We start from the raw sequence: 288358 nt of genomic DNA, 5'->3' as shown, positions 1-288358 counted from the left end.
GTTTGTTGCAATGTTCCCATTGATGTAAACCAGCAACTTGTGCTGTTGAGCTGTTTGACTTTATTAAATGATTTGCAGGTGTTATGGAAATATTAAACTACCTGTTTCTGGAAGCATAGATAATGCTGAATACTGAGTCAAGGTTCTGCTGAATACTGAGTCAAGGTTCTGCTGAATACTGAGTCAAGGTTCTGCTGAATACTGAGTCAAGGTTCTGCTGAATACTGAGTCAAGGTTCTGCTGAATACTGAAGGTTCTGCTGAATACTGAGTAAAGGTTATGCTGAATACTGCTGAATACTGAAGGTTATGCTGAATACTGAGTAAAGGTTATGCTGAAAAAAAAAAAATATATATATATAGGTTTATATGTGTATCTTATTAATTTATCCTTATTCTTTATTTTTATTTTTCTATCTGTGTAAGCACTATTGTTGTCTGTGTACTGGAAGCTTCTTTCACCAAAACAAATTCCTTGTGTGTGCAAACATTGCCAATAAAGCTCTTTCTAATACAAAAGGTTATGTGGGTTAAATTTGTCACATGCGCCATTTATTGAAACATACGATAATTTTTATAGGAGTAGGCTTAGGTATTTACTGTTTAATGAAAACTGACTCACTTAAATGAGAACTCGCACTGTTTCCCTATCAGTTAAAATAGCATTCAAACAACATTTGTGTTGATAGTGATCAAGGGCTGTAGGCTAAGATATGGACATCAGAATGGTCACACCTTTAACGTCACATGGTCATAGAAGGGATAAAAGAAGATTGCAACTGTAGCCCCGGCTCTCTTATTCGTGAGGACTCAAGACATGATCTGCAATGGAAATGTATTTTGTTGCATTTGTGTAATAAATACTATGATGAACACATTGGAATTATCAAAAATGAACACACAAGGTTTTAGAACATTTCAGCATGATACCTTTTGTGCCAGGGCTAGCATCGCTAATCATTGCTTACATTAACTTTTACTAGCAGTGATTTTAAATGGATTTCTCCAAATAGCATGCCAAACTTTACCTGTTGAGTAGAAACTTTGCGACTGAGGCATCAGTGGGAAGCCCAACCTGTGCTTTTAGCGCATGCCAGCGTGTGAAATATTCTGCCAAAAACACTCTGGTCTTGTTTCTTTCGTCAGAGGCCTTTCTCTTCTTGTCATACAATTCGTAGACACTTTTTCTCTTGCGACCCTCAGACATTTTGAAAAATCCTGATGAGAATGGCGAGCTTCAATGAATGGCTGAAACCGTAGCTCACCACACATATACACCTGAAAGTGCGCATGCGCAGAAAGCGAAAACTACCTAGGGACGCACACATACGACGGCCTTATGTAAACCTATCACCAGAATGAGTGACAATTAGGAGGATCAATAGTCTTGATGATCCACCCGGGAAAAGAAAATCATCCACTATACCTTTAAATAATCACTTGTTAAAATTTAGATATTTCGATAAATGGTAAATAGTAAATGGACTGCATTTATATAGCGCTTTCACAGACCTATGGCCACCAAAGTGCTGTACATATAGCTTCACATTCACCCATTCACTCACTCATTCATACACCAGTGTCAGCCATGCAAGGTGCCATCCAGCTCGTCGGGAGCAGCTGGGGTTAGGTGTCTTGCTCATGGACACCTCAACACTTAGTCAGGTGGAACCGGGGATTGAACCACCAACCTTTCGGTTTGTAGACAACCTACATGAACCACTGAGCCACTGGGGGTTCAGGGGACACGTAGGCGTCGATCTAGGCTATGTACGGAACTTTTTTTTTTTTTTTAAGCGGAAAATGTATTATTTTCAAATATGTATATAATATATTTATAGTTTGTACATAAACAAATATATATTTTATAATGACATAATGATACATATACATGTACATTTATATGTTTTAAATACAGTTATGATTACTGTAGGCTAATATGTAGCAGTGCATTCAGTTACTTTTGAAAGGACAAAAATAAGGTGTCAGTGTATTTCATTACACTTTAACTGTCAGCTGTAAAAAAAACATCTAGCATTTTCCTCACGTTGTACCACGTGTTTTTAGTGACAGTCAATACCCAGCCAACACGTTTATGTGGGGCCCATATGGGTTACAAATGGGCGACGGGTACAGAGTGGGCATGGGCTCAAAATGGGCTTCTTATCTGGGGCCCATATGGGTTACAAATGGGCTACAGAGGTACAGAGTGGACATGGGCTCAAAATGGGCATCTTATCTGGGGCCCACTTGGGTCAACTGAGTAAGTCCAACATGGGAAAAAACAGTTGGGCTCCCTTTGTGGGGCCTAGGTGGTTCGTTAATGGGAAATGAGTACATTTCCATACAGGATAGTACAGGCAGCGGGCAAGAAGTGAAGAGGAAGTGATGGCATCAGGAGCAGCACAACCAAAAGCTGTGGAGTGCGTGGAAGAACAAGTGTAAGTGCAGAAGCCGATCTTAGGATGTAGTGGAGGGATTGTATATGAAGAAGATATAAAGGAGCCAACTTGTTTAGTTTTTAAAATTGAACTAAGAGCCATTGCAAATGTTGTAAACCAGGAGAAATATGTTCTGTAACATAACATTAGAGCGAGCAGACTTTGTAAAGTTGCTACTACTTACATGTCAAGTGATAAGCAATATTTGAGTTGGATGAATGATGGGCAAATGTTTGATTTTCTAACTTGTCCTGGGAACCCTCAGTACTGCACACCCACTTCAGATCTGGCAGTTTCTATAAATGAGCTAATGTGATGAATCAGGTGTATTAGATGAGGGAAACGTACAAAGTCTGCATCTGAAAACTTAGGCAGCTGACTCATTGCCTCGCTGCCCTATCAGGCAACGACTTAGCAGGCAGCGTTTACACACTAAGGTGCCTCACAAAACTGATTTAGTTTAGTTTATTTATTTGAGCAGTAACCATTCTGATTTCAGACAGATTTATGAGGCAGCATAACGGTTTAATGATCTACAACACTAATTTCTAGAAATGACTTCAAAAGTGAAAAAATTTGTCAAAATTTCCATTTTGTGCCTCCAATATGTGCAATGCAGGGGGTGTTCCAGGACAGGTTTGCAAACCCCTTATCTAGATACACTTGATGTGGGGCACCAAAAGGCTAACCTGACACATCTGTTTGAACTGTGAAAAGGAATAAAAAAAGTAGCATAATGGTTGATTGATTTATTTTCTCTTTTCAAAGGGCCGTTGGGAGAGCGACAACAGAGGAGTGAGAAGCTGCAATGTTATTGTTTTGTTTGTGAAATAGTTAATTTTTCAGATATGCATGCATATATATGCATATATATGCATATATATATGTGTGTGTGTGTGTGTGTGTGTGTGTGTGTATATCATCTATATATCTCTTTAACTTTTTTCTTTTCTCGTTTTGTGATGCTTGTACTTGCTTAATAAAGTAACTTTAAAAGTGAAGATTTTCCTGTCAGATGTAAATGGACATTTAAAATAAGCGTCTTTAAGATGTATATGGTTAATGTAAATCCACGTTAGAGACATAACTTACGTGTCCTTACTGGAGCTCCCCTGTTAGCTAACGTTATACATAATAAAACGTGTTTTTACAGCAAAATCACAACTATACTACACTGTGTAACGTCTTTACACCTTCAACAATTCAACAGTTTACTCTACAGTAGTTCAACACATGCAATTTTAACACAAGGAACTGGGTTACTCACATTTGAAAGCACCCGCGTCGCTGATCTCTGCGATGTTTGATAATAGGCTTGTTCGACTTCATGCAGCTCTGCGCAGACCGATCGGCGGCTGACTTGAAGCAGTGCATGCCGGTTAGAAATTTTGTCCGACTTGATGCAGGGCCGACGCCACGTGACTGTGACATATGCCATTAAAGTACCGCGAGAGCAATTCGAGAGTAGCCAGAGAACTCAGCCAGCGCAGCTTCTCAAGAGCGGCTGCATGAGGGCTGATGACGACACAGCTGTTCCACGATTGGCCGGATTCACCGCATGACAACGATCACGTGTGTTTCGTGTTAATTCGAAAACCTTTAGTTCCTCTAAAGCTCTCAAATCAGTTTATTATAACAGTGAACACATTTACATTTACATTTAGTCATTAGGAAATTAGGAAATTATACAAATTAGGACTAAATAAGCGAGTCATCTAAAAGAGGCAAAAACAACAACAACGCAAGGAGTGCTCAAAATACGAAGTTCAGACATTATTCAGAGTAGCATAAGCCTGATAAGTGATGTTTCAAAGGGAAAGGATTTTTTTTTTTTTTTTTTTAAGAGGTTAAGTGCTCACGGAAGAGATGGGTTTTTAGCTGTCTTTTGAATGTTGTCAGGGATTCTGCATTCCGGATGAGGGAGGGGAGTGCGTTCCACCAGCATGGAACTGTGAATGAGAATGTTCTGGAAAGTGATTTTGTGGCTTTCTGTGATGGAACCACGAGGCGTCGCTCGTTGACCGATCGTAGGCGTCTGGTAGGGATGTAGACTCGTAGGAGTGAGTGAAAGTAGGAGGGAGCTGAGCCTGTGACAGATCTGTAAGCAAGCGTCAATGCCTTGAACTTGATGCGAGCAGCGAGAGGTAGCCAGTGCAGAGAGATGAACAGTGGAGTGACGTGTGCCCTCTTGGGCTCGTTGAAGACAAGGCGAGCTGCAGCATTCTGGATCAACTGTAGGGGTTTTGTTGCACATGCTGGAAGTCCCGCCAGAAGAGCATTACAGTAGTCAAGCCTAGAAATGACCAGGGCCTGGACGAGAAGTTGTGTTGCATGCTCAGTTAGGAAAGGCCTGATCTTCCTGATGTTGTGCAGTGCAAACCTGCATGATCGAGCTGTCTTTGAAATGTGATCTGTGAAGGTCAGCTGGTCATCAAACGTTACTCCAAGGTTTCTGACCGACCTTGATGGGGTGATTGATGATGAATCTAGCTGGATGGTGAAGTCGTGCTGTAGAGACGGATTGGCAGGGAGGACGAGAAGCTCTTTGCCAGGTTGAGACGGATTGGCAGGGAGGACGAGAAGCTCTTTGCCAGGTTGAGCTGCAGGTGATGTTCCTTCATCCATGTGGAGATGTCCGCCAGACAGCTTGAGATCCGTGCAGCTACTGTGGGATCATCTGGTTGAAACGAGAGGAGGAGCTGTGTGTCATCAGCATAGCAGTGGTAGGAGAAGCCGTGTGCCTGTATGATGTGTCCCAGTGATGTGGTGTAGATGGAGAAGAGGAGGGGACCAAGAACTGAACCCTGGGGAACCCCTGTGGTCAGTTGATGTGCTCTGGATACCTCGCCTCTCCATGCGACCTTGAAGGACCTACCTGTGAGATAGGACTCGAACCAGTGGAGAGGAGTTCCTGTGATGCCCAGTGATGAGAGACAGGACATAAGGATCTGATGATTCACTGTGTCGAAGGCAGCAGACAGATCCAGGAGAATGAGGACTGAAGATTTGGAAGCAGCTTTTGCGATCTGTAGGGCTTCTGTGACTGACAGTAGTGCAGTCTCAGTTGAATGCCCTTTCTTGAAGCCAGATTGGTTGACATCTAGCTGGTTGTTTAGAGACAAGAAGGATGTTACTTGGTTGAAAACAGCTCTTTCAAGTGTCTTTGCAATGAATGGTAGGAGAGAGATAGGTCTGTAATTCTCTACAAATGATGTGTTTAGCGTTGTTTTTTTAAGCAGTGGAGTAACCCGAGCCTGCTTGAAAGCTGTGGGGAAAGTGCCAGTATGGAGGGATGAGTTGATGATGTGTGTGAGTGATGGTAGAAGTGTGGGAGAGATGGCTTGTAGAAGGTGTGAGGGGATGGGGTCTAGAGGACAGGTGGTAGGGTGACTGGAGAGGAGAAGTGTAGATACTTCTTCCTCGGTTAGCGAGGAAAAGGAGGACAGAGGGATATTGGCTGTGGAAGGGTTCGGTCTGGGTTCCTGTGTGTGTGGAGCTGGGAATTGACTGCTGATAGCTGTTGTTTTGTTGGTGAAGAAGTTCGCAAAATCGTCAGCAGTTAGGGAGGAGGCGGGTGGTGGTGGAGGTGGACAGAGGAGGGAGTTGAATGTCTTGAAGAGTGATCGTGTGTTGGAGGAACTGTTGATCTTGTTGTGGAAGTAAGAAGATTTTGCAGCATGAACATCAACAGAAAAGGACGAGAGGAGAGATTGATACATACTCAGGTCAGATGCGTCTTTTGATTTGTTCCATTTCCTCTCCGCTGCCCTGAGTTTGGTCCGGTGTTCACGAAGAACCTCAGACAACCAGGGGTTCTAGGGAGTAGCGCGTGCTGGCCTAGAGGAGAGAGGGCAGAGAATGTCTAGAGAAGAGGTTAGAGTGGAGCATAAGGTGTCCGTTGCGGTATTCACATCCAGAGATGAGAATTGTGAGGGTGGGGGAAGAGAAGATGACACGGCAGAGGAGAGATGGGAGGGGGAAAGTGAGCGCAGGTTTCGTCTGAAAGTGACTGGTGGTGGGGGTGGTGGTGCAGGGGTAGAGAGTTGTAGACTGAAAGTAATGAGGAAATGATCTGAAACATGGAGGGGTCTCACCAAAATGTTCTCTGTGGTGCAGTTGCGTGTGTAAACCAGGTCCAGTTGGTTTGTGATGATTTGTGAGTCGTTTGAGATCGAAAGAGGCTAGGAGATGCATGAAGTCTGTTGCATGCGGCTGTTGCATGAACACTCTTTTCATGTCGTTGTCATGTTATATTGTGTCATGTTTATCAAATTAAAACTGCTTAAAAAACGTAGACTCCACTTCATTGATAATAGCTTATGTTGAACTTTATTCTTGTTCAAACAGACGCTGGATGAAGCAGTAGCCTACATAAAGTATTGAATGAAAATGTCTCTGAAACATCTGTGCATTATTTGGCAAATATTGCATTTATTTCACTTCAGCTGTGGTAAAGTATGCAAACACCACGTGAGCGGTCACTACGGGAACCAGAAAGTGTCCGATTCACGTCTCCGTTTGCAGCTCCTCCCCGCCTGCACGCGGCTACTCTCGCCGATCGGGTGCATCCAGCCGCAGCCGATGTCGAACACACCTAATGACGTATCCTCTCGCGTGGCCTCCTGGGATAGAAGAGTATCCATCGGTTGAGCACTCAAAAATCTGTTCGAAAGCAAAAAAAAAATCTGTTCCGGGAACTTCTCGCCTACTCTTTTATGAATACTGACGTTTGGAACGTATACTGCTTCCTTCACGTACTGTTTTCGCCTACTTTATAGTAGAAAAGTAGGCATATTCGAACGCACTTAAGTCCGAATCTCGCGATAATTAGAACGTCACCCAGGTAATTCTTGCCTACTCTGTTGGATTCGTACGTACATAAGGCTTGTTTGAGACAGGGGGTCAGGGATTCATATTACTTTGAAGGTACCCCCGGGAGCCGCCATTGGCTAACAAGCCTTCACCTGCTGTTAGCATCCCATTGACTCCCATTAATTTTGGCGTCACTTTGACAGCGAATAACTTTACATCTGAGGCGTTTAAAGACTCCATTTGTCCATTGTTTATTTCTAAAGAAACACGACAATGTATAAAATGCTCCGTTACCTTGTATCTTACGTTATGGCCCCGTAGAAGCAGTTTTTGTAAAAGTAGGCTAACGATTGCGTCATAACCACGCGACTCTCTGGAAATTACCGTATAGACAGGAGGAGAAGCTCACACTCGCAGTCAATAGGGGAGCGTCGGGGAGACGTGGAGGCATGCATTCCGATAAAGTCAAGTCCATAAAAGCAACGGAACAAAATATTTCAACAACGTTTTGAGGAATTGTAAATAATTCGGTGTGTAGCAAGTGAAAACATATGAAGTAACATTCATCCACGAACTTTAAATAATTTCTCTACTTCATTAAATATGAAGTATGGGTAACGAGCCATACCTTAACGGGGGATGGGGAAATTATACAGGCAATGGAAAAAAAAAAAACATCTCAATGTCAATCGCGGTTAACGTTATTCATTTATTTACATTTACATGAAGATGAATGTGATCCCTTTCATCCTGGTCGGAAGCCATCTACAACATGTCCTAGCCAACATAACCTAAATGTGAAATAAAGAAAAACGTTTCTGTTCAAGTTTACCATGATTTATTAGGCAAACTCACATGATTTAACACCTAGGCCTATATGGTATGTGTGCATCTGTGCCTATTTGAATCACTTTTAATAATTTTGGAAGATTGTGCTGAGATGTAGGCCTACTTTGCCTGTTTTTATTTATTTTGTTGTGTGTGTGTGTATAACGATTATATATATATAACGATTATATATATATATATATATATATATATATATATATATATATATATATATATATATATATATATATAATCGTTATACACACACACACACACACACACACACACAATAAAATAAATAAAAACAGGCAAAGTAGGCCTACATATATATATATATATATATATATATATATATATATATATATATATATATATATATATATATATATATATATATTGTGATGGAATTTTTCTCCCTAAACCTAACTATCTGGGGTGTCTCCAAATGGACACCCAACTCTGTACCTGGCTCTATCTGTACCTGGCTCTACCTGTAACTGACTACCTGGCTCTATCTTTTGGGTCTCGTTCCTGACGTCCCCACTCTATAGATCACCTGCTATTCTGACTCGTTTTCCCTAAACCTAGTTTACTTGTTCCCCTAAACTAACTTACTTCCTAAACTAGCTTCCTACCTAAACTAGCTTCCTGCGCAGGAATAAATCAACAAACAGACCTGCAGATGTCCTTTAAATGCTTTAATCACGGCCAGGAGATCTTCCCGAGCAGTTCTCAGGGAATCTCTCCCAAGAAGCAAGGCCGGAGGATCTCAGACAAATTCCATTGAGAATCCCACTGAAAAACACATATACCACAGTTATAGAGGTATGGCATAAATTTCAGGCTGCATTACATAATTTCCCCACTATTTGATTGGTTCTTCATATGCAAACCCCTCTGTTACTAGGTAAAGAAAACTCTGATCTGGTGATTACTTATCACAAGGTTTTAACGATGACTTAATTCGTTAATCACAAGATTCTAACAGACTGTCTAGTTTTACTTCCCATAACTATGTTATTTTTACCCATAGACACTGACTCAAAGTCACAAGTTTTTCCCCAAAGAGTTTTGACACATTAAAAGCATATGAATGTTATTCCTGCAATAAAAACAAATGTTAGTTGATTAATTAAAGTTGATTAATTAAAATTTCATTGACAATATATATATATATATATACACACACTCAAACGATTACAATCCAAAAGTGTATTATTATTTATAGCTATATTTTAAGGTCGATCTTAATATGGCTGGCATTACATTTTAAAATAAATAAATACTATGCAAAATGACAAAAATAATTAATCAGAATACTTATCAAGTTCTTGAATATCATTTTACATAACTTCTTAATATTATGCATTAACTTAATATGGCGTACTGGCATTAAATATTAAAATAAATAAATACTATGCAAAATGACAAAAATAATTAATCAGAATACTTATCAAGTTCTTGAATATCATTTTACATAACTTCTTAATATTATGCATTAACTTAATATGGCGTACTGGTGTTAAATATTAAAATAAATAAATACTATGCAAAATGACAAAAATAATTAATCAGAATACTTATCAAGTTCTTGAATATCATTTTACATAACTTCTTAATATTATGCATTAACTTAATATGGCGTACTGGCGTTAAATATTAAAATAAATAAATACTATGCAAAATTACAAAATAATAAGAATACGTACCAAAAGTTGCTCCTGTTCACGCCGTTCACGCTCGCCGTATCTGCAAGATTCGGTGGGTGATTCAGATTTCTTTGGCACAGCTATTAGAAGACTTACAATTGTCAGACAGGTTGCTCACGTCACATCTACGTCTTCAAGCTCAGTTTGAGTCTGCGCAGTACGCTTGGCAATCAGGAAGTAACTGCTTCTAATGTGCTTCAACTTCTCTCCGTTGAAACCTATGGGGTCGCTGTGTCCAGTTTATATACTGTCTATGGTTTGAGATGAGCAAAATCTGCGCAGAATCGATCACCGGTGATCAGCGCGAGATGCATGCCGGTTAGAAATGTGTCCGAGTGCGGTCCGCCTTGCTCTGATGTCATGCTGACGTATGTCAAAAATCTCTCGCGAGTATGGCAAGCCATTTTAACATTTAAAAGCTAGACTGGATATGTGTTGCAGATATCTGTAAATCAGTTTTGCCTAGTCAAAAAGAACATTTCAGATATCCGCAACTACATTCTTCCTATCCATAATTGTCATTTCAGATATCCACAAAGACATTCTTCCTAGGACAAATGACGTCACTTTTGCCATTCATTTGTATGGGGTTTATCATTACAGATATCTACAATTCAGTTTCAGATATCCACTATGTAAATTACGGATATCTGCAATTGAATTGTAGATATCTGTAATTCTAGTTCAAGATATCTTCAATTTGATTCTGACTAGTCATAACTCCAGTTCAAGATATCTTTAATTCACCTCAATTCAAGATATCTACATGTTCCTTTTCAGATATCTTAAATTAAGTTTTGACTAGGCGAAATGACGTTGTAGATATCTGTAACTGGAGTTATGACTAGGCGAAATGACATTGTAGATATCTCAAACTGGAGTTAGGGATAGTCATAATTTAATTGGAGATATCTATTATCAAGTTATAGATATCTTGAAATTAATTTTGATTAGAGATATCTGAAATTTGAGATATCTGTAACTTTCATTCTACCTAGTCAAAATGTAATTACAGATATCTTGAATTAAAGTTTTGACTAGGCGAAATGACGTTGCAGATATCTGTATGCAAATTAGACCCGCATCACACTTTAGGCGGGAGCAGAGCGTGTTTTTCAAATCATCAAATCACATAGCACATGTTAACCGTTAACTTGTAATTAGCACTGATTAGCACCATGTCGGAGCAACCAGAGTTTTTAATCGTCTTTTTTCATGCTGTTTCAAACTGAAAAAATAAAATAAAAAATAAGAACTAATCTGAACTAAGAACTTTGTTTCTCATCTAAGGAAGTTAATGTTATTGTACTTTCAAGAATAGCATGCATGTCAGCATCTTTATTAAAGTGAATTAGTGTGAATCTTTTTCACGCATAAATCTTACAGCAAAAACAACCTTTTAAGCATGAACATAAACATAGCATTGTAAAAATTATTATTATTTTTTTTTGTATATAAAAAACATTTTCTGGTGTTTTTTTCGATTACAGCCAACGCCATGCCTGCTTCTTTCTTCTTCCATTCATAGAAATAAAGAAATTAACCCACTTTTTCTTTGATTATGGTGGGGAGGGGAAATGGATATGTAAAATAGAGCAACGTATGCACAATAATTTGCACTAGTCATAATGACGTTTGAGATATCTTTAACTTTCATTCAGCCTAGTCAAAACTGAATTACAGATATCTGCAATTGTCATTTAAGATGTGTGACGAGTTGAATGTCGTTTTCAATGACCTCATTACAGATATCGTTTCGACTAGTCACAATTACGTTACAGATATCTTGAATGACAATTCCAACTATCCAAAATGTAATTACGACTATTCAGAAAGACATTGTTGATATCTACAATGTTAATTCCGGATAGTCAAAATGAGCTTTTAAATGTTAAAATGGCTTGCCATACGCGAGTGCAAGGCACACCTGTCGGATTCTGCAGTCGAGCACAGTTGCTCTCCACTGACTGCGCTGATCAAAAGCATGATGGGAAACGACTTGCTGACGACACTGCTTAATGTTCATTGGTTTAAACAACCGTGATGTCAAGTCAAGTCAAGTCAAGTTTATTTATATAGCGCTTTTCACAACATAGGTTGTAACAAAGCTGCTTCACAGTATTAAATTAAAACAATACATCAATGTTTGTTTCTAGTGGAACGTCCACGTTTGGTAATGCTGATCAATAGTATCGTTGATTGATTAATTAAATTAATATCCCCAAATAACCCCAACTGAGCAAGCCAAAGGCAACAGTGGCAAGGAACCGAAAAACTCCATCAGGTGACCTAATGAAAAAAAAAAAAAAAAAAAGATGTATTGTTCTCTTTTAAAATGTTTGATTTTAAAACTCTGATATCATGTTTTATGTATGAGTGAATATTCCCAAACTATCTAACAGTGCGATCTCTATGGATTATGCAATGTATTTTTTATAAAAAAGAAAAGAAAAAAAACACGTCTGTATTAAAGAAAAAAAGACTGATAAACATGTATTTGGAATGGAATTAAATAAGTAGGCTACTTTGAGTGTGTCTTGTTCATTATATTTATTTTCATATAAAAGCAACATAACTTAAATTCTATCCAGTTTATTAGCACCACTGTGCATGAGCGTGAATCCCACGAATCCCGCGATATCCATCTTTGATCTCACAGCTTTCAGATCCACTGCGAGAAGAGAGATCTGTCTGGCTTGCCTGCGCTTTTTTCACTCCTCCTCTCACTGCAGCCGCCTACTCTCGTCTACATTTCAGGCGAGGCGAGGCGCATCTCAAACAAGCCTATACTTTTTCGCTCGCCTACTCTTTTTCCCATACTAACTAAACTGAAGGTGTGTTCGACATCGGCTGCGGCTGGATGCAACCGATCGGCGAGAGTAGCCGCGTGCAGGCGGGGAGGAGCTGCAAACGGAGACGTGAAGTCGGACACTTTCTGGTTCCCGTAGTGACCGCTCACGTGGTGTTTGCATACTTTACCACAGCTGAAGTGAAATAAATGCAATATTTGACAAATAATACACAGATTTTTCAGATACATTTTTATTCAATACTTTATGTAGGCTACTGCTTCATATACAGCGACTGTTTGAACAAGAATAAAGTTCAACATAAGCTATTATAAATGAAGTGGAGTCTAAGTTTTTTAATCAGTTTTATTTGATAAACATGACACAATGTAACATGACAGCGACATGAAAAGAGTGTTCACTGTTATAAAAAACTGATTTGTGAGCTTTAGAGGAACTAAAGGTGTTCGAATAAACACGAAACACACGTGATCGTTGTCATGCGGTGAATCCGGCCAATCGTGGAACAGCTGTGTCGTCATCAGCCCTGGTGCAGCCCAATGCAGCCGCTCTTGAGAAGCTGCGCTGGCTGAGTTCTCCGGCTACTCTCGAATTGCTCTCGCGGTACTTTGATGGCATAAGTCACAGTCACGTGGCGTCGGCGCTGCATCAAGTCGGACAAAATTTCTAACCGGCATGCACTGCTTCAAGTCAGCCGCCGATCGGTCTGCGCAGAGCTGCATTAAGTCGAACAAGCCTGTAAGCAGGTTCCAGCTCACCACGCCCTCCCTTGCGAGCTACTACACATATGATTGCATCAGTTAGGATAGCTTCAAGTTAGCGTAGATTTATCTGTATTTAGTACAGTGGTCAGGAGGGTACGTAGGTGTAGTGTTGCTGGTTGCAAGAGCACTGCTGGACTGCATAGCTTTCCAGCAGACTTGGAAATTAGGTGCTAGTGGAGCTAAAGTGTGCAACCTGCATTTTACGCGGGATTGCTTCCCCAACGCAATAGAGGTGGACATGCGCTTCTCCACACAGCTCGCGGTGAAAAGCGACGCAGTGCCAAACGCTGCTCGGACTCCACCACAGCGGCGTCCTGATGTGAGTGATCATATATATAATCAGTGGTTAAATTGGGCCGGGGCTCTCCGGGGCTCAGCCCCGGCACATAAGCCTGCTCGTTTGCAGTCAGTTGCCTACTGGAAATTATGTCACATAAAATTTGATGAAAGTGATGGTTTTGAAAACATATTTCTGATTATAAATGAAAGATTTTGAAATGGCATGTCTATTTTGTCTCCGCGGAGCTGAGATGAGGCTGATGATCGGGACACGGCCGTATTCTTGTTCATGTGGAAGCGCGCAAAAGTTCCAGAACCTTCGATCTACTGCCTAAAAAAAAAAAAACTAGCTGCTGGCCGCCGGTGCAGCAACAGATCAATTTAGTCAAGTTTGTTGGTTGTACAAAAAGTGCCCTGGCCTTGAATGACATTTAAGGTAAGGAAAAAATGCTTGGCACATTGTATGGGTCACTATCATAACAAGGTAATACAATGTGTAATCAATCGTTTTATATTTAATATGAGGGAAATAGGCTACACATGCCGTGGACGTGACACAAAAAATCGTAAACTTTTAGGTGGCAAAATATTTTTTGTAATTCTGTGAATTACACTGCAAACCAAAGTAATACTACCCACCGGATGAAGAAGGGTTGGCTCTCCACAGAACATAACATATTTATTTTATTTTATTTTTCATGTTCGCATTTATGAGGAAAAAACAATGTTACGGACGGGACCGCTCTGAAAGCAGCACTAAAAGACTGTTTAAAACTTTCACTGAGACCTCAAACAGAAAGCACAAAGCCTTTCTTTTAAATGAATTTGGTTTTGTATTAATTGTATCTTAATTTTAATCAATGTTTCATCAACCAATTACCTGGATGATTTAATAAATAAGAATAAATAGACAATAGATAATCACGACACGGACCCGCCGGCGAGTGAACTGGACTCTCGTCTCATAAATGAACCGAAACTCAGCGTATAAGGGAGCCTACTCGCCTCACAGACCTGATAAATTTATCTATAAGCTTGACGGTCTTCTTTTAAACAGAACAATTCAAAACGAAAGAAAACAGACCGCTGCTGCTTGTGTAGCCTAATCCGTATGAAATGTGCATTTCTCTCTTGTGAGTTCACTACTGCGAAGATCGCGAGGATAGCATCGTCAACTTCATCTATGCAGGGCACTGACACAGAAAACACTTGTTTATTAATAAACAATTAAAATGTCTCCTTGCTATATTTTACATATTCATAATCATTACTTTTGCCGGTTCTTTGTGACAGCTTTTAGGTGCTTTATTGGCAGCGCCACCCTTACATGTTACATGAACGCGTCACCATCGCTTCAGCACCGAAAACAGGAGATTTTTTTCAATCCCTGTTTTGGCAGGGGAAAAACTGATCAGAAAATGTAACGAAACGTTGTAGAAATGTAGTGGAGTAGAAAGTATAATAATTGCTGCAAAATGTAACGAAGTAAAAGTCAAAAGTATGCACTATTGATTCTACGTAGGCCTAAGTAAAGTAGGCCTACAGAAACTTAGTATTTTTACTTCGTTACATTCCACCACTGCTGATTAAAGGTTGTCTAAGCGATCCCGGGAGATGTTTCTTCTTGTTGACATTCGAATTATTGTCAAACAAAACGGAGGCTGGCTAGACCCTCCCTCCTCCTCATCCCGTCTCCTCCCTCCTCCCCTCCCTTCCGGCATAAAGGAAAGTCAAAATAGTCACTACAAAGTTAAGTTTCACTGATACTTCATTCAATGTGTAATGTCGCCAAGTTAGATAAATGCTTTTATATATTGCAGAACAGGATGCAGAAAAAGAGAAACATTATCTTAAAATCGTTTTGCCACCTGAGGATATAAATAGTTCCCATACAAGGACGCAATGATAGCAAGATAACGTTAGCTTCGCGTTTCCCAGTGAGCATAAACAACGGCGGCGTTGTAAACCAATTTAGTCAAAGTTGTCAATAGCTTATAAATGAACATTCAAATTCACGACAAACCGTGGGTGAAAACAACCCTTAACTTACACAAATTGTCGCCCTATTGTGAATTTGCTTGATCATTTACAATAGAGATTGGTCGCTGCTAGAAACATACATGTTGTATTCACCAAAGTTAACGCTGACTGCATAAATCTAGCTAATTACATCCTTGTGTTGGTTTGGCGAACATGAACGTCAGTTTAGAAAGAAAAGTGGATTTACCTGTTCTGCAAAAACAGAGCAACTGAATGTCGGATAGTAGCTAGCTGCTAATCCCTTCTGCCGGCGGAGGTCTCGCTACATTTCAAAGGTTTTTCCTATGTAAATTCGGGACTTCGCGCGTTCCTTATCCTTGTCCCTCTTGCAAGTTGTTCTGTTCATCGGAACGTCGTCTCTTTGGTCGTGTGTCGGCCATAATTCAAACTTCCCTCTTCATCTCTCTCCTCCACACACCCACCTCATGTGCACGCGCACTAACCCCGCAAACGCGCAAACCCCACCCCCCAACACTTCTTGTCGGTTATTGGCTGGAGCTCTGTTTGTTATGTTTCGTGGTGCGGGTGAGCACAGTTTGTTTTTGTTGCCGTTTGTGGAGCCTGTGGTGTCTACAGAGACCGCGTTTTTTTACAGTGTGTTCAGGGGACAGGCAGCTAGTGGATAGTGAGGAGATGTTTGCTGTATGTGACAAAAAATGTTTTGGCCTAAAAAACGCGTGACATCGCTTAGAGCACCTTTAACAGTAATGTAAATGCTAAATGTCCTAATACCTGTTGATACTACAACAATGCAAATATGCTCTTAACCTTGCAGTTTTTCACATATCATGTAAGACTCAATTTCTTCATTTCTTTGCACAAAACTCTCCAGAAAATGCCATTTGATAGTTTATTTTTCATACCCCCGGCATACCCCCGGAACCCCCTAGGGAGAGCCCCCCCACATAATAAATCCCAATTTAACCCCTGTATATAATCACAATTTATGGTTAGGCTAAAGTTAATCCTCTGGGGTCGACAAACGCGCCAGCGCATTTTGCTTGTTTTTTTTATTTTTTATTTTTTTTACATAGCGGCAAAATATGAATATGCCTACAGAGAGCGCACGCTCTTGATAAACTTGATAAAACTCATCACGTGCATGTACTTTACGTCGTCTTTAGAGTCTGACAGCAGCTGTCAATTAATCCCATAGACAGTATATAAACTGTGACTGTAGACCTCTCACGACTGTTGTAAACAGTTAATTATTTCCATTCACTCCACCCCCTCCTTTCTGAGCTCCTTCCAAAGCCACGCCCCCAAAACACATGAACGCGCGACGCCCCTTGTCAAAAAATCCTAAAGGATTCCAATAAGAAAATTGTACAGGATTCTAATTCGAATTTCTATCATATTTTGGAACCATTCCTATAGGATTTAGAAATTGTCTTATAGGACAATGCATAAATATCCTGTAGGATTTTCTACAGGATTTTAATGGGATCCAATTGGGTCACTACTCCGGTTTATATGGGATTTCCTATTTTTTCTTGAGAATTTTTTAGAATCCTAAAGGTGCACTTTTCCAGTATTTTTCTTTTACTACTGGTAGTTTTTTGATTGTCTTGCAGTTTGCTTAAACTCACCTCAATGTAGACATTGTTTACTGTTTAATGTATGTTGTGCAACCTGCAGTCATACAACATGGCAGGTGATTTGGGCACACATTATTAGTGCACACATTTCTAAGGCACTGATAATGGATTGATGAAATAAAACAAACAAATCAACAAATGCACTTTCTGTTATTTTAATTTCATTAGTATTTTATTTATTTCTTCTTTCATAACTAATGAATTTATTACTTTTTACAGATTATATACATTACAGACTTACACACACATACACTCAAACACACTCTTCTCAGACCTCCCCCCCCCCCACACTCAACGATAACTGAAATACAACATTAAACATATCCTGAACAAATCAGTCTGATTCACACAAACACACACGCACACACACACACACACACACACGCGCACACACACACACACACACACTCACACCAACTGTGAAATACAATATTAAACATCCTGAACAAATCAGTATGATTCACAAACTCACACACGTGCACACACACACACTCACACTCTCTCTCTCACACACACACACACACACACACACACACACACTGTGAGATACAATATTAAACATCCTGAACAAATCAGTCTGATTCACACAAACACACTCACACACACACACACACACCAACTGTGAGATACAATATTAAACATCCTGAACAAATCAGTCTGATTCACACAAACACACTCACACACACACACACACACCAACTGTGAGATACAATATTAAACATCCTGAACAAATCAGTCTGATTCACACACACACACACACACACACACACACACACACACACACACCAACTGTGAGATACAGTATTAAACATCCTGAACAAATCCGTCTGATTCACACAAACTCACACACAATCATTGTGGCGCCTTTTTGACATCTTGCATTCATCTGCACATTTCTGGGAGATGGCCTTCTTAATTATACTTGCTTCAATATTGAATTTATTTTTGATGTAGCCTATAAGGAAAGAAATAAACAGAACATAAGTTTACAAACCATAATGATTAATGAGGAATGGTTTTGGGCATCTATGTTCACAATAGAACTCCTCAAGGGAAGCCTGTGCCTATATTCTTATAGGGATTACTATATTCTTACTAGGGATTAGGGTTGAGAGAAAAAAATCGATTCACCTAGCTATCACAAAACATTTTTTTACGATTCTAAAATAAAAATAAAATATTCTAGAATCAATATTAATTCAAATTCAATTGCTTTTTTTTTGTCCTTGCTTGTAGATGAGGTCGACAGAAGTTAGCCACTTTCGTTCCAACAGAGGATGAAATGTGTCGTTATCTATGTGTGAAAATAATACATATTATCTTGTATTTGAGTGACATAATATCCCAAGTGGACGCGTGGAAGAGACATGAGACTGAACGCACTGAAAAGCCCTCGTGCTACTCGTATACTGAGAGAGAGATAAGACAGTAGAGCTGCACGATTCATCTTTAAAATACTGTCATCTCCATTCAAACACCCACACGATCTTCTTTTAATTTGTCTGTCTATTAAACTTTGACAAAATCATATCGCAACATTCAAATCTGTGTTGGCGCTGCCGCTGACCCGGAGAGAGTTGTCATGAAACAGCTTCACAAAAGGTCTTTTAAACCTCATAATAGTATCATTATTTCTGTGATGCAATAGTTAAAATGATCATAGAAGTACTTGGATAAAAGTTTAAAGTTCAAATATGAACACTGATGTCTACGATAGCGATCAAAATCAGCTTTTGATAGAAACTTGGTGCTTCAAATAACGCATTTATCGATTACATTGTTTACAAGTGACTGTTAAAAAATGTATTTGTTATTGAATCATTTATTCAAGAGAATGTAGTAGTGAATGATGCTTCTGAAATAATAGTCAGAAATGATCTGTTTTTGTAAATATGACTCATCTTATACATCATGTACAGTCTGTATAAGTGTATGATTTAACTTTTCTGACGGTCTAGTGTTAAAAAATTGCAATATATTGCAATGTAGAATCGCAATACTTGTAGAATCACAATACTTAAAAAAAAACACAATACAAATCGTATCGGTATCGACACAAGTATCGTGATAGTATCGAATCGGGAGATGGGTGTATCGTCCCAGCCCTACTAGGGAGAGGCATTTTTGTCAATTTCTTTTTTCGATAATTGACAGGTCCCAAGAAAATGAATACTTGAGTACTTAATGATCTCCATTAAAATTAAGCCCGTTTTGACACATCTGGTATGACATATTCAGTCCGGCAAGCTGTAAATGACAGCATACCACCTCTGCTGAGGTTCCACCGTACCGATACTAAAATGTGACGTGAAAACACTACAGATCACTGATTGGTCAGAGGATTTACAACACGAGACACCAAACCGCTAGATTTAAATAGTCAGCAACAGCCACTGCAGTTTTATTTGTTCGCACAATTTTTATTAAACGACTTGCTTTTAAAAAAATAAAAAAATAAATTACATCTATTTTTAGTCGCAAATGCGAGTGCTGTTGCTGTTGCTCTAAAGTAGATTGCTCTAAAAAGTAGATACTTTTGCAAATTCCTGAGTATAATTATATTCTGTTGTTTTATATATCAAATAATATGACAATCCTGCCAGAACTTGTTTGTAAATAAATAAGTTACTCACCAATTATGTCAGACACTTTTTGAGCCTCCAGTTGTGGCTTTGCTTCTTTGTCTTTGAAGGCATTGGAACTTTTTCCTGTGTAGCAGTGTGTTGCCAGTGTTGCTCTCCCAAAGACAGCCACCAGGAGGTCTTTTGCTGCTTTTTTTGCATCTGTCCATTTCAAGTGGCCAAACTGTTCGGCACCGATGGACGTGTTGGGGCCAATTCTAACCTGAAAACAGTGATCGAACAATGAAACAGTAAGAGTAAAAAAGTGAACTTAATATTTTGTTTGTTATGATGAAACCTATGAGCATAGATTCAGAATCATCCAATTTTTTTCCAGCCATGATTAATTAATTCTGTGAGTGGACACAATTACAACAAGACACCCCAGGTGAGTAGGGTAAAAAAAACAAAAAAAAAACGCTAATAAATATCGAGGGAATATCACACTCCCTCAGCCGGACTGAGTGGCAGACGAGCTGCTGTGTGACTGGATTTAATAGGAGAAACCTATGCTGCCGCTTTTTGACACTCAGTTGGCGTGACCACAGTCAATCCAGCCGACGGTGACGTCACACGCATACCCTATACTTCTCCAAATGATTGATTACATTACTTGCAAACCTATTGTAATTTTGTAATACAAGTTATCTGAAATGTTATGTTTAAATATGTGCTAATTTGTCTCTAGAAAAATAAAAAAATAAAACAAACATTGGAGGAAGTTATCAGGATTATGTTGTGTTTACTTGTATTTTTGTTCCTTTAAAGTGTCAGATTTACAATTCTGTCCGTTTTACACACCGTAATCTGTATCATGTCTCATGTAAAATGGCATTTTCGGTTTTTGGCCGAAAGAGAAAAAAGGCTGAAAATATGAACCAAACATAATCTAACAATTCTGACTTCTTTTAATATATAAACTCCTGTGGGAAACACTGAATCATTATATACATTTTTGACCAAATCATGCAGCCCTAGTAAGAAGGCATTGTTACTTAAAAACGATACCTTTTTGCAGTCATTATTACTCCTAGTCTCATTTACACGAAGAGGCAGTAGAGAGGAAGGGGCAGGTACAGGCGAAGACTCTGGGGCTGGCAAATCCGAAGTGGGTCCAGGGAGAGTTTGGACTGGTGCAGTCATTAATGGAGTGCATCCTAGAACAAAATAGGTTTTTATATCTTTTGACGCAATCACTTAGACATTTTTTAAACTTTTCATAGGGTTACCTTTTTTTAAAAGTGTAAGAGTTTCCACAAGAACACTCTTAATCTCTTTTAATTCAGCCAAAATTTGTTGATTGACTCCACTGTCATTACTTGTCCTTGTTGATGTTGTTGCCTCCCTGCTTGATTCCTAGAATTGTAAAACATTTGTTAATACAGTTTGTATTTTGTTCAGTCAAAAATTAAAACTTGCTGAAAATGTACTCAACACCAGACCATCCAAGATGTAGATGAGTTTGTTTCATCATTTGTAACAGGTTTGGAGAAATGTAGCATTACATAATTTACTCACCAATGGATCCTATGCAGAGAATGGGTGCTGTGAAAATAAGAGTCTTGTGAGAACTTTAAAAAGAATTAATGTATAATTTATACAGTAAAGTCTATGTAGTGTTTTATTTTTTATATTTTATATTTATTCATTTAATTCCTTTCTTGTATGCTACTGTTAAATACATCTAGAACGAGTCTAGAGCCCTGATATATGTAACTTTGTTGAAATAATCTTACTTTTTCTAGATTATACTGCTGCAGAAAGGATCTGGCTCTTATCCTTTTGACGCTCTTTTCAGAAACTTGTTTACTGACTGACTGTAAATAAAAAAGAATTATATAATTACAAATATAACCTTCAAATTAGCTGAAAGTGGCAATCATCTGGGTCTAATTTACCTCATATTCTTCACTGCTTTCTGATTCAGAAAGTATTCTGGCGCTGCCCTCTCCCTAATTCTTCATTCCCTTCAGGTCTGGATCTTTTGATGGACTGATTTTTCTCAATAGAATGAAGCTGCTTAAGCATGGCAGATCTAGTTCCTGAAATGATAAATAATAATTATCACAACATGAATCAATTTTATCACAGTAATGCACAGACATACTGTATCACAAAAACATACTTACCAACGTTTAAGATTTTTGCAGGGCTGGATTCTTCCTTGTACTGCACATCACATAAACCACCAATTTCACACCGTCCATTCATATTTTTTTCCGTTGGAAGCACATCCCATGTTGGGGGATCTTCAATCCATTGGATTAACATAAACCTCATTTTCTAAGTAGGATAAAGATAAAAAAGACAATATTCAATCATATGCTCTTGCTGTGTGGGCAAAACATACAGTGTTTATCCTAATATTATATGCTTTGATGTTTAAAAATACATGAATGTTTTATAGGTGTATTAATCTTACTTAAGGTTTGTTAGATCTGGACCTCAATTCAGACATAGCTTCGCACCAGCCGGTGGATCTAACGTTAGCCGTGTTACTGTAGTTGCGTGCCTGTATGAGTCTTGTACATTATGACAGCCTGTTGCTTGCTTTCTCTCAGGAGAGATATGCTCAAGGTCAAAGAACACAAGTTGTTTCTCGTTTATATTGCCAGGTTTACAGTGGATTTAGAACAGATAAGGGTCATTTCCCTCCAAAATAATGTTTAAAACTGTTACTAAGCAACCAGCAACAGAAACGTATGTCCGAGGCATAACGTTAACCGACAGCCACTGATGATTAAGTCCATTGTGATGTTAACTACAAAAATAACGTTTAAGAATGACTTAAGTTTCAACTCTTGGTGTATTTCTACTTAAAAGTTTCTATTTATGGTGTAAGTAGTTTTAAACATGATCTAATTATATATAACGTTATATATCGAAAAGCAGATGACTAAAATTACTGTGACCACACATGTCTTAAGATAAGAAAAAAACATTTTACGCAGGTTTACACATAAATATTTCTAGATTGTGTCAAATGTTAATATAAAGAAACGTTTAAATATGTTACTTACAACTGTTTGTCACAGCTCGTCGTCTTCCAGAAAGTTCGTCTCCTCCGACCATTGCGCTGCAGTGAGTGAGCAAGGAAGGATGCGCATGCGCAATTGAATGTTCATGCCTACAATGTGAGTTGTGGGCGGTGTTCTTTGTATGAATATACAAATTATTTTCCGTTCATTTTTAATTATGTTAACTTTCTAACGCCAAGATTTTGTATTACAATTATTATTATTTACATATGCAGTACATTATACATATTTAATTTTTCCACAACAGTGACCACAAATGATTCCTCTAAACAAGAAGATATCCCTACATTGAAATGAATGCAAAACAACGAGGCCCTTACAAAAGGTACCCTATTTTTACAGCTTGAAGCTTAGTATAGATGAGCATTTCAATTCAATACATTTGAAATAATTAGTACATTTAAAATATGAATGCAAATTATTTTTCATAAATATTGACATTGTACATCTAATACATCTATATAATTATTTGTTTTTTGTTGTAAAGAAAGTTTTTTAACCCTCTAGTATTGTTCATTTATATTGTAGCCACACTTATGGTTTACAGTCAAAACAGACCCGAGATTATATTTGTATAATTATTTTATTTTTATTAAGAGAATGTTCTATATTTCATTTCAGTAATGTTTCTTTAATATTTGGAATTTTGGAGGACAAAAATATTTGTTAACATGTTACTGGAGACTACAACGGACAGTCCGGACTGCAGAGAGGATTATTGGTGCCCCCCTGCCAACCCTCCAGGACCTGTACTCTTCCATAGTGAGGAAGAGAGCAGGTAAAATCATCACAGACTCCACTCACCCTGGACATCCCCTGTTTGAACTGTTACCGTCAGGACGGCGACACAGATCACTGGCCACAAGAACTTCCAGGCACAGGAACAGTTTCTTTCCACAGGCCATTTCCCTTCTGAACACTTAACATGCCCCCCAAAGCATATGCCTGTAAGTGCAATACTCCCACTGTCTAGTGCAATAAACTCAGGTGATATTTATATCTATATTATTCATACTACTCAAAATACTGTAAATATGTTTATAATCTGTAACATGCGCTAGACTCCCACTGTCTAGTGTAATATTCTCTAATTCAGGTGATATTTATATTATTCATACTACTCAAAATACTGTAAATATGTTCATAATCTGTAAATGTTTATTCAGACTAAACCCAACTGTGACCCTACTTTTTTACTTTTATACTATTTTTATTTATTTTTTATATATTTTCATTCTTAGAATTTGTATTACTATGTTCTTGTTGTATTTGTATTTGTATATGTGCACTGGAAGCTTCAGTACCAAGAAAAATTCCTTGTGGGTGCAAGCACACTTGGCAATAAAGCTCTTTCTGATTCTGATTCTGATTCTGATTCTAAACAATATTCTAAATATCTAAATTATGGACCATTTAATTCTACATAATTTGTTTTACAAATCTATTGGTGCCATCAGATGGAAAGAAATAAAGAAAATCATCTATACAACTATGGATTAGCCACTAGATACATGTATTTCTTCATTAATTGATTAATTGATTCATTCACTCACTCACTCACTCACTCATTTATGTCCACAATCTTGTGTGTGCATCTAGGTACACCCTACATTACGAGGACAAATCCTTGTGGGGATATTTTTTGGTCCCCTAATGAAAACAGCTTATAAATCAGACTAAGTGATGTTTTTTGAAAATGTACAAATTCTGAAACTTTTCTGTGATTTGTAGGTTTAGCAGTAGGTTTGGAATTAAGAGACAGAATATACAGTATGTAAAGTATACAAATAAAATTAAAAAACCTTGAGGGTTAGGTAGGTTTAGGGTTAAAGTAGGGTTAGGGTTGGATGTCCTCCTGCCAAAACATGTTTTATTGTATTATTAAATTAGAAAATAGTTTTAGCTTGATATCAAATCCTCACTATAGTCAAATAAATGTGTCTATACTGCAGCAAGTGCTACAAAAATCACAAAGCTTTGTACCATTTTGATTAAGTAAAAAATGGAACAACTTCAAAACATGAAAATGACTGAAAAGTACCAGAGGGTTAAATAAATATTATATCTTTATAATATTATCACTTGAAAGCACTGGCACATGTTAAAATAGTCATTGATCATATTACTAGATTTTTGGATCCAGAATCGAGTTGGCCCCTTCCAAAGACAAGTCGATGGCGGACAAACAACACTCCTCATTACAATTGGGATGATCTTACCCATCAGAATGACTCCCTTGCGGACAGTGAGGAAGACGAGGAGGAATTTTATGATTCTGTTGATGCAATGGACCATGGTGAAGATGAGTGGAGTGACACTCAGGGAGAAATAGACTCTACTATGGATGACACTGCTGTCACAAATTCTGATTCAAATGCACAATTTGAAAAATCTGGGGCCCCCCTTTACACAGGATCAGAGATAACATTTGCACAGGCAATAGTTCTAATTTTGTCATTTTCTCTGAGGCACAGTTTAACAGCAAGTGCTGTGGAAGACCTTTTAAAGCTCTTAAATGTCTTTCTCCCGAGTAGCAACATATTGCCAGAGTCTCTCCACCTCTTCCGAAAAATATTCCATGATCCATCTGAGTCTCTAAATGTTCACCTTTTCTGCAACATTTGCCAAACATATCTTCCAAAGAACAACATGCATTGTCCAGAGTGTAATGAGATAAATGACCCAAAAAAGAATATTGCAGAAGGCAATTTTTATATAAGTCTCTCTATCGAGGACCAGCTAAGAGACATCCTACAAAAAGATGATTGTGCATTTCAATCAGAAGTATATGGAACAAATGATGTGAGAAAGGGTGAAATGTATCAAACACTCCCTAATTTCACAGCTAATGACATATCACTACTATGGAACTGTGATGGCATTCCAATGTTTAAATCTTCATCTTTTTCATTGTGGCCCATCAGATGTGTAATAAACGAACTCCAACCAAATGTTCGTTTCAAAAACATGATACTCGCAGGTGTCTGGTTTGGGCGTGGTAAACCTGACATCTCCACCTACCTTAAGCAATTTGTGGATGACATTCTAAAAATCAATTCGCAAGGTCTAGAATGGAGGCACCCACATACAAACACAACTGTGGTGTCTAAAGTTTTCCCTATTGTATGCTCATGTGACGCAGTAGCCCGATGTGTGCTTCAAGGTATACATCAGTTCAATGGTGCATATGGATGTGGACATTGCTTAAATGAAGGGAAAACAGTGCCAAAGGGAAGAGGATATGCCAGAGTCTATCCACCCACTGAGGCACAGAAAAGAACCCATGACCATGTCATTGAATGTGGGCAGAGGGCCATTGAGAACGTTGTTGACCATGTGTTTGGGGTGAAGACAGTTTCACCATTAGTCCTCCTGAATCCCTCCACTGGTTTTGACATTGTGAACAGCTTTCCAATTGACTACATGCACTGTGTTGCCTTGGGAGTGACAAAGCAATTCTTGGACTTGTGGTTCAATAGCAAGTACCATGACAGCCCATGGTACATTGGGACATCACATAAGCTTGTTGATCAAAGGCTGCTTACCATCAAACCTCCATCTGATATACCAAGAATACCACGAACTGTGAAAGTTGCACAAAGGTGGAAGGCTGCAGAATGCAGAAGCTGGCTATTATTCTACAGTGGTCCTGTTCTGTACAAGATTCTTCCAACTAAATTTTTGAAACATTGGCTACTTCTGGTCACTGCCATGTTTTGCTTTCTGAAAGACACTGTCACAGAAAATGACTTGGTAGCAGCAACATCCAAGATCACAAAGTTTGTGCAGGAGATACCAACGACATATGGCTTGTGCCAAATGTCCTTCAATGTCCATCAACTTACACATTTGCCCTTCTCTGTCAAGATGTATGGACCTCTTTGGTGTACATCTGCATTTTCATTTGAGGGTCACAACCAGAAACTGAAGAGGTTGTGTCATGGAACAAATTGTATTCCATCTCAAATTGCACGCCAATTCAACATACTTCAGTCAATTCCCCAACTACTTAAACGAACAACGACTAGTGCTGATGTCTCAAATAGGGTGGGCAAACTTGTCAATGACTGGCTAGGTGTTTATCCTCTTGTTGCTAAGGCGCAAAAGCTAGAGGGTCTTGTTTTGCTGGGATGTTCTCGACAAAAAATGTTAGATCACAAAGAAAAGTTCTTAATGCTCCCAGTCTGTGATCTATCTGAAAATGATGAGTACTCTGCAGAGACATATGACAGAGCAATTGTGAATGGAAAACTGTTAACGACAGAGAAATATGGAAAGGAGTACAAACACAACAGTTTTACTGTCCAGCTAAATAATGGTTGCATTGGAAAGATTGAGTCAATTGTAAATATCATACATGATCACAAAAACAATCCGCTCATCCAAGTTCAGCTTTTATAAACCACACTTGCTGGTTTTGTGTCTGAAGGATCTCCTTCCCATATAAAAGAAGTGGTGGCAACTCCAACACGTATGATTGTAAAACCTCTGGAAATTGTCCGCAAGGTTGTGCACATTCGCTTTAAAAAAACATGCTATATTGCATTACAACCAAACAGCATCGAGCTTGACTGATGTAGGCCTAGCATAAAGCTCAGCTGATGGCTGAATATTTTTATAGTAACTGAGCTGCATGGTGTTCCTGCAAGTGTAAATAAATCCTGTTATTGTGTCTACTATATGACATTCTACCTATATTGTATTTGTTGTATTGTAATTGTATTTATATTATTTTATTTATGAATCTATCTATAATGTATATAATATCTGAATTGAAATGATTAAAATGATCTTGCTGTATAAATGTTTATAATATTTAATATTATATATTTAATTTAATATATTTAATATTTAATGGTGTTCCTGTAAGTGTAAATAAATCATTTTATTGTGTCAACTATATGACATTCTACCTAAATTGTATTTATATTCTTTTATTTATGAATCTATCTATAATGTATATAATTTCTGAATTGAAATGATTAAAATGATCTTGCTGTATAAATGTTTATAATATTTAATTGTAATTACCTGGAAAAACAGCACAACATATAGAAATACAGATATAGAATTAAAAAAAATATACTACAGGACAAACTGAAATTCCATGAAAATAAATCTGAATGAAGGATTCTAAGAATCTAATAAGATCCTATAAGAATCCAAATAGATCCTACAGGACAACGTGAAATTCCATTAAAATTAATCAAAATGTCTAATAGGATTATAAGAATCTAATAAGATCCTATTGGAATCCAATAAGATCCTACAGGATAAACAAAAATTGAAATTCCAATAGGATTTTTTGACAAGGGGCCCAAACACTCAGGCTCAGCTGGAAGACGCATTTATTACCTGAGACGAGTGGAGAGGAAGAAGCGCAGTACACAGTGACATCATGTCAGAATCACATGTAATAAAATACCTAACTTTATCACTATGAATATAAACAAATAAGATTTATTTTAGTACTCACTATCAAGCTAGCATATCGATACTGGTAAAGTTTGATTCGGTAACGAGCTATATTTATAGGTAACGAGCTATTTTTATAAGGCAAAGCTAAAAACAGGTTGCATTGATACACGTTTTTCCATTACCCTCAGTTACACTGTGATGAAGGTCAATTTCGTGTAAGATTCATAACATATACAGTGTTTTGCATGTAAGAGTTTCCATAATGAAAACATTTTTGACTCTAATGAAGACTAACGTACACTCTGGAGACAAGTACCGCATCGTCGGTTCGAGGACAGGTCCGGGGTTGAGGGCGAAGCAGAGGAGGTCGTTCAAGAGTGCGGGCAGGGTCCAAGGAAGTAGTTTTTGCCTGTTTTGCCTTCGCTGACTGCATATGCAGGTGCTTTGAATTTTGAATGCTCTTTCTCTGCCATAATTTTACTCTTCGTAGGTTCCGCGCCTCTCTTGCACTCCTCAAATCAAACGGGTGCGCGCGCATATGGGCAGATCTAGCAACAGGGGTGGTAGCCATGGTTGCGAGAGTGAGTGACAGTCGCCCAAACCAATCAATTGTTTCGTCCCCGAATGGAAATAATGAGCTGTGTTTATTGCAGATTAAAACGTCTACAGTCACTCGATTTTTATACTCTCTTTTTCAGAGCAATTACATTTTAATTATGTATTGGTATATAAAGACAGTTTAAACAAATTTGAAAAAAGTTTTTTTATAACAATCCTACGTATGTAGGGTAGCTACATTTAATGGCGACAAGTTTATACATGTTATACATGTCCTTTTTGGACATGTATAAGTTAATATTGTTTAGTTTTCATTGTTTTCGTCTGTTAACTTTTATTATATTATTTATATATGTTTGAAATAAAGCCATTCATTCAATTAAAATACATACATTAATATTGATTAAAACTCACAATATTAATGATATCTCATCTGTTTTATTATTCAATGCCACAAGATAACATAATCACATTATTTACATTAGCTGCCAGAAAGAGAAAAAAGAAATACATGAAGCACATCAAATACACACATTTTTATCACAAATATGAATATTATGAACATAGATTTCTAAATCTTCCCAGTAGTCTTGAGTAGATAGTTCAAAGTAGTTCAAAATAGTTAAAAATTCACAGGTATATGAAATGTTGACTTTAAATCTATCCAAACATAAATGGATAAACTCTGATGTTATTGATCATCATTGATCAGAAGAACAGCGGCTGGTTATCGCTCAGTTGCATGATGTAGATGTGATTTTGCAGGACAATGTGAGAGAGATCAATGTTCTACTATTATACTACGTAAATGTTGATTTTCTTGAAGAAAAAAAAAACATAGAATCATTGCAAATTTTGCATCATGGGGTTGTAGTTCATTCCATCATAAAAGACAAGCAGTCTTTTTTTTACTTATTTTCATAACTTTTTATTTATTTATTTATTTATTTATTTATTTATTTATTTTTGCTTTAGACCAAACTTTGTACTGCTGTGATTCATATTGAAGATCGGTGGTTTGGTTAATGGCTTATAACTATTTTGGTGAAAAAAAAGGCTAAAATAAAAATATTTCCAGAATTAATTCTGCTGAAAACATGATCTCTTACACTGTATTTCCTCTAACTTGTTACGATGTGTACATTTACACTGTGTGTGTTTTAAATAAACTTTTTAATGCTTTAAATATGTTAACCATCATTCAATCTGAATCTGAATTCATAGTTTATTCTTATAATGACAACCCTTCAGTTATAATATAAGCATATATATATATATATATATATATATATATATATATATATATATATCAGTTTGGTAATATTCAGTTTTTAGTTCAATTCTACGGGGATTTATTGGTGTGACAAATATTACATTCATATTTGTGGGGTTCCTGCATACAATTAAGAAACAAAATAAAAATAGCAACATAATTTAAGAAAGAATGAAAACAATGTAATTCACTAAAATTGCTAAATGGATTGCATTAAAGAATAGAATGAAATATTAAAGAATATTTATCGTTTTGACCACCAGATGGCTCCAATACACCAGTTCTGATGAGAGACTAGGTAAGCAAAGCTAAATTTTACCATCACTAAAAAATTAGACCACACATATTTTCATCTTTACACATTAAAACCAATATATGCCACAATATTTATGACATCTGTTCTGTTTTCTCCGTTTTACGTCTTGAAGCTCTGACGTCATTGACCAGAAGAACAGCAGCAGCCGCAGAAGCCACGCCCATCAGCGCAGTGACGACCAATCGCAGCACAGCTTCAACAGAGTCACAGAAGGGGGCGTTGCCTTCTGGAGAAACTAATGAAACAAATGAAAATTTAAATTTAGATCTTCAACAAGCTGATTTTATTCTCTATCAGGAACTCAGATATCAGTCAAAGATATCTACAAAAACTCAAACTTGTTGTTTAGAATGACATGAGTAAGTTAGTTTCATTTTTATATTAATATTTCTTGAATGCATTCCTGGAATTATATCAGCAAAAAAGCTCATATGACCATTGAGGTACCTGCACATGCCTGACAGAGTTCAGTGATGTTAACATGTTCACATTTTGGCAATCCTGATGATGATGATGATGATGATGATGATGATGATGATGATGATGCGTCTCTACTGGTGACAGGATCAGGCATAGGAGCAGCTAAAACATGAGAAAAATCAAAACTTTTTTATTGCAATATCAGTCACAATCATTGAAAGCGGACAGTCCTGATGTTCTTGAGGAGACAGTGTCTAAATGTTAAAGTGGATTGTGGGATTTCACAATGGGACACAGTGTGTGTGTGCAAAGACATTTGTTCACACACATAGAACTCTACTTAATATAGGTGACTTTGAGCTTGTCTTTTTAAGAAGTCACTTATACATTTGGGCAGTCTTGATATAGTTATGAGAGAAACAAACATCTGGGTCTAACATCATTATGAATTGTCAAGTAGCCACACTAGTCAGTAGGAAGATTAGTGATGGATGCAGATACATAATATGTAATGTGTGTTAACAAACAATAAAACAGACGTCACAGGGCTAAATGCATAACATTGTAAAATGAACACTGTGCACACATGATAGTTTTATATCATTTGAAATGGCAGGGAAGAATCCAAATGGAATAATTTGTGTTATTTTAATGTTATGTTGTGTCTTTTCTTAAACATACTGAGATGGTGATTTGAACATTTTGAACATTTAGAAAAAAAATTTGCACCCTCAGATTCCAGATTTTCAAATAGTTGTATCTCGGCCAAATATTGTCCTATCCTAACAAAATCAATGGAAATTTTATTTATTTAGCATTCAGATGATGTATAAATCTCAATTTCAAAAACATTTACCTATGTGACAGATTTTCTGGTCCAGGGTCACAAATGTTAACTGTGTGAAACTCACTTCACATTTACATAATTTAGCAGATGTTTTTCTCCACATCATGAGCATCACAAGCACGTTATCACAGGAGTTATTATAATAATTGTCAGATGAAGACCCTTGCTTCAACACAGCTCAACAGAGCAGGTTAAGATTCTGGAAAGTGACTTTTCATATTTTTAAATATTTGGATAAACCAGCTATTTTAAGACCAGCTACCTAACATTGTGCAGGACCATATTTAACACTATCCTCCAGACATATAAAGCAATTGTAACTGCGCTTATTTCCGTCGTTGGTATAAGTGGCAGTGGGTGGTAATAGACAAGAAATGTACATGATAGGCAAACTGGAGTGGGTGCATGAGGAGCACATGATGTTCTTAGGAACCCTCTCAAAGACCTTCATAATTAGCGATGTATACTTGCCACAGGTTGATAGACATTTTGGCAAGAGGGCTTATATTTTTTTGGCACAGGAACAATGACAGATTTTTTAAAACATGTGGACTCCCTGACTGAGTGAGAGACTCATTAAAGATGGTTGTAAATAAGCCTGAACTGATCAGCACAGGATCTTAAAACTCAACCAGGGATGCTGTCCGGCTGGCTGCTTTCCTGATGTTCCCACGCTTTATGAACCTCGTCCTCCAATACAGTGATCGTGTGCTTGTCTCTGACACAGCTGTTTCTTCTCTCGGTGCTCAATAGCAGACTGGTTGTAAGCACTAGAGAAGTTTGCCTCGAAACATACATAGAAAGTGTTCAATTTGTTGGTGTGATGGATTTTAATCAACTTTAATTAATCAACTAACATTTGTTTTTCTTGCAGGAACAACATTCATATGCTTTTAATGTGTCCAAACTCTTTGGTGAAAACTTATGACTTTGAGTGTGTGTGTGTGTGTGTGTGTGTGTATAAATAACAAAGAGGGGAAGTGTAACTAGACAGATGACTAGTTCTCAAACCTTGTGATAAGTATTCACAAAATCAGAGTTTGCTTGTGCCAGTGACAGAGGAAAAAGGTTGGGGCTTTTGAACCAATTGAACCAATCATATTGAAGGTGACATGTTAGTCTTATTTGTTTTCTCGATTCTATAAAAACTGTTGTTATCTGTGTTTTACGGTGGGATTCTCAATGGAATTTGTCTGAGATCCTCCGGCCTTGCTTCTTGGGAGAGATTCCCTGAGAACTGCTCGGGAAGATCTCCTGGCCGTGATTAAAGCATTTAAAGGACATCTGCAGGTCTGTTTGTTGATTTATTCCTGCGCAGGAAGCTAGTTTAGGAAGGAAGCTACTTCAGGAAGGAAGCTAGATTAAGAAGGAAGCAAGTTAGAGTATGAAACTCGGCCAGTTGTCGACTGAAGACGCAAGAGCTAGAGTATAAAGGTATTGGTGTCGATTTAGAGACGGCACAGATATTAAGATCAGTTGGGTGTTGATTTGGAGACGCCCCAGAATAGTTAGGTTTCCGGAAAAATCTACCACATTGGCCAGAGAAGAGTCTGCTCTCAACGTGATTGTCACGATGTGGTTTTGTGTCCTGTCATGTTTAGTGGTTCCCTGTCTGTTTATTAGTCATCCCAGGTGTTTTCCATTAACCACGCCCCCTTGTTATCTTGTTTAGCTTGTTGGTCCCTGTGTATTTATAGCCCTTGTGTTTCTCTTGTTACTTTGTCAGTTGTTGTACGTGTAATGGTTGCCTCTGTGATTCCCCTGGTTTTGTTCCTTTGATCTTTGAGTTCTGTGTTCCCTGTTTCTTGTTACTTTATTAAATAATCCTGCGTTTAGATCCTCGTCTTTGCCTTCCTTTCTCAGCAACGCTACAGAACAACTGACCACTATGGATCTAGCAGGTTTTATCGGGAACCCACTGAGCAAACTTTGTTCTATTTATCAGTATGATCGCAGAATTGAGAATTATGTGGAGGAGTTCATTCTTTATAGTCACCTTGTTCCTGCTGATGATGCTATGCTAAAGGACTGTTTCTGGAGTGGACTACAACAGGAAATTAGCTTAAATTTACCAGAAGAAGACCCTAGCTGGACCCTGGTACAGTATATTGACTTTGTCCTGCAGTTTTGTGAATCCCCCTTCACTGTAGGGGAGGTGGAGAAGGGTGTTATCACTTCTGCCGATCCAGAGACTGTTCACGTCACTTCTGCTGATCCAGAGACTGTTCACGTCGCTTCTGCTGATCCAGAGACTGTTCACGTCGCTTCGGCTGATCCAGAGACTGTTCACGTCGCTTCGGCTGATCCAGAGACTGTTCACGTCGCTTCGGCTGATCCAGAGACGGTTCACGTCGCTTCGGCTGATCCAGAGACGGTTCACGTCACTTCTGCTGATCCAGAGACGGTTCACGTCGCTTCTGCTGATCCAGAGACTGTTCACGTCACTTCGGCTGATCCAGAGACGGTTCACGTCGCTTCGGCTGATCCAGAGACGGTTCACGTCGCTTCTGCTGATCCAGAGACGGTTCACGTCGCTTCTGCTGATCCAGAGCTTCACGCTAGTCCAGCTAAGCCTGCACTTCACGCCAGCCCAGAGTCTCCTTCGCCGCTGCTCCTGCCCAGCTCAGAGCCCTCTTCGCCGCTGCTCCTGCCCAGCTCAGAGCCCTCTTCGCCGCTGGTCCTGCCCAGCTCAGAGCCCTCTTCGCCGCTGGTCCTGCCCAGCTCAGAGCCCTTTTCGCCGCTGGTCCTGCCCAGCTCAGAGCCCTTTTCGCCGCTGGTCCTGCCCAGCTCAGAGCCCTTTTCGCCGCTGGTCCTGCCCAGCTCAGAGCCCTCTTCGCCGCTGGTCCTGCCCAGCTCAGAGCCTTCTTCGCTGCTGGTCCTGCCCAGCACAGAGCCCTCACCGCTGGATCTGCCCAGCACAGAGCCCTCACCGCCGTGGCCACCCGAAGGGTCTTCACCGCCGTGGCCTCCCGAGGGGTCTTCACCGCCGTGGCCTCCCGAGGGGTCTTCACCGCCGTGGCCTCCCGAGGGGTCTTCACCGCCGTGGCCTCCCGAGGGGTCTTCACCGCCGTGGCCGCCCAAGGGGTCTTCACCGCCATGGCCACCCGAGGGGTCTTCTCCGCCGTGGCCGCCCGAAGGGTCTTCTCCGCCGTGGCCACCCGCCCTGGTCGCCTGCCCAGCCTGCTCCGCCCTGGTCGCCTGCCCAGCCTGCCCAGCCTGATCTGCCCTGGTCGCCTGCCCAGCCTGATCTGCCCTGGTCGCCTGCCTATCCTGATCTGCCCTGGTCGCCTGCACAGCCTGATCCACCCTGGCCTCCAGTCCTGCTACAGTCTCCAGGCCTTCTGCTGCTCCACGGGCCTGGCCCTCCATCCCGCCCCCGAGACCGCCTCCGCTTCACCGCCCTCCTGAACTTTTTGTTGTTTTTATGGGCGTCAGGAGCCGCCCATAGGGGGAGGGCTATGTCACGATGTGGTTTTGTGTCCTGTCATGTTTAGTGGTTCCCTGTCTGTTTATTAGTCATCCCAGGTGTTTTCCATTAACCACGCCCCCTTGTTATCTTGTTTAGCTTGTTGGTCCCTGTGTATTTATAGCCCTTGTGTTTCTCTTGTTACTTTGTCAGTTGTTGTACGTGTAATGGTTGCCTCTGTGATTCCCCTGGTTTTGTTCCTTTGATCTTTGAGTTCTGTGTTCCCTGTTTCTTGTTACTTTATTAAATAATCCTGCGTTTAGATCCTCGTCTTTGCCTGCCTTTCTCAGCAACGCTACAGTGATGGTGGAGCTTATGGTATGAGGAAGATAGCGTCATAATCTGATTTTCCAAAAGCCGGTAACGAGTTGGCTTTGTAGCATTCCTGAATTGAGACTAGCAGTGGCCCAGTGAATTTTCCCCTCTGGTTGAACAGGAGATGTGTTGATAAAGTTCGGCATAACTTGTCAAAGATTTGCATTATTAAAGTCTCCAGTCACAATGATGGCAGAGTCCGGATGACTGTTTAGACATACGCTGAGCAAATAATGGACCTTAGACAGGGTCTGCCTGAGGTGGTCGTGGTGATGACCAAGGTAAACTCCTGAGGCAGATAGAACAGATGTCACATGATCTTTAGATGCTCCAGGTGAGGCGAGCAGGAACGCAAAGGTGGCGATGTTACTGGGGTCACACCATTTGCTGTTATCCATGAAACAAACCCCACTACCTCTGATTTGGCCAGCCTCCGCTGTCTTGTCCATCCGAAGAACAGAAAAGTTATCAAATTGTGTTACAGCTACGTTCGGTACAGTGGGGATCAGCCATGTTTCAGACAGACAGAGAATATTATCTCATAGCCATTGTTCCCGTCCGTTGCGCAAAGTGTCTCAGTTGGCCACATTGGATCGGTGGATAAAACGTTGCAGAATAGGTGAGTAAAGTGGTTTCTGATGCTTAAAAGTGTTCTACTGTCATAGGGGATCAGTGCAGATGTCATGTGTGCAAAACGTGAGAGTAGTTCTAAGTAAAATACTAAGTAAAAACACAGTCTAAGCGGAGTGACCAGGGCCGAGTCCGAACACGGCAGCACCATCTTCCAAAGTCAATGGCTAACATCAACTGTCTGGTTAAAAGTGTTTAAAAACTACAAACATGGCGCATGTGAGCAACTGGCGGTTAAGTAGAGAGTTTTAGATAGATGGGGTTTGAGTGATTAATAATCAAAATATTCAGTTATCCGTGTTATATTTTATCAGCAACAACATTAATAACTTTTATAAAAAAAAATGTTTTCATCTTTTAAATGCATCATTATGTAAACACATGAGGAGAGTTCTCCTCATGAAAGACATACTACTGGCAAATCAATGTGCTACTATTCTCTCTGATACAAGTAATTAAAATAAATCAAATGTGGAGGAGGTTAACTGTGACAAGATGATTGACAGGACATTTAAAACAGTGACAGTATGCATGCTACTAAAGCTTGCCTCTTCTTGGAAGTATGTACTTTTTCTTCACAAGAGGATACATTTAGGGCAGTGTATAGGTAGGCGAATTGGGACACACCTACAGTTTATCACCATCAGTCAAGGTAAAAAGTCTATACTTCTTTAAAGTTAAATAAAAAATAAGATGATCTACAATGACTGAAAATTTGATTTTGTGTGTGTGTGCGTGCCGTGAATGCGACCCAAGCTAACAGGTACAGATCAAAACAGTCTAAATGTTAAGATTCATTACTTTCAATGGTTTAATACTTAAAATATTTAAAACTGATCTCACCATGGACAGTGAGACTGAAACTCTTTCTCACACTGTTGGTCTGAAGTTTATAAACTCCAGTATGTTCAGTTGTGGTGTTTGTGATGGTCAGAGATCCAGTTTGATGATCCAGCTTCAGTCTGTCTCTGAATCTCCCATCAAGATCATCATCATATACAGTCATGCTGCCGGCCAGTACATTGATTTGAGCTATTAAAGTGTTTTCATTTCCAAACCTCCACAGAATCAGATCATCATCCATCATTTCAGTGAGATCAGAGTTTAGAGTGACTGAATCTCCCTCCATCACTGACACTGACTTCACTGCATCTGTACCAGCAAACACTCCTGAAGAACATTGAATTTGTCACAGATGAAGGGTTAATATATTTTTTAACATAAAATAACTGGTTTATAATTAATTAATAATACAGTCAGTTGGCCCCTTTAGTGCCCTTGCTGGTTTTGGTTATGGGAAGCCAAGCAAAGCACAACCTAAATGGACAGAGTTCATTTATCACTGATCTTGCAGAGCAGATCATTTGTAAGAGTGCTCTGTGAACTAGTGGGGATTGTAATTCACATTCAATTTCCTCTCTGAATTCTCTATTAGAAAACATAATTGGAAGTAAAACAACTTAAAGGGATGGTTCAGAGTAATTTCAACCTAGGGTCCTTTGCACCATGACCTTGAGCAAAACACCATAATTTACTTAATTTACTTTCCTTTATTTACTTTATTTCAAACCCATTCTGTGAAACAAAAATAAATGTTTAGCTGATTTCATGATCAATATTCAAATGTGGTAAGAACAGATTCTGCTGTGTTTTTTGCATCTTCCCTATTTTCTGTTGTGGTTCTCACTTATTTCTATTTTAGTTTGATTGCAGCATCTTTTATCTTGGGTTTAACCAACAATGTAGATCTGTCTGATTAAAAATGTCTATGTTTAAATATAAAGAATTAATTTGTTAAAAAGAATATATGTATAACTTACCAACCAGATGCCACAAGTAGAGCAAAACAACCACGTGAACCATTTTAAAATGCTAGTGCCTGAAATATGCGAACACTTCTGTGACAGACAGATTGTGAACAAACAGGATGGTGTTAAACTGTGATATTAAGCTAGTGTCTGCGTATGAATCCTCCCCCACAGGATTTGACCACAACCCACACATTGCCCTATTTGTGCATGTGTTGGTTGTATTTGTTCATCTAACCCCTATTATAACTTACACTTTTCTTTGTGGCAGATAGTATTATTTTATCAATAAACACAAGTTGTAACTGTCAAGTTCTATATCACATTCAATTATTAAACTGACCTTTGAGACTGTTGTTGTCGCTTATTTTCTGTGTCCTTTGAGTTTAGTTCATTCCCTGTTTCAGTCTCCATGTAATCTCTCTCTCCATACTTATTTAGGTTCCATAGTTACCTATTACATTTACCTATTTCTAGATTAGTTCTTTGTTTTGTCCTGTGTATTTATACCCCCTTAAGTTTATTTCTTGATCTGTTATTATCAATGTGTATGTTATGGGGCTTTGTGGTTTTGTTTAATAAATATATATTGCTGCATTTAGATCCTTTCCTCAAATCTCTGCTTTGCCTGCACCAACTCGTGACAGAATAACAGACCACAACATTGGAGCTAGCATTGGTCACCATACACCTGAGCACCAGCTACTCTCTAGTCACCAAAATGGCTGTCCACTGGAGGATAATGTTGAGAAGTTTCTCGAGCCTTGGAACAAAAGCACTCTCAAGGTCTGTGTCTGGAGTTGGCTGGATAATTCCCTGTTTGTACTGATGCCTGCAGGAGAAACAACCTGACCCTTGTACATAGAGTATGCATTGTGTCTGAGTGGATCCTACCTTACTGTTGGTGAAGTGGAAGAGGACAACATCACCACAATCCACTCTCGTTCTTTGAGTGTCATCAATCTCCATTCCAGAACTCCTTCCTGATCCATCCCCATCTTCATCACACCTGCTTCAGACCCTGAGCCAGTAAAAAGGCCCGCCATGGACCCCGAGACAGAAAACTGCCATGAACCCTGAGTTGGCATTTGCCGCATTGTCTGTCCCGGAGCAGCCACTTATTAATCTGAACACCTTGGAATGGGTTCTCAATCTCTCCTTCCCCACCAGTCCTGCCTGACTTGTTAGATACCGTGATTCCAACAAGTTGCCTGACACTTTCTACTACACTGGTTCTTTTCAGCCTCGTGGCTCTTCCTCACCCTCCTGCTCAGTTGGCCCTCCCCAGTCCTCCTAAATCATTTGAATATGTACCATTTAGCGGTAAATAAGGTACAAAGATGTACCTTTTAGCTTTTGTACCTTAGGGTATCGCTCTTACTCTGTGGCGGTCTCCAACTCTGCCTATTCCTCTATGGACTCCTCTCTAGGGATCTGGCCCTCCTTCCCCTTGATAGTGATCACCTACTCCCACCACTTCAGTGAAGTTTGTTTATGGCACCAGGAGCTGCCTAGCGGGAGGGGGAGAGGAGTCGCATCTTGTATGTGTCCTATGAATTTAGTTCATTCCCTGTATTTAGTCGTATTTTTTTCCAAAGTTACTCATTCCGTCCACATGTTTTTAGTTCCCATTTGTCCTGTGTATTTATACCCCCAGTTCTTGGTCTTTTGTCGTAGGTATGTTGGTTGGTTGGTTTGCATTGTGCTCCGGAGGGTTTTTGTTTTGTTGAATAAATACTGTATATACTGCTGCATTTGGATACGCGGCTCAAATGTCTCCTTTGCCTGCAACTCGTGACACTTTACACACTTCTGGTTGGTGACTAGTGAACATGTTTGTGAAGCAGAAGCTGTTTGTTCACCACATTTCTAAACAGATCAGACCACAGCAGGTTTCATTTTGACTCTCAAACTGAGCTGATGGAAGTGAAATCATTTATTTTACTCCAGTCCGAAACATTTTGTAGGTCTTGTGTTTAAGATATGTTTTTGCACTTTAGTTAAACATTAATTTAAACTATGTGGTCTGTATTTGCTTTGGTAATATTTCATTTTATAATACATTGTAAATTCACAACCAGTGTACAATAAAAATGCATTGTTTTGTCATTCCTAGTACATTGGCAAAAAAACAAAAAACAATGTATTTACATACTGGAGCCACAGTGCAGAGTATTTACTGTATCCTGTCTTTACAACCTGTTTGAACAGTAATTTAATTAGTAACATTTAGCTTTTTTAATTTCTATTATCTAATATGAATACATCAGAATCAATATCTTGATATCTGTCTGGATGACAAGAATGAAGTGAATTTAAGCGAATGAAGTCGCTTCATTCTTTATGAAAGATGGTACATTATAAGCTTCCTCTGAAATATAGAGCTAAAGTTGAAGTCACCTCACACTAGTTTCGTGTTGTCAGACCTTAAAGCGGCTCTCGTTCTTTGAGTCTCATCGATCTCCATTCGAGAACTCCTTCCTGATTCATCCCCACCTTCATCACACCTGCATCAGACCCTGAGCCAGTAAAAAGGCCCGCCATGGACCCCGAGACAGTGCATCAGATTAGATTCATTAGAAGATTAAGTCAAGCAACTCAGGTGTCTGACAATAACCTTTTGTCTGCATGCACCTCCTGAACAGTGTCATTGTCCCAAGTTAAGCTATGATAATGTGAAGGTATGGGTGATACTGTCAGGCTGATTGGCTTAGCATCTATGCATTTGAATGACACTGTTATGTTGATGAGATCAGGAAACGAGCTGACTCATGTACTTAATTTACATGCTTTGTTCAGAGTGTCTCCACTTCAATGTAAATCCCTCCCCCTTGAAATGTATATAAACTACTAGGGATGTAACGATATTGACGATATCGCGCTATCGCGGTGGTAAACGTGTCTCGATATCGTCGTGGTTGGGTTACAATATTAAAAAGGACAGGTGTCCGTCAAAAAGCAAGAGGAATAAACACAGTACCGCGGAACAAATCATTGTTAACTACATAGACCATGATCCTTTGCGCTGCGTCGTCACAACAACCGTTGTTAAGCCAATAGGATTGCACGCTGCACGCTGCACGCTGTCCACACAAGCTCACAGCAAGCCAGCATGGCCGACAGCGATACTTGTAAGGATGAAAACAACAACCCCGAAGTTGAGATTGTGCCAGCCCCTGCAGCTTTTAAATCAGATGTCTGGAAACATTTTGGTTTCGCCGTGTCAAAAAACGCAAAAGGAGAGAAGGTGGTGGACAGACAATGGACTATGTGCAAGCACTGCCACAGTAAACTGCGATACAACACGGGAAACACAAGCAATATGCGAAGTCATCTGACGACCCATCATCCCGAAAAGTTTGCAGATTCTCTCACAAAGAATGTCCTGTCCGGTCAAAAAACCCTGAAGGAGGCATTTTCAACAACTATGCCACACAACAGCGCAAGGGCTCAAGAAATCACGAGGTAAGTTACATCGCGGAATACATAGCGTGTGATTTACGTCCCTTTTCTGCAGTAGATGGCAAAGGATTTAAAAGGTTAGTGGCCAAGCTTGAGCCGAAGTATCAAATGCCGTCGCGGGCTCATTTTAGTCAAACTGTGTTCCCTGCTCTTTACCGTGAGACAAAAGAACGTGTCATGTTGAACCTTAAACAGTCTGAGTGCAATGCTATTACCACTGATCACAGTTGCCAACTCTCGCGAGACAAATAAGCAACTGGAGCTTCAAAAACAAGCCCAAAACAAGCCCAATATTATTAGATTATTTATTTTCCGCATTATCATTTATTACCAATAAATGAGCCTGCAACATATTAAACTGAAACCACTCCTTTATTAGAAAAGGATAAACTGATTAGGAAAAAAAGGATTAAAAAAAAAAATCAGCGAACTGCAACAAAGCGGAGGGCACGCACTTTCCTCATCTCTGATCACCTGTGAGGCTGAATAGGATTGGAGAGAAGGAAAAGGACAAAAAGACAAGAAGGGAAAGACAAGAGCATTAAGGGGAGCTGTAACATATATTTAGCTTAATAAAATAAAATTGAACCATATGTATTTTCTGTTAGTATAGTATAGGACTAGGCCTACTTGTTTTTTATTAAAGCCTGTGATAATTAATATATTACAAAAACACTATAAAAATTACAAATTTACCTTACAAAAGAAGGTCATCCCTCTCCTCCCCTGCACTGTCCATCATCTCACCAGCGGTCTCCTCTCCACCTCTGTACATCCCAACACTAAAGCGCTGCAACATTTCTTGGCTTGGGACAAAGTCCTTGCAACAAATTCCAAGTCTTCTTAGGCCGTAGCGAATGTACAATATGCTACTGAGTGTTTTCTGCCCCATTCTGTTCCGCAATTTAGATTTTACATGGTTCATTTGTGAAAAAACCCTTTCAACATCTGCATTGCTTAAAGGCATCGCAAGAAGAGACAACGCAAACAGGCCCAGATCTTTAAAACACTGTTCCCCACTGCTGTCCTTGTAGTTCAGAACTTCCGCCCAGAACTGTTCTGCTTGACAGTCATCCTTTATTTTCCACTCATGGAAGCTGATTGCCTGATACTGTGCATCCAGGGCCCCGAGATCACCAGTGTACATTTTCAGCATGGATACTGTGGCTAACTGTGGTTTGTTCTGTGATAGAATCACAGATGGGCTGAATGATGACATGGATTTCCAGGTATTGATATTTGCTGGGAGCCTATTCTGCACCTGCTTTGCTGCTTCCAGAAGGAAATCCCGGCATCTGTTCTTCATATTTGTTTCAGCAGTGCTGTCCAGCTTTGCCTCTCCAAGAGTAATAGTAAACTGCACGCCGAAATTAACCGCACACACGGGCAGATGATTGGTTGTGTCATTCAAATTGACATCAAGGAGTTTGGAATCAGAAGGAGGTATGGCGCTGGGTGTGATTACTCTGGAGATAAGTGTACGGAAAAATGACTGTAGGCAGTCCAGCATTTTAAACGCATTCCCATTTTCGAGTTGGAACAATTTGTTGACTCTAGAAAACTCATGTAAGATGGGCATAAGAAACTCCAGGTACAGTTTATTTACAGGATCACAGTACATCTGGTAGAGTACTTCTGCATCATAGCATCGTTTTGCATCTTTACACAGCTGGAAATGTAACTTCAGCTCATCCCATTGCTTTAACACACGGACACAGCAGTCATATATGGAGAGCCATCTAGTGCCTGAAAGCTGCACTAGCATCAATGGCGTTTCACCGGGGTTGATTAATTGGTAAATTTTGGCATATTCTCTGCGCCTCAGTGCACTGTGAGAAAACCAGTTGCGACATCTGTGCTCTCGTCGATTACCAGTGAATACGAAGCCTCTCCAATATCTTTTAACAAGTCTTTAAACATGCAGGGGGCTATGACATTGCTGATAAGTGCTGTACATTTTGTACGATGGATGCTCACATCCTTTTCAAAAGCCGAATTTACCAATTCACCCAAGTGATCAACTGAACTAACTGCTGTGTGGCAAGCTATATAGCTTGCTAGCTGAAGCTCAGCCATTTGATTTGTAGTCGAAGGTTTTGACACTGTAAAACTGATGTCTGTTAGACGTGTTGAGGAAAATGGTTTGGCATTCCGCTTGTGTTTGTCTGTGCTTACATGTTGTAGCAGGTCTCCATGGTGAGCACGAATCTCCGTTTTGCAGTACCTGCACATCGCTTTAGTCTGATCACCAACCACTTGGCCTATCCAGTCTTTAAGTTGTTTATCCTTTTCCCAGTCCTTGTTGTACTTTTTGCCATACTTGGACCACTTCGTTGGAGGCATTGTTTGTGGAAATTGAAATACGTGTATTTCTGTCGATCATAGCTGGATTACAGCGTCGCGCGCGCCGCCTGCACGTTGAACGTGATTTTTCTCCAATGAGGGGGATAAGGGGGCGGTTTCGGCTGAATGTTTTGACGAATGTTACGCCACAGCCCTTATATGATTGCACTGATTGGCTATATCTGTGAGCAGACAGTGTCAATCAATGTATTGAAAACGGCAACCACCATAGATGTAAAGAAAACGAAGTTGCTTGTCAGATTTTCCTAACAAGCAACCATATATTTTTTAATAAGCCCAAAAAAACGCAACCCGCAACCCGTGCTGTTTTAACGCGACTTACAAAAAAAAAAAAGCCCAAAGTCGCGTATTATAAGCGGACTTGGCAACTATGCCACTGATGGGTGGACTTCCAGAGCGACTCACAGTTACATCACTATTACGGCACATGTTTTGACGAGTGAATGGGAAATGCAGAGTTACGTTTTACAAACTAGACAGCTTAGCGAATCACACACTGGCGTAAACATAGCCGAAGTCCTTAAATCTGCAGTCAAAGAGTGGGGGCTGGACAAGATTGGAACAAGGATCGCTGTTGTTACTGACAACGCAAGCAACATGCGAGTAGCAGTAAAGGAAGCCGAACTGTCCCCTCACATACGGTGCTTTGCGCACACACTAGTTTTTTTCACCGCAGTTCTACAGCCACAGCCGTGCTGACCACCAAACAAAAACTACTCAATCTCCCTGTACATAAACTCATTATTGATGTAGTGACAAGATGGAATAGCTCTCTGGACATGGTGGAGCGCTACCTTGAACAACAACAAGCTGTTGCTGCAGCCCTACTGAGTGATGAACTGAGACACAAGTCAAGTGAAATTGACACTTTGGACACATCTGACATTGCAAATGCAGAGGATCTTGTGAAGATTCTTTTACCAATAAAAAAGGCCACAACTGTTCTCTGTGATGAGTCGCAACCAACAATATCTCTCATTTCACCACTAAAACAAATGATTCAAGACAGCATGGCCACAGATAATCACCACTCAAATGCCATTGCTCAGATGAAGGCAGCCATTCTGAAGGATCTTACTGACAGATACCAAGGAGAGGATGAAAAGTTCATGCAGGAGAGCAGTGCTTTGGATCCACGCTTTCGGACCTTGCAACATCTAGGCAGTGGAGAGAGAGAGGACGTCTTTGAAAGAATAAAGTTCAAAGCATCACAGATGCAACAACAGGTAAAAAATGTTAACGCTGTGCCATAGAGAAAATTGAGAGAAATACAATAAAATGCTAATATAATGTCTTTTTATCATTTATGAACCAGGACCAAGATGTGCTGCCCAGGGCCCGGTTTTTCAAAAGGTTTAATCCGGATAAAATTGATCCGGATTTAGTAATCCTTTTTTTTGCGATCCGTGATCACGTTATCCAGCTTACTTTTGAGCCAGTTTTTCAAAGCAACATCGGATTGGATCAATCTGATCCGGATAGGAACTTTTCAGGATCACCAAATCCTGTTTACTAGAGCCTTAAATGGAACCAACAGTGTAGCCTACTGGCTTAGCAAAGAACAGCAGTTGGCAAAATACCGGTGGCCACAAATAACCATTGTTTATTTTAATTTTAAGAAACAGAAACACTGTAATAAACAGAAACATTTTACTTTCCTTATTTTGTTATAATGTTAAATTGTAGATTTTGTTGTTTTACCATATCTCATTAGATGTGACATGCTTCATATATGCTTCAAATATGAAGAAATGTATATATCATCAGTAAACATTGATTTTGTGATCATTCACTTAAAAAAAAAACCTCTCTGGTTTTATTTGGTTCGAAAAATCACAACTGAATCCACCCTTCTGATGGGATCAGGATAATCCTGTTTTTTTGGATCAAATAGATCCTAATCCGAGTTCAAAGTTCTGAAAAACCCAAAGGGCAGGTTTGATCCAGATCAAATTTAAGATCGGATTACATGATCTGATCTTAGTTCAGAATCCCTCTTTTGCTTTTGAAAAACCCATTTCCAAGATTTGATCCAATCCGTGATCCGAAATCCCACTGGATTACTTTTGAAAAACTGGGCCCTGGAGCCCACATCCAGCAGATCTAGACGACAGCAGCGCGAGCTTTGTGCCTCCTCTTAAGAAGCATGCCCTTGAGGACCTCCTTGGCTCTTCTTTTAGCAGTAATCAAGTCACAGGTGGAATTCAGGCAGAAATTGACTCTTACTGCAAAGAAGCATTAGTTTCTCTGTCTGCTTGCCCTCTTAAGTGGTGGAGAGACAATGCAGGGCGGTATCCTATTCTGTCGTCATTAGCAAAGACCTACCTGTGTATACCTGCTACCTCGGTGCCCAGTGAAATTCTATTATATTTTCAACAGCAGGGGATATTGTAAATGCCCAGAGGTCTCTTCTTCTCCCTTGCAATGTAGATCTTTTGATCTTTCTAAAGAAAAACTTGAACATTAGCTAAAGGATAGGTCAGTGTTTTTCAGAAGCTTTTTGCCAGACTGTTTAAGGATTTTCTTTTTACTGTATTTTTTTTTTTTTTCTCCCTTGCAATGTAGATATTTTGATCTTTCTGATGAAAAACGTGAACATAAGCTAAATGATAGGTCAGTGTTTTTTTAAAAGGCTTTTTGACTGACTATTTTATTTAAGTTTAAGTTATGTTCCTAAATACCAGTTTTAAAAGGCTGCTTTTATTTGCCTTGCACATTTAAACCTGACTTAACTTGATCTTTGTTTGCACTTAAAGGGAATTCCATATTGTTTACAATTGTTCTAGTTGCTTCTTAACTTGAACATTGCACAGAAGAATCAGTTAGGCAACCAAATATGACTATACAGAATATTGATGTTCCTGACTACAACTTGCACTTTAAAAGCACTATGTGATCAGCGTTTTATGTTGTCATGATCCATAAATACAACAATAAATTGCCTGTTGACTGGCAAAAGCAGAATAAATGTCAGTGTTTTTTCGCTATTATCATCACAAACACTATCGTGAGCTATTTAACAATACCGTGAGCTTTTCCACAATATCGCAATAAATATCGTACCGTGAGGTCAATATCGAAATTGTATCGTACCGTGAGATTTTGATATCGTTACATCCCTATAAACTACAATGTCTGCCCTAGTTAGACTTGATGACTGCAGCTACGACAGCTCATGTTCTCAATAAAGAATACTGTTGAAGAAAGAAGGAAAAGTTTCCAATACGCGTCACCCCCTGGGTGGTTTCTAGCGCGACTGCGTCACTCTATCTTGGTCACAAGCCACTTCCTCTTTGTATATTACTTAACTCTTGTAAAAGGTCTAGCTTTTCAGATTCAAGAAGAGACAGGTACACTCTAAAACATGCAAAGTTGTTTTAACCCAAATTTAAAAATATGGACTAATCCAACCGTTGGGTTAAAAAATTAATAAAAAAAATTGAACCCAACAGCTGGGTTTGTCCATATATTACCCAAATTTGGGTTGAACCAACCCAGTATTTTTTATAGTGTAGGCGTATAATTTTCTTTTTCCTTGATTATATTACAGTATCACACTGATCACTACCATACCCCCTAGCACTACGGTTCAGATAACACCCAAACCTACCTAGGTGGGGTGGGTTAGCCTGTTCAGTGACCACCGCTGGCTCTTCGCCCTCAGAGAACAGCTATACCTGCTCATGCACTCTCACGGCCCACTCTGATGCAAACTGACTTTGTAAAGTCTGTCAGGAAATCGCTATACAAATCATTCTTTTTCAGACAATCTGATACCCCAAATGGATTCTAACTCTCTACAGCAATGAACAGACTGAAACAATAGTATCAGAGCAGTCCACACTCTCAATTTATTTCTTGCAGAGGCAAAAGCTAAATACACACTCTTATGCCAGCTTAGCTAGAAGTTCCATGGGCCAGATACACAATTACATTAAGGCTTACCCTGTCTTTGCTCAGTAAATCTCTCTTCTATAATAATTTCAGTTCCTTCTCTGATCTTCTGATTTTATTTTTATTATTGTATTATACCTTTATTTAACCAGGGAAGAAAATCACATTGGGATAGATATCTCATTTACAAGTGAGCCCTGGCCAAGGTAGCAGCACAAAGTAAACATAATAAAAACAGACAAAGTAAATTAAGTACATAAAACAATAGTCACAACACACACACACACACTCACACACACATGTCTGGTTCACTATCTTTGTGGGGACTCTCCATAGACGTAATGGTTTTTATACTGTACAAACTGTATATTCTGTCCCCTTACACTGCCCCTACCCCTAAACCTACCCATCACAGGAAACATTCTGCATTTTTACTTTCTCAAAACAACTCATCCTGTGTGATTTATAAGCCTTTTGAAAAGTGGGGACCGCTGGCTGGTCCCCACAATGTAGGTGATCTCAGGTTTTACTATTCAGATGGGGACATTTGGTCCCCACAATGTAATATAAACAAGGGCACACACACACACACACACACTAAAACAATAAAACAAAATTTTAAAGTTAAGAACAGGTGCAGACAGTTTGGAATGTTTGGTTGAGATATAACTTAAACTTGATTGAAATAAATACAGTACGTTTCAATGATCTTTGAATCTCATTCCAAGCAGTTGGTGCACTATAAATAAAAGCAGTTTTTCCAAACTCTGTCTTCATTAAGGGAACATTTAAAAGAATATATCTACTTGAACGCAGATTATACCCTTGACTATTGACAGTTAATAGACTAATCATATACAGAGGAAGCTGGCCAACTATGGCCTTGTACACAAGTATAAGCCAATGCTTGTACCTTCTTAAGTGAAGTGAAGGCCAACCAACCATTTCATACAGTGCACAGTGATGAGTATAATAATTTGTACGAGTTATAAATCTTAGAGCAGAGTGATAAACAGAGTCTAATGATTGTAAAAGAGCCTTAGTGGTTGTTAAAAATCCCAATTGGCCACCCTCCTGTCACTCTATTGGGAAACACACCCACTTCCTGGAACTTTCTTCACCTGAGGATAATTAGGCCTCCCAATCAACCTCACTAGTGTGCCTCTCTTTGTGCTGACTGCTTGCTGTGTCTATGACTTTGTAAGTTTATTTAAACCTTTTGTATTGATATTAATTTGGTAACTGTTGATTTGTTTAATTTGGTTAAAGATTTTCTTTATGGTTATGTGAACGTATAATTATTATTATGATTTGTATCAGTAATGTTAGCTTTGTTTGATTGTAGACACCAGCAATATGCAGCAATTGTAAAGCCACATGAAGGAAATTGGACAATGAAGAAAGAAAGCAAATGGCAATGAAGCAATTGAGAAGTAACTTCTGGACTCATTCCTGTGTTCTAATCGACACACCATTCTGGTAGCACTCATCCTTAACCAGCCAAACCCCAAATATTGTACAGTGGTATTTCTGTAAAAAAACATCTCCATAATTTAAGACAGGTAAGAAGGAAGCTTCCACCAACTTTCTCTTGGCTGACTGTGAAAAACAGGCACTATTCCAAAAATAAAACCCCAGCTGTAACCTTAACTTAGATAGCAATTGTTTTACATGTAACTTGAATGATAATTCCTCCTCCAACACAAAGCCTAGGTATCTGTAGGAGGAAACCAGTTCTATAGATTTACCCTGCAGAGTGTAAAGAGGTGGTGGAGAAGATTCACACTTATGTTTCTGCAAGACTGAAAATACTGGTCGAGGCCCGGTCTATGGACCTCCCCCATGCGGCCTCACTTCCTCTCGGAATACAACTAGGAACTCGCACAAGAACATGGTTTAATGTGAATATTTAACATTGACTGTTATGTTTTTGGTGTCATTTGAAATGTCTCAAAGTGAGTGGTACAGATATCTCATATCCAGATAGATAAAATAAAAGGAAATAAGGTTTAGAGAAAACTGGTTTAGAGATAAGGCCGGATAAGACAACCTCCTTTTCGTTGAATAGAAGCCATTTGAGGGTGGTCTCCCCCATGTCACCTGGTCAGGAGAGAATAAAGGAAGGTGTGCTCCCTCTCGAAAGGAAGGAATCAATCTCTCTCTCTCTCTCTCTCTCTCTCTCTCTCTCTCTCTCTCTCTCTCTCTCTCTCTCTCTCTCTCTCTCTCTCTCTCTCTCTCTCTCTCTCTCTCTCTCTCTCTCTCTCTCTCTCTCTCTCTCTCTCTCTCTCTCTCTCTCTCTCTCTCTCTCTCTCTCAAGCTGGGTAAGATTCTTTGGTGTAACCAATGTATAACCATGTTCTAGATATTTGAATTGATTGTGGAATTGATATCTGAAATATTAAATTGTTACATGTGATTATTCTAACTGATTTTGACATTGTTCATTTAATGGTTAAAGGAATAGTCAAACATTCGCTCACTTTTAGTGAGACACAAATGTTATTAAAACCTTTCATTTATGGAGTCAGATGAATTAACGAGTAAATACGATTAATGTATTACAAATTTAACCAACCAATACTTTGCATGAGTGAGGACAGAACACGTGATAACCTTCCCCGTGTATTGGCAAACCGGCAATTGCCAATATACAATATATGCCTTACATTTCCTAAAAAATACCATGCATTTTGTTTTCTTATCATTCAGAACTAGTTTTAAAGAGAGGAGGTTGCGCTGAACTATTACAAATGCTTCCTGCGACTTTAAAATGCAACTATCAATGGAGGATTCAAAACAATAAATTATGGTGTCATCTGCATATAAATGAATACTTGCATCTGATAGGTTATCACCAAAATTGTTAATATATAATGTAAATAACAGGGGAACCAAAATGGACCCCTGTGGCACACCAGATTCAATACTGAGCCTATCAGAAAGAGACCCCTTGATTTGCACCCTTTGGCACCTATTCTTTAAGTAGTTCCTAATCCAACCTATGCGGTTTCAGAAAGACCAATACTGTGTAGACGCGATAGAAGAATACCATGATTGACCGTATCAAAAGCTTTAGTAAAATCAATAAACACTGCAGCACATGATCTTCCATTATGTAGGGCGCAGGTAATGTCATTTAGAACTTTCATAGTGGCAGTTACCGTACTATGATTCTTTCTGAAACAGGACTGAAACCTAGACAAAATGCTGTTACTAACCAAAAATTCCTTTAGCTGTTCGCTGACAATAGATTCTAAAATTTTGGCTATTAGAAATCGGTCTATAATTATTTAAGTTGGTTGGATCACCACCTTTCAACAGGGGTACAACCAGATTTCCAGACATCAGGGACAACATTCTGTTCTAATGATAAATTGAAAATATAAGCTAATGGGCCAGCAATGATCTCAGCAGCTACTTTCAAAAAATATGGCTCAACTTCATCAGGCCCTGCAGACTTCTTAATGTCGAAGGCCATTCTGAGGGTCTTCGAGGGTAATCCGTGTGGTTTTGTAGTAAAAATATACATATTTAAAACTTTATAAATGAAAATATCTTGCTTCCGGCAACGGTCGACGCGCGTTCACGGCAGATGGATGCCGGCGTATGAACTTCGTTCTACGTCACGACGCAGGTGTATGACGTAGGACGTAGCGTAGGAAGCGTCGTGACTCGTGACGTAGAACAAAGTTCAGTTTTAAATATGTATATTTTTACGACAAAACCGCACGAATTACCCTCAGAAGGCCTTCGTTTATCCCCCTGGAGCCGGATGGATTACTTTTGTGAAGGATGCATGCACATTTTGGGACTTGTCTAAAAAATGATTGACATATGCATCTCGAACGGCTTGAGGGTGAGTAAATCATGGGTTAAATATCAGGAAAATCATTAGATAACGTGGAGGGAGATTTGATGGTTTTCCAAAATTTAATAGGATTATTTAGATTTTGTGAGGTTTCATTTAGAGATTTTGATCTGTGTATAAGGGCTGTACATTTGTTTCTCAATTTTCTAAATGCTACCCAATCTCTTTCTATATCCGATTTCCTCGCTGTGGCCCAAGCCAAGTTTCTTTCATGAAGGAGTTCAGATAATTCATTTGAGAACCATGGATTATCACGGCCTTTTACTCTGAATATCCTAACAGGTGCATGCCTATTCACAATCTTCAAAAATAAAGTGTGAAAATACTGCCGTGCAGTGGTCACATCAGGTATTAAAAACAATCTATCCCAGTCAGATGCAAACAACTCATGCAGAAACCCTTGAGTATCAAACAATTTAAAGCTCCTTTTTTAAATAATTCTAGGTTTTACTTTTGGAATTTCCTTATAGCAACTACAGTACAATGATCACTGACATCATCAGGAAAAACCCCTGTATAGGTATATTTATGGGGTTTATTTGTTAGTATAATATCTATTAGAGTGGACTTGCTTGGGTTCTTATGATTAGGTCGTGTAGGTGATTCAATAAGTTGAGTAAGATTCACAGAATCACAATATGCTTTGAACTGATCTGAGTTTGATGTCAACCAATTCCAATTCAAATCACCCAATGATACAAGATCTTTAGAAAGCAGGTCAATTAAAACAGCTGACAGTGAGGTGAGAGCATCACTGATAGCTGCAGGTGGTCTATAGCAGCCAACTATACATAAATGACAATCCTTTCCATATTCCAGATCGATAGCCAAAAACTCAAACTGTTTAGGGAGAGAAACCGATTTAAGAACAGCTGCATGAAATTTTGATTTAATATACATTGCAACCCCACCCCCCTTACTTTTACGATCAGCTCGAAACACATTATACCCTTCTAATGCAATGTCGTGGCTTGAGATTGCTTTTTTTTAAGCCATGTCTCAGAGATAACCAAAATATCTTTGGTCGTCTTGGCCCATATTTGTACTTGGTCTAATTTTGGCAACAGGCTACGAACATTTAAGTGTACAATGCCAAGGCCTGATCTATTTGACACATCCAAAGGAGTTGAAACAATTCCAACTGGACCAGGATTTGGATTAATACCGGCCAATAAGAGCAACTACATTATCAGATATCGCTGCCTTAGATTTTTTGGTGGAGGGCTACATTGTTCATTACGAGAGTCCGATAAAGAGTTCGACAAGAAAAGAGGGTTCTTAGGAATGAGAATAAAGATGAGTGAGTTCTTTGTCCCTGTATCCATTAATGCGGAATTACTAGCAGCCCGAAATATGAAGATAGTGTCCGTACGTTTTGATGGGAGATGCATGTGGAGACGTGACAAATGAATCGCTTTGTCTTCCGTCTTCCTTGGTATGTCCCATAGTCCGAGCATGGATATTACCACACAGAAAAGCAGCACCTTCATGATACCAGCGTTGAAGTGAAAATTGCACAGACAAGCTCCGAGACAAGCTCGCACAGACAGCTCCACAACCCCAACGGAAGAGCAGACAGCAGAGCGATAGTGTGGCAGATGTAGGCCACGTTTATGGGCGAACAACAGCTGGAGAGTTCAGACTAGGCGAGAAAACATCACCGACCTTAACTGCAAGTATCACCACCGCCGCGATGATCTGTGAGCTCCAGTTAGTTTAATATCCAGGGGGTTCTTCAAGGAACAGCCGTGACTTTCCGATCGCTGTTGTTAACGCAAACGCTTTCCAAAGCGAAAACGTGGTGATGGATGGCGACCCGGGGTAGTGCAACAGGTAAGCACGCTTCACCCAACGCAAAACAGGTTGTAGGTAACTAAAAGTTCGTTAAAACAGGTCTGACTTTAATACAGACTCAATGCAAGATAGAGTCCGATTTTAAAACGCCTTCTTGAAATAAAACACGCAACATTTAAACGTACAGGAGAAGATAAGATCAGACAAGACAGACACAGTGCTGCCATCTTGGATTTAGTGTTAGATGCAAGCGTCATCAATGTCTGTGCGATGTTGTGGTTTTGTAGCTGGCTTCCACTTGCTGCTTGTTTGCTCTCTATCGCTCTCTCCAAAAGATCTTCCACACGAGAGTCCTAAAGGCCGTGATTCTATAATTCCTAATGATGCACAGTATGTCTACATTTACGCACATGCTGCTTACTTGCATTAACATATTTCCTGCATGCTTTAATTGTTACATTACTAAACGAAAACAGTTGTGTACATTTTTTTTGATGAATAGAAAGTTCAAAAGAACAGCATTTATTTAAAATTGTATCGTCACGCCAGCAGAGGGAGCCCTCTCCCGAGTATTGACTGTGTCCCACTCCCTCTGCTTCACTAGTTACTTCCTGTTTGTGAGACATTTAAGCATGGCCTGGCTAACAGGCTATTGCGAAGTATTGCCAGTCTACCTGCCTTACTGAGCATTCTCTTGTCATTGGCCGTTTCTCAATATGCGTTCTTGTCTGTACTTGCGTTCTTGTGGACTTGTGAAACGTCATCAGTCGCTGCCCAAGTACCGTCCCAATAGACCCCTTTTGCGCCGATGTCACAGTTACGTCACGGCGCTAGCTGGAGGCAAAACAAACGGAAAACTGGAGGCGGCCAATACAAACCAGCACAGATTCGGCTACATAATAAGGAGCTTAAATTATTATTATTATTTTTATTATTAAAAGTCATCTTGTTGTGTTCTTGGGTGCAAGAATCGATGAAAAATGAGTATGCTGTATCTGGAATTTTTATTTCTAGAAAATATTCATATCATTAAAATTGCACCGTAGTGTCACTCTTTACATTGTCGTCTTGGCGCTGGCTAGGCAGAACTGCGGATTGAACCACAAGTCTTTACATGACCATTCAGCACATAGTTATATTATAGGCATCTAAATATATTTATATGTCCTCAGTTTCTCTTCACCCTCGGTTTCTCTATCGGGTAGGTGTAGAAGTCAGGCCACTCAACCGGAGGTAACGTTAACGTTAATCCTGTCAGTTCGTCCATTGACTGAGCGTGTACGGTCATCTGGTTCCGTCCGTTAAAATTAACTTTTGCAAATAACAATCGCGGTCCTGGACAGTGAGTGACCTTGCACATTAAGACAAAATCGGATTTTCTCCAGTCATTGTTAAAAAACAAGCTAACAAAACTTGCAAACTAACGTTAGTGAAGCGGCCAGAGGGATCTTTCTGCCTCCAGCTAAGCTCCGCCCACACAAATACGTCACCGTGTTTACCAACTGTAAAAGGGTCTATACACAAGTTTGCATTTTGGCAAGAACGGTTAAAAATCCCGGAAGTGTTCTTGACACGCCCATTTTACCGAGGATGCATAGGTTGGTAACATAGACTGTAAAAAATATGGACAAAGCGTCTGTGACGTCACCCATAGACTTTCTGAAGAACGGGTTTGAAGCCGTTTATGGGGGGTATGGGCGGCGCCATCTTGGAAAATCTTGGGAAATGCTAACCCTGCCCACCTTCTGACGCAGCGCGCGTCACTCAGCTCGCTCTGCTACTCCGGTTATATTTCAGGCAATGAACTCTTTTTTTACAGTCTATGGCAACGAAATATGTTATAAAACACCATACTAACTCTTTTCGTTTTCATTTAAAGAAAACTTAAACATTATAGCCACACAAATGTGGTTCAGGCAACGCATATTGATTATATTCAACTGCACATAACGTTTGCCTATTTATGAAAAACAAAACAAAATATAACACAAATCTGCCTCTTTTCATTTTAAATATAATATAAAAATATTAAACATTTTATGGTCCAGGCAATGTGCATTTGTACTAAACAACAGATTTTGCAGTAAACAACATTACATATCATCTTCGTTGTATTAAAATGACAAAACTCAACCCAGTCTCTTTTTGTTAAATTTCAGTTTTATCAATGTTAGCCATTATAAAAGTATAAGTAAAAGGTACAAGAAGCTATACAAATAAAGCAAACAATTCAGTCAAACATACAAAGTCAGCGCGAGTTTAACCATACATCGGTAAAGTTAAATAGCTTATAAAGTTATGAAACTTCCCCTCAGCCAAAACGATTGCCCAGGGAAAAAAATATAGATTCACGAGACCAAAAATCGCCCATTAGATATACACAAGATGAATTATATCTCATGTTTAACCACTACAGAGACGCCAGAGTCCGCGGCATTGGCGGCAAACCTTAGAACGTCAAGCCGATGAAAGACCGTTCCAGGCGGGGTACATCGCGCCGAGCACCCGGTCATCGCTGGATCAACTGGATAAAATTTTCATAAATCTTTAAATAAACCACAGATTTGAGCTTTAAACAACTACATTCTCGCCTGAAAAACTCTTAAAACTACATGTCATGATACAGAAACAGTAGTATTATATGTCAACTGTATTAAAAAATGGCGCTTCTTATGTTGTCATTCTCCGTGGCGCTGCCTTGTCAGCTGTCAATCAAGCTGTCAATCAAAGTTAACCACGCCCTTATTGTCATACATTTTATATCTAAATACGATCTAAACTAACGAGTTAGAAAAAAATTCACTACCCTCGCCGTTGTCAGGCACTCGGAACCTATCGAAAAATACAATAAAAGTCCATGGGACCAACCTGTAAAGACATGAATTTATGCTGTGAAAACGGACATTTTAACATGGGGGCTATGGACATTTGCTCCCTTTTGGGACCTTCCCCTAGCGGATTTTCGATGTATTGCAGTGTTTCGCACTTCCGGGTAGGCTTCATTTTTCGTCTGAAGACTGCTTTTGAAGCCTAAAGTGGGCGTGGCCGACCGTCGCCATGGTAGCGCAACACTCCTGAATTTATTTATTTTTATAGTCAGACCAGAGCCCGTCTACGGAGAGCCTGCCCACTCCCTATTAAGTCCTATTGTACCGAATTTTGGTTGTAGTTCCACCAGAGTTTCACTGGGGGCGATCGCCCATGAGTGCAAAATGAATGGGAGTCAATGGGGCTAGACGGCTAAATTTGTCTCTTTCACCCGATTGCCGTTGAGAAATCTCAGATTTGATTGTAGATTTTGCAAGTTCAACATGGGTTATAGGTTGAAAGTTAAATGGAGTACTTATGTCCTTTAGATTTCTTACAGGTTGAGTTGTTGTTGCCCATAACATGCTAGCATTCTGCTAATGAACGCTGATTGGTCAGTGAAGGACTGATTACGACCAGAGATACCGCTTGATGGCATCGTGTCATCCAAAGCGGGACCAGGGGCCCGTTCTTCGTACGTTGCTTAAAACATCCGAGATCAAATGAGACATCCAAGATGATATCATCGTGCTAATCATGATCTGGCTAACTCGGTTCTTCGAACACACTTGCCGGATATGATTAGTATCGCTGGATTGAGTTATCTGAGATAATTGCGCGTTCATGCGCTGGTTAAAAGTGTATCGATAGTAGAAACATTGATCAGCAACGCTGCTATTGGCTGCTCAGCGTGGGCGTGGCCAAAGAGTGCGCACAGTTTTTTCTCCTCAGCAGAGCAAGAACTAATAGTCAAAGTTTATTCGGAATTTTAATGTTTAATCAAAACGCCAGGGAACACCTCAAAGTCTGCAAAAGCCAGGAGAGAGGGCTGGCAAAAAGTAGCAGACAATTTAAATCCGTTAGAAGTGGCCATGTTAGATGTTTTTTATCACTTATTAGCCTATATATTTGTATTTTAATAATTGCATAATTACTTTGTTCATTGTAATGTCAGAGTCACCACACTAGAACATGGGAACAAATAAAAGTGAAGTACAAAAATATTCTACATAATGGTAATTTTTTGATATATAGTCTCTTTTATAAAAGGCACTGTTAAATAAATGGTTGTCTGATTATAAAAGCAACCAAGAAAAAGGCTGAGAAAAGAAAAGAAAAGATCTTAGTAGCCTACCCTGTAAAATAATTTTTGCTGCATTAAATTAAGGCCGTATAGTCATTTCAACTGTTAAATTTTGAGTGATGAATTGCTTTGACTTGTGAAAGTGAAAACTGATAAACTTATGTTAATGTAAAAATATTAACACTTGTATCTGTTCCCAAGAAAGTGGTGGCTGAAATATGTGCAGCAAGTGGACATTTTCTAACTTTCCAAAATAAATAAAGTATAAGACTTTGTAATGTCCATTTGTTTCCATTGCACTGGACAGTGAATAAACCCTCTCAGATAACTGTCATATGGAGGAACTAGCCTACCTGCAAGTGCATAAATAACTTTACTTAATATATACTTGTATGCTTTATGGCTACAATATAAGTTGCAGGATTCCACATCTACAGAAAGGCCTACAGAAGAGTCTGCACACACAGAGGAGACATAGGCCTACAGGTGGCCAGTGTATAGCCAACTTTTCCTTTTTATTTGTTGCATGAGGCATGTGTTTAATATCTCTTGTTGCAGGCACTTGACCACTGGCTTTTCTTTACAAAGCACAATTGAAATAAAACTCAAGGAACTAAGCATATTTGTCTTTTATTAAACATTTAATGAAAAGTGTGTTTTTTTGGCAATGTTGTGTAATATGGCACATGCAACAATGTCACAGACCCTGTCAGGTGTGCAACCCTCAGACTTTTCAGACACTGAAATCTTCCCTTTAGTTAGCCAAATTGTGTGCCCTTGTCCTGGAGCTGCATTGTAACTGGTTTGGGTCAGGGAATGGGGTCATACAACACCTGTCTGCAGGCAGGAACATGTCATAATCACCTATAAAAAAAATGCAGTTCTGTTAGGATCAGCTAACAGAGTTAGCTATCAGCTAAGTGTATGTAATACAGTGAGCTTGATATTTAATTGTGGAACTTTTCAAATAATGTGCATAAATGTGAATCTCTGAAAATGCTTAAGTCATGCACAGATCCTGGCCATTTTGCTTTCACATTTGTGATATGGAAGATTTTAGTCAACTGCCTTTTTTTATATATATATATATATATATATATATATATATATATATATATATATATATATATATATACTGTATATAATATTACTAATCTGGAATATTAAGAATCACAATTGTAACTGGGCTGCACATTTACATTTTGAACCTCCTTTCTGTTCACATAATCCCCTTCATTGAGGCCTTGATGGCAGTCTATAGCCTATAGTCTACCAATAACGTTAGTGAAGCCTGAGTGACATATACTGTAATCGGCATGCATGGTCATGATTGCATGATCTTCATAAATTATGATAGCCAAAAAAAAAAAAAAAATCCTTTAAAAAAAAAGGCTTTACAACATTGGGTCTAAAGTGGCTTGGAAATGCCACAAAAAAAAACTAAAACTGTTTTTTAAACCTAAAAGCGCCAGTTTAACTCCGAATGACACGACAGACAGCACTTTCCATCAAATTCTCCGCATCTCCAATAGTGTAAAGGAAAGAGCCACTCGCAAATAATCTTAGGGCAATGCAAACAGTTTGTGCTGTAGTTAAAGCCCGACTCCGACAAATCGAAAATAAATGTGCGTTTCCAACAAATGAATAATGTAAACGACAATCTCACGAGTCACGAGAAAAAAATATCTCAGAAAGTGCACTATCGCGCTGCGCTGGACTTCCCGTATCCGCTTATAAAGCCGCAGTCTAATCCTGTTAACATGAAATAAACCTGCTCCCGAGCAGGTTTAAGATTGCGCACCTGTTGCTATGACAGCAAGTCCAGGATGAGCATCGAAGAACCAAACAATCCAAGATCATGCCAAACCCAGCAAACATTGGTCCGACGGCAACGTCGTGTCCCTGGCCAAAAATAGTCGCGGTATGACGGCATAAATCGGTAAAAATATGTAACACAGAACATTTCCTAAAAATGCATTCAGATACATGTGTGCATGTCTACAGTTATCTGAGGTTGCATGTATAATTGTTATTTTGACTTTTAGCTACGTGTAGTTCAATATATACCATGTTGTGTTTCGGGTGAGAGAGGACGTCACCATGGCGACGTCTTTTACACGTGCATTTATAGTCCATCATGACCCTCTATGAAAATACTGACCTATAAAGCCCTAAATGGTTTAGCTCCCGTGTATTTAACGGAACTTCTATCGCCCTACAATCCATCGCGCTCTTTAAGATCACTAAATTCGAGGCTTCTGGTCATTCCTAGGATATCTAAGTCCACTAAAGGAGGGAGAGCTTTTTCACATTTAGCTCCTAAACTCTGGAATGGCCTTCCTGATATTGTTCGAGGCTCAGACTCGCTGTCCCAGTTTAAAACTAGATTAAAGACGCATCTCTTCAGCCAGGCATTCACATAATACTTACATTTTATACTACAGTTGAATCAGATTGAATGCATTAATATTGCGAACAGCAGCTACGCTAATTATTTCCCATATGCTTTTCTGTTGTTATCTCGGGACGCTAAATACAGATCGTCAGCTCCAGTTTGTATCCAGCCTCTCATGGAAACTACAGATTCTCCAACACCCGTGCAGAGACGACTCGGCGCCTATGAAGAGACGACCCGACGCGGGCGATGTTTATGCCCTAAATCAATACATGATTAACTAACTGTATTTCTCTATGTACATTTCTGAAATGCACTTTCTGTAAAGCTGCTTTGAAACAATATGTATTGTGAAAAGCGCTATACAAATAAATTTGAATTGAATTGAATTGAATCTCCCGACATTACCAAATCCCGCGATAGGTTAGATTATCTCACGAGATGTTAACGCGTTTTCCTTTTCCCCATAGACTTCACTCCGGAACACTGAAGTTTGAACAACCACGAAGAGAGGAGGAATTGAGGCCCATATTATTAAAAATCTACTGTTGGGTACGTACATTTTGTATTATTAGATTCACGTGCTAGAGTTTTACTTGTTTGACATGAATGAACCGAAAGAAATGATGCCCCACATTGTCAACTGAAATTGGCTAACTGAGTTTGGCTAAAATTAGCTAGTAGGCTAAAAGTTGCTTTGAACTTATACAACGGTATACCATAGTATAAAGTATGTTTAATGATACAGTCAAAGTTATTACTGTAAATTATTAATGTAGCCTTTTGAGAGTTTCTTTCAGAAAGTAAATTATCTGAAGTAGAATGAAATGTTTAGCTGGATTTGAGCATGTATGTTTTCAGTAACTGCTTTAAAAATATTTTGTAATTTTAGAATAGCTAAACATGTCTATTCAGGGGACATCACAGCCCACCTGTCTTTATCAGAAATGTCCTGTTCACTTTCTCACTGTTACACACCTAGTTAAGGGTCTTTCTCAAGGGCACCACAGTGGTATTGAAGAGGCAGGGGACAAATGCTGTTTTGAATTTAGCTGAAGACCATAAAAATATTTTGAAAATAAGTGCATGTCATTTACCTCAAATTTTTAATTTTCATTTATTTTAAAAAGAAATATATTCTCTTCCCTTAGATGCTGTGAAGAGGTGGAGCCCACATGCTACAGACTCTGAAACTGATGCAGCAATGGCAGAACACCTGAAACACACTCCAGGAAGAGCTGGGGGTGGTGGATACAAAAAATGAGCCAAACAATGTGTTTAAGGGATAGTTCACCCAAAAATGAAAATTGTCATCATTTACTCAACCTCATGTTTCAAATCTGCATACCTTTCTATGCTAAACACAAAGATGTTTAGAAGAATGTTTGTAACCAAGCAGATGTCGCTTCCCATTAATAATAATTTTTTCTCCAATAATGGTAGTCAGTGGATGCTCTATTTGCTTGGTTACAAACATTCTTCAAAATATCTTCTTTTGTGTTCAGCAGAAGAAAGAAACTCATACAGGTTTGGAATTTGGTGAGTAAATTACATAATTTTCATTTTTGGGTGAACTATCTTTATATAATAATTCAGTATTTTGCTATTGGTATTTAGTTTGGTTAACAAATCGAGAGCTTAGAATTATAAGGTTCTATCTCCGTTTATTGTAGTTTATTGAGGATCAAAGTTTTTAAACTCGGTTTATGTTTTGTGAGATGGAACCCTTTATTTTATTAATAACTACTAACAAAATATTTTTTTTACAAAAATAACACCACACAGGCATTAATAAACACCTAATGAATCAGATTATCAAAAACTCAATTTCGACCAAAAGTGGAGATAGAACCTTAAAATTCTAAGCTCACGAAATGTTAAACATTGAAAAAAATAAAGAGAAATTTTGGCTGTTCAAGATCAATAAAATGTTGTGCTTAATCAGAACATGCTTCTTTATTGCTTATATCCACAAATAATGTGTTATTGTTTTTGATGTACACGTGATTAAAACGTTTTATTGACATTCAGGTCTGACTGGACCAATTTTGGACCTTTTTAGAACCTTTGTCAAGATGTGTAGGCTAAACCTCAAGACTTGATTGTCTTTCAAGATGTTACACAATAGGTGTGTGATTATTTTATATGCAGGCTTATACACTTAAATTATGCAGCAACACATTTAAACACATATGACGACGCATTTAGACGTCCAGGGACGCGCAGAAGAGACGTGGAATTCACGGCCAGAAGAGACGTGGAATTCACGGCCAGAAGAGACGTGGAATTCACGGCCAGAAAAGACGTCGGTTCAACTTCCATTTTGGAACTATTTTTCAACCATGACGGGACGTCTCGGACGGACGTCTTTTCAACGGTCATTAAACGTCCAAATGTTTGCTGGGAATCGCCAACAATCAAATCCAGCTAACTGAGTTAGCGACGTACGAAGAACGAGCCCCAGAAACAAACAAAACAAAAACTCTTCTAGCACGTGTGTTTCCCTGTGTCAGCTGTGTTGTCGATGCCTCGACAGAAAAGAAAGTGCAGAGCGCGAAAGCACCAAAGTGACTGAAGGATTGCCATAAAGCAGTATCTCTGGTCGTACGATGTGTATGACGTCATTGACACTTTAAAAGACTTTCTAAAGCAAATGAGTGACTCTAAAAAATCTAACACCCAGCAATGTGTAATTTCTTTGCATCTCCTTTCGAATACAATATTCAAATTACTAGACAAAAAATTATATGGATTCAGCCTCGGCTTCCGCCTCATCACAAAAATAGAATATTTTCTAACATTATAAATGTCTTTACTGTAACTTTTGATCAGTTTAACTCATCATTGATGAATAAAAGTATTGATTTATTTTATTTCTTTAAAGTTCTTACAGGCCCCAAACTTTTGAAAGGTATAGTGTTTAATGCTACAAAAGCTTTAGATTTCAGATATGCTGTTCTTTTGAACTTTCTATTCATCATAGCATCATGAAATAAAAATGTAAATAACTGTTTTCAACATTGATAATAATCATAAATGTTTCTTGAGCATCAAATCATCATATTATAATGATTTCTGAAGGATCATGTGACACTGAAGACTGGAGTAATGATGCTGAAAATTCAGCTTTGATCACAGGAATAAATTACACTTTACTGTATATTCACATAGAAAACAGATTATTTAAATTGGAATAATATTTCACAATATGACTGTTTTTGTTTAGCCTGGGTTTCCCCATACTGCCTTGCTCGCAGCGCGATTTTATTCACAAATGAGACTTGGTCTGACGTTAGCCAGGCTAGTTTTTGTTTGTATTTTTAATCAAATAAATGCAGCCTTGGTGAGCAGAAGAAACTTCTTTTAAAAACATGAGCCCAAACTTTTGAACAGTAGTGTATATGTTTTTGCATTGTGGTTAAACATATATTTAAACGACAAACTGTTTTGACATTTTTTTTTCTTCTGTATAGTAGATAAAGTAACAATATATATATATATATATATATATATATATATATATATATATATATATATATATATATATATATATATATGTATTTACATTGGAGAGTGCTGTTTTTTGCACATATGATTTTAATTTGTTATAAATGTTATACAGATTTAAACAAGCCAGTCTCCCACTTTCCCAGACCGGGTTCTTTTTTAATTTTGTCTGACCAAACCAGATAGCGATAGACAGATTTTATTATGAAAAGGTTTTTTTTTTTTTTTTATCAAACTAAATTAGCCTGTTAAATAGACAGCTCAAATATTTACACATGTACACACGAATCGACTTTCTCCTGTCGCAGTCTGCTGTAGTTTCTGCAGGTCTTGATTGACAGACGCCTCGTCCAATCAGCGGTCAGTATTCCATTCGCCTTACCTTTGCCGTTTGGTCTGTTGTGTTTACTTGCTATTTTGTTTTCAGATTTGTCGTTTTATTGTCTGATTTATTATTTTGTTTTCGGGATTGCTATTGTGTTTTACAACTTTTTTTTTTTTTTTTTTTTGGTTTAGTCTTTCTATTGCGTTTATAAATATGTTGTTTTGTTATCGGATTTGTTATTTTGTTTTTGGAATTGTGATTTCTTTGTTTCGCACTTCTCGGCCACCGTACACCTGAACTAGTCCATCCGTCATAAAAACCGGAAAAACATATTTATTTTGACACGTAACCACCACCACCATGTAATCACTGCAACAAACCAGCATGATTTGTTATTAACACTACTCGCTCCCCTTTGTCGACTGAGAAGAGGAAAACCAGCTCGAGAGTGAAAACATGAAAGCAAACTGTTTTGTGTTCACTGTATTGTGTGTTATCGTGGCTGGTACGTATTGTATTTACAGAGCTGTATTTATGCTTGTCCTGGACGCTCGATGCCAGTGACGATGCTTCAGTCTGTTTATTTATCTAACAAGTAAGCAATTGCAAATGTTTGTGACTGACTTTATTTGCCCACTGGAAAATTGTGCGGGCCGAAAGCGGCCCGATTAAGGCTAAAACAATCGGCCGATCCTCGGCATGAATCTAGGTCCGATTGCTCTGCGAGCGCTCGGTTTTAACGCGGCCCGATTGCGGAACCCCGAGTGAGAGGACATAAGCTCGCCTCCAATCCCGTTCCTTATTTGGGCTTATTTTAACTTTGATTTCCATTCATATCAGGTTAATACTAAAATTGCTTAGCAGCCGTTATTTATGCAAGATAAACAGAAAGTAAAACAGCACAAGGAAGACAGGTTTCATGTTTAATGCATTTTTTATTAGACCACACTACAAAAATAGGATAAACACACTTTTTAATAACAGATTTGAATAGAATAGAAATAATATCACAGCATTAATGTAGAATCAAGGAGTTCAAATACAACTTTCCATTATCAACATTTTTTACTTTGAAACATTTAATTCTGGCCCACTGCGTTTAGTTGTCTATGCACACACACTTTTTAATAACAGATTTGATTTGAATTGAAAAGAATAGAATATAAATAATATCACAGCATTAATGTAGAATCAAGGAGTTCAAATACCAACATTTTTAACTTTGAAACATTTAATTCTGGCCCACTGCGTTTGAGTTGTCTACGCACACACTTTTTAATAACAGATTTGATTTGAATTGAAAAGAATAGAATAGAATAGAATAGAATAGAATAGAATAGAAATATCACAGCATTAATGTAGAATCAAGGAGTTCAAATACCATTTTCTAATATCAAAATTTTTAACTTTGAAACATTTAATTCTGGCCCACCGCGTTGTTGAGTTGTCTGCCTGTTTGCCCTCTGGCTTCGGCCAGCATCCCTCTCAGAGGCTAGCCACAGCCACCTGGTGATGAGCAGCTCTGTTTCCTCTTCTGTAGAATCTTTGGTCAGGGCATTGCGGCGGACTGCATCTGAGAAAAACACAAGATAGAAGAGGGCAGCATGACCACGTGATGTTACTCAGCAACCACCAAAACTTCATTTGGATGCAGGGCTCTACACTTACATTTCTTTTTAATTTAAAAAGTTTAGGAGCACAGTCAAAAATTTAGGAGCACCTTCTGATCAATGACAAATTGACCTACCCATTAAAAGGCGATATTTAATCAAATTACTTGCAGGGGCTTTTTTTTTTTTTTTTTTAGCGCATATTCTTAACTAAATCACAGCCTTTGTGATTTCATGATAGCACTATGCTATATTATGATTGTAAATGGTTTTAAATAGATCGCGTAGCCTTAGAAAACGGTGTAATAATGTTATTCATGGATTCTCGTCTGTGGAATGCGCCACTTCCGGTATTTTGCCGGTTACTCAACACGGGTAAATTGCAATTGAGGTTTATTTTAAATCAAGTACTCGACTTTAATCGAGGAATCGTTACAGCCCTAGTTTCAATGGAGGGTGCACCCATAGAATCTGATCAGGTCAGTCGCACTGTTGCTCCTAAATACTTTGTCACTGTCACACCTAGGCATGTGCCGGTATTCGGTAATGCGATAAATCGCGGTAATGAATATGCACGATATTGTTATCGCGGGCACTTCAAAATACCGCGAAAAATAATAATCCGAATTTAGATTTTTAGAACGCGCATTATAGCTTATTTTCCATCAACCGCTTAAACAAACACTGCGTATATGCTGTGCGAAACACGTGCGCACTCTGATGTAAACAATCGCCACGTGTATAAGCATGCGGCCGGTGCGCACTTCTAGTCTAATGTAAACAGTCCTCACATGGAGAAGCAGCATGGTGGAAGGAGGAACGCCGCCACCTACAGTCTATGGCCGCCGCCGATCTATCCGGATCCATCCCGCTTCTAAAAGCAGAGCTGCCAACTCGACGCATTCAGCGCGAGACTCTTCACACGCTCACGCCACACATCCGTTTTCTCACGCAGAGAAAAATCGCGGAGCAAAGAGGACACGAAGACTGACAAACAAGACAGAGCAGGTTACTTTTGATATGAAACAGAACAATTGTGTCACATAACGTTACATTTAAACCATTTAATGACCAGCAGCATGTTAGATGACTAAAACAAATAGATAAAGAGGAGTATTTTGCTGAATATGTGCACTGCACTTTTTTACATATTTATTATATTTTTACTTGTGTCATTACATAATTGTTATAATGAAAACCACATTATATTTGATTTAATTAGTTATTTGTAACCTTTAATAATACCAGCTGATAGGGCTCTATATGGTTACATAGCATTTTGTGAGATTTTTTTTCATGAGAAAAAAATAACATGTGGGCTATCTACTGTAGCCTTCCTAATATTTATCCAAAATTAGTCAATATTGAATCAAGATTTAAATCAAATCCCAAGTATTGAATTGAAATCGTTAAATTTGTGTTAAGCAATAGAAACAGTAGCCTACCAGTCATTGTACCATGTAATCATTGTAACATGTTGTCACTAAACTTAATAAAGTTCAGTTTAGTTACCAAATGTTTTGACAATCACAATTACACCTTGTGATGCAAGTTTTATTTATTTTTTACACCACCCCCCAATCCATCTGTTTCTCATGTGCAATTAAAATATCGTGATAATACCGTATACCGTGATAAAAGCTCACTCAATTAATCGCAGCATGAAAATGTGATACCGGCACATGCCTAGTCACACCCAGTAAAAAAAAAAAAAAGTCGCACTGTAGAGCCCTGGGATGTCACCACAGTGCAGTTATCCAGAACTGACACTCACCCAGAACCACACTTTTAATGAGTCTCGCCAGCGAAGTGTTCATTGCTCTTTTCAGGACCCAGCCCACAGTGTCTTTAAGAGTCATGCCTCCGACCATTCCAAGAAGAACAGTCTGAAACAAAGACATGTAACTCGTTAGTTATTTAAGGAATATAGCATGAGTGAGAGTGGGGACTGACTTTTAGGAATGATCTGATTAATGCATAATTTATCTCACCAAATTCTTCTTCTCCTCTGGATTCTTTAATGTCTCCTCCAAACATTGTAGCTCCTAAATAGTTGAAAGTGGGAGGCCAAAATGTGTTGGGTCTGGCGTGAAGTCTGGAACTGCTGGAGATTTGTAGGAGCTGCATCAGGATGAGCAACTGCTGCTCTCTGATAGAATCAAGCTGGATGAGGATCTCCTTAGCAATTGCTGTAAGACACAAGAAAAAGCAGGCATAACAGATTAGTAGCAAAACATTGTACGTAGATATGTCAGAGTAAACCGAGAGAGATCACTTTGTAGAATTCCTACCTGTAGACACAGCCTCCTGAGAAGACTTGGTGTTGAGACTCCATGGTCTTCCATGGTGTTGTTTTCCATGGTTGTGTTGACATTTCTGCCTTTATAACTGAGGGGATTATAATCAGAGGAAGGTTAAGTTTAAAATAAAAATGTTGAATGTAATATATTTTTCTCCTGGTCAATATTTAAAAAAAATATCAATATTATCGCCGATATGAAACGCTTACATCATGATACAGTTTGCCCAGCCCTAGGGTAACTAATAAACTTTTCAAACCTGTCTGTACAGACCGCATTTAGCCAAAGGTAATGTTGATGTTAGCTATAAAGTGCGATTTCAGTTTGCGCCATAAAAGTACAATTAGAGGCCAATTCACACCGCAGACAAACGCCAGCAAACACCACCAAAAAAAGTCACCAACAAAAGTTGGCCGTTGTATTCAGAATGTTATGAAAAATAAGTGTCATGTTCACACTGCCCCAACAGACAGACACCGACAAACTCAAGCACCCACGGAAAAACACGAGATATTCATTCATTTTAACCAATACAAGTAAAAGATTGCAGCTTTCAGACACAACTTTCTTCTCGTTTTATATTGTTAAATGTCGAGAGTGCATCTGTTACAGGCCCCTGTGCAAAAGGCCATTAAATGCACTTCACGACGTCATGTCACAGCATTCACAAAATGGCGGACGGTCTGCACATAGATCTTCACAACCCAGAACATTAATACACAAAATATTTGCAGCATGAACGAATGACAGGACTCGTGTGCATATTAAGTTGTTGTATCATACCTGTAAAAACAGGAGCGAACGTGTCAGCGTAATCATAATCCCCAGCAACTGTGAGGTCGCCGGTGTTGTGCCGAATTTCGACTCCCTGCCAAATTATTACCCCCCTCGTTGAAGTCAGTACCTGATTGCCTAATCCTAACCCCACCCCTAATCCTAACCCCTCCCCCACAACTAATCTAAACCTACCAATAGGCTATAGCCGTTTCTCAATACCAAGTACGCAAAGTTCGGACTTGAGTCCTTGGTAGTTCGGACTGACAAGTTCGACTCAGGAGAACGAACTCCCGAGGACGGGAGGACACAAGTCCGATAATTCTGAAATGGAACAGCAGCGTACTTGATAGTGTCACTCATGCAGCTCGCTCTGGCTACTCCGGTTATCTCTTTATAGGCTATACAAAATATGTTATAAACCACCTTTGCCTCTTTTCATTTTCATTTAAATAAAACTTTAACATAATGGCCACACAAATGTGGTTCAGGCAACGCAATTGATTATCTTAACTGCATATTTACAACAACACGAAATATAAAGCACAACCCTGACTCTTTGTTTTCATTTTAAAAATATGATGAATAAAAACATTATAATATTGATCATTAAAACGAACATTTAGCAAAAAGAGACAGGGTTGTGTCATATGTATGTGAAGAGAATGTAGGCAACATGTAGGCTATAATAAAATATTTTATGTTTTAAATATATATAAAATAAAATGGCATAACCTTTTTTTTTGTTAAATGTCAGTTTTAATGATCAATAATAGCCATTCTAAAAGTATAAGTAGCCTAAAAGGTATAAGAAGCTATACAATAATAAAGCAAACGATTCAGTCAAACATAAGTCAGCTCTCTAGGCTACATCGTTAAAGTTAAATAGACTAACGTTAAATAGAGTTATGAAACTTCACTTTGCCCTCAGCTAAAACGTTTTGCCAGGGAACAAATTATACATTAATAAGACAAATAAAATAAATAAATCGCCTGTTGGATATACAGAAGACGATTTATATCTCATGTTAAACCACTAGACTGGAGACATCCGAGCCAGCGGCAAGTCAGCAGCAGTAGCCGAGGAAAGATTGTTCTCGGCGGGGTACGAGCGCCGCGCGTCCGATTGCCTGGTTCTCACAACTCCGAAAACGTCAGATCAAATTTTCAAATAGGTGCTATCTTTATAAATAAACCAAATATTTGAGCTTTAAACAACTACATTCTCGCCTGAAATACTCTTAAAACTACATTTCATGACACAATTATAGCAGTATTTTTAAATTACACGGGGTTTCTCCTCTGCTATTGACGCTTGCTGGTTGGTGTGCGATGCATTCTGGGATACCTGGCTGTCTCGAGTTCGCACAAGTCACCTCTCGATGCATCCTCGATAAAAGGGGCGGATCAAGAACACATCCGGGGATTCGAACTGGACTTGGCTAGATGTGAACTTTGAATTGGAACAGTACTAGGGCAGCGACTGATGACGTTTCACAAGTCCACAAGAACACAAGTACAGACAAGTTCGCATATTGAGAAACGGCTTATGCCTAGTTCACACTACATGATTTTAAGCCCGATTTAAGCCCGATTTGCAAGTTAACGAGCTCGCCGACAGGTCAGGCTGTAATCGCGTGCAAATCTGCGGGTGATCCGCGCTCGCCAATCTTTGAGTGTGAAATACTTAACGACGCATCAAAACCCCTCGCTGACACATCGCCGACGCCAGAAAAATATCTAGCATGCCAAATATCTGGAATTGTCGGCCGACTCGATAGCCTGTGGTGTCACGTGTCGCGACGAGCAACAGCCAATGGTCATCTTGTTATGATATTACAAAAGCCCTTTGTATTTGTAACCATCGTTGCCAAACCACAACAGGCAGCTGCTTTTTCATTATAATGTTTTACTCACTTCCAAATCTCTATCTGACAGACAATCCCTGCTGCCCGCGTGTGCTTATCCATCCGTTCACCCATATTCTTTTTTTTTTCTTTCGGGGTTCTAAACAGATCATTGCACAAACAATATAGGCCTATATATATATATATATATATATATATATATGGGGTGTGCGTGTGCCGGTTTCAGAATTGGTGTGACGGTTATGACTTGAGTCAAATGACATAACTCATTGGTTATTATATTGCCTATTTCCTTTTTATTTTATAAATAGGCCTACGTGCAATTGGTTGATGAAACATTTATTAAAATTAAGATACAATTTGTACAAAACGAAATTCGTTTTAAATAAATTATTTCTACAAAGCAAAGTGGTAAAAATCATGTCTCACGATTTACAAAACAAAACTTCATTAAGTGGTAAAAACCCAATATAGCATCTTATGATCCTATCTTTTATTACAATTGTTTTTGAGCTAAAATGTAATACACATCATATATACACACTGTATATGTTTCTTTTATCAAACATGTTTGGGGCCAGTCAAGGGGTAATTAAACTGCACGATCAGTTATCGGTAATGATATTGTTTATTATTGCAAATGTTTATTGCTAATGTTTATTATTGGAAATGTTTTTCATTTGTTTAATAAATCTCATAATGATGGCACATCACTATATCATAGTCATAGCTTTTATTTCTATCTCAAATGATTGAAAGAATCAATTACAGTTGGAAACGTATAGACCAATAATAACACAGACTGTCAACAATTGTTTTTAATTAGTATTTAAACATTCTCTATAATAGAAAAGATAGAAATTTAAAAATATTTTAATAACACGTTTTTTTGCGGTTATAGAGTTCTAATGACGGTGCTCAACTATATATATATATATATATATATATATATATATATATATATATATATATACCAACAATTTTGTCCCGCCGTCCATTTGCCATTGGAATGCGCCAAGACTTGTTGTCAGCTCCTGTAGTGTGTAAGCCCCTGTTGCAGAAGATTTACGTAGTGTCACATAGTCTGAACACCACAACGACTTCAAGACTCCAGAGCAAGTCATGTAGTCTGAACAGCACAGCGATCTGCCGACGTTTAAAGTTGTGTAGTGTGAACTAGGCATTATGTCAAACGTCGCATGACGAAACCGGAAACCTGGTCTCATCGCATCCGCTTGTCATAGAAAGTGTTAACAGCCGTATGAACTGATGCCGATATCTATGGAATTTTAAGGTAATCAGCTAACCTACCTATCTCACTTTGTTATTGGCTTTTTATTCTATTTAAATATCTAAACGTTAGTGTGAAGATTTTTTTTTTTTTTACTTTTAAATATCGATCTTCACATGCGAGGGACATTGGTTATGATCATCTTTGCTCGCTCCTTTTAAGTTATCTTGAGTAAAACAGTAAAAAAATGTATGAAGCACATACAAAAGACCTGAACCGGAAGCGATGCGTTCTGTTTTCCGGTTTCGTAATGCGGCGTTCGACACATACCCTATACTAGGGGGGTAAAAATTTGGCGGGGGTAGAAATTCGGCACGACACCGGCGCAGCTGCTCCTCTAACGTTATAAGAGTCCTCAGTTCATTTTCATAATAAGAGTCCCGATCTCACTCAGCAACAGACATGACCCAGCTTTCAGCAGACCAAAGTCCCACATCATTCCTATATTTACATAAGTAAAATAAATATTTTCTTACAGAATCAAAATGTGCACATACTTTAGGACAAAACGTGTTTGTTGGCGTTTGTCTGTGCGGTATGAATTGGCCTTAAGCCAGCTAACATTTGTTCCACTTTATTTTCTTCCACAGATCAAAGACTGTGCTCGTAAATATCATTCACGTAAATTGCATTCAATAAAAATGGTGTCTATAGCCTAGCGACTAATTCTTTGCCAACTAGCAGAACGAAAATATGATCTGCTAGCGCAAAAACACCGCAGCTAACGTTAGTCAACATTAGCTTCGTTCGCGCCATAAAAGTAGCTTCATATTACCCCCATTTGCACTACTTTACTCAGACAAAAATTTGATATTGTTGTCCTAATCTTTCTTTTCGTTTCATCTAGGGAAGCACTGTCAAATGAACATGAACAAAGTTTAAACGGATCGATAATAATCAACATTTAATCAGCAACAGTTCGAAATATGTAGGTCGACGTAACTCGATTGAAACAATGCTCGGCATGAAATGTTGATGCTTTTTAAGGAAATTGAACACAAGACTTACCTCAAGTTCACTGTAATGACGCAGGATCGAAAAGGGATGATTTTAAGTCAGGCGTTGAGTTTTATCTCACCGAAAGTGAGACACGTCATGCGTGCTGACGCTTGCTGCAGCAACTGTTGAAATCGGCTTCATACTGGTAAACGCATCTGAGCCGAGCGCCCAGAGTTTAACCGTCACTGCTGGTAAACATTTGAAATAGCAAGTAAAATGAATTTGAGACTCAGTGTTGCTAACAAGACGTTGTGCATGTAGGCTACCCATCCCATCAACCCAAGTAAACACAGGATAGCTACATCTTAAAAATTATGTTGGCCGGTAGAAACATATTTTGGCCGGCATTTTGTTTCTGTTACCCACCATTGGTAAACGAGCCAAAAGTTAACAAAGTTGTATAATTAGATGCCTGCCTGCAGGTGGCAAAGTGACTTGGCCTTATTGCGGTTGCCACTACTCAGCCGATGCGCGACTGACTGCAATCACCGTGACTGTGCGAGTGATGTCAAGCGCCCATGCATGTTTAAAATACACGTAAAGAATCTTCATGACAACTAAATATTTTTGCTATGGTTATAAATATTAAAGAATGCTCTGTGCAAAATGACACTCGACGAGTATAACGAATACAGTCAGGAGTTTACGTCAATTTTAAAATAATTTTTGTTAATTATTGCTACATTAAAACCATCCTTGATTTAACCTAAGCCGAGACATTTCCAGAAGTGGTCCAGATCATACAGAAGCTAGAGCCGAGTTACCAGTTACGGTGAACATGAATCGGCCCAGTGCTTTACAGCCGTAACAAAAATGCATGTGCCAGAGCGAGCTGCGGGCCACAATCGGCCCGGTTAACACACGCCGATGCCGAGTCTAACCCCTCATTTACACTGCAGCACACGTGTGCGGTGCATTACGTCTGCGACAAGGTTTTATTCCGTCCTCCACGCGGTGCCAACTCACACCAGGAGCATTTCAGAAGCGGAGCGACTGGATGCGCAAGACCACGTGATTTGCCTGTCTGATGTGGTTTTTCTTGATTTTGGGGGTTTCTACCTTACAGTCTATGCTTTCTACCAAGGATATATTGGTGTGCAATACAACTGGGAGTCTGCACATGGTGTTTATTTTGAAATTGACAGTGTTTTTTTACTTTTATTTTGTATTTCCGATGTTGTGACTAATGATATAGTTTTGCTCTCTGTCCTGCTTTGTAAATGTGCACAGTGTGCAATATTTTTTCAATCTTTATTCTGTTCATCAAAACATAAAAAACACATATTCCACCTTTCTAATAATAGCCTAATAATAATAATAAGAAGAAATGTTTCTTCAGCAGCAAATGAGCATATTAGCTATTAGTTCTGAAGAATCATGTGACAATGAAGACTTGAGTAAAAGGGAAAAAAATACCTTTTAAAATACATTAAAATAGAAAAGAGTTGAAATTGTATTGATATTTCACAATAATACTCTTTTTACTGTATTTTTGATCAGTCGTGATGAGCATAAGACCTTTATGGATCTCATCCTTTAGTGTCCTAAAAAAAGTAGTCTAGCCTAACTGTATATTTGTGTCTCCAGGTATTTTTGGTGATACAGATGAAGAGTCAGCGGTGGAGGGAGAGTCTTTCACGCTACGCACTGATACTAAAAAACAGCCACAGGATACAGTGCTGTGGAATTATGAAGATTTTCACATTGCTCAGATCAATAGAGATCCCAGTATGAGCTGTGTATACGATGGTCCTGATGGAAGATTCAAAAACAGACTGGAGGTGGACTATGAGACCGGATTTATGACCATCGAAAACATCAGACTTGAAGATGCTGGACGTTATGAAGCAGAGACCATCCGAAGCAAAAGTTCAGGTAGAAGCCAAAAAATGAACAGAATCGGCAAGTGTGATAGTAAAAAAAACATCCCAAAAATCCAAGGCATGGGCAGTTCCACAAAAATAATCGATCTGTCCGTCACTGGTGAGTCACTCAATTTAATTTACCCACTCAGTTTTACTTCCTAAGAATGTTTCCGTAATGTTCCCCGTAAGTTATAAAAACGTTATTTCTGAATGTCTTTAGAATTTTCAAAATGTCCAGTTTCTTAGACGTTGTATAAATGTCCTTGTTTGGTTATAAGCACATTATTCAAACGTTATTAGATTTCAATCCCAATTCCAATTCCAATCTCATTATAATTGTTCCAAAAACGCTATTCAAAACGTTTATTAGAACATTCCAGTTTCTTATATTAACGTTCTAAGAACGTTATGCAAAAAAAAAATTACTCTTTCATTATATTAATGTTGTCTTAGTGTTTTTTAAGATTATGAAAAATCTAAATCTTATTACAACATTCCATTCGAATCCACTATCCACTAATACACTAAGAATGTTATGAAACTTTCAAGACTTAACAAAATACAATCTAGAAATAATACAATGGTAAGCTAAAAAAAAAAAACATGTAAAACAAGTGGTCAATGAAGTACATGGAAGTAGCAAGGGAACAATACACCATTATAAAAGTAAGTTTTAAATCATAAAGATATTACTTTTCAAGTTCTTTTAAAATAGACATTTCTTAAGTTGAGTCAAGACTGAAAAACTGAAATGAACAATAAAAGTAATTCTAAATGTAGTATGGATTTCAAAACAATGTGTATGACATCAATGACATATGTACAAAGAATCAATTCAATAAATTTCATTTAAATTACTCATATATATGAGTATATATATATAAAATTAAATATATATCATATATATATTAAATTATTAATGTAAGGACATATTAATGTAATATTACAATAAAGCATCAAAATTTAAAGTTTTAATATATTCAGTCTTGTTCTAATATCAAACTAAATATCGAATTAAAGCATCTTCAAAATTCTAATTACAGCAACAAAACTCAAACCAATTAAGAATTTTAGAACTTTAAACTAAATTTTAAGATCTTAAGAGAGAATTCAATTTAAATGTGTGGTGAATTACAAAACATTTGTGTTGCAGAATGATCTAGAAACACGTAGAACAAGAGAGTTAAAAAAAGTTATGAACATCGCGTGGGGTTCAGATACTGGGCCATCAGACAGGAGAGAATCTCGAGACAATCTCAGGAGATACTGTGGGGAGAAAACAAGACAGTGTTGTATTCATTTATATTAATATGTGGTGAGATTTAGAATAAAAGCACTGGGATGCTTCATAATAATTAACTGCATTATTCTACATGTCTGTGTTTATAGCTTTCCAAATAGTGGGAGGGATTTTGATTTGTTCTATAGAGTCGGCAGTCTTAAAGGTACATTGTGTAATATTTAGGAGGATCTGTTGACAGAAATTCAATATCATATACATAACTATGTTTTCAGTGGTGTATAAAGACCTTACTTAATGAACCGTTATGTTTTTTATTACCTTAGAGTGAGCCATTTCTATCTACCACACACGTCTCCTTACATCGACATGTTTCTACAGTGGCCCTAAACGGACAAACGCGTTTCGTCACTATGTTGTTCTTCGTGCAAAGAAGCTAGCTAAAGTCAGCCAGTAAAACACTGACACAATCAAATAACAACAACAAACAACATTGAACAAGTAACAATAATATTCGCAATAACATATCGTTTTACTGAATAATTAAGTAAACTTAATTTCTTCATTTATCTTTGTTAAGAAACATCATTGCTTAAAGGAGAACTCCGGTCAATTTTAACATTGAGCTCATTTTTTTGTACATTTGGAGTGCTGTCAATACAGAGAACAACGACAAAAATCGGTGTTGCCTACACCGAGTTATTCTATTTTTAAAATTTGCACCCTATTGACTTCAATGGGGCAAGTAGTAAGCCTGCTTTTTAGCCTCTTAACATCCTTTAAGTGTCATTACAAGTGCACAGAAAATGTGAGTGATTCCTTCCGAGTGAACACGGGTGGATCTGACTGCAGTAGATGTTAGAGATATTAATAAAAATGAAGTTAATTCAGCCAGCGCTCATACCTTTGTTTACATCCTGTTTTCGGTGGAAGGCCATAGTAATCGATTGTCGAGTTCACGCGCATAGGTTTAGTACCTATGATCACGCGCGTGAACTCGACAATCGATTACTATGGCCTTCCACCAAAAACAGGATGTAAACAAAGGTATGAGCGCTGGCTGAATTAACTTCATTTTTATTAATATCTCTAACATCTACTGCAGTCAGATCCACCCGTGTTCACTCGGAAGGAATCACTCACATTTTCTGTGCACTTGTAATGACACTTAAAGGATGTTAAGAGGCTAAAAAGCAGGCTTACTACTTGCCCCATTGAAGTCAATAGGGTGCAAATTTTAAAAATAGAATAACTCGGTGTAGGCAACACCGATTTTTGTCGTTGTTCTCTGTATTGACAGCACTCCAAATGTACAAAAAAATGAGCTCAATGTTAAAATTGACCGGAGTTCTCCTTTAACTGGCTACTCTCTGCTGTCTCAGACGACGACATCACTTCCTGTCGGCCACCGTAACTTCTGTTGGGTGCAATTCACAACCTCACCACTAGATTCCGCTAGAAATTACACACTGCACCTTTAAGATATCAATGAGATAGTTTTAACAGAAAAAAATATTACTTAAAAATCACCAACATGAATTATGTAAGGGTTAATGCCTGACGAGGTGTCCATTATCAGGTTTTAATGGACGACGGCGAGGCGTGCGCGTCGGACGGTTGCCTCCGCTGAAGTCCATTAAAACCTGATAATGGACACCTCGAAGGGCATTAACCCACTTATACCATGGTTACTTACGAAAGAAAGAAATATTTAATCAATTAATAATCCTTTAATGTGTTTTAGAGTAAAAATCGTGAGGGTTTTTATTTATTAATTCGAGCGCACTATTTAATATCTCCCGTATACAGGCGTTGCCAAGCAACGTGGCCACAGCGACCCGACCGCAGCAGTTGATCAGTGAGTCAGCGCAATCATTTAGAACTGTCATCAGGCAAATTGACGGGACGCCTTTCCTAGGTGTCCATTATCACTTTTTAACGGACACCCTGCAGCCAATCAGAATCGAGTATTCACCCAGACCATGGTATAAAGCTGCATATTTTTATGCTCTAGAATGCTTTGACCCGATTCCGCAGTGCATGATCCCTAAGGGAACGTCTGCCAATTCCACCAATTATAATATAATTTGATAAATAAAAAAATAAAAAAACATTTGGTGAATTGCAGAATTCAGGAAGGTATTGGCACACTTCACATGTAATAACTCATTAGGAACCTACCAGAAGCTTTGGAACATGAAAAAAAAAAACTTTTAGGTGAATTACAGTAATGTTTTTTTAATAAAAAACAAATTGTGTACTGTGCATACAGGGATCTATTGGCACAATTTCACCTGTAGTAAGTCAGTCTGGTTACTAGGAATGTACAACCTTTGAAACATGATAAAAGAAAGAAAAAAAAAAACTTTTGTTATATTACAGAAATTGTTTCCTAAAAATAATTGTTTGCTGTAAATACATTGGAAAAAAGTCACCTGTAGTACTGTAAGTCAGTCTTACCAATACAATCAAGCTTTTGATTTTGAACATGTCTGCTTTTGAATGGAAAGTCATTTTAATTAATACAAATAAGTTTTCACCACTTGAAGGAATTGGCAGACGTTCCCTATTAGGGAAGGGAGCTCGTCAAAGCATTTTAGAGTAAAAATGATTTTGAATTAATAAATGGATATACCATACAATGGTTAGCTACTGTTAAAACTAATCGTGGTGTTGATATATTTTTTAGACTGCTGACCCAAAGCTTGTGTACTCTTCTTCTACACTCAAAAGTATCAACCTTTTCTTCACAAAAAGAGTACTTTAGGGCTGATGTAAAAGTCCAGTGGATCTCCAAAAAGTAGCAGAGTAACAATGAAAGTGACATAGGTGTTTGTATATTTGCAATGTACTATTGAAAAAGGGAATTTATTTCAAATACAATAAAGTAAACTTTTTTTTTGTCCACTAGGGCAACTAAAGGAAGAACTACATGAGGGTGAGTAAATGATGACAGAATTTTAATCTTTGGGTGAATAATCCCTTTAATAAAGGAATAAATCTTCATGCCTTCACTTTGGACCTGTAATGATCTCTATACATTAGAGAATATATCCAATGAAAATGTTAAAAACTCACTGTCAGACTGACTCGCACAATAATGACTGTCTTACTTTAGCTGATCCAGGTTCAGGTCCGTCTGCTGGTGCTGTAGCAGGAGTAGTTGTTGTTCTGCTGGTGTCTATAGCTGTAGCTGTTGCTGGTGTGATTTACTATCGCTGCAGGAGCTCCAGAAAGGGTAAGCATCACATACAGTTACTATATTGAGATGAAAACACATTTATTGTGCAAAATTTGTGTTTAAATGTGTGTGTGATTTGTTTTACAAAGCAGACAGGGAGAACGAAACAAATAAGGGTCTTTTGGGAAATAAGGTAAGATACTGTAGTATGTCATTGTACTGTAGAAAACTGGATGTAAGATGTTTGGTTTAATGTGTGTGTGTGTGTGTGTGTGTGTGTGTGTGTGTGTGTGTGTGTGTGTGTGTGTGTGTGTGTGTGTGTGTGTGTGTGTGTGTGTGTGTTCACGAAAGAGTGAACTATATACTCATATAGCAAGGCCTCACTGGCCCAGGATTTAAAGGGATTTTAGAGAATAATGAAAAATACTAAAATAATAGTATTTATTGTAATTCATTTGAACTATTTGCAAATAGCCTAATATTTAAAAAAAAGCACACATTGACTCTAAATCAAACGCCTAATATGTGACAGATGTGCTGATTTTCCGAGTTTCTATAACCATAAATGATGCTGTTCATTTATCTCATTTTATGATCTGATTTTCTTGCTTTATTACAGGAGAAAGATGAAGTTAGCGTGGCCTGTGAGAACCCCACAACAAATTGAAATTGAAATTATGTAAAAACATTTCCATTTTACCCAAATAGGACAATGAACTGTTACTGAGCACAAACATAATGAAATGCTTTACAGCCCACATCGATTAATAAAGCCCCTACCTTTACCTTTTGTGTAATTAAACCTGTTGCTGGAGGCATATGTTAGATGTGGTTATGACTGGTTATGCTTAAAACTATTATTTATTACTTCAACTTTGTTTGATTTTAATTATTTGATAGTTTCACATTTGATTCAGCAGAGGCTTTTTATACAAAGTGTATAAGGTTGGTTGTGGGCTAGTTAAGTTTGATTGGAGGTTTGTTTTTAGATGTCTCTTGAAGGTTCATGGTTTCTTGATCATGAACATTTGTAACTGTTATATTTTGGCAAATGGGTGGCAAACTTTTTTATACATTTTCCTATAGATTTGCTTACACGCCACTGAGGGGGTGGAGCTTTAGCTAATTTTGTCAAATCATGAGTCAAATCATACCATTTCATATAAAAGTGCCAATTCATAAACACATTGAGTTTTCTAATGTTATATCAGGGATGGAAGTAACTACTTGAATTACAGCTATTCTACTGCTATAGAGCATAATGGCTAGGTTTTCTCAGGTCCATTTTCTCTGGAAGGCAACTGATTTATAGCAATTCTGATTAAACCTTTCAAGCCATACTTAAGCTCTGAAGTTATCAGTTGATGGTATATTCCTCTGTTAAAGCTGCCATGCATTAGTTTAGTGTCATTAAAAACCCATTTAACAGTAACGTTCTGCTTTAACTGTGAGACAAGAATGGAGAAAATGATTGTGAAAAAATATTTCCAGAACCAAACTTTGCTGAGAAATTAGTCTATCACTGCTGTTGAACTGTGTTGTCTTTGTAACATGTTTTAAAATACTGATAAGTCCAGATTTTTATTTTATTTTTAATTGTCTGTTTTCTGAATTCTCTGATTGAGCACTGTTTCTGCATTTTGAACTTTTTTCTAAGTAATATATGTATATAAACCTTGCTGCATTTTATAAGTTTATTTTTATTGTTTTTATGTAACACTTTAAACTTTATTTTGCTTTAAATAAAAAAAATATATATTTTCAAATAGGCTGAAGCAGGTGGTTTTTTTTTTCAAAGATGACGATAAACATAGAGCTTTATTAATTAAGTCACTCCTTTCTTTTGAAAAGCAAAACATAGCCTCCAAAATCACTTGCAATGTGTCAGAAAAACTCATACTTACTGCTGTCCTGTGTAGAGCATTATCAGTTTACTGCTGTGTTAACTTGCAGAGGAATCATGTAGGCCTATTGATAAAGACTGCTAAAGTGATGAGGTGACGTGAAAATTAGTTTTCATTAGTCATTTCAAAAAGTCTTATGAAAAGTCTACTGTAGTGACACACCAAACCGACACCAGAGAACCAGTGCTGATGAAAGCCGACTGTGTTGTCGTCTGTGTCGGGGGGAGAGCTGCACTTGAACACACCGAGAGAACTAGCCGACTGTCGACTAATATTAATAAGATTTGTTTGTTAATAGGCTATCTTCATTACCTAGAGATATAGTTAAACAAAAAGTAGTCAAAACACATCTAACAGAACATAAGTTGTTTATTTTTTATAACATTATGTGCTATTTTTTTTTAGTTAACGAAATGTCAATCTTTGTTTTTATAACAGAAGATAGGCTACAATACAATACAAAAATCTTCATGATACAGTGCAATCGTCACATGTGTAACGGATTGTCACCTCAAAAACAGTCTGGTGGAATAAATATATGTTTCGCATCTTAATTTAAACTTTATTATTTTATGAGTAATTATTAGTAATAAACTATAATTCAACTAATTCAATGTTAAGAGGATACTAATTACTAAGTAAATAATGTACATGTATTGATTAGAGTTGCCATAGACTAAAGATCTTTCTAATTGACTACTAGTCATTAATTTAAGCAATTAATCGATTAATCGCACGTTTATATTAATTTCTGCTTAAATACTGGGTGCATGGAGTATATAGCCAATTCCACATAAATCTTGCCGCAAAACACCGGCAAAAGTAGGCTAATGATAATTAATGTGTCTGAAAATATATAAAAATATAAAGTATTTTAATTGTTTATTAACAAACTAGTGTTTTAACATATCTCCATACATTTCTGCTGTAAAGTGGATGTGCATTTAGAGAGAAATGCACCTTTCATACGGACAGGATTACATAATCAGTTATTTGCTTTCGATTCCAATTCTTCCGTTGTTGGACATTTCAAGCTTTATAAAGGTATATTTCTCATGTCTGTGAGGCTAGTCTATAGGCTACGCTGTGTTTCAGTTCATTTTTGAGACGCACTCTCTTTCACGGAGACCATGAGAGCGCGTCCTCTTTGTTTTCTTTCATTTTAAAAGCACAACATTTTCTTGTTATTGTGAGTTTACACAAATAAAAGTAGTCGAATGATGTATTATTATTTTCTGTATGACGAGAAATTATGGAGTATTTAAAGTTGTTTGTTGATATAGGAAACTGTTGATGGGTTGTTGTAGTCCTTAAAAAACGATTTCTTTAAAAGCAAATATCTTCCTTTGCTTTGAGCTTTGAGGATTGTAACTTTGCAGATGTTGTTTATTATTTCTTTATAATAATGGGTTTCTATGGGAAGAAAACGCTGTTCATATTCTGGGCTCATCTGCTTTTCATACATGGTTTATTAAAGGTGTGTACAGAATTTCATCTTTATGACTGTCTTATAGCCTATTAAGCCACATTAAGCATTTTCTTTAAGGGTTTTCTGGGAGAAAAACCCTTACGGTGTAATTAGACGCAATACGTTTGTATTCTTGATTTATCTGCTATTCTAGGCTACATATGCTTTATTAATAAGGTGTTGTATACAGAATTTGATCTTTTGACATGAATGTCCATTGGGGGCTGCTTCTATTTGCTTCAGCTTTTTGAACATAGAAGTATGATAAAGAAGGACTGGAACACAGCCCAGTAAGAGAGCCTTAAGGTCTCTGACAAAAAAAGTTTTTTTGTTTTTTGTTTTTTGTGGCAAAGCACAAAAAACAGGTTTCCATGCATTGCACATTTATCAGTGTTAAGTCTTTGTGGAAGGAATAGTTTTCCATATGGATTACTCATGTTTCACATTCAATTAATTTTATTTTAAATGAATGCTTACACATAACCAGACCAATCAGCAAATAAGCGCCCATAAAATCCGGCCAAACCAGTGCTAAAAATATCTAAATTGTTTCCCTAGAATGACTGGTGGAAATTGCTTTGTAGATCCTTAAAATGATTAAAGGAGAACTCCGGTCAATTTTAACATTGAGCTAATTTTTTTGTACATTTGGAGTGCTGTCAATACAGAGAACAACGACAAAAATCGGTGTTGCCTACACCGAGTTATTCTATTTTTAAAATTTGCACCCTATTGACTTCAATGGGGCAAGTAGTAAGCCTGCTTTTTAGCCTCTTAACATCCTTTAAGTGTCATTACAAGTGCACAGAAAATGTGAGTGATTCCTTCCGAGTGAACACGGGTGGATCTGACTGCAGTAGATGTTAGAGATATTAATAAAAATGAAGTTAATTCAGCCAGCGCTCATACCTTTGTTTACATCCTGTTTTCGGTGGAAGGCCATAGTAATCGATTGTCGAGTTCACGCGCGTGATCATAGGTAACTAAGCAACAGTGGAGACTCAGACTGTCAGCCCAGCCGATGACGGTGCTGTGTGGTGTTCTGAGAATATCAGATCTGATGGATAGTTCATCCGAATCAGATGTTGAACACACAGAGGATTTTTTTGAACTCGACAATCGATTACTATGGCCTTCCACCGAAAACAAGATGTAAACAAAGGTATGAGCGCTGGCTGAATTAACTTCATTTTTATTAATATCTCTAACATCTACTGCAGTCAGATCCACCCGTGTTCACTCGGAAGGAATCACTCACATTTTCTGTGCACTTGTAATGACACTTAAAGGATGTTAAGAGGCTAAAAAGCAGGCTTACTACTTGCCCCATTGAAGTCAATAGGGTGCAAATTTTAAAAATAGAATAACTCGGTGTAGGCAACACCGATTTTTGTCGTTGTTCTCTGTATTGACAGCACTCCAAATGTACAAAAAAATGAGCTCAATGTTAAAATTGACCGGAGTTCTCCTTTAACGTTACTACTCAAAATGGTATTACATCTAGAAAAGTGGTTAGCTTTGTCCCCCTCTATCAGCTACTGAACTGTGTCATTCAGTTGTTTTGTTCATTGGGATGTCATTGTAAGGTTTATTTGGTTATCCTGTTAACCGTTGCCAGTGCGCCCGCGCACTGAAGCATTTTTTTTTTTTTTTTAATTTAGTTCAAAGTTACTATCAGATTTAATGTTATACCTTGACAAACTATACATCATTAAAAAGATATAAGACTCAAGTTTCAGTATTTGACCACTATTGTATTCTGAGAAACTTATAGCGACAGTTATTTCTTAATTTGTGTCAGGAGTTATGAAATGAAAAAATGAGTCGATACCTTTAATATGAATTATGCGCGTCAGCCGCTTTCATTCATAAAAAAAACTCTGTGCTGTCGTCATGACAGCGATACACTAAACAACGTCCCTCAGGGTTTTTAGCTCAAAAATGTGTAGATTTGGAGAAATATTGATAGATTCTCATAGCTAGGTTTACATCAGATTTCTATAGACAGGAATACTATTTATTGAATTTATACCCAAATGCGTCGATGTAATCTTTATGAGCGCTTGAATACTCTGATACTGTTTGTAACATCAAGTATCATATATGGATGAAGAAGAGCCATGATCATGTGACATTCCAGGACGTCACTGATACACACAAAGCTACAGAGATCGCGCTGTAACATGCAGATAAAGATGTTTTGAAGACAATAAACATGATTGCAATGATATTTGAGTTACCTGTGTTTTTCAAGCCATGCCAGGTATTTTCATAATAATAGATTATATTTATAATGTAATGCTATATAGACCATCATGCATTGTTTAGAATATGATCAAATAGTATATTTTCTGTCTGATTTTTTTATCTGATGCCAAATTAGATCACAGAAGATTATTTAAAACACTTATAAAGTGTTATAAAGTAAGTTTGGATCACAAACATGGTTTTAATCTCATAAATTGTCATGTATTGATGGTGTGCTAAGCTAACATGCTAGCTAGCTCTAGGTGCATCTATCTTGAAAAAAAATTAACTAAATACAGAGTTTTAGACTTATCTTCATATTTTAAATATAATATGGTCAGACATGTGGCTTTAGCTGCAGTGCATTTCTAGATTGCTACAGTGCCAACTTCAATTTTATTTTCATGAAGATGTTTCATAAAAATAAATTTCTTTAAACTTCTTAAAACTTTAACGCTATTTATAACAATTTTTTCATTATGACAATAATTATTTCTACATTTACAATAAACTGCCAGGTGTCAGCTTTCAAATGAGATCATACTTGTGCTTTTAGTACAAAGGGTTCATGAACTGTATCTGTTTCAGTTTGGGGATGTCATTTCTGGGGATTTTTTCAAAAGTGGGGTTGCAGCTTAACAGGTATAACCTATGTAATAAGCATATGTCATTAGCAAGATGACGGCGTATGTGTGCAGCAATAAAGTTTCCCAGTTTCATTTAATTTTGCACAGTAGCCTATAATGTCAATTAAAGACGTTCTGTTCTTCATTTTTGCTCGCATCAAACTAGTCTTTTTACCTTCTAAATAGAATGTTTAATGTGATTTTTCATTGCACCATTTGCTGTGTGTTCCTTACAAAACAACACAATCATGCACATTGTTAAATACACAAATAAATTAAATTAAATATTTTTATTCAAGAATAATTAACTACCCAACGTTAAAAAACAACAACAATACACCACGTTAAAAAAACTACATAGTAAACGCATGACTGATATAATTATTATATTGCACTAGCCTGGTGACGTGATAGTGAGGTAACGAAGCTTCAGTTCCACATGTCACGTGACAGACTCATTTCAAGCAATGCTCCGGAAAACAAACTGAATTATAGCCTCAACGCGTTAACGTTACACGCATGCTCACTCAGCCGAGACAGACACAGATAATATTTCTAAACTCTTATTTCATACCTCAGAGCTTTTGGGTGACAATGTTTACAGGAAAAACATTAGTTTTTTTCTGGCTGTGCTTTTGCCGTCTGGATGGTGAGTTACAAACTTTTTGGGGGCGTTCTGGTAAAAGTTCAGATCAACAGTCCACCATTTAAATCAGTCTCTTGCTCTTTAAATAAGCTTTTGCTTTAATTAAATAAGCTCTTGCTTTTATTTACCAGATATTGCTGAGATGTAGATATGACCATGAGACGTTTCCTGGTGTATTTACTTATGGAACTTATAACACTAAACTAAAACGTAAAATGAAAACTATAGAGGGTTTTCACGACGCGTCATCAATCCGGAAGTCGGCCATTTTGGAGGTACTGAACGTAAACAGTGCCATTGAACTGAACGGACTCGCAAATTTGGCTGATTATTGCTTCTGAAAAATGGTCAAGTTTTGGTCTGTACTCATCGGTCGCACCGAGAAAAAACATTTCTAGTTCTATAGACTGCCGAAAGTTAAAGAGAAGAGTGCAAAAAACTGATGAAAGATGGCGTTTGTGGTTGAGAGGCACAGCATCAGCCAAATGTGTAAATGAAGCGTTAACTATGGCTAAAATTTTGACGTATAATAGTTAACTATGGGTACATACACACTGTCAATCCGATTATCTTTGTATCCGATTGGAATATGATCTAAAATGATGTCCACACTCCACACTGTATTGCAACTGTTCAGAACCGATTTGTGTGTCCACGCAGCTCTTTGACAATACGGCAATGCTGTTGCGTTGATGGAGAGGTTTGCATTTGCAATATAAATGTTTTCTTATTTAAATTTTACAATATGGAAATGTATAGCCGCCGCGCTGGACTACTGCGTCTCGAACTGCAGAACTGTAGGAGGCTGGTAGGTTACTGTATGCACAACTCTTTTTCATCCGCGCCGGTTTCAAAATACTTTTCAAAAATAATAATTTTCTGCTCGTCCGGCACTTTGCATCAACTCAACCTTGTTTCGGCAGCGACTTTCAGCATGTTCCCTATAACAACGTCTGATGTTTATATTTTACGTGGCGTGAGAAAGTCACATAAACCACGAGAAAGAGCGTTCAGACTGGTGGATTTCCTGATATGTGATTTGAATAGGATATTAAACCACATATGGATGTAGCTTGAAACCGATTTCATGTGCTTTTTTTGGACTGACAATCTGAACGTAGCCAATGTCGGGATACGAAAAAGAAGTAACGTTAAGGACTAGAGAAGCTAGCTCGTTCAGATCTTTACCACATATTACCTTAAGTTTGTCAAAATGTTGAGCTCTTTCCTGCTTACCAAGTCCTTCTCTATATGATTTCGCAGCTTCCATGTGTTTTTCCCGTGGTTTAGACATCAGAAATGAGTGTAACGATGTGTTCAATAGTACATAAACAGTGCAATCCATGCCGTTGTTTACATCCGAGTACCTCCAATATGGCCGCGCATCCGGGTAACTGACCAAATCGTGACGTAGGTGAAAACCCTCTATATGAAGGTGTGTGAACTCAGATTTCTGTGTTTTCCACCCTGCAATTTATTTCCCATGATGCTGTTTCTATCTTTCTACTTTCTCAAAGTGTGTAATCATTTAGAAACTAACAGTTAAAGCTTCATTAAAACAACTTAAAGTTGAATGTGTGACTGAGAGACTCTTTCTGTTTGTTCTTCAGGAGTGTTTGCTGACACAGATGCAGTGAAGTCAGTGTCAGTGATGGAGGGAGATTCAGTCACTCTAAACTCTGGTCTCACTGAAATACAGAGAGGTGAACGGATAACGTGGACATTTGGAACTAACGGGCCTCTTATAGCTAAAAATGATGGAGTGAACAACATGATCCCTGATAATCTTGATGGGAAATTCAGAGACAGATTGAAGTTGGACAAGGAGACTGGATCTCTGACCATCATGAACATCAGAACTGAAGATGCTGGAGTTTATGAAGTTGAGATCATCAGCAGCTCACTGTCTAAATACAGATTCACTGTTACTGTCTATGGTGAGTAGAGAAATACAGCTCACTCTAGTCTATTATATAACAGAAGTGCCATTTTATTGTTATAATTCTTCTTGATACTACAAAGTATAAATTCATATTTATTTGTGATCTTTGAAATTTCTCTATGACACAGTAATTCCCTTTTAAATATGAATTCATAGGTTCCCTGAAAACTGACGGTCATACATCCACATCGATCATACTGTTATAATTTTTTATATAAAAACCCATATAGCTCAGTCCAAATGATATTTCATGCAAACTTAGCCATATACTTATATGAACCGTCTCCACAGAAAAGCTTTTGAACATCTCCATTGACTTCCATTCAAACAGAGCAGCTTCTAGGAGCGTATTACAGAAAGATTATAACTTTATAATCCTGTCTTATCCTTTTTTTTAACCGTGACCATTTCAGCAAGGACCTGAACGTTCACCTGAAATTGTGTTTGATCGTTTGAACTATGAGAGGTCATTGTATTATTAAAACATACTTTACATTTCTGACCTCAAAACCTCACTTGAAAACATTTATTGAAACCAAGCTACAACATTGTGACGTTATAATGTGGAGAAAATAGAGAAGTCGTTTTCATGTCAAATCCAAGAGGTTTCTTCAGTCAAAAGACAACCTTCCTGTCTCTCGTGAAGCCAACACAGAAGTGACTTAAACTGCAGTTCATCGACTGGCCACTAGAGACCGGCTCCAAAACAGAGTCAATCCCATATTTATAATTTATGTTAATACGACCAACTTTACAGCAGAAAAAATATGTTTATAGCCTAGTGCAAAAATTGGTATTTGGGTCTATATAGCTAATTTTGCCCTTCATGAAAACTGTGAGTTTTTTTTTTTTTCCTGCAGTTGCAATTGAACAGAACTGCCACATTGTCTTATATTTCATCATCAGAACTTACTTGTGTACTTTTTCTTTATTTCTAATCTCTAGTCTTGTGGTTTCCATCTTCTTTGTCAGGTCCTGACAAAACCGCTAAAGAATTGTACGACAGGGGGACGGAGCAAGAGTCAGACACGAGTATGTTTTGTCCACGCTTCGTTTTTGATCTATTTATAGGTTGCACCACATACATTACAGTTTTAAAGGAAAAACATTAGTTTTTTTCTGGCTGTGCTTTTGCCGCCTGGATGGTAAGTTACAAAGTGTTTTGGGGGTGTTCTGGTAAAAATGAGTTCAGATCAACAGTCCACTATTTAAATAAGTCAGAAGATAAGCTCTTGCTCTTATTCCCAGATATTACTGAGATGCAGATGTGATCATGAGAAGTTTCCTACTGTTGTATTTACTTATGGGACTTACAACACTAAACCAAAACGTAAAATGTAAACTACTCGGTTACTATCGTAACCTCGGTTCCCTGAGATAGGGAACGAGTATTCCGTAGCTATACGCAGTGGGGGAAACTCCTTTTCCTCGATTTAGTGAAGCTTTTGTGTAAAACGCATTTGCAGCTGCACAGCTAGCACACTGAGCGTCTGGCTCGCTCATAGCCTCTGGCGTGTGCCCATTGAGCATCATCACACGTCAGAGCTCCCCAAGGGGGCGTGGCCTTTGCCTATAACATTCCACCGAATTCGCCATTTTAGCAGGTTTCACGACTGAAGCGACAACTCCCCAGATTACTATAGTGCGGCCGGCTACGCAATACTCGTTCCCTATCTCAGGGAACCGAGGTTACGATAGTAACCGAGTAGTTCCCTTTCAAACGGTCACTTCGCATTGCGTAGCTATACGCAGTGGGGGCGCCATGTAAAACGCCACACCAAAAGTAACTGGTTGCCACTGAACTCAGGTCCCTGAGCCCATAGACAGCCGAAACCATTTTATATATCAGACCAGACACCGTTGGGTCCTATAAAATATATATGTGTCAGTAATATTACTAACATAAAACACTAATGAGCCCAGACACCATCGGGGCTATCAGTATAATATATATATATTTAGCAACGCGGGTTTATATATGTGTGAATGATTATACATAATACAATGTATATAAGACCAGACACCGTCAGGCCTTTATCATACCGAAAGTACCTTCGCTTGTAGAGAAGGCACCTCCATATTATAAAATTTCATAAATGTGGAAGGCGAGGACCAGCCGGCCGAATCACAAATATCTTAAATGGGAAAGCCAGATGACCAAGCCCACAACGAAGTCATGCCTCTAGTCGAATGGGCCTTAACACCAATGGGGCAAACCTGCCCCACCGAGGCATAAACCATGGATATGGCATCCACAATCCATCTAGACAGCCTTTGCTTAGTGACTGGATCACCCTTGGATCGGCCACCGAAGCAGACAAAAAGCTGTTCTGACTATCTAAAAGACGCAGAACGCTCCAGAAGTCCAGATAGATACTCAGCGCTCTGACAGGGCAGAGAAGATTAACCTCCCCATCCTCAACGGAAGGGGAAAGAGCTAATAATGTAATGACCTGTGCTCTGAACGGTGTTGAGAGCACTTTGGGTACATAACCATGCCTGGGTTTGAGGATGACCTTAGTGTCACCTGGACCAAACTCCAAACATTAAGGGCTCACTGAGAGAGCCTGCAGATCTCCCACTCGCTTGATAGATGCCAGTGCCAACAGGAGAGCAGTCTTTAGCGAGAGACGTTTCAGATCAACCGACTGGAGCGGATCAAATGGTGGGCCCTTAGTCCCAAAGGGGCACAGAAGGGGGTCTGGAGGGGTTGATTCTCCTAGCACCCTTCAAAAACTGCACCACCAACTTATTTCTTTCTATTGATTGGTCAGCCATCAGAGCATGATGCACTGCAATAGCTGCCACATATACTTTGAGCGTGGACGGGGAGCGGCCCGCGTCCAACAACTCCTGTAGGAAGGAGAATACCACAGATACCTCACATGACTCTTGGTTCTCACAGTTTTCGAGCACCAGCTGGAAAAAACTGACCATTTCAAAGCATAGAGGCGCTGAGTAGACGGGGCCCTGGCTTCAGAGATAGTATTTAGGACCTTCCCAGGAAGGTCCCTGGGTAGCCGTTTAGGAGCCATACATGGAGGGCCCATAAGTTGGGCCGAGGGTGCCATATTGTATCTTTGGCCTGAGAGAGGAGGTCTTTCCTCATCGGAACAGGCAAAGGGACTGTGTCTGATAGCTGAATCAGCTCCGGAAACCACAGTCTGGATCTCCAGAGAGGGGCCACCAGCAGGACTGGGCACCCGTTCTCCCTGAACATTTTGCAATGGGTGTTGGGTCTCGAGGCAAAAAGGTCTATTTTGGCCTCTCCGAAATAGCCTAGGGGAGTGTTGCCCCATGACAGCATATCCGCGCCCAGAATCTGAACGCCCAGAATATGCATTGCCCTCAGAGAGCGCAGATTGGTCTGTGCCCACATGAGGAGGTCTCTCGCCATGGCATACAGGCTGCCTGACCTGATGCCACCTTGGCGATTTATGTAAGCCACCACTGACATGTTGTCCGTGCGGACCAGGACATGGTGACTTTTTAATTTTGGCAGTTATGCTTTGAACCGTGATTCAAAATAACTTGCAGGCTGCCGGACTGCCATGCATGGGTTGGCACACGCCGTTTCAGCCAGTGCTGCAGTGGGCGCATGCGCAGTAGTCCCATACAGAGTACTGACGATGCCGCTGACATGAAACCGAGAAGTTTCTGAAATTTTTTCAGGGGCGCGCGCTCGCGCACTTTGAAAAAGGCTGCTAGTGTCTGTACTGAGAGTGTGCGCTCTCGTGTGAGCCGCGCTGTCATTGCCATCGAGTCTAGAACTGTGCCCAGAAAGACTACGCTCTGGCTGGGGGTCAGTTTGCTCTTGGTAACATTGATTGTGAGACCCAGGCATTTCAAATGGCCAAGAATCAAATCTCTGTGAGCTATTAGCTCGGTTCTCGATTGGGCCAGCACTAGCAAGTCGTCGAGATAGTTCAACACGCGCACTCCCTGATGTCTCAGGGGAGAAAGCGCTGCATCCATGCACTTTGTGAATGTACGGGGTGTTAAGGATAGGCCGAAAGGCAGAACTGTGTATTGATAAGCCTGACCCTCGCAGGCGAATCTCAGAAATGGCCTGTGATGAGGGTTTATCTGAATATGAAAGTATGCGTCTTAGAAAATAACGTCTGTAAAACCCTGAGTGTGTTTGCGCGGGCGGGGGGGGGGGGGGGGGGGGGATTAATTTTATCGCCCCTTTTGCTAACAGTTTTTGTACTTCAGCTCGAAGCACATGACCCACGCTGCTTCTCACTGAAGACTCAACAACCGCCTGAAACTTTGGGGGTCTGCGAGCGAATTGGAGCGAGTAGCCTCGCTTTATAATGTTTATTACCCAACTCGACACACCGGGGATGGCTTGCCAGCCCTGCACCCGTGTGGCTAGGGAATGAACTACTGATTGGGGTGAGTCGCCTAACATGTGGGGACCTACTAGCCTTGTATTGTGATTTGTGCACATTTGTGTTTGACTGACTGTACAAGCTTTCGCCTGGGGGAGAGTAAGTGTTACAACAGGGAAGGGGCCACCTAGTGTAGGGGGACCGTGAACCCATGGGTTGTGATTGTGAAACATACTCTCTTTCTGTTTTATTTGGGTCGCCGTGAAAACGGCGTTTGTTTGTAGAGGCGCGCTCACTGCTGCGGGCCTGTTTACAATAGTAAAATCCCCAGCCGCCTGAACTAAACAGGGAGCTGCGGGAAGTAGTGCGGGCTTTTTTAAGGGTGGTCCGGCTAGCGCGAGACACAAGCCCACGAGCCACACACGATGATCTCTTTGTCCTTGCTAGGACGACTTCGGCGGTACCGGGACACTCACTACGCTGGGCCGCGCACCTTGGCGACTGGGGCATCGGGTAGCCGGTCGCGGCTGACGGAAGGTATCAGCCGCAGGACGGGGCTGAGATACCTGCTTCGCTGGCTTGGCTGGGTGCGGCGAAGAAGCTGGTTTGGTCTTGCTGGATGCAGAGCTCGAGCTCTTCGGCAAGAAGTGTCGCCTGGCCTGGGACGCCTTCTGTGCCTCGGTAAATCTCTCCGAAAACCCTTTCATCGCCGGGCCGAAGAGGCCGGAGCTGGATACGGGTGCGTTGAGAAACCGTGTCCTGTCCGTGTCCTTAATCTCAGTCAGATTAAGCCAAAGGTGGCGCTCTAAAACAACCAAGCTCGCCATGCTCTTACCTATGGCCTGTGCTGTAGCCTTCGTAGCACGCACGCAAGGTCCGTTGCACTCCTGAGATCGCTGAAGGCCTCTGGGTCCAGGCCAGCCTCATCCATCGACTGGAGGAGTTTGGCCTGGTAGACCTGTAGCACAGCCATGGTGTGTAGAGCCGATGCAGCATGGCCAGAGGCGGAATACGCGCGTCCAGCAAGGGCTGATGTGGCTCTACAGGGCTTGTTGGGGTGGGTAGCTCTAGCTCGCCAGCTAGCCGTCGTGCTCGAACACAAATGAGCTGCCACAGCCTCTTCGAGGGGCGGCAAAGACTCGTATCCCTTTTCTGCTGCACCATCGACTGATGAGAGTGTCGCGGAAACTGCTGAACCCACTCGCGCTGAATATGGTGCAGGCCACGCCTTAGTCAGCTCCTCGTGGACTTCTGACTTCCGCGGCCGCCGTGCGTTCACTTACATCCATGCTCTCGGGGGGCCTTTTGCTGCGGCGTTTCTTCTTCCTCGTCTGAAGTAGTGCCGGGATGGGAAGTGTGGGTGAAGCGGAGAGCTATCCGCGTTCGCAGCACGGAGATCGGCATGCTTTCGCAGGCCTCACATCCACCGGCAGAGAGTGCATTTTCCGCGTGGGGGATTCCCAGGCAAGAAATGCAGCTTGCGTGTCCATCGGCCTTGTGCAGCTTGAGTCCGCACGTGGCGCAGGATGAACTAGGCATTTTTAAAAGGATATAATCATCGTTGTCGTCGCCGGATGACCACAGGAGTGTCAGGGGAAACGTCTGAGGATGTGCTCGCTCACTCTGAAGGGCCTGATTCAACGGCGTGCTTTCAGTATAAAGTGTCAGAGACATGCAGTTGTCGCTGAAGGAGTGATATCTGCTAAAATGGTGAATTCGGGGGAATGTTATAGGCTAAGGCCACGCCCCATTGGGGAGTTCTGACGTGTGATGATGCTCATTGGGTACATGCCAGTGTCACCCCCAATGTCCTCTGCTTCAGCTTCCTGCATGGTAGATGATGAAGATGCCGCAGATGCACCTCCCTGTCCTTGGTTGAGCCTCCGATTAGCTGCCTCCATCCAGAGGTCAACAGCTTGCTTTGGGTCAAATGTCTCTGTGGTCTGCTTTGACAGGTGTATCTACATCAGGGCTGAGAGACGAGCATGTGACAGACGAGATCTGTACTTGGTTTTTATTATGTTGAGATGTGAGAATCCCCTCTCACATGCCATTGGTTTATGCAGTTGCTGCAGCACAGCCTATGAGCGAGCCAGACGCTCAGTGTAATAGCTATGCAGCTGCAAATGCGTTTTACACAAAAGCTTCAGTAAAATCGAGGAAAAGGAGTTTCCCCACTGCGTATAGCTACGCAATACGAAGTGACCGTTCGAAAGGGAACTATGTGCAGTTGTGTGAACTCAGATATCTGTGTTTTCCACCCTGCCATTTATTTCCCATGATGCTGTTTCTATCTTTCTACTTTCTCAAAGTGTGTAATCATTTAGAAACTAACCGTTAAAGTTTCATTAAAACAACTTAAAGTTGAATGTGTGACTGAGGGGCTGTTTACACCTGGCCACTTCATGCGTTTTCTCAGATCGGATAGCTATCCGATCGTGAAAAGACCAGGTGTAAATGCCCTCCAAAAAGCATTTGAGACGGATTTGAATCCGATCGCTCAAACCACTTCAGGAGGAGGTCTGGGCCGCATTCCAGACAAAGCTGGACAAGTGTAAATGCATCTGGTTGTTGAAACCACATATGTAAATTTTACTCCTCCCAAAAATGCTAGAAAAATAAACGTGTGAGAGCGTGTTATAGGCTATATGTAGTTGCTAATGTTATAGCCAGATATGACGACACTACTGGAACACGCATCACCGCAGATGAGTAGCAGAGCATATTCATCAAGCCAACGTGCAAACTATCGCAAATCACAGTGAAAGTAAGTCGCAGACGCTTAACACACAATCATCATCATTAAAAGTAAAGAAACAATGATCTTACCAGGGCTGCTGTCGCTCTCTCTTATTGCGGTCTTTGATTTAGAAATTTTAGCTGATCAATAAAATGCAGCTCATATCTGTTGCTTTCGGTGACGTGCACTCCATTAAATCTGCATCGGATTTAGCAAAAACACATTTATGTGACCAGGTGTAGGCTAAATGGATTCGTTATGATAAATCGGATAGCTATCCGATCTGAAAAAACGCATTACATGTAAGTGGCCAGGTGTAAACAGCCCCTGAGAGACTGTTTCTGTGTGTTCTTCAGGAGTGTTTGCTGACACAGATGCAGTGAAGTCAGTGTCAGTGATGGAGGGAGATTCAGTCACTCTAAACTCTAGTCTCACTGAAATACAGAGAGGTGAACGGATAACGTGGACATTTGGAACTAACGGGCCTCTTATAGCTAAAACTGATGGAGTGAACAACATGATCCCCGATGATCTTGATGAGAGATTCAGAGACAGACTGAAGCTGGACAAGAAGACTGGATCTCTGACCATCATGAACATCACAACTGAACATGCTGGAGTTTATGAAGTTAAGATCAGCCACAGAAGCTCAATGTCTAAATACAGATTCAATGTTACTGTCTATGGTGAGTAGAGAAATATAGCTCACTCTATTATATATTACAGAAGTGCCATTTTATTGTTATAATTCTTCTTGATACTACAAAGTATAAATTCATATTTATTTGTGATCTTTGAAATTTCTCTATGACACTGTAATTCCCTTTTAAATATGAATTCATAGGCTCCATGAAAACTGACGGTCATACATCACATCGATCATACTGTTATAATTTTTCATATAAAAACCCATATAGCTCAGTGCAAATGATATTTCATGCAAACTTAGCCATATACATATATGATGAACCGTCTCCACAGAAAAGCCTTTTATTTTTGTAGACTGAAACATCTCCATTGACTTCCATTCAAACAGAGCAGCTTCTAGGAGCGTATTACAGAAAGATTATAACTTTATAATCCTGTCTTATGCTTTTGTAACAGTGGCCATTTCAGCGAGGACTCAACGTTCTCCTGAAATTGTGTTTGATCGTTTGACATATGAGAGGTCATTATATTATTAAAACATACTTTACATTTCTTACCTCAAAACCTCACTTGAAAACATTTATTGAAACCAAGCTACAACATTGTGACGTTATAATGTGGAGAAAATAGAGAAGTCGTTTTCATGTCAAATCCAAGAGGTTTCTTCAGTCAAAAGACAACCTTCCTGTCTCTCGTGAAGCCAACACAGAAGTGACTTAAACTGCAGTTCATCGACTGGCCACTAGAGACCGGCTCCAAAACAGAGTCAATCCCATATTTATATCCCATGTTAATACGCCCAACTTTACAGCAGAAAAAATATGTTTATAGCCTGGTGCAAAAATTGGTATTTGGGTCTATATAGCTAATTTTGCCCTTCATGAAAACTGTGAGTTTTGTTTTTCCTGCAGTTGCAATTGAACAGAACTGCCACATTGTCTTATATTTCATCATCAGCACTTGTATACTTTTTCTTTATTTATATTCTCTAGTCTTGTGTTTTCCATCTTCTTTGTCAGGTCCTGACAAATCCGATAAAGAATTGTACGAGAGGCGGACAGAGCAAGAGTCGGACACGAGTATGTTTTCTCCACGCTTCCTTTTTGATCTATTTATAGGTTGCACCACATACATTACAGTTTTGCCATCTGGATGGTGAGTTACAAAGTTTTTTTGGGGTGTTCTGGTAAAAGTTAGTTCAGATCAACAGTCCACTATTTAAATCAGTCAGTGAAATGTACAGGTAGATGGAACACCTGCTAGGCATTTCTGCCGGTCGCACCTCCTCCGGTGCCCATGGGTCAGCTGCAGCGTCATCAGCCAGGAACCACCATTCACCAACGTTTCACTCCTTTAATCCTGGAACGTCTCCTGGTGGCGGAGCAGTGACAGGGACGTCTCCCTGGCACCCCTGCAGCTGATTGGTATCACCCTTTGCGGCTGTTATCAGGATTAGTTGTTCTTTCCCCAGCTCTTGTCTTTCCTCCTCAGCCAGAGCCAAAAGCTCCCCTTCTCTGCCTCCTCCGCTAGCTCTTTGGTTGCCTTCTTTAGGTTCCCTCCGGTCACTCCTACGTCCCTCAGAAGGCGTGTGGTTGACAGCCCCACGTAGCCTCGGCATCCAACCTCCACTGGATAGATGGAGGTCTTCCAGCCAGCCTCCCGGCACTCAGCAGTCAACTCTTGAGTACTTGGCCTTCTTACGTTCATAGGCGGCCTCCATCCCCTCCTACGCTGGTACTGTGAGCTCAATGAGGAGCACAGATTTTACCTTGGTAGACCACACCGCTATTTCAGGGCGGAGAGATGTAGCAGTAATCTCAACCGGGAAACGGAGCTGCCTGTCGAGATCAACTCTCATATTCCACTCCTGGTCAGGGGAAAATGGCCTAGCTGTTTCTCTTGGCCTGAGGTTTCTTCTTCCCCCATCTTCCGTGACAAAGGTGATGTGGTTGTGGTTCTCTGCTGGTGGTACCCCTTTGCTGCCCTGTCGCCACCCCTCTATCACCTCGGCTAGCTTTCTCAGGACCTGGTCGTGACGCCATCTATAGCGTCCCTGGGATAGCGCAATCTTACAGCCTGACAAGATGTGCTGGAGGCTTGCGTTAGAGGTATTGCAGAGTAGGCATGTGCCGGTATCAACTTTTCATGCTGCGATTAATTGATTGAGCTTTTACCACGGTATACGGTATTATCACGATATTTTAATTGCTCAAGAGAAATGGATGGATTGGTGGGGGGGATGTAGAAAAAAAAACTACTTGCATTACAATAGTGATTGTCAAAACATTTGGTAACTAAATAGAATTTTACACAATTTTCACGCTTTCAATTCTTGGGATTTGATTTCAATCTTGATTCAGTATAGACTTTTTGGATAAATATTAGGTAGGCTACAGTAGATAGACTTTAATTTTTCTCAAGAAAAAATATATCTCACATATTGCTGTAAACATACAGAGAGCCCTGTCAGCTGGTATTATTAAAGGTTAAAAATTAACTAATTAAATTAAATATAATTTGGTTTTCATTATAATAACAATTATGACACAAATGGTATAATACCAATGTAATATAGTGCACATATTTAGCAAAATACTCCCCTCTATAGCTATTTTTTTCTAGTCAACTAACGTGTTGGTCATTAAATGGCTTTCCTGAGGTAAATGTAACGTTCTGTGACATAATTGTTCACCTGCAGTTTTATTAACCTCTTTCCGTGGTTGAAAAACACTGAATGATCGATATTATGTATGAGGCATATTTACCTTTCGGTAAGTTGTACTGTATCTTTAAATAAAAAGTAACAGATGATCGGTTTACTTGAACTGAGGCGCTACAGTGATCTGTCAAGTCACATTTACAAGCACCAAAACAGTATTTATTGTCTGAATTTCGTAATAAAATGGACAGAACATGAGAGCTGAGAATTGTTTTCATACCATAATAACCTGCTCTGTCTAGTCTGTCGGTATCCGTGTCCTCTTTGCTCCGCGATTTTTCTCTGCGTGAGATACTGCATGTGGCGCGAGAGCATTTGAAAAGTGTAAATTGCGTGAGTCTCACGCTGAATGCGTATTGACAGCCCTGCTTTTAGAAGGGGGATAAATCGTCGGCAGCGTTCCTCCTTCCGCCATGCTTCTTCTCCATGTGAGGATTGTTTACATTAGACTAGAGTGCGCACGGCGCCGCATGCACACAGTGCTAATACATGTGGGGATTGTTTACATCAGAGTGCGAACGTGTTTCGCGCTGCATACGCAGTGTTTGTTTAAGCGGTTGATGGAAAATAAGCTAATACGCGTTCTATAAATATAAATTCTGATCTATTATTTTTCACGGTATTTTGAAGTGCCCACGATAACAATATCGTGCATATTCATTACCGCGATTTATCGCATTACCGAATACCGGCACATGCCTATTGCAGAGTGTGCAGCCTTCCTCACTCCCGAACCACTGGTGAAGGTTCCGAGGACAGGGAAGCGTGTCGTAGGTTCTGCGGATGAGGAAGCTGAGCCTTGCCTGTGGGATTTACCACAGGTCTGCCCAGGTGATGTTTCGGTTGTCAATTCCCTCCCAGGTTGTCCACCTTCCCTGTTGGCCCTGCGACACGGCCTTGATCTTGTAGCGCTCTTTCTCCATCCTTGTCACCTCCGCCACCACCATCTCCTTCCTCTCTTTGCGGTTGGCCTTGGACCAGAACCGTGGCACTTCTTCCCACCCTAGCCCTGCTCTTCCCGCCTGGACTCTGCCGACAATCTCTTGATGTTGCAGACGACTGACGGCTTGGTCGACCTCAGTTTGGGCGTTCCACTTTCGGCCTGTCCGAACCTTAGGGTTTGCGTTCCTTACAGCCTGGGGCCTCATTTATAAAACTGTGCGTAGGAACCTTACTAAAAGTGTACGTACGCACAAAAGCCAAAAATGGCGTACGCAAAAAAATATTCAGACTTATAAAACCATGCGTACGCCAGAACCTGCGCAGAATTCACTTTATAAATCCCAGTCAGCGGAAGATTGTGCGTACATGCGTCTCCACCCGAAATAACCATATATGGAGCTTACAACGCCTAGTTTTACTATGCAGATCCTCATCTACATATCATTTGCATATGATTATTCATCCATGTGATAACGTTTAAGTTATCATGTGGATGAATAATCATATGCAAATGATATAAACGGTACAAGAAACATTACATTAATACAAATCAAGTAGTTGTCTATCCTTGCCTTGTTTTTGAATAGCCTACATAAATCAAATAGTGTAAAATACATTTCAGAGAAAGTTTTTCTCAATCTTTTCCACTAGCCGAATTGTATTTTAATTGATTTATATTTTTAATGGAAACAGATAGGCCTTGGGCATTATTTGCACAAAACTATTTTCTTAGACAATCTGGTATTATCATGATAAGCAATTATCTATGTGGTTAAAACATTAAAGCACGCCACAGGAAAAGTGTTCAAAAACAATCGCATCCACAACAAATATTTCTAATGATTGAATTTAAAAAAAAATTGTAACTTCAGTAATGATTTCATGTTTAAGTGTTTAACTCCATTAATTTGAATGGCATATTTAATATAAATGTTTATATCAGAAGTATTTTATTTATTTAAACTGTTATTTGCGTCAGTTTCACTAAACGGCTCAACACGCTCACTGCCGCGGTCATTTAAGAAGGAATGGATATTTGCTTCAAGTGACAGGCTTGGTGATTGAAATTGTATTTGTATAATCTTTCTGTATATGTTTAATTTTCTTTAGATTTTCTGTATAAAAGTGACCAAAAATACATTTAACTCCAGCTCACCATCGGTGTCGCCAAAGTGCTCCATCTCCAAAATGTGCGTACGCATGGGTCAGAGTTTGCGTGCAGGTGCGCAAATTTTCCCGTCAAGTTTTTCTTTATAAATCCCACCTTTTGCGCAGGAACTGGCGTATGCATGTTTTCAGCCCCGTTTTGTGCGTACGCAAGCTTTATAAATGAGGCCCCTGGTCAGCGGACTCTCTCAACTCGAAAACCAGCCTGGTCTTTTCCTGCTTGTAGCCCAGACTGATTGATTGAAATGGCAGCTGCAGGGTGTTCCTTCCGAAGAGGCCTGTTTCTGAGAGGCACCGTGGCAGCCCCAATCCACCTTTTCCTTCCATCTTGCTTACGGTGGATGAGGAGATCTCACTCATTTTCAGTGGCCACATCACCCTCCTGTAGAGTGTATGCTGGTAGCACCAGACCTTATACTTTCCTGGGAGTTGGCTTTGATCGATCTTTGCCAGTCCTTCTGAGAGCTGTTTGCTCACAGTTCTCCCCATCTGTTTGTCAGTAAGCTCTGCCGTGTACTGCCTCCCCAGGCTTTTAATGGGTTGCTGAGAGATGAGTGGGATTTTCTCTCCCCCTACGACGAAAATGGTGCTGTCATTTCTGACTCCTCTTCTGAGAGACAGGCTCCGTGATTTTGATGGCTTGATCTTCATTCGTGCCCCCGACATCAACTCGTCCATTATTTTCAGCAGTCTTGATGTGCATGCTGCTGTCTGAAGGAGGCTGGTGATGTCGTCCATGTACGTCCTCAGTGGGGGTAGTCTCTGCCCAGATGGTAGCTTGATCCCCCCAACCATTTGTCTTGCTCCGATGAGGATAACCTCAAAGGCTGCCACGAACAAGATGGGAGAGATGGCACAACCCATGGCGATTCCTACTTCTAACTGTTGCCACCCAGTGGTAAAATCTTGGAGGGCAAAGCACATCTGCAGGTCACTGAAGTAGGATGCAACTATGTTCTTTATGCAGGAGGGCATATGGAAGAACTCCATGGAGTAAGTTAGCAGCTGGAGTGGGACTGATCCATACGCATTTGCAAGGTCGAGCCAGACGACGTGCAGGTCTGTCTTCTCCCGTTTGGCCTTCTGAATCTAGTCCCAGATCATTATAGAGTGCTCTACACACCCTGGGAAGCCTGGGACTCCCACCTTCTGGCAGTTGGTGTCAATGTAGCCATTCTCAAGCAGGTAGGTGGTCATCCTTCTGGCCAGAACTGAGAAGAAGATTTTTCCTTCTACGTTCAACAGAGCGATGTTTCTGAACTGGTTAATGTCTTTGGAGTTTGCTTCCTTCAGAAGATAAGCTCTTGCTCTTATTCCCAGATATTACTGAGATGTAGGCCTTGTCCACACGGACACGGGTATTTTTATAACCGTGCCTTTTTTTACGCGGTTTGGCCGTTCGTCCACACGGAAACGCAGTATCAGGTCACTGAAACCGAACATTTTTGAAAACCTCTGCCAGGGTGAGGATTTTCAGAAACGCCGGTTGCAGTGTTGTCATGTAGACAGTAAAACCAGGGTTTTTGCTTCTGATTCAGGCTCCTGATTGGCCAACGTGGCTTTACGATCGCCGCCTGCTGGTGTGGCATGCTCTTGACAGCGCGTGATAGCGTGTTTTTTTTTTTTTTTTGTAGGTGGAGATTTCTTTTAAACCGAGCATGTGTGGACGGGATTTTTTTTTTTAAACGCAGGAGGAAAAACTCCGGTTATAAAAATACCCGTGTCCGTGTGGACTAGGCCGTAGATGTGATCATGAGAAGTTTCCTACTATTTTATTTACTTATGGGACTTACAACACTAAACCAAAACGTAAAATGTAAACTATGTGCAGGTGTGTGAACTCATATCTGTGTTTTCCACCCTGCAATTTATTTCCCATGATGCAGTTTCTATCTTTCTACTTTCTCAAAGTTTGCAATCATTTAGAAAAAAACTGTTAAAACTTCATTAAAACAGCTTAAAGTTGAATGTGTGACTGAGAGGCTGTTTACACCTGGCCACTTCATGCGTTTCCTCATGCTATCCGATCGTGAAAAGACCAGGTGTAAATGCCCTCCGAAACGCATTCGAGATGGATTTGAATCCGATCACTCAAACCACTTCAGGAGGAGGTCTGAGACGCATTCCAGACGAAACTGGACAAGTGTAAATGCATCTGGTTGTTGAAACCACATATGTAAATTTTACTCCTCCTAAAAATGCTAGAAAAATAAACGTGTGAGAGCGTGTTATAGGATATATGTAGATGCTAATGTTATAGCCAGATATGACGACGCTACTGGAACACGCGCGTCACCGCAGATGAGCATATTCATCTACAGCCAACGTGCAAACTATCGCAAATCAAAGTGAAAGTAAGTCACAGACGCTTAACACACAATCATCATGATTAAAAGTAAAGAAACGAAATGATCTTACCAGGGCTGTTGCCGCTCTCTCTTATTGCGGTCTTTGATTTTGAAATTTTAGCTGATGATCAATAAAATGCAGCTCATATCTGTTGCTTTCGGTGACGTGCACTCCTTTAATCTGCATATAGCGCGGGAAATGAAGATCGGATTTAAATCCGTTTAGCAAAAACACATTTATGTGACCAGGCGTAGGCTAAATGGAATCGTTTTGATAAATCAGATAGCTATCCAATCTGAGAAAACGCATTACATGTAAGTGGCCAAGTGTAAACACCCCCTGGCTGAGAGACTGTTTCTGTGTGTTCTTCAGGAGTGTTTGCTGACACAGATGCAGTGAAGTCAGTGTCAGTGATGGAGGGAGATTCAGTCACTCTAAACTCTAGTCTCACTGAAATACAGAGAGGTGAAGAGATATTCTGGAGGTTTGGAACTAACGGGCCTCTAATAGCTAAAACTGATGGAGTGAAAAATATGATCCCTGATAATCTTGATGGGAGATTCAGAGACAGACTGAAGCTGGACGAGAAGACTGGATCTCTGACCATCATGAACATCAGAACTGAAGATGCTGGAGTTTATGAAGTTGAGATCAGCACCAGCAGCTCAGTGTCTAAATACAGATTCACTGTTACTGTCTATGGTGAGTACAGAAATACAGCTCACTCTATTATATAACAGAAGTGCCATTTTATTGTTATAATTCTTCTTGATACTACAAAGTATAAATTCATATTTATTTGTGATCTTTGAAATTTCTCTATGACACTGTAATTCCATTTTAAATATGAATTCATAGGCTACTTAAAACCCTGAAAACTGCCGGTCATACATCCACATCGATCATACTGTTATAATTTTTCATATAAAAACCCATATAGCTCAGAAATGATATTTCATGCAAACTTAGCCATATACTTATACTTATATGATGAACCGTCTCCACAGAAAAGCCTTTTATTTTTGTAGACTGAAACATCTCCATTGACTTCCATTCAAACAGAGCAGCTTCTGGGAGCGTATTACAGAAAGATTATAACTTTATAATCCTGTCTTATCCTTTTGTAACAGTGGCATTTCAGCGAGGACCTGAACGTTCACCTGAAATTGCGTTTGATCGTTTGACATATGAGAGGTCATTGTATTATTAAAACATACTTTACATTTCAGCCCTCAAAACCTCACTTGAAAACATTTATTGAAACCAAGCTACAACATTGTGACGTTATAATGTGGACATTATCCTGTCTCTCGTGAAGCCAACACAGAAGTGACTTAAACTGCAGTTCATCGACTGGCCGCTAGAGACCGGCTCCAAAACAGAGTCAATCCCATATTTATATCCCATGTAAATACGACCAACTTTACAGCAGAAAAAAAAAATATGTTTACAGCCTGGTGCAAAAAGTGGTATTGGTTTATATAGCTAATTTTGCCCTTCATGAAAACTGTGAGGGGGGTGAATTTTTTCAACATTAGAACTCATCCTTTTGAATTATATTTATAAGTTTATAAGAACTTTATAAGCCTTAAAGTTCTGCATAATTAAGGGCGTGGCCACTTGAGTGACAGGTGGATTCCGCTGATGTCAGTAGCCATTTGTCTACTGTCTGTTAGCGTCACGTTACCTCATAATCCCGCCTCTTTGCCCATGTTTCCCTGTTTCCCTTTCCCTGTTTTTACGGGTTTTCCTGCAGTTGCAATTGAACAGAACTGCCACATTGTCTTATATTTCAACATCAGCACTTGTGTTCTTTTTCTTTATTTATATTCTCTAGTCTTGTGTTTTCCATCTTGTTTGTCAGGTCCTGACAAAACCGATTAAGAATTGTACGAGAGGGGGATGAAGCAAGAGTAGGACACAAGTATGTTTTCTCCACGCTTCCTTTTTGATCTATTTATAGGTTGCACCACATACATTACAGTTTATTTATCAATGCATGTTGTTCTGAAGGGTGATGTCTTCCAGTATATCCCTCTACTGATTTCTCTCACTAAAATGATTATGCAGTCATTTGTTTAAACACATGAATTTGTTTTAGAAAAAATATTTTGTAAAATTGTCATTTAACTTTCACCAGTATGGAAGAATCCCTGTATTATTAACAAAGGAATAAGTCTTTCACATCTCCACATTAGGTGTGTTCATACAGAGAATATATCTATGAAAATAGTATAAACACACACATTAATGCCTGTTCTCTTAATCTCTTCCAGGTTCAGGTCCGTCGGCTGGTGCTGTAGCAGGAATAGTTGTTGTTGTTGTTCTCCTGCATTTGGCTCTCTGAATTTACTAGAAGAATGGGGGAAAAAAACAGTAGAATACAAACACTCAATTCAGCAGATGCAAAATAATGACTTTTTTGTGTATAATCACAATTTACTGTCATTGGGCCTCAGAGGTTGAAACGTTCTTTCAAACAATGTTCCAAAAAATATGTTTGTGTTGCTCTTGTTTCTCTGTGGGACCCCCTCTCTCGTTACGCTTTTACCGCCTCGTCTCAGCCGCCTTTATCAAACTGGCACAGCACTTACTCACCGTATAGGTAGAAAATGCATGATTTGACTTGTTAAACATGAAGAGGACTTATCCGTCTGGCATGACCGCTCGCTCTAATGTTAATCTAGATAAAAGTTTGCTATTATTATGCACATATCCAAGTGTTTGTTGCAGAGTGTGGAGCGTTCCTTCTGCGTGACATGGAGACGCCGGCGCGATCACTTGCATTTTCAGTGAGAAAATTCGTTTGGACACACGCTTGACATTTGACTGCACATCTCTTTTTTGACATTGTTGATACTGCTTTCAATCGGAAATGCAACGGACCGGTCTACGGGACTAAGTTGAGCTGTTTACACTCACATACAATAAAAGAGGCTGCACAGCAACAGGAAATAGAAATGATCTAAAAAAAAACTGCCTATGTTTACGGTTTAACCCTTCACCGGGGTGGGTCTAAATAAGTCTGACTTCTTCCCACTCCGTTTCGAGCAATTGATTGATTTATGTTGTTAAAGTAAGGTGAATTTACCTTGTTCCAATGCTTCTTTAGTGCCTTTGTTATATGTCACTATATTGCTTGAAATAAAGTCATTTTTATGAAAATAAAAGAGGCAGAGTGGTGTTTTATAACATATTTTGTTTTATTGTAGCCTAATTATACATAACGAGATAACTGGAGTAGCCAGAGCGAGCTGAGTGACGCGATCAAGAACACTGCTGTTCCACTTGCAGAATTACCGGGCTTGCGTCCTCCCGTCCTCGGGAGTTTGTTGTCCTGAGTACAACTTGGTAAGTCCGAACTACTAAGGCACAAGTACGAAATTTGCACAATTGGTATTGAGAAACGGTGCTGAGTTGACAGAGAACATTTATACCGAGCTTTGGGAGACCGCGCTGAACCTGATCTAAACCAGGGCCCTGTATCATGATGGTAGCTGAACAAACTCAGGGTTATAGGATTAGTTTTGAGTTGACAAAACCAAACCAATCCAACCAGGCTTTGTTGGTACCATGATGCTGATCATCAACTTTCTCTGTCAACTCAGGCTTTGATCCTGAGTTTAGGAGTTTAGGTGTGACATCAGTAGCGAACAGCCAATCACATGCTGAGAAAGAGTGAAACTGAGATTAGTTTCTCTTGAGAGGAGCAGTGCAATTCACTACAGAATATTACGAGATTGAAAAATATAAAGAATTTAGAAAAATGTACACAGCAGGAAGAAAATAGCTGTCTATGAAAGAGTGCAAGTAAAAATTGTGAAGTTATTTTATACAGTTGATAAAGGTATTGAGAGAATTGAACATTTCAGCACATGTAGTCATTTTATAGCTTTTATAGCATTTTATAGCTTTATCTATTGATTCTAGCATATATAATATAAATATATATATAATATATATATATATATATATATATATATATATAATATATATATAATATAAACATATATATAATATATATATATATATATAATATAAATATATATATATATATATATATATATATATATATATATATATATATATATATATATATTACCAATACCTTTATATATATGCGTAATAATAATTGATGAACTAAAATTGTACATGTGTGATTGATTAAGATTACAATAATTAAGTTGGCTTGGAAAAGCCAACATACTGATATTGTATTTAAGCTTATTATTATTCTTCTTAGCCAAAATTTCTCCACGCTACTCCTCCTAAACTGTTCAAGCTACAACCACTAAACTCAGACTAAACCTTCAAACTGTTCTGACTCGAGTTGCTTGCTCGTTTCAGACTGATCAGACTAACGGTTTTCCTAAAATTTCTTTCTAACTCCAAACTAAATTCAAATGTTGACAGTTGGAGAGGCTAATTAGACTTCATTAGCTGCCATTCTATGTACTATTTCTAATCCATCGAGACTCATTTTCCATTCTATCTAATATTTCTAATCTATCTCATAACAACCACCCAGAACACAATGGCAACCACCAAGCAACCACCCAGAACAATTATTTGATAATTTGATCGTTTTTCATGTGACGGCAACAAAATATTTTTAATTGTTATAAAAGGATCGAGAAAGACAAAATCAAGTAATAATGTAATACTTCAAACTACTTTAAACTTCTCGTCCAAACTTTTCCAAGCCAACTTAAAGTTTGTCTCAATGAACTTTCACATCTAGTTACATAAATAATATCCAAATCATAATAAATCATTATTCTAAATAAGCATTACTAAAAGCCAGAAGATTTTGTCTTTAAAAATCATTTGCTGTGTAGTGATCTTTAATTTGGAGTAGAAACAGGTAAAGTGACTTTATCGCATCAGACATGTGACACTTTGCTCACAGCTGATTGGTCCAAGTTCAATTTGCAACCTCTAATCTGAAACAGCACCTGACCCGGACCAGGTTAGCCGTGGAGCGTAAGTTACTATGGCGATGAACATGCTAAAAGCCAAACCACTTTCATGGTGCCTAAAACCCAGGGTTGGCGCAAACTTAACTGAAACATATCGGGCTAGCCACCTAAACCAGCTTTATGGTATAGGCCCCAGGTTGGATTTATCTGGATTTGTCAAGTCTAAACCTACTCTGAAACTCAGAGTTTGTTCAGCTAGCTTTGGCCACAGCTTGTGATTTTCAAGCAATCCTGAAGAGCTTGATGAGCTGGTTTAGTTGTGTTTGATTAGAGTTGGAGCTGAACTCTGCGGGACAGTGTGTCGTTGAAGACCTGCACTTTAGAGTTCTCTTGTTTCTCTTCCAGCTTTCTCCACCTTCAAAAAAAAAAGTTCAGTAGGGTTCTATATAGAACACTAGGGCTTTTGACTTGATTCTAAAGAACTATTTATGGCAAAGAAGGTTCTATAGAAAAATGCTTGAATGATTGCATAGTTTATTTAATGGGTTATTTTTTTCAAGAATGTAAATGCTGTGCAGACTGATCGGCGGGTGACTAGAAGCCGTGCGTGCCGGTTAGAAATTGTGTCCGACTTGAGACAGCAGGACAGCCCAGAGACCAGACATGGAGTTTCCAGAGAGATTGTCTCTAAGAGAGCAGGTCCTCTTTCAGAAGAATGGGCCAAGAAGGGCGTCGTGAGGAGCATGAGTTCGGGGAACCAGGTCCGGTTGGGCCAATATGGCGCAACTAACAAGACCTGCTCCTCATCCTCCCTGATTTTGCAAAGAGACTGTGCATGACGGGGAAACGCATACTTGTGCAGGCCCCGGGCCAGCTGTGTGTGTGCCAGTGCATCCGTATTTTATATGAAAAAGTGAATTATTGTATTTTATCCAAATATTATAATTTGTCTTGTGTGTATATATATATATATGAATAATCATAATTTGATTTTGAATTTGATAATGGGATTTTCAGTTTATGAGAAAAATAAAGCCTGTGGTAAACATGACTTGACCATACTTTAATGTTTTGTTCTACAACACAAATTACACATATCCATAGTGAAAACATGAATTTTGTATGTTCATTTTCGAAAACCTATGTTTTTCATAAGTATTTAAGACAGTTAAGTGTGTGAGTAAGAAAGTGTGTGCATTAACATTGTCTCGTATACTATACTACTGATTTCCAATAGCAGAAAAAAATATAGCTATCATTAAACACCATAAAAGCCATTTCAATTGAATTATTGATATGTTCTTCTGACTGTTGTCTCTTATGAAGATTTAAAACTGCATCATCACTCTGAAAATGAATGAAATAATGTCCACAACCAATATATTTATATCAGCTACCTAATAATCTTTTATTCTGTCATCTGTTATTTGACCATGTGTCATCATGATACACAATGATGATCATTGATACAAATGGATGATCCATTATGATACACAACAACAATTATTCAATATTATGTAGAGGTCATAAAGATTCATAAACTTGTTCTTAATGGGGATTTAATTAGGAGCACTTCCGACTACTTGATCAAACATTTTATAGATGAACTAGTGAATATAGATTTCTAAATCTTTCTAAAGTAGTCTTGAGTAGATACAGTGATAAAAACAGAAATATTTTATATGAAATGTTGACTTTCTCTAAAACATGCTTAACCCTCGTGTTATGTTGGAATTCTGTGCACTCCCCTTATGGTCCGGGTCAAATTGACCCGCATTGGATTCAATACAATTCCTCAAAAATCACACTATGAAAAACAACAAAGATTCAGGTTCAAACTGTAAACTTTTAATATCAGCATTTGTCAAATATTCCAAAAAATATATATCTGAAGATATGATTTAATGAAAATGTTTTTTAACCATTTTTTAAAACTATTTAAAATTTGAATATACGTTATATTTATATATATTTGCATATACATTTTTTAAACTTTTTTTTTTTTTTTTTTTTGCTTAGAACATCATAACTGAACAATTAATCAGTTAATCTGAGCAAATTTTTCCTGCTGTCTATGTCGAAGTCTCAAGATATTTCAGATATCTTGAATATATAATGAGAGCTTATTTTACTATCTGTGTCTGTCAAAGATGTTCATTTGTAATTTGCAATTAATTCTGAACACCATGATTTAGCTTTTTCAAGTGTGTATGGTTTGGGTTAGAGCACTTTTAGATACACTTACACTTTAGAACTGGAGTTGATGCCCTGACATACATAAAATAAATGTTTTTATTTTGTGTCTGTACAGTTGCTTTTGAATAGCTGCCTATGATGGACATCACAGACGTAATAGTAATTTTGTTTGTATTTGTCAAAAAAAAAAAACACCAGTATGTTGAAACTTTGCATGCATGTTCATGATCAAAAATAAAATAACAAAATATAACCAAGAAATGTTATTATTTTGGTTCCATACAGTTGCCTTAGAGTGTTAAAATATGCGGGTCAAATTGACCCGCGAACATCACGAAAGGAACATTTATTTTGTTTGTATATGTCAAAAAACACCAGCATGTTGAAACTTTGCATGCATGTTCATGATGATAAATGAGAAAAAGTCACAAAATATTAAGGAAAAAAAAAAAGGTTTAATGTTATTTCAGGTAGCTTGAAAAAATAAATGATAGGTAATTTTTACCATCTGTGGCTGACAAAATATTTTTCTGTATTGAAATAAGTGTGTAAAACAATTTTTTTTAGCTTCATAAGGTAGTAAAAAAATAAAATAACAAAATATAACCAAGAAATGTTATTATTTTTGGTCCGTACAGTTGCCTTAGAGCGTTAAAATATGCGGGTCAAATTGACCCGCGAACATCACGAAAGGAACAGTAATTTTGTTTGTATATGTCAAAAAACACCAGCATGTTGAAACTTTGCATGCATGTTCATGATGATAAATGAGAAAAAGTCACAAAACATAGGTTAACCAGTATTTCCAACAACTAGAAAATCTAAACGGGTCAAATTGACCCGCAACATAACACAAGGGTTAACTGGATAAATTCAATGTTATCTGTTCTGTTTTCTCCTGTTATCCTCTTGCAGCTCTGACGTCATTGACCAGAAGAACAGCAGCAGCCGCAGAAGCCACGCCCATCAGCGCAGTGACGACCAATCGCAGCACAGCTTCAACTGAATCACAACAGGGGGCGTGGCCTTCTGGAGAAACTAATGAGCAATGATAAAACAGAGTTGAGATTTTCAACAAGTTGATTTTAATTATCTGTCAGAGGCTCGGATATCCTCAAAAGATATCTGCAAAAACTCAAACCTGTTGTTTAGAATGACATGAGTAAGTTAGTTTCATTTTTAGATTAATATTTCTTAAATGCATTCCTGGCACTAAATCAGCAACAAAGCTCATATGACCATTGATGTACCTGCACATGTCTGACAGAGTTCAGTGATGTTAACATGTTCACATTTTGGCAATCCTGATGATGATGATGATGATGATGATGATGATGATGATGATGGTGATGATGATGTGTCTCTGCTGGTGAAAGGATCAGGCGTAGTAGCAGCTAAGACATGAGAAAAATCAAAACGTTTTTTTTTATTGCAATATCAGTCACAGACATTTAAAGCTGTCAGTCCTGATCTTCTTAAGGAGACAGTGTCTAAATGTTAAAGTGGATTGTGGGATTGCACAATGGGACACAGAGAGTGTGCAAAGACATTTGTTCACACACATAGAAGTCTACTTATTATAGGTGACTTTGAGCTTGTCTTTTTAAGAAGTCACTCATACATTTGGGCAGTCTTGTTATAGTGATGAGAGAAACAAAGCTTTTTGAAACTTTACATCCACTGAACCAATTGTTTTGTAAAATGATTCACTGTTTCCAAGCGCTTGAAGAATGTGAAGAATGCAGTGTATTCAATCCAAGCTTAAAAGAGCTGTATGTAAATAATGAATACACAAGTCAAGTACTTGCTGGGTCTAACATCATTATGAAAGTCAGTAGTGATGGATGCAGATACATAATATGTAATGTGTGTTAACAAACAATAAAAACAGACGTCACATGGCTAAATACATAACATCGTAAAATGAACACGCATACATAGTTTTATATCATTTGTTATTATTATTTATTTCTCTCCCGAGATTCCGTAGTCCTAACGTGGCCATAGGTTATATGGAACCGTGGGTTGATTTATATCATTTATAATGGAAGTGAAGAAATCAAGTGGAAAAACTGTGTTATTTTAATGTTATGTTGTGTGTGTTTTTCTTAAAATCTACACGTTGAGATGATGATATGAACATGCCCACATTCAAGCATTTACAGCTCAGCTTTAACAGCAGATTTAGTTCACAAAGTCATGACCTAAATATTAATAAATCCTAAAATTCATCATTTGTTTTTGAGATTTCAACTCAAATGCTTTATAGAAAACACTAATAAAAACGAATACTTTGGCATAATAACTCTTGTTAGATTTGTGTTGGTCAGATGAAGTTCAGGCGAAGTCTGAGCACTGAAACATCTGCAACTAAGATCAAATTTAGTCTTATTTATTCATATTATTATTATTATTAAAAATACTGTACATGTGTTAATTATCTGCAAATGTTTATTCAGACTAAACCTATCTGTGTCTTTATGCTTTTATATATTTGTTATTCTTAAATGTTATTATGTGTCTTGTTATATTTATATGTGTGGACTGGAAGCTTCAATACCAAGATCAATTCCTTGTGTGTTCAAACACACCTGGCAATAAAACTCTTTCTGATGATTCAATAAACCTCATGTTAACTGTGTGAAACTCACTCCACATTTACATCATTTAGCAGATGTTTTTCTCCACATCAACAGATGAGCATCACAAGCACTTTATCACAGGAGTTATTATAATAAGTGTCAGATGAAGACCCTTGCTCCCACACAGCTCAACAGAGCAGGTTAAGGTTCAGGAAAGAGACTTTTCATATATATATATTTTTCTATTTGGATAAACCAGCTATTTTAAGACCAGCTACATTGTGCAGGACAATATTAGCACTATCCTCCAGACAATAGTACACATGTAAGACAGATACATTTACTACTATTATACTATGCAAATGTTGATTTTCTTGAAGAAAAACAAAAAATCTAAGAATCTTGGCAAATGTTGCATCATGGGATTGTAATTCATTCCTTCATAAATATATTACATGACACATATTTGTATTTGCAGCATTTAGTTGCTACATACAATTATGAAACGAAATAGAATAGTAATATCACATAAATTATTAATAAAAAATGAAAAGAGTGTAATTAACAAAGAAATGTAAAATGGATGTTATTAAAGAATAAAATGAAGTATTATCGTTGTGGCCACTAGATGGCCCAATACACCAGATTAATCTAATAAATCTTTTCTGGTCCAGTTCAGAGAGAGCATTGGTAACCAAAGCTTTGTTTCACCAACACTTACATTACATTTATGCTTTTAGCAGATGTTTTTATCCAAAGTGGATTACAAAAGAGGAACAAATGCATTCATCAACAATCGTTGCAGTTCACAATGCCTAGTTTATTAGACAAGTATAAAGAAGAAGAGAAGTTTGAGCAAGCCTGTGTCCCATGTGCTCTTTCTTTGAGATATTTCTTAGCAGAAAATACAATACAATCACATACTCCTCATATTTTGATTGTTTAATCAAACCTGAAGTGTTATTAAAAGCAAATATTGTGCAAACATCCCCTCCAGACATCACTTTTAACCACAACTGTATCAGTCCCTGAACAGAGGTCAAAGAACCGTCCATATCAACAGAGGCTCACGGTTTAGCTGGTTAGCAGAGCCTTAAAAAAGACTGTAATTATAAACTTTTGCAGGCAAAAGCATCTCTTTCCATTAATGACTATATAAAAGCAGTAAAGTTTCTTGGAGGCTTTTAATAGTTTTGTCATTGACAGATCAACATATGATAGCCTATATATATTTTTTAAATGATAACAATAACTTCCTATTTCGCTAGAGCTGGAAATAACTTCTACTGAAACTTGCTTATCTGCAAGCTCACAGCATTAATATGCAAATCATGGAAATATAGAGAGATGCATATGCAGCTGAACATCAATCTTATCTGTTCACGTAGGCCTACTTATAGTATACTGTATGATGTACAGTATATCAATATTTCACATTCACAGATCTCACACAGAGTTTTTTTGTCAAACATTAGCATTCACTGATTCTGTACTTTTTTTCCACTGTAAAATTGTTTCTCATAAAGATGAAGTTAAATTGTGGAAGTCACTTCAACCCCACACGATTCACAGAAACACACACTCACACTATTTACGCCTCAAGACATGCAAACACAAAAGCACATTAACCACAAACGTCCAGTAATGAAACACATTCTCATGCACACACTCTCTAACAACAGATGAAACTACATTCATATTCCATATCTGAAAATGAGGCCTTCTGTAGTTTGAGCTGTAGAATACAATACTGTAAAATACATTAAAAATATCATGAAATTAAATGTGCTGTCATTCTGCAGATTTTATTCATTCTGTGCTATTCTTTCTGCAGTGCCCCATTATGCTATTTTAAAGGTTTCTATATAGGTTTGTTTTGGAGTCTGCAACAATAGATTTACAAGCATCCAATGTAAAAAAAAAAATGACCTGATTGGTCAGATAGCTCAGTCTGTTGTGAATGGTCTACTCTGCTCTGATTGGTCAGATGGCTCAGTCTGTTGTGATTGGTCTACTCTGCTCTGATTGGTCAGATAGCTCAGTCTGTTGTGAATGGTCTACTCTGCTCTGATTGGTCAGATGGCTCAGTCTGTTGTGATTGGTCTACTCTGCTCTGATTGGTCAGATAGCTCAGTCTGTTGTGATTGGTCTACTCTGCTCTGATTGGTCAGATGGCTCAGTCTGTTGTGATTGGTCTACTCTGCTTAAGTTTTGAATTAAATGTATTTACTAAATTAAAGTTGAAACTCCAATCTCCTCCCAAAAATCCTCAAAAAAGTATTTTGGCGCCTCAATGACTACTTCACTCAGAGAAGCTGTCAATCACAGCTGTCAATCATGACGTCACACCCCCGTTTTAAATCAACATCAAATAACTAACTAAAACCAAACTTATTTAAAAGATGAACATTTGAACGTACATCAGTGTGATAAAATGAGTTTTTTCGTGTCTGTGTAAACTACCAAAACATGAATTTGTGAAAACGGTGACATCATGTGCATGTATATTATGTGTCCAGTCTTTAGAAGGTTTAGTTTTTCTTTACAAACATTTCCAACTACTGGCCTGGCAGCAGAATACATTGCTGTATACATTTTTGACAATGGTGTCATTTATACGTGAAAAACTAAATATTCAGATTTTATTATATCATTGATGTGTAAAAGTATCCTCGGTGTGCAAAAATAAAAAGCTTTTGTGTGGAGATACAGTAGTTCATCATATTTGCACCTGGCCATTGCTTGCATGACTTTCATTTCTGAGTGAGCTTTATGAGTTTTAAAACACTATGACAGTATGACAGGTGTGAAAGGGACAAGTTATCGACACTACAAAAGTTAGAGGCTTTTCTCATGGTCAGTTTTCACTGTTTTTAGAAGCCTATATATAGATTAATATTTACAATGGAATTACAGTGTCATAGAGAAATTTCAAAGATCACAAATAATAAAAAATATATATATAGTTTTTTGTAGTATTGAGAAGAATTATGGCAATAAAATGGCACTTCTGTAATATATAATAGAGTGAGCTGTAATTCTCTACTCACCATAGACAGTAACAGTGAATGTGGTCTTGCTCCCTCTGATGGTCACTTCATAAAGTCCAGAGTCTGTGATTCTGGTGTTCATGATGGTCAGAGATCCAGTTTGATCATCCACCTTCAGTCTGCCTCTGAATCTTCCATCAGTGCCGTTAGATATGAAGATCTCATCAAGCTCTCTATTGATATGAGCTATTAGAGGCCCGTTAGTTCCAAACCTCCAGTCAATCACATCATCATCCTTTAGTTCAGTACCAGAGTTTAGAGTGACTGAATCTCCCTCATTCACTGACACTGACTTCACACCTGGAGAACACACAGTTTACAATTTAGTTACATTTTCCCCAATTTAAGTTGGTTTAATAAAGCTTTATTTGAAGTTTGAAGTTGTTTTGAAGTGACAACAGACTTTGGAACAATAGAAAGACTGGCATAGAAAAAAAAAAAAAAAAAAGAAAAAAAAAGTGTGGAAAATAAATGGCAATATGCAAAATATCTGAATTCACACATCTTCATATATTGTATTTTAAGTTTTGGTCCACACAAATAACATGCAACTATACATATTTTCTATCACTTACCAACCAGACAGCAACAGCACAAACTGCAAAAAGCAAATGTGTGAAACATGTTCTTCAACAGTTCAGTGGTCTGAAATAGTTCCAGTCAAGTCTGAAAACCAGTGACAGCCTGTAAAGTTGTGCAGACTGAATTAGGCCACGCCCCATATATTCAGCCACACCTTCTCTCTTCAAAGCTCCGCCCCCAAGGCATGTCGATCCAAAATGATTGACAGGTAAAAGAGCTCTCATGTTTTAAACCTCCAACACAAGACGGTGGTCAGGACTCCATGTCAATGCTATCTGGATAGCAGGTTTATGTGTTATTCCAAAGAAAATAATCAAGCTTTTGTTTCTGGAAGGAAATCATATTCTGCCATTGTATCAGTTGGCCACTTCAAGTGGTTGGAAGAAAATGTTTAAATAATGTTTTTTTTTTTTTGTTTTTTTTTTTGGTAACAGTTAGTACAGCTTTTTATAAAACTAATACATCAGTCAGAAGATTTGCTGTTGCTGTTATATTACTTTGAATAATCATTAGCTGCTTTGAAACAATATGTACTGTATAAAGCACTATGTTAATAAAGGTGGCTTAATTTATTTACCAATTATTTACATATTTATCTAAATGTCCTGTTAAATCATTAATTTTAGGCTCTTTGCTCAAATACAGGACAGACAACCGTATTCTGTTGCTGTGTGAACGTGGCTTATGATACCAACCAGAACATCTGTACTGTCAGTCTCATTTGAAGGTTCAAGGTGTTTATGTTTTTCCAGTAAGGTGTTATTTTTGTGGATTTGTAATGAACTTTATCAATAAATAAAAAAATAAAAAAAGCAGAACTTCCACTCTTCTATTTACATTCAAACTTATAATATGAATATGTGAATTCAGATAACTGTTTTGCTTTCTGCATTTACCTTCCACACATCTGATCGTGTTACCAGAAGCTGCTTATAGGCACAGGTATACTAACATGATCATTTTACTCAACAGCATATAAGGGTCATTCTGAGCCAACTCAACCAGAGGTCACTGGCTACATTTTTTTTTTTTTTTTTTTTTTTATGGTGAAAGATAAAGGAATAAAGCCAAAATATTAAATACAGATGTATTACTGAGTAAACCACTGTTTTGTTTAGGGGGTCAAAATGACAATTTTATCTTTTTGTTTTATTTGGAGTCAGATAACAGGGGTAAAAATGACTTTAGAAAAGCATCATTATTTAATTTTTACACAGAGATTGGGTTACACAGTTAACAAATGAGTTCATTCTTAGTCATGAAACATCCCCCGAAAAGAGACAAGAGAGCAGAAGAGGCCTCAGTAACCATGGCGACCATCAGATAAGACGGTTTTATTGCTGTGAAAAATGTGGACATGTGAGAAAACAGAGGCCATAGAAACATGCATAAAGCCATAAAGCATTTACATATATGTTTAAATTATTCTTTCGATCTTGTTACACGCTCTAAGCGTGGTAGGCCTACATGCTAAGAAAGATTTATTTATTTTTTCAGTGGCCATGAAAAACACCCTTTTCAACGAATTAATAAATAAAGTGTTTGCTGGACGAATTGATTCATTTATATTTTATTTTTTATAAAAACCCTTCAATTACAAAGACAGGCTTATATATGATTCATAGATGTGTATCAGATGGGTGGGTGTTATATGGTGTTTTATTGGCATGACAAATATTTCTATACAATTATGTTTCTAAAGCATTTGCAGCTTTGTTCTGTAATTAAAACAAAGCAAAGTGAAAATGTGCAAAGCAATGAAACTAATTTAGAAACTGTAAATGGCAAAGAAATATAAAATGGATGCATTCAATTAAATGAAATATTGACGAATATTCTACAGGGTGGGCCATTTATATGGATACACCGTAATAACATGGGAATGGTTGGTGATATTAAAGTCCTGTTTGTGGCTTCTAAATGGCCACCATGGTCACCACCCATCTTGAGGAGTTTGCCCCCTCACATATACTAATGTGCCACAAACAGGACTTTAATATCACCAACCATTCCCATGTTATTACGGTGTATCCATATAAATGGCCCACCCTGTAGTGTTGGCCACCAGATGGACACAACATATACTGGCTCTGGAGAAAAGTGTCTGAAAATGCAAACATGTAAATCACTAATATAGAAGAAAAAGTTTACAATATTTATGATATCTGATGAATGTTTTTTTTTTTTTTTTTATTCAATGCCACAAGATAATCACTTTATTTACATTAGCTGCCAGAAAGAGAAAAGAGCATCATGGGATTGCAGTTCATTCCATCATAAAAGATGTCAAGCAGTCTTAAACCAGTGTTTTTTCCTCATTTTTATAAACTTTCTTTTTTATTTTTATTTTTTTCCTACAGATCAAAGTTTGTTCTGTGATTCATATTGGAGATTGGTGGTTTGATTAATGACTTATAAATATTTGAGTGAAATCCTAATGGAGAAAATGAATAGGAAAAATGCATCCAGAATTAAGTCTACTGAAAACTTGTCTCTTACACTGTATTTCTTCCCTTGTGTTATGATGTGTACATTTACACTGTGTGTGTTTTAAATAAACTGCTTCATGCTGTAAATGTGTTTTTATTCAACCGTCATTCAATCTGAATCTGAATTCATAGTTTATTCTTATTATGACGTCCATTCAATTATATATGCATATGCTTGATAGATGTATATCAGTTCAGTAGGTCATATTCAGTTCAATTCTACAGTGATTTATTGGGGTGGCAAATATTTTTACTTTTGTTTTTGTGGAGGTTCTGCATTCATTATGAAACAGAATGAAAAAAAGATTGCATTAAAGAGTAATAAAATTAAATATTAAAGAATATTCACCATTTTGGCATCAAATATAGAGAATTGTTAAGCAAAGCTTTGTTTCACATCACTAAACAATTAGACATATTTTCACCTTTACGATTACATCCAATATATGCCACAATTGTTATGACATCTCTTCTGTTTTCTCCGTTTTACGTCTTGAAGCTCTGACGTCATTGACCAGAAGAACAGCAGCGGCCGCAGAAGCCACGCCCATCAGCACAGTGACGACCAATCGCAGCACAGCTTCAACTGAATCACAACAGGGGGCGTGGCCTTCTGAAAAACAAAAATGAGCAATGATAAAACAGAATTGAGATTTTCAACAAGCTGATTTTAATTCTCTGTCAGGAGCTCCGATTTCGGCAAAAGATATCTGCAAAAACTCAAACCTGTTGTTTAGAATGACATGATTAGATTAATTTTTAGAATAATATTTATTTAATGCATTTCTGGCACTATCAGTAAAAAAGCTCATATGTCCACTGAGGTACCTGCACATGTCCGATAGATGATGATGATGATGATGATGATGATGATGATGATGATGATGATGATGATGATGATGATGATGATGATGATGATGATGATGATGATGATGATGATGATGATGATGATGATGATGATGATGATGAGAAAGGAACAGGCGTAGGAGCAGCTAAAACATGAGAAAAACATTTGTTATTGCTCTGTCAATCACAGTCATTCAAAGCGGACAGTCCTGATGTTCTTGAGGAGACATTGTCTAAATGTTAAAGTGGATTGTGGGCTTTCACAATGGGACACCGCGTGTGTGCAAAGACATTTCCTCGCATACACATACATACACAATAGTTATTATAGGTGACTTTGAGCTTGTCTTTTTAAGTCAGTTAAAAATTTGGGCAATCTTGTTATGCATACAGTGATGGGAGAAACAAAGCATTTCAAAACTTTGAATCCATTGAACCAATTGTTTTGCAAAATTATTCACTGTTTCCAAGCACTCAAAGAATGTTAAGAATTGTTTCATGTACTCAATCCAAGCTGAAATCAGCTGAATGTTAATAACGGAGAACACATATTGTGTTTTGATACTCTTTTGCTGCCAAAAGTGCCCTGAGCCGTAGAGGCATGGACTCCACTAGACCCCTGAAGGTGTGTATCTGGCACCAAGATGTTCGCAGCAGATCCTGTAAATCCTGTAAGATGCGAGTCGGCCTCCATGGATCGGAATTGTTTGTTCAGCTCATCCAACACAAGCTCGATTGGATTGAGATCTGGGGAATTTGAAGGCTTAGTCAACACCTCAAACTTGTTGTGCTCCTCAAACCATTCCTGCTTTGTGGAATGGTGCATTATCCTGCTGAAAGAGGCCACAATCCACCAGGGAATACCGTTTCCATGAAAGGCTGTACATGGTCTGCATCAATGCTTATCAATGCTTAGGTACGTGTCAAAGTAACACCCACATGGATGGCAGGACCCAAGGTTTCCCAGCAGAACATTGCCCAAAGCATCACACTGACTCCGCCGGCTTGCCTTCTTCCCATAGTGCATCCTGGTTTCATGTGTTCCCCAGGTAAGTGACGCACACGCACCCGGCCATCCACGTGATGTAAAAGAAAACGTGATTCATCAGACCAGGCCACCTTCTTCCATTGCTCCGTGGTCCAGTTCTGATGCTCACGTGTCAGCATGGACACCCTGACTGGTCTATGCAGCCCCATACACAACAAACTGAGATGAAGTGTGTATTATCACACCGTATATCAGAACCAGAATTAACTTCTTGAGCAGTTTGAGCTACAGCAGTTCGTCTGTTGGATCGGACCACACGGGCCAGCCTTCGCTCCACACGTGCATCAATGAGTCTTGAGCCTTTCTCCAGTTCACCACTATTCCTTCCTTGAACCTCTTTTGCTCTGACCCGTCTTGCCATCACAATTTGGCCCTCGTCTACCTCACTCAAATCCTTACGCTTGCCCATTTTCCTGCTTCTAACACATCAACTTTGAGGACCAAATTTTCACTTGCTGCCTAATATATCCCACCCGCTAACAGGTGCCGTGATGAAGAGATAACCAGTGTGTTATTCACTTCACCTGAAAGTGGTCATAATTGTATGCCTGATCAGTGTATACACACCCTAATAAAATATTACTTCATTAAAAGTTTTAATTACTCCTTTACAATTTAACTTGAGTATAATTAGTACAAAAGTACTTGATTGAAGAAGTACTGATCAGTTCATGTTTATTTTGTAATTTTGAATACGTATATACTTGCAAATTCATTTTATATTATATATGTTATATATTACTGCTGTTCAAAATACCTGGGGAGGGGGAATTGCATCACTATGAATTATGAATTGTCAAGTAGCCAGCACTAGTCAGTAAGATTAGTGGATGGATGCAGATACATAATATGTAATATAAATTAAAACAATCATCACAGGACTAAATACATAACATTTTAAAATGAACGCTATACATACATAGTTTTATATCATTTGTAATGGCAGGGAAGAATGCAAGTGCAATAATTTACAATATTTTAATGTTATGTTATGTTGTGTTTTTTTATTATATATAATTCATGTTATATACATTTACCTTTATGCAAATGTTGATTTTTCTTGATGCAAATGTTGCATCATGGGATTGTAGTTCATCCCTTCATGCGTATTTTCCATGACAAATATTTTTACATTTTTATTTGCAGCATTTAGTTGCTACATACAATTATGAAACAAAATAGAATAGCAACATCACATTATTTAATTTAAAAAAAAAATGAAAATGAAGAAAGCGCTACAATGAAGTATTATCATTGTGGCCACTAGATGGCCCAATACACCAGATTAATCTAATAAATCTTTTCCGGTCCAGTTCAGAGAGAGCATTGGTTCGCAAAGCTTGTTTCACCAACACTACATTTACATTATTTATGCTTTTAGCAGATGTTTTTATCTAAAGCGGATTACAAAAGAAGAACAAATGCATTCATCAACAATCGTTCAGGTTTATTAGACAACTACAGTATAAGCGAGAAGAGAAGTCCTATGTGCTCTTTCTTTGAGATATTCTCTCCAGATTAGTTATAGTTTTATTGTTTTATTGCAGGGTGTTTGATCTCATGTTCTGTCTTAGCAGAAAATACAATACAATCACATACTCCTTATATTTTGATAGTTTAATCAAACCTGAAGTGTTATTAAAATATTGTGCAAACATCCCCTCCAGACGTCACTTTTAACCACAACTGTATCAGTCCCTGAACAGAGGTCAAAGAACCGTCCATATCAACAGAGGCTCACGGTTTAGCTGGTTAGCATAGCCTTAAAGGGTTAGTTCACCCAAAAATGAAAATTCTAGCGGACTAAGGCTGTGGCTGGAAGTCAGTTTTAGTTCTTGTGTTTCGCTTTTTTCTGTTCTTGTCTTCTTCTGATTCTCCTTGTTATCATCAGCTATCTTTAATAATGCTCAGTCATCACTCAAGTAATCACTTAATTATCTCATTAACTCCAACACTGATTCAGCGTTACATTTAACAGCCTGTAGTGTTCACACTGAGCAGTGTTCATTTCATCTGGACTAACCCATGTGGGGCCAACATGGAAACTGAGGACAAAAGCCGGCAGCAAAATCAATACATTCTAACTAGGCTTTTTGATTTAGTTAATTTTGACTGAGATCACATCATAAATGTTTTCTGTGATTATATTGATTATATTGACTAGATCCTGAGCTCAGTAAAGGTATAAACGCACAAGAAACTGTTCTCAAGTGCTTGTGGAAGAGGTTTGTCTTCAGCTGCTTGGTGAAAGTTGTGATGATCTCAGTAGATCAGTAGAAGATTGAGAGATTAACATTCATTTCACAATAATATTTTTGGGTAGAGTTCCTGTTTAACTGTTAAAGACATTTGCTGCACGATCTTTTCTCAGAACTAACTTTTTTTTTTTTTCTAGTAACAAAAACAAAAAAACCACTACTCCGTAGCCATGACCGGTCTAAAATAGTCAGAATATAAACACTTATTATAGACAACAGGTGAAAGGGATAAAATTAACAACCAAACACAGGACAGTAACCATAGAAACAAAGGAGTGGCAGGAAACAGGACAAAAGGTGTCGATAAGCACTAAGAATGCAACGCGCCAAAAAACGGAAGAAGAAGAAGAAGAAACAGGACAAATGAACACAGGAACTGATGAAACACAGAAGGTCCACACACAAACTGCTGATGGAAACACAAGATACTGATGCTACTTTTGATATGGACCCCCGCTCTGTTCAGGGACTCATTATTATATTACTGTTCATCAAATGTTTGTGAAATTTGTTCAGCTTTTTTTCTCAGTTGTTTTACTTTTTATGTAAATACAAATATTAACACATTAAGAAATTTGCTGAAAATAAAAGCAATTGAATGTGAGAGGACGTTTCTTTCTCTTTCTTTCTTTCTTTGTTTTTTTTTTCTTTTTCTTTCCTTTTTTCTTTTCTTTCTGAATCAAGCACAATCTGATGTGTCCTGTCACCCGACCCGCTTAAAATAGAACCGACACCCAACCCGCACCCGAAATAAAATCATTTTAGCCAATCACATTATAGACACAATTACAATTATTGCCAGGTCATACATAAGTACCACAAAACTGAGTAACCTAACAGATGCGGCTACAACACTATATCTGCCACGCAGTTTCGTCTACCCTACATCAGACAATTTTGGGTTCAAACACGCCTTGCACACCACACATACTTAGTGTTAAATTAGAAAAATACTGTTCGACAGAACTGCTTGCTTTGTTACCACAGTTATCTGCGCGCTGAAGTACTTAGAACTGCGCGAAGTTCCACATTTGCGGCTATAATCCAACACGAAAATGCATGCAGCAAAGCCTTTGTTTTCTTCAGATAACTCCAAATTTCTCCCACACACTGGACTTGACGTTTGATGACGTATTGTCGACAACTTTACAATCTCCACTAGCTATTCTTTTCTTCAACTCCTCAGCATCCATCTCGACGACTGCAGTGCAAGCAAATCGCGCGCGCGCGGTTATGATGAATTTTTAAAACTGAAAGTAGGTAACGTTATAGATTCCTGGGAGGGCGTGGCGCGTGGGCACAAATAAACTGATGTGGATTTTAAATTATTTTATCAACTTGAAATACAGGAATATTTTTGTAGACGTGTTCCTAAAAATATGCATATATTTTTACGTTTGCATGTGATTGTTTTAGACCCGTGTTTCCCCCGTGTCCGACCCGCACCCGTATCCGACACAGTTGGATATTTATATCATCTTGTACAGTAGATGGCGGTAATACTCCCAAGGAGTGAGCAGCCAGTAACAAGTAGTAGTAGAAGAAGAACGCCGTGATCTCAGTTCTCGCGCATGCGTCCTGGCGCTCCCGTGAACTCTCGTCCAGGGGGGCAGGGTTTTCTATTATTTTGAAGGTACTCCCGGGCGCCGCCATTGGCTAGCGGACCCCCACCTGCTGTTAGCATCCCATTGACATCCCATTCATTTTGGCGTCACTTTGACATCGAATAACTTTACATCTGAGGCGTTTAAAGACTCCATTTCTTTCCATTATTTATTTCTAAAGAAACATGAAAATGTATAAAATGCTTCATTACCTTGTATCTTACGTTATGGCCCCGTAGAAGCAATTTTTGTAAAAATAGGCTAACGATTGCGTCACAACCACGCGACTCTCTGTCGCACAGGAGAGAATTACCGTATGGACAGGAGGAGAAGCTCGCGCGCAATCGGGGGGACGTGGAGGCAAAATGACAAAATAATTAATCAGAATACATAGCAAAAGTTTCTCCTGCTCCTGCTCATGGACAGCTCCAACTCACACTCTCCATCTCTGCAAGTTTCGGAAGGGAATGATTCAGATTTCGCTTGGCACAGCTACTAGAAGACAGACGGGTTGATCACGTCACATCTACGTCGTCAAGCTCAGTTTGAGTCTGCGCAGTACGCTCAGCCATCAGGAAGTTAGTGCTTCTAATTGACTTCACTTTGTCTCCGTTGAATCCAATGGGGTCGCTGTGTCCATTTCTTTTACTGTCTATGCTCTCGTCAGAGGCCCACATTGAAGAACACTAATAGTTGGATAAAGTCGTTATTTTTGTTGTTTTTCCGCACAAAAAGTTTTGTCGTCGCATGATAAACTTAATGTAGAGCCACTGTAGTCAGGGACTATTTTAACGATGTTTTTAATAACTATTCTGGGCCGGCGAGTTTCGGTCCCTCTCTGAAAGCCTATGGAGGAGTCAGAAAGCACTCAGATTTCATCAAAAATATCTTAATTTGTGTTCCGAAGATGAACGAAAGACTTACATGGTTGGAACAACATGAGGGTGAGTAATTACTGACAGAATTTTCATTTTTGGGTGAACCAACCCTTTAAGCGGAGGTGATACTTGAAGTCTGTCCCAAACACTGCTACTTTATAAGAGTATCTTAATAATGATGAACCAGGAACAATAATCATTTTGTGGCAGCTGTGCTTGCAAACTTTAATTATTGCTGTCACTTAACAACAGATTTAAAATTAAATGTAATGTAAAATTAAATGAATCAGTCATGTTTTTTCTCACTGTTTATTATTAAGATGTTTGTTTGCTAAATAAACTGCACCTGAGATGTCATATACAATTTTGACTCCCAGCTGATTTGTCTGCGCCGCTGGTCTCATAAAAAAAAGAACTTTAACAAGCTCACTATTGAAAAACAACTGTATGACTATTATTTGGAAACCTGATTTTTCTCCATCAGGTCAGATTCAACTGTATTGTACAGAGCGCATCACAGAGCCAATGAAATACAGACATTCTCAGTTGTCTTTATAGGTCAAATTCACTATAGGATAACCTCTACACCCATGTCTAAATTCATTCCAACAACACAAAAATACAAACGGTCTCACAGTTGTTTTGAGGGACACCATTCACTGATTGATGAATCATTTACCAACAAACCAAAAATCATGTATATTTTGCTTTTACCACAGAATTTAAATAAATCCTATAATAATAAAGCAGTTGAATTAAATATCAAGTGATTGATGTCAATTTTCTTGACAAATAGATGGATAGATATTAACATTATTATTTTAATTAAATGTCTAATTTTTAACTGAAATACTTTGTATACGTTTGCTGACAAACTATAAATGACACAGCTTGACTGTACAGATTTTGCATCTGTAAACATGCAAATTTCAGAGATTTTAAATTGTTCATAGAGAGATAACTATGTAAATAACATTATTAAAAACACTCACCACTGACACTGAATGTCTTCTGAGAGGACCCTCTGGTACTGCTGATCTGTAGTTGATATTCTCCAGAGTCAGTGGTTTTGATGTCTGTGATCTTGAGATCTCCAGTCTGTTGGTTCAGCTGCAGTCTGCCTCCGTATGCCCCTTCAGTATCATCAAATAATGTGACCTTATTGTTGCTGTCACTACTGATTCTGAATATACGATTTCCATTTAACCTCCACTCCATGTCATCACTACGCTGTATTTCAGTAACACCAGAGTTTAGAGTGACAGAATCTCCCTCCGTCGCTGACACTGTCTTCACTTCATCAGCACCATACACACCTGAAGAACAAACACAGTTACTGAAACTTATAAAACACTCAGATTCTGAACAGTGGAAATCTCTTGTGATTTGCGGTAGATTACATTAAAATTAATGAATGTATATAATAACATTACAAAATAGCCTAAAGCAAATAACAGGGTTGCAAATAAATAGGAGTGTAAAAAAATATTTACTAGGCCTATATCTGGCTTCAACAACTGTGACCAATGCAACAGTTGAAAACATGGACACTGTCTACATTAAATATTACTGTGAGCTGCCTGTGACAGATATGTAATCATTGTTTTTTAACAATATACAAAAAGATGCGGTACATCTTGATAAAAGTGATCACGGTATAATGTAAACTAAGCAGGAAAAATAAAGTATGGAAAAGAAAATGCGCATAGAAATACGAAACCGAAAGTGCTGAATCTATGTTAAAAAAACGGACTTACCCATCGCGAAAAATGGGAAAAGAACAAGTTTAATTGCGCTCTTCATGTTGATGTAAAGTTGCGTGAATTTAGATGATCCGTAGAGTTATTAAAGTCCTGTGAGTGTTGGTCAGAGACCGTTTCTAAGCTGCACACTCAAACTGAGATCTACAGTAAGAGCCGATTAAAAAAAGCGAAAGGCGATTTACATAGAGAGTATTTACACCGAATAGCATTTGTTGGTGAATTATCTGGATGATTTCCACTATGCTGAAACATACATGTCTATTTTGCTTGTGTCTGTCACGAACAGCGAAAAGCAGTGCAGTATCTAACATGGCTGAAATTCCGTTTGTTTGAATCAGACGACCAAGCATGCCGCACAAGCGAGTAGGGGGAGGCTGCAGACCTGGAGCCGGTAGATCTACGCCCCAGCAGTTTTACGCCCCTGCTGTTCCAGATGCGTCCAGTAGGGGGATATACTGCGAAATAACACCATTAAATCGACGCTCAAAACTTACACATTAATAACCGTCCCGTTCATAGACTTTGCCCAATTTAGTGTTTTTTGTTCATTTAAATATAAACGTTACAGTGAAGATCTGCACTATGGATTAACATATCTGTAGATATTCAGTTGGGCTTCACTCTCTTCACTCAGCCTACAGATGACTATTTGTTTTTGTGAATTAAAAAATGTATAATACTCATAGTTGGATCAGATGACAAGTAATGATGACCTACTGTAGAATAGTCATATATGACCTGTAGAATAGTTCATTGAATATTGAATATAGAATATTCACTGTATGTTTTTGGAGACTGAGTGAAATATGTTGTTGTGAATTTATATAAAGTTACATTTAGATATTAACCATATTTAGCCCATTAGACATACAGCACCGTGTAATCATATAGATCCTCGATTATATATGCTGTACTATTCACTATTGGTCATCATACAGCTACAAAACAGTGTCCTACATAGCATTTTATGGACAAACGCAATTTATCCCTTTTCTAAAATTCCAAGGGCCATTTAGAAGAAAGAGACAATATTGTTGTTCACAAAAACATTATTTATCAACACCATTTATGAATTATGATGACTCCAGTAGATGACTCCCCTATGGCTTGCCACTCTTCTTTAACTGTTTTTCTATCCTCCTGTCAAAGTGTTTCTGCTCATTGATAAAAAAAATAAACATAAAAAAAAATGTAAAAAGGACATCCATGGTGAATTTGATCTTGTCAAATTCACACGCAGCAGGACTCACTGTTACATTTTGTATAACATTCCTGAATCCTTAATTTTTTATCACAGCTTTGGTACATTTCTCAGATCACTACTGAAATTCTCATAACTACTTTTGAACAAATTGCCAATGCTTTGGTAAATTCATGCAATTGATTATGAATTGCCTTGCTGCTTCCTAATTTATCAATTAATTATTTACTTCATTAGTGAAATTCTAAATACACCTCTGCAATTGATCAATTCAGGACACATTTACAAAATAAAGTCTAATAGAAATGTATTGAAAACATGATTGACAGTTTATGACAACTCAACCATTTTGCATTTAATGACTTATGCAAGGAACTAATGCCTAGATGTTTTGAGAAGTATGACAATTCAACAGAGAATTAGTATAATAGGCCTATATTTTGATCAACATGACATAAAGTGTTGATAATGTAGGAAACAGAAAACAGTTGTACATTATCAATTGCATGAATGTACCGAAGCATTTGCAATTTGTATAAAAGAATGAGAAATTGCTTTTATGATGTGCACAAGTGACAAGATGATGTGATTTCAGGTGTGATCTGAGAAATGCACCAAAGCAACTGAGATAAACTGTAAGACTTATTGGAGACCCTGCAGAATCACTTTAGACCCCCTAAGAGTCACAGACCACATAAAAGAAAGTGTTACGAGAACACAAACTGCCTTTTTAATGTGAGTTTCATATCTGTGAGAATTTCATTAAAAAAAATAAAAAAACTTAAACATTAACAAAATGTAAAAAGGACATCCATGGTGAATTTGATCTTGTCACAGTGTGTGTGCGTGTGCGTGTGTGCGTGTGTGCGTGTGTGTGTGTGTGTGTGTGTGTGTGTGTGTGTGTGTGTGTGTGTGTGTGTGCTGCCCAGAATTTATGTCAGGTGAGTGTGGATTGCAATCAATTTGCTCCTGATCTTCAAAGTACAACGGCACAGGCACTTCTTGGTGGAACACTTTTGGAAAAAGTGTCAAGACACTTTGATTTCTTTTGGCCACTGATGATTATAATGATTTATAATTATAACAAGAATAGGGGAAACTTCTAAGAAATAACTTCTATTGAAACTTGCTTATCTGCAAGGTCTCAGCTTTAATATGCAAACCATGGAAATGCATATTCAGCTGAACATCCATATATTTAACATAGACATAGTATAGGATATACAATATATAATACAGTGCTATGCATAAGGTTAGACACCAATGCTAAAGTTGACTAAAAAGAGGAATAAAAAATCTAGAGATTGTTTTCTATCTAAAATACCTAGAGATTGACATGGTTTTATTTCAGTTAGCCTAATAGCTGGTTTGATTTGCATTGAGAGATGATCTTATGGAAATTACTCCATGCCAATCTCTAGGTATGGTGAAGGCTATGTGATGATGTGGGGCTATTTTAATTCCAAAGGCCAAGGGAACTTTATCAGGATGCATAGTATCCTGGATCCATGAAGTGACTGGCCTTTAAAAATACAAATCTGCCTGCATCTATGGGAATTTAACATAGGGTGTCCAAACTTATGCACCCTGTATTTTAAGGAAGAACATTTATTTATTTATGATGCATTATTCATTCACAAAGAAAATTGGTGTCCTAAAAGGTTGGATTTTTCCTAATTTTTTTAATTAAGGCATTAAGTTCAATTTCCAAAAGATGATTTTTTATTCCTCTTTTTAGTCAACTTTAGCATGGGTGTCTAAACTTATGCATAGCACTGTATATCAATATTATCAATATTTCACATTCACAGATCTCACACAGAGTTTTTTTTTTTTTGTCAAACATTAGCATTCACTGATTCTGTACTTTTTTCACAGTAAGACTGTTTCTCATAAAAGTTAAATTGTGGAAGTCACTTCAACCCCACACGATTCACAGAAACACACACTCACACTATTCACGCCTCAAACCATGCAAACACAAAAGCACATTAACCACAAACGTCCAGTGATAAACACGTTCTCATGCACACACTCTCTAACCAACAGATGAAACTACATTCATATTCCATATCTGAAAATGAGGCCTTCTGCAGTTTGAGCTGTAGAATACAATACTGTAAAAAATACATTAAAAATATCATGAAATTAAATGTGCTGTCATTCTGCAGATTTTGTAATGTGCCCCATTATGCTATTTTAAAGGTTTCTATATAGTTTTGTTTTGGAGTCTCCAACAATAGATTTACAAGCATCCAATGTAAAAAAAAAAATGACCTGATTGGTCAGATAGCTCAGTCTGTTGTGATTGGTCTACTCTGCTCTGATTGGTCAGATGGCTCAGTCTGTTGTGATTGTTCTACTCTGCTCTGATTGGTCAGATGGCTCAGTCTGTTGTGATTGGTCTACTCTGCTTAAGTTTTAAATTAAATTTATTTACTAAATTAAAGTTGAAACTCCAATCTCCTCCCAAAAATCCTCAAAAAAGTCTTTTGGTGCCTCAATGACTACTTCACTAAGAGAAGCTGTCAATCACAGCTGTCAATCATGACGTCACACCCCCGTTTTAAATCAACATCAAATAACTAACTAAAACCAAACTTATTTAAAAGATGAACATTTGAACTTACATCAGTGTGATAAAATGAGTTTTTCCGTGTCTGTGTAAACTACCAAAAAATTTAAATTTGTGAAAACGGTGACATCATGTGCATATATTATGTGTCCAGTCTTTAGAAGTTTAGTTTTTCTTTACAAACATTGCCAACTACTGGCCTGGCAGCAGAATACCGTACATTGTTGTATACAATTTTGATAACGGTGTCACCTGTACGTGAAAAACGCGAAGAAAAAAATATTCAGATTTTATTACATCATTGATGTGTAACGTATCCTCAGTGTGCAAAAATAAAAAGCTTTTGTGTGGAGATACAGTAGTTCATCATATTTGCTCCTGGCCATTGCTTGCATGACTTTCATTTCTGAGTGAGCTTTATGAGTTTTAAAACACTCTGACAGTATGACAGGTGTGAAAGAGACAAGTTATCCACACTACAAAAGTTAGAGGCTTTTCTCATGGTCAGTTTTCACTGTTTTTAGAAACCTATATGGATTCATATTTAAAATGGAAATACAGTGTCATAGAGAAATTTCAAAGATCACAAATAAATTATTTTTTATTTTGTTGTATTAAGAAAAATTATAACAATAAAATGGCTCTTCTGTAATATATAATAGAGTGAGCTGTATTTCTCTACTCACCATAGACAGTAACAGTGAATCTGTATGTAGACGATGAGCTGCTGCGGCTGATCTTAACAACATATTCTCCAGCATGATCAGCTGTGATGTTCATGATTGTCAGAGATCCAGTCTTCTTGTCCAGCTTCAGTCTGTCTCTGAATCTCCCATCAAGATCAGGGACTGTATTTTTCACTCCATCAGTTTTAGCTATAAGATACCCGTTAGTTCCAAACCTCCAGAATATCTCTTCACCTCTCTGTATTTCAGTGAGACTAGAGTTTAGAGTGACTGAATCTCCCTCCATCACTGACACTGACTTCACTGCATCTGTGTCAGAAAACACTCCTGAAGAACACACAGTCTCTCAGTCACACATTCAACTTTAAGTTATTTTAATGAAGCTTTAAAGGAGCTGTATGTAAGAAATGTATTTTAATTAATCATAAAATGGCCCTGATATGTCACTAGACATTAAGAAATCATGTTCATTTCAAATACTTATATCACTGACAACAGTAGTACGGCCAGGATATTGTCACTTAAAAAGTGAAGTTGCAGCCCTCAACTGATGTTGATGTTGTCATGTAGTGTTTTGGCCTGAAGCTCCACCCTCCACCTATCTACCAATCACCAAGTCAGTAGTGTTTTGGCATCGGGGTTGCCAGCTCTGCTCTAGTTACCACAGCTACGTAGCAGCCTACGTTCCTGCTGGATCCTGCAGCCTATCTGGCAACCTCAAGTCAGGGGGAGGGGGAGGGGATACACCGCTCTACAGTAATTTGAAAGTGATTGCAGTACCAGTTTTGGCCACAATCTTACATACGGCTCCTTTAACTGACGTTTGAAGGGGTTTTGAAATTATTAAAAAATGTGAGAAGGCATAAAGATAGAAATGAAAAAAGATGGAAACAGTGGAGAACAGTTATCTGAACCTCTTCTTATATTGTACATTTTTATTTTAGTGTTAAGAGTTACACAAGTAAATTCAACAGTGAGGTGGAACTGAAGTTCATTAGAGCTCCACATAAACAATATGCAACTGTAAAAAATTATAAACTTATCCAACTTACCAACCAGACAGCAACAGCACAGACAGCAAAAGGAAAATGTGTGAAACATTTTTTTCAATAGTTCAGTGGTCTGAAATAGTTCCAGTCAGTCTAAACCTGTGAGTGTCTGCAGTGAAGATCTGTAGAGAACAAGTGTTGACAATCTTAACTATTCGCTAACTTCCTCCAGACTGAATTAGGCCACGCCCCCTGCCTCCAAACACACGCCCTCTCTCTGAAACCATGTCTTAAATGTTGTGTTGTGTATGTCTGTGCATTATTAGGTGATGTTGGTTTTGTCAGATCTTTAAAAGATTAATCTCATACTGACACTATATGGGTTGGAATGGAGCAGAGTGAATGCCCAAATTTCCCATTAGATTCAATCCCATTCCTAAACCAAGACATATGGGGGAAAAAAAAGATTACTAATGTATGGAGTAAAAATACCTTAAAAATATGGTCAATTGTGAGGAAAAAACTACAACTTCCCAAGACTATTTCCAGAGCTATAAGGATAGCAAACAATTGTGAGTTCTCCCCAGGCTGGACAAGGGTTTCCTGAAATGGACAGAAAGGGGTCTAGTGGTTTTGGACCAGCTGTTTGACGGAACAGCCTTGAAATCATTTGAACAGCTCAAAGAGAAATATGATTTACCAAACCGAGATTTCTTTAGGTATTTACAAATTAGACATTACCTCCAAAATCATCAAGAACAGGAAAGGCTCTGCTCTCTACCAACAAAAATAGAGCGCTTCTTCATATCAATAACAGAGGGAATAGTGAAGTCAAAATTCATTTCACATATTTACAAAATATTGCAGGAAGAATTTAAAGGAAATAATTTAGATATTAAAGAAAAATGGGAATTAGAAATGAACACAATAATTACAGATAAGCAGTGGGAAACTTCATGCAGTCAAGGACACAGGGTAACCAGTAGTCCTAACTGGAAGGAATTTGGATGGAAAATTAAAATGAGATATTTTAGAACTCCATTCATAACATCAAAATGGAGCAACAATTCAGACGGCTGTTGGAGGGGTTGTGGCTTGGTGGGAGATCACACCCATATATTTTGGGACTGCCCAAAGATATCAGAATATTGGCAAAATGTACAAAAAGAAATAAAAAAATGTCTTTGTATAGATCTACCTCTTGAACCATCATACTTTGTGCTAGGGATACTGCCAGCTGACCTTGAAGAGAATAACCAAACATGTTTGCTGAGAATCCTTCTTTTAATAGCGAATAAGGTAATCACAGCCTCCTGGCTGAAGCCACACCCTCCAACGGTTGCACAATGGAGGGAAAGAATCCAAGATGTTTATAACATGGAGTATACAACGGCATTATTACAACTGAAAGCAGATGTATTCCTAAATAAATGGTCTTCCATTGCCCAACATTTTCATTTGATATGACTATTATGCAGACTATATTTTTCTTTTCTTTTACTTATTTATCATTTATTTACCAATGGTCATTTGTATTGTACAAAATTCTGTACTATCTTCCAAATGTATATGTGGTATTGCAGAGATAAGGATCTTTCCCCTCACATGTATTTTTGTTAGGATGGAAGACATCTATGGACTGCTATTCTATTTGTAGACTTGCCCTTGACACTTTACTGCACCATCAATACTGTACCATCAAAATGTTAATTCGTGACATACTGTATGACTGCACTTGATAATAGGAAAGAAAAGTAAAAAAAAAAAAAAAAAAAGTTAATCTCAGCAGTAGCTTCACTATGAAAGTTTTATCTACAAGCATGTATGACTGTGAAATAACTAACATTAATACTAAAATGAAATATTCATATTCATGCTATGAATAGTTTAAAATCAACTAATTGGCTTATTTCATATTGTAGCTTTTCATAAATTTAACAAATGTTTCCATTTGTCACACTTCTGACTTTCTGAAATTTAAATATAAATATACAAGGTCTAATATCCCACGCTAATGGGACACTAATCACCATTATGGTGACTTCAAAACAAATACAGTGGTAAACAATTACATTTCTTACATATAGACACACACTGAACAAAATGAAAATCCCAAAAAGAAAAATCCACAGGGTGCCAAACCTTACCATTAATGAAAAAAAAAAAAAAAACATCAGCTGAAGTAATATGTTTAGACTGAAATAGTAAATATGGTATATTGACCATAAACTATACAATAACATGCTTAAATTGTAATAAAAATGTCATGTACATGAATTCATTTTACAGTTATCTTTATGATTAGATTATGTTATTAATTTTACATTATTGATAGTAACTCTTTGATTCTACATCGTGAAATCTAATGTAAATCTAATCATCATGTAAATTAGATGTGTAATTAATCAGATAATATGAAGTATTTCAATAACACATTTAGACACACACAGTCATCGAGGATCATCGGATAAATATCAACAATGTTGTGGTTCATAACTAGTTTAGAACTCTTTGTGATTTTTCTGAAGTCCTTATGGAGAAAATGAATGGAGAAAATTGCTCTGTCACTGTTTCACTCTTTTCCCTCAAATGAACAAATGCTATTAATGGTCATTATTTGAGCAAATTATACCCTTTCATTCCCCCAAGAACACTTGTGATATACAGCATGTGTCACATGGGATCATTCTGTGATACTTATGCATCTTTTAAAAAAAAGCTTGATACTGATCACTATTAACTGCCATCATGGACGAGTGCGAGCAGGACATTTTTTTTCTTTTGTGGACCATAAAAGAAAGAAGTGCACAACATTAGACTAACACCAGGGTGAATAGTATATGACTTAATTTTCACTTCAGGATGAAGAATCCCTTTCAGTGCAAGTGGTTGAACTTTTATTTCGGACAATAGATGGCGCTCTATGCTGTGGGGTGCACAGTTTGTTTAAAGAAGAAAGTTTATCTGGTTAACATAACTAGTCAGTCCCTTCTGTTGAATGCTGTAACTAAACCATTATGTGGACAAAAGGAAGATTATACATTAACAATCATTCATTTATAATATAATATATATTATAATATAATATATTATATTATAATAATGTTGTAGATTTACCCAGTAACACATTTTTTGGAGGCTCTTTAAAAGTGTTACCTTGTCTGCTGGAAGCAGTTTCAATATAGAGTGATCAGTCACATGACATTATAACTCATTATCACATTACACACCCACAACAAAACCCATCAATCACAAAACAAATCACAGTATTTACTTGTAAATGTGTAGTAACTGCATTTGTCCTTTGGACGGCAGCACTGCTATACGCTGTACTGGGACAACAGAGAAAAGTCTACAGTTTGTTAACAGCTTTGCTACTCTCTGTAACTCCCCAAAACGGATGAAAAAATAAATAAAATAAAATAACAAGCATCAGACATCTGCATGATAAAATAAATGTTTAAACAGTAAATTATGTAATGCAATTCATCTTAAAGCTACTCCCGTGATCTAAACAGGATATGTGTTTCATAAGATAAGAGTGCAGGATGTGAAGCCTAGGTGTGAACATCAAGAATAGCTTTTCTGACTCTAGCACTGTCTGCAGCATCACAGCATATTTATATCATGTCCAGTGAGCTATGTATGCCTATTAATCAATTCATACTGTATTTCACAGACACAAAAATGTATAGGCGGTAAGATCTTACAGTTTGGTTTGAGATCTTCTTTTTTTTTTTTTTTTTTTTAAATCAACATTTGATTCAGTATTTCACAGTTAAAACTGTTTTGTGTAAACAGGAATTCAAACTTTGAAATGAATATTACCAGAACATAAAAAGACAAACACACTCTTAAACATCAGTAATACGTCCAGTAATAGACACACATTTACGGACAAGCTGTTCGTCCGCCAACACATCAAACCACATTTCTTTCCAGAACTAAAGATATGAGACCACCGCAGGTTTCAGTTTGACTCAACAGAGCTGCAGTATCACATTCAGTTCATTAAGTGACATTTGGTGTCAGATGAAGAACGATGTTGTCAAAATGATCCCTGTTTACACAATCACCCCGTTTTTGAAAATGATACAGTTATTGTCTCTCATGTAATGCCTGCTACAGACTGTGCGATTTCGGCAATCCTATAAGATCATTACAAATCACACTGTTCAACATGGATCAGATAAACAAAGGCTGTATTTGAACCTCTCTCACTCTACGACGTAGGACCGTTTAGGAGCCACGACCACAGAAATCGCCACGATTGATCATCTTTAGTCTGAGAAAGCCCAAAATTGTACAATGTGTATCAGGCATAAACTACAAAAAATGTGAATTAGTGAAAAAGGACCTCATGCGCATGTGTATTACCTGTTCAGTCTATAGGCATGTAGGGTTTCTTTACTAAATGTTTGTATACAAACGCCACAACAACTACATATTAAGAAAACACCTCCAAATTCAGAAAACACATACAAACGCCACAACAACTACATACAACGGAAATGTTTCCGGGGGGGCATAATCAGTGACGGACCCGCATCCATCCGGTTGTCTTTGCGCTATCTGAATGTGCGCTTTTGTTGTCTATGGCTACAAGAGGTAAGTGTTTCTCTTTTATTATGACAGACTTGTAGCCTAGAAATCTAGACGCGCCCTAGCGGCAGCAAAATGTATTTTGCAGCCAGGGCAGTCTAGCAACTCTCCATTGACTTTCGAGCTGCAAAAACCTAAATTGAGTCAGGCCAATCACGTTGTGTATAGAGTAGGCGGGGCGGGCTTCACATAATGACGACAGAGTTGCGACGGTTCCCTGCTACTTGAAAACAAAGAATGGCTGCTGCTGGAGAACAGTCTTTCGAATCGGCTTTGTCCACGACTCTGGAGGACTTGGAGTTAGGTTTTTCTTTGAGAAAAGAGCAAAGAACGGCACTTAAGTCATTCTTAAAAAAGGAAGATGTGTCCGTAGTTTTGCCAAAAGTTTAATCTATCAACTAGCTCCGCTGTTGGGAAAACGCTCTGGTTGGTTGAAGCGCTGTCCTATTGCGTGCAGAGGGAATTTGAAAGACAGCCGTTTATCCCACCCCTCGGATTGAGCCGTGTCTATGGTGAGTTGCCAGACCCAACATCTTGATGTAGGTCTGGCTTGCCAGGCTAACAGACTTGTCGATGTGCTCTGATAAAAAGCTCAAAAGTGCACATTCAGATAGCGCGAAGACAACCGGATGGATGCGGGTCCGTCACTGATTATGGCCCCCCTGGAAACATTTCCGTTGTGTCTTTGCAGTTTGCAGTTCGTTTCCCTATTTGCTCGTGCTGTGAATATTTGTGAAATCGACGAAGTTGTTTTCTGAATGTAGTTGTTGTGGCGTTTGTATGTGTTGTGACCCTTCTCGGCCACCGTATGATTGACTGTCGCACAACTACGAAAAAATGCAATGACTTAATGTGATTGGTTGTCAAGGCAAGTTAGCTTTTACGCTTTCTCCACTGGGAGAGCCACGGACCCTCGTATCTCCTAATAATAAGACTCTGGTTTTGACAACATTGTCGTCTGTACGCGAAACCTTTCAAAAACGCAAAGGAAAATGTTTTAGTTTTTAGTACATTGTTGTCATGTACTCACGTACCCTGAGTTGTCTGTGGGTGATTTTAGATGGTCTGAGATTATTTGGGATGTTCATTAGGCTATATCAGCCCAAGACCAAAGAATAAGGTGCAATTTATGCACAGATTATTATACCTTCATAATCCACCTCATCCTATTCTTTGAATTTCTGAAAGAGAACACAAACACATATTACATAAGATACAAAGATAAAAATTTTATGAAAAAAAGTAATAAATAAAAGATATGCTCCACTGGCTACGATTCGGAGTTAAATTTCCCCCAAAATTTTACTATATTATATTATATATTGCAATGAAATCCATATTCAAATGTAATTTCTGTATATAAAGACATCAAAGTAAACATGGTATCAAAAAAAAAAAATTTGCTCCATCAGCACAAAAACACAAATGCTAAGCTAACATGGAGCAGCAGATTGGGTAAAATCCATTAAACATCATGTACATTTATGACTTAATTACACAGTCACATGTTTATGGTCAAATGTCCTTGCTTTAAAGAGCTTTTTTTGTGACCAGGAATTGTTTTGGAAAGATGTTGCCTCAGCTCAACAATCAATAGCAAACTTAACAACCTATTAAACGGACCGAAATCCCTTAGGCCACGTTCACACAGCAGCGGAATATGGTTGTCAGTCCTTAATGGTAGGGTAGGAATATTTCGGAGAGGCTAGCATTAGCAAACTGCATTCAGACCGAATGCAATGATTAGACGAACAATTTTTTTGGTCCTGAGACTTCCACAGAAGATAAATGTACATGTTTTAATATTTAGACCACTTCTATTATTGATTGCTATCAGGATGTGAAAAGAGTTTCAACCAGTATAACAAAAAGTGTTTATAAAAAAAGTGCCTACCCTACCTTTAATATGGTTACGTAACGTTTAGTGAAAAAGAGCTCACACACGTGTGTGAATGCAACCATATTAATGACTCAAAACAGGACTGACAACCATATTCTGCTGAGGAAAGTCTTTAGGTGTTAACCAGGATAAATGACTCCAGATCATTCAATTATTGAAAAATTGAGCTTCCCATCATGGCTGCATTACAACCTTAGATGTTCATTATTTTTCAATAATCCAACAGCCCTTCGTCAATTATTTATTACATGTTACAATCTATACTTACAACGAGCACGTAAGTGCACTGCTTCGTTAATACAAAGTGCTCCATGAACCAAGAAATCTCAAGCATGAATTTTTAACCTCTGCATTTTGAATCATTCTTGACAACAATAGCATACGCCTACATTTGATGACAGTTTTCCAGGACATTTCTTTATAATGATTCAGTTCCATTTGTCTTTCCATAGTCTCTATGTCGTAGCTACAACGTCATTTAAACTCCAGCCCAATGTTTCATGTGTATCAATTAACTTGGTCATTTGTATAATAAATGTTGTATATAACAGTTCATTTTGTGATAATGTCTGGCTGACTGTACATTATCCCTTACTTATTGCATTGGTTACATATTTCACATATTATTTTGTTAATACCACCGTGCTGTCTGGTATGAGAGTATAGTTAATCAGTTCGTGGGTTCGATCTTCTCTGCTGTTCATCTTCTCTGGTTCTGATGTCATAAACCAGCACAGCGATAGTAGCCACGCCCACCAGAGCAGAGAGAGCCAATCGGATCACAGCTTCAGTCGAACCACAACAAAGGATAGATTCTGAAGGAAGGTAAGAACAACACAGAGATGGAATTTTACATTTCAATAAACACTTAAACATACTTTGACACTATGTCTACAACGCAACTCGACAAAAGACAACAGATCCCATTATAATCAGTGATGCCATCTACAGCGGCGTTCCCACTGCCAGTGACACACAGCAACAAAGTGACACAATCTCCTTCATTTCAATGGAGAGCTGGTGATTTCCGGCGACAGTGACCATTGGCATGTACAGCTACGCAACAAAGTTGAGATATGTTTAACTTTATGCAAATGAAGAGCGACAACCAATGGGAGTATAGTCAGTGGAACGCACGTGATCCGTCACTACATCCTACATTGGAGTGTCGAGGCTTGATGGAGGAAAAGATATTTTACTTTCCAATAATTTATGATATGTCTCTGTGTACATATGGTGGTACTTGCCATGCTAACTGCGGGCCTGCATGGATTAGTGAACTGGTGCTTGCGAATGAACCGCAGATAAATAGCCTCGATGGCAAAGAGCACTCACTTTTTCTTGTTCATCTTTAATGTTAAGCATTTCATGTACTGATTACATTTATATTTAGGCTTTTCCCTCTGAAATGTTTGTTTTTAGCAAGTGTGCCGCACAAGTCCTGAACAGGGAAGCCAAAGCATCTCGATCGCCCTCAGGTGTTTGGTCCCAGTATCGGTCATAAATGCCGCCCTCTCCATATAATCGAATGGGATGTGAGACAAACTAAACAATCAAATTACACTTCAAATAATTTTTTTTCCAAAGATGCTTTCTGTCATATTAGGTAGGTTTTATCATGCTGGAGTAAGTTCAAGTGTTCGTTTTTTAAATAAGTTTGGTTTTAACAACAAAAAAGGAAACCAAGAAATACAAATTTACATAATGAAGCTGAAGATGATCAACAAAGCTCAGTCAATCATTAATATAACTTCTGATGTAGCCTACCTGAGCATGGCTGACAGAAATCAGTGTTGTTGAGAAGAGTAGTCTGGTTGGTGAATGAATAAGCCACTACACAGCTGTAGGAATCATCCAGACACTCAATCTCCAGAGGTAGAGAGAGACTGATGCTGAGATCACACACACTGATGCTGGACAATACACTGATTCCTTTGTACCAGGAGAGAGTCACATGACTCACATTCAAGACTGAACACACCAATGAACATGATGATGATGATGATGAGTTATTGCTGATGACAGGAACAGGTAGACGAGCTGAAAAACACAAGAGAATAATATAAAAAAACACTGAAAACACACAGTGACAAGTGGCTGTCCAGTTTTAAAATAAGTACAAAATCACACCGGCATCATAACAGTACTCCACGTGAAGTCATATCTACATTGTAAAAATGGTATAGCCTGCAATTGTTATCTTAAAGAGTTTTGTGAGAGATTTGTTGAGCAGTGTAGAATCAGTGTTGTTAAATAGTATTTTAGATTTGAATATATAAAAATGTCTGTAATGAAATTCTAGATGGCGCAGTCTAATAGATCCTTAACTCAAACGTTTGCAATCATATCATTATCTATAGGGCTCAGCTGATTAGTTCCTGCTGTATCAGTAGCCTATGAGCTTGCGTGCTGAACCTTCAAATGCTCGATTAGCTTTGTTTTAGCAACACGCTTTCTGAAACCCTCCAACTTCCCCAGCTCCACCTAGATCTGCTCCAGGTAATTCACGCTTTATTGTACAGCATGTCTTACTTGCCCACAACGGTATGTATGTATTGGCAGTAGCAAGTCCTGTACTTGCTCTGCAGCAGCAGTAATCTGCAGCAGCAGTAATCTACAGCAGCAGCAGCAGCAGCAATGACCAACATTAGCAGCAGTAATAACAATACAGAAGCAGCAGCAATGACATACAGCAGCAGCAGTAACATACAGAAGCAGAAGCAGTAATAACCTACAGCAGCAGCAATGGCCTACAGCAGCAGCAGTAATAACCTACAGTAATAAGCTACAGCAGCAGCAGTAATAACCTGCAGCAGCAGCAGTAATAACCTGCAGCAGCAGCAGTAATAACCTACAGCAATAAGCTACAGCAGCAGCAGTAATAACCTGCAGCAGCAGCAGTAATAACCTACAGTAATAACCTACAGCAGCAGCAGTAATAACCTGCAGCAGCAGCAGTAATAACCTACAGCAATAAGCTACAGCAGCAGCAGTAATAACCTGCAGCAGCAGCAGTAATAACCTACAGTAATAACCTACAGCAGCAGCAGTAATAACCTACAGCAGCAGCAGTAATAACCTACAGTAATAACCTACAGCAGCAGCAGTAATAACCTACAGTAATAACCTACAGCAGCAGCAGTAATAACCTAGCAGCAGCAGTAATAACCTACAGTAATAACCTACAGCAGCAGCAGTAATAACCTAGCAGCAGCAGTAATAACCTACAGTAATAACCTGCAGCAGCAGCAGTATTAACCTACAGTAATAACCTACAGCAGCAGCAGTAATAACCTACAGCAGCAGCAGTAATAACCTACAGTAATAACCTACAGCAGCAGCAGTAATAACCTAGCAGCAGCAGTAATAACCTACAGTAATAACCTACAGCAGCAGCAGTAATAACCTGCAGCAGCAGCAGTAATAACCTACAGCAGCAGCAGTAATAACCTAGCAGCAGCAGTAATAACCTAGCAGCAGCAGTAATAACCTACAGTAATAACCTACAGCAGCAGCAGTAATAACCTGCAGCAGCAGCAGTAATAACCTACAGCAGCAGCAGTAATAACCTAGCAGCAGCAGTAATAACCTACAGTAATAACCTACAGCAGCAGCAGTAATAACCTACAGCAGCAGCAGTAATAACCTACAGCAGCAGCAATGGCCTACAGCAGCAGCAATGGCCTACAGCAGCAGCAATGGCCTACAGCAGCAGCAATGGCCTACAGCAGCAGCAATGGCCTACAGCAGCAGCAATGGCCTACAGCAGCAGCAGTAATAAGAGCAGCAGGAGTAATAACCTACAGCAGAAGCAGTAATAACCTACAGCAACAGCAATGACCTACAGCAGCAGCAGTAGTAGTAATAACCTACAGCAGTTGTAGGTTTTCTTACAACTGTAACCTGTTAATATGAGTGCCAAATACATCTGACACTTATGTAGCAGAAAAGCAGAAGACCTAAAGGCTAAGTCCAACAACCCACTGATGCACATATTCAACCGAATGCAAACATAAATCAAAGATGCACAAAATCATTTAGTCATTTTTCAGTATTATTATAAAACAATTATGACAAATGATGTGCCTAAAATACAAAAATTTACTGTATACTAACCATAGACAGCAACACTGAATCTGTATATGATCTTTGCCCTGATTTGATAATCTCCAGAATCTGTGTTTCTGGTGTTTGTGATGGTCAGAGATCCAGTCTGATGATCCAGCTTCAGTCTGTCTCTGAATCTCCCATCAGGACCATCATATGTTGAGAGAATTCCAGTCCCTCTGTTGATTGTAGCTATAGGAGATTTTTCGGATCCAAACCGCCATTGTATCACATCATCTGCCTGTAGTTCAGTACCAGAGTTTAGAGTGACTGAATCTCCCTCCAACACTGACACTGACTTCACTGCATCTGTGTCAGCAAACACACCTGGGAAGTGGGAACAGAGACAGTTTCTCAATCACACAATGAAGGTCTTATTGAAGTAAAAATTATTCTTAATGTTGGTTTAATAAAGCTTTAACTGAAACTTCAGAAATCCCTTTTTTGGCCTTACACCCATTTTGAACATTTTAACTCTGAAACTGCAGTGAAATATAATCTTGAAAAATTATCCTTTAATAGAGGAAATGTAAGATGAATGTAAGAAAAGCGTTTTAAAATTCAAACCCGATCACACTTGATTAAACCTGCATGCTTTTCAGCTTTCATGATTCATGATTGCATGATGATGATTTGCATGATTGCAACAGTTTATATTCAGCTGCATATTCATACAGCTTGAGTAAGTAGAATATCATATTCATACAACAGTATTTAATATAATATCACAAACCTGAATCCAGACTAGATCTCACAGTGATATATATATATATATATATATATATATATATATACAGTATATATATATATATATATATATATGCCAGAATTATAAGCACAAAAACATTTAAAACAGCTAAATTAAAAAAATGTAACTTACCAGCCAAACACCAAAAGCAGAGACAGCAAAAAACAAATGAGTGAAACATTTCCTGAAATAGCGTCACTCAAGATGTTTGCCAAGATTATCCGAAAATATTGTGGTGTGAAGTAAAATTTTGTGGAGACACACAGGAGTAATACTATTTTAGGCTTGACCGAGTGTGACTCTGAGAGTGTGTGTGTGTTTGTCTATGTGTGTGTGAGAGAGAGAGAGAGAGAGAGAGAGAGAGAGAGAGAGAGAGAGAGAGAGAGAGAGAGAGAGAGAGAGAGAGAGAGAGAGAGAGAGAGAGAGAGAGAGAGAGAGAGAGAGAGAGAGAGAGAGAGAGAGAGAGAGAGAGAGAGAGAGAGAGAGAGAGGGTGGTGGTGGGGGGGGTCTTATTGAGTGTGATGTTGTAGACATAAAATTGGATTGCATAATATTGAGTATAAGAACAAATGTTGATGCTAAAATCTGAAGAGTGCATTTATTCACATATTTCAAACATATTTAACAGTAACACTGTGGACATTTCAGTCATGTGACTTCTAGTCAACTACCTTTTTCATTTAATACACTTATTTTCACCATTATTGTCATCTAATCACCAAAGACAAAGTGAAAGCTGGTTACTAAACACACACATGCACACACACACACACACACACACACACACACACACACACACAATTCTAAGCCTTCTAGAGTTTTTGTAAATTATTAGCCTATACTCTGGATAGTCTATTTTCATTGTGTTTTTAATAGTTTCATATCATGGTTTAGTAAGTCTACATGCGCACGCATGCCTGCAGGGAAATTCTCTGCAGGGAAAACACGGGCTATTCGGGATTGGCAAACACCTTTTCAAAAGACTGTGATGACGCATTTCTAGCATTTTTTTATGTTCATTTTCAAATATGTAATGTAGCCTATATATGACACCATACTTGGTGTTAGAATGTTAGTGGGAGTGTCAGTAAATTTGTCATCTTTCTCTCTTCTTAATGCCTTAATCTTGCTTTCCACTGTAATTGATCTATATTTAGGTTGTTGGGTATATTTGGAAACGTTGAATATTGGAAACAATTGTATATTTTTTCATTTGGGACGTTCTCTCTGAGGAGGCAATTATGCACAGACACCACACAGGAAGCTAGCGAGTGAACTGTTGTTCATTGGAACACAGCTTGTTTTCTTTCCCTTGCATCTATGACCCAAGGCAAGGCAAGTAGGTAACGATTCGTGTGACGTCAAACCCCTTCTCTCTCTCAGAGGCTCTACTTCTGCCTTCACTAACTTCCCTCCGTCACATGGTTTTTACGTTGCATGAGCGCCTTCTACTGATGGAATCTACCTTGATCAATTGGAATGGAGCTTTCTATGGAGCTGATTTATTGTTTATTGGCTTATTATTTATGGTAATAAGTGATATTCTGTCTTTAGAGAATCTGGCTGCTCTTCTTTGGTTCTGATCAGGTAAAACCATAGGATTAAAACATAAACTAGGACTTTGAAAATGATGTCATTAATTACTCACTCTCATGTCTTTCCAAACCCGTAACACCTTCGTTCATCTTCGGAACACAAATGAAGATAATGTTGATGAAACCTGAGATATTTTTCTTCCTCCATAGACAGCAACGCAACAACCACTTTCAAGGCCCAGAAAGGTAGTAAATACATGTGACTACAGTGGTTCAACCTTAAGTTTATGAAGCGACGAGAATACTTTTTGCGTGCAAAAACAAAACAAAAATAACTTTATTCAACAATTTCTTCTCTTCCATGTCATTCTCGTACGCTGTTTACGTTAGGCACTTCCAGGTTCTACATCAGAACTTCGACTCACTATTGGCCGACACTGGTCATGTGAGCACAATGACACATGCGTGTAATGCTGACTCAGGAGATGGACAATAATGAGCCGGAATTCTGATATAGAACCTGGAAGCACTGCACTGTTCACACTGTGACCCTGGATCACAAAACCAGTCACAAGTCGCACGGGTATATTTGTGGCAATAGCCAACAACACATTGTATGGGGAAAAATTATAGATTTCTCTTTTAGGCCAAAATTCATTAGGATATTAAGTAAAGATCATGTTCCATGAAGATATTTTGTAAATTTCTTACCGTTAATATATAACACATTTATTTTTGTGAGTGAATGCAGCACAATCACGAACATAAATGGAAAACCAAAGGCGATTTTCTCAATGTTTTTTTTTTTTTTTTTTTGCACCCTCAGATTCCAGATTTTCAAATAGTTGTATCTCAGCCAAATATTCTATCCTAAACCATACATCAATGGAAAGCTTATTTATTTAGCTGACATGAGGGTGAGTACATGATTAAAGAATTTAGAAAAGCCCACCATTCAACCCGAAATAAGTATTATAACCATTCCAATGACTCCGAAGCTGTTCAGTTAAGGTAAAAAAAGTTACTTAGTTCACCTTTAAACAACTGTGATGTATTGTTCTCTTTTAAAATGTTTGATTTTAAAACTCTGATATCATGTTTTATGTGTATACGTTATGTGTGAATATTCCCAAACTATCTAACAGTGCGATCTCTATGGGTTATGCAATTTAATTTTTATAAAAAATAAATAAATAAAAACACATATGTCTGTATTAAAAAAATATATATATTGATAGCCTAAACATGTATTTGGAATGGAATTAAATAACAAGTACTTTGGGTGTCTTGTTCATTTTATTTATTTTCACATAAAAGCAACATAAATTGAATTACATCCAGTTTATTAGCAACACTGTGCACGAGCGTGAATCCCGCGATATCCATCTTTGATCTCACAGGTGTCAGATCCACTACGAGAAGAGAGATCTGTCCGGCTTCCCTGCGCTTTTTTCACTCCTCCTCTCACTGCAGCCGCCTACTCTCGACTACATTTCAGGCGAGGCAAGGCGCATCTCAAACAAGCCTATGAACTTATGAATGCCTGTGAAAGACTATTGAATTTGAGCCAATCAGAGTAGGTATGGTGCGGAGCGGCACATGAAGCTCCGCCCCTTTCTGCAGGCTGCATCCAGGTGTTCTTTCCCTGCCTGGCAACCGCAGTCACCTGAGGACGGGAACTGCTCCCAATAACGTCACTTGTTGTTTTTACGACAGTTTGTTTCACAATACAACTTCTTGCGAATCCATCCTAGTACTATGAAGATAAAACAGTAGCAAAACTCGAGAGCTTGCTAATTTGAATGTGAGAACTTGTAAAATTAATATTTGTATTTGTAAGTTGAAATTTATACTTGCAGCTCTGATGTGAAAAGCTGCATCTATCGATTTGCACACACAGACAATACTCAGAACACCTGTGTTTTGAATTCGAAGTTGCAGATTAATAGTTACAAATGTGTAAAGTGTCATTTACATAAACAAAATGACAGGCACAATTGTGTACTACACATTTATCTTTGTGCTTTAGTTCAGTTTCGTTGTACAACCACAAGTCGGCACTCACAACCTCTCATATCTGGCAGTACAGCTTCAAATCCTAGCACTTTGACTTTTGCTACTCTTTTTGCGATATGCCTGTAGCAAAACTCACTCGTGCACTTGTAAATGCAGACTTGAGAGAGCAGAGTCGGGGGCGGGGCTGGGGTCGGAATGAAGTCATTTTATTGGTCGATGCCTCACCAATGAACAACGCCAGCCACAATGCAAACATTTGTATGCATATGTATCAGCTATTTTTTAAAACGCTTGGAAAATATTTTTATGAAATATCATTAGTCTTACTGGAATAGTTTTACAGAATATGAACGCAACGCGTTTAATTGAGACAGTGGTATTAAAAGACCAAACAGGAAACACCATATAGCCTATACAGAAAAAAATTGAGCACAGAATATGAACGCAACGCGTTTAATTGTACGTTTTCCTCGAAACCCAAGAAAACGCTTAGTGAGGCTTAATGGACCAACAGTTATAAAATAAAAATGAAAAACAATAAAAAAACACATAATTTGTTAATTTATTAATAAAACACTAGGCAGCAAGTTTATTTGCACTGAACACACATTTGCTTATATATATATGAAGAGTTCAGATGCTCGTATATTTAAATTCAATAATTTCACTTAAATGGCAGTGAAGATTACCTATTAATTATCATTCAAGTGAAATTACTGAACTTAAATATACGAGCTTGATAAAAATGATCATTCTATAAGAAAATTTCAAATGGCATTTAGAGGCTTTTGCATCTGAACTCTTCATATATATATATATATATATATATATATATATATATATATATATATATATATATATATATATATATATATATATATATATGTGCCAATTCCATTGCAATATGAAAATGCACCTAAATTATCTGATAAGAATGTAAAATGTATACCTTAATATGCAATGTAAGTCGGTTTGGAAAAATGTAAATGTTTTAAATATTCACCCTAGCCTAACTGTTGGACACACAAAAACAAACGAAACATAAATAAATTATATATATATATATATATATATATATATATATATATATATACGTACGTGTGTGTGTGTGTGTCTTTTACAGTCTATGGTATACATATATATAGGGCATATATATATATATGGCATACGTCATATGTTTTACGTCATATTCTGTGCTCAACTGCTTTTCTGTAGTATGCATTATAAGCATTGTGTTTACTGAGTTTGATAATTTCGTTTATTTATTTTAATATCAGTCTAATGCATTAAGCCATGTTAGTGTTTCAGTGCACGCGGGTTTCGTGACATCATCGAACTCCCATTTCATTGGCTAGGTGCCAACCAATAAAACGGCTCCTTTGACCCCCCCCCCCCCCCTCCTCCCGCCCCCCTTTCCCTCTCACCGCCTCTGAGTTTCAAGTGCACAAATTAGTTTTGCACCTAATAAATCGCGAAAAGAGTAGCAAAAGTCAAGGCGCGAAATTTGAAATTGCAGTGACAGATTTGAGAAGCTGCAAGTGCTTAATTGAGGAAGTACCGCGAATGTGCACGTAAGATTAAACGCAAAATATATATTACAAGTTTGTGTCTGTCGTTGTATTTCTGTGAATGGCATTTTACACATTTGTGTCTACTTGTCTGCAGCTTCAGATTCAGAATACAGGTTTGTGACTATTGTTTGCGAGTGCAAATTTCAACATTCAACTTCAGATTTTTATTTTACAGGTTTTCACATTGGAGCTGTGAGTGTAAATGTTCATGTACAAGTACGAATATTTATTGTACAAGTTCTCAAATTCACATTTACATGCTCTCGAGTTTTGCTACTGTTTTACCTTCATATTGAACCGCCCCTGAATTGTAGGCTACCTAATCGAGTGTCACGGAGAAAATTCGGGCATTTTTTGCGTCTACTTTTTATTAATTTTACGGGAGAGAAGATAAAGATATGTAGCCTATTACTCTTTCAGTAACAGATATTGGCTAATCAAATTAATCCATCATCAGTCGGCATGAAGTCTTCTGTCGAGCTTCAGTCGAGTTTTCAGTTATTTTCTCTATCTTCGGGAGCGACTGACAGCGACACAGCGGAACTGATTATTACAAACAACCACTGATCATCTTCATAATAAATTCAGGTTTTACTGACATCTACACAGCAATATGAAGACCGTGTTATTGTTCTCTGTGCTCTATGTTGCCATGGACGGTAAGCTTATTATGTTTATTTCTTAAACACTTTCGTTTCACTTTGTAAAATCCTATTTTTTTTTTTTCATTAATTCATTAATTTTATATTCTTTTTCTTACAGTTTCTTAATAAATGAACTATGTTTATGTATAGCCTTAAGGCACGAACAGTTTCCTGGCCGTGTTACACTTTTAAAGGGCACGACGAATATGCGATGTTTTTTTTATTATAATGGTAACACTTTACAATAAGGTTTAATTAGTTAACATTAGTAACTAATTTTGTTAACATGAACTAAGAATGAACAATAGTTCTACAGCATTTATTAAGCTAAATAATGTTAATTTCAACATTTACTAATACATTGATTAAAATCAAAAGTTTATTTGTTAACATTAGTTATAGCACTGAGAACTAACATTAACAAACAATGAACAGCTGAATTTTTATTAACTAACATTAACAAAGATGAATAAATACTGTAACAACTGTATTGCTCTTTGTTAGTTGTTAGTTAATACATTAGTTAATGTTAACTAATGAACCTTATTGTAAGGTGTTACCGATATAATGATATATTGTTGCCATATATGTCTGACACAAAATGTTGTTTGATCTTCTCTGTGCAAACTGTGTAAATTAATGCCACAGACAAAGAGTACATTTTTTAATGTTATTTTTTAAAGATCCTGATCCATCTGCAGATTGACAAGCTTTATCACAAGAAATACACATTACTTTGTCCTGTTGTGTTATTAATGAGTTTTGTATTTAGGAGTTTTATACAATTCATGAGCACATAATGAGAATCAAAGACCTTTAGAAAATTAGATTATTGTTTACCTTACCTGATTTGTTAGCCTAATATTTAATTAAAAATATAATTTAAGCAAGACTAAACTGTGTGCTGACAATGTAATCATTTAGCAGATGCTTTTATCCAAAGTGACTTACAAATGAGGAGAACAATAGAAACAATCAAACCAACAAAAGAGCAACAATATGTAAGTGCTTTGACTAGTCTCAGTTACATGTAGAAATGTGTTTTTTTTTTTTAAATAAAAAATAGATAGAATAGTAAGTGCTAGTATTAATGGGTCAAGTGTTGATGGCACCACAAAGCGCTGTTCACTTGCATATCTATATATTTTATTTTCGTCTAACTGTTCCTGTTTTATCTGCAGGAGTGTTTGGAGAGTCGGTGTCAGTGACGGAGGGAGATTCGGTCACTTTACACACTGGTCTTCCTGAAATACAGAGAGATGATGTGTTGCAGTGGAGGTTTGGAGCTGAAGGCTTCCTCATAGCTCAAATCAACAGAGGAGCCAATACAAGCTCTGTATCTGATGTTCCTGATGGGAGATTCAGAGAAAGACTGAAGCTGGACCATCAAACTGGAGATCTCACCATTACAAACACCAGAACTGAACACTCTGGACTTTATGATGTAACCAGCACCATAAACAAGATATTAAATGTGACTGGTGGGTATAATTTTTTTCTTCTAAATGTTGTAATTAGCATCTGCTCTAGTTCTCATATGCCTGGAAATGGTCATGAATAGCAGCTGAGCAGATGTGATTATTTAGTCGTAGAACCGTTTCTTTATGACCACAACACACAGGAGACTCATGTGCACTAACCTCTGTAGGGTCGCAAGTGTTGTTGCTTTATCCAGGAGATCTTCATGTTATCTTGCAGTAACTCTTTCTGTTTTTTGTTTTTTCAGTTCTGCCTGTAGATGCGGTGAAGTCAGTGTCAGTGCTGGTGGGAGATTCAGTCACTCTAAACACTGATCTTACTGAAATACAGAGAGATGATGTGATACAGTGGAGCTTTGAACATCTTAACTCTCCTATAGCTGAAATCAATAGAAAGACTAGACATTACTTTACATCTATTACATCTTATACTGATGAGAGATTCAGAGACAGTCTGAAGCTGGACTATTGGACTGGATCTCTGACAATCAGGAACATCACAGCCAAACACTCTGGATTTTATGAAGTTGACATCAGCATCAGCAACCGACACACCATACACAAGTCATTCAATGTGACTGTCAGCGGTGAGTAGCTTGTGCCTTTCAGGCCCCGGTTTCACAGACAGGGTTTAGATTAAGCCAGTATTAGGCCTTAGTTCAATCAGGACATATAAATATCTTTTATAAATGTGCCTTAGAAATATATCTATTTTTTTGTCTTTCTTGAGACAAAACAATGGCACTGATATATTTTAAGATATATCAGTGCAAGTTGCTTTTCAGCTCTAGTATTAGTATTTAGTCTAGACTAGACTTAAAAACCAGGGTTAATATAATAATAAATTTGATTGGATCAGCAAAAAAAAAAAAAAAGATTCAAATTATTATTTGCACTTGATAATTTAAGGTTAAAACAGATACCTATCTGGAACTATTGCAGTAGTTTAATAACTATTGTCCTCAAACTCTCTCAGGAAAGATTTGTACAAAAAAATATTTGTTTGTTTTTGACTCTAAAACCAAACTTACAGTAATATTAAAGTCGACATGTGCTGGTCTGTTTTCTTCCTTATTACGACGGAACAAGAACAAACATAGGGTGGGACTTGATTTTGTCCGTGGGGAATTGATTGGATTGTTGTGGTTTGTGTTGTGGAGAAAAGTCATCTTTCTTGCAAATAAAGCGTTACAGAAATCAAAATAAGACTTTACTGAACAAAGCAACAAAAGCTAGATGCCTGCAGAACACCTGAATTTTCCTTTGTCCAAGACACAATTATTATACCTTATTCTTATCTGTTATTTCGCAATAACTACGTGACATATAACGTCTAGTTAGATTCACCCCTCTTGTTTCCAGACCATTAAGTTCTACTGTACATCTTTTGCCTTCCTCTCTAATTTTGGCAGTCAACCCTCTTTCACAGGCAAAATGTAACATTCTCCAAGGACAATCAACTCACTTCTACAAGACACCTCTTAACATAGTCTTATTCTTTCACATCACCTATTGTTTACTGGAAAATCCCTGATTATACACAAACTTCTCATCTTGACCTTTGTAGTCACAGTCACATAGGCCATAAGGCCTTAAAGACACGGAGGACTTTTTCTAGTTATACAATTGTTTTCTATAGAATAGCTAAAATATTTCAGCATTTGCTATTGGTGTAAGTGAAAGGTTGCCCTGCCCTCATACCAGTAAACTCATCATCAGAGAAGATATGAGTCACTGCAAGAGGGAAAGTTGTTTTGATTCAAGATTAGAGGCACATGAATTTAAAACAAATAATGACGTGGACAGATAAATCATTTAGAATAAATACTGCAATATTCCATAAAAATAAAAATTTTGATTTCATGGTGACTTTAATTAGAGATTTCTATTTGTTGATGTGTACGTGTGGAAGCACATTATTGTTTCATCGCTTTAGCAGGGACTGCTTTTATTTTATTCTTAAGTACGCCCCTTCAGCACCAATTTTGGGTCAACAAAACGTTTATACATCAGACCCACAGTCACTTGATCTTATGATAAGATTTCTCTTCCTTCTCTTTATTAGTGAGTGTTTTTTAACTGCAATGTTGGTTTAATCTTCTGTAAGCATTTCATTCTCTGTTCTTGTGTTTGTCATTACAGGTGAAGTGAGGACAGTGTCAGTGATGAAGGGAGAGTCTGTCACTCTACACACTGATCTTACTGAAATACAGAGAGATGATTTCATAACATGGATGTTTGGAGATATTATCCTAGCTGAAATCTATAAAAACCAGACGTCGCTGGACCAACTATTCTATACATATGATGGTGCTGATGAACGATTCAGAGACAGACTGGAGCTTAATAACCAGACTGGATCTCTGACCATCACAAAAAGCAAAACCTCAAACTCTGGAGTCTATGAAGTGAAGATCAACAGACATGCCATTTACCTGAGATTCACTGTTACTGTCAGTGGTGAGTTGATCAAGTGTAATCAGAGCTCTGTAAACAATCCTAAAGTTAAATGAACAAATTAAAAAATAATTAGAATTGTTGATTTGTAACAATTATATTAGAGGCTCAATTATGATTCAAATTAAACAATCAGATTCACATTTACTACTATAAGTGTTATAGTCAGATTTATTCACTCACTCTAATAACTGTCTCTCTTTATCTTCACCACCAGGTCTGTCTTCATGGGAAATAGCGGGGATCGTTGTTGTTGTCCTGCTGGTGTTTGCTGTAGTTGCTGTTTTGATTTACCGTCGCCCCAAGATCTCTAAACTGAAATGTAAAGTACATCATATTACATCGCTAATACAAGCAAGGGGAAAACCAATGAGCTTTGCTAGACTGCATTAAAGTTTGTTCAAATTCAAGTGGACGGTTGCATAAACTACTTTAATTAGTCTTACAAGTTAGTCAAATCATTTTTTTCTTCAAGACTGGTCGTAACTTTTCTAAGTCAGTTACATTAAAAGGCTGATCGGTCTAATTAGAATCTGAAAAACGAAGCAACTGCTAGTTAGTAGTTACTATATTTTAGGATGGTCTTGCAACTGGGTCGTGTTACAGCAACCAAAGTTCTTCCTTAAATTGGAACGTAAGGTCCACACTAAAGGACTAGACAACTAGCTAATCTGTAGCTAATCTACTTTATTTGGTTGTACTATTGGTTCTTAAGGCAGAACTTAGCTAGTCGGAGATCGAAAGCTCTCCTTCAAGTCATGCGTATGATGTGCATGTTTACCTTCAATAATCCAATATCAGCCTTGAAATACATGAGCAGAGGTTGTTTAAATGCCGTGAAGTTCATTTAAACTTTTGCCAAATGTATCAAACTGTAAAATTTACATTAAAGGGATAGTTCACCCAAAAATGAAAATATGTCATTACCCAGCTAACAATTTTTGGTTCCCATAACGTTAGTTTTTGGTACCCAGAACATTCTCAGAATGTTAGTTTATGGTTCTCAGAACGTTATTTTTTATGGTAACCACCCAGCAACGTTCTGGGAACGTTATTTTATTGTTACATAAAAATAAAACCAAAAAAGAACGTTCCCCTAACGTAAGTATTTGGTTCCCAAAAAAATAACATTAGGGGAACGTTCTGTGTTAACTGGGTAAATATGTCATTAATGACTCACCCTCATGTCGTTCCAAGCCCGTAAGACCTCCGTTCATCTTCGGAACACAGTTTAAGATATTTTAGATTTAGTTCGAGAGCTTTCTGTTCCTGCATTGAAAGTCAATGGACGGCATACTGTTCATGTCCAGAAAGGCAATACAGACATCATCAAAGTAGTCCATGTGACATCAGTGGTTCAATCTTTAAGTTTATCAAGCGACGAGAATACTTTTTTGTGTGCAAAAAGTAAACAAAAATAACGACTTTATTCCACTATTCATTTCCTTTTCTCTGGGCCTCGAGTTAGTTCACGTAGTGTTTTTGCGTAGCGCGTCTGTGTTGCACGTCACACATAGGCTCACTATTGGCCGACGCTGGTCATGTGTGGTGCGTGTGATGTACAACACAGACGCGCTACACAAAAACACTACGTGAACTCACTTGAGGCCCGGAGAGAAGGAAATTAATAGTGGAATAAAGTCATTATTTTTGTTTACTTTTTGCACACAAAGTCATTTATTCACAAAATGATCTCTCTCTTGAAATGTCAGCAAGTGTAAATGTCAGCTTAATCATAAAAGGAGGATTGAAGTCTGTCGGATAACACAAGAGCTTATTGATGAAGTTCAGTCAGTCTGATATTTTATTCCAACTGTTACTCCTGATCGAAGGCTTTTGTAAATACTAAGATTAAGGGTGCAACTAAAATATATTTAGTTGTGTGCAAGTTGTAACTTGGTGCCTTTTTACTTCAAAGTTAGGCTACATTGTAACTTGCACACAGCTGGTGCAACTGGTCTCTGGCCTCAGGGTTCAAATTGTTTTATCAAACTGTGAGTGTATGTGTACTTTATTTCCTGCCCTGTTGAAGCTGGTAACAAGCTGGTTTTAGATCCATTTTTGGGCTGGTCAGGCTGGAAGACCAGCTTTAACAAGCTTAGTCCACCCCAAACCAGCTCAGGCTGGTTTCTCTTGTGCTGTGAGTGTGAATGGGGTAGGTGAGAGATTTGAGATCTGAGTAGGTGAGAGATTTGGAGCGAATGATCAGTGCTGATTTTGTTCATTTTTGGTTTTCTTGTTCTGATTTCTGTATTTCTCTCTGTTTCTGTGTGCTGCTGACACAGATGCAGTGAAGTCAGTGTCAGTGATGAAGGGAGATTCAGTCACTCTAATCACTGATGCGGAACTACAGACAGATGATCTGATCCTGTTGCTATTTGGAGATGAAAATGATCCTATAGCTGTAATCAAAAGAGGAGATATCTTTACATTGAATGGTCCTGATGAGAGATTCAGAGACAGACTGAAGCTGGATCATCAGACTGGATCTCTGACCATCATGAACACCAGAACCTCAGACTCTGGAGAATATAAACTACAGAAAAGTGAAAGTGGAAAAAACACATTCAAGAGATTCAGTGTTTCTGTCTCTGGTGAGTGAAATCTTTCAATGTAATAGTGATTTTATTTTACATGAACACTGCGTGAATAATTTAAAAGGAAGGACTATGACTAACAGAGTAATCATGTGAATTTAAATAGTTATCTTTGACAATAACTGTTTTGTTCTTTATAAATTATAATTATACTAAAATATAAAGTCTAGAGTTAAAATAATAGCTGTAGAATGGTAAAAAATATACAACAAGGAGAGAAAACAAAATGTAGAACAAATTCAATCAATTTTTTTTATCTGATCGTAAGTTAATAAGTTCTGATCAAACCTGTTTCCTGACTAAAATAAATACACTGATGTCTAACGGTTTAGTGAATCAATTCCACATATTACAGTAACTTGTCATACATGAGTCAAAGACTATGATGGTCCAAAACACAGATACAGTACATGGGAATTGAGCCATTTAACTTGTATAATAGATTTATAGCTACATTTACATTTTTATAATGAGAGCTTGAGTTCATATGAGACACTGAGCATTGCTTTAGCTGCATTTTACTATGGTTTGTTTTCTTGTTCTAAATTCTCTACACTATTGTCTGTTTTTGTGCTGCTGTTACAGAGTCAGTGTCAGGGATGGAGGGAGAACCCATCACACTGAACACTGATGCTGAACTACAGACAGATGATGAGATCCTCTGGATGTTTGGAGACAAAGATTTTGTCATAGCTAAAACCAAAGGAGGGACCAAAGCGACCACTACAGATCATGGTCCTGATGGGAGATTCAGAGGCAGACTGGAGCTGGATCATCAGACTGGATCTCTGACCATCACAGACACCAGAAACACAGATTCTGGAGCGTATAAACTACAGATCATCCGAAGTGGAAATAACTCATTCAAGTTATTCAATGTTTCTGTTTCTGGTGAGTAACTCAAATTCTCCAGTGTAATCATGACCTTATTTTAGATCAACACTGTGATCAGTCATTTAGATCAGGGCACCGCAATCCTCTTCTTGATGATCTAGCTTTCTGCGTAGTTCAGTTCCAACCCTAATCAAACACACCTGTTTGTAACTATCACGTTTTCTTGAAGATGTTAAGCTGCTTCAGGTGTGTTTGATTGAGGTTGATGGTGAAATTTGCGGGAAGTAGTGATGGGAAACCGAGGCTTTCTGAAGCGTTTGAGGCTTTCATCAAATTGTGCCGATAAAAGATTCATCATTACTCTAAGCTTTTAACACAATGCGCATTAGTGACATCTGGTGGTCAGACTTGTTTTCTCCACCATATCTAACAAATCATCATGGAGCAGATGTGACCAAACAAAGCTTCTGAAATCTGTGACACAGAAGAGTGGAATCAATCTGGGATCAATACAGTATAATCTAATCTGATCTAATCTTATCTAAATTAATTTGTGCGAATGAGACCACAACTCGTGTCATGGGTAGCCTGGTCAATGGATTCACATATCGATCAATAATATAAAATATACAAGTGGGCTATGTGATCATAATAATTGACACGAGTAGTTGAAAAATATTTTGGGTGAGCTTTAAACCCTTATTTTCTGTTCGGGTTCTCTGAGACCCCAGCTATAAAACATGATTAAATGCAATAGAGGTGTGACGTTTATTCAGTTTCTGTCTGGTGTTGAGATTCTAGTTGACTCAAAACTATTCTACTGAATCCCAAATAACTGTATACACACACACACACACACACAAACACACACAACCAAGTCCATATAAAGTCGAACACTATAGATAACGGCTGTGACGGCTAATATTGCCCACAACCCATTGTATGCCGGACAAGGATTCGATTAGAACTACAAACACAGATAAAAAGTGTTAAAAAAAACTACAAACATGGCGGATGTGTGAGTCCTGCGATTACGTACTGAGGTTTAGATAAAGGATCTATGAGTGATTAATAATCAGTATCTAACCTGACGAAAAGATATTTATTATCCACCTTATATTTCATCTGCAACAACATTCTGAACTTTTGTAATGATGCATTTAATCATTAACCTTAAAATGCATCATTATGCAAATTGCAAACACATGAGGGAGAGTCTCTGCATGAAAGACCAACGACTGCTGCTAAATCTATCTCCGAAACGGTAGGAAATTCAATTTCAGCAATTAGACGACTTTGAAAATCGTTTAGTGTTCACGGCATTATCAGTTTGGATCAAATCTTGAAAATAGGTTGTTCAAAAAAAAAAAAGTTTCTGAAATGGCATTAGATCACGTAATCCTTCAGTATGTGTTGTTCAAAACTGTTTAGTGTGATAAAGATACTTTTTCCATCCTGAATCCACCCAGCATAAGGTACAAAATGTAATAAAACTTGGTCAAATATTACTATCATGTAGTATATAAACACAATTATATTTTGGACTGCTTTCTGTCACTTCAAATAAATAAAAAGTGACCCGACTGACTGACTACCTGTTGTTCTTTTCTATAGCTAGTAGTTCTACATTGTGATATGTAGTCTCATTCAGAGCACTGGTATCTAGATTTAAATGGAGTTTGTTTGACTAGCAGATTCATGTGATTTCTATTAAACCGATTGTTGAACTGTATCTGTACAATTGTAAATAGATGATTGTTAATAAAAAAAAAATCTAAATTAAATGATCTGATAAATTCAAAATCAATACATTCAAAATCAATTTCCTAACAACAAAAAAAAAAACACTATTGAAGAGAACATATTATGCTTTTTTCAAAGTCTTGATGTTGTTTTTGGGCTAGAACAGGTTAACATGCTTGAATGTTCATGATTATCCTCATATTCTCCATTGTTGCAGCTCCTCTCTTCCCATTCTGTAAGTAATAATGTGTTTAGTTACTGCTCTGATTGGTCGGCTCAGTGTGTTGTGATTGGTTAAGCACTTTGGGTGTGTTTGGTAAATGTCCCGCCCCTCACCCACTTCTAACTAACTCAACCAGGCCCCGCCCCTTTATTCTGTATATTAATTATTTAAATGAGGAATATTGTGACGTGTTCGTTCCCTGAAGAAAACTCAAGACTACAATGGAGGCGTTTCAGGAGTTCAGAAACACTGATATAGAGAAGAACTCCCGCTGGAGGGACTTTCTGCTTTGTTACTTTGCAGAGCTTTTTCATGCTCAAACAGCAACATTACACACTGAAGAAAGATGAATATGGAAAAAAGCTGAATATTTTAAACATATTGACTTCAGATGGTTTAGATATTATATTATATATTTGTGCTACACATTTCTTTGGTCATCCTCCATACAAAAGCAAAGATTTTCATTAGTCATCTGTGTTTTATTTCAGGTCCCACTGTATTCGGAAGTAAACCAGAGGAAGGGCATTTATTGCAGTCCATGTATTGCCGTCAAAGATCTATCAGCAATGAAAGCTAACTGGCCAAAAAACTGCGCTTGAACACACCAACAGGACTAAAGGAGACGGTCAGCTGGTATGTGTGTCCTGCGCCTGCGTGTAAGGAAATGTGTCTATATCAGCAGGTGTCAATAGTCTATTTTAGTCATTCAAAAAGGGAAACCGAAACTGGGATTTCAGATACAAACTGTGACCAAAGCAGCTTTTCAATACCTTCTTCAGTATTTCAAGTTGCCTCATGTTATTATGAAAATATTCATGCCTTTGATACAGACAGAAGGCTATCGTCTTGACTTCTTTGCTCGCTTTCATCAATTCTCGTGCGCTGACTCGTTCACTAATCTGAACAGCCAATCAGAGTTCTCTCTCTCAGCGACGGACAGACACCGATACAACATGCTGAATGATTAAACTTGTCAGCACATTTAAGGGAATTTCTAAGTATTTTTGCAACACTAGTGTACATAGATAGACTGTAGTGTACTCTTTTATGACAACATATCTTGGTTCATTTGTCAGAATTTGCCTGCCCAAAGCAAACATGGATTGAAAGTCTTTTGACTATTAGAAAGTCTTGTTAATTTATATGTTACTGTATATTGTTTGTAATAAAGTTAGGTTTTTGGGGAATTTTATCACAGTTATTTGTTTTAGATTTGACTTTTGTTTTAATTTTGTTCATTTCAAATAAAGAAAACATAGGGATAGTTTGGTTTGAGTCTGTTCATTATTTTAAAATGTATTTAATTTAATTTTAATTTGAGATTTAGACCTATCTGAGTGTATGCCTCTGTATATCCTCTGCCTATGGGCATAAAGCAGTGATGCCTATGTAAATCAATTCAGTAGATGCTATTCAGTTTCCATTTTAAGATGTTTTATTGGCATAACAAATATTTTTTTTATATATTACCAAAGCATTTGCAGCATACAATTAAAACAAAGTGTAACTGACAGTACAGAATAAAGTGGGGGAAAATGAAGAAATTAATCATTTTGGCCACCAGATGGCCACATTGTACACCCTATTGAAAATTTTCGAGCAATGAACCATTGTAAGCATCCGTGGTTTGCAAAGCTGAGCCAAAAATATATTTGTATGTGCGTGTAATAATAACTGCCATTAAACAGATCCGATTCACTCATAACCGCTATTTATCAAAATGCATAAATGTAAAACACAGAGCTAAGCTGCAGCTAAGTGATTTATAGAGTAATCGATACTGGATGGTGAAGTCAATCTTGGGAAGGCTAATTCCTGGTAATGAACACTAGATAGCGCTCTAGTGCAGGAAAAGCTGTTTGGAACTCGCTTTATGAATAAATCAGGCCGATTAATGTTTTCCTTCACTTTATTTGGTAAGTGTTAGGCTGTTTTGTGCCTAGTACAATTCATTGTGGGAAACTGCACTTTTCTGCAGACATAAAAAATGTTGTTTCGACCCAGTTTTGGGTCAAATATGAACAAACCCCCCAAAAATTAGCCCAACGTTTGGGTTTATCCACATTTGACCCAAAGTTGGGTTAAAACAACCCAGTATTTTTTAAAGGGTATAGTGGGTTTTTTATGGAGGTAAAACTGTGGTAATATGATATCAGATACCACTGTCATCCAAACATGAATGAACTGTATTACATAGATGTCAAAATTACGTTTTTTGGAGGCTCTTAAAATCGTTTTTTTTTTTCTGCTGGAAGAAGTTACATAATAAAGAACTTTAATATAGTAATATTATACTCTATCTATGGTATGTAATAATGGGATCAGTCACATGACATTTTGACTTGGGCAAAGGTTGACAGATGTCATGCATGTTTTTGACAGATAAAAACAGGATATGTTCATAATAAAAAAGGATGTGTGTGATATCAAGAATAGTTTGAACTCCTAAGAATGAACTTCTGAACTCTTGCTAGTGTTGAAAATAACAGTTTATCTACAGCATCACTGAGTATGTATTTTAATATTCAAGTAGGCCTATATCACTTTTATTTGAGATAATTTTATTTTCTAGCATCAGCATTCATGGATTATTCATTTTATTTTACATAAAAAAGAGGAAGTTAAGTTGTGGAAGTCTTTTCAACCATATGTTATGCACACACACACACACGCACAGACTCACAGTATTGCACAAATGTGGTACTAATAACCACAAGCATCCAGTAATACACATTTTCATGCAGAAGTTGTTTGTCCATCCAACAGATGAAACCACATTTCTATTCCAGATCTAAAGAAAGTAGACCACAGCAGGTTTAGTTTGACTCACAAAGTGTTGCTTGCGTTCAGAGAATCACATTCATGACATGATTCAATAGAATGCAATACTGTCAAAAACTCAAAAATCTGCTAATATTTGTATCACATACTGTACCAAATTAAAGGTCTGCTCTAACTCTTCAGATTTTATTGCTAAAGTTGTGTAGTTTAATTCTGAATTTGCACCTATAGAATAATGGCTATCATCTTGTTATAATGGTGTTTGATCTGAATGCAGTGAAGATTATTGCTAGAACATATAACATCATGGCTGTTTAAAGTCTGTACATATAATAGCTGTTGTATATAAAAGCGTGCAAGAGCGCTTCTCTGTTGCTATAGGCAAGGCAAGGCAAGTTTATTTATAGCACATTTCATACACAATGGCAATTCAAAGTGCTTTACATAGAAGAAATTAAAATAATAAAAAGAAATAAGAATAATTAAAACAGTTTAGAAAAATAAAATTAAATACAGTACAGTACAGTACAGTCGGACGAACAGCGGCACAGTGCTCATTCAGTAAATGCACAGCTAAACAGAAGTGTTTTGAGTCTGGATTTGAATGTGACCACTGTAGGAGCACATCTGATCTATTGTGCATCTATAGCCATTGCTGTTTGTCTTCCCAGCATGCAAGTGAACCGTAACTGAACACATCACGATTGATGAGGATTTTTTGATCAATGTTTGGTGACGACACCTGTGTACACCTACCCTGGTAATCCAGAGTTCTCGCGAGAGCACAAGTTGAATTTGCTCAGCGAGTTACTCTGGTGTCAAGTAATGATGCTCATTAAATATGCCCCTCGATCTGAGCTGCACCAATCACATCGGGTTATCTGATATAGGCGGGCCAGAGGCGAGATAACGACAGCGCTGTTTTTGCTGTTTTGCCGACTGGATACAGTAAGAGTCTAATTTACCAGTTAGCTCCGCTGGTAGCTAAGCGATAACTTGTTGTGATTGGTCATAGTGTTATCCAGTTGTGTGCAGTGAGATTTTCAAATGGTGCCACCCCTCAGGCTGGCCGATTTTCATTAGTCGATGCCAGACCATTAATCTTTCAGATTTAGGTCTGGATTTCCAGGCTAGCATACACCACCTCTTCCTCCACCTTTACTCCCTGAAAGAAAACACAAACACAGAACATACAAAGAGACAGGAGACAGTAAAAGAGTTTGCCAGAAACTGAAATCAGTTTTTTAAAGTGGTAAATTATGTTTTTCTGCGCAAGCAAAGCACTCGTGTAACTTCATCAAACTGAGGTTAAACCACTGGAGTCAGATGGATTACTTTAATGATGTCTTTACTAACTTTCTGGGCCTTGAAAGTGGTAGCTGCGTAGCTGTCAATGGAGGGACAGAAAGCTCTCAGACTATATTAAAAAATATCTTCATTTGTGTTCAGAAGATGAACGAAAGTCTTATGGGTTTGGAACGTCTTGCTAGGCGGTATGACCAAAAATCTCTATCACAGAATAATTTATGATTCTGGCAGTATCACATTATGGGCCTTTATAATGGAAAAGTAGCTAATTTTAATGTCAGGAGTAGATAAAAATGAAAACAGTGTGATGTCAAATTAATGTAATGTAAAAACAAAAATGTATAATGAAAAATTGGGGCGGTCAAATCATTTTATAAAACTTGAACATTTTAATATATATTCAAATTAAAATGTAAGTGCAAAGTACTGAACGCGGAGGTTTTCTTTTAAATTGGCAAACTTAAATTGAAAATTTTGTGATTTTTCCTTTTACATTTTTTTTTTTCATTACTTTAAAAAGTACATTCTACTGTACCATTATAGTTCCATTTTAAAAATCACCATTTATAACTGTCAGTACAGAGCAACTTGAAGTAGAATCATATGTAAGAAAAAGTATGTTATCTCCCTCTAGAGGTAAAATTATGTCATAGCTTAATTTTTGAGGGCGTTTACAGCTAGCACATTTAAAGGTATAGCGGAGGATTTTCTTTTTCCGGGTGGATCCTCAAGACTATTGGTCCTCCTAAGTGTCAATCATTCTGGTGATATGTTTACGTAAGGCCGTCGTACGTGCTCGTCGCTTTCTGCGCATGCGCACTTTCAGGTGTATATGTGTGGTGAGCTACGGTTTCAGCCATTCCTTTGAAAATGTCTGAGGGCCGCAAGAGAAAAAAAGTCTACGAGGTGTATGAGAAGAAGAGAAAGGCCGCAGAAGATAGAAACAAGACCAGAGTGTTTTTGGGAGAATATTTCACACGCTGGCGTGCGCTAAAAGCGCAGGTTGGGCTTCCCACTGATGCCTCAGTCGCGAAGTTTCTACTCGACAGGTAAAGTTTGGCATGCTGTTTGGAGAAATCCATTTAAAATCACTGCTAGTAAAAGTCAATGTAAGCTATGATTAGCGATGCTAGCCCTGGCACAGGTCACGCACCGCGCAGACACGGTAAACATCTCTCGTACACACGTTTAATAGGCGTTCCCTCTTGGGAGCAGGTGGTGCGCATGTGCATTTTTTCAAAAAGTGGAGAGGGCGGTTCTTTTCTAAAATTCGGGAAAATCCTCCACTTTAACAGTTGAAATGTAGTGGAAAATGTAAACATCACTTATATGTTTAAGATTTAAAAACATAAATTTGAAACACAAAGATAGATGTGGAACATTCTGACTTGATATGTTCGATGAATAAAAAGGCAGTCAATTTCCGGTTTATTTTTTTAATGCTTTATTATCAACAAATAGCATGTACTAGAATAACTTCCATACATCAGAAAAACATTTCACATACAATAATTGACAAAACAAAGAGAAAAGGAAAAGAGAAAAAAAAGGAAAAGAAAGAAAACAACAGTGAGGGTACAAATCTATATAGGCTACTATTAAGCATAAATATATTTTTATATGAAAATATAAATTAAGAACATATTACGTAAACATATTGTTTTAATTGCTTTGCTATTTTTAGATTTTTAAATCACATCTATATCTATATTTTAATCTCTTTCTTAATTAAGCACTGTGTTTCCCACTTGCGAATTTACATTTGTGAATATGAAATTTACATAAAAAATTAAATTAAATTTGTGAAACCAGCATCCCTTGAGCAATGACCCTTAATACAATAACCTTATATATCACATATTTATAGGATAAGAGAAAATAATTCAAAATATTATCAGCAATAAATCTCACAGTAATTTTCTAGAGACACTATCTTGGTAGGACCAAAACATATGAGAAATGGTTTCAGTAGAAATTTTTAAATAAAGTTCCTTCATTATTAATAACTGACTAACTAATAACAACCCGTTCCTTAACCAATTTTTAAAATAATAAAGATGTATTCCTGTACAAAATATTGCCCTTATTCCAGATAAAGAATGTTTTCCATGTCAATTAATGTCAATTAATTTACATTGTGTGTTTGTCAACTGACTGAGCAGAATAATATATTTTTGCTTGTCTTTTCAATAATTGGGAAAAACAAATGGAGGGGCACCTAGTCTTATTATCTATAATTATTTTAACCTCCAATTATGTGATGCTTTCTCTTACAGAAATGTTACAATTTGAGGATTCCAAACAGTTGCCAGCAGCTCACATTTATTGATATTAAAGTCACCCTGAAGTTGTCCTAGGTGTTTATTACTTTCTTCTTTCAGAGGAATACAATCAGAGTCATATATATATATATATATATATATATATATATATATATATTTTTTTTTTTTTTTTTTAATGTCCTGGCTCTTCCAAGCTTTATAATGGCAGTGAATGGCTGTTTCTGTTTTAAAGTCCATTAAAGTGCATCTATCTGTCATAAAAGTGCATCTATCCATCATAAAAGTGCATCTATCCATGATAAAAGTGCATCTATCCATCTATAAAGTTACTACACAGCGCTAAGATATCCAGTAAAGAAAGCATTTGAATTCGCCACAGAAATAATAGCATGGCTGCGGGCTCTAGTGAGAAGCATTCACATTTCTCCGTTATTAACCTTAGATCTCTATTAGATCAAACAGCGCTGACGTGGAAACCAGGAGCAACATTGTGCCGTAAATGAACTAGTTATAGGCTTTAAGTCCACAGATCAGTAACATTCACCATGGATTTACTGTAGTAACACTAACTGTAATGGAAGTTTGGCAGGAATAGTAAAATGCTTTCAAGTACATCACACATCTTTTTCCAACATTAGTCTCGATTAGTCGAGACTGTTTTCCAAGATGGATCTGTAAACGCGTAATGTACTGTCTTTATAAAGTATCTTCTTATTAAACTGTCTGTACACTTACAAAGTTCTCAGTGCTTCGGTTTGCATGTAGGGACCCTCATTATGCTACCGTGTTAGTGTGAGGCTATTTTGAGCCTTGTTAGTGGTATTGACTAGTGATTTACTTTTACTTACTCTGTGCCCCATATACTAGCGTTATAAGCTAATCTGTTTTTAGAGATGAAACTCTTTACATTCGATTTTCATGAAAATGCATCCCAGGGAACGATCGACTCGGTAACCATGTGTTAATTACCCCTAGGATCATTTTTCACCGGAATTGTCCTTTAAGGAAACAACATGGCAGATTGCAGTTGTTTGTTGCCAAACACAAGTCTAGCAACAGAATCAAAAATTATAAACTCTACTATTGTAGACTCTGTGTTGCGTGTGTAATGTTATCAGCACAACATATCAATCCCGGGGTGTGTTTCCATTCTTACAGAATGCAATTGTATGGTAATTTTATGGGATCAACGCTCTGTGTGAAAGGGGCTATATATTTTACATATGCGTAGTATATGATATTTGATATGATTTCTCAGTAATCGTAACATTTTTGTCAAACATCAACATTGATGTATTGTGTACTTTTCCACAGTAAAACAGTTTTGCTTAAAGAGGAAGTTAAATTGTGGAAGTCCTATTAAATCGCACACTATTCACAAGAACACACACTCACACTATTCACGTCTGAAAACATGCAAACACTGATGCACATTAACCACAAACATCCAGTACAGACACGTCTTGCACACACTCTCGACAGACGAAACCACTTTTCTTTCCAGATCTAACAAGACTTATGCCTTCTGTAGTATGATTCTCTTTGCATTACTGTAAACAGACACCAATATCATATATGTTTGCTGCTAATATGTATCAAATTGTCATTCTGTTGATTTTATTGTTAACGTTTTATGTGAAGTTTTAATTTGACACTCAGAATGGCCATCATCTTGTTAAATAATGACATCTGATCTAAATTCATTGAGGAGAATAATCTGCTGGAACAAAGGAAGTGGCTGTTTCCAATCTGCTGGATTTTTCGGAACACACAGAAAAACATCAATAAAACGTATGAAAAACATATATAGATATAGCTATACACAGTAAAATGTAATTAGTTAGACATACTTAAAAAATGCATGCAAACCGATTGCTTTAAAAAAAGTAAAGTGGAATAGGAATAGTATGTTCTACTGACAAATGCTTAGTATACTTCACTTATACAAGAGTAGTAACTAAAAAATTATAAATAATAAAAACAATTTAATTGTTCTTATTGTTGTGTTTTCCATGCTGAATGCTGACTCAACATTGGTTATTTGAATGAAATCATCACAAATTTAGAGGGATTGTATCAACATGATCATAGACTCTAAAAAAAGACTCTAGACTCATAGACTCTAAAAAAAAGACTAGTTCATAATTTAGTTGAAATTTTAGTCACCTTTTATAAATAACCTATTTATTACTTCCCTTACTTCCCTTACATTACTTCGCTGCATCAATAGGAAGAGAATTACAATAATTTAAATTAAGTTCAATGTGCAACCAAAGAGAACACTGATCACCATAATGATGAGTTCAAACAAAAACATTTTAGGAAAATCAACATCAATTTATGAAGTCAGCGAATGTGATGTTTTCAAAAAAAAAAAAAAAAAAAAATCAGTTTTGACAATTCAGCATCAAGATAACTTTTGAAAATGAGTGAATGCAACTGAAAGATAACTGAAGAGAAGGAAATTAGTGAGAAGTCTATTAAGAATTGCCCAGCATGACAAAATGGCACTCACACAAATCAATTAAAGGCATAGTATATGAATAGTAACGATTACTAGATTTTTACAATTAAGTTAAGGCATTAAAGGATTAGTTCACTTCAAAATGTAAATTCGTCATCATTAATTCACCTTCAAGTTGTTTCGAACCTGTAATCATTTCTTTCTTCTGCTGAACACAAAAGAAGATATTTTGAAGAATGTTGGTAATCAAATGATGGACCCCATTGACTCCATAGTATTTTTTTTTCCTACTATGGAAATCAATGGGGTCCATTAACTGTTTGGTTACTGACATTCTTCAAAATATCTTCTTTTGTGTTCAGCAGAAGAAAGAAACTCATACAGGTTTAGAACAACTTGAGGGTGAGAAAATGATGACAGTCTCTACATTTTGAAGTGAAATATTCCTTAGTAAAGTTAGTTAGAACAACTGTTAGATTTTATAGTGAAGCTATGTTTGCATCCATATACTAGTATGCAAATTTTGGAATATCACATAAAAACGCTGGATTGAAACGCCAAGATGCGCATAAGTTCTAAAAATGCAGAGCCGAATCTTTTTTAAAAATGTTTATCCAAGACATGGAAACACCTTTACCGTATAAATTCCTTGATGTACATCAAAAAAGTCATGTGACTTTGCCTCAACAGATCATGGGCCCTATAATACACCATGCGCAATGCGCAAAAGTGTGTTTTGCTAGTTTCAGTCCGACGCAGTTTTCATTTTCACGTCCTGCGCCACGTTGTTTAAATACCAAATGCATTTGCGCCCATTTGTGCGCCCCTAGCTGTGCTGGTCTGAAAACGAGGTGTGTTCTGGCGCGTTTCTATTTTGAGGCAACTGAAATAGACTGTGCCATTGACCAACTGAAACCTGGTCTAAAGTCAATGGCACAATATTTTTTTTTGTTATTTAAAGAGAGCGTTAGTAATGTGCGCCTATAGGCGGGTCCACAACGCACATACATTCTGCTTATAACACACACAGTGACACGCAGAAGCACACAAACATGTCAAATATTAAAAATAAAAGGATTACAATGTAAAAGATTAATATTGTGTACATAAAGATATGGTGGAATCCGGCTTGTCCCATAGATGGTCTGCTCACACGCTTTAACCTCGCGCACGAGCGGATCCATTTCCTCGCTAGAGAAAGGTTCAATTTTTTCCGCTTGCAAATTCCGTCATGTAAATAGCGAATCCGCCATGGTGTGAGTGCAACAGGCTTTTAAAGGGATTGGGAGATGAGACTCTGATTGGTTTATTGCACGTTACGCCCAAAACACACCCATTACTCATTAAGAGAATAGGGACAATCCTTTTAGACCATGCACCGAGAGCGACGACCATTTTTCCCGTCATTAAACTAGCAAAAGTGGATTTGGATTCCCTAAGTGCACTTGCGCCGTGCGCTTCAGACCATGCACTTAGATCCTTAAAATAGGGCCCCATGTGATTGGTTAACTGGACCAACCAGCGCAGCGATCTCATTGCACACCAAACTGTTATTTTAATAATTTTGAAATGTCTGTCATCAAATTTATTTGTTATAATAACCTCCTATAACTGTCTCACACGATTGTGCTCCCAAGCATCCCAAATATCACATGACAGCGTTTATTATTGCATTTCGTCTGTGTGCCCTGAGGTGCAAGTCAGTCATTTATTAGGTAAAAGAGCTACAGGCTTCTTCGGTTGCAGCAACATTCATTTTTATTATTGATACTTTGTGCCAATTTCCCCAGAAGTGATGCTTTTATTCTCTTGAATGCATGGGATGGAAACAGTGCTTTATTCACAATTTTTTTATGCGATATTCTAATTTGAAGAACTTAAAACAAAGGAAACAAAGCTTATGAAACACTTTTTGCCAGGAATCAATTAATGTACAGGAGATCAATTTGAATGCCCCATGATGCTGAACTTTTTCTGCATTTGATTATGTTTGACCTTCTGACCTTAAACACACATTAACATGCAGGATCACAATAAGCAAATCATTAAAATATGAAAAATATGAATCTAAATTACATACAACACAAATAAACATGTATGAACAGGTAAAATTGCTGTTCAGAGTTTGTATGCACTTAAGAAACTGGTATATTTTTGGGTTTTTGCAGTTGTGAAATGCTGTGTTAGCATCATGTTCTTGACCTGCACTCACATAATGGTTGCCATCAGTAAGCAGTTTTAACCAAACCCTCAAACCGTTCTGTTTCTTTGGTTATCTCTCACACACATGTGGATTTTATAAAAAAACAATGCTGCTTCTGCATTTGCATGAACACGAACACCACTGCTAGCACAGTGCATGTTAGCATGAACACCTCTTTTACATTTTAAACGGCTTTGTTGCAATAATCAGCTTTCTAGTGTGCATGTAAACCTCTTGAATGTAATCAGATGATCATTAAGGAAGAAACTTATCACAGAATTGGATTATCGTTTGGTGACGACACCTGCGTACACCACATCTTCCTCCTGTTTAGCACTCTGAAAGAAAACACAAACACAAAAGATACAAAGAGGGAAGTTTTAATAGAGACAACAGTATTGATAGTAAGCATTGGCAGGTTTAGTAAAAATAGATTAATGAACAAGCTCGAGGTGAAATCCAGAAAAGAATAGAAAGTTTTAAAATATTAAGTCAAGACTCAGTAACGTCCTTGTTTATGGTTATGTATTAGTTAATACAAATTTGGTACAGTAATTTGCATGGCATATCAGTGATATCATGTCACAGTCTGAACCGACCTTGAACTATGGCTGAATCCGAAATCGCCCCCATAGCCTCAAAGAAGGCATTATTTAGTGGTAGTGGTGTCTGAAACCATAGTGGACATTATTGAGTGCACTCAATCCCACAATGCACTGCAATAACGAGTGTACAACAGATGTACCCTCACCTGTTGTATGAATTTGCTCACTTGTTTTCATTCACTCCTTCAATTGAACGTTGTTAGTGGATTAAGGTAGGGAATAGTGATTGAGCGTTTAGGAAGCGATTTCGGATTCAGCCACTGTTTCCATGGTACCCGGAAACTCTTGAAACTGATGCGTTGAATACCAACTGGCGATTGGCTCTTTTATTTAGAAGGCGGGACTTATTCCGCCATATTGCGTGTTGTACTTTCTCCCATTCATAAGTAATATGATTGCACCGTCTTTGTATATTTATAGTCTTATGTTTGTTAGCCTATTATGCTGTGTTGCTTGCTGTGCTATTACACATAATGCGACAATATTCCCTTTCCTGTCCAACTAGCTTACAAGACATTGGATATAATTTCACACAGTTTCATTATGTTCATCAATGTTTTCTGTGATTGTATTGACTAGATCCTGAGCTCAATAAGAGTAATATACCCACAAGAACAGACACTGAATCTCAAGTGTTTGTGGTTTGCATATCAGGCGAAGACTGGGATCTAAACATTAATTTCACACTCATTTTTTATTTTATTTTTTCATCACTCTGACTTCCTGTTTAACTGTTAAATGTGTGTTGCACAATCTTTTCCCAGAACTGACTTCTCTTTTCTTTCTTTTTAGTGGGCCTATGAAGTCAGTTCTCCTCAACTTTTCAGACTAATGCAGGGTTTCTTGTAGGGGATGCACTCAATGAAAAAAAACAAAGAACTACTTTAAATTCTAGATTTCAAACCCTGGTGCACTTGATCCAACTGGGCATGTCAGATTAATGTTATATTCATGATGTACTTTTACACCTTTTCTACAGCAGATATATTACTACAAAATAATGTTCAACTCACAAGTAAATATGCATAATGTAGGTATTTTAGATTGTTATTTTGTAAATAAATTAATCAAACTTACTAACACCTCCCCAAATTCATTTGCAAACGAAGTTGTCATGTGACAAATCAGCTTTTTTTTATAGCCAATGGTTTACTCCTTGCCTGTTGTGTGGAATAAATGGATATTCTGTATTCTTTAAAACGTACACCTACTGCAGAGAAATCTGAACCTAATAAAAAAAAAGAAGAAAAAAAAAAGAAGATGCCAGAGGAAGATGTCTGGACCTGGAAAATATCATATAATCGGACGCACCCTTTGTGTCAGCAGTGTTCTACATTTACGTCAAGATGAGAACCGTTTACATCCAAATTTTATTTAATTTACACAAAACCAAAACATACATTTTCAGGAAGATTTACTAAATATAACATTTTTGCACCCTTGTCTGTGTGTGTCTAAGCCCAACATATGCCAACAGTTTTAAAGCAGTGAGGAATTCACACACGTGCTTAATAAAAACCTACTTTGAATTTGTGTTGACAAACATGTTTATTTCAACATGTTTTTTTTGCTGTTTAGCAATAAAGTAATCAGTGTGTGATGTATCTATAGTGTCCATGACAACCTTACATGCCTGCTGATTTAAGTAAGTGAAGTGAAGGCCAAGTATGGTAACTGTGCATTTAACCCATCCAAAGTTCTGCAGCGAGTACTGAAGACACACTACACACACACACACTACAAACCATGGACACACATACACCCACCCACCTAGTCATTCACTGTGGCGCCTGGGGAGTGATTGGGGGTTAGGTGTTTTGCTCAAGGGGGCCTGTATTGAGAATCGAACCAGCAACCTTCGGGTTACAAGTTTGACTTTCTAACCACAACTGCCCCTAAAAACACACGTTTGCCAAGGTTTACTGGTTGGCCTTGATGCACACACGTATCGCCAAAGGCACTGCTTGGACTGCCACTAGGGTGCAAAATGCAACAATCATATGCAGATATCAGAAATGGTGCAAAGGCAGCTTTACTTCCAGTCAGTGTAGACAGACTTTCAAATAGGTGATATCTACAACAGATTTGAGCTTTAGGCCTTGTGATACGTTTTCGGTTGAAAACACATCTTTCTTTGCCTTCTGTCCACACTGAGCTTTTTGGGGGAAAAACGGCTTACGCCTTTTTTTGCGCTGTAGTTTGAACTGTGAAAGATTAAGTATTTAAAAACACATGTTGTATTTTGACACATGTTGAGTCGTGACTCGTGACACATATTGAAAAGATATATATATATATATATATGTTGGTATTGTGCCTGTTAAGTGCAATTCACTTGCACAATTTACTTTGCTCACTCTTCATATCAAAGTCCTGCATAGATGAAATTTACAGGCAAAACATGAGAGAGGTTGCGTTTTAGACGTTGCGTTTAGAGTGAGTGCGACCTGGACGCATTAGTGAATGCTGAGATATTTTGCTAAATAAAATGATCCTGCCAGAAGAATTGCATGATAATTTTATTTTGTCTTGTTCAGTCTGTATCATCTCCGTGAGCATTTATACGAGACACACGCAGTGAGGTGAATTTAACTGTTTCAGTGTGGATGAGAAACTTTTGGAAAGCACTTGAAAATGCTAATGTGGACAGAGAATGTTTTGAAGCAAAAACACCGTTTTCAAATCTATCTGGATTAACGTAGATGTAGCCTTAAACACCTACATTCTCACCTGAAAAAAACAACAACATAAAACTACATTTCGTGACACAAATAGCACTAGAATTTAGAAATAGTTATGTGGGTTTTCTCCTCCATTATTGGCGCTCACCGAAAGCATTCTGGGATACATGGCTGCCTAAAGTCTGCACAATTCACCTCTCGATATATCCTCGATAAAAGAGGCGGATCGAGAACACATTTGAACTGGACTTGGCTAGATGTGAACTTTGAATTGGAACAGTACTTGGACAGCGACTGAGGACGTTTCTCAAGAACACAAGTACAGAGAAGAAACCACATTGAGAAATGTTTTCAGTCTCAAGCTGTTGTGATGTGGCGTGACGCAACAGTTGTGCCTGCATGGTGTAAACGTCAGGTGTTAGTGTAACCTGTTTTTTAATAACCCCAAATAATTAAAACCAATAGTTCTATTGGGAAGCATAACCATTCCCACTCATACGGAAAAACTATTAAACATCTAAATATGACTTTAAATGTGACACGATCTTACCGGATTCGGTGCGTTTCTTTTGTGGAATGTCGTGTCAGCGTAAGTGATCTCTTCCTCGCGGGCCTCAACTGTTTCAAAATTAATAATAGATGCAATAAATCAATAACATTAATCACTCAATCAATTTTCATCATACAAAATCCCTTTTATTTGAGCTGTATTATTAAAATGTAAACTCTTTAATTATAACACTTAATATGTTTTTACAGCTGTGCCAACAGTGGTAGGTAACACTTGCCCTGTTGGTCTGTTTTTCTGTGTTTCCTGTAGATGAAGAAGATCACGACTGCAACAATAAGCAACAGAAATCCAACAGCAGATGCAGAAATCAGTGCTATCAGATTTGGACCTGAGGGAGGACGTGAAGTAGAGGGTGGGTCTGGTGTTGGAGCGGCTGAAGAGGGACAGTTATGAGTGTGAGTGAGGAGAAAGTAGTAGATCTGTTACAAACACTATGAAACATCAGCAGCACTATAAAAGTGTATTGCGATGTCAGTCAGTGAGAGTTTATTGTGATGATAAACTCATTGTTTTGTTTCATAATTAATTTCGTAATACATTTTTCACCCTTTGTCTGACCATCTGAATGAAAAGCTTGGTTTTGGCCCTGGTTCTTAAGTCTTTAAAGTAAACATGACTAATAGAAGCCTGTTGAATACTGTTGTATATGACACTACTCACTGGGGGAAAAAACAATCTAAGTTGGCAATCTAGTATGTATTATCATAGACTATCGATTATATAGGAAATGGATCAAGAAAATGTCTTGTTTGAATAACTCCTAAGACCATTTGGTGTGTAGGAATAGTTGTTTGTTCTTATACTGGGCATCAGTGGTCAAATCAATAATGTTTTACTGTGGAGACGGTCCTGTGCTGACATGTTTCATAGTGTAATGTCATAATGTGGAGGAAGTAGAGAACAAGTTTTTGCTGCAGCTTTGTTTCAAAATATTCGGTACATTTTTGTAAGGAGGAAGTTTTGAGGTTTGAAACTTAAAGTATATTTTTATACAGTGACCTCTTAAATATCAAACGATGATCAGCTGTTCTGATCAGAAAAACTTGCTTCATGCTTGCATGACATATCGATTTAGAGTGAGCTTTACAAGTTTGATGTGAAAAACTATAACAGTATGAAAGAAGTAAGAGGAATTTTGTGAGTCATTATTTATGACACTACCAGAATTTAGAGGCATGTCTCATGGAATTACAGTGTCATAGAGAAATATGTCAAAGCTCAATATCACTAAAACTCTTTTTTTTTTCTCGGAATAAAGAAGAATTGTGTTAATAAATATGCAGAATCTGTAATATATAATAGAGTGAAATGTAATTCTTAACTTACCATAGACAGTAACATTGAATCTGTATGTAGACGATGGGCTTTTGCGGCTGATCTCAACTACATAAACTCCAGCATCTTCAGTTCTGATGTTCATGATGGTCAGAGATCCAGTCTTATTGTCCAGCTTCAGTCTGTCTTTGAATCTCCCAACAGGAACATCAAGGATCGTATTGTTCACTCCACTGGTTTTAGCTATAAGAGACCCGTTAGTTCCAAATGTCCACTTTATCACATCATTTCCATGTATTCCAGTAGCATTAATCTTTAGGGTGACTGAATCTCCCTCCATCACTGACACTGACTTCAGTTCATCAGCAAACACACCTGGAGAACACACACAAACAGTCTCTCAGACACACATATTAACGTTAGGTTTAATAACGACTTAACTAAAATTTTAAGTAGTTTTGAAATGATTGCAAACTTTGGAAAGGTAGAGAGATAGAAACCGTAAAAGTTTGAAACAACAGTGTGGAAAATATATGGTCGGGTGCAAAATACAGATATCTCAATTCATCTTCATATATTTTACATTTTCATTACAGCACCACAAAAATAACATCTTAGTGGAAAATATAAACACTTTGTACCTTAAAATGAGGATAACGTGTAATTTAACAGGACAATGAGAAAAATATAATTGATAAATAAATGAATAATGTTGATGAGACTAATACACTAAATCTGTAAATAAGTAATGTGAAATCAAATCACAAACATGAATCCAGACTACATCTCATATATCTGGGAATAAAAGAAAGATCACATCTTCTGACTGATTTTAACAGTGTTAGATTGATCTTTAGTGCATAAACAAAGTTTTGTGACTCACCAACCAGATGACAAAAGCACAGACAGAAAAAAAATAATGTTTTTTCCTTAACCATTTTCTTCCTTCAGCTCTGGCGTTTGAATGAGCTTTAGTGAACAGTAAAGTCTTCTTCTGTCTCTGTGTCTCGGCTGAGTGAGAATGAGTGTAGTCAGTGTGTTGACACTGTAGTTCAGTTTCACAACAGTGATCTTTTTTTTTTCATTGGGCTGTGCCTTGTGTTGATGCTGTATTGAGCAATCAAAAATAATCTTGCACTGGAATAAATAACTAGACTGAATACATCTTTAAGTGCACATAATTATTGATTCAATAATCGAACTTGTTGTGTTTGCAAGTTTGCATTTTGCCCTGAATATACAATTATTCTGTTGTCCTTCTGGAAGCCACACTTTTACTTTAGAAATGGTACAAAATTTGACCTTGTCCCAAATGTCCTGGCCCAAATGGCACTGCATGTTCATGACTTTACGATGTTTCGTTTGTCATTTTATGATCTTATATGCACTTCTACCTCTCCTCCTCGATGTTCACCTGTCTCTGTTTCTGGTTTTTCACCTTGCCTGTTTTGGGGTGTTCTGTCTGTTCTCATCCCTGGATGGTTTGCTCTTACTGTGACATTACTGAAAAACTAGACTTTTTTTTCTAGACTAGGCGATACAGCCAAAATTATCACAAAATTCTTTATCATATTATTATATAATATAAATATTTGTCACAATATTAATTTAATAAGGGAAATAAATGCTTTCCACATGTTTGTTATATCTTGAGAATGAATGTAAACTTGTTTGTTCACTTATTCTCCACAGAGTGTCACACCTGGACTCAATGAGGACTATGAGGAGGCAACGGGTAACAATTTAACAAGAAGCTTTATTCCAACAACGATTAGTTAACAGGTGCGGAACAGCGTGACTTAACACAAACCAGCCAAAGTGCAAAAGATATGCCGAAAGACATTTTGAACTAGACCATAATTAAACGTTGATCAACTTAAAAAAAATATATATCTATATATATCTATATATCTATATCTATATATCTATATATATCTATCTATCTATATATATATATATATATATATATATATATATATATATATATATATATATAATAACAATTAAACTATGATACAGAGAGAAAAAAAGTTTACAATTAACATTAGAAAGATTCGAATTCTATCTCTAAGTCGCTGTCAGAGAGAAAAAAAAATGTTTTGGCTATTTATTATTATTATTTTTTTGCCAAAGTGCAAAAGATATGCCGAAAGACATTTTGAACTAGACCATAATTTAACTATGATCAACTTAAAAAAAAAAATATATATAAAAAAAAATAATAATAATTAAGCTATGATACAGAGAGAAAAAAAGTTTACAATTAACATTAGAAAGATTTGAATTCTATCTCTAAGTTGCTGTCAACTTCGGATGCCACATCCACTTGTGCTGTGTTGGCAGATGTTGTTGGTTGGGGAATCCTTTTATGGTACGGATTGGATGCCGTCATGGAGCGCAGCATAGTGTTCGTCGGTTTGAAGGCGTGACACCCACCAGCATTCTTCACACACTCCGATGTGTGCAGGAGTTCATTCAGAGTGTCTGTAATGAGTCGGTTTCGTGGTTTTGTTTTGATTAGATTTACTTTTGAAAACACTCGTTCGCATGACGCATTTGAGTGGGGAAACACAAGCACATCCAGAGCAAACTTTCCCAGTTCGCTGAACACAGCTTTCCCCTGGAAATCCTCCAACGTAGAAATATGATGCCAAAATTCATCGACATCCATTTCTTTCGTGTCTTCACTCAAGGTCATGAGAGGCAATCGCCTCCACTGGTCATCAATGACTTGGAGACTGTCTGTGTCTGACATGTCAATTAGCCGTGGCACTTGTTCCATGAGGGGGAGCAGAGACGGATGCTCAACTCGTGCGTTTGCATCTGTTGCAGTGGCAGGAGAAAGGCATACAAGGCGGGTCAAGAGAGCATCATCAAAATCAAATCGTTTTTTGATTTCCCCGCAGGCAACCTGTAGAAAGTTCTGACAGCGCACATAAAAATCTGTCAGATTTGCTGGCGAAATGTTTGCCTGCTGCACATGCTGCATCACCTTTATGCCCAAGTACATTGAGCTCAGTGTGACTTTTGGGCCATTATTGATGTCAATGTCTTTCAGTGGAGTGCGCATGACATGGTCCCTATCCATGAACGTCAGAAGCAGATCTTTGTAAGTCTCGCAGACCTTGCTTCTCAATGAAGTGATCACCACCTTTTCACTCTGAAAATACTGATTAAGATCTGTGAATTTCGGTAGGACCCATTCAAGGAAATAATAGAAGAGGCGTAGAGACTGGTCATTGAGTGAGTGAAAAATAGTCTCCGCAGACCGCAGCAGTAAGTCTGGCCTCAAGCCACTGATCTGTGAAAAAAAGACGGAGAGCATCCCATTGCGCAGACACACGTTTTACAACGTCGTTCAGTGACAGCCATCTAGTCTGTGACGGTTTGAGCATTTTGTGGGGCTCAACATGGCAAAAATCTTGAAATTCTCGGAGTTGCGCAATACGTTTTGAGCTGTTTTTGAAGTACCCATAAATGTCTCTGGCTAAATCCTCACACCTGCGAGGGAGTTGTCTGCATGCCTCGCTTGCGCAAAGGTGCAGTGAATGGCACACGCAGCGCTGCACTGTGATGCCTGGAAGATCACTCCTGAGGCGGCTGGAGACAGAGTTGTGTTTCCCCATCATTGTGTTGCAGCCATCTGACCCGAACCCCACAATATTTTCGAGTGGTACACCTGCATCAGTGAATGACTTCATCATCTCGGCGTAAAGTCGTTCCGCAGTGGCTCCCTCTCTAGCATGTCTGTGGTCGTCTGTGTTCGAGAAGAGTTGTACCAGTTTCCAAAACCTGGTCTGAATCTTCCTTGGTCCCTCGTCAAAAAAACGAACAACTACACTCAGCGTTTTTACATTGCCTATGTCAGTTGATTCGTCAATCAAAACACTGAATTTCTTTCTTTTAAGAATTTCTGTTAGACTTTCAGAATAACAATCCCCAATGACATGCTTGGTTATAGCAGCCGTCTTTGTGCGCCCGAGGGTCATATTTTGGGCTATTTGTGAATCGTGGAAAATATCTTTTAAGACCAAGACCAAATTGTCTGAGATTCTCAGAGGTACGTTGTGCTCTGCCATGAACCCTGTTAACTTGATTTCAGCATTCTTCACAGATTCATCGAACTTTTGTTTTTCAGACGGTTTCTGTAGGCATTGTGCTATGGACCTTTGTGATGGGGCTAGATTTTTCTTTTTATCTGTATGTTTCTTGGACTTTCCATGATTTTTTAAAACCGTGATCTCTGCCACCATCTGGACGTTGCAACAACGACAGACTGCTTTAGCATCGTTTCCTGGGACAGGTTTTAGCCATCCTGCAAAAGTGGGGTCTTTTTCCCACTCTGTCCTATATGTTTGTGGCCTATGCTTACTTTTCCGCTGCTCTTCAGACTCTGCCTTCCTCTTTGCCCCTCCACTGTCCTCACCTTCCCTTTCTGAACTCATTTTTTTTTTTTTTAGCACTTGACTTTACTGCTTCGTTGATCTAAACCATAGAGTGATCTAAACTGAACTGTCTTCTTCGGCAAAACTGTGTAGTGTTGACGTGCGGGCGACACCGTGTGGTGCGTGCGTGCGTGTGTGTGTGTGTATACGTGCTTGCGTGCAGGCAGGCGAGCCTGCGAAATGATTCGGGCCGGGGTCAGAGAGAGAAGCGGTGTGTGTGTGTTTGGACGAACGACTGAAAACTCTGAAATTATCGTACATAATGGGATTTTTTTCATTATTGATCGTACATCGTACAGAGGTCAAAATGATCGTACAAATACGATAATTATCGTACATCTGGCAACACTGGGTAGAGGCGGTGCAGGTGAGCCGGAGAGGATGATGGGAACTGTAGTGCTGACGGAAACTAACCGAAGACAGTGACGATGACAGTGACAGTGATCGTGACACAGAGCAAGATAACCTTTCATTTAGGGCCCCATCAAATTCATTTTATTTTTTCCTAAATTCTGTTTTCTCCATGTATTTTTTTTTTTTATTAGCAAAATAATTTAGAATCAAATATAGATGTCTAATGAAATTAATAAATATTACTTTAGCAATTTAATTAAACTAAAAAAAAAAAAAAAAAAACGTTTAGTGTTTGAAATTAAAACATGGATGAAAAAATATATCGGCTGTATGATATTCCTTAAAAATAACACTATTGTTATTATTACTTTGGGAAAGTACATTAAGTATACAATAATAATATGCAGACTTATTTGCGACATGCACTGACTGGCTGTTGTTGTGTTTATTTCTGCTGTGTGATAGCAGTTAGATCAATCCATATTGAGGAAAAAGGTCCAGAGCGTATGATCGAAATGGACATAAATTTGTTAGAAATCTCTCTGATATCGTTTATCACCCAGCCCTAAATAGATTGTTTCCTGGATTTAGTGTTTTTTTTTTTTTTTTTTTTTTTGGATTGACTGGTTTATGTAATTAACTTTAACATGTTCTTTGTCTCAATGGCAGTTTCAGTCCAAACTCACAGTGTATTTATTGTGTGATAGGCTAACTAAACCATAATGTGAGTGAATCTATTTCTGGTACAGGAGAAGAGAAATTTTAAAATAATGATGATATGCCATCCTGAGTAGGGATTCAATAAAATAATTGAAAATATACCCATTTCTTAAATATAACAGCTAGTGTCATATAATTTTTAATTTTTTGTGCAGATTCTGAATATCTGCATATAACAATATATTTAAATTTAAATTTAAATTCACGTGTTGTAGCAAATTAGCTCAAAGGGATTTAGATAATTAACCCTATAAACCTGAAGGGTATAAGCAACCACTGAATGGAACAACACAAAATATGTATCGTTTTAAAGCTTAGACAATCAGCTTTTTAATGCGTCTATTTTGATCAACTATTAACGAGTGCCGAGTCTTCCCTCTAAAACGGAGTGTAGACCTACCGCCCGCGGGCGCCACCTAGCTACGAAAAATATTAATAATCCAATTTTTCAAAACTACTGCCTTGATCAACACAAAAAAGGGGTCATTTGAAAGCTTAGACATAGACTTTAACATTACAATTAATTTGTACATTTGATTATCTTTAAAGTAGTGCTGAGTTATTTGCTGAAAAATAAAAAAAGTTTTCATAATTTATGAAATACTTTTTGCACTTAATGTAGCCTACTGTAAAATATCAAAAAACATCATACAGCTCAGATAGTTACGGAGCCCCTAAAGGGACGCGGTGGAACATTTTTAGGATAGGAGTTAGTTGATTGGCAATATTTTCACAGATTCTAACTTAGGCCTATTTTTTATGTGCTATTACTTGCCAAACTAAGTGTTTAACCAGCATGAGAGTAGTGATGTGTAAACAGAATTTGGAGTGTTACAGTGAAGTTATTCAATATTATTCATAATATAAAATGTGAAGAAAAACCAGTAGGAGAGCATTGATATGTAAACCGACTTTGGTGAAACTACAGTGTGTAACTTTGCAGACTGTCCCTGCCCCATCTATGTTTTTTGTATGTCTAAATGCTATATTTTATGAAAACGTTATGAAGACTGTAATAACCATTTATAAAGTGGAAAAGAATGCAATGTCTAGTCTTGATTTCGTGGTGTTGCGGTGGTGCTCCCATTTTGAGCAACATATTGCTTGCTGTAGATCATGTGCGTGCTTTGGATCTGATTTTACTGTACTATAACAAAATTATTTCTTCTTTTCAGAAAACGAATACAGCACTATTTTTACAGAAAGGGTAATAGGAAGAGTTAGCTCTTCCATGTGATGAGAGTAAGGATGAGCTGGGCATGATAGGGATCTATTATTTTTGGTTTGCATGAATTCCAAGTATAAATCTAACAATTTCCAAAAGAAGTAGAAAAGAAAATCATAATTGTATTTAAAAAATACTTTTTTTGGTCCATTTTCCATTGTGGTACAGCGTTATAGCAACGTTTCCAAAAGTCTTTTTTATTTATTTTTTATAAAGCTGATTTCATGTAATAAAAACGTATTTGACAATATATTTCGCGGTTAGAACATGCATGCTATAGAGGGTTAAATGGTATTTTCTTGTAAAACGTAGGCCTACTCCAAATTATATTTGTTTTTATTTACGACTCGTTTCAATATCATATTTTACCATGTGGGTGGCGCTATATGCGCATGTGTCTGATTCAAACAAGCGGAAGTTCAGCCATGTTAGACACTGCACTGCGCTGTTTTTCGCTGTTCGTGAAAGACACAAGCAATATAGACATGTATGTTACAGCATAGTGGAAACCATCCAGATAATTCACCAACAAATGATATTCGGTGTAAATAGTCTCTATGTAAATCGGTTTTCGCTTTTTTTAATCGGCTCTTACTGTAGATCTCAGTTTGAGGGCGCGGCTTAGTACGGGTCTCTGACGAACACTCACAGGGCTTTAATAATTCTACGGATCATCTATATTCACACAACTTTACATCAACATGAAGAGCGCACTTAAACTTATTCTTTTCCCATTCTTCGCGATGGGTAAGTCCGTTGTTTTTTTTTTTTTTTTTTTTTTACATAGTTGGTGCACTTTCGGTTTCGTATTTCTATGCGCATTTTCTTTTCCATACTTTATTTTTCCTGCTAAATTTACATTATACCGTGATCACTTTTATCAAGATGTACCGCATCTTTTTGTATATTGTTAAAAAACAATGATTGCATATCTTTAGTCACAGGCAGCTCACAGTAATATTTAATGTAGACAGTGTCCATGTTTTCAACTGTTGCATGATTGGTCACAGTTGTTGAAGCCAGATTTAGGCCTAGTAAATATTTTTTTTTTTTACACTCCTATTTATTTGCAACCCTGTTATTTGCTTTAGGCTATTTTGTAATGTTATTATATAATAACATTCATTAATAATGGAATCTACCGCAAATCACAAGAGATTTCCAATGATCCGAATCTGAGTGTTTTATAAGTTTCATTAGCCTACCTAACTGTTTGTGTTTGTTCTTCAGGTGTGTATGGTGCCGATGAAGTGAAGTCAGCGACGGAGGGAGAGTCTATCACTCTAAACTCTGGTGTTACTGAAATACAGAGTAGTGATGATATGGAGTGGAGGTTAAATAAAATTCGTATATTCAGAATCAGTAGTGACAGCAGCAATACGGTCACAGTATTTGATGATACTGAAGGGGCATACGGAGGCAGAATGCAGCCGAACCATCAGACTGGAGATCTCAAGATCACAGACATCAGAACAACTGACTCTGGAGAATATATACTGAAGATCAGCAGTACCAGAGGGTCCTCTCAGAAGACATTCAGTGTCAGTGGTGAGTGTTTTTAATAATGTTATTTATATAGTTATCTCTCTATGAACAATTTAAAATCTCTGAAATTAGCATTTTTACAGATACAAAATCCGTACGGTCAGGCTGTGTCATTTATAGTTTGTCAGCAAAGTTTTGCAACATCTTTCAGTTAAAAATCAGACATTTAATTAAAATAATGATGTTATCATCTATTTGTCAAGAAAATTGACAAATCGATCATTTGATATTCATTTAAACTGCTTCATTATTATAGGACAAATCAACAGATTTCAGATTTATATTCTGTAGTAAAAAAAAGATACATGATTTTTGGTTTGTTGGTAAATGATTAATCAATCAGTGAATGGTGTCCCTCAAAACAACTGTGAGAAGTTTGTATTGTGTTGTTGGAATGAATTTAGACATGGGTGTAGAGGTCATCCTATTGAATCTGACCTATATAGACAACTGAGAATGTCTGTATTTCATTGGCTCTGTGATGCACTCTGTACAATACAGTTGAATCTTTCCAAATAATAGTCATACAGTTGTTTTTCAACAGTGAGCTTGTTAACGTTCTTTTTATGAGACCAGCGGCCCAGACAAAGCAGCTGGGAGTCAAAATTGTATATGACATCTCAGATACAGTTTATTTATTAACAAACATCTTAATAACAATCAGTAAAAAAAAAAAAGATATATATATATATATATATATATATATATATATATATATATATATATACATATATATGTGTGTGTATTAAATTATATTTATATATTATATTTAATTTAAAATCTGTTGTTACGTGACAGCAATAATTAAAGTTTGACAGCGCAGCTGCCACAAAATGATTATTGTCCCTGGTTCATTATTAAGATACTCTTGTAAGAAAGTAGCAGTGTCTGGGACAGACTTCAAGTATCACCTCCGCTTAAAAAGATGAAAACTAATCCTGTTTCCGTGAAATAATTAAGCTGCTCCAGAGCAGGTTTGAGTTTACGGACCTGTTTCTATATGACAGAACCCAACAATCCTGGATCATGTCAAATGTAATCCAGCTAATTAAGTTATTCACTTACGAAGAACGGGCCCCGGGTGGTGATAGCCAATGAGAACGCAGAACATGATCCGTCACCTGACCACATTGAAAAAAAAAATATATATATATATATTACTCAGAAATTCCTCTTAATTTCTTCTTAATAACATGTACAATTACGTGTGAAATTTTGTGGTAAAAAATCTGAAATTTAATTTTCTTGTAAAACGCACTTCAGTAATCTTTGTTTTATGAAAAAAAAAGAAAGGAAAGTTTTTTACAGTTTAGAATCATCTACTACAAACCAACAGCTCTGTGATCTCCTTCACTGTGGCTTTACAGTAATGACTCTCTGTCTTTAGATGATTCAGGTCTGTCTTCAGGTGCGATAGCACGGATTGTTATTGTGGTGTTACATTAATGTCTATCTCTCTTCAGTGGTTCCAAAACCAGTTCCAGAACCAGGTCCAGATCCAGGTCTGTGTTCAGATGTGAAAGCAGAGATTGTTATTGTGGTGTTACATTAATGTCTATCTCTCTTCAGTGGTTCCAAAACCAGGTCCAGAATCAGGTCTGTCTTCGGGTGCGATAGCAGGGATTGTTGTTGGTGTTATTGCGGCGGTGGCTGCAGCTGTTGGTGGCATTGCCTACGGCTACTGGAAAAAGGGACAAATGTGTAAGTATTACAGCGAGAAATAAATACTGTGCTGTAAAAAATGTAGTGATTTTTATGGTTTAAACCTTTTTGTGCCTTTGTGTTTGTGATTGTATGTGGTTTTTGATCAGGTTGTTCTTTATCCAGCAGCATTATAAATAACTATCATTAATACTCAAATATTAAAGATGACAGTGATAATGACAGATTATGAAGATTTAATGAACAGAAACCAGGAGGAAGATATGGAGCATAAGATTAGTGTTTCTTTTGTTAATTTCTCTTATTTTTTTATTGTTGTTATAATTTATGTTCCATATTTCTCTGTTTCTACAGTATGAGCTTCTGTGACAGATAGTGACTGTCGCTGGTAAGTAAGTCAAATATTTAATTTGATACATTCACTATTATTTACATGTATTCTTATTTCAGCAATGTGTGTGAATTGTTTTGATGAAGGATTGTGAGTTATATAAAAACACATTTCAGTGCAATGAGTTGTTTATTAACACGAGAAAGTGTCTTGAGTGACAGAAATCTGCTCTTTCATCACATCAGTCTCAATCCTCGTGATTCTGTGAAATCACACATCGGTCAAGTTTTCAAAAACAGCCTTCATTTAAAGAGATCGGATCTATTTTAAAGCATCCGCTCAATTTAAATTAGTTTTAAATAATCTAAATGAAATGATCTGATCTTGAAGATCAAAATATGTTATGTAAAAAAGACACTAACTTGAGATATTTAGTAAAAAGTGATCTTAAGTAATGATGTATTGATATGGTATTTATGTCTAATATATCTGATCTTCCCATTTGAGTTGATTCTTCACTAGGCGTGTTTCCATTACAGATTTGCGCAAAACTTTAGTGATTTTTTTGTTTCTTCTAAATATCGATAAAAAAATTATTGCGAAATGACGGCGTTTCCATTAACCGATGTTATGTGACTAAAACTTCAAAAATACGCCATAAATCATCACAAAAATCATAGCAACGGACGTCGGTAGGTTATGTATATCTCAGCCACTGCTTTGGCCATTATTAGTAATCAAAGCAAGGAAAGACCCCTAGCCTATACTTGAGAGTAGGGCTGGGCGATATGGCCAAAATTTCATATCCCGATATAGCTCATTTGATATCCCGATAACGATATACATAACGATATAGCAATTTTTCTGTTAATTCAGTTCATGAATAGTCTACCGTAAATCCTCTAATATTGGCCTGTATTCCATTACCGGCCGGGTCTCTAACATTGGCCGGTCTCGCTGTTGGCGGAGGTAAATAATTATTAGAACCGTTTTTCTGGGCAGGCCACAACATTATGCTTGTGATAGTAATATGCAAATACCACAGGGGGGCAATGTTTGCTAACGAATCCAAGCCATAGCTACGTTAGCCTGGTCATATCAATCACTTCGCTCTTGACTCGCACGTGACGTGAGACTTCAGTCGGCTAACGTTGTTTACCATGGCAGCCGCGGAGCCAAAGAGGATTTTTGGCGAAAATCTATTTTTTAACCCCCTGGGTTCGACAATCGCGCCGGCGCGATAGGGTTTTTTCTTAAGTGCAAAAGAGATTCAAAATATTCTGTTGACTTTGATCTTAATTACGGAGAGCGCGTGCTATTCAAACGCAAATAATCTGAGGCGATCCACGCAAACCTGTGAACACCCACAATCAGTTGGATATGTTAACTTTCAGGTTCACCTCGTTTTCATTTCGAGGAGCAACGGATCCGGTTGAGGAATAGGTCAGTTCTATATTTGCTTTGTTCTAATCGCAATAGTGTCTGTACACGCAAAAAGACTGTTTAAATGAATCGCGTTTCTCTCTTTCTGTGTGTGTGTGTGTGTGTGTGAATGAATGAATGCACAGATGCGCGCTGTTGTGGAATTACTAACGGGTTGGGTTGGCTGGTCATTAGTTGAGAATTAACTTACCCTGGTCTGAACCGCGTCTGCTACCGTCTTTCTCCATGTTTGTTTATGTATTGCAGCGTGCATAGGCATGCCGTGAGGTTAATTCTGCCGTAAAACGCCTTATCGTGGCGTAAACGATAGAGCCTTATATAAAACGATAGACATTTTCTATCGTCCAGACGATATATTTCGTCATATCGCCCAGCCCTACTTGAGAGCGTCACATATGAGGTGTTTCTGGGTGTTTCTCCCTCATATCTGCTTCAAGCTCTTGATTGTGGCATTTCTTTGAGGTTTAGAATCCAGTATTCCTGTAATTCTTTTGTCTTTTATGAATTTAATAAAGAACTCTGTCTCGTATTCTGTCCAAACACACCGCGTCATCTATGTCAGGTGACCGCAAAAACTGTTTCAATTGCAGTTTTGCGAAATATTTATTTTTCGAATTGCCTGAAAAACCCCCTCATGTGAGCGTAAAAACTTTTTTGCGTTAAATGGAAGTTTTTGTGAAATTGACGTGTTTCCATTGGGCGTATTTTCAATTCGCAATTTCAATTTGCGCAATTTGAAGGGTAATGGAAACGCGGCTAGTGTTTATGTAAACACACATTTAATTACTCAAAACTCTTTACTCCCGACTGTACATCCAAAACACTGCTCTTTTGTGTCATATGTTGTTTATTTTTAATCGGTCTGTCTCTTCATTTCTTGTTTTTGTCAGATTCCACTAAACACAGAAGAAATAAGCCAGAGAACTCAGACCGTCCTTTGATAAAGGACAACTCTTCAAACAGCTTCATTACGAAACCAATGTGACATTTTTCATTATTCAAAATCTCAAATTTCATACCTGTCACATATAATGAATATTTGATAAACCACTTAATGTTTCAGCAATTATTAGACAAAATATCTGATGAGAAATGTAATGTATGGACTATATAGGAATGACATGTGACACTTTAGTTTTAACACTTTCTAAATGTTTCTAGAAACGTGTGTTTGTGCCACACTGACAGTTTTGCTCTTTGATGTGACGCTTTTATTGCAGGGATAATCTCCACTTTTATTTCTATTTGCTTATAATATACACTGTGCCTTATTTTTATGCTACACAACACTTAATTTCCCCTTAATTTCATCTCTGTTTTGTGTTATCTGAAGTAAATCTGCCCATATTACTCTCTGATTGTGAATGTAAATTTAAATAATCTGATACGGGTGATTTATCATTGTTGTGTGAGCTTTTTTTTTTTTTTTAATGATTTTATTAGAGAATGTTCAGCTCTGGATTGTTGTGTATTGCTGCTTTAAGCCTAATGCAAAACATTTTCTTCAGTGAATAAAATAATAAATAATTGACCAAAAATATATTGTCGCTGCTATTGTCTGGTTTGTTCAGTCTGTAAGAATGAGACGACCAGAGCAGAGACGGCCAACAGCTTCAGTAATATGAGGTAATGGATGTGGACTTCTGACAAACAGAGCAATGTCCAACGCCCTGCTAGATTCAACTCTTGCTCTAGAGACACATTTACTGAACACGACAGATTAAAGGAGAACTCCGGTCAATTTTAACATTGAGCTCATTTTTTTGTACATTTGGAGTGCTGTCAATACAGAGAACAACGACAAAAATCGGTGTTGCCTACACCGAGTTATTCTATTTTTAAAATTTGCACCCTATTGACTTCAATGGGGCAAGTAGTAAGCCTGCTTTTTAGCCTCTTAACATCCTTTAAGTGTCATTACAAGTGCACAGAAAATGTGAGTGATTCCTTCCGAGTGAACACGGGTGGATCTGACTGCAGTAGATGTTAGAGATATTAATAAAAATGAAGTTAATTCAGCCAGCGCTCATACCTTTGTTTACATCCTGTTTTCGGTGGAAGGCCATAGTAATCGATTGTCGAGTTCACGCGCATAGGTTTAGTACCTATGATCACGCGCGTGAACTCGACAATCGATTACTATGGCCTTCCACCGAAAACAGGATGTAAACAAAGGTATGAGCGCTGGCTGAATTAACTTCATTTTTATTAATATCTCTAACATCTACTGCAGTCAGATCCACCCGTGTTCACTCGGAAGGAATCACTCACATTTTCTGTGCACTTGTAATGACACTTAAAGGATGTTAAGAGGCTAAAAAGCAGGCTTACTACTTGCCCCATTGAATTCAATAGGGTGCAAATTTTAAAAATAGAATAACTCGGTGTAGGCAACACCGATTTTTGTCGTTGTTCTCTGTATTGACAGCAATCCAAATGTACAAAAAAATGAGCTCAATGTTAAAATTGACCGGAGTTCTCCTTTAACATGAGAGCTCAGTCCCATTAAAGCGCTGATGGAAGTGGAAAGTTCTAGTAATGTGAAAATTAAAGGATACTGCTAATTTTCCATAATGACTAACACATTTTGTTGAGATGAGATGCTGTTAATGAAACATTTTAGTTGGTGTTGATATAAATATCAGTAAAATCAATTGTCAGTTTGTCTCTAGAAATAACTCCATGTTTATGGTATTTTGTGTAACTGAATCATCAATCAATTGTTCATTTCATTTACCTTCTGTGAATCATTAGTGTCTCTGTGCATTCACTGATGCACCAAACTTTCGCCTTTAACATGTTATTCAACATTTGAACTTTACTAGCGTTGACTAGCTATTAATCTCAATCCTGAACACAGTGTCTAATCGACTGTAATTTAAAAGCTTTCTGTTTCCTGTAGGTCTATTTATATTGGCTGGCGGAGCGAGTAGAGGGAGGCTGCAGACCTGGAGCCGGTAGATCTACGCCCCAGGCAGTTTTACGCCCCTGCTGTTCCTGATGCGTCCAGTAGGGGAGGCTGTACAGCGACACGAATTGAGGTACTGTATATTAAATAATCCACTAAAGTTATTGTTGTTAAGCAATGATGCAACATTTATTATTTATAAACGATTAGCTTGATTGAGCTAGGTAGATATCAATTCATTTCTACATATCAATGGATGGGTCTATAATTTATTTCGAGAGACAACAAGTTCTGGACGGTCAGGTTGATGTTCTGTCTGGCTTAAACTTATAAGTTATAGCTAACCACGTGTAAGTTTAGCTGCCCCTAGTCTTCTCTACTCACTTTCAAAATTAATTTTCTTTTGTTGCCTGTCTTTATCTTGCGTGAGATGGCCTCTTCTGGTAAGACTCTGTTTACTCCTTTCTGGTTTGAGTTGTTTCTTATAAATGAGATGATCTAACTATCTAATTTATATCTAAATATAAATTTTTCTTAAAATAGCTTACTGATCTGGACTAAAATGTAGGCTGTGTGCACTTAATGTTATCATATTCTGTCTTTACCAAACTTGCATGATGCATCCCATAAAGGTGTGTGTTTGCTTTAGCTACTTAAGGAAATGAAAATCTTTATCTCTCTCTCTCGAAACTTGTATAAACTATAAACACCCATCTCTTTTTTTAACTGCATTCCAAACCAATAGCTTCTCTAGTAAATAAATGACTTACAGAGACATACATGGACATGTTTTTAATGTCGTTTTCAATTTTCTCTGCACAGTCCATCATCAGTGGCCAAAAGAAATCAAAGTGTCTTGACACTTTTTTCAAAAGTGTTCCACCAACAAGTGCCTGTGCCGTTGTACTTTGAAGACCAGGAGCAAATTGATGCAATCCACACTAACCTGACCTAAATTCTGGACAGCACACACACTGTGACAAGATCAAATTCACCATGGATGTCCTTTTTACATTTTTTTTTTAATTTTTTTTTTTTATGAAATACCCATCACAGATATGAAACTCAAATTAAAAAGGCAGTTTGTGTTCTCGTAACACTTTCTTTTGTCTGTGACTCTTAGGGGGTCTACAGTGATTCTGCAGGGTCTCCAATAAGTCTTAAAGTTTATCTCAGTTGCTTTGGTGCATTTCTCAGATCACAACTGAAATCACATCATCTTGTCACTTGTGCACATCATAAAAGCAATTTCTCATTCTTTTATACAAATTACAAATGCTTCGGTACATTCATGCAATTGATAATGTACAACTGTCTGCTGTTTCCTACATTATCAACTCTTTATGTCATGTTGATCAAAATATAGGCCTATTATACTATTTCTCTGTTGAATTGTCATACTCCTCAAAACATCTAGGCATTAGTTCCTTGCATAAGTCATTAAATGCAAAATGGTTGACTAGTTGTCATAAACTGTTAAGCATGTTTTCAATACATTTCTATTACACTTTATTTTGTAAATGTGTCCTGAATTGATGAATTGCGGAGGTGTATTTAGAATTTCACTAATGAAGGAAATAATGAATTGATATAATGAATAATGATCAAATGTACCAAAGCAACTGTGATAAAAAATTAAGGATTCAGGAATTTTATACAAAATGTAACAGTGAGTCCTGCTGCGTGTGAATTTGACAAGATCAAATTCACCATGGATGTCCTTTTTACATTTTTTTAATGTTCAATTTTTTTTATCAGTGAGCAGAAGCACTTTGACAGGAGGATAGAAAATCAGTTAAAGAAGAGTGGCAAGCCATAGGGGAGTCATCTACAGGAGTCATCATAATTCATAAATGGTGTTGATAAATAATGTTTTTGTGAACAACAATATTGTCTCTTTCTTGTAAATGGCCCTTGGAATTTTAGAAAAGGGATAAATTGTGTTTGTCTTCATAAAATGCCATGTAGGACACTGTTTTGTAGCTGTATGATGACCAATAGTGAATAGTACAGGAGATATTTAATCGAGAATCCATATGATTACACGATGCTGTCTAATAGGCTAAATATGGTTAATATCTAATTGTAACTTTATATAAATTCACAACAACATATTTCACTCAGTCTCCTGTATAAAAACATACAGTGAATTCTATATTCAATATTCAATGAACTATAATACAGTAGGTCATATAACTATTCTACAGTAGGTCATATATCATTACATGTCATCTGATCCAACTATGTGTGTTATTATTTTTTTAATTCACAAAAACAAATAGTCTTCTGTGGGCTGAGTGAAGCCCAACTTAATATCTATTTTAATCCATAGTGCAGCTCTATACTAAAACGTTTATATTTAAATGAACAAAAACCACAAAATCGGGCAAAGTCTATGAACTACGGTTATTAATGTGTACGTTTTGAGCGTCGATTTAACGAAGCATATCCCCCCCTACTGGACGCATCAGGAACAGCAGGGGCGTAAAACAGGGCTTAGATCTACCGGCTCCAGAAGATTTCTGGTTTACTCCATTTCTTCACAGGTCTGCACTGCAGCCTCCCCATATAGGACTATATGGGGAGGCTGCAGACCTGGAGCCGGTAGATCTACGCCCCAGGCAGTTTTACGCCCCTGCTGTTCCTGATGCGTCCAGTAGGGGGATATACTGCGAAATAACACCATTAAATCGACGCTCAAAACTTACACAGACATTAATAATCGTCCCGTTCATAGATTTTGCCCGAAATTGTGTTTTTTGTTAATTTAAATATAAACGTTTTAGAATAAATCTGCACTATGGATTAAAATATCTGTAGATATTAGGTTGTGCTTCACTCTCTTCACTCAGCCTATACAGAAGACTATTTGTTTTTATGAATTAAAAAATAACACACATAGTTGGATCAGATGACAAGTAATGATACATGACCTACTGTAGAATAGTTATAAATGACCTACTGTAGAATAGTTCATTGAATATTGAATATATTAATACTGAATAAATAATAATAATAATAATTAATAATAGAATATTCACTGTATGTTTTTATACAGGAGACTGAGTGAAATATGTTGTTGTGAATTTATATAAAGTTACAATTAGATATTAACCATATTTAGCCCATTAGACAGCACCGTGTAATCATATAGATCCTCGATTAAATATCTGCTGTTCTATTCACTATTGGTCATCATACAGCTACAAAACAGTGTCCTACATGGCATTTTATGAAGACAAACACAATTTATCCCTTTTCTAAAATTCCAAGGGCCATTTATAAGAAAGAGAAAATGTTGTTGTTCACAAAAACATTATTTATCAACACCATTTATGAATTATGATGACTCCTGTAGATGACTCCCCTATGGCTTGCCACTCTTCTTTAACTGTTTTTCTATCCTCCTGTCAACGTGCTTCTGCTCACTGATACAAAAACAAAAAAATTAAACATAAAAAAATGTAAAAAGGACATCCATAGTGAATTTGATCTTGTCAAATTCACACGCAGCAGGACTCACTGTTACATTTTGTATAAAATTCCTGAATCCTTAATTTTTTAATCACAGTTGCTTTGGTACATTTGATCATTATTCATTATATCAATTCATTATTTCCTTCATTAGTGAAATTCTAAATACACCTCCGCAATTCATCAATTCAGGACACATTTACAAAATAAAGTGTAATAGAAATGTATTGAAAACATGCTTGACAGTTTATGACAACTAGTCAACCATTTTGCATTTAATGACTTATGCAAGGAAATAGTATAATAGGTCTATATTTTGATCAACATGACATAAAGAGTTGATAATGTAGGAAACAGCAGACAGTTGTACATCAATTGACCCTTCGCTAAGCCACGCCCGAAAACCGCCACTGGCCAATCGTGGCTTAGCAACCGTAACTAGGCGCGGGAGGTCTGGCAAGCTTTCGAGCGAGGGAAACATGCCCATGCGTTATGCGTATGGATTGTGCAAATCATCTGATACCCGGTATCCTAAAAGTTTGGACGGGGTGGTGGATTTTGTTCCCTTCCCGAAACCTAAAACCCAAGGGGAGAAATGCCGGGCGTCATCTTTATTTATATAGCATTTTTAACAATGTAGATTGTTCCAAAGCAGCTTTACATTGATAATAGGAAATTAAAAGTAAAGTGTTTTGGCTTTATAGCAGCTCTAGAATAAAGTTATTGTCCAGCTCGTGGATCAAGCAGTGTGATTAAAGGCAAGACGGAGGCTCACTGACATAATTTAACGTTACTTAAAAATATATTTCAGCATTTTGTTAATCGACGGCTAAACTAGTACCCCAATCCGATCGCGGCTCTCCCGGTGTTAGTTCTAGTAAAAGTAAAAGGTAGTTAGTAAAAGGAGGGATCATCAGGGGGCTTGCCGGAGATCTCCAAGGAAAAGGTTGGTATGCAAACTTAATCAGTTCATAACAGTAACGTTAGTCACTTATGTGACCCACGACGTGTGAGCTGTAGCCTGGCGCACTAAAAATATAAGCGGGAGAATGTTATCATTGCAAAGTGGTCAGGCTAATGTCTTGTGTTTATTCCACAATACTTATGGATAAGCTGTTTGATTTATAAATATTAGATTTTCAAAGTTCACTCACCCTGCTGTGCATGAACATAGCTGTTCCTCAATTTGTGTGTTTCCCATTTGAATGGTCAGCGTATGAGGCGCTGCTGCTTGCGCTGGGACCTAACGATCTAGGCTTTAGCTTCAATTTTGATGAAATTATTCTCTAATCGTTTGCATATTATGTCGTGGATATATCCCTCGAATGCATACTGCAGTCCCTTTTGTCTTGCTCTCTCAGATTTTCACCTGTTCGCCAAAAATGACTAATTATCTCCTTGGGAATGTCTGACACCGGTGCATACATACTGTAATAGACGTGCCAGGCGCAAAAGCTTGACAGGCGTAGCAACAGTAACTAAGGAGGGCGGGGCTTAGCGAAGGGTCAATTGCATGAATGTACCGAAGCATTTGCAATTTGTATAAAATGAGAAATTGCTTTTATGATGTGCACAAGTGACAAGATGATGTGTTTTCAGGTGTGATCTGAGAAATGCACCAAAGCAACTGAGATAAACTATAAAATTGAATATGACATTAAAAACATGTCCATGTATGTCTCTGTAAGTCATTTATTTACTAGAGAAGCTATTGGTTTGGAATGCAGTTAAAAAAAGAGATAGAATAGAATAGAATAGAATGAGGCATTTATATAGCGCTTTCATATGTACTACTGTACACCCAAAGCGCTTTACAATCATATCAGGGGTCTCTCCTCAACCACCACCAGTGTGCAGCATCCACTTGGATGATGCGACGGCAGCCACAGTACAACGGCGCCAGTGCGCTCACCACACACCAGCTATAGGTGGAGAGAGGAGAGAGAGTGATAGAGCCAATTCAATGTAAGGGGATTATTAGGAGGCCATGATTGGTAAGGGCCAATGGGTGGAATGTAGCCAGGATTGGGTGTTTATAGTTTATACAAGTTTCGAGAGAGAGAGAGATTTTAATTTCCTTAAGTAGCTAAAGCAAACACCTTTATGGGATGCATCATGCAAGTTACTTGGCAAATACAGAGTATGATAAATCCCACATTAAGTGCACACAGCCTACATTTTAATCCAGATCAGTAAGCTATTTTAAGAAAAAATTATATTTAGATATACATTAGATAGTTAGATCATCTCATTTTATAAGAAACAACTCAAACCAGAAATGAGTAAAGGGTCTTACCAGAGGAGGCAAGATAAAGACAGGCAACAAAAGAAAATTCAAAAGAAAATTAATTTTGAAAGTGAGTAGAGAAGACTAGGGGCAGCTAAACTTACACGTGGTTAGCTATAACTTATAAGTTTAAGCCAGACAGAACATCAACCTGACCGTCCAGAACTTTTTGTCTCTCGAAATAAATTATAGACCCACCCATATGTAGAAATGAATTGATATCTACCTAGCTCTATCAAGCTAATCGTTTATAAATAATAAATGTTGCATCATTGCTAAAAAAAACAATAACTTCAGCGGATTATTTAATATACAGTACCTCAATTCGTGTCGCTGTACAGCCTCCCCCTATTGGACGCATCAGGAACAACAGGGGCGTAAAACTGCTTGGGGCGTAGATCTACCGGCTCCAGGTCTGCAGCCTCCCCCTACTCATATAGGGCGGAGCTGATATTGGAAAGGTGAATTTCAGGTTAATAACACTAGATAGCGCTCTAGTGCAGTATAAGTCAGGCAATTAATGTTTGTCTCTTCACATCATTCGTACATTTCTTCACATATTATAAGCTTTTCCAACTCAATATTAATGTCAGTCCTTTTCAAACATGAGCTGTTTGTCCGTAGGGCAATTTGTAATGGAAAATACTGAGTTATTATAGTGACTTTCTTCTGTAAAAGTATGGTAATGTTTTATCAGAGATTCTGAACCATCTTAGAAGAGGTCACAGTAAAACTCCGAATACTAGGTACATGATTTATGTTTTTAATGCTGATTTACTTTTACGAAGTTATGTGTACTACTATCCTTAATATGACGAAATAGCCAGTCTTCCCTGTGTAAATAACACATTACAGGCGTCGTTTATTTTGTGAATTGTTATAGTTTAATTTCTGAGGGTGTTGTTTACATCTGCTGTCTTTGGGTTCAAGCTTTGATATGTCCTTCTTCCGACCAATGAATGACGTATAGAGGAAAACACTGCAGCTTGGCAGTTGTTCGTTGTCAAACACAAAAGTCTCCTAGTAACCGAATCCTAGCGGAGAAACTGATATAGTGCTAGCGTTTGTGTTGTCTGTGTAATTTACCGTTCAGAGAGGGTCCGTGTTTCACATACCACATTTTCTATCAATTTCATTTATTTAAAAGCAAATGTTTATCATGTGTTTATCATCACATCTCGCTGCGTGCCGCCATGTTTGCGTGACGTCACGCGCACTCATCTGCAACGAAAGTTATGGACTTCCGCATGAGTTGTAAATATGAGTGGCATTATATTGCACGTTTCTTTGCAGAAGTTGGAAAGTATCACTTTGAGTTGGGCAAATTAACATTGAATCTAAAAAATAAATGCATAGTTGTAATTTGCAAGTAGGCTACAAAGTGGTCACATATTTACTAAAAACACATGGATAATTCCCACAGAATTGGAACGAATGAGGGACCCGAGCAATATCATAGTTTATTTGACTCTTTAACCTAGTAAACAACCACTAGAAACCACATAGCAAGTCTCTGAAACCTCAGACCACTATTGCAAAGATGGAGAAGGTGCAGATCTTCATCAGTCCCTCAGAAGTCTGGAGGAGTTTGACGCCATCAGGATCCCTCAAGGTGAGATTTTGTTTGGTAAACGCCTTTTCGAGACATTTGGGATTGCACTTTATTTTTTATTATTTTGCTTTTTAAGTTGCTGACTGAATTACGTTTTAAATACTCAGAAAAAAAAAAGCTCAGAATTTGCGTAAATCGTTTGTAACGGCTCTTACGTAAATCCTTGGGCATATCATGTAAGTTATGGACCGTTATGTACATAGCAATAAATTAGTTAGGCTATTCATGTTTTATGAAAGAGGCCCTTTCTGTTAAATCTGCTATTTCTGCTTTAAACTGGCTACTGCAAATCACACTCATGTTCTCTGTCGCCATTTTAAAATAAATAAAATAAAAATTAGTCCTTAATTTTATTCCTTATTTCAGATATCATATAATGTGTCCTGTATTTTCTGTCTGCTGTTTAGTATTAGAACCAATCCGATTCGTGAATGAATCTTTTCAATGAATAGGCCCAACAGGTTAGCAGAATGGTTTGAATCGAATCGCGAGTCAGTCTGAATGATTCATTTAAAGGGACAGTTCACCCAAAAATGTACATTATCTCATAATTTACTCACCCTCAAGTTGTTCCAAACCTGTATGAATTTCTCTCTTCTGCTGAACACAAAAGAAAATATTTAGAATAATATGGGTAACCAAACTGTTCCTGGTCCCCATTGACATCCATTCATAGTATTTATTTTCCCATACCATGGAAGCCTATGGGGGTCATCAACTGTCTGGTAATTCGTGTAGAGGTTAATTCATATATTGCACACTAGAGAGCGCTAGTTTACAGTGTAAGCACATGTGTATCATGACTCTCTAATAACAGGGGCTCTGGTTAGCATAGCCTAGGCCCTGCTGTTAGATACGAGTCTTTCATGCAGGCAAAAAGCATTTTTATTTGTTTTGTTTCCATTGTTTATTAAATGGTAGTATTTTTGGAGGCATTTAATAGTGCAAAACAGATGAGTGTTTTTCACTGCCTGCTGAAGGAAGTTTTAATATAGAGTGATCAGTCACATGACATGTGATTCAGTCTGTCATGCTACACTGCTAGTGGTTGTAAAATAACGTTTTTAAAACTATGATGATGCTATTGGAAACTGTTATTGCTTTTAGTTAGCAACTCCCCCAAATGGATGAACAAATAAATCATCACTTATGGATGATACACACAACTTGACAACATGACAGTCTTCACCGAAAAGATGGGTGGACCCAGGCGTGATAACAAGATAAGTGGAAACTTCTCAGAAATAATGAAGTGTTGCTTGAGCTGCAAATAACTAACTTAAACTAACACTTCTTATCTGTAGGGTCACAGCATTAGTTTATAAGGTCATATGCTGCTGAATGTCAATCTTATATTTCACATACACATAGTAGGCTTTATGATACATTTTAATATTACATATATCACACAGTAAGATCAGAGAATATATTTTTCTCAAATAGTTTGCATTCTTTATTTTGAGGTAAGACTGTTTCTCAGAAAGAGGAAGTAAAACTGTGGAAGTTCTTCAACCCTACAAGATTCACAAGAATACACACTCACACTATTCACGCCCAAGACATGCAAACACAGATGCACATTAACCACAAATGTCCAGTACAGACACGTTCTATAAACTTTCACCTTTAACATGTTATTCAACATTTGACCTTTACTAGTGTTGACTAGCGGTTAAACTCAATCCTGAACATGCTGTCTAATCTACTGTAATTTAAAATCTTTCTGTTTCATGTAGGTCTATTTATATTGGCTGGCGGAGCTAATATTGGAAAGGTGAATTTCAGGTTAATAACACTAGATAGCGCTCTAGTGCAGTATAAGTCAGGCAATTAATGTTTGTCTCTTCACATTATTTGTACATTTCTTCACATATTAAGCTTTTCCAATCCAATATTAATGTCAGACCTTTTCAAACATGAGCTGTTTGTCCGTAGGGAAATTTGCAATGGAAAATACTGACTGAGTTATTATAGTGACTTTCTTCTGTAAAAGTATGGTAATGTTTAATCAAAGATTCTGAACCATCTTACATAGAAGAGGTCATATTAAAACAATGAATACTATGGTAAATGATTTATGTTTTTTTAATGCTGATTTACTTTTACGAAGTTATGTGTAGGCTACTTTAATATCCTTAATATGACGAAATAGCCAGTCTTCCTTGTGTAAATAACACATTACAGACGTCGTTTAATTTGTGAATTGTTATAGTTTAATTTCTGAGGGTGTTGTTCACGATCTGCTGTCTTTGGATTCAAGCTTTGATGTGTCCTTCTTCCAACCAACCAATGACGTATAGAGGAAAACACGGCAGCTTGGCAGTTGTTCGTTGTCAAACACAAAAGTCTCCTAGCAACCGAATCCTAGCGGAGAAACTGATATAGTGCTAGCGTTTGTCTTGTGTAATTTGCCCTTCAGAGAGGGTCCGTGTTTCACATACTAGATTCCGAAAACGTTTTCTGAGGTTTTAAATAATGTAGTGTCATTTTCGATCAATTTCATTTATTTAAAAGCAAATGTTTATCATGTGTTCATCACATCTCGCTGCGTGCCGCCATGTTTGCGTGACGTCACCAATATGCAACGAAAGTTATGGACTTCCGCTTGAGTTGTAAATATGAGTGGCATTATATTGCACGTTTCTTAGCAGAAGTTGTAAAGTATCACTTTGAGTTGGGCAAATTAACATTAAATCTAAAAAAATAAAATGCATAGTTGTAATTTGCAAGTACAAAGTGATCACATTTACTAAAAACACATGGAAAATTCCCACAGACTTGGAACGAATGAGGGACCCGAGCAATATCATAGTTTATTTGACTCTTTAACCTAGTAAACAACCACTAGAAACCATAGCAAGTCTCTGAAACATCAGACCACTGAGGCTGGAGAAGGTGCAGATCTTCATCAGTCCCTCAGAAGTCTGGAGGAGTTTGACGCCATATCAGATAGCAAATAGTAATTGAAATGATGTTAAATCAACATCCCGCTGTCAACGATAAAGTCATTGAATCAACGTCGAACTCTGATGTTGATTCTTCATCATGTTGCACCCTCTATTATCACTGAAACAACGTTTAAATCATACTGTTAAAGTTTGTAATGTGTGCCCTCATACTGCTCACTTGTGTCACGTGAATGTGACCTGCTATCCATAAATGGATATATGCTAATAAAGGTGGTTCCGGTCCAACAGAATACCGAGTGATGTCTGTATGTTTTTTCCTCCGTAAAATTTACTAGAATAACCGGTTATTATTCACGAAAATGACTGCGCCAACAGGTTATGGGCCCAGAAGAGAAGTAGGTAACCGATGGAGTAGATTGTATTTCGACGGAGATGAGAAAAGTTACGAACTTTGGGAGACAAAATTTCTAGGCCACCTGCGTTTGCTAGGCCTAAAGGACACCATTTTATCAGAGCCTCCTGCGCGTGGTGAGGAAGAGGATGATGACGATAAAAACGAGGAAGCATATGCTGAGCTTATTCAATACTTGGATGACAAAAGTTTGTCTCTTGTAATGAGAGATGCAGCGGACGACGGTAGGAAAGCTCTGCAGATTTTGAGAGGTTATTATGCTGGTAAAGGAAAACCGCGAATAATCAGCCTGTACACAGAGTTAACGTCGCTGCAGAAAATGGCAAATGAGAGCGTCACGGATTATATTATTCGAGCAGAAACCGCAATCACAGCTCTGAGAAATGCCGAAGAGAGTCTCAGTGATGGACTGTTAATTGCGATGATTTTGAAAGGTTTGCCAGACTCGTTTAAACCGTTCGCCATCCATATCACACAAAGTGATGAAAACATAACGTTTGCAGAGTTCAAAACCAAGCTGAGGAGTTTTGAAAGTACGGAAAAGTTTCACACCAGCGCGAGTGATGATAACGTGATGAGAGCGAGTGCCTCAGCTCCGCAACAGAGGGGAAGAGAACGACTAACGTCAGCAGACTCTGACTTTACGTTTTATAACTGCGGTCAAAAGGGGCACAAAGCCCGTGCTTGCCCGAACCAAAATCACAAAAGACTGTGGTGCAATTATTGTAAAAGCTCGACGCACAAAGATGAAAATTGCAGACGCAAAAAGAGAGACAATGTTAAACAAGCCGCTGACAAAGAGGACAACGACGAGCACACATTTGTCTTTAGAGCGAGTGACTGCCAATTCTACAGTGTGCAACGAAAGGGACTAATGGTCGACACTGGTGCGACATCGCACATTATTACAGACATTGAAAAATTCAAAAAGTTTGATGACAAATTCCAGCCGGAGAAACACTACATTGAGTTGGCTGACGGGACCAAATTTACTAGAATAACCGGTTATTATTCACGAAAATGACTGCGCCAACACATACCTAGAGATCAGCAGTATTTCAATGGTATTTCGATTACAATGGATATTGAAACAATGTTGAAATCCCAGCATATCAACAAAACTTCAATGGTGTTTTAGTATACCACAGGTTTAATCTGAAGGTCTGTAATTTTAATATAATATTAAAAACATTATTATTTGGCTATAATCCTGCTTTATCGACAGCCAGGATGGGCTAGCAAAATATAGAAAATAGAAACTATACCTTTAGGCTATAACCTAGACTAGCACAAATGACACCACACGCATTCTTTAAAAATTAAACAATCATTTTTATTGTATTATTTCATTTTTTTTTCTTCTAACGTGCTAACTCCTGCTGCGTCTGTCTTCCAGCTCCTCCCGCTCGGTCTGGGGCGTAGCGCAGCCACTTCTGTACAGCTTGAGCGAATTAAGTCATAGGTGTTTGCCGTTGTAAGACGTTGAGTCAATGCATCTAGAATACAAGTAAAAGTATGCTACTGTGATTTAGTCAATGATTTGTTCAATCAAGCTGTCGTCAAGGATTGGGAGCAGAACATGGCACGAACACAGTAGCCTACACATAGGAAAGTCAAATACACACACACGCTACACACACAGGGGTGGACACAGCCACCCACACACGCTACACTAAAACACGTACATAAACAGTAAATAAGGCATAACACACACGAAACAACCCCAAAGTTCTCCCAGAATCCCAGCATGCATCAGCGTCAGAGCCGTAGTGCATAGGCACCGACGTTACAGTACATTTCAGTTTAACATTAGCCTATGCCTGTGAATGATATAGGCTAAACTTGATAACCTAGCCATGCAGCCTAGAAATGTAGAAAAAAGTGTGTGCCTTCCTCTCTCATCTTGCCATCTCATAGTTAGGTAAATCATTTTATATTTCTGGGTATTTATTTATTATTCGTTTGCTCCATATGTATTAGTTTAAGTTTGTGTAGTTTGCAGGCCTGTATTTTTGTGTTAATTATGTAGCTTATTCTTTATTTATGTTGACTTTCTGAACGGGATGTTTTCCGTTGTGGTGTTTATTTTGTTATGTTTGATTAAATAAATATTTTTAATTCGCTTTCGTTCTCGTTGCCTCCCTTATTTGTCGCGGCTCAGAGCCAGCCGTGACAAAACGCATTTTTGTTGAGGCTGTATAAGACGGACTACATTCAAAGCACTTTTCAAAACTGCCCAATATGTTCATGGATCTATTCGAATTAAAGGGAGGCAAAAAGGATTAGCTTGCAGTGACATCTTTCATAAGGACAATTTATGAGGCCAAGTGACTCTAAAAAAAATCATGTTTATTATTTAATTAAATCAGAACTAATTGTTAACTCAACAAATTAAATATAAATAACTGGATACTTATAACTAATTAAATAGTAAATGTATTGATTAGAGTTACCATAGACACAAGATTTTTCTGGTTGACTAAATTGCACATTAATTTCTGCTTAAATACTGAGTGCATGGTAGCCTGGTTAAAACCAGACCCTTCTCAGTTGAAACTGAGTATTCGGTTGTTAAGTCGTGACGTAACCACTCTCCGATAACGCTCTTTCCGGGTCCAAAGTCCAGGTCCTCTCTACCTACCTACCTACCGCTTTCGCTAGTGTTTTGGTTATTATTGAGTGTTTTTACAATGCCGCAGTGCTGTGTCCTGTGTCCCGAGCTAACTCACTTCAACCTCGTAAATCTTCTTTTTCATTGATGCCTGGACTCTACCCTTAATTATGCCACCTGAGTGATGAGCTACACTAACCACTCTGTTGGTGTTAAAGGAATTTAAACCCTTTTTGACCGCCAAGGGTGCCTCACTAAGAAGGACGTGATCGTAAATAAATTTACAGGTTCCACCATTGTTATTTCTGGACGAGAGGAGCGCTTGGACCCGGAAAAGGCTAAACGTCACGTGTGACGTCAGACTTAACAATCGGATAGGGTCTGGCGAAGCTATGTAGACAAATCATTTCCAAAGGGGCGTCACCAACCGACGTAGCTCAAATTCCTCTGGCCGCAATAGGGTATATGTCGAACGTCGCATGACGAAACCGGAAACCTGGTCTCATCGCATCCGCTTGTCATAGAAAGTGTTAACAGCCGTATGAACTGACGCCGATATCTATGGAATTTTAAGGTAATCAGCTAACCTACCTATCTCACTTTGTTATTGGTGTTTTATTCTATTTAAATATCTAAACGTTAGTGTGAAGATTTTTTTTTTTTTACTTTTAAATATCGATCTTCACATGCGAGGGACATTGGTTATGATCATTTTTGCTCACTCCTTTTAAGTTATCTTGAGTAAAACAGTAAAAAAATGCAAGAAGCACATACAAAAGACCTGAACCGGAAGCGATGCGTTCTGTTTTCCGGTTTCGTAATGCGACGTTCGACATATACCCTATTGACCCTTCGCTAAGCCCCGCCCTCCTTAGTTACTGTTGCTACGCCTGTCAAGCTTTTGCGCCTGGCACGTCTATTACAGTATGAATGCACTGGTTTCAGACATTCCTAAGGAGATAATTAGTCATTTTTGCCGAACAGGTGAAAATCTGAGAGAGCAAGACAAAAGGGACTGCAGTATGCATTCGAGGGCTATATCCACGACATAATATGCAAACGATTAGAGAATAATTTCATCAAAATTGTAGTTAAAGCGTTAGGTCCCAGCGCAAGCAGCAGCCGCCTCATACGCTGACCATTCAAATGGGAAACACAAATTTGAGGAACAGCTATGTGCATGCCCAGCAGGGTAACTGAAATTTTAAAATATTCTAATATTTATTAAACAAACAGCTTATCCATATGTATTGTGGAATAAACACACGACATTAGCCTGACCACTTTGCAATGATAACATTCTCCCGCTTGTATTTTTAGCGCGCCAGGCGTTACTGCTCACACGTCGGACTAACTTACTGGTATGAACTGATTAAGTTTGCATACCAACCTTTTCCTTGGAGATCTCCGGCAAGCCCCGTGTTGTTCCCTCCTTTTACTAACTACCTTTTACTTTTACTAGAACTAACACCGGGAGAGTCGCGATCGGATTGGGGGTACTAGTTTAGCCGTCGATTAACAAAATGCTGAACTATATTTTTAAGTAACGTTAAATTATGTCAGTGAGCCTCCGTCTTGCCTTTAATCACACTGCTTGATCCACGAGCTGGACAATAACTTTATTCTAGAGCTGCTATAAAGCCAAAACACTTTACTTTTAATTTCCTATTATCAATGTAAAGCTGCTTTAGAACAATCTACATTGTTAAAAGCGCTATATAAATGAAGATTACGCCCGGCATTTCTCCCCTTGGGTTTTAGGTTTCGAGAAGGGAACAAAATCCACCACCCCGTCCAAACTTTTAGGATACCGGGTATCAGATTTGCACAATCCATACGCACAACGCGGCATATTTCCCTGACTCGCTCGAAAGCTTGCCAGACCTCCCGCGCCTAGTTACGGTTGCTAAGCCACGATTGGCCTGTGGCGGTTTTCGGGCGTGGCTTAGCGAAGGGTCAATTGGATAGTCATAAAACCAATCAGATCGATGAAGGAGATGACGTATGCTTCGAGTGTTGTTCTTTGCTCCGGTTTTAAAGGGATAGTTCACTTTGAAATTAAATTTTGGTATGTTTTAGCTTACCTCAAGGGCATCCAAGATGTAGGTGTCTTTTTTTCCGCAGTAGTTTCAATTTTGATATTTTTAGGTCAAACCGTTCTTGTCTGTCAGTCATATAATGCAGGTCGATGGTCACTGTCTCAAAGAGCATGCACAGACAGAGTCCAAATTAAAACAATTCCCCATCGTCCAAATTAAACAATTCCCCATCGTACACATTGATGGCCTAAGACACGAAACGAGCGGTTTGTGTGAGAAAACGAACAGTATTTATATCGTTTTTAGCTCTTATACACAGCCATGTCCAAGTGATCTGAGGGCGCGCGCAGTCTGTGTACACGTCACACAGCAGGATGCGCGCGCGCCCTCTATCCCTTTAACGAATACGGTAAGTTTAAATCGCTCAAAACAGACGCGATAACTGATTCGTTTATGAGTGTTTCTGCAACTACGGGCACTTTTGACTATCCCAATTTTAAAAAGATCAACCTCAATGAATTTCAATTTTAACCATCACAGTCTGTAATACATCTAAAGATTTACACAAAATAGAATGTAGTCGTTAAGATTTTAATCTGGAACATGTTTATTTTTTATGTTTTTCGGGTCATCTTCTTAAAAAGTGTCCTTACCGCAATGTTACAATAACGTTCATTTTATAAATTTTTCTTTAGTAATTTCTATTTTTTTTTTTACATATTTAAATAGCTTTTTCAATTTTGATGCAGTTTTGTAAATACTGATATAAAAAAATAATATACAAAATAGGGAATTTCATGTTTTTTTCTATGCCATGTAAAAAATTTACAGATGAAAATAGAAAATAGAAAAAAAATGAAAATAGAGCAGTGCTGCGGTAATGACATCTTGAGTCGGTAAGGACAAAATTTTATTTTTAATGTAAAAAATGGCATGTTTATATATATATATACTAATAAATATACAAATATATACTTCAGTACTAATAATATACTGAATATTTGTCATTTAATATACAGTACACCTTGAATTTGTCTCTACCGCAACACAAGGTCTTTACCGCAACACCTAAATTTGCTGCGGTAAAGACATGATGCGGAAATGACATTTTTGCTAATATTTTAGCTAATTGGCAGCTATCAAGGCCTACCACATTAGTTTTGAATCTTAACATCTTAATATACATGAATTCAACAGTAAAATACATTTATTTTTAAAATGTAGTTATAAATACACAATTATTAAGCTGAATGGTAAGGACGCACAATAAATACTAGAGCAGAAAAGATGATGTTTACCTTATTTTTTTGTTATCTTGTGAGTGAGGTAGTGTGGTGGTCCAGTCTGTCAGCAATGTGCTCAAGTGATAGTTTCTGTTTCCATAGAAACTAGACTTGTTTGTGTTCGATAAAATTTCATAATAAAAGCTTTTTTTCATTGTTGCGGTAAGGACTCAAAAGTGTGGGACAGGCACATTTAGTTAAAAAAATCATAAAAATGATCAGTAAATAATACAAAGAATTTAAAGATTCTGTAAATGAATCTGTATATTAAAAAATTCCATTTGAAATAATGTCATATTGTAAAAGAATGAGCTAATTTTAAGTATCTCAACATTGAAACCACGGGTGTGGGACATGAGCAAAAATGGTGTTTGGACCTATAAATGCTTCATAATTTTACATTAAATCATATTATTTATTCATAATTATTTATGTCAAGGTGTGTATTGACACTACGTTTATATTTATGAAACATCAAATGACAAATTTTAACATAAATCTAAAATTTCACTCCTGGGACTTAAAAGTGCCCATAGTTGCAGAAACACCCTTATATACTGTCTATGATTCGAACGAGTGATGTTCCACGGCGGCATCCATCTTTGTAATGAAATCTCCTTCAGCGTCGCTGCGCTGTCGTCATCATGTAAATCCCTCCCCAAACGTTTCTGATTGGTGCCGCGATTTCGGCGGCACAGAAATGAGTTTGAATGGGCTCTTCTCCAGACTATCCTGGAGAGAGAATTAAAATTCGCCGGAAGTAGTCTGGGTTTTCCCAGGCTAAGTGCATGGAGGAATATGCATAAATATCAATGCAAAAACAGGCTAATAATAAGGCTATGTCTTTAAAATTAACGAGGCATTTTAATTGTTTCTAAATGAAGTATGTGGGGCTAAAGCCCCCCCTTGACGCCAGGCCTGGTTGTCAGGCGCTGTGCCACGCGCGCACTTCCCCGCGCTCAGAAAAGGTGCAGAAGATCATCAAAAATCGTGATATCGCATAAGCACCACTAGTATAAAACGACTGTTATCATTTCTGAAAACAAACACAATGGAGTTACAAAACTGTATCGCACATCGCTCGCAGCCTTGCTCGAGGATTATTCATATTTTGGATTTGTAGGCTATTACGAGATGGTCTAATCGGCATTTCCAGTTGACGTTACAACTCGAGACAGTTCTGCATTGAATAAAGTAAAGATAAACCATGTCTTTTGTGTAATTCTGGCCCGCCGCGGTCACTGCTCTATCTAGAGCGCTAGATAGAGCACTATGCTAGCGTTGGTTCGTCCGGTGTTCTCCGGCGGTCAGAAGAAATAGCGGAGCTGTGTTAATAGATTTCACGACACTAGCAATGTATTTTGAGCTAGCTGTCACAAAAATAGACTGGACCAATGGGGTTTTGCTAACTTTATAACCTAGAAGAGATCAAGTACTTTTGGCAGATTTTGACACATTGGTAAAACAAAAATCTATTTCAGTGACTGCAGCACTGCGTCGGTTACTACATTAACCATCATGTTAACGATCAACCTAACAGTATTTGATTTGGTACAATCCATTCATATCGAACATTAAGCAAGCTTACCTGTACGCTTGTGCCAGGTCCAGAAATGAGCTGTGTCCGGTGCAGTATGTTGGTGTTGATCTCCCGGTCAACCAAAAATCGATGGATTTTCAATCATATTTCCCGGTCAACTATATATCGATGCATTTTCAATCATATTTCCCGGTCAACTATATGCCGATGACTCTTCAACAACAGCGTCGTTTCCCGGTCAACTATAAATCAATGACTTTTCAACACATTCAGCGATCGCACAGTAAACCAAATACCAATGCTTAATCAATCATAAAGATAACTATAGATCAATGTTGTTCCAATATTGTTGCTATCAACATTAATAACATCAGGTTTTCATCGATATGGTAATGGTGATTTAAACATTTATTTTGCATTGAAATTTCAACATCAACCATAATGATGATTCAGATGGAAAAACAATGTTTATTCAATGTTGGCTTGCTGTAGGATCCCTCAAGGTGAGATTTTGTTTGGTTAACGTCTTTTCGAGACATTTGGGATTGCACTTTATTTTTCCGAGACTGTTATAACGTTAGGCTATAATGCTTGACAATTTTTGTTTTTTAAATTGCTGACTGAATTACGTTTAAATACTCAGAAAAAAAAAGCTCAGAATTTCCGTAAATCGTTTGTAACGGTTGTTACGTACATCCTTGGGCATATCATGTAAGTTACGGACCGTTATGTACATAGCAATAAATTAGTTGTAGGCTATTCGTGTTTTATGAAAGAGGCCCTTTCTGTTAAATCTGCTATTTCTGCTTTAAACTGGCTACTGCAAATCACACTCATGCTCTGTCGCCATTTTAAAATAAATAAAATAAAAATTAATCCTTAATTTTATAGGCTATTCCTTATTTCAGATATCATATAATGTGCCCTGTATTTTCTGTCTGCTGTTTAGTATTAGAACCAATCCGATTCGTGAATGAATCTTTTCAATGAATAGGCCCAACAGGTTAGCAGAATGGTTTGAATCGAATCGCGAGTCAGTCTGAATGATTCATTTAAAGGGACAGTTCACCCAAAAATGTACATTATGTCATAATTTACTCACCCTCAAGTTGTTCCAAACCTGTATGAATTTCTCTCTTCTGCTGAACACAAAAGAAAATATTTAGAAGAATTTGGGTAACCAAACTGTTCCTGGTCCCCATTGACATCCATTCATAGTATGTATTTCCCCATACCATGGAAGCCTATGGGGGTCATCAACTGTCTGGTAATTCTTGTAGAGGTTAATTCATATTTTGCACACTAGAGAGCGCTAGTTTTACAGTGTAAGCATGTGTATCATGACTCTCTAATAACAGGGGCTCAGAGTTTAGCTGGTTAGCATAGCCTAGGCCCTGCTGTTAGAGATGAGTCTTTCATGCAGCCAAAAAGCATCTGTTTCCATTGATGTTTATTAAATGGTAGTATTTTTGGAGGCATTTAATAGTGCAAAACAGATGAGTGTTTTTCACTGCCTGCTGAAGGAAGTTTTAATATAGAGTGATCAGTCACATGACATGTGATTCAGTCTGTCATGCTACACTGCTAGTGGTTGTAAAATAACGTTTTTAAAACTATGATGATGCTATTGGAAAATGTTATTGCCTTTAGTTAGCAACTCCCCCAAGTGGATGAACAAATAAATCATCACTTATGGATGATACACACAACTTGCATTTTTTTTTAATCATCAACTTATTTTTAAAACGATAGTGCCTTTGTCATTACCAGATCAACATGACAATCTTCACCGAAAAGATGGGTGGACACAGGCGTGATAACAAGATAAGTGGAAACTTCTCAGAAATAATTAAGTGTTGCTTAAGCTGCAAATAACTTGCTGAAACTAACACTTCTTATCTGTAGGGTCACAGCATTAGAATATGAGTATAAGATCATGGATATACAGAGAGATTCATATGCTGCTGAATATCAATCTTATATTTCACATACACATAGTAGGCTTTATGATACATTTTAATATTACACATCACACAGTAAGATCTCACAGAGAATATATTTTTATCAAATAGTTTGCATTCTTTATTTTGAGGTAAGACTGTTTCTCAGAAAGAGGAAGTAAAACTGTGGAAGTTTTTCAACCCCACAAGATTCACAAGAACACACACTCACACTATTCACACCCAAGACATGCAAAGTTGCAAACACTGATACACATTAACCACAAACGTCCAGTACAGACATGTTCTCATGCTCATGCTCTCAACAGATGAAACCACTTTTCTTCCTGATCTAAAACTGAGGCCTTCTGTGGTTTGTCTGTTGAATGCAATACTGTAAAATACACCAAAAACATCTGTTTGCTGCTGGTATGGGTCACAAAATTAAATGTGTACTGTTTTTCTGCGGATTTTATTGCTCAAGATTTATGTGATGTTTTAATTTGAACTTAAACCATCAGAATAATGGCCATCATCTTGTTAAATAATGACATTTGATCTGCATGCATCGAGGAGAATAAAGAATATGAAACTAACAAACAAAACTAAAAAACATCCAGCTAAAAATAAATACTTGTGAACAAATATCTGAGCCGTTCCATGTGAGCTTTAACATCAGAACATCAGAGATGGTGTAAAGTTTAGTTTTTATATGTAACTTTGTGATTTTTCTCAGAATTTGTCCTAAATTCAGTCCATGTACGGTAAATCTCTGTTACATATAGATGAGTTATGGGATTGTGGAGAATTGTTGAAGAGCTCTGATGACACTCTGGACTCACCAACTAAAACTAAATGCACAGAATCTTTACATAAACTCTTTTATCATAAAATCCAGTTAATGCCCCATGATGGCATTTCTACATATGAAATTATGTTTGACCTTTTGACCTGCACTTTGGTTGTTATTAAATGTGCTATATAAACCAATAAAACTATACTGAAACTAAACCATTATATACAGTATCTGGAATATGCATTAACATACAGGATCCCAGTAATCAAATCAAGCAAAAATTATTCAAAAACATTTTTAATTACCAATATTTTCCTGAATATTAGATGCGTTTTTATCATCTGAAATGTGCTGCGAATTATTGCAAATCTACTTAGTCCTATATTAAGTAATTAACAAAGTAGGCCTACCAATGGTAGTACAAAGCCATGTTTACATAAAGCATATATATTTACAATAAATAATAGTTTAGCAACTGAACGTTACATTACGAATATTTTTCATTTGGGCTGAATGATAAAGCTAAGTGAGCCCATAAATTTGGATTAAGCCAGATTGGCTTTTGTATTGTGTTTTGTGAGCTGCTCGCCTTAGGCCATGTATGTCCACACTAAAGGCCAATTTATACTTCTGCGTCGAGTGTACGCCGTAAGGCCTCATTATACTTCTGCGTCGGACCTACGCCGGAGCCTATACGCCGTAGGCAACGTGTTGGTTTTAATTTATACTTCTGTGTCGTTGTCCGCGTTGACGCGCACCTAGGGAGCATGTGAAACCCCGAGGGAGGGGTTCTGGCAGACCAATCACAGCGCTGGCGTCCGCGTAGAATTGACGCGTTGTTACATTTTTGGAGAGGTGCACGTCAGGTTACGCCGTAGGGTACGTGCGCTACACACAGCCTACGACGTAGCTACGGCGGCAGTTCGACGCAGAAGTATAAATAGGCCTGTAGTGTATGTCGTAGGCTACTCACGTAGGTGACTCCGTCGTGAGCATTTATACTTCTGCGTTATGTCTGTGTTGCTCTACAGTTACACCACCGAGACGCTAGTTGGCGGGGGCGGGTTTTAATTTTCCACTGTGTTTAGATTCCTCGCGGCTGTTTTGAGTTTAGGCTAGCGTCTGAAAGAGAGTGGATCATGTTGGAGTTGGAGCTTATCGAGGTGGAAAAACAGTTTTAGTGAAATCACTAAAACTAAAAGGCAGAAACGAGAGAAGGCGTCGGAGGAGATGGTATGTGCGACCTGTGAACCTGTTTACGGTTGAACCGAATTTAAAAATGACGGGCGGTGCAGAAGAACACGCCGGAAATATGTAGGAGGAAATGCGATGCTACCAAGCCGACCAATCACAGATCTTGCGGTCCGCGTCGCCGCGACGCGTAGTTACATTTTTGAGGAGGTGCGCGTCAGGGTACGGCGACGGGTACGACGTATGATACGCGTCTATGCGTATGCTACGCCGTACCTACTACGCGCACCCGACGCAGAAGTATAAATTGGCCTTAATACGTGTTCGTTTGAAAACTTGTATTTCTCTCTCCGTTTTGGCCTTCTGTCTACACTGAGAAGGTGTTGTTATTAATGAAAACTAAGCTTTTTTGAAAACGCACTTCAAAGTGGATACATTTGAAAAAGGCCGACTTCACGTTGTAGTGTGGACTGTGAAACCGGTGGTATTTAAAAACGATGACGTAAATTTAGTCATGTGACACATATTCTACCAATGGATATTGATGTTTATACCAGTATTGTGCCTGTTACGTGCTATTCACACTGTTGCTAAACATATTCTACATGGCACACCCTTCAAATCAGTCCTAAAAAGATTACATTTAGCCTACTCACATTTGCAGTCCTGCGGCAATAGCCTACATGAGAGCAGTGGCGTTTTAAACCAGACATAGTGACTGCGTGCGACCTGGACCGCATCAGTGAATGGTGAGATATTTATTTTACTAAATAAAATTATCCTGTCAGAAGAATTGCGCGATAACTTCATTATTTATTTTTCCATCTGAATCATATCAGTGATCTTTTGAGGGGTTTTACGCATGCGCAGTAAAGGTGAATTTAGCGTTTTTCAAAAGTTTCTCATCCACACTGAAACGCCTGAAAACACTAGTATGGACAGAGAGCGTTTATAAACGAACACGCCGTTTTCAAATGTATCCGGATTAGTGTAGACATAACCTTATTTTCCATGATTTTAGCACTGGTCTACACATTGAAGTCCTTGTCTTCCTAAAACCTCTCTCACGTCTATCCCTCTGTCTTTATTGTTTATTCTTTTTTTTATTTTATTCTTTTTTTTTAAACTAATTGTTGCAGGGTATTTCTGAATTCTGTAAATAACGGTAAATATCAGTCAGCGCATTGTTTGCAAATTATGCATAGGCCTACTATTCTGTGTTTTACATAAATGTTTTATATCAGTCAACTTTAGTATAGTTTGTGCTTGTTAGGCAGGGCAAGATTTTTTTATAGCGAACAATTCGTATCTATTTACGTTTTGTGAGTTGATGGCTAATTTGATATCATTAGTCTTATCTGTTTGTGTTTACTTCACCCCAGTGCCAGGTATCTACATTTTGTATGATTCATATTGTATGGATTTATACAAAATCGCCACCTTGTACAATATATATTTTTTTTCACACGCCGGTAACTCATTTTGCTTTAAATTGGTTTAGACTTGAATGTAATGATAAATGTTTATAAACACCAATGTAATTTTCACTTGTTATGTAAAGTTTGTAAATGTTTGTTTTATTTACCCGTATTTTACATTATTTCTGAAATATAATAGTGAAATGTGAGTTATACACAGACTTATCTTCTTTTTTTTCGCAAACACAATTTGACAAAATTCTGGCCACACAAACAAAAAGAAAAGTATTTTAAAGAAAAGTAATAAAACATTTCAGAGTGACAGTCAGTGACGATGTTTACATGCACTTAAAATCATCTCTTTTGCCCTGAAACATGTAAACGCAGCACTTCTTTTGCACGTTGCAGTTTTGTCGCCATAGCCGTCTTTCTAGTGTGCATGTAAACTGTACTGACTGTGATCACAACATCATTTGAGAGAAACTGCTTCAGCGTCTCGTGACGACCGCTGCGTACACCACCTTATCCTCCTGTTGAAAAACACAAAGACAGAAGATACAATCAGATACATGCTCAAGAGATGCTTACAATATTGTTGTTTTAAATTGCTGATTGAATTACATTTGAATAATATTTTAAACTTTAACTTATGAAGGAGTCCCTGTCTGTTACACCTGCAAACTGCTTTAAACTACACCACAGTCACCATTTTTGTTTTTAACATTTATCCCTATATTATTTAATAGGCTATTCCTTTTTTCGGCAATCATATAATGGTCCAGTTTCACAGACAGGGCTTGGATCAAGCCAGGAACAGTTCAAGCCTTAGTTCAATTACGGCATTTATGTATCCAAACAGCTTTCTGACATAATTAAATCTGTTACATCAAAGGAGCTTGTAATTCTGGGCGATATCAACCTTGACTGGAATGATAGCTCATCAAAATCTTTAAAAGCTAGCCTATTGCAATGAGACTAATAATTAGTTGTAATAATAACTAATAATTAATACTGTATCAATTAATTAAGGATCCAACAAGAATTGGCAAAACACGCAGCTCCATTCTGGATCTTTTTCTCACAAATCAGCCTTCAAAATATGCAATGTCTGGTCACTGGTGTCATAGATGTGGCTTTTTCAGATCATTCGCTCATCTATGCAGTTAGAACAATCTTAAAATCCAAAAAAACTCATGCCTGCCACTCTGTATGCTACCAAAAATACCCATTTCAAAACTGCCACAATTCAATGCTGATTTTAGTGCTACTAATTGGAGTGATGAGCTATCATTAGAAGATCCAGAACAAATTCTAATGCAATTTCATACTAAACTACATAACATACAGAATAAATATACTACTGCCAGCAAGATTCGACCGAGAAAAGGTACCTTGGATAAATTCTGAAATACTTCAACTTCTTAAATTGAAGGCCTCTTTTCTTAAATTGTATAGGTTAAATCGAACATCTGAGAGTAAAAATAATTTCATACAAATTAGAAATAAATGTACTTTGGAACTGCGTAGGGCTAAGGCAGTCTATTTCCAACAGCAGATTACCCAATCTGCTAACAACCCAAAGACATTGTGGCAGACCGTTAAGATTATCACCGGTTTAAATGAAAATGAGAAGAAAAATTTTAATATTCAAATTTCCCTACGGGGTACTCTTATCTCAGATTCAGAAAAGATTGCAAGTGCTTTTAATGATTATTTTGTATCATCTGTTAAAGAATTGGCTATATGCATTTTGCCATTCCCTCTTTGTCTTCACCTGTTCTCTCTTCAACATCTGATCAGTTCTCATTTTCTGGGATCTCACAGAACGAGGTGATACAAATTTTACACCTGCTAAAAAAAATCTCATGCCCGTGATATTTATGGCTTAAATACCTTATTTTTAAAGACTCATGCTGATAGCCTCATACCTCTCTTTCTGCATTTAACCAATCTTTGTATCAGGCTTTCTATCTTTCCTACTAACTGGAAAACCGCACAAATTACAATTTTTTAAAAAATCTGATCACACCCTTGTTTCAAATTACAGACCTATTGCAATACTTCCAGCAATGTCTAAGTTGCTGGAAAAAGTCTTGCATAAAGTTTTTACCTTGAAACTAATAGCTGGCTCAGTGACTGTCAACACGGTTTTCGTGCTAAGAGATCAACCATGTCAGCGTTATTACTCTTCACTGAACAATTACGTGACGCTCTTAACAAAGGTCACATTACTGGAGCTATTTTTATTGATTTCCATAAAGCCTTCGACACAGTGAACCACCAGATCGTGCTAAACAAACTTCACTCATTTGAACTGTCTTCATCTGTGATAGAAATGCTCTCTTCTTATTCGACGAACAGGTTGCAGACCTGCAAATTAAATCATGTCATATCCCAACCTTTATTTTGTGACATGGGTGTTCCACAAGGCAGCATTCTTGGACCCTTACTTTTTCTTTTATACATCAATGATTTCCCTTAACTGTGTAAACACTCAAAATGCTTATACGCTGATGATACTGTGATTTTTCTCTCTGATGCAAATCCTAATGTCATAAATTCCAAACTATCATCTGATCTTCACCTCTTACATGATTGGTTGAAAAAGAACCATCTGACCATCAATGTAAAGAAAACTGAATGTATGTATTTTCATTCACCCAGAAAAAGTCTTTCTTTTATTGATTTGATTACTTTTGCAAATTAAGATCTTGTCGTCACAAAGACCTACAACTACCTTGGTGTGCTACTTGATTCACACCTTACATATCGGGAACACATTTCTAAATTAACAAAAGTTGAATCAGAAACTCTATGTGTTTAACAAGATTAAATCATATCTTTCCTTTTCAGTTTCTGAAACCTATCTACATGCTATTATGTTCTCAACAAAATGTCCTACTGTCTTCCAATCTGGTCGCTAACCACTAAAGACATTACTGAACCAATAGCACGACTATACTATCGAGCACTTAAGATCCACAGTAACCTTCCAAGGTGGTCTCATCATTGCAGTGCGCTCACACGCACAAATGCTTTGACTTACAGTTACCAGAACTACATAAACAGTCATGCTATTGCATTTTATTTTCAGATTCAAAATAGCTCTTCACCAGCACTTAGGGTTCTTCTGCCGACACACAATGTGAGACCACTATGTTTCACTAGGTCAGTTTCACAGGCACTCATTCCAGTTCCCCCATACAAAAACAACTACGGTCAGAAATCCTTTTTCTATATTTATACTAAAATTTGGAATGACATTCCCCATCACATTTGAACATTATCATCCATCACATATTTCAAAAAGTCATATAAACTGTTTCTTCTTGATAGTCATACTTGCACACACTGATTGTTCCTAGTCTTGTTTTTCCGTATTTAATGATTTATTTGTTTGTATCTGTCTAGTCAATAATAATGTCCTGTATGAATGTGCTGAAATTGTGATCATTGTTTTATGTTGCTGCAGAACAGGAACCTGCTGTAAACCAGTTTTTAAACTGAGGTCCGTTTATTGTTACAACTAAATTGTTGCTTTTAAATTTTCCTGTATAATAAATAAAATGAATGAAGTAGCTTTTATAAACTTGAATTAGAAAAACATCACTGGTGTGCAATGCATCAGTGGATAACTTTGAATAAAAACAGTAAAAAATAGAATAAAAAATAGAAGCTTTGCAGTTTTTCGTTGTCAAACAAAAGTCTCCAAGCAACCGAATCCTGGTGTTGTCTGTGTACCGTTCAGAGAGGGTACGTGTTTCACACAGCAGATTCCGAAAACGTTTACTGAGAGGTTTTAATATAATGTAGAGTCGTTTTCGATCAGTTTCATTTATTTAAAAGCGAATGTTTATCATGTGTTTATCAAATCTCGCTATCTATATATATATATATATATATACACACACACACAGAAGGGTAACACACTGAGGTCAGATACAATACACACACATTCATATACATGTGTATATATCAAGACTTCAGATGTAAAAGAAAAAAAATCTTCTAAAATTAGCATTTTTATCAAGCTTGTATATTTAGGTTCAGTAATTTCACTTTAATGACAATTAATAGGTCCTTTTCATTGCCATTAAAGTGAAATAAGTGAACATAATCCTACAAGCTTGATAAAAATGATCAAACTAGAAGAAAATTTCAGAGGGCACTTAAGAGGCTTTTACATCTTAAGTATTCATATATGTGTGTGGGTGTGTGTATATGTATATATATATATATATATATATATATATATATATATATATATATATATATATATATATATATATGGAGCTGACCTCCACCCGACCTCCGACTTTCATGGTAGTCCATCTAGTCAGTCAGATTGCGACCATGGGTGGAAAAAAAGGACATCGAGGTGCTGGTGTTCTAGCTACATATCACATATATGAGCTTTTTTTTTTTTTTTTTACAAATTATTTACTTTAAATTTGGGTAGGAACAATTCAAGTGGAAATCCAAAAATTGCCCAAGGTGTAAAGTCCTCATCTTGTACACATGCTTTTAAAGAAACAGATATTGAATTATTTTAAAGTAATGCCCTACAAATGAGATTGTTAGTAAGAAAGTCCCTTTAGATATTTTAGAAACCTGTGAAAGTTACCTTTCTGAAGCTGCTGACGTTCATTTTCTTCCCTCAAGATGACACTTTAATAAAGTTTTAAAACTTTTGCTTTTGGTAGTGCTTTAAGCTCTATTATACTACTTTGTGCCAAAGTTTTTGTGATTTTGTTTTAAGCTTTGTATTCTGTATACATTTAAAAGTTAAATAATATACAAAAATAAAGCAAATATATTTTATAGGTGTCTGGAGTGTGTGGGTATTTCTCTATAGTGTGGCACTCATATTTTTCAGATATACCTGCAATTTGCTTGTTTCAAAAACCATCTGGAATCTGCCACAAAATAAGTGCACACACAACACCCTTTCTAAATATGAATTACTCAATGCCACATATTAAACACTTTACAACTAGCAATCTAACTACTGTAAATCCCTAGGAATTAAGTGTTTTGTAATAAAACTTGCTAAAACAGCATGACAAAATGAACTTACTAATAGATAAATGGAAAGAGAGTCTGTAACATTTGATTTCTTTATTATTAATTGTTTTAGCAATTATTTCTAAAAGCTTAAGGAATCTTTCCTCTCTCTCTGGCCTCCTTCTTGTCTCTCCTCGCTCTTTCTTTTCTTTCCTCCCTTTCATTAGCCACTCTCCACTCTATAAGAACACAGGTGTGTTCATCAGCCCCTGCAAAATCAGCACAGAATTTAACATTAGTGATGAACCATTGTCAATCTATATTATTATATTGATATTAATGTTGGACAAGTTGAGGTACACTTAAAAACAGTAGCTTGCTATGTAGCCAACACACATATCAACACTGGTAAAGGAGAAATAAAATCGTTGTAAAATAAAAAATTAAAGTTTTGTAACTATCTCATTATCTGTTTTATTTAAACAACGTTGTTTTTTCCCAGTTTAATCATTAAACTGGGAAAAAACAACGTTGTTTAAATAAAACAGTGTTAACTAACGTTAACTGACAGGCATTAGCTCGTTCTGTTCGGCAATAATAATGATAAAATTGTCATTTTGCAGCCAATTCACAAAATTGTACCCTCGATTTACATTATTTAAACTTTTAACAAGTCAATCGTTTACTTATATGATGTTAAACAAACACAATTTAACCACAAAGAAACAAAAAGTGTTCTGTAAAGTACTTACACTTGAAAACAGCCGCGTCTCCGCTTTCCGCCATTTTCAAATATAACGACGACAACTCCTCTCCCGTGGCATCATGGGATAGTAAAGTGTCCATCGTATGCATAGATATCATATATAAACGCTAGATGTCTTATGGCGCAGTCACTTCCGGAATCACCGTTCGGCCATCTTACGGCAGTGCTCTGTGCATTAAGGTGAATGATCAGCACGTACACAAATCCTCATATCTCGATGAAATCTCGACGGATTTACAAACGGTTTGGTTTCTTACAAACGTTATTAACATGGCTAATTCCGAATGCTTGAACATGCATGTTATAATTTTTCATATGTATGCAGTTTATGTATGCAGTGTCGTAACTACATCTCTGACGTTTATAACAAACCAAACCGTTTGAAAATCGGTAGAAAATTGAGCAAGTTATGGTTATTTTAAAGTACATGCACCATTAAACGAGTGAGCGAGCACCCTGTCGCAAGATGGCCGCCGTGTGCGGACGTCGACCTCCATTGGCCAACAGCGCGTACGAGGTATCTAGTGTTTATATATATATATCTATGATCGTATGCGCACTTCAGAATCTCGCCGGATGTAGTAGGTCATCCGGGTACTTTTCGCCTACTGTTTTTCGAATTCTATGATTTCGGACATACTACTCTGCTCGCGTACTGTTTTTTGCATACTATATAGTATTCGATTTCGGACGCAGCCATGGACTTCCGCATGAGTTGTAAATATGATTTAAAGGGATAGTTCACTTTAAAATGAAAATTCTGTTATCATATACTCACCCTCAAGTTGTTTCAAACCTGTATGAATTTCTTTCTTCTGCTGAACACAAAAGAAGATATTTCGAAGAATGTCAGTAACCAGACAGTTAACTGGAGTCATTGACTTCCATAGTATATATTTTTGCCTACTATGGAAGTCAATGGCTCCAGTTAACTCTTTGGTTACTGACATTCTTCAAAATATCTTCTTTTGTGTTCAGCAGAAGAAAGAAATTCATACAGGTTTGAAACAACTTGAGGGTGAGTATATGATAACAGAATTTTCATTTTAAAGTGAACTATCCCTTTAAGTGGCATTATATTGCACGTTTCTTTTAGCTGAAGTTGGAAAGTATCACTTTGTGAGTTGGGCAAATTAACATTAAATCTAAAAAATAATATTGCACAGATGTAATTTGCAAGTAAAAAGTGCTAAAAACACATGCTAAATTCCAACAGACTTGGAACGAATGAGGGACCCGAGCAATATCATAGTTGATTTAATTTGATGTGAAGTGCAGAATTTGCATAAATCATTTGAAACGATTCTTACGTAAATCCATTAAGGGCAATATGCAGATTTATGACCATTATACAGTGGATATCAATAAGTCGCCATTTAAAAAACAAGTATTTAGCCCTATATAAATTTAATAGGCTGTTTAAAATTAGAACCAATCTGATTTCTGAATTAATTGTTCTTTTGAGTCAGTTCTGTTCAATGAATTGGCCAAACGGGTTAGCAGAATGATTTGAATCGAATCGCGATTCAGTCTGAATGATTCATTAAATGGATAGTTCATTCAAAAATGAAAATTGTTTCCGGCCCCCATCAGCAGCATTTCCACTGTTGAGCCAGTGCGTGCCAGGGCTTTAAACGGGCTGGACCTTTAACACCGAGCCCAAAACACACTGCATTTCCACTGTCGGGCCAGAAGCTCCTAGCCTGGTTCTACCAGACTCTTGTACATTTCATTTGTACAGAGAGTCTGGAATCTCTCCATTGAGAAACGTTTGCTTCCTTGTAGGCGGGTTCTCTGTTAAAGTTCAAAACTATTGGATCTGCCCAGAGTCACTCAGGATCTGCCATAGCCAATCGCTAACGTGTGGTCGTGACGTATGTCATGCGCCGATTCCGCCGAAACCGGCCGGAAACATTTACAAATTCAAAATGTATAAGGACAGTGATGTTTTCAGTCAATTGTCGAAGCTGGGTCTAATCATTAACAATACGCCGCTGCGGTCGTTTCGGATCTGCCGCAAATGCTGTACAGTGATCACCAGGCTACTGCGCGATACGGAAACAACTTTTCTGCCTCCTTCACTTGGTCCTCCATTAGTGCAACAAGAGGGGAGACGACAACAACTATCGGCTTTGCATCCCTATCGTTCGCCTTAGCTAACTCATTCACCACTAGAACTGCCATGGCGGTCATTTTGACCGTTTTGAATTTTATATCTGCAATAACTTTGTTGAAAAAAATAAATATCCTGCTGGTACCTGACTTTTCCTAAAAGTGTCTGTATTTTCATTTAAAATGTTTTTCATATAAATTACCTATGTAAATTACACATAAGGCAAAAAAACAAAACAAATGAACATATTTACCTATTTCGGCCATAAACGGTCATATTGACCGCACTGAATTTCGCGGTATTATTATACCAATATACGCAACAATAAAATGTGGTAAAAAATACACTAAACATATTCAACAACAAATCATTTAAATGTAATGATATTCAGAACAGAACAAGAATGAAAAAATAACTAAAGCCAAAATGAAATGCTTTATACGCGAAAGTGAAAGTAAGCGGCGTTGGGCTCACGTAACTCTCTAATTAGAATCAAAATGTTTCAACATTTGCGATGTATTTGGATGCTAAACTATTCTTTATCATATAGGCTTTGAACTTCACTCACGTTCCAATATCGACGGAAAAAATCATCCTCACACGTACGAATTGTAGCCTACTAGTACTGAGAAACAGAGCAGTGGAATTTTTATATGTTAGGTTGACTATTTTATTATTATATTTTATTATGGCTATAATGAACAGGCTGCAATGCTGGAATATGGTGTGTGTGTCGGCGGGCGCGGGCGCGATCGAACAGTGGAAACATGAAAACATCTCCGTCATTTTGTTCAGGGCATCTACGAATATTATTTATTTATAAATTATAATTAAACTTGTTTAAATGTACTGTTTGGTGTTGTTTTGTTTTTAAAAGACATCCTAATACAATAAATGCATTAATCTCTCAATTGGGGATTTATCATTAAAGATAGAGTTTTGAATAGCGATCAAAATGACCGCTTGTGGCAGTTCTACACTCTAAAAACTGCTGGGTTAGAAAATAACCCAACCTTAACCACACCGCTGGGTCACTATTGGACAGAACACGCGCTGGGTTGGTTTGACCCAAGTGCTGGGTTTTTTACCATTTAACCCATATTTCTGGGTCATTCATTTGACCCAACCAGTGGGTGAAATTAACCCTCTTGCTGGGTTAAGTCTTACTCATGTGCTGGGTTATTTCTTGTCTCATTGCCTTAATAAAATTAGTAACAAATATTTGTTATATTATGAATGTAGAATAATTATTATCTCTGTAATACAATAAACCAGAGAGGCCACTGTATATGTGATTTCAATCTCATTTTTATTTTTATTTATTTTATACATTTCTTTAATACTTTTCTTTATCGAATACAAATGTTAATCAATGTCAAAGGTCTGACATGTCCCCCTCGTCTCATCCCTGATGCACAGAATGTGCAGCAATTCTCCAGTCATCTCATTTTGTAAATATTCAACCATGTTGGTCCTCACCTGTTGATTACACAAGTCAAGTCAAGTCATCTTTATTTATATAGCACTTTTTACAATACAGATTGTTTCAAAGCAGCTTCACAGTGATACTGTAACATGAAAATAATACAACAAAGTTTGTTTCTAGAAGAAAATTGCGTCATCGTCCACCTTAAGGCAAATCAATAATATTGTTGAATATTAAATGTCCCCAACTAAGCAAGCCAAAAGCCAAGGCAACAGTGGCAAGTAACAAAAACTCCATCAGTGACAGAATGGAGAAAAAACCTTGGGAGAAGGCTCAGTCGTTCAGTTCTCCTCTGGCCATCGAGCGAACAGTGTATAATTATGATTCAGGCAGCATTACGGGTCAGAGGTCAGATTGAATAAGAACATTCAGAATATTTATCCAGTTCCGTCTGGTTGGAAGTCGGAGTCATCACACCGGTATGGAGACGAGTTTGTTGAGGATCAGTCGTGTCGAGGAGGCCTTCACAGGGCTGATGAGGCTGGAACTTCAGGGATGCGTCATGGATGGGTCCAGGCGCAGGTCCACCTTCTGATCTGGATATGGCCCGGATCCGGCTGACTTCAGTAAACTTTAGAATGAACAGAAAGACAAACATTAGCATAGATGACATTCTTCTTATTAAATAATGAGTACATCAGGTGTTATAGGAAAGTGTCCTCGGTTCCGGCTGACCTATGCAGCCTAATAATCATTTAACTGATTTGAATAATAGAAATGTATAATGTTCTATATGAATGCCAGGTAAAAGAGATGCGTTTTAGTCTAGATTTAAACTGACAGAGTGTGTCTGCTTCCCGGACAATCACTTAGAGTGTTGCAATAAAACTGACATGCAAGTTAAGCTTTTTTTGTGGAAGTATCAATTTATTATTGAATATGCAATTAAAATTATTGCAAACATTACCAAATGACCAAATGTGAAAAATAAACAAAATGTGTATTCAGTATTTGCAAACTGAATTATAGTAATAGTAATAAAAGAGTAATTTGGACAAATATTATCAACATTAAGGCATTAAAATAAAACATTACTTTATTAAAAGTAAAATATTACTGTAATGTTGATAGTGTTAACATTAAAACTCACAAACCCACGAAGCTGCTCGTTAATCTGACTGGCAGCGCTGATGATCGCCTCGTTTAGATGTTACACAATAAAATGAAAGATGACATGCATGGTGATAGGGTATAGGCTATCATGTAAGTTTACATTTTTTAAGTTTTAAATATTGACGATCATTCGTTCAACTAAGCGGGTATAATTTTCTTCTCAAAACTGGCGCCTGTCCATTTATTTCTCCTTTCCTCAGTTGCTGTTTATAAAGATTGCAAGTCATACATTTACAAAAAACAAAACAAAAAAACTAGGCTATATCAAGCTCTTGAAAGCCTCTTTTTTTTGGCAGAAACGATGGTTCGAGACATTACAGAAGACACATGCAGACTGTGCTGGAACCTCAGTCACTTCTTCTGACGAGTTTTTCTAAAACTACGCCAGCAGACTTTTCACTCACAACTCACTAGCTAGCCTACATTAGAGCTCATTTCCCGCTGATTTTACGTGAGAGCCCTGTGAGGGAAACATACAAAACGCTTATCTCACTTTTAAATACGCAACGTCCACAATGAATAGGCCTACGATAATTACATGATGAATTTAGAATTTAAACTGCATATTTCAAAAAGGCTGCATATAGCTGGTTTAATTTCGACTAAGGATTTAAGATGCCGCATTTTGTCAAAAATTCTAACCGGCTAGCTGTGGCTATTTAAATGTTTCACAGAATAAATACGTTACCCCTCACACTTCCACATCAAAGACTGTATGTTGAACAGTGAAATTAGCTTGCTGCTACCACCACAACTTATTCAAAATATAGGTAAACATTCATATTAACTTACCATAAAACACTGCCTGCTCCGAGTGGCTTGCTCCTCGAGTCAGAAGTGAAGAATCCAGAAAGTTCCGCAAAGAATGAAAAAAGTAACCAGTTGCTGGGTCAAAATAACCCAACCAGCGGTTTATTTGTGAATGACCCCCTTAAAACTCATTTGACCCAGCATGAGCAACCCAATAATGTGTTACAGTACCCCAAACAACCCAACTTTTTGACCCAGCACAATCAACCCAACAATTTGTTTACAGAAACAACCCAGCATTTTTTTGAGTGTAGTAGTTATGGAATTCTGGCACTTCTAGTGCTGAGTGAGCTGGAAAATCAAACTTTTCCCGAACCCCGTGGGGAGGAGGGCCACAACATCATGGCCACCAACAAAACTTAGCAAACATTGTTCTTGCTCCGGCTTTAACTTCTGTATATTCGGCAGTTTTGCAACAACGGACCGAATAGCTTTTCTCACATCTTTCTCCGCTGCCATTACTCCAACTTAAACTGACGCACTACATCAACGTCATCGTTCTCAGCCACTCCCTCTGTTCGCTGATTGGTCCTCCAAAAAAATTGGTTTCTGGAAACCTAAGAATATACAGCAGTCCCAGACGTAGTACTGAAGGAAAATGAAATTGAGCGGAAGTAGGAGGGCGGAGCCAGGCTAAGAAGCTCCACAGAGCTTCACTAAAACACGCCCGGAACATGCATCTCTGGAACAACGTCACACTAAACCATCATTTCACCAATGGAAGTTTTATCAGAAAACTAATCAGAAAGAAATCACTGGAAACGGCAAGATCGCAAAACAAAAAGTGACCGTTTGCTGGCATTTACTTGCAATATTTAAATCCCAAGAATCAATGTTTTACCACAGGTTTACAATAAAAAGTGATACATTGATCATAATGAATAAATTTTTGTCAAAATTGCACATTAGTCACACAGATAGGTCTCTTTAAAAAAAGAAAGAGGACAGACTTAGCCTACTTATTCAGTCGCGTGTTTCTGTTTATTTGGTAGTTACAGGACATATTTATATCACGTTTAGAAATAATGATAATTTCTGCAAATATGCCACCAAAATTACGACCACTCTCTCCCAGTAGGCTACAGTTATATTTTCAGTTCGAGAAACAGGAAGCTCCCGAATTTTTTTAATATAATATAAACATAAATAAAAACATGATTTGTGTTAGCCTTTATAGTCCATGAGCCAGGGGGGTTGATCGGTATCATCGGGGGGACAAATGCTATCATTGTTTTTTGGCAAGGTATACACCCCTAGTATTAGAAAAATCACGATAGCAGTGCAGGGGTGGTATTGAAATAACTTTTTTCAGCTTATGAAGTTACTAATCCCCTAAAATAAATTCCGTTTTTGAAATCTGGTGTATATCTGGTTTAGGCTCATGCTAGGGATATTGTCAATATTCTATAATATGGTGCTTGGTATCGTTGGAAATGGGACCTTTTAGGCTTTCATTTAAGCCCAGTACTGAATCTGTCTGACAAACACAGAGGTCACATGACGTCTTTAAACCAGAAATAACACAAATTTTTTCACAATTTCCGCCTAAACTGTATGCTTTCTTTTATCCCTGTGGCATAAAAGAACACCACGGACACAAAACTCAACAACTTCAATACTCAAGGAACTCTGATGACTCAGAAAATGTATAATATACCCATACTATTTATTTGTGAGAGCCTTAAATTAGACTTGTGCAGCCAGCACAAGTCTTCAAAATAGAATAGAGTGAATAGAATGGATAAATAGGATGGAGACCTATTAGTTGTAAAAGTTGTAACCGCACTGGGTAGTACATTAACATTATTAAAACTGAAAATTAGATCAATTGTATACATCAGTAACCCATCATAATGAATTATGATTTAATCACTAATATATCAACAGTCCATTCCTCAGATCAATTATCAGAATAATTTTTAATGGAAATTAATGGAGCTATCAAACTGTTTCACGAGTTCACACTTACATATAATGAAGGGGTAAAGTTTAATGCGTATTTGGCGTGCTGTCCGGAGGGAGGGCTCCGAGCTCGGAGTTCGGCCCGAACCCAGAGTACTCCCCCCAAAGGTAAAGAGCAGAGGACAGCCGCCGGACTAAAGACCCCCCAAATGAGTGCCGAGTTTGGCGGGCTGGCGTCTCAAGAAGGGGCCTGGATGCTTGACCAGGGAGGCCCGTAACAGTGGCTCACTGCCTGGACTGACGGCCCCTGTTGGTCTGCGAACGAGGAGCGGTTGTAGATTACGGTGACCGATCAGGAGGATTTGCGCTTCCCCGCTGAGCCCAAATGCTCGCTGGACAGAGAGATAACAGAAAGAAGGAAAAATGAGTGCTTGCCCGAGAGATTTTCTCACACTGCATCCGCTGTGAGACCTAATGCTCGCTGGATGAAGGAGAAAACGTAAGTGCTCTACCGGGAAAGTTCTCACTCCGTCCGCTGTGAGACCAATGCTCGCTGGACAGAAAGAGGAAACAGGAAAATGAGTGCTTGCCCAGGAGATTTTCTCACGCTGCATCGCTGGATGAAAGAGAAAACATAAGTGCTCTACTGGAAAAGTTCTCACTCCGTCCGCTGTGAGACCAATGCTCGCTGGACGGAAAGGAAACAGGAAAATGAGTGCTTGCCCAGGAGATTTTCTCACACTGCATCGCTGGATGAAAGAGAAAACATAAGTGCTCTACTGGAAAAGTTCTCACTCCGTCCGCTGTGAGACCAATGCTCGCTGGACGGAAAGGAAACAGGAAAATGAGTGCTTGCCCAGGAGATTTTCTCACACTGCATCGCTGGATGAAAGAGAAAACATAAGTGCTCTACTGGAAAAGTTCTCACTCCGTCCGCTGTGAGACCAATGCTCGCTGGACGGAAAGGAAACATGAAAATGAGTGCTTGCCCAGGAGATTTTCTCACACTGCATCGCTGGATGAAAGAGAAAATGTAAGTGCTCTACTGGGAAAGTTCTCACTTCGTCTGCTGTGAAGAATTTTTTTATTTTTATTTTTTTTACGAACTTTACTCGATGAGGGTTTGGTGAGCTTTTTTAATGTGGAACCGGTTCGTCCTGATATAGCTTTGGAAAGCATCGGAGGACCATCTCTCAAGGGCTTGGATCTGCTGTTGGGAGAGGCCTTTTTGGGCTGCTGAAGTTGCTGCCCCGATGCGGAATGAGTGACTTGAAAAATTCTTTGCTGGAATGCCTGACAGTTGGAGAACAGATTTGAGGTGTTTCTGGAACCAAAAACGTGTCACGGGTTTTTTGGATTCGTCTAAAAACAAGGGTTCCAGGGGAGATTTAGCCTGGGAACTTCTCCATTGCAAATAAGCCAGAATTGACTGGTATGGTTGGATTTGCGAAGCGAGGTTAAAAATGTAGATGAAATGGCCTTTTTTGGTTTGGTCAGTTTTACTTTGTTTAATCAGATATGAAATGGTTTCACCGTCTAGTACTGATAAGTCTGAGATGGTGGGGTGGATTTTTGGGTCGAATTTAGAAGTAATGGCGAGTTCCGAGCATCTGAGAAAACCAAAAAAGGCTAGGATGAACATAGCATCGAGTGTGCGAGCGGAACCGAGGGGCTGGTAGCCTGTGCGGAGGGTCTGAATACATTTGGTGAGAATGTCTAGCGTTATGGGTTGTCTGGCGTCGGGGCGGGTGGGCTGGGATCTTTGAATCCCTTTAATCAGGAGGGAGGTTTGTGAATTGTTTATCTCCATGGAAGGAGCGCCGTACATCAATTTATGGAAAAACTGGATGCCGCTCAAATAACCTTTAATGGACCCGACTTGTAGACCCTTAATGGTGTTAAGGTAGGAGATAAAAGAGGTGATTGAAAGAAGAGAAAAATCAGGGAAAGGCAAGTTATAAGAGACATGGAATGTTTTAAAACATCTTCAAGCAGTAACGTAGGATTGAAGGGTCCTGGGAGATACTGCTTGGAGGATAGTGTCGAGTGATGCGTCAAGCAGAGGTTTTAACGGGTGGGTTATGGGAATATTAGTTCTGAATAGTGAGGAACTGGAGTTGGGAATTGATCCGCCTCTGGAGCCAGCATCCTGAATTTCTGAAACAGAAAACGAGACAGAGAGTCAGCGATTTGGTTTTTTGACCCAGGGATGTGTTTAGCAATTATAATGAATTGGTCGCAAGCTGAGATCCAGATGAGACGCCTTAAGAGTGGCATCAGAGCGAGTGAATGGGAACGGCCTTTGTTAATGCAATGCAATGTTGCGTCATTGTCACAATGCACTAAAACGCTACTAGCGGCCCATTCTTTCCCCCACAGGAAAGCTGCTACTACGAGAGGGTAAAGCTTGAATAGAGCTGAGGATTGAGATATGTCCTGGAGCTGTGGTGGCCACGGAGCCGCGAACCAACGACCTTGATAAAATCCCCCGAACCCTATTGAGGGGGCGGCGTCTGTGCACAATTGGATGTCAATGGGGAATGAAACAAGGTTGTTGTAGAAAAAGGATAGGCCGTTCCACTGTTTTAGAAATGTCAACCATAGCCTGAGTTCGTCGCGACATGCTTGAGTTATAGAAATGCGGTCTTCTAGCGAGTGGACAGAGGACGCGAGTGAGAGGAGATGCGAGATAAAGGGGCGGCCCTGTGGGATGATACGCATTGCGAAGTTTAGATGCCCGAGCAGGGACAGGAGTTCGCGTTTTGAAAAATTAGATTTTTCAAGGAAAGTAGAAGAGACAAGGTTTATTCGGTCGATTTTTTCTTTGGGGAGGGATGCTTGGAATTTGTCTGAATCCAAATTAATTCCTAGGAACTCGATAGATGTTGCAGGGCCCATGGTTTTTTCCTGTGCGATAGGAATTCCTAGCTCAGAAAAAACGTTTTGTACCGTGAGGAGGTGGACCTGGGTGAATTGGCATTACTTTGAAAGCAGATGTAATGTCGAGTTTTGCAAGCCAAGCACCCCTACCTGCGATTTTGATCATGTCTATAGCCTGATCTATGTCGTGGTATTTGAGTGAAAATTCATCGAGGGGGATCAAGCTATTTATGCTTGGGAACGGGCAATTATGCGGGGCTGACAGGTCGATTATTAGCCGTTTTTTACCCGAGAATTTCCTTGTAGCTACCCCGATGGGGCTGATACGAAACAGTTTAAATGGAGGATTGTCGAACGGACCGATCATGAAGCCTGACTCAACTTCTTTTTTGATCAGTTCGTTTACAACTTCCGGTTCTATAAGGGCGGATTGGAGATTATTACATATGATGTTTTGAGAAAGCGGGCATTCTAAGCCGGGTTTAAAGCCGTTTTTTAAACCTGACAGCAGATAATCGGTAAATTCGGCATCCGGGTGATGAGCTAGTTCGAAGTGCATACGCAAAATATTCACAGGAGTCTCCCAATAATTTTTAGATTTTTTATTCACAGACTTGAAGACTGGACATACAATGCGAGCATGGGCGCCGCCACAAAAGCTGCAGATGTGCATAAAACGGCAGCGCGATCTTTGGCATTTGCCCGCGTTGAAATGATTACAAGGCTGCCTGCTTTCGTCAAAAGCAGAGTCCTGTGTTGCACTGGTGGTTGCCGCACGCGGCACGTAGCTGGTGGATTTAGCATGGCTTGTTCCCGGGTAGGGAAGAGAGGAAGGGTTAACCTGCGGGCACGACGCGGTCTGACCTGCAGACCGCGCAAGTGATGTTCTTGCAACCTAGAAACACCCTGCTGTGGAGATCCTGGTCCAGAGCGCCCCAGTATGTGCACTGGTTCCACTGTGCGACTCGCACGGCGCTTTTGGCTGAAAAAAGTTTGTGGTAAGTGTAGAAATGCCCCCCCCCCATAGGACAGCGCGAGTTCGGCTATGATTGCTTGGTAGTCATTCAGTTCACGCCGCCTGTGGGGGAAAGCTGAACAGATTATTTCAGTGTAACGGGAAAAAGCAATGGAAAATTCGGAAAATGAAAGAACGCGAGATGAGTGAGTGTTTGTGTTTTTCAGGGTAACCGAGAAATCCCCGCGATCTATTTGGCGGTCAGGTTCGGCTGAGGGGAGTAGAGAGAGAAGAGAAGAAAGGTCTACGTCCGCACCTGAGAGGATCTGTGCACGGATGTTTTGGGACACTGGTGGTGGTTCCATGGCGACTGCGTTGGACGGCACGGGCATCGGTGTTGCTGTGAACAGAGAATAAGGTGATTTTTGTTGTAACATGGAGCTGGGAAGGGTATAAGCCGGGTCTGTGAATGTCGGCGGCGGCCTCACGCTTGGATGACCTGCTGTGGTTTGAAAAGGAAAGTTAGTTGCAGGATATAAAGGAATTGGAGGATTATGTGCTGAAGTATGGGGTTGAGCTGTAAGCGGAGGCGGGCCCGTGCTTGTTTGGGCTACTGGAGCTGCAGGCCACTGAAAGTGGGCGGGGTTGTAACCTGTTGGATGAGACTGTTGAAATGGTTGGGCCTGAGCTGCTAGCGGCGATAGCCTCGCGCTAGTGTCTGTGACCGGAGCTGGAGGCCACTGAAAAGGAAAAGGGTTATAAACAGCAGGAGTAAAAAGCTGAGTGGTTGTAGGGAGGCCGCTGGGCCCGGCTATACGCTGCGCTGTGGCAGCAGGTGGGAGTGCCATGGCGGAATCTGGTGCGCGGCCCAGGCTCGCTGACGGCCTGTTGCTGCGTCTTGATGGACGAAGCGTTCCGGATCCTGTGTGGGAAGACGACGGTGGTGACTGGACAGGCGACTTGTGGGCCCTGCGGGCTTTGCTCTGGAGAAAGCAGTTTTGGTACAATTACAAACTTTCCTGTTAAATAATTCAATCAATGAAGTTTTTCAATCTGGTTTTAAAGCTTTACATAGCACTGAGTCTGCTCTTTTAAGAGTTCTTAATGACATATATTTTATCACAGATTCTGGCAAACCATTGGCTCTGATCCTCTTGGATCTAAGTGCCGCTTTTGACTTAGTAGACCACAGCATTCTTCTGTCACGCTTGGAGTCTTGTGTAGGACTTCGGGGTTCTGTCTTACAGTGGTTTCGCTCTTATCTGTCAGATAGATGTTTTACTGTTCAGTTAGGTCAATATTCATCCTCTAATAAACCGCTTAATTGTGGTGTCCCCCAGGGATCAATCCTTGGGCCGGTGTTATTCTCTCTATATTTACTTCCTCTGGCCACTATCTTTAAAAAATATGGTGTCTCCTTTCATTTATATGCTGACGACACCCAACTTTACCTTCCCCTGCAATGCAATAATGTTTCTTCTCTTCAGCCACTGTTAGACTGCCTGAATGATCTTAAGGCATGGCTTTCCCTCAATTTTCTTCATTTAAATGAAACAAAACTGAGTTTATTCTGTTCGGCCCCAAGGAAAACTGCGATTTTGACCTTGACCTCGGCCCTCTCACCCCTTATAACACAAAGTGTGTTAGGAATTTGGGCTTCTTATTTGATTCAAATTTAAAATTTGATAAACAGATTTCTGCTGTAGTCAAGTCATGTTTTTACCAACTCCGCCTTCTCAGTAAAGTAAAATCCATTCTTTCAAGAAATAATTTAGAAATAGCCATTCATGCTTTCATTACCTGTAGGCTTGATTACTGCAATTCATTGTACTATGGCAGTACTCAGGCATCTATCTCCCGCCTACAGCTAGTTCAGAACGCAGCCGCTAGATTGCTTGCAGGGAAGCGTAAGTTTGACCATATAACACCTGTTTTAATGTCCCTTCACTGGCTACCAGTCAAGTACAGGATTGAGTTTAAAATTGTATTATTTGTTTACAAAGCTTTGAATAATCTGGCACCGCAATATTTAACTGAACTTTTGGTTCCTTATACACCATCTAGAAACCTGAGATCCAGTGACCATGGCCTCCTAACAGTCCCTAAAGTAAAACAAAAAAAACGTGGCGATCGATCTTTTGCTGCCGCAGGCCCGAAGCTATGGAATAGCTTTCCGATGTTTATTAGGCATGCCCCGTCTATCTACATTTTTAAAACTCAGCTAAAGACTAATTTATTCTCCATGGCTTTTAACACTATATAGCTATTTTTAGCTATATTATTACTGCTCGCTTGTTCTTATTTTTTGTATTATATATGCATGCTGTATCTGTTTTATTTGTTCTACTGTGTTTCTTTGATTGCTTGTGAAGCACTTTGGTCAACCTTGGTTGTGTTTTAAATGTGCTCTATAAATAAATGATTGATTGATTGATTGATTGATTGCTCTGCCTGTGGGTCGTCTTGGGCGTCGACTGTAAGGAAACATACAGATCATACAGTTCCGCCTTTGTCATTTTCCGCGAAACCTGTATATCTGAATTCCCCAGTGCTTGTTTTAGTCCAGCTACGGTCCATTTCCCGATAGGTGGGATCGTCGGGACGGCCGAGCGGTAGTAGGAAGCCGGAGAAGAAGAAGGTTGTCTTGCCGGGGGCGGCGAAGACTGGTCTTGGCGTCTTGATGAGCGCCGGGTTGATCGGGCCGGTGTACGGCAGCGAGGAGAAGCCGGGGGCTCGAGTGCGGCGACCGGCGTCGAAGGGATGACCGTGGGACCGGCGAAATGCGGAGGTGCATCCCTGGTGACGTTCATGTCTTCGTCTGAAGAGGAGTTTGTTTGAGACATGCTGCAAACTGTCAATGGAATGAGGTGAGACTGCTGAGTATATATACACACCTCTTACCATTGATTGCTGAGTGCTCTCCACTTGTGTTAATTATCTGAACGTGTTCCTCCCGAACCTTGTTAATAAAACATAATTTGTCCAGCAAACGGCCGTAAGATTAACCCAACAATTTCTCAACAAAAATTATCTCTTTCTTATAATTCAAAGAAAGCTGTTTTCTGGCCATGAAAACAACTCTCCTGTTCTTATAAAGTTTAGGTTACTGAAAAGTAACAAATCGTAAAGCTCCGTAGCTCCGTTCAGCCTCCTAGCTCCCCTGATGAAACGGATTATGAGGTCATTCTTTCCCAGCGACTGGCCATTCAAAGACTTCGTAAAAGCCATTATCTGCCACATACACCTTGAGTGTGGATGGGGTTCTCCCGCTGTCCAACAGCTCTTGTAGGAAAGAAAGCACCACCGTTATCTCACAATCTAGCGGGTTTAAGTCATGAGCTGAGCATTAAGCAAACACTGACCATTTAGACGCATAGAGCCGTCTAGTAGACGGAGCTCTAGCCTCTGTGATCGTGTTCAGCACTCCCTCCGGGAGGTGAAATGATAGTTGATCGCCCACACATGTAGGGCCCACAGCTCGGGGTATGGGTGCCAAACTGCGCCCTGGGCCTGGGACAACAGGTCCTTCCTTAGCGGAATCGGCCATGGAGCTGTGTTCCCCAGTTCTATTAGTTCTGGGAACCAGACTTGATTCTCCCATAGCGGGGCTACCAGGAGTATCGAGCATTTGCTCTCCCTGACTCGCTTGATTACCTGTGGTAACAAGGCGACCGGGGGAAACGCATCGAGAGGACGCCTGGGCCAGTTTCTTTTGAAAAGAACATTGGGCAGTGAGCGTTTCATCCACGGTTTCAGAGCTGCTGCGCATGTCTGATTCACCGTGAGATGAAGCAAACCTGATCTCCACGCTCACGCTGGCACACGCCGTCTCAGCCACAGCTGAAAAGGGCGCATGTGTAGCAGACCCAGCCGCAGCACCGTTGAGGCTGAGGCCATGAGACCATCATCCTCTGAAACAATCTGAGGGAAAGATTCTTCCCTATAGTGAATGTCGCTGCTAGGCGCTGGATCACTGCCACGCGTTCTCGAGTCAGGCGCGCCACCATAGACCTGGAGTCCAACTCTATCCCCAGAAAGGATATTTCCTGGCTGGGGGATAGAATACTTTTGGCCCAGTTGACTCTGAGACCCAGCTGTTCCAGATGGTTCAGCAGTAATGCTTTGTGTAACACCAGGTCCTCCTTCGACTGTGCTATAATTAGCCAGTCGTCCAGATAGTTCAGGACTCTCACGCCCCTTCGTCTGAGGGGCGCAAGCGCCGTGTCCATGCACTTTGTAAATGTACGAGGTGCTAAAGACAGGCCGAATGGATGGACGGTGTACTGATAAGCCTGGCCCTTGAAGGCGAATCTCAAGAATGGCCTGTGACGGTGGAAAGAGTACTGAAAATTTGTACTCAAGTACAAGTACCGTTACATTGCTGAAATAATACTCAATTACAAGTAAAAGTACTGGTGTCAAAAAAGTAATTAAGTAAAAGTACAAATTACTCTTCTCAAAAACTACTCAGAGTACTAGTTACTAATTACTTTTTAGCTGGCGATAGTTAATGCATTACCAATAAAAATATTCAACAAAATCATAGATTTATGTAGAAAATAGCTACTTTTAACACGTTTTTACCTTATTGTCAAAGGACATTAATTAGTGGATACTGGAATTTCTAACTTCAATATGACACCTTGAAATATGTCAATATTCAGTAGGCCTAGCCTATAATTTTTAATACCATCGGGAAAACTACTACATACTAAATATTTAATATCTAAATTTTTGTCCATCCATTTTGTCAAGGCAATCATTATTTTCAAGCATTGAAAAGCACAACACTCATTGTAACAGTAATCTATTTGAATGGAAAAGTTTAATTCAAGTCTTCTAAAGAGACACGTCCACTTTATAAGGTGAGATTTTAATTTAGGCTTTTGTTTACATATTTAAACATTGATCAATAACCATTACAATAATCTAATATTTAATCACTCAGTGTATTTGTCTTTACAATAGGGTAACGTGAACTGTTGCAATAGCTCACACACAGCACAAGGAAGCTTGATTTCAATTCAAACTGAATTTAATTTGCAAAAAGACTATAGATTTTTCATAACTTTTGACAGCGTTTAATTCAAGAGCATGGAGAGATTGGAGTTGGACGTCATTTGAGTCTGCAGTGAGAACCACTTGGAGAGATTCGCGATTACACATGATATGACACACAGTCCGAGAGCGCACACTCAATATCCGAGTCCAGTTCATTCGTATATTTGAGAGCTCGCGTCCAGTTTTCTGCGATTACATGAATGTGCCCTCGCGTTATAATATTGTTCGTGACATTTGCCATTAAAATATGCCATAGAAACTTGCAGGTATTAATAAAATTATGCGTAATAGGCCTACCTGCAATCCCGCGCTGAGAGGGGGCGGGTGTGTCAAACTCGCTGTCGTTGAGATGAGAGAATGAGAACGCGCAGCTGGTAAAATATTGATATTTTGACAATACTATGTAGTTTGTTGTTCCAAACTTTCAGTCCAGCCATTAATCACTCTTAGCTCCTCGCCTCCTTCATGATCAGCTCTTCAAAACCTGCTGCGACTGCGGCGGCTTTCATTCAGTCCAAATATCAGGGGTATTATTGGTCCGTTTACGATCGAATATTTTTATTGGCTACCGAAATGCCATTCAAAGATTTGAATATCAATTCAAATTGTACTCAGTAACGAAATGTGATTTTACAAGTAGCGAAGTAGATTACTTAGCTTAATATGTACTTGAGTACAAGTAAAATTACAGATTTAAAAATATACTCAAAAAAGTACAAGTACCCAAAAAAACTACTTAATTACAGTAACGTGAGTAGTTGTAATTCGTTACTTCCACCTCTGCTATTTGGATCTGAAAGGGGGGCTAGGAAGACTTAGGAGGCTCAAAGCTCGGAGCAAGGCGGTCTGCGGCGGCTAGTAGAGAGTGAGAGTGCTGAAGTGCATCCCGGGCCTGGCGATGTTGCGGGGTGGACGGAGGAGGCGGTGGGGGCGCTGTTCTTCGAGCGGGCGGCTGCTTCTTAGCACGGCCTGCTGCAGAGCTGAAGCGCCACGGCAAAAAGTGTCTCATAGCTTGAGACGTTTTCTGCACCTCCACGTATCGCTCTGTAAAGCCCTTCACTGAGGGACCGAAGAGACCGGCTGGTGAAACAGGAGCGTCTAGAAAGGTGGCACGGTCAGACTCAGACATGTCGGACAGCGTTAGCCACAGGTGACGCTCTGTGACGGTGAGGGAGGCCATGTTGCGGCCAATGGCCTGGGCAGCGGCTTTAGTAGCTCTAAGAGCTAAGTCTGTCGCACTCCTTAAGTCCGTCACACACTCCTTTGTTGGTCCAGCCTCGTCCAGTGAACGGAGAAGGTTGGCCTGGTAAATTAGCAAAACAGCCATGGTGTGGAGAGCAGATGCGGCTTGACCGGCGGCCGCATAGGCGCGAAGTGGTCCATCAGGCTTTGGTAGGCAGACTCGACTTGGCCCGCCAAGCTTCTGGTGGCCTTTGTGAACGGCGCTTCTTATGGCGCGGCCCAACAGAAGGCATGGGAGAAGCGGACTTGATGGCGAACAAAGCCTATTATGATTTGTCTGTTTTCTTCAAGCGTTCATATTTACCATGTTTACTATGGAAACGGTTACAGACGGAATACATTATACAACTAGGCTACTAGTTGACTCAAAACTGGAAAGACGCTGTTTTATTGTGAGATCCCACCCCCTATGGGCGTGTTGAACACATGCAGAACTAGCTCCTACTACTGGCTGTAGTCTCTGGCCAAAAAAAGCCTCCGATGACGCAAAATGACGATTTTTGTGTCATGTGAGGTTTTTTTCCAGACACACAATACAGAAATCTCTCGTCTCAGGGGTACATGAGGGAGGGAAAGCACGGTCATTCGAAAATACTACCGGGTTTTTACCTGATACAAAGCTTAATGCTAATCAGTGAAGTATCCCTTTAAGACCAGGTTTCAGTTGTTCAATGGCGCAGTCTATATCAGTTGCCTCAAAATAGCAACTCCCCTACAGTGCGCCTGAACACACCTCGTGTTCTGACCAGCACACCCATGGGCGCACAAATGGGCGCAAATGCATTTGCTATTTAAACAGTGTGGCGCAGGACGTGAAAATAAAAAACTGCTTCGGGAAACTAGCAAAACATACTCGGCTGTATGATGGGGCCCTTAGTGCAACTGAAGGGATGCCGCTTTTGCATAGTTTGTGCTTGCTGTTTAATAGCCTAATCATTTGAAATGTAGCAAACTGCCAGCTCCAGTAGTAATGAAAAGATTTATCTTGAACTGTCACAGAAACTGTAATTAAAAAATGTAATCAAAGGGTAACTCAACCCCTGGTCAGAGCTTTATTTGAAAAATGCTGGAAAAGTGGGCAGAGCCCAGCGGGGAGAGAGGGAACGATTGAAATCTCTATCTTTTCATACAAATAACATAAACAGAGAATATTTGTTTTTGTTTTGAATTAGATAATTTAATAGCAGAGACTTAAATGTTTATGCAAATATATTGCTTATGCCTGTGTGACTAGTATTTGCTGAGTTTTAAGTTTAGAGACGTGCTCCAGAAAAAAAGTTCACAGAGACGTAGAGGCAGAAGTCACACCCTGTTTATTTTCTTTATTTTACAAAAGCAGAATATTTTGTTTCGACTGTAAGTAGACACATACAAAAGTAGACATTTTCTTTTTCATATTTCTTAAAAGGGTGGTATAATGCCCTTTTCACGAGATGTAAAATAAGTCTTTGATGTCTCCAGAGTGTGTATGTGAAGGTTTAGCTCAAATTTTTTATAGCATAATAAAATTGTCACTATTTGAGGGTGAGCAAAAACGCACCATTTTTGTGTGTGTTCCTTTAAATGCAAATGAGCTTCTGCTCCCGGCACAGAGAGCGGAGCTTCAACATCTTGTTCTTAGCAGCTTGGATTATCTTTGCCAGACATACACTGAAACTTTTTGCACTGAAAAACGTTTAGCCTTTTATATTCAAACCAGAGTGACAATTCAAGAAGAAGTGACAACATGTAGACAACATTTCTGAATGGTTAGTTGATGAATTTATGTAGTTTATGTGTAGTTATCTTCTAGTCATTGATTAGCATATTCTGTCTTGATCATCTATAAATTGTGTTCAGGGGGCGGGGTTAAATTTTAGGGTTTGTGATGCCACAAACCCGGGAGGAATGTCATGTAGTCTCTACCAGCCGTTTGTTGTAGTCCTTAAAAAAAGATTACTTTAAAAGCAAATATCTCCCTTTGCTTTGAACTTTGAGCGTTGTAGCTTTGCAGATGTTGTTTATGCTCAAACAGCAACATTACACACTAACTAAAGTTAGAAAAGTGAAATCATAATCAACCATCCCTTTAAGTATAGAGTATTTTAAGTCTAATTTGCTGCTATGTGACACTGACAAAATCCAGCAAAACGCGTCGGCACGTTTGTCGACCCCAGGGTGTTAACTTTAGCCTAATAGGAAGGAACACAAATTGTGTTTAAAATAGGGATGGGGGAATTAACGCGTTTATCTTTGCGATTAATTTGAGATGTTTAACGCATAAAAAAAAATAACGCAATTAACGCAGCACTTTTTTTTGCCTCGTTTTAATGGCTTCTGTTACGGCTGCTATTGAAAAGGCCGAAAATATGCCGTCCCACCCCTCCATGTTCGGCGATCACGTTTCATTCTTGCTTAACTTAATTGAGCGGGTCTTTTCCGCTCCGTGTGTGCGCCGCGGTCTCCGTTCCGTGTATGTGTGTGTGTGTCGGCACGCTGTGCTCTCTGCTCAATGTTCCGCTCCGTGTTTGCGCTGCGGGTTCTGCTCTGTCCTTAACGGCCCAAACGCTCCAATCATGTACCGATCACGCACTGGAAAAGCAAAGTCTGCTCAAATAACCTGAAATTTCTCAGTAATAGACTTCTGTTTGCAATAGCCCTACTGAGCTGGTATAGTCATGCTGGGCAACAATGGTAAAATGACCTGCTCTGATCACATGCTCTGGTAATAACAGCTTTGTAGGACTATATTTTATTTTGATAATTAGTAAAAAATAAAATAAAATAAGAATAAATCTGTTAAATTTATTGTTGTTTGATTATTGAAAAAGAATAATATATTGATGTTAAATATTATTTTAATATAGGGCTATTTTCTGTTCCATTTTTCTGTTTCCCCTGTGTTGTTTAATTTAATTAGGTGATTCTAAGTTTAAATATTGATGATTACAAGCTTGGGGGAAATGCAATTAATTGCAATTAATTACAGCAAATTGTGCAATTAATTAGTTTTTTTTTTTTTTTTGATTCCCAGCCCTAGTTTAAAAATATATGCTCACTTTTATATGCTTATATAAAAATATATGCTTATATAAAAATATATGCTCACTTGCTTTTCTGCGCAAGCTGTGTGGAGAAGCCATTTTACCTAGACTACACAAAATAATTTAATGGCTCGTTTCCACTGAGTGGTACAGTACGGTACGGTTCGGGTCGGCAAACCATGAATCGGCTAGCGTTTCCACTGCCAACAGTACCCTTACTTGATAGGCGTGGTGTAGCCTATGCCGGAAAGAAGCGATTGACGTAATTTTCGTGCGAAGAAGAAAGCGACATAAACAACAATGGATGACATCGTTTATATACTGTCTAAGGATGACATACAGCAGATCTGTTTCTTGCTTCTCGGCATGTTTGTCAGTGCCGCCGCCGACATTAGGCGTTTCTCAATTGCAAGTACGCAAAGTTCGGACTTGCCAAGTCCAGCTCAGGAGAATGACTCCCGAGGACGCGAGTCCGGTAATTCTGCTGATGGAACAGCACGTTCTTCAAAGCGTCATTCAGCTCGCTCTGCTAACGTTACTGCGGTTATCTCTGTATGTACATTTTAGGCAACAATAAAACGAAATATGTTATAAAACACCACACTGCCTCTTTACGTTCTCTTACGAGAGGTTCTCTCGTATTGCGTAAGTTGCTTACGCTACGGGTAAAGTTGTCTTTTCTCGAGATCTGCAGCCAAAAAATTATCCTTAATTTTGTATTTATTGTCAACGCAGTGCGGCAGCCAGCAGATCATAGCAGGCTGCATAAGCGGGGCTCATTGGCTGTCCTGCGGGGCCTCTATCCGCCAGAATGGGTGTGGCTAGCGTGTATAAAAGGAAGGGCTCATTCTGATTTTCTTGTCTTCAGCGAAGCTCTTCGCATCATTGGATCTTGAGAGCCGCCGCCGTCGAATTCAGCGACCAGCAAGCTTAGGAAGCGCCTGAGGAAGCCGGCCGCCTTCGCCGCCTTCAGCCATCCGTGCCTGCTACGCCATCCGGCGACGTATCCTTTTTCCTGCTGTGTGTGTTCGCCGCTGCGACACACACCTTCTCTCTCTCTCTCTCTCTAAAAGAGCACGAGGCGTTTTTCTAAAACGTTGTTTTTCCTGCGGCTCGTGTCGAGCCCCGCTCAGCAACGGAGACCGCCACCTCATCTGCGCTCTCTGCCTGGGCCGCGAGCACGCCGCCACCGCACTCTCTACGGGTTCCCATTTGGGATCTTTCTTTGGTCCTGGAGGCCCTGAAAGCTTTTCCCTTTGAACCGTTAGAATCCTTGGATTTGAAATACCTTTCGCTCAAAACCGGTTTTCTGACAGCTCTGTCGTCAGTAAAATGCATGGGGGATCTACACGCGCTATCTGTTAGCTCCGCATGTCTCGAGTTCGGACCAAATGACTCCAAAGTCATCCTCAAACTGAGACACGGTTACGTCCCCAAAGCGATTGGCACTCCCTTTAGGGCGCAGATCATCTCCCTGTCAGCTCTGCCAGCATCCGATAGCGAGGACAGTGATAACCTCTTATGCCCCGTCAGGGTCGCCTTTAGGCGTTCCGAGCAGCTCTTTGTTTCGTTTGGTGGGTGCACCAGGGGTCTCGCCGCCTCGAAACAGAGTCTGTCCAGATGGATAGTGGACGCTATTGCAGCAGCTTATGCATCCAAACACCTGCAGTGCCCTATGGGCATCAGAGCCCATTCCACTAGAGCAGGGGTGGGGAACGTCCCGCAAAAACAGTTTGAAGCAGCCCGCGAGTCAATTCCTTCTTCAATTTTCATTATTAATATTCTAACATTTTATCAATATTGCAAAGTCATCAAAACTGACTAAATATTTTGTGACCAAAAATGTGAAAAATAGGCCTACATCTAGCCTAAATGATCGTTTATGACATTCTTTTAACTATAAGCAACCCAATTTGTCTAGATCTGTATTATTTCCTTTGTATAATGAGCTTAAATATTGCTGCGCAGTCGTGTGATTTAGTCTGCTTGATTAAGAGTATTACAATGTATTCCTATTTAACTCTGATATGTAGCCTATATATATATAAACTGTCACGGTTGGTAGATCCACTGTCTCATTCTGGTCTTGTGGGTTTGTGTATGTGTGTGTGTCTCCTTGCACTGATTGTTGACTTATGTTGTGGGCGTTACCGCTCGTTATCATCATCAGCGGCAGCTGCAGATCATCTAGTCAACCTATTTAATGCCCTGTCTTTCGTCTTGTGTTTGTCAGATCGTTGTTTGAAGCTTCTTGTGTTCGTGCCTGTTCCAGTCTTCCTCGTGTTTCCCGTGCACTGGATACGGATCGCTTCACTCCGCTCTCACCATTGGATCACCTGCACCGCACCACGCACTTCTGGATCGCCCATCTCAATCCCTGCGTCACGCTCTCCTGCTGTCTGTGTTCTGGATCGGACCCTGGGCTTGGAGTTATCTTCATCGGACCATTCTGCAGTCAACTTGAGTCTTCTTCTTGTACATTGTGGTGTCTTGAGTGAACTTGAAGTTCAATAAACCTTTTACTTGCATTTGCTTCCGTCCTGTCTATCATTACATAAGGTCCTCGAATGTGTTCGAATATTTCACCAGCATCAGCCTTTTCACAGTTTGTATCACTCCGCTTGTCTGTGTTTGCGCAACTTGCATCATTAAGCCAGTAGGTGGTGACAAGTGACTGTCTTTATGAGTGAACAATTGAAATTTAATTGAACTGATTTAATAGTGCCAAAAACATTGATTAACTCAAGAAAGAAACAAGTTGCTGAAACCAATCTTTAATGCTAAAAAGTTTACATAATAATCTTTGAAAGATTTCTCATTTAAGGTCATTCCTGTTTGGAATATGTGATTGTGTATTGTCAACAATAAGCAGAAACATTTTGCATTTCCATTTTGGTGTGTGGATCATTTATTTCAACATTTATCCTCATTCTCATGTTTAAGAATCTGTTATCTGCTTGACAAATAATTTATGCTACTGCCCACTGACATGCTTTTAAAGCTATTGTTATCAAATAAATGTTGGCCTTCCAACACCATAAAATGCACATATGTAGGTCCGAGAAACCAAAATTTTCTCGGAGGGGGGGGCATGCCCCCGAACCCCCCTAACTACCTCAGATTTGAATATGTGTATCTGTGCTAATATGGGCTGCTGTGGCTACAGTGCCAGGACTGAATTTTTTAACCAGTCTGCCCCCCTGCATATAGGCCTAAAATATACATTATTCTCTGTATCGAATCATGTTATCTTGTTACCCAGCCCCTGATGTTTCGGGCTCAGCCCCTGAAGTTTTTAAAGGTCCCGTTCTTCGTGATCCCATGTTTCAAACTTTAGTTAGTGTGTAATTAGTGTGTTGTTGTTAGAGTATAAATAATATCTGTAAAATTATAAAGCTCAAAGTTCATTGCCAAGCGAGATATTTTATTTAACAGAAGTTGACTACATCGAACGCCCAGTTTGGACTACATCCCTCTACTTCCTTCTTTAATGACGTCATTAGAACCGTTTTTTGACTATAAGTCAAGTCAAGTCAAGTATATTTGTATAGCGCTTTTCACAATACAGATTGTATCAAAGCAGCTTCACAGTGTTAAATTAAAATAATACAACAAGGTTTGTTTCTAGTGGAATTTATTGATTGATAAAATTAAATTAAATATCCCCAAAATATCCCCAACTGAGCAAGCCAAAGGCAACAGTGGCAAGGAACAGAAAAACTCCATCAAGTGACCTAATGGTGTCCTAAAACTCCATCAGGTGACCCAATGGAGAAAAAAAAAAAAACCTTGGGAGAACCCAGGCTCAGTCGGGGGCCAGTTCTCCTCTGGCGTTTATTAACTAGAGGCCGGATTGTAATTTGAACTGTAAGATTAAAAATATTATATGAATGCCTGGCTGAAGAGATGCGACTTTAATCTAGTTTTAAACTGGGAGAGTGAGTCTGAGCAACGAACAGTATCAGGAAGACTATTCCAGAGTTTTGGAGCTAAATGTGAAAATGCTCTCCCTCCTTTGGTGGATCTGGATATCCTAGGTATGACCAAAAGCCTCGAATTTAGTGATCTTAAAGAGCGCGATGGATTATAGGGCGATAGAAGATCCGTTAAATAGACTGGAGCTAAGCCGTTTAGGGCTTTATAAGTAAGGAGCAATACCTTGTAATTAATACGGAACTTTATAGGTAACCAATTCAGTGATGATAAAATCGGTGTTATATGATCATATTTTCTTGATCTAGTAAGAACTCTAGCGGTGGCATTTTGGACTAACTGTAGCTTGTTTATTGAGGATGCAGGACAACCAGCTAATAAAGCATTACAGTAATCTAGTCTCGAGGTCATGAATGCATGAACTAACTTTTCTGCATCAGAAACTGATAGCATATTACGTAGCTTAGCAATGTTTCTAAGCTGTTTTTGTAACATATGAAATATGATTTTCAAAAGACAGGTTGCAGTCGAGTATAACACCCAGGTCTTTTACTGTAGAGGATAAAGTAACAGGACATCCTACGATGTTAAAGTTGTATTGTGCGAGGTTTTGTGGGCGTTTTTTTGAACCGATAAGTATTACCTCTGTCTTGTCTGGATTTAATAAAAGAAAATTACGCGTCATCCAATCTTTTATATCTTTAACACACTCTGTCAATTTGGATAATTTAGCGTTTTCATCTGGCCGTGATGAAATGTAGATTTGAGTGTCATCGATATAAGCGGTAAGTATACCGACTATAAGCGGTAAGTAGTGATTTACTATGGAAGTAGCGATCAACCTTACATCGTTTCTCTTAGTAGGATGAAAATAATCTTACTTAAACTGTGATTAATATACAGATCCCTTTCCAATCGCCCAAGCTGTCAATCACACAGCGAGAGTTTATCTGGACACTTAACAAAACTCGTTATGAAATCAATGACACTGCACAACGAAGCTCTTACTGTATTTATATACATCATGTTTGCATTGGTGAAAGCATTAGTGAGAGTGCAGAAACTGCGTTGCAATGATAAGATCTTTTTTCACGCAATCAACAGACTGTCATCTGCTCAATGCTCATCACTGCAACCTTTTATGTGATGGGAATATATCTAAATACTTAAAAAAACTTCTCACGATTCGTTAATCCCGATAGCTGTAATAGTAAAAACGTATAATAGCTGTAATAGTAAAAGTTTTCCAGATAGTTCCACATGTAATGCCAGATATTTCATATGCAAGCATGTCAGCCAATCACAGCAGTGGGCGTTTACATTGAAGTCTCACAGCAGACACGCCCCTTCAAACAGAGTGTTCAAATCAGGGGATGAAATCAGGCTAGGAAATATGCCTTTTATTTCTAAATTATAAAAAAATTGTATCTAAAAAAACATACTAACATTATAAGGGCACCCCAGGAAACATTCTAAAATAATAAAATAATCCATGCAATGGGACCTTTAAAACCTAGAAATGCCCCTGCTCATTACAATGGCCCTTAAAGAATGTTAAAAAATTGTAAATGGCCCTTGATAGGAAAAAGGTTCCCCACCCCTGCACTAGAGGCATGGCCTCGTCATGGGCTTCATCCAGTGGGATTTCTATTCACGATATTTGTACGGCGGCGGGCTGGGCCTCCCCATCTACATTCGTGAGGTTTTATAACCTGGAAGTTCCCGCCTTGCAGGCTAAACTGTTATCAGTTTAAGTGATATGTATGTTCTGCCCAGTCGTTCATGTGCAGACTACGTTCGTGTACTACTAGTGTTTCTGGTGAACGGCACTAAGGGAAGAGTTTCTCTGTATATGGACCGGCTGAGCCGTTCTGTCTTTTTTCCCCGTCATGCGCCTGTGTACTGGTGCCACTCAGTTGCGCTGGGGGTTATACTCTCTATACATAGACCGGCGAGACCGCTCTATATTCTCCCTATGATGTGCTTATGTACGGTGCTGGCCCGCACTGCTGGCCGCATTGTCTACACTCATACATAGACCGGCAGTGCCGCTCTGTATTCCTATGAAGTGCTTATTACATGTGCTGGCCCGTTTCTCTGCTGGCCACCTGTTCCAGCATGTGGTGTTCCCCGGTTCCCCTGGGACTCATGCACTGGATGCTCGGCGCGCACGGCGTTGACAAGGGGTTCCCGTAGCGTAAGCAACTTACGCAATATGAGAGAACTCGGTTACCTAATGTAACCTCGGTTCTCTCTAGAAGAGGGAACGATTATTGCGTAACCTGCCTTGTCGCGCCACCGCCACGAGCTTTGCGCTTCAGACTATGAAAACCAGAATTTCAGCCTGTGATCCCTTCCTTTTATACACGCTAGCCACACCCATTCCTCATTGGGCATGACGTCACGCGGGGCTCACTGGTAGGCTGCAGCAGTTGCCGCAGGACAGCCAATGGGCACGCTTATGCAGCCTGCTATGGTCTGCTGGCTGCCGCACTGCGTTGACAATAAATACAAAATTAAGGATCATTTTTTGGCTGCAGATCTCGAGAAAAGACAACTTTACCCATAGCGTAAGCAGAGTGTCCGCGCGGTAGTAAAAAGAATTGACCAAAATTAAGGCCCTTGAAAGGTAGTAAAAGGTAACAAATGCAATTGACTTGGTAGTAAATTTTCCATCACCACCTCAATATATGAGTTTCCATTTTTTTGCTTAATATTTGTGTCTCCATGTTTTAACTTCATCTAGCATAATTTAAAAATATATACGGTGCTAACAGGACCTGAGCAGGGCTCGACATTAACGCTTGTCCGGGACAAGTGGATTTTTTGAAGGGACAAGTAAAAGAGAATTTGACTTGCCCGACCAGACAAGTAGCCTGATTAAACGTCAATAACAAAAACAAAAAAATAACTAGGGAATCACTAAAATGAGAGAATGATTCTGATTGTATTATATTTATTGTAAGTTGCGATCGATAGTGGATAATAAATGTATTACTGACGGCAACAAGGTTGCCCTGTTGAGGCTCGCGCAGCCTCTCGAGGAGAAATCCAAACAAATGTAAACTCAGTTTAAACTCAGTTAACAACATACTGCCAGTGCCAAAATTCAAAATGTTTTAATATTTTTAACATATGATACAGTTTAGCAACCTCGCACGACGAGTGTTTTCTTGAGTACCATCACGACTGAAAATGTGACATTGCTTTTGATACAACAGTTCAATAAACAGTTCAAATTAAGTCACTTACATTTTAGACACAATATTGACTGTTTTTGTTCTGTTTCAGCAGCAAAAATAATTAAAAACAAAGATCACAGCAGAACCGTAACACATCTCACAGCAACACTTAAAGGGATAGTTCACTTTGAAATTAATTTTTTAATTTTTTTGGAAAGAATGATACTTTTAAACATGAAATTAAACCGCCAGTAGGAGGCGGCAGGCAACCGTCTTAATGAGCGAGTCATTGAGTCATTCATTCAAACGATTCATTCAAAAAACTGATTCATTCAAGAATCTTTGACTCGACCAATTCGTACACAACGCTGAATCATTCAGTAATGAAAACACGGTTAAAGGGATAGTTCACTTTGAAATTAATTTTCGATATGTTTTAGCTTACCTCAAGGGCATCCAAGATGTAGGTGTCTTTGTTTCCGCAGTAGTTTCAATTTTGATATTTTTAGGTCAAACCGTTCTTGTCTGTCAGTCATATAATGCAGGTCTATGGTCACTGGCTCAAAACACAAGCACAGAGTCCAAATTAAAACAATTCCCCATCGTCCAAATGAAACAATTCCCCATCATAAGTACACATTGATGGCCTAAGACACGAAACGAGCGGTTTGTGTGAGAAAACGAACAGTATTTATATCGTTGTTATCTCTTGAAAACAGCACACGTCCAAATGGTCTGACGGCGCGGGCGGGTATAGATATATACATAGATGTCGCCTTGGCTACTGCAGTTCATTGGAACGAAACCGTAGCAATGTGTACTTATGATGGGGAATTGTTTCATTTGGACGATGGGGAATTGTTTTAATTTGGACTCTGTGCTTGTGTTTTGAGCCAGTGACCATAGACCTGCATTATATGACTGACAGACAAGAACGGTTTGACCTAAAAATATCAAAATTTAAACTACTGCGGAAACAAAGACACCTACATCTTGGATGCCCTTGAGGTAAGCTAAAACATATCAAAAATTAATTTCAAAGTGAACTATCCCTTTAACCGTGTTTTCATTACTGAATGATTCAGCGTTGTGTACGAATTGGTCGAGTCAAAGATTCTTGAATGAATCAGTTTTTTGAATGAATCGTTTGAATTAATGACTCAATGACTCGCTCATTAAGATGGTTGCCTGCCGCCTCCTACTGGCGGTTTAATTTCATGTTTAAAAGTATCATTCTTTCCAACGTTTCTTATTTGTATATTCAAAAATTCAAAAATATTTAAAACGATCTCATATTCATAACATTATTTAATGCAGTTAAAGGACATGCCTTTAAAGGTGCAGATATGACAATTTACATTTACATTTATTCATTTAGCTGACGCTTTTATCCAAAGCGACTTACAATTGCTATATATGTCAGAGGTCGCACGCCTCTGGAGCAACTAGGGGTTAAGTGTCTTGCTCAGGGACACATTGGTGTCTCACAGTGGATTCGAACCCGGGTCTCTCACACCAAAGGCATGTGTCTAATCCATTGCGCCACACCACCCCCTATGCAATCTACAATATGCAGATTTAAATATATCAGAGCTGATTGAACACAGATGAGGATATTTCTTCAGAATAAATTATATTTACAACACACACACACCAAAAAAATTCAGGACAAGCAACTTTTTGTACTCAGACAGACAAGTGAATAACAGATTTACTTGTCCAAAGGACAAGCACATGAAAAGGCTGAGTGAGTAGGAGTTGATAGCAATGACAAAGTGCCAAGGTTATTATTCACCTTATTAGGGCTAAGGGCAAGGGTTAGGATAACTCAAGGGCTAGGGTTAAGATAAGGACAACTGAAACTCAACTCCACACTACAAAAAAATTGTCATAATTGACAATGACAATACTTAATGATCACAAATAAACATTAGTGTACCTAATATATATGATGGGTGTGACAGTGTCACACTTATTCCTTATAGTAAGTAGTAAGTGGTGCTTTGCATACGCATCCCACCCCCAAAAAAAGGGCTGCTGCTTGATGTCGTGTTGGTAGTAAAAAATATTGTGGAGGTGGTAAAAAAGGTAAAAGGTAGTAAATTCATCTCTATGATTCCTGCATATACCCTGGTAAGCAACTTACGCAATACTCGTTCCCTCTTCTAGAGAGAACCGAGGTTACATTAGGTAACCGAGTACGTTTTCATTTAAAGAAATCTTAAACATTATAGCCACACAAATGTGGTTCAGGCAACGCATATTGATTATATTCACTGCATGTAACCTTAGCCTATTTATAACTATATATATATATATATATATATATATATATATATATATATATATATATATATAACACAACCCTGCCTCTTTTCGTTTAAATGTAAAAAATATTAAACTATATTAAAAAATATTAAAATATTATATATGGTTCAGGCAATATGTGCATTTGTACTGTGATCATCTTCAATGTAATAAAATAAAAAAATACAAAACTCTTTTTGTTAAATTTCAGTTTTATCAATAATAGCCATTATAAAAGAAGCTATACAATAAGAAATAAAGCAAACAATTCAGTCAAACATACAAAGTCAGCGCTCTAGTCTAACGATACAACGGTAAAGTTAAATAGCCTAAATATAAAGTTATGAAATTTTACTTAGCCCTCAGTTCGGCCAGGGAACAAATTATAGATTCACAAGACCAAAGATCACCAGTTAGGTCTACACAAGACTAATTATATCTCGTTTAACCACTACAGAGACGTCAGAGTCAGCGGCAAACGTCAGAAGGACCAGCCGAGGAAAGGCTGTTCCAGGTGGGGTACATGAGCGCCGAGCGCAGCGCATATAGCGGTGGCAGGTCGAGTGACAGTGGTGGCAGGTCGAGTGACAGGCGCATATAGCGGTGGCAGGTTGAGTGACAGGCACCGGTGGCAGCTGGCCCTGTCACGGAAAGATTTTACCCTTACTGGGGTGATTGCATGGATCTCAAATTTTCATAAATCTTTATAAATAAACCACAGATTTGAGCTTTAAACAACTACATTCTCGCCTGAAAAACTCTTAAAATTACATTTCGTGACACAGTAACAGCAGTATTATATTAAACTGTATATTAAAAATGGCACTTCTTATGTTGTCATTCCCCTTGTAGCACGCGCAAGTGACGATTCTCTGTCAACCAATCAACGTCCTGCAGTGAGTCTAGCTCCACCTTTTAGTACCGTACCACTGTGCTAGGTACCACAACAGAAGGGTACCCAAAAAGTGGCACGGTACGGTACGGTTCGGCTTTTTGGTACCATTCACAACTTTTGATAGTGGAAACGCAAATAAATGCGTACCGTACCGTACCACTCAGTGGAAACGAGCCATAAATAACTATATAAATGCTATGCTAACTAGATGCTAATATACGCTATCCTGATCATTTTCAATACTTGCAATTCCAACTCCTGTCTCGCTACAGTGGTTTTGATGGAACATGATGCTTTTATACCAGGGGCTGCCAAGGGCGTGGTGAGCTGGTACCTGCCCACGTCACGCGGTACCACAGCTTCCAATAGGAAAATTCGACTGCAGTAGCCACCGTTCAACCTGAAGAGAGCAGCACTCAGATGTTTTTACACCATATATTGTAGAATTAACACACTTTATACCCAAATGTCAAAAAATGTACTCAAATCAACGAACAGCATTAATAAAGCCCCAGTCTTCCAGATTATTAACAAAAAAAAGTTGTTTTAGGGTTTTGTTACCCTTTAAAAAGGACTTTATACTGCCACGATATTAAGCTGTAGCCACAGCAGTTTGAAAATGGACGATGGATTATTCAGCTGCAGGCGCCATCTGGTCAGATTCGGGAATTCATTCTACGAACGACTCTCACAGTGCATTATGGGTATTCTCTAGCAGTTGAGCGTACGGGTGTTTCTCAATCATAAGGCTGCATCCTACGAAGGCTGCATATCTCGGCTGTCCGTCTCTATTTGAAGGATCCTTGGAAGGAAGCCTTCGTTTCTCGTCCATCATTCGGCCTGTTTTGAAGGATGCATCTGATGTATCCTTCACGGCCTTCAATCACCCACAATCCACTGCACATTCCAATTCACGAAAATAAACTGATAGAAAACAAGTCGGATTTATTATGAAATGTAAGACAAAAATAATGTTTTCGACATGAAAGCATAGATGTTGTCTTTTATTTTGCTGCATGTAAATTAATCACTAACACTAAACTGACAATAATATAAGCCACTGAGACGGCGTAGACGGATGTACATTCAATCAAAACAAAAGATAGGCTAACATCTATTCTTTCATGTCCGAATACATTATTCTTGTCTTACATTTCATAATAAACTCAGACAAGTGCCCTATTTAAAGATGAACTGAACTGGAATTTTGAGTAAAGGTGATATAACAGATGCATTTTATTTATTCTCATTGGTACAATTTTTAAAGTGGCAGAATTTGTTAAAAGGGATAAAATGGTATGTTGAAAATGTTGTTGTTGTTACACGGGCGCCGCCATCTTGGATTTCAACATTCGGCAACGTCACTGGAATGGTAAGCTACTCCGTTGCTAACCAACACTAGCAGAGCAGCCATTGCATGCAGCCCCTGGATTTCGAGTCCGTAGTGAGCATTTTTTAGCGACAGACTATTTAGAGAGTTGTACTTTCAATACAACCGGTTCACTGGTGAGGGTTAGGCTAAACCTGAGGCTATTCCGTCAATGTTAAACTTTTCAGGCTGTAGTACAGGGCAGACCGATAGACCAATGGCAAGTACTAACACCACCGATGCTATGTAACCGCAGAGACAGGGCGCTGAAACCCTCACGTCAAGGCAGAGGACAGAGAAGTGTGTTAACTGTTATCATGATAGCAAGCTAAGCAAAGGGCTGGATGTAACGTTGTCACATACACAAACCATATTGTGTTCAATATAGCTTTATAGCGTTCAACAAAACTGAGACACTCATTCATTGAAATTGAGTAACAAAATCAAGCTATACGATCCAACCTAGGGAAAGAGCTAGCAGCTAACGTAAACACGTTGGAAGCACTTTTGTCAAACTCCACAAGCTAGCCACCACTCCGACTATATAAACCGTATAAATCATGACTCGTCTCGATAATAATGCGTTTACTAGCTGCTAATAAAACCACAGCAGGTCTGTAAACAGATTCCAATGTCCTACCCACCCTGAAGCTAGCTGATGTCCATCGTCTCAGGGCACATTGTTGATACAGAGGGAGTTCAGGTTTTTTTTTTTTTTTTACGTTTCTTCATTCGGATCCATTTGCGATCCATTCCATTCTGAATAAACAAACAACGCAGTTTACATGCTTCATCCTTGTTGCATTATTCACTAAGATAATAATTAATAAATGCACGCACAATTATCCGTTAACTTGATAAATGTTGCAGTCAGATATGTTTTATGCACAAACAAATGCCTTTCAACCTACACAATTCAGAAGTAAATGAATATGCAGCAATTTGTACAAATAGAGAGTCTGTAAGCCTACTATACGTGTTGTAGCCATTAAATAAGCTCATTTAGTTTCATTAAAATATATTTTTTTTATTATTATTATTATTTTCATCTATGTTGAATATAAAAAAGTTAACAGCATGAGTAAGATAGGATGCGCAATATATCGAGAGATATGGAGCGGGTCAGACATGATTTTGACCACTTAATTAAGATTTGCATTGTAGAAAGCCTTTCTTTAAAGTGAATTTCGTTTTGTATAAATTGTATCTTAATTTTAATATTTTTTTCAACCAATTGCCTGTATTTAATAAGCAAATATAGCAGACATTATAATCATGGAGGCGTCCGCGCGTCCACTTGCATTGCACGTGAACTGGAGCGCATCTCATCCTAACTTAACCGAAACTCAGTGTATGCCTTACACACATGAGAAATATAGAAAGCTTGAAATGTCTTTAAACGAAACAATTCAAAACGAAAATAAATAGGCTACTCTCTGATTATGTAATGATGTGCATTTCTCTCTGTATGGGGCGTTCACTACGGAGATTGCGATCGTCAGCTTAATCTTTGCAGCTGACACTGTTTATTAATATAAATAAATGCATGCGCGTCACCGGATTTACAAATGCACATCTTGCTTGTTGCACGCACACATATTACGAAATAACGAGATATTATGTTGAAATAATTAGGCTAATTATTAATTATCATTATTAATAATAAATCTATAAGAATATTTGATTGAATGCTGAATGTTGCTTGTTCAATTGAATACAATTAATACTTTAATTGTGATAATTAAAATAATTGATTATTACATATTAAGTGACCTATGTTTGCTCATTTATTAATACTATTTGTATATATCTAGCACCCCCTCAGCACCTGCGTTAAAAAATTCTCTGGCGCCGCCCCTGGTTATAACGGCCCACGTATTAAAAAAATGGTAGGTTTAAATCGGGCTTGGGTTCATAATTACAGTTAATGACTGTGTGTCAGGCCGGGCGTGTGGTGGTAGTCAGATACCCATGCCATTAAAATGACTCATTTTCGTCTGTGTATAGGACCTGCAGCTGCAGCTGCCTATATACCTTCGCAGGTTCTACCATGCCGGTGACGTCATCGGAATTGCCAGCGTTCTTATACTAACAAACGCAATTTTTGTGTTGCTTAAAAAAGAGCTATATTGATATTTTTAATTCAAATTTTTTGTGTAATTTACTTTTAATTGTCATAACCAACACATTATCAACTTTGATTATTTCAGTTCAGTTCATCTTTAAGGGTATAGGGGGCGATTTCAGATATTTTTTCCCATACTATGAGGCCTATGGGGGCCATCATCTGTTTGGCTACCCATATCCATATTCACACAGGTTTGGAACAACACAAGGATGAGTATGATGACAGAATTTCCACTTATTGGGTGAACTATCCCTTTAATGTCTGACTCCATGAATCGTTTAGAGCAGCTTTTCACTTGAAAGTGAATCTTTCCAGACAGTCTTTTGAAACCAAACAAATGTCTTGTCTGTCAGTGATGAAGAAGGATTTATTAAGCTGAACTTATTTGTGAATGGCTCTTTACTGCAGATAAAATTATTACCTGAACATTTAAAAAATATACACAAAATGTATAGTATTTTGGTAAGATTTTTTATTAATTTTCCTAAAGTTAGATTCAAATTATCATTGATTTGCTGCTCTACTATGATGTCTATTTATATTGGCCCATCTGTTAACAGTAGAGCTATTCTTGTCGAGGTAAACTCTAGTTTTGCACACTTGAGAGCGCTCGTCTATGACTCATAACGGGCTCAGAGTTTAGCATAGCCTTGTTAGGCCCTGCGGTTAGATACTGTAATAATAACATTTTGTAGGCAAACATCATCTTTCCAATGATAGTGTTAAATAGATTTGTGTTTTTGCACTGTCTGCTGAAGGAAGTTTTAATATAGAGCTATCAGTGAGTCACATGACATTATGATTCAGGCGGTTGCCGTCTCCCGTCTGTCATACACTGCTAGTGGTTAAAAAAAAAGTTTGCTACTGGAAAAGCATCACTGTTTAAAACAATGCATTATTTATTTATTTTTATTTACTTATTTTTAAAAGGATTGTTTCTTTGACATTAACAGATCAACATAAGATGTGTGAACCCAGGCGTGATAACAAGATTAGTGGAAACTTCTCAGAAATAATGAAGTGTTGCTTAAGCTGCAAATAACTAACTGAAACTAACACTTCTTATCTGTAGGGTCACAGCAGGAGTATGGGGTCATGGATATATAGAGAGATGCAAATGCTGCTGAAGACATACACATAGTAAATGATTAGTTTTGACACAGTGAACTAGTAATATTTCACATTCACACGGTAAGATCTCACAGAGAATATGTTTAGAGTAAACATTTTCCATTCTGTACTTTATTTTGCATAAAGAGGAAGTAAAATTGTGGAAGTTCTTCAACCCCACAAGATTCACAAGAACACACACACTATTCACAAGAACACACACTCACACTATTCACGCCTCAAGATATGCAAACACCGATACACATTAACCACAAACGTCCAGTACAGACACATTCTCTTGCTCATGCTCTCAACAGATGAAACCACTTTTCTTTCCAGATCTAAAGCTGAGGCCTTCTGTGGTTTGAGTCTGTTGAAGGCAACACTGTAAAAATACACCAAAGACATCTGTTTGCGGCTAATATTTATAACAAAATAAATGTATACTGTTATTCTGCAGATTCGTGTATATCAATCATTGACTTTTGATCTGAATGCATTGAGAATGTGCTGTTAGGACTTATAAAATGGCTATTAAAAGTCAGCTGGGATTTCCTGAACACAGACAGAGTAAAACTGAAAAATACCCTGTTGAAAATAAATATACTTGTGAACAAATATCTGAGCCGTCCCATGTGAGCTTTAACATCAGTCCCAGTAGGGCATGTTGTCATGTTTAGGTTATTAGGTTATCTATGTAACTTTGCACTCTCCCTCAAATTGTGTGCTAAATTATTGTATAATATATGTCTGTTCCATGTGGATGAGTTTTGGGATTGTTGAGAATCCACATGAGGGTTTTAAGAGCTCAGAGGAAAATATAGACTCACAAATCTAAAGTAAATGTTCAAAGCTATAGACCTTATGTAGCCCCGCCCCTTTTCAGCGCGGCGCTCGTTGTCTTTTGACTTCCGGTCTGTATTTTCACAGCGATTTTGCGTTTATTAATGAACGGCTCGTTTTAAAACCTTCCCGGTCGACTGACATTTGTTAAGTCATCTGCTTTAAACATTACAGTCCTCATGATAACTTTCGTTAACTTTACATTAAGTAAATCCACTTCAAAAGCTAATTACTCCTGGACAGCAATGCCATAGAAATATACAGAGCGACCGCAAAAACGGAAGTTAAAGTCCAACTGAAATCAAAATGGACCCTATTTACTTTGTTAGCGCATATTACTAGTCTTGTGGTGACCAATTAATCCGTGCAAGTTAAATCACGGAAAAAAATGTTTTGGCTTCGTAATCTTTAATCAAAATCTGAAAATGCCCCTCCTCTCTGCATTGGAGGACCTTCCCTGATGACGAATGCTTGACGGCTTGGGTTGAGAAACGCTTAACCACTCCCTTCAAATCGTTAGTCTGTAATGAGCGAGAGATGGAGAGGAGGAGCACTAGAGTAAAACCCTGCCCTCTGTTCAATATTCCTTTTCACTGGGAAATACGTCACAGCACTGGAGAAAAGTCGTTTGCAACTTCCGGTTCACGCGGACTTTAAAAGACAATATTCTAAAGATGGCGGCGCCCTCGTTTCTCTGGCGCATAAGGTCTATAGAAACTGTTGAATAAATGTAATCTCCCATGATGCTTAACTATCTCTGTGATTCTTTGAGCTTTTAACCTTTACTATAACTGAAACACACATCAACATGCATGATCACAATAATCAGGAAAGGTAAAAATAAAAAATTAATTTCACACAACACAAATAAAAACATTTTTGTGAAAAAGTCAAATTAATGTTCAGAGTTTACATGCACTTAAGAAATGGGTTTATTGCAGTGTTCAGAAATGTGGTGTAAGTGTCATGCTCTTAACCTGCGTACACAGTGGCTGATATCAGTAATCGGCTTTAACCAAACCTTTGTGTTACTTTAGTTATCTCTCACATACATGCACTCTTCAGAACACAGTAAGAACGCAGCTAATGCTTTTGCATGGTCATATTCTGCTACTAATGCAGTGCATGTAAGCATGAGCAACGCTTAGAATCTTAAACAGCTTGGTTGCAATACCAGCTTTCTAGTGTGCATGAAAACCCTATTGATAATAACACCAATAATGAGAAAAAAGCCTCACAGAGAGTTTAATTAACGTCTGGTGACGACACCGGCGTATATCACCTCATCCTCCTGTTTAACACTCTGAAAGAAAACACACACAAAACATACAAAGAGACAAATTGTCAATATTAATATTATGTAATATCAGGTTTAGTAAAAAAAAAAGTTAATAAAAAGAGCTAGAGGTGAAATGCAGAAAAGAAGAGAAAGCGTTTTTCAATAGTAGGCCTATAAGTGCCTTTATTTATGGCAGTTTTCTATCGCTCATTTGCACAGCATGTTGATGATATGTCAGCTTGTTGGTCAGGAAAGCTTGTCGGATTGGGCTCCTCGATTCTAGTTTGTGAGCTAGATGGGCTAGGAGGCAGAGATTGTATATCATCTGCTTATAGGGAACAGCAGTGCTGAGTACTAAAAATGCAATTAGGCAAATCAATTATACTAAGAAATGCTACCAAGTTAACAACAATTCATTCTGGTTTGTGTGAAATTGTGAAGAATAATATAAAACCAGTCTGCACACCACCAAGGTGAACTGGCTTAGTCTTGACTTCTTGTTGAGAGTGTTATTGGCAGCCACATGAACCCCAAGTGGTGCTCAAGCACGTGCCATTTGGCCTCTTGACTAGGTTGACTTGAATGCCTTTTTTGACAGACATTTTTTTAACTCTTTCCCCATAAAAAGTAATCAAGCGTAGAGCGTTAATTCTGGCAGGCAGGTCACCTCAGTCAAACTTGCATCAGCTGACTCTTAGCTGATCCACATCTATCTTTATGACGTCTATCACAGCATCCTTATACAGTCCATTCAGTATTATCAGCACTATCATCACGTTGCCCAGGACCTAATTAGATGGTGAAAGTCTACATACAAAAAATAGTCATTCCACTAGCAAAGCAATAATCAAAATCCACGCAGAATTTGCATTGGATGCAAGTTTGTTGAACCTTAAATATGCGGATTTGCCACATTGACTTATAAAAAACTGCTTGGTTTGTAACTGACCTCCAAGTAAGGCAAGCGGTGCTCATGCATCACTGCATTACTGACAATGGACTCTTTCAAAGAGTTTAGCTAAGGTTGGCTTTAAGAGAAAGATACAGACAAGAAGCCGGAAATACAGAAAAAGCAGCATCCTCATCATTTGGCTAATGTTTACTCTCCGAATGTGTCTTCAATGCAAATAAGTCAACTTTTCCTATAAATCATCATTGCTTGTTTAATCAGGTATCAGCAACATCCTTGTTGCTTTGGCTTTTCTGGTTATTATTGGCAACATGCTTGATGCTTAAGGCTTTCTAGTAATTATTGTTCTTGCCCAGAACATAATCATACAGTCAATCTAAACTGTTTGCATTTTTCACACATTTTTTATGGCCCCAATAATATTTGGTTGAATATGTAAACAGTGAATATATCACAGAATGAACAGCCTCTATTAAAAAAAAAGGAAAAAAAAAAGATGATTCTTTTTTATCAGCCCTTAAATGTGGTTTTCATGTGGAGTTTCATTTAAAAAATAAATAAAAAAAATCAAACAGAAAGCTGAGAAAATTAGGTTTTCAGAACAATGATTCAGATTCGGAACAATCATCAAAACACAGATCAAGATCAGGTCCATCAACACTCCCAAAACTTCTCTTCATGGGTTTCAACATTTTTCATGGTGATGTTGAGCCGATTTTATTTACAGGACGTAAATGTATGTCCTGTATGTCATTTTTTGACTGTACCAAAGCATTAATATAACGTAATATGTTTGCAGAGATTTAGAAAACATTAAATTCACAAACTTGTTTCTACTTGTAATGCTACAGCCAGTTATTTTACTTTGAAATGTGCGTTCCGTGTCAGAATGTTTGTTTTTGACTGTGTGATGCTAACAATTACTAACAACACTAACAATTTACCCAATAGTGTTTCGACAAACCGTTTTGCCATTTGGTGAAAAACACAGCGTACTGCAGCCAGGGAAGCCTGCTATGAACTGGTCCAGAGATCACAGATTCTACCTTACCTAAAAAGCCTCAGTATCCATCTAAAAATCTCTATGACCTGAGGCATATTAAAATGCAGATACATTAGCTGATCAACTGACAGTGTAAAGCTTGTGTCCTTCCGTTGTCCATTCTGCTCGCTTTGGTAACACGTGCAAGCGTGAGTATGAGTTGGACGGGCTGGGAAAAAAAACCCTCCAAAATTTTGAATTTGGACTGCAGTACCCATTTCAATTGCTGGCTGTCAATATTACCGTAACGATGAATCTGAGGCATCTGAGGCACTTGGATTAAGATCCATGTGCGGATTATTGGGCAGTGATAGAATAAGAATACAAACAGGCATGAGTCGTGATAAACAGATCAACAACAGCAGCGTAGGCAGAGCAGTAATCAGGGTCATGGCAGGCAGTCAGCAAACAGACAATAATCCAGACAACAAGGCAATGGTCAAAAGGGAGGTAGCAAATGGTTAAGAGAACGGAATCCAAACAAGGTCATCAAACAGAGAAGAACGTTCAGAAATGTAGCCCTTGGCAATACAAGATTTGGTACTGAACCTAGCGTGCTCATAGCTCAAATAATCTGTGAAATGGCTGACAGGTTTGACCGTGAGGATTCTGGGAATTGTAGTCCAGAGTTTAATACTCAGGAGTGGGTGACCAATGGAAGGATTTTCAGGGGTGGCACTCGTGACAATTACATACAGCACCTTTAAATCTGTAGTTGACTCAGCAATCTTTGTTGCATTATGTGCCAAAGGTGACAGTTCAAAAATGGGGAAAAGCAGTTTTCAAGTTTTTTCTCCCCTAAAGTTTGCATGTCTGTAAGAATGACAGCTAGTAGTCGAAATAGTTACTGTAGTCCAAATTCAAAATATTGGAGATCATTGTTTCCCCCGCCCCCTCCTCCTCAGACTCGTTGCTCACTCGACGTTGTCAATTTAAGGATACGCAACAGGAACAAGCGCAATTGACAATGAAAGCTGAGGAGACTTACACACTGTAATTTGATGAGTTGATTTATCCGCGTTTTTAGATGATACCTAGGCTTTTTAGATTGAGTAGCATCTGCAATCTCTGACCCAGTTTGTCTGCTGGCTACAATTTGCTGTGTTTCCTGCACACTGGCATCCTGGGGTGTCAAACGACTATTGGATGAACTGGCAGTGGGCGGAGTCACTCAAACCAAAACATAAACAGACATTCCAACACAGAATGCACATTTCAAAGTAAAATAACTGGCTGTAGAAGTGTTTTTCCGAGAAACGAGTATGTGAACTCAGCATGTTACCTAAATATTATGCAAACATATTATGGTATTTTTATGCTTTAGTAGAGTCAAAATGTTACATACAGCACCTTTAATATCCTTTTAGATTCTGGGTTAGATTCAAGGCCATAATGGGATCTCGATGAGCAGCTCGATGTCCAAATTGTTGAATATTACCCGTTTTCAGTGGTCAAAAACCAAATGGGGCACACAACTGATAATTATTGCATTTAAAGGAGGGTGTCTGAAGAATAATTAATGTTGAAACTAGAAACATATCTATCAAAACAATAGTGCCAAAAATCCACTGAAATGGTCAAGTTGAAGCTCATTAACTTGATCTCATTAGTCTGTTCATAAGACTATATTTGAATCAGTATCAGAGATATATGGAAGAATGTATTTTGTTGATTTTAACAGCTTTTTCATGCCTTTTTCAAGTTTCATGCCTCCTAGGAATGTGTTTTCTCTCCGCACACATTGAATTCACATCATTAAACGTCCAATGCTTAAAAAACCGAACCTGGATTCATCTGTTTTGACAAATTTTAGGCCAATTTCTAATTTGCCATTTGTTTCTAAATTTCTTGAAAAAATGATTCTATTACAGTTACAGAGTTATTTAGCTGAGAACTCATTATTTGAAATATTTCAGTCTGGCTTTTGAAAATGTCATTCCACAGAGACCGCATTGGTCAGAGTTCTTAATGATATTTTAATTACTTGCGACTCTGGTGATATTACAGTACTTGTTCTTCTCGATTTAACAGCAGCGTTTGATACTATTGACCATACTATCCTAATTGACCGTCTAAGGCACTATGTTGGTATAGGAGGTACAGCTCTGAAATGGTTAGTATCATTTTTAACTAATAGGAGTTTCTCAGTTAAGATGGGCGAACATTATTCGAGTAAAGCACATCTGCACTATGGAGTTCCGCAGGGCTCAATCTTAGCTCCATTATTATTTTCTTTATATATGCTTCCTCTTGGGTCCATTTTTAAAAAAACACGGTCTATCTTTTCATTGCTACGCAGACGACACACAGGTCTATTTGCCCATGAAACGAGAGTCCTTAAGCCTAACATCCCTTACAGCATGCCTAGAGGAGGTAAAGGCATGGCTTTCTTTAAATGTCTTAATTTTTAATGAAAAGAAAACCGAAATCATTATTTTTAGTCCATCTGAGCTATCAAAATCTGTAAACTTGAATCTGGGTGAGATGTCCGTGTACCTGAGACCCTGGGTGAAAGATTTGGGTTTTGTTTTGGATGATAATCTAAAATTTGATCGCCAAAAAAACTCGTGTTTTTATCAGCTACGTCTGCTCGTTAAAGCTAAACCATTTCTCTCATTTAAAGATCTTGAGAAATTAATTCACATTTTTATCTCATCGAGACTATTGTAACTCATTATATCTGGGAATTAGTCAGCAAAAACTATCTCGTTTACAATTTGTCCAAAATGCTACGGCCCGTTTTCTGTGCGGAAAAAAAAGAGAGAGCATATCACCCCGATTCTAAGATCATTGCACTGGTTACCAGTGTGTTACAGAGTAGAATTTAAAGTATTACTTTTAGTTTATAAATCTTTAAATGGATTTAGCACCAACGTATCTTTCAGAATTACTAACAAAAGCCTGCAAGGTCTCTACGCTCTTCAAATCAGGCCTAAAGCCCCGTTCACACCGCCAGCGACACGCAGCGACAAAGCGACATGATCCCATTCATTTCAATGGAGCGCTGGCGACATCCGGCGGCACGAGCGACAGTGACCGTTGGCGACAGAATGTGGGCGTGTCAAGCGACACGAGACGCGCGACAAAAGTTCAGAAATTTCAACTTTATGCAAATGAGAAGCGATTTTCGCGAGCGACAACCAATAGGAAAGAAGACTTTCAGTGGAGTTCAGCTAACGCCACCGTCTCGAGTGCAGGCAAGAAGAGTTCGAGGGCGATTTCACTGCTTTATATGATTTGACTGTATGGATATAATAAAATGATGCATGGAAAAGAAACTGTCGACATTCTCAGTGAGTTTAATTCACACATTTAGTTCGAGTGTTGTAATTTCATGATGCAAGTTTAGCACTGCTGCAGACAGTTCATTTTACAGTTTCCCCTGCATTATGTGGATTATAAGGGACAAGAAATGGATTATTTGTCAAATTCGAATGACGTTTTAGTAACTATTGACAGTATGAGTGAGTTTAATTTGTTGATTGATCGATCGTTAATGTAGTTAAATATTTAATGCACTGCACTGCTGTGGTTAATATAACAACACTCTCCCAACAGCATAATATTAATATATATATACATATAATATTTTAAATCTTTTAAGACCAATTCCTAGTCAAATTAGAATTATATCTCAGTTTTATATAACACTTGTGATGGTATATGCTCAGACGTGCAGTCTACCAATAACATTAGAGCGACAACACTAGGAACGCCCACAAGCGACTTCACTGTACATAGACTAGCGACATGCAGCGACAAAATCGCTGGCGGTGTGAACGGGGCTTTACTGTCTACCCCAAAATCGCGGCTAAAGCGCAGAGGAGATCGAGCGCTTTGCATCGCTGCACCAAGACTTTGAATACTCTCCCAATTAGTTTAAGACAGGCTCCATCTCTTATTACTTTTAAATCCAAACTTTTTCATTTTCAAAAGCTTTCGATTAAACACTGTCTTTTTGTATGTGCTTACATGTGTTTTTTAAAGTTTCTCATTATATGTTATTTGTGAGTCTATGTATAAAGCACATTGGTCAACAGCTGTTGTTTTTAATTGTGCTATATAAATAAATTGTCATTGTCAAACTGTTCGTTTTTTAAAATAAGTTTGCTCTTAGTTCGTAATTTGATGCTAAAAAAACGGGAATGTGATGTCATGATTGACAGCTGTGTGATTGACAGCTTCTCTGAGCAAAGTAGTCACTGAGGCACCAACAGACTTTTTTTGGATTTTCGGGAGAAGTGGGTGGAGCTGAGGTGCCTGTTGCTGAAACCACACCCACCTAGCTCGACGTGATCGAGTTAGCTCAAATGTGCTACCGCACAGGGCATCGCGCTATGTTGATGACAGTTGTTGATAGCCAATAGTTAAAGTTCCTGTTTTTGCCCCTTGAAATATTATAATAGTTAAAAGATATAGCTACAAGTGAGACTGTGTATCGTGATTCTGTACTATTCTTCTAGTTAAAAATGTATTATGCGAATCCAAAGGCGTGGGTGAAGTAATGGGTGTATTAAATAATCCCGAAAAAAAGTATTAAACACGGCAGAGATGCCAAGTTAGTGACGGCTAACAGACAGCAGACAAATGGCTTGTAGTGACAGCAGCGGCAATCCACTTGTCACTCAAGTGGCCACGCCCTTAATTATGCAGAACTTTAAGGCTTAATATAATTTAAACAGATGAGTTATGAAAAAAATTCACCCCCTCACGGTTTTCATGAAGAGCAAAATCATGAAGGGCCAAAACCGATTTTTGTACCAGGCTGTAAACATATTTTTTTCTGCTGTAAAGTTGGGCATTTTAACCATAGACCAGGGGTGTCCAAACTCAGTCCTAGAGGGCCAGTGTCCAGCAGAGTTTAGCTCTAGCCTGCCTCAACACCCCTACCTGGAAGTTTCTAGAATGCCTAGTAAGACCTTGATTATCTGGTTCAGGTGCGTTTAATTGGGGTTGGAGCTAAACTCTGCAGGACAGTGGCCCTCCAGGAGCAGGATTGGACATCCCTGCAATAGACAGTAAAATAAATGGACACAGCGAAAACATTTTTTTTTTTATTATATTAAAAAATATTATTATTATTTTATATTACAGTCTAAATTACAGTCTGTTTTTTTATATTACAGTCTTATTACAGTCTATTTTATAATAATATTATTATTTTTTATTACAGTCTATTCCCATAGACTTCAACAGAGAAAAGTGAAGCAAATTAGAAGCACTCACTTCCTGATGGCTGAGCGTACTGCGCAGACTCAAACTGAGCTTGACGACGTAGATGTGACGTGAGCAACCTGACTGACAGTTGTAAGTCTTCTAGTAGCTGTGCCAAGAGAAATCTGAATCATTCCCTTCCGAAACTTGCAGAGACGGAGAGCGTGAGTAGGAGCTGTCCATGAGCTAGGAGCAGGAGCAACTTTGACTCTCTATGGGCTTCTCCCTTGACTTTATCGGACTTTATGCCTCCATGTCCCCCCGATTGACTGTGAGTTTCTCCTCGTGTCTATACGGTAATTTCCAGAGAGTCACGTGGTTATGACGCAATCGCTAGCCTATTTTTACAAAAAACTGCTTCTACGGGGCCATAGCGTAAGCTACAAGGTAATGTTTCTTTAGAAATAAACAATGGACAAATTTGACCCTGGACCACAAAACCAGTCACATGGGTCAATTTTCTGAAATTGAGATTTATACATCACCTGAAAGATGAATAAATAAGCTTTCCATTGATGTTTGTTAGAATAGGACAATATTTGGCTGAGATACAACTATTTGAAAATTTGGAATCTGAGGGTGCAAAAAAATCGAAACATTGAGAAAATCACCTTTAAATTTGTCCATTTATGTTCGTGATTGTGCTGCATTCACTCACAAAAATAAATGTTTTATATATTTTTACGGTTGGAAATTGACAAAATATCTTCATGGAACATAATCTTTACTTAATATCCTAATAATTTTTGGCATAAAAGAAAAATCTATAATTTTGACCCATACAATGTATTGTTGGCTATTGCCACAAATATACCCGCCTCAGATGTAAAGTTATTCGCTGTCAAAATGACGCCAAAATGAATGGGAGTCAATGGAATGCTAACAGCAGGTGATGGCTTGTTAGCCAATGCTGGCCCTCTGGGATGGTACGCTAGCCGAGAGCTCGATTACCCCCCTGATTTAATACTCCACTTTTTTCGAAAATATGCTCATTTTACAACTCCCCCAGAGTTAAACAGTTGAGTTTTACCGTTTTAGAATCCATTCAGCCGAACTCCGGGTCTGACGGTACCACTTTTAGCATAGCTTAGCATAGATCATTGATTCTGACGAGTCCAGTAGCATTTCTTTCAAAATGACCATAGAGTTTTAATATTTTTCCTATTTAAAACTTGACTCTTCTGTAGTTAAACCGTGTACTAAGATCGACGGAAAATGAAAAGTTGCGATTTTCTAAGCCTATATGGCTAGGAACTACTCTCATTCCAGCGTAATAATCAAGGAACTGTGTGGCTGTACCATGAGTGCAGCAGGCGTAATGATATGACGCAGCGCCTGAAAATAGGTCTAATAGGTTAGACAAACTTAGTCCCGGTCACGTTGGAAGAAGTTACCGAGCTGGGGACTATTTTCATGCGCTGCGTCATATCATTACGCCTGCTGCACCCATGGTACAGCCGCACAGTTCCTTGATTATTACGCCGGAATGAGAGTAGTTCCTAGCCATATAGGCTTAGAAAATCGCAACTTTTCATTTTCCGTCGATCTTAGTACACGGTTTAACTACAGAAGAGTCGAGTTTTAAATAGGAAAAATATTTAAACTCTTTGGTCATTTTGAAAGAAATGCTACTGGACTCGTCAGAATCAATGATCTATGCTAAGCTATGCTAAAAGTGGTACCGTCAGACCCGGAGTTCGGCTGAATGGATTCTAAAACGGTAAAACTCAACTGTTTAACTCTGGGGGAGTTGTAAAATGAGCTTATTTCCGAAAAAAGTGGAGTATCGCTTTAACATGGGGGATATATGGAATTGACTCCCTTTCGGAGCCTGTCTCTAGCGGCCAGTCGATGAACTGCAGTTTAATTCACTTTCGTTTTGGCTTCAAGAGAGAGAGACTGGAAGGTTCCCGCTCAGTTTAAACACACAGATTATAGCTATTTCCTCCAGAAACTAACTCTACGAACATGGAAAACAATGATAGATGGACCTCTTAACCTTTACGCTGAGGAGAAAATCCAACACAACTTTTAGGGGACCAAGCCAAACATGATTATGTATTTCTGCTCAGCTAGCAACACTGGACATCAACCACACGGCAAATGCTAATAACTTTTCATTACTGTCTACTTTCTATGTATAACAGTTCTATCTAATAACGTATTAGACCGGACTGTTAGACAGATCGTAAACTAATGAACATGAAGAATGTGAGCACTGTGTGCTCAGGCTCTGGCATTCTCAGCGCTGCCAAAATAAAAGTCACAACAACAAGCGTGGCTTAAGTCACTTAAGAGCTCCTAATAGCGGTGTGAATGCAACCAGGAAAATGTTCCTATGGGAACCATTAGTTCTCGGGGAACCACCCTGAATAAAAGCCCCTATAGTCACAGATCGAGTAGTATCCACTGCTAAGGAGCATATTCAGTGGAATCACTGATAATACCTCAAACTTTGAAACATTTAAGGGCTCTGACACTTGAAATAATTAACAATGGGTAATTCAAAATGAATGTTCCAAAAGAGAAGTGTATTAAGAACCAGAATCTAAAAGGATATCGAGATATCTTTAACACTTGAGTTACAGGCACGCAAACTCAGGAAAAATAATACTTACGGCACTCAGACAGGAATGTTCTATGCAATTGTTTTGATAAAGAGAAACAAGATACATTTCTACTTTCAATATGATTTATTCTTCAGAAATTACTTTTTTTTTAAAGAAAAAAGTATTAGCTGTATCCAAAGTGACCCACATTTGGTTTTTGACCACTAAAAATGAGTACAATTTGACAATCTTACATTGAAATCCCAGTATTTCTGGAATTAAAACATATAGGGCCTTAAAAATTAAGATATTAAAAGAAAAGTTTGTTAAGGAAGAAAATCTAAAAGGATATTAAGATATTTTAATGCTTCTTGAGTTACAGGCATGCAAATTTGAGGGGAAACACAAGTGCCATTTTTGAACTGCCACTGTTGGCATATAATGCAACAAAGATTGCTAAAGTCAACAGAATTTACTAATAGACCTACCAATCTCTGTGTAAAAATGTTTTGTGAAAGATGTGATGTCTCAGCAGATGGGGTGAAGATTGGGAACTAAACATTTGTTTCACATAATTTGTTTTGGGTGGACTTCCCATTTAACTGTATCCACATGTGCTGCACAATCTTTTCTCAGAACTAACCTTTTCCTTTTCTCATATTTTTTTACTTAATCTGCTGAGGCAGTCATTTTTAGTGAATGTATGAAGTCGACAGAAACATAGAACAAGTTTCAATTCCAGATTTCAAACTCTAGTGTGGTTTTTAAGATTAATATCTTATTCATCTTATCTTAAATAAAAAATAAAATAAAAACATTGGGAAGCATACCCATTCACACTTACACAGGGATACACTAAACATATCTAAATGTGACTGCTGAAAATAACACAGATGACACGATCTTACCGTTTTCGGTGGGTTTCTTTTGTAGAATGTCGGATCGGCGTAGGTTATCTCTTCTTCAATGGTCTCAGCTGTAATATTATTATTATTATTAAATAGATTTAATCTACAATCTATAATCCTTTTTATCATTCAAATACATTATACATTTAAGGTGCATTATGAAAAATAGAGCTTTATATCCAGGCTACACTTTTTATTGTAATAATTAATATATGAATTATTATTATTATTATTATTATTATATATCAGCAGTGGATAACACTTGCCCTGTTGGTCTGTTTTTCTGTGTTTCCTGTAGATGAAGAAGATCACGACCACAGCAATGAGCAACAGAGATCCAGCAGCAGCAGCAGCAGAGATCAACACTATCAGAGAGACTGGGTCTGGAGAATCGGAAGTAGGAAATGAGGTAGGACCTGAAGGATGTGAAGAAGAACTTGAAGAAGAACCTGAAGAACGTGAAGAAGAACCTGAAGTAGGATGTGATGTAGGACGTGAAGTAGAGGTTGGGTCTGGTGTTGTAGCGGCTGAAGAGGGACAGTTATTAGTGTGAGTGAGGCAAAAGTAGTAGATCTGTTACAAACAGATGTTATTATGAAACGTGTACTATAAAAGTGAATGTCAATCAGTCAAAGTTTATTGGTAATAAAATTGTGTTCATCATAAACTCAATATAGTTTCAATAAGAATTGCAAATGAAATGCTTGGTTTTAGTTCTTCAGAGTAAATGTGAATAATAGCATCATGTCAAATACAGCCGTATAAGGCACATCATGGCAAATAAAACAGTGAGATGTGTCCCCAAAGACCTCAATCAGGTGTGTATTAAACATAGACTAACAATTGTAGTGATAGAAAATGGAGCGAATGTGTCTTGTTTGAACAATGCGAAATAATAATATTCGGTGTGTATTGTGTGGGAGTAGTGGCTGTCCTGTTCTTATCGCTTCATCAATCGGCTCTGAGGCCTGGTCGTATCTGTACCTGTCCATGTTTGCATGGCATGTATATTTAGAATTAGCAATATTGGTTTGATATGAAAAAAATATATTGTTGCACAATTATTTGACACTATCCATGGTCAGAAACAAGAGACCTGTCTCCTGGACAGTTTTCAATCCCTCTAGACTTAAATTATATTTGAAATGGAATTACAGTGTCATTGTAAAAATGTGTAAAAAACAAACAAAAAAAACCCATATATATATAAAAATGTTGTGCAATATTAAGAATAATTATGAAAATAAATATGCAAAGGCTGTAATATATAATAGAGTGAGCTGTAATTCTCTGCTCACCATAGACATTAACAGTGAATGTGGTCTTGCTTCCTCTGATGGTCACTTCATAAAGTCCAGAGTCTGTGATTCTGGTGTTCATGATGGTCAGAGATCCAGTTTGATTATCCACCTTCAGTCTGTCTCTGAATCTCCCATCAGTGCCGTTAGATATGAAGATCTCATCAAGCTCTATATTGATTTGAGCTATTAGAGGCCCATTAGTTCCAAACCTCCAGTCAATCACATCATCATCCTTTAGTTCAGTATCAGAGTTTAGAGTGACTGAATCTCCCTCCATCACTGACACTGACTTCACTGCATCGCCACCAAACACACCTGGAGAACAAACAGCAGTTTATCAGTCACACATAATATAGGTAAAATCTAGCTTGGTTTAACAAAGATTTTATCTTTTAAACAAGTTTTGAAATTATTACAAACTTTGGAAGGCAGAAAGTTTGAAATAGCAAAAAAAAAAAAAAAAAAAAGTGTGGAAGTTAAATGGCAGAAAGCAAAACAGTATTCTGAATTCACATATTCATATTATAAGTTTGTAAGTGTTAAGACTTAAACATGTAAATAAAAGAGTGGAAGTTCTGCTTTTTTTATTTATTGATAAAGTTCATTACAAATCCACAAAAATAACACATTACTGGAAAAATATAAACACCTTGAACCTTCAAATGAGACTGACAGTACAGATGTTCTGTTTGGTATCATAAGCCACGTTCACACAGCAACAGAATACAGTTGTCTGTCCTGTATTTGAGCAAAGAGCCTAAAATTCATGATTTAACAGGACATTTAGATAAATATGTAAATAATTGGTAAATAAATTAAGCCACCTTTATTTACCTAGTGCTTTATACAATACATATTGTTTCAAATCAGCTAATGATTATTCAAGTAATACTGGGAATCAAAACAACAGCAAATCTTCTGACTGATTTAATAGTTTTATAAAAAGCTGTACTAACTGCATAACAACAACACACACACACACACACACACACACAAAAAAAACTTACCAATCAGAAGGCAAAAGCACAGCCAGAAAAAAAAACTTGTTTCTTCTTTAAACATTTTCTTCCACCCACTTAAAATGTGTTTAAAAATGACCTGAGAGCAATGTGGACTGTAGTTAAGTCGTGTAGGAAAACTGTAGATCTGCTTCTGTCTTTGTGTCTCGGCTGAGTGAGTATGCGTGTGGCGTGTGGCGTGTTGGCGCTGTCATCCAGTTTCACAGCAGTTCTGTTTTTTTCATTCATGTTTTCATTGGGCCATGTCTGTCACTGTGTTAAACTATACACTGTTAGACTTTGCCGTAATTTTGCAGTTACTTACCGCAAAAAAAGCCCAGTAAAATAACATTTATATGATTTATGGTTAACTACTGTAATATGCAATGCAGATGAAGATTGAAGATTTCATGAAGTGTGTATATGCTTCTGTTGAAAAGGACTGCATCTCTGCAGTACATATGTATGGGCATATATGCCAAGCACTGTACATACAATTAAGTTGTAATCATTGCCTTGTAATTCATGGGATGACTGCACTTCTGTTCATTGTGTACACAACTTGTATTAGTCATAGGGCTATATGCATATTGTATTTGTACTCCGTGTCCTGGCCACATTCCACCCATTGGCCCTTACCAATCATGGCCTCCTAATAATCCCCTTCCATTGAATTGGCTATATCACTCTCTCTCCTCTCCACCTATAGCTGGTGTGTGGTGAGCGCACTGGCGCCGTTGTACTGTGGCTGCCGTCGCATCATCCAAGTGGATGCTACACACTGGTGGTGGTTGAGGAGAGATCCCCTGATATGATTGTAAAGTGCTTTGGGTGTACAGTAGTACATATGAAAGCGCTATATAAATGCCTCATTCTATTCTATTCTATTTATGTTTTAGGCCTATTGAAATGTCATATGATAATGTTTTAGAGTTTTTTCCATCTTGTTCTGCAGATGAAAATCATGAATCTGTATTCTCATTTATAAACTATGCACATGTTTGAAAAAGTTAAATAAATAAAAATAAAAACATGGATGGAAGGATTTAAAATGAGTTCTTATTGAGAGACTAGAGTCATTTTTATATTAGGATTTTCCCCAATAACAAAAAATACATACAGGCAATAATTTTATTTATTTTGTATGCCAGGTAGAACAGCACACGTGTGGTGATATAAATGTATTTTTTAGCGCAGCGCTTCTGGGTTGTACGTCAGAACGTAGTGTTAGGGGTTAACTTATAGGGTAAGTTTAGGACCCATGGACCAGATGTTTGAAAAGAAGACCCGGAGTCAGAATTATAAAAAATAGAAGAAAAGTTTTATTGAAGATAGTTTGCAGTTTCATCAGCAGAAGTCAGCTTCAAGACTCACACAGGAGTTCGTAGGCCGCCCCGCTTACAGTTACAAAGATCTCAGCAGTTATACCATTTCCAATGTCTAAGCTACGTCATTGCTTACAGGCTGAACGATTCTTATTGGCCAAGAAATTGATAAACATAGTAATTTTCCACACATATACAGATAGACAGAAGCATATCTCCATAGATTATGCCGCTGACACTCTGACCCTGAAGTCAGGCACGTCGTGACATTCCAGGTCGCAAATTTGGGTTGCTGGGTGCCAGCATGTCTCGAACAACAACTCAGTCAATCTCCAACAATGCCAGTGGTTCCTTAACCTGTAAGCAAGAAGACTAACACACACACCCGACACACAGCTTTTCCAAGGTTGGATTTGGCCAGGCTCAAACAATAAACAGGAGTCTCGTCTCAAAACATCAAGATAACAAGTTCTTTCTCTCAGAATAGGACACTTTATTCTAAATGGAAACTATAGGCTTTAACTGACAAATGGTACCTTAGACTATAGGGGCAGCGTCAGGGGCTCCAGTGCGTCATCAAGTAGGGGCGTGTCCAGGAGCTCAGGGGCTCCAGTGCGTCATCGAGCCCCCGTTTTAGCCCCGCCCAAAAAATCCGGAACACAGCAATGGTGAAAAACTGTTTAACGGTCTAACTCCACAATTCAGTACTTCACAGTTCACAGTCTTTGTAATATGTTTTATCAATACATTTCTAACATTTATAATGTGTTTAGAATTTTTTTTTAGAATTGCCTTTACAGGGACTTTAATGAATACATGAAATGAACATTTCAGTAATCACACTGGTAACTTCTATAACAAAGTAAAATCTCCAGAGAAGTCATTCAACTCATTTGATATTTAGAAGGAAAAGTAAAGTATTGATTAATACCTTGATTATAATCACTCATTACATATACATTGAAGCAGCAGTGGATTCCAATCCACTCCCTTCAGTAGGCTTACTATATAGGCTCATACGTTCCAGAGGTGGACAGTAACAACGTACATTTACTTGAATACTGTACTTAAGTACACTTTTTGAGTATCTGTACTTTACTTGAGTATTATTTTTTCTGGAAACTTTTTACTTTAACTTCACTACATTTGAAAGACAAATATCGTACTTTTTACTCCACTACAATTCTTTCAAGGTCCTTGAGTAGAAAGTAACATCAGTCAGTGGATGATTTTGGTCGGGTTGACATCAGAACCCTGCATCTGATTGACATCAGAACCTGACGTCAGATTGACGTTGGATATTGATTGAAAATAAAAGTCGGGTTGACGTCAGAACCCGACTGATGTTGGGTCAACACGATTTTCATTTTCAACCACAATACAACGTCTGTCCAACGTTGGAGATCAACGCCAATCTGTTTGACCAATAGTATCTATACTTTCGCTCAAGTAAGTAAGTTGTGTACTTCGTCCACTTCTGCCATGGTCGCGGATCAACGTCATCATCAAGCTTCATTTAAAAAACGCGCTCGCTCATTATGATCTGCGCTGTGTATGAACACTTATCCACTTTTTCATGAGAAATATTGCCCATTCGTTTTTTCCAAAAATGTTAGAAACTAATTTTGTTTATGCGTGCCTCTCTGAGATTTTTTTTATCTTTTGTTAATGTTGTATTTATTCGTTTATTATTTTGTTATTTTATATAAACCTTAATATTATTTTCTTTGTTATTAAGATTATTATGCCTGAAATTTCCAATCTTATGTCCTTTTTCTTAGACGAAAGAAAAACCATAGATCGAGGAGAGAACCACTATAAATCTGGACATGTAGAACAGTGCAGCTTAGATGCTGGTTTACTTGCCGGTATTGTAAGGGCCAGCATGAGGGACAAGGTTTATCGAGTCTCGGTAAGTAAAACTAGGGAGAGATAGAGGAGTTATAATAGTGTTCTATGTATTTAAGATAACTATACAAATAATCTCTGAACAAGCATAACATAGTTAAATTCCAAACATTTAATATAATAGCTGTATATAATTATATATGTTGAATTTAAAGAGAATTGTCCAATAGCATCAACAAATGCTTATTATAATATATTATAATTAAACCGTATATGTTCCCTAAATAAACCATATATACTCATTTTGTTAACATTTTCTATATATTTTTACCTGGTAATCCACAAGCCCCAATGTGAGAGCCAGTGTAGTAAATTTTATCTCACATTCACATTACTGTGAGCTGACTGGAGTGTAGTTACAATAGTATACAAGTAGTATACAATAGTTTAACATTTAATTTTTGGTATTTGTAAGACAGGCAACTTACAGTGCATTAAGGCTATACATATCAGCGTGTTCTCTGGGATTTGAACTCACAACCTTTTGCACAGTTAACAAAATGCTCTAATCACTGAGCCACAGAAACCTCACAGCAAGAGTTGTAGTAAACATCTTTATTTTCATAAAATAAGTAAACTTTAAACATTTTTAGGCACATCAGTGCTATCCTGTCTCAGGGAGTATGAATGATCTTCCAAAATTTGTCCAGTGGGAACATCATTTGTGGATAAAAACAAAACAGGGACATTTTTTCCCCTGCAGGAAAATGACAGCTGCAGATGCGAGAATGGACACTGGGCTTCCGGTCAGCTCGTCTAAGGATAAATTCAAAATAAGCAATGTTAGTTTTATGGAAGTTACACCTTTACAGATTAAAATTACAAAGGGGGGTGAGGGGAAAAATCACACAATAAAATATTTGTATTAAATTAGAATGGAGTTTTTCAGCATTTACATTAATCTTCTTCATTGATCTGTCCACGTTTATATAGCACATTAAATATAGCTAACATTTACTACTAAAATAACAAAGATTAATATCATTGTTACCTAATGCCTTAACTAATGCTGTTTACAAATACAATCATGTTATTATAAGTGGGTAAAAGCCAAGTTCACAAATATCAGGGTGCAGGACCCACCCTTTCTATAATTATATCCAAACAAGTTACAATAAAAGTCAATGAACCAGGTATTATTTTGAATATTTTAATTAAACACATTTCTCGACATAAAGTTAGCCTTTATAAAACTGCAGCGGATCTAATCTATTAAACAGTAGCAAAGTAAACAAGCTTTTAGATATTTTGAGAGAAAGACAAAAGGTATTTTAGCTGTTGAGTTGATTATGAAAAACGTTTATTCTTGCTACTGCTAGCCTTTTTAACTCCATCTGACCGTCAAAGTAACATTCGCGTGTTAAGCAATATGCACCATTAAAGTTTCGTCGTGGCCACATTAAGGCAGTAATTACGGTGTTCACATGGAAATCATCATCGTTGTGTGAGCTTACCTTACGGCACGAACCCAGAGTCTCCGCTGGGTAACATCGGACGGAAAATGGTAAAACGAGATTTGATTCGATGACTTGTGGTTGCATCTCGGGACAAAACAAAACACCATTGTCGAACTACAGTCTCTCCATAGAAATAAAGAACTGGTAATCGGTTACCTTAATATCACAGAATTCTGCGTACAACAATATTTGGAAAACCTACAATTTGAAAAGACTAAATATATAACGTTATGTATATTAACTGAAAGGTAAACTTCTAAGAACGTGAGGCTGAAACGCGGTCTAGTGAGAGATTTCCTGTTTGTCATGATGACGTCTAAAGTCCCCGCCAAAGGATGTAGTCCCTGGCTGTTTCTCAATTCCAAGAACGCAGAGAACGGACTTGTGTTCTCGTGGAGACCGGTCCATAGACAGTAAAAGAAATGGACACAGCGACCCCATTGGATTCAACGGAGACAAAGTGAAGCCCATTAGAAACTTTTACTTCCTGGGGGTCCAGCGTACTGCGCAGACTCAAACTGAGCTCGACGACGTAGATGTGACGTGAGCAAACCGTCTGTCTTCTAGTGGCTGTGCCAAGATCAATCTGAATCATAGTGCCTCCTTGGATGTTGGAAGAATTGAGGGTTGATTTAGGACTGTTGGAGGAAAGAAAGAAAGATGGAGTGGATAAGTATGGGGTAAGAAATTATATAACAGGAAAATACAAAGAGTGTGTAAAGGTTTTTAGGCTACAGATGCGTCTAAAAATATTGAAAAGAGAGTAGGGGTAGCTTATGTAATCCCTGAGATGGGAATAGCAAAGGCAAAAAGGATAAATGATGACCTATCAGTGTATACTGCTGAACTGGTTGCCATATGGTTAGCACTCGTGTGGATAGAGTCTAACAATTGTCTGCAGGCAGTGATTGCCTCTGATTCAAGTTCAGCAATGTTTAGTGTTCAGAATTATCAGTCTGATTCAAGGGAAGATATTTTAATCGAAATTTTACAGCTGGCAAGTGGAATACAAGCATCAGGAAGGAGGGTGACATTCTTATGGGTTCCAGCCCATATAGGAGTAGAGGGTAACGAACTGGCCGATGAGCATGCAAAGAGAGCAACAGACAAAAGGTGTGTTCGACATCGGCTGCGGCTGGATGTAACCGATCGGCGAGAGTAGCCGCGTGCAGGCGGGGAGGAGCTGCAAACGGAGATGTGAAGTCGGACACTTTCTGGTTCCCGTAGTGACCGCTCACGTGGTGTTTGCATACTTTACCACAGCTGAAGTGAAATAAATGCAATATTTGACAAATAATGTTTCAGAGACATTTTCATTCAATACTTTATGTACTGCTTCATACAGCGTCTGTTTGAACAAGAATAAAGTTCAACATAAGCTACTATCAATGAAGTGGAGTCTACGTTTTTTAATCAGTTTTATTTTGATAAACATGACACAATATAACATCGCAACTACATGAAAAGAGTGTTTACTGTTATAAAAAACTGATTTGTGCGCTTTAGATGAACTAAAGGTGTTTGAATAAACACGCAACACATGTGATCGTTGTCATGCAATGGAGCTGGCCAATCGTGGAACAGCTGTGTCGTCATCAGAGCTCCTGCAGCCCAGTGCAGCCGCTCTTGAGAAGCTGCGCTGGCTTAGTTCTCCGGCTACTCTCGAATCGCTCTCGGCTCGCGATACTTTGATGGCATACGTCACAGTCACGTGGCGTCGACGCTGGATCAAGTCGGACAAAATTTCTAACCGGCATGCACTGCTTCAAGTCAGCCGCCGATCGGTCTGCGCAGAGCTGCATGAAGTCGAACAAGCCTAATAGCAATATAGATGTAGATGTAAAGTACAGTAAAGCAGAAATAAAAAGTATAGTAAAGGCGAAAACGATTAAAAAGTGGCAACATATTTGGGATAATGGGTACACAGGAAGACATCTTTATAGGATACAAGGGAAAGTGGGAAAAGACACACAAATAACCAGATCAAGACAGGAAGAAATTATACTAACAAGGATGAGGTTGGGTCATACAAAGTTGAATAGTACAACGTTCTTAATAAAAAAGCATGGAGATGGAAATTGTGAGTATTGCCAGAACAATATACCTGAAACAGTAGAGCATGTAATAATGTACTGTCATAAATACAATGAGGCAAGGCAGAGGCTTGTTAATGAGTTGAAAACAAAGAAAATGTCTTTAGAAATTAAAACACTATTGAAAAGAAGCTCAAGGGAAAATTTTGATTTATTATTTCTTTTTTTGAAAAGTACAGGCCTGTTAAAAAGGATATAAGTGTTTTTTTTTTTTTAAGTGTAACGTGCTGGTATATTTAGTTTGGGAATAGCTAGTAACTCCCGTGCCTACTCCAGTCCAGTGGTGGCGGTAATGCACAAGAAATAGTTGCAAACCGCCAATCAAAAAGAAGAAGAAGAAGAAGAAGAATCTGAATCATTACCTTCCGAAACTCGCAGAGACGGAGAGCGTGAGTAGGAGCTGTCCATGATCTTGGAGCAGGAGAAACTTTTTGTAGGTGTTCTGATTAATTACTTTGTCATTTTGCCTCGACGTCCTCCCGATTGCCCGCGAGCTTCTCTTCCTGTCCATACGGTAATTTCCTACTGTGCGACAGAGAGTCGCGTGGCTGTGACGCAATCGTTAGCCTACTTTTACAAAAACTGCTTCTACAGGGCCATAACGTAAGCTACAAGGTAATGGAGCCTTTTATACATTTTCGTGTTTCTTTAGAAATAAATAATGGACAAATGGAGTCTTTAAACGCCTCAGATGTGAAGTTATTCGCTGTCAAAGTGACGCCAAAATGAATGGGAGTCAATGGGATGCTAACTGCAGGTGGGGTTCCGTTAGCCAATGGCGGCGTCCGGGGGTGCTTCAAAATAATACAAATCGCTGCACCCTTGGACCGGTCTTGCCAAGCTTCCTTGGAAGAACGAACTCGGAACCGGCCGCAATGACTTCTGGGACACCAGGTGAGTACTAGCTCAAGTCTGCATTCGATGCATCCTCGGTATCAAGAACATCCGGGGCCGGTTTCACAAAGCTATTTTAGACCGGTCTATAGTGTTAGACAAGTCTAAAATGTGCTCATAGACTAGTCTAATGCAAGTTAGACTGTTTCACAAAAATAAACACTGACTTAATTTAGACCAAAAAAATTACCCCCAGGCTAACTTAGGTCTAAGACTCTATGTTACCTTGGCAACCAGCAGTAACAATCAGTTACATTACAAACTCCCAAAAGAAAAGGGAAAATGGCTCATAATTTAAACATTTCTTCTTGTTACTACATTCCCAAGTAAAATGTCCTTGTAACTGTTAGGGCCGTTACATAGTCAACGCGAGCAACGATCGACGCGCTCCCTTTCATACGCAAGCGTCATGGGCGATGCGTGAAATGCAATACACTGCTCAAACAGGGGGTAGTAGAGTCATAGTTGAGTCATAGCTCTGAATGCCCGTCTATTTCGCTTCAAACGCTCGCTTTATACGCGCGTCCTATTCGCCTTGGACGCGCGAATGGATTTAAAATGTTCAAGCGTCGAACTAGACGCGAATTTGACGCTCTATTCGCGTTTGGTGTGAACGCTGCATAATAACAGGCTGCGATGTCAAGATTGCAATGCTTTAATGTGTGTGTGTGTGTGTGTGTCAGAGAGAGAGAGAGGCACGGGCGCGATCGAACAGTGGAAACATAAAAACATACTCTGTCATTTATACTCCTCCAACAAACACATATTTTCCGCTGGGGTAAACTGCACTGAGCGGTTGAATGCGCTTACTCGATCCGCCATGTTTTTTGTTTTGAAAAGTGTCTTATTTTACCCAGAATGCATTGCAGTGTAGTCTTACTTAAGATAGTCAGAGTCTTAAGTGCTTTGTGCAACGGTCTGATTTAGATGTCTATCTGAAGTCTGACTATCTACTATATCTAAGCCATAGTCAAAGTCTATCTTTGTGAAACCGGCCCCCGGGTTCTTTCATGCGTCCTCTGTACTTGCGTTCTTGAGAATTGGGTCTGAACTTCGACGGTTAATGATGACGTAAAACGAGAACACAAGGACGCAAGATTGCTGAAGAACGCATATTGAGAAACACCCATAGACAGTGTTGGCGCACATTTAAGTCGTTTTTGCACGCGTGTTTACCGGCGTGCTGTTTCCTTGTAGCTTAAAATATAAATAATACACTTTCAAAACTGTGAACTTAAAGTTGGATATATCAATCCATTTAATAAAATAACAAAAACATAAACAATTCAGTCTACAATTCGCCGTGTCTCACGGCTCACGCATGGGTTTCACGGTCAAAAACCATATGCCTCGCTGTACGCCACACCTGCACTAATTAACCCCAGTGTTAAATAGACCTGTGGCAGAAACAGCGCCATCCCATTCCATTACTCAGAATGGCTCCAACAGACAGTAAAAGAAATGGACACAGCGACCCCATTGGAACTCAATTGAGACAAGTGAAGCCCATTTTTAGCGATTTTTAGCACTTCCGTTTCTGACGCGCAGACTCAAACCGAGCAAAGCGTTACACGGACCACGTGAGCAACCCGTCTGTCTTCTAGTAGCTGTGCCAAGAGAAATCTGAACCATTCCCTTCCGAATCTTGCAGAGACGGAGAGTGTGAGTAGGAGCTGTCCATAAGCTAGGAGCAGGAGCAACTTTTGCTAAGTATTCTGATTAATTATATTGTCATTTTGCCTCCACGTCCCCCCGATTGCCCGCGAGCTTCTCCTCCCGTCCATACGGTAATCTCTCTACTGTGCGACAGAGAGTCGCGTGGTTATGACGCAATCGTTAGCCTACTTTTACAAAAACTGCTTCTACGGGGCCATAACGTAAGCTACAAGGTAATGGAGCATTTTATACATTGTCGTGTTTCTTTAGAAATAAATAATGGACAAATGGAGTCTTTAAACGCCTCAGATGTAAAGTTATTCGCTGTCAAAGTGACGCCAAAATGAATGGGAGTCAATGGGATGCTAACTGCAGGTGAAGTTCTGCTACAAGATGGTGGCACGCGGCCGGCTTCAACTTCCGGTCGACTTCCTTGCCGCCTGGAAACACCCCCTTTTAGCAACTTCTTCTTCTTCTTGCTTTTTACGGCGGATCGCAGACAATTATGTGCATTACCGCCACCTATCTTGGAAATGGACAATTGACACTTCCTATACTATAACCTCTCAACCAACATAAATTCCCCTTATTTACCCGCACAGAAGCTTCATAGAGTTTCATCCGGCGCTGCTTTTAGCAACTTGTTGGCAACCACCGTTTTTAAGACACAATAAAGTTTAAAAAATCACAAGCAGATTATAACTGGTGTGTTTTATGTCATAGATCAAAACGTGAAAATATTTAGAGGCTTTGTTAACCACAGACCTTATTTCAGGCGATTTAGCAAAAACCCATTAAAAAAACCCATGGGCGAGGGAACCGGAAGTGCTAAAATGCTAACTCACTTCCTGTTGGCCTACAAACCCAGCCAGCAATGACATGTGGGGCCCAGATGAGGGCTTCATGGGCGGCAAATGTGGGCCCCATTATGGGCTTGCACCCGGGATCCACATTGGGGCCAGCCGTGGAAGCCCAGACGTACTAAAAGTGGGACCTGTAAGGGTACTGCATGGGTCTTAATTGGGCAATTCATGTCAGACCCATTTGGGCCCCACCTGCCCAATGGGGTCCAAAGTGGGCTTTGCAGCATGGCTACACAGATGGGTTTTAAGTGGGATCTGTAAGGGTCTTATGTGGGTCTTAACTGGGCAATTCATGTCAGACCCATTTGGGGCCCACCAGTCTGAAGGGGTTTAAAGTGGGTTTGCACCCGGGATCCACATGGGGGCCAGCCGTGGATGCCCAGATGGGTTTTAAGTGGGATCTGTAAGGGTCTTATGTGGGTCTTAACTGGGCAATTCACTTCAGACCCATTTGGGGCCCACCTGCTTAAAGGGGTTTAAAATGGGCTTGCACCCGGGATCCACATGGGGGCCAGCCATGGATGCCCAGATGGGTTTTAAGTGGGATCTGTAAGGGTCTTATGTGGGTCTTAACTGGGCAATTCATGACAGACCCATTTGGGGCCCACCAGTCTGAAGGGGTTTAAAGTGGGTTTGCACCCGGGATCCACATGGGGGCCAGCCGTGGATGCCCAGATGGGTTTTAAGTGGGATCTGTAAGGGTCTTATGTGGGTCTTAACTGGGTAATTCATGTCAGAGTCAGACCCCTTTGGGCCCCACCTGCCTAAAGGGGTTTAAAGTGGGCTTGCACCAGGATTCAACCGTGAATGCCCCTATGGGCTTAAAGTGGGCTCTGTAAGGATCTTATGTGGGTCCTAACTGGGTAATTCATGCAAGGCCTATCTAAGCCCAACCATGCCAAATGGTTTAAAGGAGAACTCCGGTCAATTTTAACATTGACATTTTACATTTTTTTTTGTACATTTGGAGTGCTGTCAATACAGAGAACAACGACAAAAATCGGTGTTGCCTACACCAAGTTATCCTCTTTTTAAAATTTGCACCCTGTTGACTTCAAGGGGGCAAGTCTTAAACCTGCTTTTTGTCTCTTAACATCCTTGATGTGTCATTACAAGTGCACAGGTAATGTGAGTGATTCCTTCAAAGTAAACACGGGTGAATCTGACTGCAGTAGATGTGAAAGATATGAATAAAAGTGATGTTATTTCAGCAAGCGCACATACCTGTATTTACATCCTGTTTTCGGTCAAAGTCCATAGTAATCGATTGTCCTGTTCACGCGCATTGGTTTAGTACCTATGATCATGTGCGTGAACTCGACAATTGATTACTATGGACTTTGACCGAAAACAGGATGTAAATACAGGTATGAGCGCTGGCTAAATAAATATAATTTTTATCCATATCTTTCACATCTACTGCAGTCAGATTCACCCGTGTTCACTCAGAAGGAATCACTCACATGACCTGTGCACTTGTAATGACACATCAAGGATGTTAAGAGGCTAAAAGCAGGTTTAAAACTTGCCCCATTGAAGTCAACAGGGTGCAAATTTTAAAAAGAGGATAACACGGTGTAGGCAACACCAATGTCGTTGTTCTCTGTATTGACAGCACTCCAAATGTACAAAAAAATGAGCTCAATGTTAAAATTGACCGGAGTTCTCCTTTAAGGAAACAATCTAAGAAAACGCTTTGAACTGCAAGAAATATATTGTTAAATTGAACAACAAAAATTATCTTTAAAAAACAATTTAAATGTCACAATGTAACGGGTACCGTAGCAACGGCACCGTGGATAACAGATTAATTCCTGTAAAACAGGAGAGAAACGAGGAGACAGTATTATCAGTTTCGAGCTCTCTGCAGTAATTTATTTTCTGAATTTTCTTCAGCAATCACATCTCTATTGTTAAGTATCATTGTATGTTTCACATATTACATGTTCAGTGTCTTTTTAACATTACTGTTAATTTTCAGTGTCCATGTCAATGCAAAATCCATATTAAAATAAACCTCTTTCCACCAAATGCATGTTCACTTACTCTTCATGCTTGTATTTTATACTATTTATCAAAATGAAATGTAAAGACAATGGTAATATTCACCAGCTTTCTTTTTAGATACTTGGAATCTTCCATTCACAGTATTTTATCAGTATCATGTTAATACAGTACTGCAAAATCATGCTCAGAACTCAGTGTAACTTTTAACCTCATTTTAAACTGTAAACATTTTTGTATAAACTCATTGAGCAAAAAAACATTTCCAACAGATGGTGGGAAACTTACATACAGTGAGCTAAACATATCTGTTAACATTACAAGCTCAAAAAAATATCATATACACGGGGAAAGTGTGTGTTGAGCTGACTTGCTCGACCGTTACTCTGTAGGACTTTGCCCTCTCGTTTCAACTCATTTCAAACTAAATCAAAAACAGACCCTAACGAAACTCATTTCACTAAAAACAGTTCACTCATATCCCACATACATTCCAGCATAGATAAATGCTACTTCTGGGGTGTTTTTATACATTTACCCACCTGTAAAAAAGGAGAGAAACGAGGAGACAATGTTTTCAGTTTCGAGCTCTCTGCAGTAATGAGAAACCCGCAACTCACGCAGCTACAGTAACTCGTCACTCTACACTGCCCCTACTGGCCTGGAGCAAACACTACACAATTCACTTTAAGTCACGAAAATTCACATTAAAAATAAAACAATTGGGATACTTGTTTTTTTTTTTTTTTTAAATACAATCTCTTGTTTCAAATAAAAGACAATAATTGTGAATATTCTTAAAACACAAATACAACACTTTTGTAGTCGTCACAACAATATACCGGTAAACAAATCAAAAATATATTTAAATTTAAAAAAAAATCTCTGAAAAAAAACAGCTCTCCAAAAAATACATTAATACAAAATTGTTACATCGAACAACAAACATAATCTTTAAAAAACAATTCAAATGTCACAACATACCGGTAAATAAATCAAAAATATATTTTTATATATATTATCCCAGTTCAAACCCATGCCCACTTTGCCCATAAATGTACCATTCAAGACCCATATATGTGTTCCCAGTTCAAACCCATGCCCACTTGGCTCATAAAAATTCTATGCAGGACCCATATATGCATTCCCAGTTCAAACTGGGGTGGTGTGGCGCAATGGATAAGACACATGCCTTTGGTGTGAGAGACCCGGGTTCGAATCGACTGTGAGACACCAATGTGTCCCTGAGCAAGACACTTAACCTCTAGTTGCTCCAGAGGCGTGCGACCTCTGACATATATAGCAATTGTAAGTCGCTTTGGATAAAAGCGTCAGCTAAATGAATAAATGTAAATGTAAACCCATGCCCACTTGGACCATAAATATGCCATTCAAGACCCATATATGTGTTCCCAGTTCAAACCCATGGACACTTGGCCCATAAAAATTCTATGCAGGACCCATATATGTGTTCCCAGATCAAACCCATGCCCAATCGGCCCATAAATATGTCATGCAGGACCCATATATGTGTTCCCAGATCAAACACATGCCCCCTTGGCCCATAAATAAACCATGCAGGACCGATATATGTGTTCCCAGATCAAACCCATGCCCAATCGGCCCATAAATATGTCATGCAAGACCCATATATGTGTTCCCAGATCAAACACATGCCCCCTTGGCCCATAAATAAACCATGCAGGACCGATATATGTGTTCCCAGATCAAACCCATGCCCACTTGGCCCATAAATATGCTATGCAGGACCCATATATGTGTTCCCAGTTCAAACCCATGGCCACTTGGCCCATAAAAATTCTATGCAGGACCCATATATGTGTTCCCAGATCAAACCCATGGCCACTTGGCCCATAAAAATTCTATGCAGGACCCATATATGTGTTCCCAGATCAAACCCATGCCCACTCGGCCCATAAATAAACCATGCAGGACCCATATATGCGTTCTCAGTTCAGACCCATGGCCACTTGGCCCATAAAAATTCTATGCAGGACCCATATATGTGTTCCCAGTTCAAACCCATGCCCACTTGGCCCATAAATATGTCATGCAAGACCCATATATGCATTCCCAGTTCAAACCCATGCCCACTTGGCCCATAAATATGTCATGCAAGACCCATATATGTGTTCCCAGATCAAACCCATGCCCACTTGGCCCATAAATATGTTATGCAAGACCCATATATGTGTTCCCAGATCAAACCCATGCCCACTTGGCCCATGCCTGTCCCTTATGGGGCCCATGTAATCAGCTCATATGGGCTTCCTATGTGGGACTCGTACTACAAAACCTACATGGGACCCGCTGATTTCACCCAGCCAAAGCCCATGCCCACACAGTACCCATGGAACCCGTAGTTAACCCATCTGGGCCCCACGTGTCATTGCTGGCTGGGAAGTGACGTCATAACTTCGGCACTCTATAGAGCTGGTAAGTCCCGCCCATCCGTAAAACCCCAAGTGGACCTCTAGGTTGAAAAATCGTCAATGCAAGTGAATGGGAGAAAATAATTATTTTCTGGTCCCGTTTGAATTGTGCCATGAATGTGAACATGTTGTCTGTGAATTTTTTATATAATTTTTCTTGTTACGAGTTTGACAGTATATGGTATGATTCTTCGGCTAGCAGTTGTGGAAAAGACATAACGAGAAAGACTACATGTCGCCTGGCCTATGTGACGTCACCCCATAAAGTTGACTTACCCGTGGTTTTCGCCAACCTCAACGATTTTGTCCTCTCCCTGAAAGAAGGCGGTGAAGTGCACCAAAGACACAGTCATGTTTAGCGGGATCCGTGAGCTAGTGTCCGTGTGCGAATGGTGGTGACGTTTCAAACGCGTCGAAAGCAGCGAGGAGTTGTAGTCCACAAAGTGCTCTCACACAAAGTCTAACCGTATCAAACTTCTACCCGCTAAATTGTAGCATTCTTCACACGAAAAATGATATAAAAAATTCACAGACAACATATGTTCACATTCATGGCACAATTCAAACGGGACCAGAAAATAATTATTTTCTCCCATTCACTTGCATTGACGATTTTTCAACCTAGAGGTCCAGCAGGGTTAGCGGAAGGGGCGGGACTTACCAGCTCTATAGCAGAAAAAATATAGCTATCATTAAACACCATAAAAGCCATTTCAATTTAATTATTGATATGTTCTGACTGTTGTCTCACCCTAAGAAGATTTAAAACTGCATCATCACTCTGAAAATGAATAAAATAATGACCACAACCAATATATCAGCGGCCTAATAATCTTTTATTCTGTCATCTGTTATTTGACTATGTGTCACCATGATACACAATGATGATCATTGATACAAATGGATGATCCATTTTGATACACAACATACATTTATTCATTATTATTAAGAAGTAATAAAGATTCATAAACTTGTTCTTAATGGTGATTTAATTACTTCCGACTACTTGATCAAACATTTTATAGATGAACTAGTGAATACAGATTTCTAAATCTTTCCAAAATAGTCTTGAGTAGATACAGTGATAAAAACAGAAATATTTTAAATGAAATGTTGACTTTAAATCTTTCTAAAACATGCTTAACTGGATAAATTCAATGTTATCTGCTCTGTTTTCTCCTGTTATCCTCTTGCAGCTCTGACATCATTGACCAGAAGAACAACAGCAAGCGCAGAAGCCACGCCCATCAGCGCAGTGACGACCAATCGCAGCACAGCTTCAACTGAATCACAACTGGGGGCGTGGCCTTCTGGGGAAACTAATGAGCAATGATAAAAAAGAATTGAGATTTTCAACAGGCTGATTTTTATTCTCTGTCAGGAACTCAGATATCCTCAAAAGATATCTGCAAAAACCCTGTTGTTTAGAATGACATGAGTAAGTTAGTTTCATTTTTAGATTATTATTTCTTTAATGCATTCCTGGGACTAAATCAGCAAAAAAGCTCATATGACCATTGATGTACCTGCACATGTCTGACAGAGTTCAGTGATGTTAACATGTTCACATTTTGGCAATCCTGACGACGATGATGATGATGATGATGATGATGATGATGATGATGATGATGATGATGATGATGATGCGTCTCTGCTGGTGAAAGGATGAGGCGTAGGAGCAGCTAAAACATGAGAAAAATAAAAATATCAGTCACAGTCATTCAAAGCGGACAGTCCTGATGTTCTTGAGGAGACAGTGTCTAAAAGTTAAAGTGGATTGTGGGATTTCACAATGGGACACAGTGTGTGTGTGCAAAGCATAGACTGTAAAAAATAGGTGCAAAGACATTTATTCACACACACATTATTATAATAAGTGTCAGATGAAGACCCTTGCTCCAACACAGCTCAGCAGAGCAGGTTAAGATTCTGGAAAGAGACTTTTCATATTTTTTAAATATTTGGATAAACCTGCTATTTTAAGACCAGCTACCTAACACTGTGCAGGACAATTAGCACTATCCTCCAGACAATAGTACAAATGTTAGAGAGATACATTTACTATTATAATATACAATTATTGATTCTTTGATATTTTTGAAGAAAAACAAAGAAAATCTAAGAATCTTGGCACATGTTGCATCATGGGATTGTAGTTCATTCCTTCAAAAATGTATTACATCATGCATTTAGTTGCTGCATACAATTATGACACAAAATAGAATAGCAATATCACATAAATTAATAATAAAAAAATGAAAAGAGTGTAATTAACAAAGAAATGTAAAATGGATGTTATTAAAGAATAAAATGAAGTATATCGTTGTGGCCACTAGATGGCGCAATACACCAGATTAATCTAATAAACCTTTTCTGGTCCAGTTCAGAGAGAGCATTGGTAAGCAAAGCTTTGTTTCTCCAACACTTACATTACATTTATGCTTTTAGCAGATGTTTTTTATCCAAAGCGGATTACAAAAGAGGAACAAATGCATTCATCAACAATCGTTGCAGTTCACAATGCCCAGTTTATTAGACAAGTATAAAGAAGAAGAGAAGTTTGAGCAAGCCTGTGTCCTATGTGCTCTTTCTTTGAGATATTCTCTCCAGATTAGTTATAGTTTTATAGTTTTATTGCAGGGTGTTTGATCTCATGTTCTGTCTTAGCAGAAAATACAATACATACTCCTCATATTTTGATTATCAAACCTGAAGTGTCATTAAAAGCAAATATTGTGCAAACATCCCCTCCAGACATCACTTTTAACCATAACTGTATCAATCCCTGAGCAAATATGGAAGCATATGGGTAGCAATATTCAATTTGAAATGTAATATGCAAAATGACAATGCAATATGTAAAATGGCAATGCATTTCTGTAATTAAATTTTAATTTTCCCATCATTTGTGCAACGTTTGGTGCAAAATGAAAATGAAAATTCAATTATAAAATTTACATTTGCCATTTCATACACTAGTTTTAATATGTAAATTGAATACATATTTTAACGCTTTATAAGTTGCAAAATTAAAATTAAAATGTATTACAGAAATCATTAGATATGTTTAACATGTTCAAGCAAAAACTGTAGCAAAGTTGTAATTTAAATGTTATTTTTTCTTAATTGCATTTACACTCACAGTTAAGACACTTGCGATTGCATTTCCATTAAGTGTCCCGCAATGAATGTAGCAAAATTCAATGTGCAATTTGAAAATGCATTCTGAGACGATCACGTGCCCGCCCTGTCAATCACTGCGTGAAGTTGGCCCCGCCCCCAACGCAAAATAGGCTCAATCGTTTTACTTCGTTTGTGCTGTAATTTTTGTTTGTTTGTGCTGCTTCTGTTTTTTAGATAGTAAAATAATATTTATAGGTAATTCTGTCACCCAGGCCTCCACATGCTCCAAATAAAATAGATCTTGTTCGGTTTGTGCCGGTTTTGTTTGTGCAGCTGCTTCAGTTTTTGAAATATTAGACCGAATTATACGATGACGTCACCTGCTCAACGTTCACCCAAAATTCTCATATGTTTGTGCTAATTTGCGCTGATAAACGTTTATTTTGTGCTGCTTCGGTTTCTTAAATATTAAAATAATATTTATTGGTCATTCTGAGGTCACTCAGCCCCCCGACCTGCTCCACATTCACCCAAAATAGTCTCGTTTGTTTGTGCGATCGTTTGAGCAGGTTAAAGTTTCGTGTGCTACTTCGTTTTTTTAAATATTAGACACTGAATTATAGACGATGACGTCGACAGCCCTCGACCTGCTCCACATTCACCCAAAAAAGGCTAGGTCGATGAATTTGACCCGTCAGATTCCGTGACCCTGTGTAATAATATTTTTTACAGTCTATGATTAATACCTTCAATATGCTTTATAAAATAGAAAGGGGATTCGCATGTCTGCCTCATATTTTATGATTATACAGCTGCAAACAGAGATGGTCACACACATCACATTCGATCGTCACTTTATTGAACATTACAGTCAGTTATTAAAAGAGCGGTCACGTTTTTCGCTGTTAATACCGAATACCAACGGAGCTTTGTCATATGTGATCACAGAGTAATAGGCCTATGCATTTGTAAGGGAAAACTATAGGATCTCCAACATTATTGGCTATTAAAGTTAATAGTAATAAGAATAAAGATAAGCATGTATCAGACAATGAGAATATTTTATACAAAACAAAACCATAAACACAGTCCAGCACCAGACCACATCAGCTCAGCATAATGTTGACGCCTGATAAGGCAGAACATTCTCCCAGACGGTCCAACATCGTACTGGTTCTATCACCTGCAGACGCGTAATAATCTTCGGAAACACTACCATTTCTCTGTTCACACTCCACTTCATCTGCTAG

The 288358-nt window shown here is 38.2% G+C and overlaps 13 protein-coding genes and 1 long non-coding RNA gene across 34 annotated transcripts in view; 7 read left to right on the top strand and 7 right to left on the bottom strand.

Moving 5' to 3' along the window:
- The window catches only part of LOC311295108 (uncharacterized protein), a 13016-nt gene extending 12502 nt beyond the window's left edge, over positions 1-514 (top strand). For both annotated transcript variants that reach the window (XM_084416312.1, XM_084416311.1), the window contains exon 9: positions 1-514. This exon is cut by the window's left edge and continues 166 nt beyond it. The gene's annotated coding sequence lies outside the window, so the exon portion shown is untranslated.
- A 29734-nt stretch (positions 515-30248) lies between these two features.
- On the bottom strand, positions 30249-38102 carry LOC311294940 (uncharacterized protein). 2 transcript variants are annotated; one of them, XM_084416053.1, is made up of 4 exons: positions 38003-38102; positions 37026-37352; positions 30952-31086; positions 30249-30739 (listed from the first exon to the last, which is right to left on the bottom strand). In XM_084416053.1, the coding sequence occupies exons 1-4, from the start codon at positions 38043-38045 to the stop codon at positions 30576-30578; spliced, it is 669 nt and encodes a 222-aa protein (XP_084272179.1). In that variant the 5' UTR covers positions 38046-38102; the 3' UTR covers positions 30249-30575. The 2 variants fall into 2 exon arrangements, with proteins under 2 accessions (XP_084272179.1, XP_084272180.1); XM_084416054.1 differs by having other exon boundaries at positions 30250-30739; positions 30962-31086.
- Positions 38103-60348: 22246 nt separating this feature from the next.
- LOC311296058 lies at positions 60349-61825 on the top strand. The gene is made up of 2 exons (XR_014628471.1): positions 60349-60430; positions 61030-61825. It is a non-coding gene; the product is annotated as an uncharacterized lncRNA (long non-coding RNA).
- Positions 61826-63753: 1928 nt separating this feature from the next.
- LOC311294620 (uncharacterized protein) lies at positions 63754-80601 on the top strand. 2 transcript variants are annotated; one of them, XM_084415576.1, is made up of 6 exons: positions 63754-64215; positions 74140-74535; positions 78569-78595; positions 78776-78895; positions 78991-79031; positions 79458-80601. In XM_084415576.1, the coding sequence occupies exons 1-6, from the start codon at positions 64167-64169 to the stop codon at positions 79503-79505; spliced, it is 681 nt and encodes a 226-aa protein (XP_084271702.1). In that variant the 5' UTR covers positions 63754-64166; the 3' UTR covers positions 79506-80601. The 2 variants fall into 2 exon arrangements, with proteins under 2 accessions (XP_084271702.1, XP_084271701.1); XM_084415575.1 differs by having other exon boundaries at positions 78988-79031; positions 79458-80595.
- Positions 80602-85654: 5053 nt separating this feature from the next.
- LOC311294619 (T-lymphocyte surface antigen Ly-9-like) lies at positions 85655-105740 on the top strand. The gene is made up of 6 exons (XM_084415574.1): positions 85655-85732; positions 87340-87666; positions 95102-95431; positions 102943-103272; positions 104435-104494; positions 104847-105740. Exons 1-5 carry the CDS (start codon positions 85678-85680, stop codon positions 104452-104454), a joined length of 1062 nt encoding a protein of 353 aa, XP_084271700.1. The 5' UTR covers positions 85655-85677; the 3' UTR covers positions 104455-104494; positions 104847-105740.
- Positions 105741-110550: 4810 nt separating this feature from the next.
- On the bottom strand, positions 110551-116108 carry LOC311294937 (uncharacterized protein). The gene is made up of 4 exons (XM_084416047.1): positions 115893-116108; positions 115318-115617; positions 110936-111079; positions 110551-110723 (listed from the first exon to the last, which is right to left on the bottom strand). The coding sequence occupies exons 1-4, from the start codon at positions 115939-115941 to the stop codon at positions 110587-110589; spliced, it is 630 nt and encodes a 209-aa protein (XP_084272173.1). The 5' UTR covers positions 115942-116108; the 3' UTR covers positions 110551-110586.
- Positions 116109-117834: 1726 nt separating this feature from the next.
- LOC311294938 (uncharacterized protein) lies at positions 117835-127097 on the bottom strand. 2 transcript variants are annotated; one of them, XM_084416048.1, is made up of 4 exons: positions 126780-127097; positions 126015-126338; positions 119217-119380; positions 117835-119001 (listed from the first exon to the last, which is right to left on the bottom strand). In XM_084416048.1, exons 1-4 carry the CDS (start codon positions 126823-126825, stop codon positions 118939-118941), a joined length of 597 nt encoding a protein of 198 aa, XP_084272174.1. In that variant the 5' UTR covers positions 126826-127097; the 3' UTR covers positions 117835-118938. The 2 variants fall into 2 exon arrangements, with proteins under 2 accessions (XP_084272174.1, XP_084272175.1); XM_084416049.1 differs by lacking the exon at positions 119217-119380 and having other exon boundaries at positions 118832-119001.
- Positions 127098-138289: 11192 nt separating this feature from the next.
- LOC311294590 (uncharacterized protein) lies at positions 138290-143893 on the bottom strand. Its single transcript, XM_084415542.1, has 4 exons — positions 143726-143893; positions 142855-143172; positions 140506-140778; positions 138290-139553 (listed from the first exon to the last, which is right to left on the bottom strand). Exons 1-4 carry the CDS (start codon positions 143772-143774, stop codon positions 139405-139407), a joined length of 789 nt encoding a protein of 262 aa, XP_084271668.1. The 5' UTR covers positions 143775-143893; the 3' UTR covers positions 138290-139404.
- A 5121-nt stretch (positions 143894-149014) lies between these two features.
- Positions 149015-159957, top strand: LOC311294932 (uncharacterized protein). Of its 2 annotated transcripts, XM_084416036.1 has the most exons (8): positions 149015-149374; positions 150541-150840; positions 151086-151424; positions 152980-153297; positions 153512-153616; positions 155580-155888; positions 156477-156782; positions 159183-159957. In XM_084416036.1, exons 1-8 carry the CDS (start codon positions 149329-149331, stop codon positions 159269-159271), a joined length of 1812 nt encoding a protein of 603 aa, XP_084272162.1. In that variant the 5' UTR covers positions 149015-149328; the 3' UTR covers positions 159272-159957. The 2 variants fall into 2 exon arrangements, with proteins under 2 accessions (XP_084272162.1, XP_084272161.1); XM_084416035.1 differs by lacking the exon at positions 149015-149374 and having other exon boundaries at positions 150319-150840.
- Positions 159958-162443: 2486 nt separating this feature from the next.
- Positions 162444-175932, bottom strand: LOC311295489 (uncharacterized protein). Of its 3 annotated transcripts, none has more exons than XM_084416901.1 (5): positions 175748-175878; positions 174916-175239; positions 173807-173962; positions 173569-173636; positions 162444-162640 (listed from the first exon to the last, which is right to left on the bottom strand). In XM_084416901.1, the coding sequence occupies exons 1-5, from the start codon at positions 175800-175802 to the stop codon at positions 162587-162589; spliced, it is 657 nt and encodes a 218-aa protein (XP_084273027.1). In that variant the 5' UTR covers positions 175803-175878; the 3' UTR covers positions 162444-162586. The 3 variants fall into 3 exon arrangements, with proteins under 3 accessions (XP_084273027.1, XP_084273028.1, XP_084273026.1); XM_084416902.1 differs by lacking the exon at positions 162444-162640 and adding an exon at positions 169831-170070 and having other exon boundaries at positions 173807-173917; positions 175748-175932; XM_084416900.1 differs by lacking the exon at positions 162444-162640 and adding an exon at positions 169831-170070 and having other exon boundaries at positions 175748-175897.
- A 6076-nt stretch (positions 175933-182008) lies between these two features.
- LOC311294939 (uncharacterized protein) lies at positions 182009-188299 on the top strand. Of its 3 annotated transcripts, none has more exons than XM_084416050.1 (6): positions 182014-182355; positions 182839-183156; positions 184617-184655; positions 184723-184854; positions 185170-185207; positions 187480-188299. In XM_084416050.1, exons 1-5 carry the CDS (start codon positions 182310-182312, stop codon positions 185172-185174), a joined length of 540 nt encoding a protein of 179 aa, XP_084272176.1. In that variant the 5' UTR covers positions 182014-182309; the 3' UTR covers positions 185175-185207; positions 187480-188299. The 3 variants fall into 3 exon arrangements, with proteins under 3 accessions (XP_084272178.1, XP_084272176.1, XP_084272177.1); XM_084416051.1 differs by having other exon boundaries at positions 185170-185203; positions 187480-188295; XM_084416052.1 differs by lacking the exon at positions 184617-184655 and having other exon boundaries at positions 182009-182355; positions 185170-185203; positions 187480-188290.
- Positions 188300-196447: 8148 nt separating this feature from the next.
- On the top strand, positions 196448-243850 carry LOC311294933 (uncharacterized protein). 4 transcript variants are annotated; one of them, XM_084416038.1, is made up of 3 exons: positions 196448-196870; positions 232626-232905; positions 241598-243850. In XM_084416038.1, exons 1-2 carry the CDS (start codon positions 196799-196801, stop codon positions 232800-232802), a joined length of 249 nt encoding a protein of 82 aa, XP_084272164.1. In that variant the 5' UTR covers positions 196448-196798; the 3' UTR covers positions 232803-232905; positions 241598-243850. The 4 variants fall into 4 exon arrangements, 3 of the variants coding, with proteins under 3 accessions (XP_084272164.1, XP_084272165.1, XP_084272163.1); XM_084416039.1 differs by having other exon boundaries at positions 240233-243850; XR_014628141.1 differs by lacking the exon at positions 196448-196870 and adding an exon at positions 228354-230456.
- LOC311294935 (uncharacterized protein) lies at positions 209663-269875 on the bottom strand. 9 transcript variants are annotated; one of them, XR_014628145.1, is made up of 8 exons: positions 269342-269871; positions 268332-268649; positions 267504-267560; positions 267300-267416; positions 267034-267101; positions 256370-256434; positions 230355-230438; positions 218111-228360 (listed from the first exon to the last, which is right to left on the bottom strand). XR_014628145.1 is itself a non-coding variant. In XM_084416044.1 (7 exons), exons 1-6 carry the CDS (start codon positions 269394-269396, stop codon positions 256381-256383), a joined length of 669 nt encoding a protein of 222 aa, XP_084272170.1. In that variant the 5' UTR covers positions 269397-269871; the 3' UTR covers positions 209663-213539; positions 256370-256380. The 9 variants fall into 9 exon arrangements, 4 of the variants coding, with proteins under 4 accessions (XP_084272170.1, XP_084272171.1, XP_084272169.1 ...); XM_084416044.1 differs by lacking the exons at positions 218111-228360; positions 230355-230438 and adding an exon at positions 209663-213539; XR_014628142.1 differs by lacking the exon at positions 267504-267560 and having other exon boundaries at positions 267300-267482; positions 269342-269875.
- Positions 269876-284802: 14927 nt separating this feature from the next.
- Positions 284803-288358, bottom strand: part of LOC311294936 (uncharacterized protein) — an 8926-nt gene continuing 5370 nt past the window's right edge. The window contains exons 3-4 of the mRNA XM_084416046.1: positions 285512-285667; positions 284803-285304 (exon numbers count right to left, since the gene is read on the bottom strand). Of these exons, the coding sequence (XP_084272172.1) occupies positions 285168-285304; positions 285512-285667 (293 nt within the window). The 3' untranslated portion in view covers positions 284803-285167. The remainder of the gene's footprint in view (positions 285305-285511; positions 285668-288358) is intronic.

Source organism: Rutilus rutilus (assembly GCF_951802725.1).
Source record: "Rutilus rutilus genome assembly, chromosome: 8".
Taxonomy (NCBI): domain Eukaryota; kingdom Metazoa; phylum Chordata; class Actinopteri; order Cypriniformes; family Leuciscidae; genus Rutilus; species Rutilus rutilus.
Note: the sequence above shows the minus strand (reverse complement) of the source record. Positions and strands in the feature narration are given on the sequence as shown.

Bases quoted from the DNA above. Each gene is read 5' to 3' on its own strand.
- LOC311294935 (XM_084416042.1), bottom strand. From the start codon at position 269,396: ATGTTTAAAGAAGAAACAAGTTTTTTTTTCTGGCTGTGCTTTTGCCTT. The intron at 267,561-268,331 runs GTGAGCAGAGAA...GTCCCTCTTCAG, and splicing joins ATTCACTGTTAATGTCTATG to CCGCTACAACACCAGACCCA. The intron at 267,102-267,299 runs GCAAGTGTTATC...ATAATATTACAG, and splicing joins CAGAAAAACAGACCAACAGG to CTGAGACCATTGAAGAAGAG.
- LOC311294620 (XM_084415575.1), top strand. From the start codon at position 64,167: ATGAAAGCAAACTGTTTTGTGTTCACTGTATTGTGTGTTATCGTGGCT. The intron at 78,596-78,775 runs GTGAGTAAATGA...GTCTTACTTTAG, and splicing joins AAAGGAAGAACTACATGAGG to CTGATCCAGGTTCAGGTCCG. The intron at 79,032-79,457 runs GTAAGATACTGT...GCTTTATTACAG, and splicing joins AGGGTCTTTTGGGAAATAAG to GAGAAAGATGAAGTTAGCGT.
- LOC311294938 (XM_084416048.1), bottom strand. From the start codon at position 126,825: ATGAAGAGCGCAATTAAACTTGTTCTTTTCCCATTTTTCGCGATGG. The intron at 126,339-126,779 runs GTAAGTCCGTTT...TTTGTTCTTCAG, and splicing joins TTTCCCATTTTTCGCGATGG to GTGTGTATGGTGCTGATGAA. The intron at 119,002-119,216 runs GTACCTCAGTGG...TTTGTTTTTCAG, and splicing joins CATCTATCGGACATGTGCAG to AAGGCCACGCCCCCTGTTGT.
- LOC311294619 (XM_084415574.1), top strand. From the start codon at position 85,678: ATGTTTACAGGAAAAACATTAGTTTTTTTCTGGCTGTGCTTTTGCCGT. The intron at 95,432-102,942 runs GTGAGTAGAGAA...TGTGTTCTTCAG, and splicing joins ATTCAATGTTACTGTCTATG to GAGTGTTTGCTGACACAGAT. The intron at 103,273-104,434 runs GTGAGTACAGAA...CTTGTTTGTCAG, and splicing joins ATTCACTGTTACTGTCTATG to GTCCTGACAAAACCGATTAA.
- LOC311294590 (XM_084415542.1), bottom strand. From the start codon at position 143,774: ATGTTTCACTCATTTGTTTTTTGCTGTCTCTGCTTTTGGTGTTTGGCT. The intron at 143,173-143,725 runs GTAAGTTACATT...CCCACTTCCCAG, and splicing joins CTGCTTTTGGTGTTTGGCTG to GTGTGTTTGCTGACACAGAT. The intron at 139,554-140,505 runs GTAGGCTACATC...ACCTTCCTTCAG, and splicing joins TTTCTGTCAGCCATGCTCAG to AATCTATCCTTTGTTGTGGT.
- LOC311294939 (XM_084416050.1), top strand. From the start codon at position 182,310: ATGAAGAGCGCACTTAAACTTATTCTTTTCCCATTCTTCGCGATGG. The intron at 182,356-182,838 runs GTAAGTCCGTTG...TTTGTTCTTCAG, and splicing joins TTTCCCATTCTTCGCGATGG to GTGTGTATGGTGCCGATGAA. The intron at 184,656-184,722 runs GTCTGTGTTCAG...ATCTCTCTTCAG, and splicing joins AGAACCAGGTCCAGATCCAG to TGGTTCCAAAACCAGGTCCA.
- LOC311294932 (XM_084416035.1), top strand. From the start codon at position 150,450: ATGGGTCAAGTGTTGATGGCACCACAAAGCGCTGTTCACTTGCATATC. The intron at 153,298-153,511 runs GTGAGTTGATCA...CTTCACCACCAG, and splicing joins ATTCACTGTTACTGTCAGTG to GTCTGTCTTCATGGGAAATA. The intron at 153,617-155,579 runs GTAAAGTACATC...CTGCTGACACAG, and splicing joins CAAGATCTCTAAACTGAAAT to ATGCAGTGAAGTCAGTGTCA.
- LOC311294940 (XM_084416053.1), bottom strand. From the start codon at position 38,045: ATGGTTCACGTGGTTGTTTTGCTCTACTTGTGGCATCTGGTTG. The intron at 37,353-38,002 runs GTAAGTTATACA...AATGTTCTTCAG, and splicing joins CTACTTGTGGCATCTGGTTG to GAGTGTTTGCTGGTACAGAT. The intron at 31,087-37,025 runs GTGAGATCAGTT...CTCATGTTTTAG, and splicing joins TTTCAGTCTCACTGTCCATG to CTGCTCCTATGCCTGATCCT.
- LOC311295489 (XM_084416900.1), bottom strand. From the start codon at position 175,802: ATGGTTAAGGAAAAAACATTATTTTTTTTCTGTCTGTGCTTTTGTCAT. The intron at 175,240-175,747 runs GTGAGTCACAAA...TGTGTTCTCCAG, and splicing joins GTGCTTTTGTCATCTGGTTG to GTGTGTTTGCTGATGAACTG. The intron at 170,071-173,568 runs GTAAGATCGTGT...GTTTTCTTTCAG, and splicing joins AAAGAAACGCACCGAATCCG to AGTGCTAAACAGGAGGAAGA.
- LOC311294937 (XM_084416047.1), bottom strand. From the start codon at position 115,941: ATGTTTCACACATTTGCTTTTTGCAGTTTGTGCTGTTGCTGTCTGGTT. The intron at 115,618-115,892 runs GTAAGTGATAGA...TGTGTTCTCCAG, and splicing joins GTGCTGTTGCTGTCTGGTTG to GTGTGAAGTCAGTGTCAGTG. The intron at 110,724-110,935 runs GTACATCAATGG...ATTGCTCATTAG, and splicing joins ACTCTGTCAGACATGTGCAG to TTTCTCCAGAAGGCCACGCC.
- LOC311294933 (XM_084416037.1), top strand. From the start codon at position 200,139: ATGACTGCGCCAACAGGTTATGGGCCCAGAAGAGAAGTAGGTAACCGA.